Source organism: Stegostoma tigrinum, chromosome 3 (assembly GCF_030684315.1).
Source record: "Stegostoma tigrinum isolate sSteTig4 chromosome 3, sSteTig4.hap1, whole genome shotgun sequence".
Lineage (NCBI taxonomy): Eukaryota > Metazoa > Chordata > Chondrichthyes > Orectolobiformes > Stegostomatidae > Stegostoma > Stegostoma tigrinum.
Genome location: NC_081356.1, coordinates 102,747,222 through 103,011,403, shown reverse-complemented (window position 1 = coordinate 103,011,403; position 264,182 = coordinate 102,747,222). Strand labels below are relative to the sequence as shown.

At 41.0% G+C, this 264,182-nt stretch overlaps 2 protein-coding genes across 6 annotated transcripts; both read right to left on the bottom strand.

The window, feature by feature from the left end:
• Positions 1-29,658: 29,658 nt before the first annotated feature.
• Positions 29,659-52,990, bottom strand: LOC125451312 (transmembrane protein 171-like). 3 transcript variants are annotated; one of them, XM_048528300.2, is made up of 4 exons: positions 52,516-52,987; positions 45,335-46,004; positions 36,128-36,263; positions 29,659-32,909 (listed from the first exon to the last, which is right to left on the bottom strand). In XM_048528300.2, the coding sequence occupies exons 2-4, from the start codon at positions 45,951-45,953 to the stop codon at positions 32,729-32,731; spliced, it is 936 nt and encodes a 311-aa protein (XP_048384257.1). In that variant the 5' UTR covers positions 45,954-46,004; positions 52,516-52,987; the 3' UTR covers positions 29,659-32,728. The 3 variants fall into 3 exon arrangements, with proteins under 3 accessions (XP_048384257.1, XP_048384258.1, XP_048384259.1); XM_048528301.2 differs by lacking the exon at positions 52,516-52,987 and adding an exon at positions 46,666-46,872; XM_048528302.2 differs by lacking the exon at positions 29,659-32,909 and adding an exon at positions 32,916-35,116 and having other exon boundaries at positions 52,516-52,990.
• Positions 52,991-70,617: 17,627 nt separating this feature from the next.
• fcho2 (FCH and mu domain containing endocytic adaptor 2) lies at positions 70,618-249,590 on the bottom strand. 3 transcript variants are annotated; one of them, XM_059644794.1, is made up of 28 exons: positions 249,288-249,590; positions 201,317-201,408; positions 197,454-197,528; positions 197,136-197,277; positions 194,310-194,462; positions 186,816-186,920; positions 181,235-181,333; positions 178,803-178,899; positions 173,502-173,546; positions 172,416-172,488; positions 170,717-170,741; positions 157,184-157,241; positions 156,502-156,671; positions 154,316-154,327; positions 154,000-154,024; positions 152,216-152,258; positions 151,557-151,648; positions 146,420-146,476; positions 125,883-125,998; positions 122,687-122,704; positions 115,629-115,758; positions 100,078-100,189; positions 95,442-95,597; positions 90,779-90,911; positions 87,334-87,533; positions 86,517-86,581; positions 78,897-79,061; positions 70,618-72,696 (listed from the first exon to the last, which is right to left on the bottom strand). In XM_059644794.1, exons 1-28 carry the CDS (start codon positions 249,312-249,314, stop codon positions 72,674-72,676), a joined length of 2,508 nt encoding a protein of 835 aa, XP_059500777.1. In that variant the 5' UTR covers positions 249,315-249,590; the 3' UTR covers positions 70,618-72,673. The 3 variants fall into 3 exon arrangements, with proteins under 3 accessions (XP_059500777.1, XP_059500778.1, XP_059500779.1); XM_059644795.1 differs by lacking the exon at positions 122,687-122,704; XM_059644796.1 differs by lacking the exons at positions 122,687-122,704; positions 146,420-146,476 and having other exon boundaries at positions 249,288-249,589.
• Positions 249,591-264,182: the final 14,592 nt, after the last annotated feature.

Below are 264,182 nucleotides of genomic sequence, written 5' to 3'. Positions count from 1 at the left end.
GGTCAGGGATGTCAGGCTACAGGGCATCCAGAAAAGGGAGAGTGATAGGTTAGGAGTTGTGGTACATGTTGGTACCAACGATATGGGCAAAGTGAGGAATGAAGTCTTGCATCAAGAATTCAGGGAGCTAGGCAGTAGATTAAAAAGCAGCACATCAATGGTTGTAATTGCTGGATTACTCTTGGCACCATTGTGCTAGAGAGTCTAGAAATAAGAAGGTAGGACAGATGAATGAGGGATTACAAGGGTTGGTGTGTACTCAATTGGCCAAATGGCCTGCTTCGACACCGTAGGAATTCTCTAAATGTCTGGCTCAAGAGTTGGTGCAAGATATAGGCTTTTAGATTCCTGGATCACAGGGATGATTTTTTGGGGAAAGTGGAACATGTACAAATGGGATGGTCTGCACCTGTACCACATTGGGACCAACATGATTGCAGGTAGGTTTCCCAGTGCTGTGGGGGGAGTATAAATTAGTCTGGCAGGAGGAGGAAATACAGAATATCAATGAAACAGATCCATATCATGCTACAACAAAGGAAGCAATTTAGAGTGAATTCAGCAATGTAGAACTTCGAGACAGCAAGGTAATGCTGGAGAATCTTTATTTGAATCTAACAGGTAATACTGATGAATTAATAGCAAGGACTGACACAGAGAATTATGGCAGTGTTGCCATCACAGAAACATGGTTGACAGAAGGACTGGACTAGCAACTCAACATTCTGGGATTCGGGATCTTTAGGTGAGAGAGGGTGTAAAAAGAGTGGTGGTGTAGCACTAATAATTAATGAATCAATTACTACAATAACGAGAGATGATAGCTTAGAAGGGTCCTCAAATGATGCTCTGTGGGTAGAACTTAGGAATGTAAAGGGGGCAGCCACTTTACTTGGAGTGTATTATGGGCCAGGGGCAGGCAAGTGGGACTAGTTTAGGTTGGGATTATGTTTGGCATGGGCTGGTTGTACTGAAGGTTCTGTTTCCATGCTGTATGACTCTATGACTCTTACAGGCCCCTAAAGAGTCAGGAGGAAATAGAACAGCAAGTATGCATGCAGGTCACAGAGGTGTTTGAGACTAATAACTGGGTAACTATATCAGGGGATTTCAGTTTTCTCCATGTAAATTTGGGATAGTCCGTGTTAGAGGTTTACAGGGGCAGACTTCATGAAATGTGCCGGGAATTCTTTTGTAATCCATACGTAGAAGGCCCAAAAAAGGACAGCTCAGTGCTAGATCTGCTTCTGGGAAAGAAGCTGGACAAGTGTTCAATGTGACAGCGAGGGTACATTTTAGCAATAGTGACCACAACATGGTATGGTTCAAATTTGTTCTGGACAAGGGAATGATGGCCTGCAGAAGATAGCTTTGGATCGGGGGAAGGCAGGTTTTATTAAAATAAAGCAAGACCTGGCAGCAGAGCAGTGGGGGGCATTCAAAAAGGGAGCTGGGGAAAGTGTGGGTCTAACATGTACCCACAGAGGGAAATACAGGAACAATAAGTTCAGAAAAGCGTGGATGTGCAGGACAGTTCTGGGATGGTAAAGAAACAGAATAGGGTTGTTAGCAAGTCCAAAGGAAGTAATTCAGCTGTGGCCTTAGAGGAATATAAAAAGTGCAGGAGGGAACTTAAGAAAGCAATTAGAAGAGCAAAAAATGGGGCACGGAAAAGGACTTGTGAACAGATTAGGGACAATCCTAAATTATTCCAGAAATATATTAAAGAGTAGAGGTTAACCAGGGAAAGCCTAGGGCCCATTCCAGGGTACAATTTGTGTGTGAAACTGCAGGATATTGGAAGGGTGTTGAATGAATACTTCTCTTTGGCCTTCACTGTGGAAAAGGACAACATAGGTACAGAATTCAGGAAAAGGGACTGTGAGGAAATTGCACAGTTTGACATAGGGGAGGTAATGGAAGCTCTGCTGGGCTTAAGAAGAGATACATCCTCTTGCCCGAATGGATTGCATCTCTGGCTGCTTTGGGAGGCAAGGCAGGAAATTGCAGGGGCTCTGACAAAGTTTAATTCCAATCAAGCCAAGGGGAATGTGCCAGAGGACTGGAAGATGGCTATTGTGGTTTCACTTCTCAACAAGGGGGTTAGAGATTAACTAGGAAATTACAGACCCGGTGGGTCTCACGTCAGTGGTGGGAAAGTAAAATAACTGCACACAGGCTGATATCCCATCGCCAAGTCATCCTTTACTTACTTGTGCACAATACACTGGCTGTGACCAGGCAGCTCACAGTCAGTCCCCGGAACTGAGGAGACTCTAATCTCCTGTTTGCATTGGCCAGCCAAGGCTTTCCTGATTGGCCCAGGTTAACAACCGCCTTCAAGGATCTCATGGTCAACAAGATCCAGCTGGTTCCAATCACTACAGAAAAATATTGGAGAAAATTCTGAGGGACCGAATTAATACCCGCTTCGAGGTCTACAGAGTCATATAGAGGTCTACAGAGTCATAGAGGTCTACAGCATGGAAACAGGCCCTTCATCCCAAACTTGCCCAAGCAACTTGGAAAGGGATGGGTTAATTAGGAATAATCAGCATTGTTTTGTCAGAGGGAAGTCATGCTGAGCAAATTTGTTGGAATATTTTGAAAATGTGATCATGTGAATGAGGGAAGTTCAGTTCATGTAGTTTAAATGGATTTTAGCAGAGCATTTGAAAGGTCCCACATGGGAGATTGAATGAGAAGGTTAAAACACACGGAATTGAAGGAAACTTGGTGAGATGGATCAGAAACTGGCTTAGTAGTAGTGGTAGAAGACTGTTTGAGTGACTGGAGACTAGTATCCAACTGTGTGTCATAAGAATCAGTACTGGGACCCTTACTGTTTATTATAGAACATAGAACAGTACTGCGCAGGAATGGGCCCTTCAGCCCACAATATTGTGACGAATACGAGACCAAGTCAAATAAATCCCTTCTGCCTGTCCTTGGTCCATATTGCTCCATTCTTTGCATATTCATATGCTTTTCCAAAAGTTCCTTAAATGCCCCTAACATATCTGCCTCCAACACCCCACATTCCTACCAGTCTCTGTGTAAAAACCTGCCCCTCACATCTCCTTTGAACTTTCCTGCCCTATCCTTAAATGCATATCTCCTAGTTTTAGACTGTTCAACTCTGGGAAAAAGGTTCTGATCATCAATCCCATCTATGCATCTCATAATTTTACAGAATTCCATCAAGTCTCCCCTCAGCGTCCATTGCTCCAGAGAAAAAAACGTATGTTTTTCTAGCCTCTCCTCATAGCTCATACCATCTAATCCAGGCAGCATCCTGGTAAACCTCATCTGCACCTTTCCAGAAGTAACAATATTGTTGTTTGCTTCAGGCCAACAGTGCCTTACAAAGGAAACGTTTTAATTCCATTCTGGCATTGTTAACGCATTAGGCAAGAAAAGCAACTTAGTGTCCATCAGTGTGGTGGGCTTATTCTTTGTAATTATCTGGTACAACTGAAGAGTTTGCTGGAGCATTTCAGAAGTGCAAGTAGAATCAAGTACATTGGCACATAACTGCAATCCCTTTTAGTCAAACTTGATCAAGATGAAAGGTTTCTTTTGCTAAAATGAGTAACAACTCAAATTTATATAGTACTTTTTATAATGTAAACTATACCTAAGCATTTCACAAGATATCTTATAAATGATATAAACAAAAATGTGGGGGGAATATTAAGCAAATTTGCAGATAACGCCAAGATTGCTATCGTGGTTAACAGTGAAGAAGACGGCTGTAGGTTACAGGAAGATATAGATCGGTTGGTTAGATGGGCAGACCAGTTACAAATGGTATTTAATCCTAATAACTGTGAGGTGATGCACTTTGGAAGATGAAACAAGAAGAGGGAGTATTTGATGAATGGCAGGACGCTGGATAGCTTAGAGGAACAGAGAGTTCTTGCGGCAATGATTCAAATCCTTAATGTCAGCACAGCAAGTAAATAGGATAGCGAAGAAGGCATTTGGGATACTTGCTTTCAAAAGTCATCACATAGAGTTTAAGAACAAGGAGGCAATGTTGGAGTTTTACAGAGTGTTGGTCAGGCCATAACTGGAGAACTGCATGCATTCCTGGTCACCTCACGGCAGGAAGGATGTGCTAGCACTAGAATGGGTACAGAGGAGGTTCACCAAGATGTTGCCAGGGATGGAGAAATTGAGCTATAAGGTGAAAATAGATGGGCTTTGGATGTTTACTTTAGGGCAGAGAAGACTGAGGGGAGACATGATTGAGGTATATAAGATTATGAAGGGCATGGACATGGTGAATAGAGAGCAGCTGTTCCCTTGTTTGAGAGGTCAATCATGAGAGGGCATAGTTTTAAGATAAAGGGCAGGATATTCAGAGGGGATTTGGAAGTAAAAACTTTTTCACACAATCTGGAAAGCACTGTCTGGGAAGGTAGTGAAGGCCGGAAACCTTAAAAAAAATTGGAAGGGCATTTCAAATGTCATAGTGTTCAAGAATTTGGGACAACTGAAGGAAATTGAGATGAGCACACATCAATGGTTGTTATGTCGGCGCAGACCTGATGGGCTGAAGGGTCTTTTCTGTGCTGTATTAATGTATGAATGTATGTACCATTGTAGAGAAGAATATATATAACAAATGATGACCATCACGAGTGCTGATTTGTACCACAGTAGACCAGAAAGGCTGCTCAGCCTTAAACATTAATCAATGACGCTGCCTCCACTGCTCTCTGAGGAGCAGAATTGCATAGACTCCAAGAGAAAAATAAAATTCCTTTCTCAATATATTTATGAACTGTGGGATTTGCTGGCTGAGCCAGCATTTATTTACCATCCTTAATTACCCTTGAGAAGGTGGTGGTGAGCTGTCTTCTCGAACTGTGCTGTTGGAGCTGCACCCATCAAGGGATTTGGGGGGTATTCCATCACACTCCTGATATGTGCCATGTCGATGATTGACAGACTTTGGGGAGAGAGGAGGTGAGCTACTCAGACCTGTACTGTATTTATTTAGCTAGTCCAGTTCAGTTTCTGGCTAATGGTAACCCCCAAGACATTGATAGTGTTGATCATCCCCATCTCTGGCTTAAATAGGAGACCTCCTATTTTTAAATAGTGTTACCTATTTCTAGTATTTCTCAATAGGGGAAATATCTTTCCAGCATCCACTGTGTCCAGTGCTCTAGGCATATTATATGTTTCATCGTGTCATAGAGTCATACAGCACAGAAACAAACCCTCCGATCCAACTGGTCCATTCTGAACATAAGCCCAAACTAAACTAGACTCACTTGCCTGATCCTGGCCCATATCGCTCCAAACTTCTCCTATTCTTGTATCAATCCAAATGTCTCAATAAGATTGTCTCTTTATCTTTTAAATTCCACACCCCAACCCCCAGCATCACTCTCTCTCTCTCTCACACACACACACGCACACACACACACACACACACACACACACACACACACACACACACACACACACACACACACACACACACACACACACACACACACACACCTCCCATCACAAGAATCAGTCGAGTGACCTTCTCTGAACTGACTAACATATTTAATTGTTTTCTTTAATAAGGAGTCAAAAACTGTACTCCAGATGTGAGCTCATCAAAGCCATGTAAACATGTAACAAAATAGCCATACTTTTATATTCCATTCCCTTTGCAATAAACAACAATATTCCATTTGCCTTTCTAATCAGTTGCTTACTTCTGGGCTCTCAAGTAAATGTGTACAGGGAGGATTGGCTGAGAGCCCAGAAATACACTGGTCTGTTGAAATAGTTAGTTAACAATTTTGGCTCTCTGATCTCTTCTGCCAATTACACAATATTAGTTTACATGCAATCAAGAGGTGCATTATCCACAATTTGTCGATGATTGACACATTCTTTGTTAAGTGACTATTTATAAGAAAATGGCCCTTCGAGCCTGCTCCAGCGTTCAATATGATCATGGTTGATCATCCAACTCTTTTCCCTGTTCCCACCTTCTCCATATACCCTTTGACCTTTTTAGCCCTAAGAAAAATATCTATCTTCTTATGAAAATATTCAATGTTTTCGTCTCAAGCATTGTCTGTGCCAGAGAATTGCACAAGCTGACCATTCTCTGGATGAAGACATTTCTCCTCATCTTAGTCCTAAATGGGCTACCCTGTATCCATAGTCTGTGATCCTTGCTTCTCGACTTCCAGTCATCAGGAATGTCCTTCCTGTGTTTACCCTTTCTAGCCCTGTTAGAATTTTATAGGTTTCTATCCGATTCCATCCCAGCCCACTCCAGTGAATATACTTCTAACCAATTCAGTCTCTTTTCTACATCAGTCCTGCTATCTGGAGAATCAGACTGGTAAAACTGCACTGCACCCCCTCCATAGCCAGAACTTCCAATGTACTTTTCAATGAGACCATATCTTATTCTTCAAACTCTTCATTCCAGGAATAAGTCCAGTGAACCTCTAGTGCTCTGCCTCTATGGTGCTAATTTCCAATAAGTTTTGTATGTCCTAATGGGCTTTTCAGTAATCCCTTTTTAAAAACCCTACAAATCTCTTGACCATTTCAAATGAAGCACTGCCTACAATCTTTAAACATGAATCTTCAAATAATATGTAAATAATGAGTTCAAATTGCTGAGTTCAAATAATTCCAGATTTTGGTGGCGAGAGGGCCTACATCCTTCATTGACAATTAGAATGTTTTAGATATAAGTGATCATAAAGAACGGGTAACACCCATGGAAATTTCAAGCTGCCCATGATTTAAATTGAAAGCCCTTTAAATATTTTAAATGAAGCAGTTTGCCTGTGCTTATAAATGCTTGTAGTTTTGATAAATGTCTGTTGATATAACTCAAAGTTGTATTATTATAGAATTATCACTGCTTGACTACTTCCATAACCTCTTGTTATCACAGTTAATGGTTTTGTGGACAATTCCAAATGGTTATTGAAGAATTAGCTGCCTTTGATAGGTGGGTATGCATACAAGTGTTTGTTTTTATTTGGGATTTAATACTTGAGGGGATTTATATGTACTGAATATACTTTTTGTGAATGATCTTTTAAGCTGACACAGAGGCCATGAGAGACTTTAAGTGGAGAGAGGGTGTCATGAACTGGTACGACAGTGGCCTAGGGTCTGTAAGGGATAATGGAGTGCAGAGGGGCATATGTTGGCATAGAAGTTATGAAAAGCAACTGTGGGTGAGTTGGGACAGTCAAGTGTCGGCATAAAGAGTAAAAGCAGCAGTAAGGATGGATGTGGGGAATGTAATCAGAGATAATGGGAACTGCAGATGCTGGAGAATCCAAGACAACAAAGCGTGGAGCTCGATGAACACAGCAGGCCAAGCAGCATCTTAGGAGCACAAAAGCTGACGTTTCGGGCCTAGACCCTTCATCAAAGAAGGGGATGGGGAGAGGATTCTGAAATAAATAGGGAGAGAGGAAGAGGCGGGCCGAAGATGGATAGAGGAGAAGATAGGTGGAGAGGAGAGTATAGGTGGGGAGGTACGGAGGGGATAGGTCAGTCCGGGGAGGACGGGCAGGTCAAGGGGGTGGGATGAGGTTAATAGGTGGGAGATGGAGGTGCTGCTTGAGGTGGGAGGAGGGGATAGTTGAGGAGAAGAACAGGTTAGGGAGGCAGTGACGAGCTGGGCTGGTTTTGGGAAGCAGTGGGGAGAGGGGAGATTTGAAGCTTGTGAAATCCACATGATACCATTTGGCTGCAGGATTCCCAAGCAGAATATGAGTTGCTGTTCCTGCAACCTTTGGGTGGCAGCATTATGGTACTGCAGGAGGCCCAGGATGGACATGTCGTCTATGGATCTCATCCCGCCCCCTTGACCTGTCTGTCCTCTCTGGGCTGACCTATCCCCTCCGTACCTCCCCACCTATACCTTCCTCTCTACCTATCTTCTCCTCTATCCATCTTCGGTCTGTCTCCCCCTCTCTCCCTATTTATTGCAGAATCCTCTCTCTATCCTCCTTTTCTGATGAGGGGTCTAGGCCCGAAACGTCAGCTTTTGTTATCCTAAGATGCTGCTTGGCCTGCTTCGTTCAACCAGCTCCACACTTTGTTATCTCTATTATTGTGAGGAATGTAAATTGGCATCAGTTATTATGAATAAGGGTGGTAAGGGGCTAAGGACAGAGGGCTAGAGGACCTAATATTTGTCAACACAACTGAGTCAAAGTACCAGAGTACTAAACCTTTTATCAGTTCACATCGGCATACCACAGTGCCTGTGCCTTCCCTTAATCTGCATTTGGGGATGACAGGCTTTTATTTACGAAAAGAGTGGGAGAGAAAACCAGAAATGACAGATCTATTAGATTAAGATCAGTCATAAAGAATGCTCAAATTTATAATAAAGGACATGATCATTAAGAATATAATGATAAAATTTGGCATAGTCAACATGGGTTTAAAAGTACAAGGAACAAAGAACAAGAAAGGTAAATTGTGCTGAACAAACCTCTTGTATATTTTTGAGGATTTAACTAGAAAAATAGTTAAGAGGGACTGGTGGATGTGGTAAATTTAGATTTTCAAAAAGCTTTGGATACAGTCCCATACAAGGTAATTAGAGCACAGGAGATTGAAAGGAATATATTGCCATTGATTGAGAGCTAGTTAATGGGCAGAAAACAGGGAGCATAAATAAATGGCTTTTTACAATTTGATAGTCTGTATTTGGCAGGGCACGTTAAGAATCAGTGCTTGGAGCTTGGCTATTCACAATCTATATCAAGTTGCTTTGAATATGGGGATTAAATATAATGATGGATTGTTCGATTGATTGATTATCACGTCTTTCGAAATACAGTGAAAAGCTTGTTAACAAGCAATACGGGCAGATCATAGTAAGCAAGGATCTACAGATCAAAAAGACTTAGACAGAGACATACAGTTTACATTGCATAGGGAATGTGCTAGGCGAGATCAATGATAGCAAGACCAGTGTTATTTGAGGCTAGAGAGTCCATTCATCGGTCTAATAACAGCCAGGAAGAAGCTGTTTCTGAACCTGTTGTGCATGTGTTCAGGCTTCTGTATCTTCTGCCTGACAAAAGAGTGTCCATGTTAGCTGCTGACACAAAACTAGATGGAAATATGAGTTGAGAAGGTTGTGCAAAGTTGCTTTAAAGGATTTGGACAGGCTAAGTAAGTAGGCAAAAAACTGGCAGATGGAATACATCTACACATACATAAAGAATATAAGGGTAGCTAGGGAAACGTTGATCGACTCAAGAACAGAGGAGGGAATTTATGTGTGGAGTCGGAGGACGTGGGTCATGTCCTTAATGAATACTTTGTATCGTTATTCACAAAGGGGAAGGGCATGATGGATTGCGAGTCTTGGGAGGGGTTTGTTGATATTCTTTCAACATAAGAAAGAAGGAAGTGTTTGGTGTTTTTGTCTCCAGGATCTGATCGGATCCGAGGCGGGCAGTGTGGAAATTGCTGAGCTTCCTCTTTAGTCACATGAGAGGTTCCACAGACTGGAGAATATCCAACTTCGTTCTTTGTTTAAGAAGGACAACAAGGATAATTGGGGAAATTACAGGCCGGTGAACCTTGTTTCAGTGGTAGGGGATTATTGGAGAAGAATCTTAGGGAAAGGATTTACCCACATTTGAAAAAATACGGATTACATAGAACATAGAACAATACAGCGCAGAACAGGCCCTTCGGCCCTTGATATTGCGCTGACCTGAGAACTAATCTAAGCTCCTCCCCCTACACTATCCCATCATTATCCATATGCTTATCCAAGGACTGTTTAAATGCCCCTAATGTGGCTGCGTTAACTACATTGGCAGGCAGGGCGTTCCATGCCCTTACCGCTCTCTGAGTAAAGAACCTGCCTCTGACATCTGTCTTAAATCTATCATCCCTCAATTTGTAGCTATGCCCCCTCGTACAAGCTGATGCCATCATCCTCGGAAAAAGACTCTCACTGTCCACCCTGTCTAATCCTCTGATCATCTTGTACGTCTCTATTAAATCCCCTCTTAGCCTCCTTCTCTCCAATGAGAACAGACCCAAGTCCCTCAACCTTTCTTCATAGAGCTTGTGCTCCAGACCAGGCAACTTCCTGGTAAATCTCCTCTGCACCTTTTCCAATGCTTCCACATCCTTCCTGTAATTGGGCGACCAGAACTTCACGCAATATTCCAAGTGAGGCCTCATTAGCATTTTGTACAGTTGCAACATGACATCACTGCTCCGGAACTCAATCCCTCTACCAACAAAATCTCACACCGTACACCTTCTTAACAGCGCTATCAACCTGGGTGGCAACTTTCAGGGATCTATGTACATGGACGCCAAGATCCCTCTGCACATCCACACTACCAAGAATCTTTCCATTGACCCGGTATTCAGCCTTCCTATTATTCCTCCCAAAGTGAATCACCTCACATTTATCCGTATTAAACTCCATTTGCCACCTATCAACCCAATTCTGCAGTTTATCCAAGTATCCCTGCAACCTGCAACATTTTTCCACTCTGTTCACCACTCCTCCGACTTTAGTGTCATCTGCAAACTTACTAACCCATCCACCTATGCTTGCATCCAAGTCATTTATAAAAATGACAAATAGCAGTGGTCCCAAAACAGATCCTTGAGGCACACCACTAGTGACCTGACTCCAGGCTGAATATTTTCCATCAACCACCACTCGTTGCCTTCTTACAGAAAGCCAGTTTCTAATCCAAACTGCTAAATCTCCTTCAATCCCGTGCCTCTGTATTTTCTCCAATAGCCTACCATGTGGAACCTTATCAAAGGCTTTACTGAAGTCCATGTACACCATGTCAACTGCCCTTCCCTCATCCACATGTTTGGTCACCCTCTCAAAAACTCAGTGGGGTTTGCAAGACACGACCTGCCCTTGACGAATCCGTGCTGACTATCTCCAGTCAAATTGTTGCTTGCTAGATGATTATAAATCCTATCTCTTATAATCCTTTCCAAAACTTCCTACAACAGACGTAAGGCTCACAGGTCTATAATTACCTGGGCCATCCCTGCTGCCCTTCTTGAACAAGGACACAACATTTGCAATCCTCCAGTCCTCTGGTACTAAACCTGTAGACAATGAGGACTCAAAGATCAAGGCCAAAGGCTCTGCCACCACCTCCCCAGCTTCCCAGACAAGCCTCGGAAAAATCCCATCTGGCCCAGGGGATTTATCTACATTCACACCTTCTAGAATTGATAACACCTCCTCCTTACTAACGTTAATCCTTTCAAATCCAGTAGCCCGTAACTCAGTCATCTCCTCTACAATGTTCTCCTGTTCCTCAGTGAAAACAGATGAGAAATAATCATTTAGCACCTCTCCAATCTCCACAGGGTCCACACACAATTTTCCACTTCTGTCTTTGACTGGCCCTATTCCTACCCTAGTCATCCTCTTATCCCTCACATACCTATAGAAAGCTTTAGGATTCTTCTTTATTCTACCTGCTGATGCCTGCTCATGTCCCCTCCTTGCTCTTCTCAACTCTCTCTTTAAATCCTTCCAAGCTAATCTGTAACTCTCCATCGCCTCATCTGAACCATCTCGTCTCATCGTCACATACGCCTCCCTCTTCCGCTTAACAAGAGATACAATTTCTTTAGTAAACCACAGTCCCCTTACCTTATCGATTCCTCCCTGCCTGACAGGGACATACCTATCAAGGACACGCAATATCTGTTCCTTAAACTAGCTCCACATTTCAATTGTTCCCATCCCCTGCATTTTGCTAACCCATTCTATGCCTCCTAAGTCTTGCCTAATTGCATCATAATTGCCCATCTCCCATCTATAACTCGTGCCCTGTGGCATGTTCCTATCCCTTTCCATTGCTAAAGTAAACATAACCAAATTATGGTCACTCTCTCCAAAATGCTCACCTACCACTTAATCAAACACCTGGCCTGGCTCATTACCTCCTGCACACATTGGACAAAAACTGATCCATCCGACGTACGAGAGTTATCGCATTTCCAGTCAATGTTAGGGAAGTTAAAGTGTCCCATAATGACCACCCTGTTCCTTTCACTCCTGCCCAGAATAGTTTTGCTGATCCTCTCCTCCACATCCCTGGAACTTTGCGGAGGCTCATATAACTATGAGTTATATGCAGCATGATTTTGCTTGGGGAAGCTTGTGTCTCACAAACATGATTTAATTTTTTTGAGGAAGTGACCAAGATGATTGATGAGGACAGCACAGTGGGTATTGTCTGTACTGACTTTACTTAAGCCTTTGACAGGGCCCCACAAGGCAGGCTGATACAAAAGGTGAAGTCACAAGGGAACTATGTTGAGCTGGTAAGATGGAAACAGAACTGATTTGATCATAGAAGATAGAGTGTAGCGATGGAATGGTGCCTTTCTGAAGGGACATCTGTGACTTATGGTGTTCCTCAAGGATCAGTGCTAGGATTGCTGCTGTTTGATTTGGTGGAGAATGTAGCCTTGTTAGTAAGTTTAAGGATGACACAAAGGTTGGGGGATCTGCGGATACAGAGGGGGGTTGCCAGAAGATACAGCAGGACATAAACTGGCAGGTGGAGTTTAATCTGGACAAATGTGCAGTGATGCATTTTAGAAGATCTAATGCAGGAGGGAAGTATACAGTAAATGGCAGAACCCTTGGTAGCATCAACTTACAGAGGGATCTTGGCATGCAGCTCCGCAGTTCCCTGAAAGTAGCAACACAAGTGAGTAAGGTTGTTGAGAAGACATAGCATGCTTGCTTTCCTCACTCAGGGCATAGAGTATAAAAATTGACAAGTTGTGTTAGTTAGGATAAATTTGGAAATATGGTGTGCAGTTCTGGTCATCACACAAATAGAAAAATGTAGAGGCTTTGGGGATGGTACAGAAATGGTTTTCACACATGATGTCTGGCTCGAAGGGTATTAGCCATGAGGAGAGGTTGGAGAAACTTGGTTTGTTTTCACTTGAATGTCAAAGGATGAGGAGTGGCCTGATAGAAGTTAAAGTTATGAGAAGCATGGATAGAATGGATAGTCAGAGTCTTTTCCCCAGGGTAGAAATGTCAATTATTAAGAGATATAGATTTAATGTAAAAGGGGGTAAGTTTAAAGGAGATGTAAGAGGCAAAATGTTTTTTACACAGAGGGTGGTAAGTGCCTGGAATGCACTACCAGAGGAGGTGGTGGAGGCAGATACAATAGCAGCATTTAAGAGGCATCTTGACAGATATATGAATAGGCAGTGAATACAGGGACACACACCGTACAGAGGCAAAAAGCTTTTGGTTTAGAAAGGTGTCATATGTTGGTGCAGTCTTGATGAGCCAAAGGAATTGCTCCCTTGCTGTACTGTTCTTTGTTCTCTGAACACAATGGGGAGAAATGTGAGGTTCTCCACTTTGGTAGGAAAATCAGAAATTCTTAACAGAATTTTCCTATTTAAGTTGTTTCCTTGAGAGATATTCATGGTGTCCAAGAGACATGTCTCACACAATCTCTGCCTTTTATTTCATTAATTGTGTAACAGTGATCTTTGGTGCCCTTCTTGTAGACACATGACAGGAGAGGCAGAAGTGGTCTCCATTTGTGGGATCTTTCCGGGCTGGCACCATATTAAGAGCCTTGCTGCGTGTCCACTCCAAATGCTGCCAGTCAGGAACTGGCCCGCCCACAGTGGTACAGGATCACTGCGGCATAGAAAGGGAAGGTCACATCTCCCTTCACTCCCAGGAGATGCTGGTGGGTGGGTGGTGGTAAGGAGGGCAGTCCTATTTCTGGCTGGCCAACACACCACCAGACACTTCCAGCATGGACCCAGATAGCATTCCAGATCAGTGCTGTGTCCCAGGTGAAGTGAGATGTCCAGCTGTGCAAAAGAAAAGTCAAGAAAGGGTAAGTGTCATCATTTTCCATCTGCTACCTCCCCCTCACAGGGCCATGACACACAATTGCATACTCACCCCTTCTAAACTCATGAACCACAACTTTCACAGTTGCATCATGTCAACTCAACAGCTCTCACCTGCCACATTGTCCCAAATTACTGAGGCTTCCTGTGCTCTGCGTTTCCTAATTACTCACTGAGGACACCTCACCACATCTTTTACTTCTACATCATCACTAACTGCTCTACCATCCACTTCCATCAGTCTCAGCCCCTCCCTTTGTCTCACTGCAGGAAGTATTGGTTCATTACCAGGGCAGAGGGTAGCAGGCTAGTGAAGTACATCGGGCTCCTGTCTCTTTACCTGGACAGTTTCCAGAGTTAGCCAGAGAAATGCATTTCCTATCAATGGCTGACAATCCAGAAAGCTTCATGGTGCTGGGCTGCGCTGTTTTCCCATTACTATTAGCGCCATTTTATTCTCAATTACAAGTCCATATCCTTCTTAGACAACTAACTCGCTGTCTTCTTTTACATGATTATTAGAGGAACACAGCAAGACTCCATGAAGAAGCCAGCGCTGCAAGCCCTCAGTTCCACCTCCATCACATAGGAGGAAGCCAGTGGACTCTCAGAGGATATACTAGCAAGGATTTCACCTGCACCCTTCCCCAGCTCACAGGCATTTATCTAAATTCGTTTTGGGGTGTAATCTGGTGAGGACATCAGCAGCACAGCTGACGAAGAAACATTCCAGCTTTCTGATACTCAGAGGACTATCAAAGACCAGGCACCTGCTCAACTCCAGGCAGAAGACAACCCCATCGTCTCAGCCATTAATTAGTTTGTCAAAATGCGCAGGCACAGAAACAGAAGGCAGGTTTGGCAAAGGCGCTCAATAAGCCAAAGGGTCATACAGTATAAAAACAGATTCTTTGGTCCAACTCATCCATGCGGACCAAGCATCCCAAGCTGACCTAGTCCCATTTACCAGCATTTGGCCCATATCCCTCTAAACCCTTCCTATTCATATATCCATCCAGATGCCTTTCAAATGTAATTGTCTGCATTTCCAACATTTTCTTTGGCAGCACGTTCCAAACATGCACCACACTCTGCATGAAAAAGTTGCCCCTTGGGTCCTTTTTAAATCTTTCCCCTCTCACATTAAGCCTATGCCCTTTAGTTTTGGACTCAACCGTCCTAGGAAAAATAACTTAGCTATTCACCATATCCATGCCCCTAATGATTTTATAAACCTCTATAGGGTCACCCCTCATCCTCTGATGCTCCAGGGAAGGACAAAACACAGCCTATTCAATCTATCACTATAACTCAAAGCCTCCAACCTTGGCAACATCCTTGTAAATCTTTTCTGAACCTTTTCAAGTTTAACAACATATTTCCTAAAGTAGGGAGACCAGAATTGAACACAGCGTTCTAACAGTGGCCTAACCAATGTCCTGTACAGCCACAACATGACCTCCCAACTCCCATACTTAATGTTATGATTATTGAAGGCAAGTGCGCCACATGCCTTCTTCACAATCCTGTCTATACGCAACTCCGCTTTCAAGGAACTATGCACATGTACTAAAATGTGAGGCTGGATGAACACAGCAGGCCAAGCAGCATCTCAGGAGCACAAAAGCTGACATTTCGGGCCTAGACCCTTTATCAGAGAGGGGGATGGGGGGAGGGAACTGGAATAAATAGGGAGAGAGGGGGAGGCGGACCGAAGATGGAGAGTAAAGAAGATAGGTGGAGAGAGTGTAGGTGGGGAGGTAGGGAGGGGATAGGTCAGGGGTGGGAGGAAGGGATGGGTGAGAGGAAGAACCGGTTAGGGAGGCAGAGACAGGTTGGACTGGTTTTGGGATGCTGTGGGTGGGGGGGAAGAGCTGGGCTGGTTGTGTGGTGCAGTGGGGGGAGGGGATGAACTGGGCTGGTTTAGGGATGCAGTAGGGGAAGGGGAGATTTTGAAACTGGTGAAGTCCACATTGATACCATATGGCTGCAGGGTTCCCAGGCGGAATATGAGTTGCTGTTCCTGCAACCTTCGGGTGGCATCATTGTGGCAGTGCAGGAGGCCCATGATGGACATGTCATCAAGAGAATGGGAGGGGGAGTGGAAATGGTTTGCGACTGGGAGGTGCAGTTGTTTGTTGCGAACCGAGCGGAGGTGTTCTGCAAAGCGGTCCCCAAGCCTCCGCTTGGTTTCCCCAATGTAGAGGAAGCCGCACCGGGTACAGTGGATGCAGTGTACCACATTGGCAGATGTGCAGGTGAACCTCTGCTTAATGTGGAATGTCATCTTGGGGCCTGGGATGGGGGTGAGGGAGGAGGTGTGGGGACAAGTGTAGCATTTCCTGCGGTTGCAGGGGAAGGTGCCGGGTGTGGTGGGGTTGGAGGGCAGTGTGGAGCGAACAAGGGAGTCACGGAGAGAGTGGTCTCTCCGGAAAGCAGACAGGGGAGGGGATGGAAAAATGTCTTGGGTGGTGGGGTCGGATTGTAAATGGCGGAAGTGTCGGAGGATAATGCGTTGTATCCGGAGGTTGGCAGGGTGGTGTGTGAGAACGAGGGGGATCCTCTTGGGGCGGTTGTGGCGGGGGCGGGGTGTGAGGGATGTGTCGCGGGAAATGCGGGAGACGCGGTCAAGGGCGTTCTCGATCACCGTGGGGGGAAAGTTGCGGTCCTTAAAGAACTTGGACATCTGGGATGTGCGGGAGTGGAATGTCTTATCGTGGGAGCAGATGCGGCGGAGGTGGAGGAATTGGGAATAGGGGATGGAATTTTTGCAGGAGGGTGGGTGGGAGGAGGTGTATTCTAGGTAGCTGTGGGAGTCGGTGGGCTTGAAATGGACATCAGTTACAAGCTGGTTGCCTGAGATGGAGACTGAGAGGTCCAGGAAGGTGAGGGATGTGCTGGAGATGGCCCAGGTGAACTGAAGTTTGGGGTGGAAGGTGTTGGTGAAGTGGATGAACTGTTCGAGCTCCTCTGGGGAGCAAGAGGCGGCGCCGATGCAGTCATCAATGTACCGGAGGAAGAGGTGGGGTTTGGGGCCTGTGTAGGTGCGGAAGAGGGACTGTTCCACGTAACCTACAAAGAGGCAGGCATAGCTGGGGCCCATGCGGATGCCCATGGCCACCCCCTTAGTCTGTAGGAAGTGGGAGGAGTCAAAAGAGAAGTTGTTGAGTGTGAGGACGAGTTCAGCTAGGCGGATGAGAGTGTCGGTGGAGGGGGCCTGGTCGGGCCTGCGGGACAGGAAGAAGCGGAGGGCCTTGAGGCCATCTCCATGCGGAATGCAGGTGTACAGGGACTGGACGTCCATGGTGAATATGAGGTGTTGGGGGCCAGGGAATTGGAAGTCCTGGAGGAGGTGGAGGGCGTGGGTGGTGTCACGGACGTAGGTGGGGAGTTCCTGGACCACAGGGGAGAAAATGGAGTCCAGATAGGTGGAGATGAGTTCGGTGGGGCAGGAGCAGGCTGAGACGATGGGTCGACCAGGGCAGGCAGGTTTGTGGATTTTGGGAAGGAGATAGAAACGGGCCGTGCGGGGTTGGGGAACAATGAGGTTGGAGGCTGTGGGTGGGAGGTCCCCTGAGGTGATGAGGTCGTGAATGGTGTTGGAGATGATGGTTTGGTGCTCGGGTGTGGGGTCATGATCGAGGAGGCGGTAGGAGGTGGTGTCGGAGAGTTGGCGTCTGGCCTCGGCGATGTAGAGGTCAGTGCGCCATACTACCACTGCGCCACCCTTGTCTGCGGGTTTGATGGTGAGGTTGGGGTAGGTGAGGTTCCGCTCCCTCCGCTCTAACCCCAACCTCACCATCAAACCCGCAGACAAGGGTGGCGCAGTGGTAGTATGGCGCACTGACCTCTACATCGCCGAGGCCAGACGCCAACTCTCCGACACCACCTCCTACCGCCTCCTCGATCATGACCCCACACCCGAGCACCAAACCATCATCTCCAACACCATTCACGACCTCATCACCTCAGGGGACCTCCCACCCACAGCCTCCAACCTCATTGTTCCCCAACCCCGCACGGCCCGTTTCTATCTCCTTCCCAAAATCCACAAACCTGCCTGCCCTGGTCGACCCATCGTCTCAGCCTGCTCCTGCCCCACCGAACTCATCTCCACCTATCTGGACTCCATTTTCTCCCCTGTGGTCCAGGAACTCCCCACCTACGTCCGTGACACCACCCACACCCTCCACCTCCTCCAGGACTTCCAATTCCCTGGCCCCCAACACCTCATATTCACCATGGACGTCCAGTCCCTGTACACCTGCATTCCGCATGGAGATGGCCTCAAGGCCCTCCGCTTCTTCCTGTCCCGCAGGCCCGACCAGGCCCCCTCCACCGACACTCTCATCCACCTAGCTGAACTCGTCCTCACACTCAACAACTTCTCTTTTGACTCCTCCCACTTCCTACAGACTAAGGGGGTGGCCATGGGCACCCGCATGGGCCCCAGCTATGCCTGCCTCTTTGTAGGTTACGTGGAACAGTCCCTCTTCCGCACCTACACAGGCCCCAAACCCCACCTCTTCCTCCAGTACATTGATGACTGTATCGGCGCCGCCTCTTGCTCCCCAGAGGAGCTCGAACAGTTCATCCACTTCACCAACACCTTCCACCCCAACCTTCAGTTCACCTGGGCCATCTCCAGCACATCCCTCACCTTCCTGGACCTCTCAGTCTCCATCTCAGGCAACCAGCTTGTAACTGATGTCCATTTCAAGCCCACCGACTCCCACAGCTACCTAGAATACACCTCCTCCCACCCACCCTCCTGCAAAAATTCCATCCCCTATTCCCAATTCCTCCACCTCTGCCGCATCTGCTCCCACGATAAGACATTCCACTCCCGCACATCCCAGATGTCCAAGTTCTTTAAGGACCGCAACTTTCCCCCCACGGTGATCGAGAACGCCCTTGACCGCGTCTCCCGCATTTCCCGCGACACATCCCTCACACCCCGCCCCCGCCACAACCGCCCCAAGAGGATCCCTCTCGTTCTCACACACCACCCTACCAACCTCCGGATACAACGCATTATCCTCCGACACTTCCGCCATTTACAATCCGACCCCACCACCCAAGACATTTTTCCATCCCCTCCCCTGTCTGCTTTCCGGAGAGACCACTCTCTCCGTGACTCCCTTGTTCGCTCCACACTGCCCTCCAACCCCACCACACCCGGCACCTTCCCCTGCAACCGCAGGAAATGCTACACTTGTCCCCACACCTCCTCCCTCACCCCCATCCCAGGCCCCAAGATGACATTCCACATTAAGCAGAGGTTCACCTGCACATCTGCCAATGTGGTACACTGCATCCACTGTACCCGGTGCGGCTTCCTCTACATTGGGGAAACCAAGCGGAGGCTTGGGGACCGCTTTGCAGAACACCTCCGCTCAGTTCGCAACAAACAACTGCACCTCCCAGTCGCAAACCATTTCCACTCCTCCTCCCATTCTCTTGATGACATGTCCATCATGGGCCTCCTGCACTGCCACAATGATGCCACCCGAAGGTTGCAGGAACAGCAACTCATATTCCGCCTGGGAACCCTGCAGCCATATGGTATCAATGTGGACTTCACCAGTTTCAAAATCTCCCCTTCCCCTACTGCATCCCTAAACCAGCCCAGTTCATCCCCTCCCCCCACTGCACCACACAACCAGCCCAGCTCTTCCCCCCCACCCACTGCATCCCAAAACCAGTTCAACCTGTCTCTGCCTCCCTAACCGGTTCTTCCTCTCACCCATCCCTTCCTCCCACCCCAAGCCTCACCCCCAGCTACCTACTAACCTCATCCCACCTCCTTGACCTGTCCGTCTTCCCTGGACTGACCTATCCCCTCCCTACCTCCCCACCTACACTCTCTCCACCTATCTTCTTTACTCTCCATCTTCGGTCCGCCTCCCCCTCTCTCCCTATTTATTCCAGTTCCCTCCCCCCATCCCCCTCTCTGATGAAGGGTCTCGGCCCGAAACGTCAGCTTTTGTGCTCCTGAGATGCTGCTTGGCCTGCTGTGTTCATCCAGCCTCACATTTTATTATCTTGGAATCTCCAGCATCTGCAGTTCCCATTATCTCTTATGCACATGTACTACTAGGTCTCTTTGTTTGGCAACACTCCCCAAGGCTGTTCCATTAATTGTACAAGTCCTGCCCTGGTTTGCCTTTCCAAAATGTAATCACCTCATATTTATCAAGATTAAACTCCATCTGCCACTCCTCGGGCCGTTGATCCATCTGATCGAGGTCCCATTGTACTCTGAAGTAATCTTCTTTGGTATCCACTGCACCACCTATTTTGGTGTCATCTGCAAACATTTTAACGGTGCCTCCTACACTCACGTCCAAATCATTTACGTAAACCAGCACTGATCATTGCAGCACACCGCTGGTCACAGGCCCCAGTCTGAAAAACAACCTTCCATCACCATCCTCTGTCTGCCTGTTAACTATCCTGAATTAGTCTTTGCTTTTCCAAATGCTTGCAAATCCTGTCCCTCAGAATCCCCTCCAACAACTTACCTACAGAAGCCTCCCCAGTCTATAGTTCCCTGGCTTTTCCTGACAGCCTTTCTTACATAATGGCAGCACCCCAAACTAAAGGGTGCAGTGTCCACCTGTGTCATTAGTGCTGTGCTGACTCTGGAATGTTTCGGTCTAGACAGGCTATTGACTGCCAGGAAGACGTGGGTCCAGCGCACTCAGCGTCTTCAGGATAGCAGGTACTAGATTTATAAAGTCAGAGTTATTACAGCACAGGAAGAGGCCCTTCTATCCATGTCTGTGCCAGTTGTAAAGTATCTTTCTATTCTAATCACAATTTCCATCACTTTGCCTTTAGCCTTGTATGCAATGCCATTACAAGCAGTCATGTAAATACTTCTTAAATGACTTGATGGTTTTCACTTCTACCGCACTTTTAGGTGAAGTTCCAGATAGCCATAACCCTCTGATAAAAAGGACTTTCCTCAAATCAATAACAGATCATTGAGAGGAAGATAATGCACTCCTCCCGAAAAGTTCCATGAATATTTTATTGAGAAAATCTTGATGAACATATATACATTTGTGACTATCCCAACATGTAAAAATGCATTCTGTATAATTTAACATGTAAGCAAATTTGTGTCTTACAAACTTTGCTTCATGCTTAATTAAAATGTCTTTTCTGTTGTTTCACTTATGTGGGCATAGGGTGACAAAGTAGTGCAGATTACTTGCAGGAAGCTGAATTATGAAGGGGCTATGCATTAGCAGCCAATGTCACGCATCATGATCATTTTCACACTGATCTGATAATGTAGCAGTTTACCGCCTCATTCAAATAAACTCTTTACTTCAAAAAATAAAAATGCAAAGTCATCCCAGATTATGTTTCTCTTGGTTCAATCATGAGATCAACAAGACTGAAAATGGTAGGAACGACCATTTCAAAAAAATCGTGGCCTTGGATCCTGAGAATGTCCTGATGCATTGTTTATACTTACATAAACATACTTATTTAGAGTCATAGAGTTGTACAGCATGTAAATAGACCTTCTGGTCTAACTCATTCATGTTGACCAGATATCCTTAATAAATCTAGTCCCATTTGTCAGCATTTGGTCCCTATCCCTCTAAACACTTCCTATTTGTGTACTCACCCAGATACCTTTTAAATGCTGTAATTGTACCCACCTCCACCACACCTCTGGCAGCTCATTCTATATATGCACCATTCTCTACCTGAAAAAGTTGCTCCTTAGGCCCCTTTTAAATCTTTCCCCTTTCATCTTAAACCTATATCCTCTAGTTCTGCACTCGCCTCTTTGGGGAAAAAGACCTTGGCTATTTACCCTGTCCATGCCCCTCATGATTTTATAAACCTCCATTAGGTCACCCCTTAGCCTCCAAAGTTCCAGGGAAGATAGCCCCAGCCTATTCAGCCTCTCCCTATAGCTCAAAACCTCAACCTGCTTTACTCATAAGCAGTCCATGGACAAAGTTAAAGTGCAAGGGATAGGGACAATATATTGGCATGGAATTAGAATTAGTTAACAGACAGGAAACAGATCGAAAAATAAATGCTTTGTTTTTCCAAGTGGCAGTAAGTGACTAGTGGTGTACCCCAAGGATCAGTTCTTGGTCTCCAGCTACTCATGATATGTATAAATGACCTGGGCGGCACGGTGGCTCAGTGGTTAGCACTGCAGCCTCACAGCGCCAGGGACCCGGGTTCGATTCCAGCCTTGGGCGACTGTCTGTGTGGAGTTTGCACATTCTCCCCGTGTCTGCGTGGGTTTCTTCCGGGTGGTCTGGTTTCCTCCCACAGTCCAAAGATGTGCAGGCTAGGTGGATTGGCCATGCTAAATTGCCCGTAGTATTCAGGGGTGTGTGGGTTATAGGAGGTTGGGTCTGGGTTGTATATATCAAGAGGTGCTGTGGACTTGTTGGGCCGAAGGGCCTGTTTCCACACTGTAGGTAATTTAATCCAATCTAATAAATTATACAGGCCATGGTGTGACCACACCTGGAATATTGCATGCAGTTTTGGTCTCCCCACCTAAGAAAGATTATAATGGAAAAAGAGGGAGTACAGCAGAGGTTCACTAAGCTGAAACCAAGGATGGCAGGACAGTCCGATATGGGAAAATTGTGTCAACTGGGTATATATTTAGCAATGTCTAGAGGGATGAGAGGAGATCTGTTTGAAAGATTTAAAGTTCTAATAGGGCTGGACAGACTAGATGCAGAGAAGATGCTTTCCCTGGCTGCTGAACCTAGAACCAGGAAACAGACTAAAGTTGCAGAGTCGACAATTTGGAACTGATTACAGATGTGCATGGGAAATTATGTCTCACGAACTTGATGGAGTTTCCTGAAGAGGTTACAATGAAGATTGAAGAAGGCAGAGCGGTAGATATAGTCTGAACTTCAGCAAAGCGTTTTGACAAGGTTCCGCGTGGTAGACTGGTTAGTAAGGTCCGATCACATGGAATCCAGGGGAGCTAGCCAATTGAATACAAAATTAGCTTGAAAGTAGCGATTAAAGGGTTATGGTGGAGGGTTGGTTTTCAGATTGGAAGCCTGTGATCAGTGGTGTGTCACAAAGATTGCTGCTGGTCCCACTGTATTTCATTGTTTATATAAATGATTTGGATGTGAAAATAGAAGACATGCTCAGTAAATTTGCAGATGATGCCAAAATAGGTGGTGTGGTTTACAGAGAAGAAGATTATCTCAGGGTATAACAGGGCCTTGATCAGGCGGCTAATGGGCTGACGCATGGCAGATGGAGTTTAATTTCGATAAATACGAGGAGTTGTATTATGGTAAGGCAAACTAGGGCATGACTCAAACGGTAAATGGTAGGGTCCTGGGTAGTGTTGCCAAACAGAGACCTAGGGGTGCAGGTGCATAGTTCCTTGAAATTGGAGTTGCACGGAGACAGTGTGGTGAAGAAGTCTTTTGACTGTTTGCCTTCATTGAACATAACAGTATAGTATGGTAGTTGGGATGTCTTACTGTGGCTGGGCAGGACATTGGTGAGGACTTTTGGATACTGCATACAATTCTGGTCATCCCAATTCTAGTTGTTAAACTTGAAAGGGTTCAGAAAAGAGTTACCCAAGTATGTTGCTGGGGTTGTAAAGTTTGAGTCATAGGGAGAGGCTGAATAGGCTGGAGTTCATTTCCCTGCAGTGTAAGAGGCTGAGGGGGGTGACTTCATAGAGGTTTATAAAATGATGAGAAACGTGGATAGGGTGAATAGCCAATGTCTTTGTTCTAGGCTGGGTGAGTGCAAAACTAGAGAGCATAGGTTTAAGGTGAGAGGGGAAAGGTTTAAAAAAGGACATGGGGGGTAACCTTTCCTTGCAGAGGGTGGTGCATGTATGGAATGTGCTGAAAGTAAGTGATGGAGGTGGGTATGATTACAACATTTAAAAAGCATGTGGACGAGTACATGAATAGGGAGGATATGGGCTAAATGCTGGCAAGTGGGATTAGTTCAGAATGGGATGGCTGGCTGGCATGGATGAGCTGGACTGTGGGATCTGTTTCTGTGCTATATAATTCCATGACTCTATGACTGAGATGAGGAACCATTTCTTCACTCAAATGATAGTGAACGTGGAATTCTCTACTATATAGACAGTTGTGTCGGGAGGGTCACTGAATTTATTAATGAAAGAGATTAATACATTTTTACATTTTAAAGGCACCGGGAGTATGGGGAAAAAGTGGGAATATGGCATTGAGATTGAAGATTAGCAATGATTATATTTGAAATAATTCAACAGAGGCTGGTATCCCATCACCAGATCACTCTTTATTTACATGTGGAGAATCTCTGGCACTGATCCAGCTTCCTCAGAGCCAGCTCTCAGACTGAACAGAACCTCCGGCACTCCTGTTTATATCTGTCAGCCAGGGCTCCCTGATTGGACCAAATTAACAGCCCCAATCAGGGAACTCATATTCTCTGAGGTCCATCTAGCTGCCCTCATTACAATAACAGTATTGAATTGTGGAACTAACTTGAAGGACCCAATGTACCTAGTTTCCATGTTTAAATAGCAATACAACTGTTTTATTTACAAATTCGCCAGAGCAACATCTATGTCTCTGATTAATACCTGCCTTTTAAATGGTACAATGGTTCAGCAACATCTCTGGACTACTGTTATGAAAAAGCAACAATAAAAAAAATGAGGTAACTACAGAGCCAAAATACTTTCATATTTAAACAAATAACCAGATAATTTCACATTAAAATAGCCCATACTGCGAATGGAGATTCCTTCCAGCAAATTCAGCCTATTACTATGCATATATAATTAAACACATGCGACAACAAATTCTAGCAAGTACATACATTCTAAAAAACAACTATTCCAGCTCTACAAGCACCCATGAAAACATGCATTTGGTATTAGTTACTTAAGAGTACACATTACATGAGGCTTACAAGCTTTGTGATCAGTGATAATGGGAACTGCAAATGCTGGAGAATCCAAGATAACAAAGTGTGGGGCTGGATGAACACAGCAGGCCAAGCAGCATCTCAGGAGCACAAAAGCTGACGTTTCAGGCCTAGAAGGGCCTAGGCCCGAAACGTCAGCTTTTGAGCTCCTGAGGTGCTGCTTGGCCTGCTGTGTTCATCCAACCCCACACTTTGTTATCTTTACAAGCTTTGTGTTTAGATTTAAACATGGTGAATAAAAAACATAAAGAAAAAGCTCTTTTAAAAATTTTATAAATAGACTTCAATAAAAAAAAGGCGGAATTAGAAAGGAAACCAACAAGGTGGAGGCAACAGAGAGGGGAGAGAACTGGGGAAATTAGGGAGATAAAGAGATCGCAAGCAGAAATAAGTGATTGAGAAAACACCAAAAAGCAAGACAGGCAGCACATTAAATTGGGACAAATATTTGTCACACAACGAGTTGTTTTACAACTGGAACCTCATGAGGGTGTTAGCTGGGTATTGCTAATGAGCCGAGATGTGTATAAGTTATTGTGAGCACTCTAGCCATTTCAAAAACATCAGAACCAGCATTGTGCAGGATTTTCAAGCTGATAGTGAGGACAACTTTAAGAAAAATAATTTCAAAAATGACACCTACAGCTGCAATTTTTAAAAGGCATGTAATATAGAAACAAGTCCACCTATGAACAGTAGCTATATTAAAGAAGCTGTTGAGTTTTTAAAAATACTGCAGCAGAAGGTGATTGTCTGGGTGCTGATGGAGAAGGACGTCATTGCATCATACGTGTTACAAGGGCACAATAAACAAGATATTTGTGTCTATGATAAGAAGGTGTGGAGCTGGATGAACACAGCAGGCCAAGCAGCATCAGAGGAGCAGGCAAGCTGGTGTTTTGGGCCTAGACCCTTCTTCAGAAATGGGAAAGGGGAAGGGGGTTCTGAAATAAATAGGGAGAGAGGGGGAGGCAGATAGAAGATGGAGTGAGAAGAAGATAGGTGGGGAGGAGACAGACAGGTCAAAGATGCGGTGATGGAGCCAGTAAAGGTGAGTGTAGGTGGGGAGTTATGGAGGGGAGAGGTCAGTCCAAGGAGGATGGAAAGGTCAAGGGGGTGGGATAAGGTTAGTTGGTAGGAGATGGGGTGGGGCTTGAGGTGGTGGGGGGGATAGCTGGGAGGAAGGACAGATTAGGGAGGCGGGGACAATCTGGTCTGGTTTTGGGATGCGGTAGCGGGAGGAGAGTTTTTGAAATTTGTGAAGTCCACATCAATACCTTTGGGCTGCAGGGTTCCCAAGTGGCATATGAGTTGTTATTCCCGCAACCTTCGGGTGGCATCATTGTGGCACTGCAGGAGGCCCAGGATGGATATGTCATCTGCGGAATGGGAGGGGAGCTGAAATGGTTCACAACTGGGAGGTGCAGTTGTTTAGTGTGAACCAAGTGTAGGTGTGCTGCAAAGCAGTCCCCAGGCCTCCGCTTAGTTTCCCTGATGTGGAGGAGTCCACAACAGGAACAGCGGATGCAGTATACCACATTGGCAGATGTGCAGGGGAACATCTGCTTGATGTGGAAAGTCTGCTTGGGCCTGGGATGGCGGTGAGGGAGGAGGTGTGGGGGCAAGTGTAGCACTTCCTGCGGTTGCAGGGAAAAGTGCCGGGTGTAGTGGGGTTGGAGGGGAGTGTGGAACAGACAAGGGAGTCACGGAGAGAGTGGTCCCTCCGGAAAGCAGATAAGGGTGGGGAGGGAAAAATGCCTTTGGCGTTGGGATCGGATTGCAGATGGTGGATGTGTTCGAGGGTGATACATTGGATCCGGAAGTTGTTGGGTGGTACATGAGGACGAGGGATTCTGTTTTGTAATTGCAGGGACGGGGTGTGAGGGATGAGTTGCAGGAGAAGCAAGAACACAATCGAGGGCGTTCTTGGCCACTGAGCAGGGTATATTGCAGTCCTTGAAAAACGTGGACTTCTGGGATGTTCAGGAGTGGAATGCCTCATCCTGGGAGCAGATGTGGTGGAGGCCAAGGAATTGGGAATAGGGGATGGCATTTTTGCAGGGAGCTGAGTGGGAGAAGTGTATTCTAGGTAGCTGTGGGTGTCAGTGGGCTTGAAATGGATATCAGTTTCCAGGTGGTTGCCAGAGATGGAAGCAGAGAGGTCCAGGAAGGTGAGAGAGGTATCTGAGATGGTCCAGGTGAACTTAAGGCTGGGGAGGAAGGTGTTAGTGAAGTGGATGACCTGTTCGAGCTCCTGGTGGAGCAGGAGGCGGAGCCGATAGTCATCAATGGAACGGAGCAAGAGGTGGGGTTAAGGGCCAGTGTAGTTATGGAAGAGGGATTGTTCCATGTAACCTACAAAAAGGCAGGCATAGCTTGGACCCATGTCAGTACCCATGGCCACCCCCTTTGTCTGTAGGAAGTGGGAGGAAGTGAAAGAGAAGTTGTTGAGGGTGAGGACAAGTTCAGCTAAGCGGATGAGGGTGTCAGTGGAGGGGGACTGGTCGGGCCTGCGGGAGAGGAAGAAGCGGAGGGCCTTTAGGCCATCTGCATGAGGAATGCAGGTGTATAGGGGATGGATGTGCATGGTAAAAATGAGGTGTTGGGGACCAGGGAATTGGAAGTTTTGGAGGTGGAGAGCGTGGGTGGTCTCACGGACGTAGGAAGGGAGTTCCTGGACCAAGGGGATGAAAATGGAGTCCGGATAGGTGGAGATAAGTTTGTTGGGGCAGGAACAGGTGGAGATAACGGGGCAAACAGGGCAGGCAGGTTTGTGAATTTTGGGAAGGAGATAGGAGCGGGCGGTGTGGAGTTGGGGAACAATGAGGTTGGAGGCTGTGGGTGGGAGGTCACCTGAAGTGATGAGGTTGTAGATGGTTTGGGAGATGATGGTTTGGTGATCAGGGGTGAGGTCATGATCAAGGGGGCAGTAGTAGGAGGTGTTGGAGAGCTGGCGCCTGGCCTCAGCAATGTAGAGGTCAGTGCGCCATACTACAACCGCACCTCCCCTGTCTGCGGGTTTGATGGTGAGGTTGGGGTTGGAGTGGAGGGCTGCATGTTCTGCAGGGGAGAAGTTGGAGTGGGTGTGAGGGGTGGAGAGGTTGAGGCCATTGATGTCACGATGGCAGTTGGTGATGAAGAGCTCAAGGGAGGTAGGAGGCCTTCAGATGGTGTCCAGGAGGAGGGGGTGTGTTAGAGACGGGAGAAGGTGTCAGTAGGTGGCAGTTTAGGCTCATGTTGGGTTAGGATTTTGTCTATTCTTAAATCTAACATTTTCAATCAGATGTTATATCTGCATATAAAAAACATGAAATTTGTAATAATGTGAGGTATTGATTTTAAGATTGGAAAAATGCACAGAATATGAGCTTAAGTGTAGATAAGTGATCATCAGGTGAAAGCAGGAAAACAAAATGGTAAAAACTATTCCAAACGAGAGCTGTTTATCAACACAAGCAAAAGGGACTGATTAGAATCTTCCTTCCAAATTCCTAGGTGGAAACTTTTTTGATAACATAGATGAAAATTCAACTCAAACGAGAAAAGAAATTAAGTTTATTGCAACTTAACATGTAATTAGGGAGGAAAGAAATTTAGTTATAACAATTTTTATTGATACAGCACCCCTAATGCAATAAAACATCTCAAAAAACTTTTCAGCAGCATCATGTAAACATCATATCGCGATATATAAGGTAATGGTAAGTTAGATGACCAAGAGCTAGCCAAAGTCCAGGGTTTTGAGGAGTGTTTTAAGATAGGAAAGCAAGGTAGAGACATCAAGATATGTAAGGAGGGTGTTGCAGAGTTTGGTGTCTAGGCACTAAAGGCATAGCCATTAACAGAGGAGTGATTAAAATTAAGGATGTACAGGGGTGCTAAATTAGATGAGCACAGATATTACAGATGGTTATGGGACTGGAGAAAGATTATGGACAGAGGCAAAGCTGAGGCTATGAAGTGATTTGAAATCAAGGAAGAGAATTTTAAAATGAACACTGCTTGACCATGCTCCATTGTAGGTCAATGAGCACAGGAATAAAGAACATAAGAACATAGAAACAGCAGTAAACCATTCAATAAACTCATGGTTAATCTGAATGTGGGCTCAAATCCACTCTCCTGCCAGTCCCTGATTACCTTTGACCACCTTGTCTAAATCAGCTTTGAATATATTCAATGACGCAGATTCCACTGCTCATTGGGGAAGAGAATTCTAAAACATAACCCTTTGGGAGAAGAAATTCTCCTCAACTCCATTTATTATTAAATTCACTCATGGGATGTAGGTATCACTGGCTCAGCTGGAATTCCTTGCCCATCCCTAGTTACCCTCAAGAGGGTGATGGTGAGCTGCGTTCTTGAACTGCTGCAGTTCATTCGGTACACCCACCATACCATTAAGGAGAGAATTCCAGGACCTTAAATAGGAAACCCCTGCCTTTTAAACTGTGTCCTCTCATTCTAGATTAACACTTGAGGAAGCATTCACTTGGCATCTACCCTGTCTTGTGCCCTCAGAATCTTATATACTTCAATAAGATCACACCTCATTCTCCTAAACTCCAATGAGAATGGTCATAGATAATGGGAATTGCAGATGCTGGAGAATCCAAGATAACAAAGTGTGGAGCTGGATGAAGACAGCAGGCCAAGCAGCACCTCAGGAGCACAAAAGCTGACGTTTCGGGCCTAGACCCTCTGATGAAGGGTCTAGGCCCGAAACGGCAGCTTTTGTGCTCCTGAGATGCTGCTTGGCCTGCTGTCTTCATCCAGCTCCACACTTTATTATCTGAGAATGGTCATGCCTCCTTAACCTTTCCTGTAAGACTCATCTCATGAATCAGCCTAGAGAATCTTCTTTAAACTGCTTCCAGTGCAAGCTTGTCTCTGATTAAAACTGATCAAAGCTGTGCTCCATACTCCACATCTGGTCTCAGCAATAATATAATAGCAGTAAGATATCTCTATTTTTATATTTCATCCCTCTTTGAAATTAAGGCTGACTTTCTGTATGTCTTCCTAATAACCTGTTGTACTTGCATCTAACATTTTTGTGATTCATGCTTGTGGACATCCAGATCCCTCTGTATGGCAGCATTCCTTAATATCTCTTGTACAAATATTCTGCTTTTTTCTTCTTCCTACCAAAGTGGACAACTGCACAGTTCTTCCACACTATACTTCCATATGCCAAACTGTTGCCCAGGCATTTAACGTGCCCATATTCTTTTCCAATATCTCTGTTCTCCTCATAGCTTATTTTTGTACTTTTCTTTGCATTTGTGCACAATACGATCAGTCCCTTCCTCCAAGTCATTATAGATTGTACATAGTTGACCCCTGTGATACTGCACAAATTAGACTATGCCATCCTGAAAGTGACATATTTGTCCCAGCTCTCTAGTGGAGGTGTTCATGGAGCCATCAAGAGCAGGAAACATGAACGTTGAGAAATGTTGATTCCCACGTGATTGGTAGAGAAGCAGTGATAAAGTCAGCAGCAGGTTGAGCAATATCCAGGAGCAAGTTCATACTTGTAAGACAACTTTACCATGAATACTTAGCTTCATTAAATAGTTTTCAATAAGATCTGGCCATCAAGATAAAGTCAGTAGTATCCAGTTCACAATCATTTAAAGGTGGCATGCATCCATCAGCTTTATACAGTGAGTGTAAGATCAATGTTTTTCCTTGTTTACATCTACACTTCAAGAGGGGGAAGCAGGAGAATGGACTCTTACATTAAGGCCTGCAACAAGGCTGAGTCAGTGATAAGGCGTAAACTAGAGTGGGCTCAGTGACATGGCAAATTAGAGGAAAGATCTATGGGAGAACAGAAGGGAGTTCAGAGGGAAGCATGGAAGAGTGAAGTGGGAAGGGCCTGACATCCTGGGCGTGGTACGGAGGAAGGGTCGTGGGCAGTCAGTCTCTGCAAGAAAGCATGGCACCTAAAGGGCAATATCAGTACTGTCCAAACCTGTGCCACTCTCCTGGTGTTGGCTGGCACAGTGGTTTAGGTTCACCAGGAGCATTTCAATCACTCCCACTTAGAATCTCTGAGATTGTCCTTTTCAATGCAGAGGAAGGCAGCTGAGATTCCAAGGTTAGCTGTTCTGTAATGTGGTAAGCATCATACTGGACACTCATATGAACATTCAATAATCAGTGAACTTAAGAACACATCGTCATTTATTCCACAATAAAGGAAGTATCCCTAATCTCCCTTGCAACCATCAATGTATGCCAACTATGAGACACGTAGCTCTCTAGACCAATCCAAACAAATAATGATGATGAACATATGAAGAAAATGAAACTAAAGTGAAATATTTATAAGTGAATTCTAATATTGAAAAAAGCTCCTTGCCACCTTTGCATTCTGAAGTCTTCAGTTAAGCGCAATTAAGTTGCCTGGGTAAGTTGTGGCTGAGATGCACAGCTTCCTTGTTTGGCCATAGACCCTCCAGGCTGCCTCTCATTACAGTGTTGCCAGTTCACCAATGAAAACCTTCCCCAGTTGCTAAATTGAATGTGTTCTGCATGCACATCACTGACACCTAAACATTTAATTATAATCACGTGGGAAAAAGTTAACAGATAGAAAGAAGCGGTGCACAGTTCTGATTATGACATCAGAAATGGCTCATTGTTAACATTGCTTCCTGTCAGTTACTAAGCCTTTTCAGAGGACATGGTAGGGTTAGGGGATTTAAAACAAATTAAGACACAGGCAGCAGGCATTTGTGTGATCTCTAGTTTACAGTGGGCAGAATATTGGAGATCAACTAGGAGTGCACTGATTAATCAAGTCTAAAGATAACCAAGGCATGAATGAGGATTTCAGTAGATGAGCTGAGGCTGGGGCAAATTGAAGCAAAATTAAGAGATAGAAATAGACCATCTTAATGATGGTGTGAATATGAAGTCAAAGGTGAGCTAAAATTGTGGGTAATCTGGTTTGTTCTCAGATTGTTGCCATGGACAGGAATGAAATCAGTAACCAGTGAGTTTGGAGCAGGAACCAAAAACAACAGCTTCAGGCTTGCCAACATTTATTTGGGGGAAATCTCTGCTAATCTAGTAATACGTGTTAGGCAAGCAGTCTAGTAATTTAGTCACTGTGGAGGAGCTGAGAGATGCTAGTGAGGTAAAGCTGGATGTCATTAGCATACATGTGAAAACTAACAGTGTGCTTTTGCATGATGTTGTGAAGGGCAGCACAGAGATTAGGAGTGTAGAAATTTATAATGCTGAAAAAATTATATCAGCCACAAAACACCACAAGAAATTTCTCTTTATTATCCACCTTGTCTAATCTCACTTTACTGCTTGTTCCTCATGTCCTTTAATTTTTCAGCTATGCAGATGAATCTTGACAGTGTAGGGTTTTTACGAGTTTTGAGTAGTTAATGGAATGGCTTGACTGATGTCTTCCATGATTATGGTAAGTTATGGTGGGGTAAATAGTATCAATTGTTTCAATTGGTCAGTGAGATGGTAATACAAACACAAGACAATTAGCAAGATAATTAAAGAAACTTAATGGCAGAGTAATTAAAATGTGGATTTTATACTGTCACAAACAATTACTGAAGCTAAGTTAGCTTTGAATTTTATAGAAGAAAAGTCACATCTTCTTGAGAAAGACATCGTTAAAAGAGAATCGGGAAAGTAGAAGCAAAGTGGGTGACTTATTTGTCGAACACTCCTCACTCCCTAGCATCCCTTTGGTGAGTAAAATAGCCTTTCTTTGGTCATTAACGTGCTAAGAACAGCCACATATAATTTTACAAGAAGTACCAAACAAAAGAAAACAAAAATGGAATGTATTTATCTAAAAGACTGTTGGGTGAAATAGTTGGTTGTTCATCTGAAGTCTTGGTTTCTTAATCCATTGTTGATAACTTTGATCGAAAGCAGCAGATATGAGATATATCAGCCAATGTGCTGGAAACCTCGTAAGAATCAATCTAACATCCATCACGTTGGAATTAGAGCTCTCATCTGCCTGGGTCCTGCCAAGAGGTTAAAATCAAAATTCAATATTTGAAAGCAGAAACAATCTCACTTTAACAAAAATGATGCTTGGACATCTTAACCATAGACAAAATAATTCTTTGTTGTGATCACATATAAGAAAGGTATTATTTACACACAGTTAACTGCTAGAAATTGGACTATTCTTAAGATTGTACAAACACAAATAATAGAAGAGATTGCCACAAGTTACAAAGGCCGCTTGCATTAGGATGCTTTTACTATGTTTTTGTTTTAAAGCTGGGATAATTAATTAATTAGGAACTGAATGATGTTAGAAGATACAAAGACCATTTCAAATCAGCAACAAATATGACCATCAAGGACAAATTTTGTTTCACTGAACTTTATAAACAAAAGCATATTGGCCAAAATTTAAGCCTAATTCACTTATGTCAAAATTTCTATGACTTTTTAAACCCTGTCATAGTCCATGGCTGATTAATGCTCAAACATATATAATAACTTATCATATGTAGCATTAGAAAAAACAAACAAGGTTTGCAAAATTTGGGGGAGAGATAGAAAGGGAGAGAGTAAGAAATAGGCGGGATCAGAATAAAAGGTGATGCAATGGGTTTAATTGGGTTTACTGTGCACACACAAACAGTTATGGTACATACATCTGAACACTATTAACATGGCAAATAAGGTTGGTGAGTTGCAATAATTAATAGATATTTGGGAATATGCTGCTGTGACAATAACAGAGACCTGGTTCAAACAAAAGGCAGGATTAAGTACTTAATATTTCTGAATACTGGGCAAAGAACAAAATCTACTCAGTAAGAGTTCAGAAAAGATAACGGTATTAACACTTCAGGGGGTAGTCTATTCTTGTGAAAAAAATATAAATGAACAAATATGTGATGCTATTACACACTTGCAAATAAATAGAGTATTGCTGAAAACAGAGGTGTTCTACCTTTCGCTTGCCCTGAAGAATGCCAAATTTCAAATTATCTCAACAATTTGTACTACATGAGAGAAGGATTTGTTGGCTAGTGAACTCTAGTTGGCTGAGACATTGCCATGGAGAAAGCAATGGAGAACTACAGACTTGCCATGCTTCTGGAATATTCAAAAAAGCTGCAAGGTTTGGACGTATTCCAATTGTAAAATATGGTACCTGTGTGTGAACCTTCCAGCAAATTTAAACAAGCCATATTAGAGGTTGACGATTACTTTGAGTAGGGTGATAGTGAGCTATCCTTGCACTCAACATTTCAACAAGTGCTAGCCAATCACATCAATTAGCAGATGTTTTGCTTTGGGCATGGCAAGCAGGGGCTGGTTGAATACAGTCTATGGTTGGATGGAATTCCATCATTCTTAAAAACTATGCCCCAGCTTTGAGTGTTAAAGTCCTGCAGAAGGACTTAACTCCAGAACCGTAATGATTCAGAGGCGAGAGTGCTATCAATAACATCACAACTAAAACTTGGCAGCAGAAGTTTGAGAGGAGCTTTGATAGAACTGTTCAAAACTGTGAAGGGTCTCAAGAGAATAGGTAAAGGAAATTTCTCCCATTGATAGAAAGGTCAAGAACCAGAGGACACTGACTTAAGAAAAATAGAGGAAAGGTAACTTGAAGACAAACTTGTTAAACAGCGGGGAGTTAAAATCTGGAAGGCACTGCTCGAGAGTGTGCAGAAGGCAGACTCAGTTGTGGCTATCAAAAAGAAACTGGAAAGTTATCTCATAGGAAAAGAATCATAACTGCTGAGCAAGATCAGTGGAGTGAGACTGGCTGATTTGCTCTTGCAGCCAGCTGGCACATTTCTGAAGTGCTAAACAGCCTCCGACTGTGCTGTGAAATCAAACAGTGACACCCTTTATAGGATGCCTGTTGTGGAATCAACACCTTTAGGACAGGTGGAGTTAAATCAGCAAGAAATGAATACTGCTTTGGACTCTGGAGTTGATTGGTGGGTTAAATATTTAATCAATTTGAAGTGATAAGTGATTTACTCTGCTTCCTCCAACTAACAGAGTCCAGTCGTGACCTATTAATTTTTGAAAACAAATATCTTTCAAGCAATCTTGCTCCATGTCTCCCCGAGTGTTTTCTAAGTTTAGAATTAGAGTTTGAAAACTGTAATTTAGAAAGAAGCCTTGACAGGAAATGTGACCTTGAGGATCTGTCCTGCATTGTTTCTAATTTTCATCATACTATTCTTCACTCCTGAAAAAAAAAATTCCAATTAAAAGTTGTTTTGAAGTTAGAAAGAACAAACATAGGCCCAGATCCTCCGATCTCCAGATAGTTGCAAACCAGACATTCCCCAAAGATTCATGTCAGAACCCCTTGGAAGTCCTGATGGGCTGATTCCACGGGAATTGCCCGGGAAGTTTAAACTCTGAGTCAGAGTTGGAGACTTGATAGAGATCTGACTTACTTACCCAGCAAATATGAAGCAGATTAAAACCATGTCTACCTCCTGGATGGCTGACTGATTGCGCTTCCTTTCAGTCCACACACCCGACTCCTCCTTCTCTCATCCCAAACCCTCTGCTATTAGCTGATCCTCCAACCTTTCGACCATTTTTTGACCCTCCAAACCCTTGACTCCCACCTGACCCAACTTCATCATCGACCACTACCCTGGCACCCCACCAGCTTACCTTATTCATATTCGTTAACGCACTGAAATAGCTCAATGTGTTCATGAATGAAGACATGCCAGAGGTGGTAGGTAGCGCTGTAAAAGGAGCCTTGGCTTGACTTTCCCCAACAAACTTGTACTACGAAGCGGACTCCAATATCAGGTACCCTCTGCATTTCTGAAAAGGCCAACTTTGCAAGACCCACTTGTAGTGGGAGAGCAAAAGCAGCAATCCAATGGAGATTGTCAGTCCATAACTGTTTAAAATCTATAGCCTAAGAAGATTTGTCATGTGTGAAGGTGGCTATAGCAATAAATTAAATAAGTCTGATTTGTTCGGAAGGTTCACCCAATAAATTTAGACTTGATCAAAAATGGCTGCCTCACAGAAACAGAAGCACAAGATTGTAAGTGGTGACCAATAAATTGGGTGTACACAGCATAAAGTGTACATTGATCTTTTGAGTGATTCTATCATGAGAAGAGATTGCTGATTAGCTAAATAAGATGTGCAGACAACACTTCTAAAATGCCTGGTGGGACGCTATCTGCAAGTTTCAATTATAAAATTAAGAGGCTGATTACTTTACCTGCAGTAGATGACACTGTAATAAGAGGGAGGACTGTCACTGGGAACAGGCTGACAGATTCCATTGTAATCATTTACAATTGGTGGTGGTTCAGGGAAATAAGGTGGTGGTGGTGGAAGGACCAACACAGAATTGTCTGAATGAAAATAACACACTAGTTAACAAACAGTACGGAATCCGAATTCAAACAAAACATCATCTTTCATTTATATGTCATCTTTAACGTTCAAAAATAGATATAGATTCATAGAATATTAGATTTTTACACTACAGAAGGAGACCATTAGACCCAAAGTATCTGTACCAGCTGCCAAAAGAGCTACCTAGCTAGTCCCATTCTTCAGCTCTATCTCCATAGAGCTCTAAATTCATCACCTTCAACTATATATCCGGCTTTCTTTTGAAATTTCATGCGGAATTCAGATCAGCCACTTCTACAAGCATTTAACCCCTCTATCACTGATCCACATGGCAGCAGTGTGTACCATTTACAAAATGCAATGCAGTAACTCACCAAGACTGCTTGAACAGCACCTTCTAAACCTACAACCTCTATCCCTTAGAAGGACAAATGCAGCAAATACATGGGAACACCACAACCCGTAATTTTACCTCCAAACTACATACAATCTGACATAGAAATATGTTATCACTCCTTCACTGCCACTAAATCAAAATCATGGAAATTCCTCCCTAACAGCAATTTTGGGGGTACCCACATTGTGCGGACCACGGTAGGGTTCAAGAAATTTCAAGAAAGTGGATCACTACAACCTTCTCAACAATGGTTAGTGATGGGCAATCAATATTGGCCCAGCTAGTGATGCCCGCATCCTGTGAATGGATCTCAAAAAAGTGATGTGACCAACGATATAGTGAAAGGAAAGAGATCGTGATACTGTATATAAGACTAACATCTTAAGAATGAAGTGTGTCACGGGCAGGGTTACACATACCCAAGAATGCAAAAGAGAAACCAGTAGGCTAAAGGAGATTGCAGAGCGAATGCAGAAGCCATTAGTAGAGGTTTGTGGCCGGCTGGTGGCATTCAGATAGGTAGCAATGGAACAAGCAGTCCCATTGAGGGGAGGTGTGGAAGAGCATTTTTTGGTTAAATTCTGGTCAGAGCTTGAGAAGATTGAAATCACTCAAGATATTAGTCTCTACTTAAGTTTGGTCCATTTAATGCTGCATAATAATGGAAAGGAAATTTGACATTTACAAAAACATGGACTTAGGAAAGGAGGCAGGACAATGTTTGGCAAAGTCTGAAGATCTATTGAGGCTGAGAGCTATGATAACATTGGTTATGAAGGAGTCAAGAGTGGTGCCTGAGAAAGAAAAAGCTGCTGATAATATGAGTGAAAATGGTGGCCAAGAAGGGAGTTGTGTAAAGAGGAAACTCAAAGTTCACAGAATCCCTACAGTGTGGAAACAGGCCTTCCAGCCCAACGTGTCCACACCAACCCTCACAGCATCCCACCCAGACCGGTTCCCCTATAACTCATTTCTAAACACTATGGGTAATTTAGCATGGCCAATCCACCTAGCCTGTACATCTTTGGATTGCAGGAGGAAACCCAAGCAAACACAGGTAAAATGTGCAAACTCCATACAGTCACCTGACATGGAATTGAACCCAGGACCCTGGCACTGTGAGGCAACAGTGCTAACCACTGAGCCACCATGCTGCCCCATCCTGCATGCAACAGCACCAAATATTATAAATTGATGGAGCATCAGGCATGTCTCTGCAAGAAATGGTGCTTGGCAGTAAGACCGGTGAGAGGTGGAGATGATAAAGGCAATGTGAATGCATTGCTTCAGTCTTGGTGACACAGTGTCAGGCCACTCCTCATGATTTTGAAGAGTGGGGAATGATGTTACTAAACAACAGCTTGCTTGTGGGAAACTTCAAGTTTTCATAGCTCAACTTTTCACAAGGCAATGTTGAAGTTTCTTCCTATTTCCCCAGCATCAAATGAAACAGTGAGTCAGGACTGTTAAGAAAAGTTCATTGTTGTTATGTTAACGAGAAATCATCTGGGATTAATGATAAGGACATATAAGATAGTCACTGAATTCTGCGGATGTTTTAAAAAGTGAAATATATCTTCCCTATAATAAAGCCTTGTATCTAGTATCTACTTCTTTCAAACAGATACTGCCTACCTTATAAATAATGCATGTGGATGTCATAATGTTGTCATGTCCTTAAGCACTGTTTGAGAGATAGTAGGACATGCAGATGCTGAAGAATCTGAGATAACATGCCGTAGAGCGGGATGAACACAGCAGGCCAAGCAGCATCAGAGGAGCAGGAAGGCCGATGTTTCGGGCCTAGGCCTTTCATCGGGGTCTAGGCCCTAAACATCAGCTTTCCTGCTGCTCTGATGCTGCTTGGCCTGCTGTGTTCATCCAGTTCTACACCTTGTTATCTTAGCACTGTTTTTTTGGTTTGTGCATTGTTCTGTATTTTTCAAGCTCCCCAACACTCGGTGACACTGTTGCTGTTTCAAGTGGCGTCTAACTGTATTTTTCTACACTGCACTGTATATTAACTTCATCATGTAGTTAAATACAAAGAAGCTTGGAATGTTTAAGAGAAGCATAAATATTTTAGGCAGATGAAGATGCTATTGACATGTAGCACTTGCATGCATCAAAGTATTTCACAAACAATGAAGAACTTTTGAGTCACAGCTGTAATATGCCTAAATATTTATCAGGGGCCTCCCTTGCCCACAGAAGTGTGGTAGAAAGTAGCAGAGATGTTGTGTATCCTACCTGTAACTCCATATAATCCTCAATCCGTCACAAACTCATAACGTTAAAAATATCCATAAACTGTTAACCTGCCCATCAAGTTGTTATCATTGTACACACCTGATCTACACATCTTGAGGAAGACAAATAGATGATAGTGGGAAATACATTGAACTCCTCCAGCAAAAGGGGTCATTATCTGATGAGGTGAATGATTTTTATTCACTTGTGGGATGTGGGCATTGCTGGCTGGACCAGCATTTTAGTGCTCATCCATAGATGCCCTTGAGAAGGTGGTGGTGAGCTGCCTTCTTGAATGGCTGCAGTCTGCATGCTGTAGGCTCCTTTGAGCTTTAACCTTCCTTTTAGCTATATCCTGTGGGGCCTGCTTGTGCCTCCACTCAAAACGTCATAGTCAGGCTGAATATCCAGTCCATTATTCATCTTGGCATTAATATTGACATTCACTCCACTGGTCTATCTTGGGTTCAAATTGTGAAACTGCACCCTAGAGAAAGTGCTGTTATTTCCTAATATAGTTAGCAATTAAAACGCTTACCCCGAAAAAGCATAATGGAGAAGACATAAACTAAGTAGTTGAAAATCATGCAAAATCATTATATTTGTTTTTTTTCTTGTGCCATGCTTGATGTATATTGAAAACTAAATCAATGAATTGAAATTAGGAACCAGGTATGTTAGAACTTGTTCATTAAATTGTTGGTCCATGCCCAACTCATTTAATGCAAGTTATAAGAGGGAGAAAAGAATCCTACATAAAATATTAAAGATTCTTTTGCTAATATTAAAAGGGTCCAAATTTCATTTCACTTAATCTAGGTGGAGAAAGTAGTTCCTAGATTCTTATCAATGCATATATTTTGTAGACAGGATGTAGTTTTGGCATATTTATAGGCAATGAAGAGGTGACAGTTCATGTATTCCTGGAGAATAGGTTTCTGGAAATAGTAGGTTGAAGAGCCAACTAGCACTGAAAGCATTTAAGATATAGTTGTAGGTAATCTGAAAAGGCTAATTAATAGCCTTGCTGTAAAGAATCCATGAGGAAATAGTGACCATAACATCATGGAGTTTTACATTAAGTTTGAAGTAACATGGATCACTCAGAAATCTAATCTTATTAAACGAAATTACGTATATATGAGAGGCAAGTTAGCCATGGTGGATTGGGAAAATACATTAAAATAGTTCATAATTGGCATGCAATGGCTTCTATTTGAAAGGTTTTACAGGATCTATGACAAATATATATTTTTCTAAGATACAGAAACCAAACAGGAAAGGTGGGTCAACTGCAGTGAACAAAAAATAAGTTAAATATCTCATTAGGTCAAAAGATGTGGTTTGTAAAGGTAACAAAGTGTGAAGCTGGATGAACACAGCAGGCCAAGCAGCATCTCAGGAGCACAAAAGCTGACGTTTCGGGCCTAGACCCTTCTTCAGAGAGTTTGGGGACCACTTTGCAGAACACCACTGCTCAGTTCACAATAAACAACTGCACCTCCCAGTCGCGAACCATTTTAACTCCCCCTCCCATGTCCATCATGGGCCTCCTGCAGTGCCACAATGATGCCACCCGAAGGGTGCAGGAACAGCAACTCATATTCCGCTTGGGAACCCTGCAGCCCAACGGTATCAATGTGGACTTCACAAGCTTCAAAATCTCTCCCTCCTCCACTGCATCCCAAAACCAGCCCAGCTCATCCCCTCCCCCCACTGCATCCCAAAACCAGCCCAGTTCGTCCCCTCCCCTCAATGCATCACAAAACCAGCCCAGCTCGTCCCCGCCTCCCAACCTGTTCTTCCTCTCACCTGTCCCATCCTCCCACCTCAAGCCGCACCTCCATTTCCTACCTACTAACCTCATCCCACCCCCTTCACCTGTCCGTCCTCCCTGGACTGACCTATCCCCTCCCCACCCATACTCCTCTCCACCTATCTTCTCCTCTATCCCTCTTCGGTCCGCCTCCCCCTCTCTCCCTATTTATTCCAGTTCCCTCTCCCCCTCCCCCTTTTCTGATGAAGGGTCTAGGCCCGAAACGTCAGCTTTTGTGCTCCTGAGATGCTGCTTGGCCTGCTGTGTTCATCCAGCTCCACACTTTGTTATCTTGGATTCTCCAGTATCTACAGTTCCCATTATCTCTGGTTTGTAAAGGTATTGGAATTGGTAACAATTTAGAAAAGGAAGACTAAAAATAACTGATAAGAAAGGGTAAAAAGAATCTGAATTCAAGTTCACTCTAAGATTGGCTGTAAAAGCTTCTTCATGTATACAAGACAAAATGTGGGCCCATTTCAGGCAGAGACAGATGTACTTATAACGTAGGATAGATAAATGGTGAAGAAGATTAACAGTTACTTTGCACCTGAATTCCAAGAGAAAGGTATGAAAATCTTTTAGAAGTACTAGGGAACCAAGGGGCTTGTGAAAATGAGGAACTGAAAAACAAATTAATAAAGAGGTGTTACTAGAAAAACTAATTGGATTTAAGGTTGATAAACGGGGCCACATGAGCTACACCCCAGAGTAATGAAAGTAGGTGACTAAATTGATAGCGAACAATTGGTGGTTATTTTTCAAAATGATACAGATTCTAGACAGGTTGTTATAGCTTGGAAAAGTAGCAAATGTAACTCCACTTCCTAAGAGGTAGGGAGAAAGAAACAGAGTATTACAGGCCTTTTACTTTTAAAACTAAAAGACACATTTTGTTAAAGTTTTTCATTTTGTACTCATCAGGCTAATTCAAAGGAATATCAATGTGAAGGGAATAACGTTTTTGCTGTATGTTAGAAGAGGACTGATTGGTTGGCAAGTGGATTATAATTGATAGTTACTACGGAGAAGACAGTTTGCAGGTTGTCAGTATAACCCTTTGCACACTCAGGATACAGAGCAAGTGCCATCCCGCTGCACATTTTATTAATTATGCTGCTAACCTATTTCAGATGACCAGTTAGGCTTACAGTCAATGTTCCCTGCAGCTGCAGTGTCACTCTGATGGTATGCACATAGCAAACAGCGAGCTGATACCACTCACCTCATTGTTCTCTGATTCCAGAAGTCTTTACCACACACAGACTTCAGAGGCTGTGCAGACAAAAACATTCAGCCCAACTATTTGCCAACAGAAAGACACACTGCACCTGCCTGCACTCAGCAAAATAGGTAACAGCCATTCCCTGGTTCATTTCTCCAGGAAATACCCTGACCGACCTGCTGGTTTGAAATTTAAATAGTTAGCTAGTTACCTGCTGGTTATCATTCAACAGACAAGTTCCCTATGACAATACTAATACCAATCAGAGTCCACTTGACAACCAATCAACATTCTCCGTTCATACACATAATTATACTTTCCCCATTTACATGGGCATTTCTTGCGTTGTCTTATGGAATGCCAGATGGAAAGCTTTAACAAAATGTGCCTTTTTTCAGCAGTAGGAAAGATGTTAGAATCTATTGTGGAGCATGAGATAACTGGGTACTTAGAAAATAATGAGCAGAACCAACATGGACATTTGAAATGGACATCACGTTTGACAGAACTGTTACAGATTTTTAAAGGATACTGCTTATAGCATAGATAAAGGAGAACCAGTGGCTGTGATGCGTTTGGATTTTCAGAATGCTATTGATAACTTCTCATTCAGGAGGTTAGTAAATACAATAAGAGTTCATGGGATTGAAAGGAATGTACAGAAATAATCATTAATTGGTTAAGAGACAGGAAGCAGAGATGAAGAATAAACAGATCATTTTCTCAACTGTGAGCTGCTATTAGTGGGTCACCACAAAGATCAGTGCTAGCTCCAAGTGGGCAGCAATTATATATTTCAAAATTTATGACGACACCGAATTGGATTGGAATATAAACTGTAAGGAAGATCCAGGCTGACTTCAAGAAATTTGAACAGGCTAAGGGAGCGAGCAAGAATAAGTGGATAGAAGATAATGAGATCAAGTATTAGGCCACTCAGTTTGGGAGAAAAATAGAAACGCAGAGTATTTCTTAGGTAATGTGTGTTTGAGCAGCTTTGATGTCCAAAGGAACGTGGATGTCATTATTCATGAGTTACTAAAAGCTAGCATACAGATGCAGCAAGCACCTTGGAAGGTAAAAGATACATTAATCTTCATTGCAAGAAGATTTGAGTATAGGAGTGAAGATAGCTTGCTGCAATTGTATAGAATCTTGGTGAGAGCAGCCCTGGAGAATTGTGTCTAGTTTTGTTTTCCCAATCTGATGAAGGATGCAATTGCCTTAGAAGAAAATAGAGGATTACCAGATTTATCCCAGCAATGATGGGATTATCTTGTGAGGACAGTTTGAGGAAACTAGGTATATATTCTCCAGCATGTCAAAGAATGCAGGGTGACTTCATTAAAACTTAGAAACTTCTCACGGAACATGACAGGGAAGACAAGAATAGGGTGTTTCCTCTGCTAAGTGAGTCTAAAACCAGTGGACACTGCCCCAGATAAGGCATGGTCCATTTATGAATGGGATGAGGAGGTATTTCTTCACATAAAGGGTGATGAGTCTTTGGGATTCTCTGCCTCAGAGGGCTGGAGATAATCAATCATTGAGCATGTTCAAAACAGTAATTGCCACATTTCTGGAGGTTAATGGCTTGACGAGATATGAGGTCAGTGGGAGAAAATGGCATCAAAATAATTAGCCATGATCTGTTTGAATGGCAGAATAGGCTCAATAGCCTGAATGGCCTAAGGCTAAAAGGTGTAGCAGCAGAAGTAGGCCATTCAGCCCACTGAGTCTTCTCGATCATTCACTTTTCTGCCTTTTCCTTGATTGCCTTGTTGATTAAAAGTCTGTTTTCTCAGTCTTGAATATACCTAACGACCCAGCCTCAACAACCCTCTGCGGTAAAATAATTCTAAAGATTCATAACTTTCTGAGAGAAGAAATTCCTCCTCATCTCTGTCTTAAATATGTGACTCCTTATTCTGTGATGATGCCTCTGTTCCTAGGCTCTCCCTCAAGAGGAAACAGCGTTTTTGCACCTATCCTGTCAAATTCCCTCAGAGTCTTACCTGTTTCTGTAAGATCTGTATTCTAACAGGTACAGACCCAATCCACTCAAGCTGTCCTCATGACACAAACCCTCTATACATGGTATCAACTTTGTGAATCTTCTGCAGATTGCCTCCAATATCAGTATATCTGGCCTTAGGCAAAGGATGTAAAACTGTTCACAGCTGCGGTCTTACAAGTGCCTTGTATATTTTTAGCAAAGCCACCTTCCTTTTGTATTCCATTCCCTTTGAAATTAAAGCCAACATTCCATTTCCTGTCTGTATTACCCACTGAATGTGGCTACAGTCTTTTCATGATTCATAGACAGGACTCCCAAATCTCTCTGTCATACAGCTTTCTGTAGTCTTTTTCCATTTAAGTAATACTCAGCTCCACTTTTCTTCCTGCCAAATGCATAGCTTTACATTTCCCATCTTACATTTCTTCTGCTAAGTTTGTGCCTGCTCACATAACTTGTCCACACCTCTCTACAGACTCTCTCTGTCATCATACCACTCTTCCCACTTCTTTTTGTGTCATCACATACTTGGCTATTGTGCATTCACTTTCCTCATCCACGTCATGAATATATATTGTAAATAATTATGACTCCAATACTGCTCTCTGTGGCACACCACCAGTTACAAGTCACCAGTCTGAAAATGTCCCCTGTTATTCAAACTTTGGGTCTTTTATTAGTTAGCCAATGCTCTATCCATGCCAAAATACCACTTCTAAGATCATGGGGTCTTATTTTATTCAGTAGCCTACTGTCTGATACCTTATCAAACACCTGGTGTACTCCTGTTTCTACTTCCTATGAAGCATTTTAACTCAACAAACTTGTGTCCATTGTGGATGAGGAATTAGACAGAGCTAAAGATAGGATACACAGTTCTTGTCCCTACTCTGTTACTTGCAATGTTATCATTGTGGGAGAGAAGGCCTATTGCAAATATATAGAGATAACACAGTGTGGATCTGGAGGAGCGCAGCAGGTCATGCAGCATCAGAGGAGCAGGAAAGTTGATGTTTCGGGTCAGGACCCCTCTTCAGAAATTAAGAAGGATCCTGGCCTGAAACATCAACTTTCCTGCTCCTCTGATGCTGCCTGATCTGCTGTGTTCCTCCAGCTCCACACTGTGTTATCTCTGACTCCAGCATCCACAGTTCTTACTATCACTATTGCAAATATATCCCTGTATTAAAATGGTAACTATATTCTAAAGATAGTCATTGGCTGCAAAATGATTTGGAAAGTACATAATAATGTAGAAACACAAGTTATTTTCATTATTGACTGCATTTTAATTATTTACTTTTGGAAGGAGCAATGGTGTATAACTCACAGGTAAACATCAGTTTTAATTGTTTCACTTACCTATTGCAATTTGGCATGGTCCTGACCTATGTGGTTGTTGATTACTTCTGGATGGGCATTCCTCCTCTGGATTTAATGTTACCTTCTTTCTGACATGGGCAATTAGCAAGAAGCAAATACCAATAAATGTTACCACTGGGCCCATAATTTGCAAGAAGAGTAGTTTACATTTCTCATTTCCATTAGTTTTACTCGTTAAATTGAATCCTTCACCTTCTTTGGTGCCAGGGCAGGTGATTGCCCAAACTCCGATCATAGTTAACAGCACTCCACTAAAACAAAACAGGATGCCAAAGATAAGGAAACGGGCAAAAGTGTCCTGCTCACTGCATGAAAGAAAGCACCTTTGATCTGCTGAGTGGGCCAGCTGCCTCAAATTCACCAGAGACTTGGATCTCGAAAGCAGTAAGAATACCAATGCAATGCCACACAAACTTGGTCCGGTTGCCTTTAGAATAACATTGCAGCTGCCACCATTACGATCACATGACTGGAACCCAAAGGTAGCAATAATAACTCCAGCGGATAGAAAGGAAACTCCGAATACAAGTAGAAAGAATCCCGTTTTATAAGAGCTTCTGTCTCCCTCTATTCTCTCCAATGCTGGAACAGTACGCATTATCAAGTCCTCAAGATTTAAATGTTCTTCTTCAGCGTGAAATGACCAAATCTGTGAATTTAAATAAATATTGCAGCGTTTTATTTTAGCATGCATGAGGTCTAATCTTTATCATTTTGCCTCTAAAATATAGTGTGGACACCACAGAAAAGAATTATTGAATAACAAACATATAAAAAGCTGGAAATACTTAGTAGCCATGCAGAATGAAAGGAGAGAGAAACAGAGAGAAAAATGTTGGATACTGATTTATGATCATCTAATCAATTTTAATTTCAGATTCCAAGTGGCCACATTCATCCAGTTTTGTTTTAGGCTATCAATTTTAAAAATCAGTTACATTTTTTGTGAATGAACAGGTGTAGTGCAGTATTGCGGAGCATTGCAGAATTACAATTTTTAGAATCAGATTTTAAACCAAAACCAGATCTCAACATTTAAATGAATATAAACGGAAGGACAACCAGAAACAGGAACAGAAGTAAACAGAGATAGCAGGAACTGCAGATGCTGGAGATTCTGGGATAAAAGGTGTAGAGCTGGTTGAACACAGCAGGCCAAGCAGCATCATAGGATGTGAAGCTGCTTGGCATGCTGTGTTCATCCAGCTCTACACCTTGTTATCACAGAAGTAACGAGTTTGGTCCATTGAACCTGCTTCAAACATTCAATGCGATCAAGTCTGATCATGGTTTCAACTCCATTTTCCTACCTGCTCTCTAAATGCCTTGAGTCATGGAGAGACCAGAGTTCTGTCACAGCCTTAAGTATATTCTATTATGGTGCATCAATAGTGAAGAATTCGAAGAGATATAACCCTTTGAGTAACTGAATATCATATCATTTCAGTCCTAAAAGGTCAATCCCTTATTCTGAGACAGTGTCCTCATGTCCTAAATTCCCTAATCAAGAGATCCTGTAAAACTTTCTTGATGAAACAGGAGTTTCCTGATACTGGGGTCAATATTTATTCCTCAACCAACATCACCAGTACAATTAACTGGCCAATCTTCTGCTTGGAAAGTAATGTAATGAGGTATTTTGGTACGTCCTGAGGACGGAGTAAAGGTAATCTGTGAATGCATGACCTTTCATTCAATAGTTCTGAAAAAAATTAAAGATTTACATGCAAAACAAATCAAGATTAAAAACAGAATATCTTCCTAACTGTGAAGGAGGTACAACTCTACCAAACAGGAACACTTTGGTAATGATTAACCTCTTATTTTGGACATGACTGATTTCATTTACCTATTCCAATTACAAATGGAGGTTACTGTATCATCTTGTATATTTGAAACCATCAAAAGTTTACTAAACTTTGCTGACTTTCCTGAAAAAAAATCACTTGATATTATTGCATTCTTCATTAATGCAAGGAAAAATAAGTGGAGTCAAACATGCAGTCCATCCAAATCAAAGGAAATCAATTAAAACAATAACCTACTGGAAATGTACAACAGAATGCTCAGGATAAGGGAGTTTCAGAAAATTCTTGCAGCTACAGACAGTGTTGTTTTCTCATGAAAATTCCCTGAGTGGATGTTGGGGGTAACTGCCTATCCATAACAAGTCAAAAGAAGACTTTGTCTCTTTCTGTTGCCTGAAAAAGTATTCATACAAAGTGAGGACATAATAAATAAAAATACGTCTGCCAGAATTTATTGGTAATTAGTGCTCTGGTCCTCAAAGCCTGTGCAGTTCTATTATCTCTTAAAGTATGCAGGAAAATATAACGAAAATTGTAACAAGCTGTAAAGAAGAAGAACGTTTGCTATTAGTTTTGACATGATTTGAAGGTTATTCTTTATCTACCATTATTTCTGTTAAAGATCTATTTCTTTCGAGAGTGAACATTTTGAAAGCAGAGTTAACAACTATTTCTTACAATTGATGATAATAAAGTTTCCTACATTATTCCTTTTGCTACTTCAGCTATCTATTTGTTAACAGTTCTATGAAATGAAATATGACAGATGTGGAACTTGGCTGTGAAAAGTCTCAGTGATAGTAGGAACTGCAGATGCTGGAGAATGTATAGAGCTGGATGAACACAGCAGGCCAAGCAGCACTAGAGGAGCAGGAAGGCTGATGTTTCAGACCTAGACCCTTCTTCAGAAAATGAAAACTTTCATAAAATGCAATTTTCTGAAGAAGGGTCCAGGCCCGAAACGTCAGCTTTCCTGCTCCTCTGATGCTGCTTGGCCTGCTGTGTTCATCCAGATCTACATCTTCTTATTTGTGAAAAGTCTTGTTCAGTTTCAGAAAGTGGCCAGGAAAGGAATAAACTCATTGGTGAGATAACAGTTTACACTGAAACTGGTAAAGTAGTAAAACATTAAAATATATAAAATAGTGCAATGTCAGTGGACTGTTTGTAAGGGCAGAAACAGTGCTGATTCATGAGATAATATCACAAAAGAGTAATATAAAGATGAGAGAACCAAGGGTATTCTCAGTACAGCAGTGGGAAAGAATTTATATAATAGTTCTGACCTGAATTACATAAAATGATTTATCATTTTTATCACAACACAGCATAAATGTTGCAGTAGGATAGCATGATGACTTTTTGAAGTCAGTAGAAATATCGAGAAGAAATAAGACACCATGGTTATTCACTTTGTTAGAAATAATAATAAACTCTGAACAATGGATGGAATCCAGATCGCACAGATTCTAAGTGAAAAGTTTCAGGAGGAATGGAGTGGTTCTGGGAAATGACGACATGTTTAAGGACAGGGGTGGCAGATTGAATGTAGCGAACAGACAGCAAGTACAGAGAAATGAGAATCAGACAGTATGTTCATTCTTTGACAAGATTGATGAAGTTTTGAGGGGAGTTGGTTTAGTGCTCAAGGAGAGAGAATTCACAATATCAACTAAAGTAAGGGTTTAAAAGGGAAACTGATTGGCAAGGATATGTAGGAATAAGTTAAGTTTTATAGATGAAATAAGGAATGGAAGTAACAGCAACAATTTATATTTACATAGAACCTTTTACAGTAATAAACATGCATTTCACATGCTCGGTTAAGACAATATTTTATGCAAAAACATGTTGGATAAGAGGAGCAAAATCCTCCTAAGAAGTAGATTTTTTGGAGCAGCTTAATGGAGATGAGAGATGTAGAGAGGCAGTGAGGTTTACTGAAGGAATTTCAGAGCTAAGAGTCCTGGCAAACAGTGGCTTGAAGAAAATCAGGGAATCTCAAGAAGGCAGAATTGGAGAAGTGCTGACATTGCAGAGGTTGATGAGGCAGCAGGACATTACAGAAATGCGGAAGCAAATGTTGAGAATTTTAATATCACAGTATTGCTCAACTGAATGCTAAGATAAGTCAGCAAGCACAAGAGCGAAAGTGAATGGCCTGGACAAAGTGATGTTGGGAAGATGCTTCCATTGGTAGGAGAGTCTAGGAACTGAGGGCACAGCCTTCGAGTAAAGGGAAGACCTTTTACTACGGAGATAAGGAGAAACTTCTTCAGCCAGAGAGTGGTGAATCTATGGAATTCACTGACACAGAAGGTCATTGAGTACATTCAAGGCTGAGATAGATACGTTCTTGATTATCAAGGGGATCAAGGGTTACGGGGGAAAGCAGGAGAATGGGGTTGAGCAACTTATCAGCCATGATTGTACGGCTGAGCAGACTTGATGGGCTGAATGGCCTAATTTCTGCTCCTATGTTTTATGGACTTAAGTGAGTAGAACTTGGTGTAAGAAGGTATCTAACGAAAGAACATTGGATGAGCACTGGTTTACAGAGGGTGCAGAGTTATGACAGTGGCAGGGACTGCATTAGAATAGTTAATAAAGTGGGGTTCAAGATTGGAAAGGGAGAAGAACAAAGGTATGTTTATCTTAATGGGCCTGGGCAAGGTCTAGGGCTTGGGGATGTGGTTGGGGAGCGACAGAAGCAGCCAAATGGATGATTCTAATTAAACATAAAGGAACTCATGAGGGTGAAGGATTTTTTAAAAATTGCCCAAGCGTTTGTTATCAAGTTAACTTCATTCCCCTGCTCTTAGACTGAATAAAAATCAACAATCCTTAGATCAATGTTTATTTAGTCCTGATGAAAACATATTCATTATTGAATTTCAGAGCTACAGCATGCTGCACTGCAGCTAACACACACAGTATGTATTAATTAGCACCGTTAAACCCATGTCATTTCAGAGTTATACAAAGGAAACAGACAGTGTGAAAGCAACAATTCTCTTTAGTATTTGTCAATTGCAATGTGCATTTAGCAGAACCAAGTGGTAAGTAATGCAAGTCCTGGTCACAGCAAGCTCTATTAGTAAAGCAGGCATGCACATACAACTTCAAGAGATTGATTCCTGGCTAACCATTGGCATGAGGAGAGCACACATACGAATATTGATTTAAGAAGGAAAGATTGGCATTTATATAGTGCCTTCACAACCTTGGGATGTGCTGGAGTGCTTTACCGCTGGATGAATTATTTTTGAAGAGTAGTTTGTTTAAAGAAAGGAAACACAGCAGCCAATTTGCATATGGCAAGGTCCCACAAACAGCAATGAGATAATGACCATATAATCTGTTTGAGTGATGTTGGCTGAAGGATAAATATTAGCCAGGACTTAGGGGAAAATTTTCCTACTCTTTTGTGAAATAGCTCCATGGAATCTTTTGTGTCCTTCTGCAAGGTCACACTGGAAGGAGGGGATGGAGGGTGGGATGCTATTTTAACATTTCAGCCAACAGGAAACATTACTGAAAGTGCACATTCCTTCAATATTATACTGAAAGGTTAACCTGGATTATATGCTTGAATTTCTAAAATGGGACTTGAACCTACAAGCTTCATGATTCAGAGGCTAGAGTGCTGCCATTTAGACTTAGTTTAACAGTTCCCAGATGATCTATATTTAAAACTGTTGCTGTATTGTCTACAATTCTTCCAGCTTTATGGGGGCTCATATGCACAGTGGTTGGAGTCCCATATTCAAATCCCACCTGTTCCAGATGAGTGTCATTAATGAACGAATTGATCAAAATGGCTAAATTCTAGGCTGTGGTGAAATTGTGCCACAGTGTAAACTCAGACGAGTGCAATATATTTTTCTGATGACGGTAGCACAACATTTGGGTTTTGCTACTTTATTATTTAAAATCCTGCCGATCATGTTGTAATTGCAATTGCAAGATAATGGCACCCCTAACACTGCTTGTAGCTTGTAACTTTAATATGAAATGCTACAGTGACTTATTTCAGTGATTTGCTTTCTACCACAACTAATATCCTCTTGTCCAATCTAAAAATATCTAAGTAATTCTTCATGGGCAAATATACACAGAGGGCAAACTGTATATGTTACCATTTTAATGTTCATAAAATGTAGCTTTCCTGTAACTGCTGCTATTGTATATATATCTACGCCAGCAATAGCTCCTAGCAATACATCCTTGGGTCCTAATAACGGACAGAACTGAGTACTTACACAGAAGAGGAGCTTCTCTCCCCAGGTCTTACTTTTTAGCTGTTGGGGACGGAAGATCACTTGATTTTAAATATTATGCCTAGTTCGCTGTTTAAGGATGTGCCCTAACACTTCTGATTTACAAAGCGTAACTTTTTGAGACCATAGTTAGGAGCACCCGCTGTTTCAAAATGTTTTTCTTGATTATCTTTTAGTTTTATAATGCCCAGGACATGTGCCTACTGTGGGCTGTCATACGAAAAAAAAAGTCTCAGAAGTCCTTTCATGATCTCTGATGTTTCCAAGCGTTTTATAGCGAATTATATGCATCTGAAAGATTAAACGCTTGCAATATAAAGCTACCAATTGTCGGCAGAAAGATCCCACAGTCAAGGAGATAGTTATCGGGTGATTTTTTTTCTTGGTTACTGTTACTAAGGGGTAGTTCTTGGCCAGGACACGGTGAAGCACATCCTTGTTCTTTGTGGAAAATAGTGTCATGGGATCTTTTATACCATACACCAAGACGGTCCCAGTTTGAACACCTTGCCCATTTGATCATGTCCAGCACTCCCTCAGAACTGCACTGAACTATGGGTGTAGACTTTAGCCCTGTTAAACCAGTGAGATTCAATAACGAGGCTGGGAACTAAACCGAAATAATATGGATGAACACAGCAGGCCAAGCAGCATCAGAGGAGCCGGAAAGCTGACGTTTCGGGCCTAGACCCTTCATCAGAGAGGAACTGAAACCGGGTTGGTTTCACTAGACATGGAATCTTACTGAAGTACAGGGTAATTTCTCGATCTGTTTCACAGCGAATTAAGACGCGAAAGCAGAATGAATTGCAATTCACTGACGAAATATAGACAGATCTTAATGAAGTGCGAGGTTTTTTTTACAATTAGCCGATGTGACAGCGAGTGTGAAGAGACGGTGCTTTCGCTGCTGGGCAGAAACCTGGGAGCACAGTTTCCTACACATTTCCCTGGAAATGAGCACCGAGCGAGCCGGGGCGGAGAGTACTCAGTCCAGGAGCCTGACCGCCCCGCACTCCTCCTCCCACACCAGGCCATGCAGTGGTTAATATTGAGGCGAAGACAGACCGACCTTGCCGGGGCTGTGCGGAGCTCCTCTGTCCCATCCAACAGCGAGTTACCATCGGGAGAATCACCGCTTCTTGCTGGCCCCCTCCCTGTTGGGCAGGGATCGCCAGTGATGGAGCCCAGGCTCTTGTAAATCACATTATCACAGGCAGACCGATAGCAGTCATTTATATCTAACAGAATTGGGAAACATCCACGCCTCTGATGTCTGTGAGATAGTTACGTCTCCCCTGACTGCTTTGTCAAGCCCACTCTCAACTCGCACTGACTGGTCCCGTCTGGATCAACTCTCCTCTCTTGACCTGAATGAAGGAGGCGCATCGCCACTTTGAGATCGTTTCACCATCAGGTGCTGTATAAAATCCAAACTTCTTAATGATGGCACTTCTGTGCTCCAAACCTACCATTACTGAGCAAAGGTCTCAATGGGAAACACGGTAGCCTTTCACCAACTCTGTGTCCCCGTTCAGTTCCTTCTTAATGATATCTTAATTGCGTACACCGACGCCTCTTAAATCCCTTCTTGCTCTTTGCTAGCAAAAATCTGCCATCTCAGGCTCGAAATTATTCATTGAACTGGCGCCTATTGCGTTTTTCTTTTGCAGGAGACAGGCATTGATCCTTGGCGTTTCCCTGAATGGCCTGGCTTACAGTTTAAACATTCCCTTTGCACAGAATTCCTCAATCAAAATATTCATTCACACATATTCCCGGGAGTACCGGCCCTGTTTGTGTAATCCTGCCTAATTTCCTTAACCCCCATGCGATCCTGGTCAATCTTTACTCTCACCAAGGCCAAAATAAGACTTCTCTAGTATCCTGGACGCATGAACACATTAATTGAAATGTGGTCTGAATAGGATTTTTTCCAGGTCATTTGGAAGAAAAATGTTTTTTTTTGGAAAGCTAACATTCCATGAGCCTGAGATAGTAGGAACTGGATGTGAGTTTGCTCGGTGAGCTGGAAGGTTAGTTTTCAGACGTTTCGGGTGCAGAGCTGGATGAACACAGCAGGCCAAGCAGCATCAGAGGAGCAGGAAAGCTGACCTTTCCGGTCTGGACTCTTAATCAGAAATGGGGGAGGAAAGGGGAGTTCTGATATAAATAGGGAGAGAGAGGGAGGCGGATAAAAGATGGATACTGGAGAAGATAGGTGGAGAGGAGACAGACAGGTCAAAGAGGCAGGGATGGAGCCAGTAAAGGTGAGTGTAGGTGGGGAGGTAGGGAGGGGATAGGCCAGTCCAGGGAGGACGGACAGGTCAAGGGGGGCAGGATGAGGTAGGCAGGTAGGAGATGGGGGTGGGGCTTGAGGTGAGAGGAGGGGGTAGGTGGGAGCAGATGCAGCGGAGGTGAAAGAATTGGGAAAAGGGGGATGGAATTTTTGCAGGAGGGTGGGTGGGAGGAGGTATATTTTAGGTAGCTGTGGGAGTCGGTGGGCTTGAAATGGACATCAGTTACAAGCTGGTTGCCGGAGATGGAGACTGAGAGGTCCAGGAAGGTGAGGGATGTGCTGGAGATGGTCCAGGTGAACTTGTTTTGGGTGGAAGGTGTTGAAGTGGATGAACTGTTCGAGCTCCTCATGGGAGCACGAGGCGGCACCGATACAGTCATCAATGTAACGGAGGAAGAGGTGGGGTTTAGGGCCAGTGTAGGTACGGAAGAGGGACTGTTCCATGTAACCTACAAAGAAGCAGGCATAGCTTGGGCCCATGTGGGTACCCATGGCCACCCCCTCTGTCTGTAGAAAGTGGGAGGAATTGAAAGAGAAGTTGTTGAGTATGAGGATGAGTTCTTCCAAGCAGATGAGGGTGTCGGTGGAGGGGGACTGGTTGGGCCTGTGGGACAGGAAAAAGTGGAGGGCCTTTTAGCCATCTGCATGAGGAATGTAGGTGTATAGGGATTAGACATCCGTGGTAAAGATGAGGTGTTGGGCACTGGGGAATTGGAAGTTCTGGAGGAGGTGGAGGGCATGGGTGGTGTCATGGGCGTAGGCAGGGAGTTCCTGGACCGAGGGGGAGAAAATGGAGTCCAGATAGGTGGAGATGAGTTCAGTGGGGCAGGAGCAGGCAGAGACAATTGGTCGACCAGGGCAGTCAGGTTTGTGGATTTTGGGAAGGAAATAGAAACAGGCTGTGCGTGGCTGGGGAATGATGAGGTTGGACGCTGTGGGTGGGAGGTCACCCATTGACTCCACCTGCTCCTGCCCCACTGAACATATCTCCAGGCAACCAGGCAACAGACAACCACCTGGAAACGGAGATCCATTTCAAGTCCACCGACTCCCACAGCTACCTAGAATACACGTCGTCCCACCCACATACCTGCAAAAATGTCATCCCCTTTTCCCAATTCCTTCACCTCCACTGTATCTGCTCCTAGGATGAGGCATTCCACTCCCACACATCTCAGATGACCTCGTTTTTCAAGGACCACAACATCCCCCCGCAGTGGTCGAGAACGCCCTCCACTGTGTCTTCCACATTTCCCGCAACTCATCCCTTGCACCCCGTCCCCACAATAACAACCAAAACAGAATCCCACTCATCCTCATTTACCACCCCACAAACCTCCAGATCCAACACATCATCCTCCGACACTTCCGCCATCTACAATTCGACCCCACCGCCAAAGACGTTTTTCCCTCCCCACCCTTGTCTGCTTTCCGGACGGACCACTCTCTCCATGACGCCCTTGTCCGCTCCACACTCCCCTCCAGCCCCACCACACCCGGCACTTTTCCCTGCAACTGCAGGAAGTGCTACACCTGCCCCTACACCTCCCTCCTCACCCCCATCGCAGGCCCCAACAAGACTTTCCATATCAAGCAGATGTTCCCCTGCACATCTGCTAATGTGGTATACTGCATCCGCTGTACACGGTGTGGCTTCCTCTACATTGGGGAAACCAAGCGCAGGCTTGGGAACCGCTTTGCAGAACACCTACACTCGGTTCACACTAAACAACTGCACCTCCCAGTCGGGAGCCATTTCAACTCCCCTCCCATTCCTCAGACGACATGTCCAACCTGGGCCTCCTGCAGTGCCACATTGATGCTACCGGAAGGATGCAGGAACAGCAACTCATATTTCACTTGGGAACCCTGCAGCCCAATGGTATCAATGTGGATTTCACAAGCTTCAAAATCTCCCCTCCCCCTACTGCATCCAAAACCAGCCCAGCTCGTCCCCACCTCCCTAACTTGTCCTTCCTCCCACCTATCCCCTCCTCCCACCTCAAGCCCTAACCCCATTTCCTACCTACTAACTTCATCCCGCTCCCTTCCCTGTTCTCCCTGGACTGACCTATCTTCTCCCTACCTCTCCACCTACACTCACCTTTACTGGCTCCATCCCCGCCTCTTTGGCCAGTCTGTCTCCTCTCCACCTGGCTTCTCCTATATCCATCTCCTATCCACCTCCCCTTCTCTCCCTATTTATTATAGAACCCCCTTCCCCTCCTCCATTTCTGAAGAAGGGTCTAGGCCCGAAATGTCAGCCTTCCTGCTCCTCTGATGCTGCTTGGCCTGCTGTGTTCATCCAGCTCTACACCTTGTTATTCCATTAGCCTCTTTGATTTGTTTTGTAAACATTCCATTGCTCTGACTGTAAAGACTACTCTATCTTTTTAGGCAGTGGAAGTTCCCAATTTTTCATCATTTAAAAAAATACTCTGACTTCTCTTAGAGCCAAAGGGATGTCTTCACCTCTGCCTGTGTCAAAATCCATGCGCCATGCTTCTGTCTAGTCGCTTAATCAATGCATATCTTTATGCTCCTACCTACTGTATCATCTGTTATTGTGCCATCAGCAGACCCGGATCTATCATTATTATGTTCATTGTAATGGTGTTTCAGTCATAGGATGGTGATTGTTAAAGTATTAACACATCATTGGGCACTTAATTTGAATAATCTCAAATATATTACACTAAACAGTTACAATGTGGGTGATAGTGGTAATGTGGTGAGTGGAGTGATTTGTAATCAGAAACCTAGGCTAATGCTCTGTGGACATTTCCCCACCACAACACAATTGAATTTAATTTCAATTACTACATTTGGAATTTAAAAGTTACCCTAATCATCTAATGGTGAACTACAAAACAATTGCCAGAAAATATACATCAGATTCACTTTTTGGGGGAGGAAATCTGCCATTCCTATCAGAACCATAGAAATATAACTGAGTCTTAACTGCCTCCGAAACAGTCCAGCAAGCAGTAGCTGGATGTGCTACTAGGCCAAAAGGGACGAAATTCAACCGATGACTTGGTAGTGACCTAGGCACCTCACCTGTGCAGAGTCAACATAGCTGATGGCCAGAGATCCCTTCACATTTACCTTGTCTTTAGCTAATTTGATTCATTCCAGGTAACATAAAGAAACAGCTGAAGATATGGATATTGCAACGGCTATGGATCCTGACGATATTCTGGTGATAGCACTGAAAATATGCGCTAGAATGATTCCAGGACCACTACAATATTGGCATATACCCAGCAATGTTGAACATTGGGTGACGGTATGGAATTCAAACTGAGAATTGTTAAGTAAGGTTATTTCTTTCTAGGTGGCACTTGACAGCACTGTCAATGACCCCATCCATCACTTTACTGATAAACAAGAGTGGACTAATACACAGTAATTGACTAGGTGAAATTTATTCTGCTTTTGAGCACAGGACATACCTGAACAACCTTCCACCGTGTCAGGTAGATTATATTGTTGTACTGGAAAAGCTTGGCTAGGGGTGCAGCTAGTTCTGGACACAGATCTTTAGTACTACAGGGCCCAGAACTTTTATTGTCTCCAGAGCTTTCAGCTATTTCTTGACATTACGAGGACAAAGTGGAATTACTTGAAGGCTGGCTCTATGAAAATGAGGATCACTGGAAAAGCCTGGAATTGATAAATCACTTTGCAATTTCAGCTGAAAACTGTTGCAAATACTTCAGCTTAGTCTTCTGCACTGGTGTTCTAGGCTCACACGTTATTGAGGATAGGGATATTTGTGGAACATCCTTCTCCAGTTAATTTTTAATTGTCCTCAACTATTTATGTCTGGATGGGGCAGGACTGCAGAACTTAGATCTAATTCAGTGGTTATGATATCAATAAGCCTTATCTAGCACTTGCTGCTTCTGCTGTTTGGTACGTAAGTAATCCTATGCTATAGTTTCACTGAGTTGACACCTTATTTTTAAGTAAGTCTGGTGCTGCTATTGCACTATCGTTAAACTAGGTCTGTTGGCTTGATTCAATGGCAGTGTAAGGGTATTCTGTGCTCCACAATTACATATTGTGGTTGAACTCAATTCAATACTGCTGCTGTTGCTGGACCACAGCACCCAGCTTGAGCTGCTAGATCTGTTTGAAGTGTGACACATTGAACAAAGAGGTAGAACTACACAACAAATTGGAGGGTACCTTCAATATGAAGACTTCATTTACACAAGCACTGTGCAGTGCTCACTCCTACCTGTAGTATCATGGAGCAGAGCATCGGCAGATTGGGGAGTACAAACTCAAATATGTTGTCACTATTGTTCTCTTACCACTTGCCACAGATCCAGTTTGGTAATTATGTTCTTTAGGACTGGAACAGCTCAGTTAGTAGTGGTGCTACAAAGTCCCTCTTCATAATGGGCATTAAACTCTATAGTTACATTCGTGGTAGTTTGGTACAACTGAGGTATTTGCTAGCTATTTCAGAGGACAATTAAGAGTCAACCACATTGCTGGGTTTGAAGTCACATGTAGGTCACAGTTTTCCTTTCTAAAAGGATATTAGTTACAACAATTGACAACAGTTACATAGTTTCATTTAGTCTAATTCCAGATCACACTGAATTAGAAGTTGGGCTGAAGGGTCTGTTTTGGTGTTGCATGACTGTACGACCCTGTAACATTCTAGACACAAATATCTCTTCTTATGCACAATACCCACCCTGAACCTATGTAAGATATGCCAGGAAACTGGTAATGTGGACTCAGTATGAAGCAGTTGCCAGAAGGATCCCTCCCTTGTGTGACATCACCAATCCCCCAACTCCAACCTTATCATACCAGGCCTCCCATAACAGCATGTGTCTGTGAGAGACGATTTGGCAGCTGCAATGGCACGCGATGAAGGTTTGCAAGTTATTATTATTTAGGAACTTGGGATTTAAAGTCAAGGCGAATGGATTTTTAATTTACAATTCTCTGGTAGTTACTGTCTCTTTTCTAAAAAAAATGCCAGATCAATTTTTAATCACTAAGTCAAAACAGCATTTCAAAAATAAAATCACATGACTAGACCAAATGATTGCACAAGATACCTGATGAGATAATTGTGGAAGTGTTTCCTTAGTTAAGAGATACCATCCAGAGAGAGATGGAGGAGAGACCAGAGACCAGTAGCAGATTTGGTTCGATTTAAAAAAAAATCAATTTCCTGCCTCATGGGAGTCAAAGTAAGTAGAAACAGCTTTGTGTTTTTTTCTTAGATTTTAGCCAGACAGCCAGACTAGGTGGAAGCTATTGTGGATACTTTCACCAAGATACATTAAGATCAGTTAGAATGGATCATGTGGCCTGCCAAACGAAAATACATGGCCTGCACAAAAACTTTAATATCTATGCTGAGATGAAGGCTCAGCATCAATTTTTAAGGAGGTGGAGATTATAAGAGACCCATTTACAGTTGCTAAAACCTTTCCTGTAGGATGTGCAAACACTTTCTTCCTTTAACAGCAGGTGGAACTCCACAGGCAGCTTATCCATCCCCAGGTACTTGCTCTTTGAGACCTGGTAAATAGTACTAATTAACTCCACTAAACTCAGTGGAACGTCAAACCTTTCTGGCACACACTTCCCGTGTTCCCCACCTGACCTGCAGCAGGTGCTGCCACAAACTTGTGCGAGCATCCTCACTGGATGGAGTTAGAAAAAAAAACTGTATAATAGGTTCATGTTCGAGCTCCAATATTCTCTGGATTTAACACAAAGGATTCATTGTCAGTCAACATGCAAGGAGCTGTTTATGGACATTCTGTCTTTTCTTCCAGGGAGTAGAAGGGAGCGGCAGTGAACAGTCAAGTGCCATGAGGGTCTGTGCTGGGGCTGCAGTAATTTACAATTTAATTAATGACTTGAATGGGAAAAAGTAACTCATCGAAGTTTATGGATGGTACAAAGCCAGATGGTAAAGGAAGCTATTGGGAAAACATGGAGAAGCTGCCAGTAGATTTAGACAGGATAAGTGAATGATGGACAGCAGATGGAGTATACAGAAATGTTATTTACTTTTTTTGTTAAACAGAATACTTATTAAAAGGTTCACATCTTTTAAGTAGATTCGCCAACTTTAGATACATTTAAGTCGTCAGTGGACAAGCATATGGATGTACATGGAATAGTGTAGGTTAGATGGGCTTGAGATTGGTATGACAGGTCAGCACAACATCGAGGGCCGAAGGGCCTGTACTGTGCTGTAATGTTTTATGTTCTATGACAGTCAGAGATCTGGGAGGAATCATATAAAGGAACATATGATCAGCATGCAGGTAACACCATCAGTTAGGAAGACAAATGATAAGTTGGCTTTTTAAAATTATTCATTAATAGAATAAGGGATAATAAATAGGCAGCATTTATTGCCCATTCCTAAATGTCAGAGGGCAGTTCAGAGTCAACAACATTGCTATGGGTCTGGAGTTACATGTACGCCAGACCAGGTGAGGATTACAGTTACCTTCCCTAAAGGACATTAGTGAACCAAACCAGTTTTTCCCAACAATTGACAATGGATTCACGGTCATCATTAGATTCTTAATTCCACCATCTGCTGAGCTTGGATTTGAACTTGGGACCTCAGAACATTATCTGGATTAACAATCCAGTGATAATAGCGCTAGACCATCGTCTCGTCTCGTCTCCCCTCCCCTGCCCTGCCAAAGGATTGCAATACACACAAAGAAATCTTGATAAAATTGTATGGGTCTTGTTGGGAATCACACATTGAGTGTTTTGTGCAGTTGATTTCCATATTAATGAAAGGATATACTTGCACAGGAGATGGTGCAATGAAGAACCACTACATTTGTCCTTGAGATGAGGGCTTCGCTGAAGATGGGATGCTGAGTAAATTAGGTCTATATCTTTTGGAGTGTAGAAAATTGAGGTCAATCTCATTGAAACATTTAAAGATCCTGAAGGAGCTTGATAGGGTAGATACTAAGTGATTGTTCTCCATTGCATGGGGAATCTAAAATATGGAACCACAGTTTAAAATAAGGGACCAATTATTTAGAAATGAATTGAGCAGAAATTTTTCACTCGAAGGATTACATATCTATGGAATTCTCTACCAAAAAGTGTGGTGGATGCTCCATCATTGAATGCATTTAAGGCTGGGATAGACAAGGATTTTGTCTTAGGGAAGTAAGACATGTTAATTTTATAAGAAGATGAAGTTAAAGTCTAAGATCAATCATTAAGTGGTGGAGATGGCTTCACAGGACATAGATAATGTCAATTTCCAATTTCTTGTGTTCAGTTATTGTGATCAAATATTCCAATTCCTCAAATGTAAAACCTGCGCCAAGTACACAGTAGCTATAAAAATCTAATCACTTTGCAGTGAAGCAGACCTAACTTGCCAAATATAAACATTTGATGATTTTGATTGATTACGATGACACTTATGTAAGGTTTGAAACCATACAAATTGACTAATTGACCAAACTTGAAAACACAGGTAACATACTTCTTAACTTAGCTATTTGTTATGACTGGTTTGGTAAGTATTAGTTTTAAGTCTGATTTGATAAACTGAACAGTTTGTTTAGTTAGAATGTGCCAAAGATCAGACTTTTTAGATTGCACTTAAGCATTTCAGGTGTTCCAGATGATATTGTGACACAGCAAACCATCAGTGTAATTTGTTTCAATTACCATAGGGAAAATATTGAATCCAAATGGGGCTTTTAGATTGAAAATATTTGTGTGACAGCTGTTAAGTATCATCTCTAAATGGCTTTATCCATTTATGCGCAGAAGCACAGGTTAAGGATATTAACTAAGTTTGTAGGGTAAGCGAGGACCAGACCAAAGCATTTATTTTGAAACTGCTTCTTTATACTGATGATAACAGCAATAATGAAAGGATCTTTAATAGGTTTTGATCTATTTGGATCTGTTTCTAGCAATTGGAACATTGCAAACAGTTTTGGGCCCCCTATCTATGGAAGGACATGCTGGCATTGGTGGGGATCGAGAGATTCACAAGAATGATCCTATAACTGAAAGGCTTGTCATAACAGGAACAGAGAACTCTGGTTCTGTACTCGAAGGATTTGGAGGTACTGCACTGAAATTTACAGAATTCTAAGAGGCCTGAATAAAGTGAATGTGAAGACATTTCCACTAGTAGGAGAGATGAGACCCAAGGGCACAGCCTCAGATGAAGGAACAAAAATAACGATGTTGGAAAAGCACAGATGCTGCCAGACCTGCTGCGAAGGAAAAAAGCAGAGTTAGTTTTGGGTTGGTGACCCTTCCGCAAAACCCCGTTCAGAATCATTAATGTCAAGTCTGTTTTGATAACTTGTCAGTTCTGAAGGTTAAATAGATAGAACAATTTCAAAAAGGGTGTAAGAACAAAGAAACCTAGGGGTCCACATGCACAATCTTTCAGAATAACAGGATGAATTGCTAAGATTGTATATGAAGTACAAGAGCAATTCTCTTTAAAGCACCAGTCTGACCTCCACTGGAACATGGTCAGAATTGAATACAATCATATTTCAGCAAGGATGTGAAGACCTTGAAGAGGCTGCAGAAGGTATCTACTGATAGTTTCAGAGGTGAGCAGTTCATGTGCAAAGACTACAGAACCTGGGATTGATCACCTTTTGGAGAGAACATAATGATTAGGAGCAGGAGTAAGCAATTTGTGCCTATGCTGCCATTTAATATGATCATGGCTGATCTAATTTTGACCTCAACTGCACTTTCCCGCTCGTTCCCTATAACTCTTTAACATGTTACTAATTAAAAATCTATCTCCTCAAATTCATTGTGCCCTGGTGTCCACTGCACTCTGGGGTAATGAATTCCAGATTCACAAGCCTTTGAGGAAAGTAATTCCTCTTTATTTGTTTTAAATCTGCCACCCTAACCTAAAACCATAACCTCTCGTTTTAGATTCCGTCACAAAGAGAGACATCTGAAGGCTAAGGCAGCATATAATTGAGGTATTCAAAATTATGAAAACATTTTGATTGCAATAAATTAATCAGAGTACAGAGATTTCAATTAATTAGCCAAAAAAGAAAAAGTGTGATAATATTTTAATGTAGCAAGTTAAGCTCATCTGGTACACACTGCTGACTGAATGGCGTGCAAGCAGATTCAATAAAAACTTTCAAAAGGGAATTCAATAAATATTTGTAAAGTTTTTTGTTTTCAAAAATGCAGGGCTACAGAAAAAATATCTGCAAAGTTGAACAGCTGTTTCAAAAGCTGTTACAAGCATGATGGGCCAAATGGCTTCTCCCTGGACTGTATGATCGTGATTAGATTAGATTCTCTACAGTGTGGAAACAGGCCCTTCGGTCCAACAAATCCACACTGTCCCTTGGAGCATTCCACCCAGACACATCCCCCTATAACCCACACACCCCTGAACACTACAGGCAATTTAGCATGGCCAATCCACCTAGCCTGCACATCTTTGGACTGTGGGAGGAAACCGGAGCACCTGGAGGAAACCGACGCAAACAAGGGGAGAATGTGCAAACTCCACACAGACAGTTACCCAAGGTGAAGTGACTGTCCAATTATGAAAATTTAAACAGATTTAAGGTCACTGATAGTGCCAGACCTGCTAAATATTACTGGCACTGTTTTTAATTTTAGTATTCAGTATTTTAATTCAGTATCCAGATAGTTTGCTTTTGTGTTGTTGCAATCTTTTACTACTGGAATTAGTTGAATGTTTATAAATGAACCACAAGCTTGCATCTTAAAGTTCTACACTATGTGTAAACTATTTCATCCCTGAATATTTCTCCTTTGTTGACACTGCCACCAAAGTATTTAAACTAGTGATTTATTATAGATCAAGTGGTTCAGTCAGTAATTATTTTGTAACAGAGAGACTTTTTAAAAAAAAAATGCAATATTGCTAGATCTACAGTCCAGAAATGCTGATTCTTTCTAAAAATACAAAATTACATATCTCAATGTCATAACGAAAGGAAAATTTTAAAGAGAGACAAGGAAAGAACATAGGAACTGAATTCATTAATTGTTTCAGTGGCCAGACTCTTGTGTTCCTATTGGAGAGGAAACAACTTGTATGGACACATTTTATTGTGTGAAACGAAATGTCAGTTCCACGCTGGTGGGATGCAAGTTAAAAATTAAGTTAATGGCAAATTGAAGTCTGGAACCGATTTTTAATGCATTCAATTTGTCATGCAATCAAAGCTAGGTTGTCTTATAATTAAGGCAAATGAGAAACACACTTTCACATTAACAACTGGTTAAAAGGTGGCATGAGACTGGTGAGGTATTTTTCCTGATAGATTTGTACTGAGCTGAATTGGTACTCTTGTATGGGGAACTTTGTTCAACCAGGAGAGAGGTGGCATTGATACAGGGAGACTAGGTGGTAGCTGTGCAGCTGTGGGATAGAGACAGCAAGGGTGATGTCAGCCCTCTGAAGGCACATTGGGATCAAAGGAAGGAAGCTGAGCCATACAAGGAAGGTCAAAGTCAACCTATACAAACAGGTGATCAAGGATAACACAGGAATAGGCAAATGGTGAAGTTCTAAAAGCTAAGGGTAACAGAAAGTAGGTCAAAAGGTACCAGGGGTTTGTCAAAGATGATAGATGACAGATTGAGTGTAAATTGTGTCAGAGTGCAGTTTCAGTGGCGAGTGAGCAATGAATACAGGACGATGGGCTCTAGGATGAATGATAATTGGTTATGGGTGAAGGTAAGCTAGAGTTATAGAGTGAGGATTGGGTGTGACGGAGGAAAGGCCAAACATTAGAGAATAAATACATTGATGGTTTACAACTCCAGGTGTGTGGAGGATCATGGCTGTGAAACACAGATATTAGTAGAGTACAGGTAGAGTATGGGTTGGGTAAGTAGAGATGGAGTTATAGCTCATGCAGAGTATGGTCACCCCCTGGATTGATCAGCAGTGCTCGGGTCAAGAGAGTTCTGTTAAGACTCTGATGTCTAGATCTTTGATCATGGGAACTGCAGATGCTGGAGAATCCAAGATAACAAAGTGTGGAGCTGGATGAACACAGGAGGCCAAGCAGCATCTCAGGAGCACAAAAGCTGACGTTTCGGGCCGAGACCCTTCATCAGAGAGGGGGATGGGGAGAGGGAACTGGAATAAATAGGGAGAGAGGGGGAGGCGGACCGAAGATGGAGAGAAAACAAGATAGGTAGAGAGGAGAGTATAGGTGGGGAGGTAGGGAGGGGATAGGTCAGTTCAGGGAAGATGGACAGGTCAAGGAGGTGGGATGAGGTGGTAGGTAGGAAGGAAATGGAGGTGCGGCTTGAGGTGGGAGGAAGGGATGGCTGAGAAGAGAACAGGTTAGGGAAGCAGAGACATGCTGGGCTGGTTTTGTGATGCAGTGGGGGGAGGGGATGAGCTGGGCTGGTTTTGTGATGCAGTGGGGCAAGGGGAGACTTTGAAGCTTGTGACGTCCACATTGATACCATTGGGCTGCAGGGTTCCCAAGGGGAATATGAGTTGCTGTTCCTGCAACCTTCGGGTGGCATCATTGTGGCACTGCAGGAGGCCCATGATGGACATGTTGTCTGAGGAATGGGAGGGGGAGTTGAAATGGTTCGCGACTGGGAGGTGCAGGTGTTGTTGCAAACCAAGCAGAGGTGTTCTGCAAAGCGGTCCCCAAGCCTCTGCTTGGTTTCCCCAATGTAGAGGAAGCCACACTGGGTGCAATGGATACAATATACCCTATTGGCAGGATGTGCAGATGGCAGGCGTGAGGGAGGTGGTGCAGGGACAAATGTAGCACTTCCTGCGGTTGCAGGGGTAGGTGCCGGGTGTGGTGGGGTTGGAGCGGAGTGTGGAGCGGACAAGGGAGTCACGGAGAGAGAGTGGTCTCTCTGGAAGGCGGACAAGGGTGGGGATGGAAAAATAGCTTGGGTGGTAGGGTTGGATTGTAGATGGCGGAAGTGTCGGAGGATGATACATTGTATCCTGAGGCTGCTATGTGAGAACAAGGGGGATCCTCTGGGGGCGGTTGTGGCGGGGACGGGGTGTGAGGGATGTGTTGCGGGAAATGCAGGAGACGCGGTCAAGGGCGTTCTCGACCACTGCTGGGGTAAAGTTGCGGTCTTTGAAGAACATGGACATCTGGGATGTGCGGGAGTGGAATGCCTCTCTGATGAAGTGTCTAGGCCCGAAACGTCAGCATTTGTGCTCCTGAGATGCTGCTTGGCCTGCTGTGTTCATCCAGCTCCACACTTTGTTATCTTGGATCTTTGCCTTCTTTGTTTACCTAAGTCAAGGCAAGTGAGTCAAGTGTTGCAAACTCTGGTATAGTTGAGAGCATCTGGCAGACAGACAATGGTCCAAGGCCTAGTGCAATGGCTCAGAATAACAAAAAGGATACACCAGCACAGGGGAAGGCATCACAGACTGATCACAACCAGGAACCACTAAGAAGACTATCAACTTTACATAACTGCATGTACTGCACACAAAGCATACAAATTAGACAATGATTAACAGAAATAGCTGAAGATGGCACGTGCTCCATTGCCTATGCCAGTTCTCTCAAAAAGTCCTATGTCTTCATGGATTGGGTGGCAATCCAATGCCATCAGTTATAGAAGTCACTGTAACATTGTATTTTATGTCACAAACATTTGAGGACTCTAAAAGGACCATGTTCAGAAGGACTGATGTATTTGTGCAAGTCACCACAGTCAGAGCTGTGCTATTGCTGGATTTCTTCAGATGCAAGGCTAACTCAGTACAGCCAGTTACACCATACATACCATGAATGGTAAAAGAACAATTAACAAATTACAGGAGGGATGAAGCAAAGCCCAGCATGTGAGCATAAAACATAAGGCTGAAGCATTACAAAACTTGTTTAGTTGGAAGTAACAAGATGATGATCTTTTTGCGGACTACTGTTAAAAATGTTGCCGTCATAGACAGAAGTCTTTAGCCATTTGATTCATGTTGCACCAGGAAAAACTGAGTGCAGTAAAGACAATCTTGGTGATGCCGTTGCTATAGTTCTGAATGTCTGTCCTGTATGTTTACTAAGCTGTTCCAGAACAGCTTTAACACTGGCAGACAGGAAGAAAAAATGGCTGTTAAACTGTGTCCATGAAAAGTGGAACATGTTTAAACTAAGCAATCACAACTCCATCAGCTAGTCTAATTATTACCAAAGTGATGGATTCATCAATACTGCACTGTTATCAAGCGGCACTCTTCAGCAAGTCTTCCAGCAATCCTGAGTGCATGAGCCACCAGGACCACAGTATTCCCAATTTCATTGCAACCTTGGTCCAAACAAAAGCAAAAAACATAAATCTAGATTTCAGCAAATTATTCACAATTGACAGTCTAGGTGCAGCTGCATCGGCATTGAATTAAATCTGTGTAGAGCTCCTGGGACCTCATAATTTCTTATGACAGCCCTTCAAAGGAATCTCAATTAAAAGACAACATTCTCAGCCAGCTTTTTAAAAAAATGTTTGCTTATTGCCTGGAACAAACTCTACAAAGTGGTCCTTCAAGACTAACACATTGTATAAAGTAATAAATAAAGAATATGCCTTACAGATCTTTAATTTTTTTAAAATGAAACTCACACGGCATTTGAAAATCTATCAATCACAGCCTTGAACATACACCCAGCTGGAACAATGACAGCTCACTGGAATAGATAAGTCCAAAGATTCACGTTCTTTGAATCAGACTGGTCAGCAGCTCTGTAATCCCAACAACATCAGTATCAGGAGTGGCCAAGATTGAGGCTACTAACCATCCAGTGGTTCAAAGATTTGGAGACCAGGAAAAGCTAGGTATAGGTGGTGTCACAGTGGAGTGGAAAGAGGGGAACAGACCCTGGGGGTGGAGGAGGGTGCCCGATGTGGAAAGGACTTCATTGAGAGAGGCATTCCTGTTTTCCTGCCTAAAGTCTGAACAGTGTAATATGTCGATTGGATCCCTCTCCTTGAACTTCTCCCACCAATCTCAAAATTGAGGCTGTATGGGAAATATGCTTAAATGTTGATTAATTTTTACTAAATGCATTCTGTGTTAAAATACATGAATTTCAGCCAGCACACAGTACTTAAACTTGATTTATAGTATATTTATTTACTATACAGATTTAGCAGATATAACAAGATACACTGATAAAATTAGCACCATAAAAATTAAAAGAACCTAGATATGAGAAAGTTAAGTCAATGGATTTGCAAACCGATTTCAATGAGCTAAAAGGCTATCAAAACAAGGAAGCAAGAACCAATTTACTAAATACTCATACTTAATAGATTATACACCCACATTTTTTTGGAACTTCTGATATAGACTTTGAAAAGGTATAATTGATCTCATTCATAAATATTTGTTTCATACATGCAATTTAACCTATTATACCATTTTAGAAATGTTGGTTTGTTCAGCTATTATAATAAAACTCTGCAATATAATTAATTGTAGAATGGACAAACATCATTGAAGATCACATTCAGGTATGTTTCGTTGGTGATGTTTTATCTTTGTAAATTATACCACAAGTTGTTTCATTTGTTTATATAAGCAAATGTAAAATCAGAAACGACAATATGGACAATGTTAAATTGCTTGGTGATCTTGGAAGAAATAATTACCATTTACACTTTCTTCCTGAATGAATGATAGCACATTGATTAATTCTTTAAATAATTGACTGTACAATAGCAAATAACTACTTATTTCAAATTCACGCTTCCATATATACCATGGCATAGCAGTTCCTATTCCATAGCATTCTGATATCCCTACATTTTTAAAATAACACAATTTCACTTTTTTTATTTTAAAAAATTCTGGCATCATTTAGCAACATCAGTTACTTTAAGGAATAGGGCAAATATTGTTTTTAAGATAACTCAAAAGTATTCAGGCTTACTCAATTGCTGTTGTTAATGCTTACAACAACCTTGAGCTTCACATCTAGGCTCAATTTTTAAAATCTGTTTATCAGATCTGGGTGTCACTGGTTAGGCCAAAATTTATAGTCCATGCCTAATTGCCTTGGAGACACTGGTAGTGTGCTGCTTTCTTGAACTGCTGCAGCTTTTCAGGTGCAGAAGCTAATGCTGTTAGAGAGTTCTAGGCATTTGACCCAGAGACAGTAAAGGCATATAGTTCTAAGCCAAGATGGTGTGCTGCATGGAGAGGAACTTGCAAGTGGTGGTTTTAGTTCAGTAGAGTCAGACAACCCTTGAGCAACAAACCTTTCAGGCTTCAAAACTAGCATGTCCCATCTCCCATCATCTTTCCCTAAGCTCCTTCCTATACTAACAACACAGCATGGAATAAGGTGGATTTTCTTCAATTTTAACATGTCAGCCAAATCAAACTCAACTTCAGTAAAACATTGGTTTGATTTGACTCACACAGCAGTAACAAATCCTCAGTTTATCATCTAAGAGATTAAGCTTTTAGGAGTTGAGTCAGTGAGTATTAACAAACTATTCATTATTGGTAACAGAGCAAAGTACTATACTGTTGTCAACCAACACAAACATATATCACATAGCTCACAGGATTTTAATCAGATTCTGTTCCTCTATTTCAAAACCCTTCTCTTCCTAAAACAGGTATATCAAATTCAACTATAACATCCCAAGACTGCTTTATTTGAAATTAACTTAGGGACCGAACAGAAATCAAACCTTTTACAGCTATGGTAGTAAGCTTGCTTCTGGCTCAAAGTCTGGGTTCAAGTTCCGCTCCAGTCTGGAGTGGAACAAAGACTGACAATTTACTAGTCGAAGGTGCGGTATTTTAGACGAGACATTAATTCAATGTTCCATTACCTGCTTAGATGGGCATAAAATAATCCATGGTAATATTTCAAAGAAGAACAAAGGAATTGTCAGATGGTATAAATGTTTCCTGCATTACTAACAGTGACCATATTGCAAAAGTATTTATCAGCAGTAAAGTGCACTGGAACATTCTGAAGTTATGAGGGGCCAAGTGAACGCAAGTCTTTCCTTCCTTCTAACATTTGTCCTCTAACCTTCTGGACAGCTGGTAGTACTCATGCTAAGAATTGTGGCAGAAGTGTTGATACTTGCCACAGACCTTCAAAGAAGCTGCCTATGAAAATCTAACAATTACGGTGATGTTGATTTCTTCTTTCCTAATTTTGTTTTTAATATGGCATCAAGTCAATTGGATCTCCAGGTTTCTAAGCAACAGCGATTTCTTACAGCAAGGCAAAGTGCCAATCATGCTGAAAATTCCCACTGACAACATAACAAGTGAAATGTATTGTATTTCCTATGTTTAAGAGTTACCACACTTTAGGATTCTGAAGGTGAGTCACTGTTACTGTTAAATATTAACTGTTTCTCTCTCCACAGATGCCAACAGACCTGCTGAGCTTCTCCAGCACCTGTTTTTATGTCAGATTTCCAGCATCCCAGTGTTTTGCTTTGCTTCCTTGGACAAAGAACAAATGAACTGTTGAAACATTGGCCACCATCATTAATTCCAAGTCTGTGCTCACCAACAATCCACGTAGATACATTTCAGCAGGCATCACCAGACAGCTTCTCTGCGAAGTTGTCAGATGGTTTAATCCTTTACTAATCCATGGGAGCTAATGCCTATAATATACCTAACCCTAGAAAGTCATGAATAAAATTAAACTTTAAATATTTTGTTGTTTTCATACCTTGTTTAAAAAGGGTGGAGCAAGCATGGTCAACCAGGATTATTTTAACTCTCACCTGATCACCTGAAGTATTACGTGAACATGAAGTATTATAGCAAATCACACGTTAAACAGAAGTATCATTTATCAGGCTAAAAACACAAATATCTCATGTTTCCCAATACAATGGCTGCAGTTTATTGCAAATAGCCCATCAAAAGAAATAACATTTTTGAAATACACTATTTACCACAGACTCCAGTTGTATCACATTCATTTTCCCTTCCAAATCCAAATACAAAAGTATTTAAGGATTAGTAGCATTTTTATATACAAATTTTTGTAATATTCATACATAAGAATAATTAGCTTAATGGATTTTCATTGAAAACAACCTAGTGGCACAATAATTAAGATAAAGGCACTTTTTTCATAAACAAACTTCCATAAAATAAATCTCAATGCTGGCAAGTGAACCTTAGCTTCAGCACGTTTTATGATGGGGTGTTTAAAAGGGCTTTTATCTGTGTATGTGTGCATATACAATTCAGCAAAGTAAGAAACTAACCTGAAACTTTGCAAGATATAAAAACACTTCCAGTTTTGCTCAATAAGATGACCTGGCAAAACACCAGATGACATTTATTTAATTTCTGAAGTAACACAAGTACACTTAAAAAGGACAGATAAATCCAGGCACTCCCAGTTCAAAAAAAAATACTGGAATACCACCCCTACAATATATAAAAAAAATGCTGCTACATTCTGGACAACAAAAATATGTACTATTTGTAACTGCAGACCAGCACCTACATTCTCAGTCTTTACAAAATATTCTCAACTATAGACAGGTGTTTTAGTGCATGTATACTGACAACAGGAAGCCCACAGTAAGAGAATGCACTAAGTGGACAAAAAAGTAATGGCACTCGGTCCCAAATGATTGGTAGCCAATTTTATAGGGATTAGTGATAATTCAATTGTACAGAAATATGTTCATTAATTGCACAGTAAATAAAAACAATTCAGTATTCTTCACCTTGCAAATGAACTGGGTAGTTTGTTCTGAATTCATTTTTTTGTACTGCTTGTGACATTGTGGGCCTTTTCACAATTTTGAAATATTTTTTGCAACCAACATTGATATAATAACTTGTCTTTATTATATCTGCACATCTTTAGAAACTTAAAATATAATAACCAACAAATTGACAACCTGATGTGCATTAACAATCCATATATACTAATAACTTAATGGTCTGAAGCAACGTTCCAGAATTAATTTGAAGACTACGAAAACTATGTGCCACTTGAATAGTTGCAGATGATTTTTCATCCCACCAAGTTCCAACAATCGTTGCAAAGGGGTACAAGTTAAGAGGTGCTCACCACTTCTGTAACAAGCATTACAACTCACCATCATTCAAATAGTCTCCGGTTAGAATCATGACCAAACTTTGCATTTCAGTTTGAGTTATGTTATTTTATGTAGTATATGGTACCGCCCTCAGAAAAGCACCTCCTTGTATGGCACAAGAATAGAACATTAAATCAGAAAGGTTGTCAAACAATTCATATTCACCAATATAAATTTCTGCACGTTATAGATTTGTCATTGATTTTAAGCTTTTTTTGTTGCAACAGCAAATCTTACAATCAACTAAACTTGGTAATTTGTAAAATTATATATGTTTACACAATAATATAGAAGCACAGTGAAGGCAAATGGTTAATGCTGGTTCTTCTATCATATATATTTGTGTGTTTGATATACATTATACATTTTTACATTTTCAGCATAACTACTGATCACTTGTTGCTCTTCATTAAAGTCTAAATAAAATCATGTATTCAAAGACATTTACTTTATACTTCCTGAATATTGCAGGTTTCAAAAAATTAAACAGTGTTGGAAATCACATCAGTGCTAATTTAATGTAATAAAAATACAACTTATTCTCTCCCAAAATGACTTTTTTTTCTAAAAGAAAGTGCATATTTAAATTGTGTAACATGGATTTTCCTCATAATCCAATTACTGAAACAGGCAAAGGCAGAATTTAGGTTTTAAAATTTTCATATCCTTGAAAATACTCTTCTTGTCCATTGTGTACTCTTGAATGCAGTACTATTTGGAACTGGAAGGCAAGTACAAATGTACCATCAAAATAAACACCTGACAGCAAACTTGTCCTTCACTGAGACTCAAGGTGCTGATGGAACTGTCAGCAGTCTGCCATGTATCGGCCTGTTCAAGAGAGAAAACAATTAACACTTTCTTCAGATACACTCAACATATCCAACAGACATAAATAGCAGAAATCCAATTTAAAATGAAAACACCCAATAATGACATTCCACCGCTAAATTTGAGCACAGCTGTTAAAAAAGCATTGCTGTTGAGCAATTTATTAATTTGTAAATAGCATGAACCAAATGATAATACAGAAGCTACAGAATGCCCAACAGAGCAAGATTGTATTTTGGATAATAAAAAAAAGAGTTGAATGCAATTTTTTTGCTCAACTTGTGATGAAAGCTGCATAATTTAAAATATATTCATATCATTTTGGTGTTTGGATTTCAAAATAGCAGCATGAGTTTTGGTTAATTTTGTGAAAAGTTTTCATTGAAAAAAAATTCAGAGCAATGTTTTTGAACACTGATCAAATATTGCTCAGAAATGCAACAGCCTCCTGTGGCGTGCAAATGGAAAACTGTTTATACTGGGTTTTTACAGCAGATGGCTAAACATTGAAGCCTTTAGCTTTCTTTCAGTTCAAAATAATAGTGGATTTATTTTAGGTTAGAAAACCAGAAATTGAAAGGTTTACACGTATTTCAGGGGAGACTTGACTGGAGTCAGAAGCAAATGTAGTTTCTCTTATAGAAGTCTTTCAAAATCTCGGTTACCTCAGTAGAAAAGCTTAGTTCATGCAGTTTTCAGACTGCAAGAATTTTTTTTAGAAATCTGAAGTTTATTCGAAGCTGAGAAAGTCTAAAATCTGAGTTTGTAAGCACTCATATAATACACCACGACATCTCACAGGAAAGAAACTGAGGAGAATCAGCTAAATTGAAGTGAAAGATTTGCTATAGAACAGTAACTTCTCAGAACTTGAAGGTTCAAATTCATGGGAGTTGCAAATGTTGGGAAATAGGTAGAGAAAATGCTGAACATTTTAAGATTTTTGCAAACTGTCTTCCGTACCCAGATAGCTTAGCCTTTTCTTTTCTTAGGCTATTAGACATAGGATCAGAATTGGGCGATTCAACCCAGTGAGTTTAATGTGTCATTCAAACATGGCATTGGAGGTATTATACTGTTGTGGACAGAAAACTAACGAATGGACAGGAAACACAAAGGAGAATAAGGGGTTCTTTACCAGGCTGGCAACGTGTGACCAGTGTGGCTCCTCTGTACTGGGACCGAAACTAATTACGATATATATTAAGGATTTAGAGGAAAGATGTACATGTATTGTAGCCAAACTTGCAGACAACTCAAAAAATAGGTGGGAAGGCAAGTTGTGTAGTGAATACAGACAAGTTACAGAAAGATATTAAGAGGTTAAATAAGTGGGCAAGAAGTTGGCACGTGGAGTATAAAAATTGAAAAATGTAAAGCTGTTTGTTTTGGAAGGGAGAACAAAATAACAGTATTATTTAAATGGAGAAAAGCTGTAACACAAAGAGACTTGAGAGTACAAAGAAAGCTAGCAAAGCAGCAGCAGGTAATCAGGAAGGCTAATGGAATGTTGGACCTGATTTTAAGTGGATGGAAGTACAAGAGTAAAGAAGCCTGACTGAAACAGATGAAGGTGGCGGCTGGCAAGCTTGCCTTCATTAGTCACAGCATTAAGAAAAGGTGCAGGGATGTCAAGTTATGGCTGTACAGGACATTGGTAAGACCACATTTGGAGTTCCATGTACAATTCTGGTCGCCCTGCTATAGGAAGGATGTTATTAAACTGAAAAGAGTGCAAAATAAAAAAAGATTTACAAGAATATGACTAAGACCAGAAAGTTTGAGTTGTAAGGAGAGGTTGAGGGGCTAGGACACTTTTCCCTGAGCGGAGGAGGTTGAAGGGTGACCCTATAGAGGTTTATAAAATCATGAGGGGCATAGATAAGGTGACTAACAAAAGTCCTTTCCCCTGGAGAGGACAGTCCAAAACTAGAGGACATAGATTTAAGGTGATGGGGAATGATTTAAAAGGGACCTCAGACAGAAGTTTTTCCACACAAAACCACACAGTGGTGCACATATGGAATAAGTTGCCAGAGGAAATGGTGGAGGGAGGTAAAATTAGAACATTTAAAAGACATATGGACGAGTACATGGATTAAAAAAGATTTAGAGGGATATGGGCTAAATGCAAGAAAATGGGATTAATTCAGTTTAGGAAACCTCGTCGGCAGAGATGATTGGAGCCTAAGGGCTATATGACTCTAAGGTGCTGGTGTGGGCATATCTGGAGTTCTGTCAGCAGTTTTTATCCCCTTATTCAAGGAAAGATATTGTTTCAACGGAGGCAGTTTGAAGAAGGTACACTAGGATGACCCCAGAATAGAGGGACTGTCTTATGATCGAAGGCTAAACAAGTTGGAACTCTACTCACTAGAGTTCAGAAGAATGAAGTGATCGTGTTGTGATATACCGAATTCTTAAGGAGCTTGAGAGGGTAAATGCTGAGACGATGTATCCCTTCATAGGAGAATGTACAATCAGAGGGCATAGTCTCAAAATTAAGGGGTGCCCATTTGAGACTGAACTGAGGAGGACTTTCTTATCTCAGAGTCCCTGGAACTCCTTGATCACTCGGGAAATCAAGGGTTAATGGTAAAAGGCAGGAAAGTTGATTTAAGGAACTGAGATCAGTCATGATCCTACTGAATGGCACAAAAAGCTCGAGGTGCTGAATGGCCTACTCCTGCTCCCATTTGTTACGGTCAGATGGAGATCATGGCTGATCTGATAATCCTCAACTCCACTTCTTGCCTTTTCCCCATAACTCTTGGTTCCTTTACTAATTAAAAATCTGTCTATCTCAGTCTTGAATATACTTAATGACAGCACTTTGTGGTAAAGAATATCATAGATTCACAATGATCAGGCAAGAAATTCCTCCTCATTGAGATCATGCCTCTGGTCCTAGACTCTCCTATAAGAGTAAACAACCTTTATGCATCTATCCTGACATGATTCTTCGAAGACTTGCATGTTTCAATTAGGTTGCCTCTTGTTCTTCTGTATTCCATCACAAAATCATCACAGAATCCCTACAGTGTAGAAACAGGTCCTTCGGCCCAAGAAGTCCATACTGAACCTCTGAGCATCCCACCCAGTCCACCTCCCTGTAACCCACCTAATCAACACATCCCTGAACACTGTGGGCAATTTAGCATGGCCAATTCACCTAGCCTGCATATCTTTGGATTGTGGAAAGAAACTGGAGCACCCGGAGGAAACCCATGCAGTCACGGGGAGAACGTGCAAGCTCCACACAGACAGTTGCCTGAGGACTGAAGTTGGTGCTGTAAGGTACTAAGCCACTGTGCCGCCCATGAGTCCAACGGGTACAAGCCCAATCCACTCAACCTCTCCATGTAAGACATTCCCTCCATATCTGGTATTACTGAAACTTTCTCGGGACTGCCTTCAGTGCCAATATATATAGTACATTAGATAAGGGGCACAGAGTTGTTCACAGCTGTGGTTTGACAGGTGCCTTGTATAGTTTAGCAAAATCTCCCCACTTTTATACTCTACCCCCTTTGAAATAAAGGCCACATTTCATCTGCCTTCCCTATGAACTGATAAACTTGGATGCTAGCCTTTTGAGATTCTTTAACTTTTTGCATTTTTTCTCTGTTTAGATAATATTCAGTTCCTCTATTCTTCCTGTAAAAGTAGATCACCTCACATTTCCCTACTTTAGATTCCATCTGCCAAGTTTTTGACCACTCACTTAACCCATCTATAACCCTCTGCAGATATTTTGTATCATCCTCACCACTTGCGTTTTCACCTATTTTTGTGTCATCCACAATCTTGGCAATTGTACGTTCATTTCCCTCAACCGAGTCATTAATATATATTGCAAATAACTGTGGAACCAGCAATGTATATGGCACACCACTAGTTACAGGTTTCCATTTTGAAAATGTCCACTCTTGGGAATAGATTGGGCCTGTATTGTATTGATTAGCCAATCCTGTATCAATGTTAATGTATTACCACATCAGACTGTGGAATTTGAAATAAATAAAAATCTAACGATGACCATGAATCTATGTCAATTGTCAGAAAAACTCACCAGGTTCACTAAAGTCCTTTGGGAGAGGAAACTACCATCTTTACCTTGTCTGGCCTACAAGTAGCTCCAGACCCACATCAAGGTGGTTGACTGTGAACTGGCCTCTGCGCAATTAGGGATGGACAATAAACGCTGGCCAGTGATACCCTCATCCCGTGAATGGATTAAAAAGTGTGGACCTTATCAAATGACTTCTGAAAATCCAAATATAATACCTTCATTACTTTCTCATTCTCTCTTCTGCTGGTAGCCTCCTCAAATAATTCTAGTAAATTTGCCAGGTTTGATTTCCCTTTCATTAAGGCCTGCTGTGATTTGATCGTGTATCTTTTGTATAGTAAGCTATGCAATTTTGCTACAGAAAATCTGCAACCTTTCTAAATATGTCTCAGTGACTGACCATGAGGTTAAATAACCAAACAAATAAAAACGTCTCAAGTCAAGTTTCATTCTGGGGTCTGGCTTGTCCAGTAGTATCATCAGGTGGGATTATAAAAACTGTTAAAAGTCCTTTCCATCTGAAATTAAGACCAGATTGTTGTGATATACTAGTCAAGATTGACGGCAGATTAAGTTAAACTCTGGTGGATGAGAGACTAAATTCAATTCTGTGGAAACTGATGCTAAGAACAAGAAATAAAAATGTAAACCAAAAATATCAACATCTTGAAAAACACCATAGGATGCTGTTACTCAAGTACTTTCTCAAGTAGTTTTTAAAGAATATTCTTTGACATATCCACTGCAGATAGGTTTGAGGTCAGAAGATTGTAAGACCATAAGACATAGAGCTGAAGTTGGGCATTTGGCACATCAAGTCTGATGGGCTGTTCAATGAGGTCATGGCTGAGATCAAATCCACTCTACTTTTTCCCCATTTTCTCCATGACTCTCAATTTCCTTACTGATGAAAAATTTATCTATTTCAGCCTTGACTATACCTAACAACCCAGCTGCAAAAGTCATTTGTGATAAAAGAATTTCACAGATTCCTTAGCCTCCGAGAAAAGAAATTCCTTTTCAGCTTTGATTTAAATGTTGAGACCCCTTATTCTGAGATTGCCCCCTCTGGTCCTATACTCTCCTGCAAGGGGAAACAACCTTAACGTATCTACTGTGTCAAGTACCTTAGAATCTTGTTTCAATAAAGGTTGATTTTCATTCTTCTCAACTCCAGTGTACACAGGTCCAATCTACTCAACCTCTCCTTTTACTCATGAGAAACTATCTTCACGCCTGGGATCAAACTAGTGAATTTTCTCTGGACTGTTTCCAATGCTGTATATCTTTCCCTAGATAAGGTGGTCAAAATCACTCACTGTATTTTTGGTGTGGTCAGACTAATCCCTTGTATAATTTTATTAAGACTCCAAACCAACAGACTAATGATCTGACTGAAAACAGAAAGTACTGGAAATCACAGTGGGTCAGGCAGCATCCACAGAGAGAGAGAGCAAGCTAAAGTTGAGTCGAGATGACTCTTCAGAGTAAAAATTCCAACATCTGTAGTATTTTACTCCCAGATTGTTGATCTAATGATGCCTGAGCATTTTAAATTCAGTTGCCATTCCCACCCCACCTAAATACATTTGTTAACATGCGGTGTGCATATTTGTTAGTTATATAATGCAGAACAGAGGAATAGGAGCAGTAATAAGTCTACAGCAGCAACCAGTCAATGAGAACTTTGTAGATCATTCAATAAGATCATGACTGACACTTTCCCATTCTATCTCTAAATCCTTAATTACATTAGCACTCAGAAAAATATTGACTTTGGTGTTGAATACACTCAGGTACTGAGAATTTACAATCTTCTGAGGCATATTCCAAAAGACTTACAACTGAGATTGGAAATGTTTCCTCATTTCTACTCTAAATGACTGACCGTCATCCTGAGATGGTGACCTTTTTTATAGATTCTCTCACGTGGAGAAACAAGCTCACCATATCTAAAGACTGAACCGAAATTTGCAACTCTCATGGCGGGATTTGAATTAATTTCTAGATTATGAGGCAAGAAACATATACAACAAAAACCGTACTGTACTTGTCTGTTAAAATTTCAAGAAGCCATTCCATGATTGTTCAACTGTATCTAGAAATCCAGAAGATCTACAGCTCTTACCTGTAGCAAATCTCTTCTTTATTAAAGAAAGTCTGTAACCAGTGCCTACAAGCTCCACATCTGCTCCTGATAGTGTGGATCCTTCACTGAGAAATTGGACTGCAAGAGTTGATGGCTTGGTTGGACCTTCTGACACGTCAAATTTTGCTCTGAGGGATCCAGAACCTGAAAGTATAGGAGACGTTCAGTGCGCACTAATGGATGTAAACAAATTCATTACTGGCCCAAAATCCTGGAACTCCCTCCTTAACAGCTCTCAAATAAATACTTCCATCAGCACATCCTTTCATATGCTACCCTTCAAATATATTCTGGATTTAGTTCATTGCTGCGTTTGTCACCAAACTTGAAAATAGTTGGTCAATGCTCCATGCTCACATGAGCAATTTGAGAGTAAACTGGGGCTACGCTTGAACAAAACCAAGGCAGTCACCTTAGTACCAATATATAAACTAAGTCAATACCACGGGACCTTCAAGTTGATTTGCACTCCAATCTTCTCTCCTCCATTTTCCATGTGCTTTCTGTATGTCATTGGGTGGGGTGCCAAAATTATTACAGTTTCACACAAATGCTCCTAATTGTAAAGCTCTTAGCTGTGGAGGGTTGAACTGGCATCCCGTTTTATTCACTTGTGCCCTTGGTTGATTGCAATTGGGTTAATTTAAAACGGATCCCTTCCTTCTTAATAGAAGACATGTTAACTAGACTTTCCTGACTTAACAAAAGAACTTATTAGTTACTAATAGCAAATAAACAATAACACAACACACACAAATAAGGAATAAAAAGTGAGAAAAGGAAAATGAAAGTTAAAAGATGCCTGGATCAGTTTCTATGAGAGGTTTGTGAAAATCAGATGGTGCAACATTGACAGCTGAAGTTAACTTCAGAGCTCTTATAGTTACAGTTCGTTGAAATTCTTTTGTCCTGTCTCCTATTTGTGGTAGTTGGCTGGCAGCTCTCAGAGTGAGTCTTTCAGACTGATTTGCTGGTTAGTCAACTTCAAGTACTCAGTACAGAATCCTTTCACCTACAACCCAAAAGTGACCAGTGGGTGATTCTTTGACTGTGACCTTCACAGTGCACTGGTGTTCAAACTCCGGCTAAACAGCAATGGGATAACGAGTTGTAGAGCTGGATGATCACAGCAGGCCAAGCAACATCAGAGGAGCAGGAAGGCTGACGTTTCGGGCCTAGAATGTTTTTTGTGAAACTTTGTGAAATTTTTCTGAAGAAGGGTGTAGGCCCGAAACGTCAGCCTTCCTGCTCCCCTGATGCTGCTTGGCCTGCTGTGATCATCCAGCTCTACAGCTTTTTAACTCAAGATTCTCCAGCATCTGCAGTTCTTACTATCCCTACACAGCAATACGTCAGTTCACTAGCACACCTTCTTCTATTAGCCTACATAGATTGGGGTGGAGCCAGTTTGTAAGATTTTTCTTTATGTATTTTTGGAAGGGCAAAACATGAGAAATATCTACAAGGTGTGGCTTTTTTATGTGGTTGGGTTGGAGGTGAGGGGAGAATAAGTCAGCCGCTTGTTATCTCTTTCTGTTGTACCTCTATCTTACAAAGCTCCTGGACATTTACAGGAGTGACATTCCACAGGTTCCACACAGGTCTTTGCCAGACAGCAATGAATTTAACCTGCAGTCTCATTTTGTCGGCAGCAATCTTCTTTTGAGAAACACATTCTTAGAATTAAAAGTTTAAAAGTTGTTGATAACACTTTGGGTCCTGATCTGTCATCATATTACCATAGAACAAATGAAATGTGATCCATTTCATTTCATTACAAAGGATGAAAAATAATTAAATATATAAAATAACGAACATAATGTCACACATATTCAATCGTTCTCTTAGCCTTGATCAATATTGTCTTTTCAATTCTAACCAGGCTCGTTTAAGTTCTGCACAAGCCCTGGACCACCCACGTTGATGCAATGGTCAAGAACGCACAACAATACCTCTTTTTCCTCAGGAGGCTAAGGAAATTTGGCATGCCCATAAGGGGTCTAAGATGCACTGTAGAAAGCATTCTATCTGGAGCATCACGGCTTGGTACAGCAACTCTGCCCAGGACCATAACAAACTAGAGTTGTAAACACATCCCAGTCCATCACGCAATGTATACTTCCCGCTGCCTCAGAAAGCCAGCTAACAAAGATTCTTCCCAGAGATAATGGGAACTGCAGATGCTGGAGATTCCAAGATAATAAAATGTGAGGCTGGATGAACACAGCAGGCCAAGCAGCATCTCAGGAGCACAAAAGCTGACGTTTCGGGCCTAGACCCTTCATCAGAGAGGTCTAGGCCCGAAACGTCAGCTTTTGTGCTCCTGAGATGCTGCTTGGCCTGCTGTGTTCATCCAGCCTCACATTTTATTATCAAAGATTCTTCCCACCCTGGTTATACCGTCTTCCAAACTCTTCTGTCAGGCAGAAGATACAAAAGCTTAAACACATGTACCAACAGGTTCAAGAACAGCTTCTTCCTCACTTATTATATTTCTGAATGGACCCCTCAGATCTCAAATCTAATGTTAATCTTGCTTTTTGTGCACCTTCTTTGCAGCCATAGCTTTGTATTCCTTTTTCTGTTCTATCAGCCTATGATCTTTGTATAGTATGATCTGCCTGTACTGCACACAAAACAAAACTTTTCACTGTATCTCGGTACATCTGACAATAATAAAGCAAATGAAAGGTTTGTTCAGAAGGTTCAGAATGAGCCCTGAACTTACTGGATCTTGGTGGGAAGACCAGATTTGATGAAGAATTTGGTTAATTCCCTCACTGACGTTTTGACATATAGGGGAACAAGTGGCATGAGAGTCATAGGTGTGAGTTTATTGCAGGTACAGTTTTCCTGCAACATGGCAGGTACTACAAAACTCTGTGTAAAACCCTATTATGTTCTATGGAACTGTGGCCAGAAATGCTGGCTGATGTGGACTTGGGTTTTGCATATATTGTATACTAACAAGCTAAGCCACTGGAATTCCATGATCAAGCTAAAATATTACCCTATGATATTTTGGTGTCACTGTTCGTTCATTACTTGCAGATCTCCATTTCCATATCAGCACATCATTTTTAATATAATAATATTCAGGGACAGTTTCTGCTTCCGTTTCAGTGTGAGCAATCAGAACTATTGTTTTTAACCTTGGGTCAGCTCAGTGAGCTGCCACTGAAGAAATTCTAATTATTACCTCCTGGGATATTCTAGGCACCCAAGAAAAAGGTTTCAGATAACCGGATTTGAGGGTCTTCCGTCTGCAGAGCCACCTTAGCCTCTACCGGTTTAGTCTGTTAGGCAACAGATCATCTGACAATATTGTCAAGCAAATGCTTGGCATTTCACCTTTAGCTATTGAGACTCCTTGACCTCAGCTGACTTTTCACACAACAGTGGAGATGATATTACCTTTGATCCCACCAGGTCACTGCCAAGGAGCATGTTGATTCTATCCACAGGCAAACAAGGGATAACTCTCACTGGTTCTGGCACAGGTTGTTACGCATGTGCACCCAGGAAATTGGTGAGTGGCAGAAAGCAAGGAAGTTGGAATAACGAGTAACCACTCAACTTGGCAGGACCTGACCAGGGGTGTCCTGCAGGGATGTGTGTTGGGGTCTAATTACTCACAATATCATTAATGACTTGGATAATGGCATAAAAAGGTCAAATATTCAAATTTGCTGACAGCACAAAATTGGACAACATTGTAGACAATGTTGATGACAGCATAAAAATATATCAGGACATTGATAGATTAGGTGAATGAGCAAAACTGTGGCAGGTGGATCTTAAATATAAGCAAGCGTGAGCTTATCCATTTTAGACTGAAGGAAGATAAATCAGGGTATTTTTTGCAGATTGTACAAATACAGCAGATGTCCAAGGAGATTGGCAGGGTTGTGGGGGGGGGTGGGGGGTGGCTCAAATGCATAGCTATTTAAAACGCCAAGAACAAATACAGAAAATAGTCAAGGCTAGTGGAATACTGGCCTTCATATCTAAAAGGCTGCAGTTTAAGGATACAGACAGTATTCTGCAGTTATATAAAATAAAAAATAGTTAGATGCCACTTAAAGTACTGAGAGCAGATCTGGACACCACACATCAGGAAGGATGGAATGCGTTCAATGCAGGTTTACAAGGATGATACCTGTACTTTAGGAGTTAAGTCATGAGGAAAGACTAGATAAGTTAGGCCTTTACACTAGGATTTAGAGGGTTAAAGGGGTGCTGTATTTGAGGTCTTCAAGATACTAATAGGGAGAGACTGGGTAGATAAACTATTTTGACTGGTTGAAAATTCTACAGCCATAGGCCATAATTAGGGCCAGGCCAATCAGGAGAGATGTTAGAAAGCACATCTACCGGCAAACAGTGGAGGTTGGGAACACTCTACCTCAAATGGCAGTCGATGTTAATTCAATTGTTAAATTTAAATTTAAGATAGATAGATATTTATTAAGCAAGGGTACCAAATGTCCAAGCCAGGCACAAGGAGTCACACCATAGTTCAACCATGGTCTTCGTGAATGGCAGAGCAGGCTCAAAGAATTGAATGGCCGACTCCTGTTCTTATGTTCCTAACAAGAGATGGGCATCTGTCCATCTTCAATCCCACTTACCAGCACCGTGGCAATTACTGTACTCACTGATGGGGAGTCAAGACATTTCCCAGCAGTAGAATTTCGTTGGGTCCAGTATTTCTCAGTATTACTACTGGCTTTCCTGTCTTACCCTGGAGAAATTTGGCCACACTTTCTTTAGACGTAAAATCCTGGTAACTCTGACGGATTTGTTTAATTTCATCTACACTCTCGCAGTGCCTTTACAGCGATTTGCAGTTATAGTCATAGCCATAGCCTGATCTGCTATGTTTTCTGACAAATGGCCAGTCCCTACACAGTGCATTGTGCCCCAGCAAATCCTACTGACTTTTCGTAGCCTTCCAGCAGTTGTACTGGACATGGCCTACCTTTCAGCCATAAACATACATGTTTCTTGAGCTTAAATTTCATCTCAGTGCTACCTTTTGTATCCTGACAACAGCTCCCAGAATTTCCCTCTCTCCCATGGGTTTTCAGATTTCTACACTCTCTCTGCCTCTATTCTTTCTATTTGGAAGGTGGTGACTAGGGGAGGGTTTCTTTTGGATTAGGAGTTTGTGGATCAGCTCAACCATCCACCAACATGGCTGTCCACCTGATCCAGTTACACTCTGTTCCTCAACAACATCTTTATTGGGAATGGGGTGTAGTTTTTAAAGTTCTTCAAGAAGAATGGTTTCGAAACTCCAGATATGTCTGTTCAGGCTATTTCTTTAGGACACAGTTTTTGTGGGCACCCTCTCGCACTAACTGGTATACACTTAAGATAACCACTTTTACTACCTTGTAATTGCCTGACAATTTTCTCAGGCAAGAGGGAGTAAGCCTTGTGCCTCGCCCTAAAAGCCCAGTCTGCATTAGTACAGACCAATGTTCGACTGGCCCCATAAATTTCTGTGCTATCAGCTCAGAAGAGGCAAAGAAAGCCGTCAGCTCTGTCTCCTCAAGCTCTGTTGTGGGTAGTGGAGTTGGCCATATTAAGGGCATTTAAGCAGCTATTAGATGGGCATATGGATGATAGTATAAGGTAGGGGTGATGGTTAGATAGGTCTTAGATTTAGGGTAAGAGTTTGGCAAACATCGTGAGCTGAAGGCCCTGTACTGTGCTATGGTCTAAATGAGCAAACTAACTGGCTCCACCTTAAGTCTGAGCCCATCGCATCTTCATGGGACACAATATGTTTCCTGCTCTTGTCTCTACTCAAACCAATTTACCTGAAATAACAAGGTGTAGAGCTGGATGAACACAGCAGATCAAGCGGCATCAGAGGAGCAGGAAGGCTGGCGTTTTGGGCCTAGACCCTTCTTCAGAAATGGGGGAGGTGAAGAGGCAGATAGAATACGGATAGAGGAGAAGATAGGTGGATCGGAGACAGACTGGTCAAAGAGGCGGGGTTGGAGCCAGTTAAGGTGAGTGTAAGTGGGGTGTTAGGGAGGAGATAGGTCAGTCCAGGGACGACAGACAGGTCAAGGGGATAGGATGAAGTTAGTAGGTAGGAGATAGGGGTGGGGCTTGAGGTGGGAGGAGGGGTAGGTGGGAGGTGGGGAAAAGCTGGGCTGGTGTTGGGATGCGGAAAAGGGAGGGGAGATTTTGAAGCTTGTGAAGTCCACATTGATACCATTGGCTGCAGGGTTCCCAAGCGGAATATATGAGGCGCTGTTCCTGAGACCTTTGGGTGGCATCACTATGGCACTGCAGGAGGCCCAGGATGGACATGTCGTCTGAGGAATGGGAGGGGGAGTTGAAATGGTTTGTGACGGGGACGTGCAGTTGTTCAGTGCGAACCAAATGTAGGTGTTCTGCAAAGCGGTTATCCCCGCCTCTTTGACCTGTCGGTCTCCTCTCCACCTATCTTCTCCTCTATCCATCTTCTATCCACCTTCCCCCTCTCCCTATTTATTTCAGAATGCCCTTCTCCTCCCTCATTTCTGAAGGGGGGTCTAGGCCCAAAACGTCAACCTTCCTGCTCCTCTGATGCTGCTTGGCCTGCTGTGTTCATCCAGTTCTACACCATGTTCTCTTGGATTCTCCAGCACTTGCAGTTCCTACTATCTCTGAAACCATTTTTCCTGAATTTCCCTTCTTCCCTGCTTGCTGTTTTCTCCATTAACTATTTCTCTCTCTTTCTCTTGAAATTCTAATTTACTTTGCTTGAATTTTAACTTTTCTATTGGTAATTTTTCTGTTTCACTGTCTTCAATTTAGACTTGTAAACAGTGGCTACTCTTTTTAAAATTCAGTTTGAAGTCCTCGCCCTCTTGTTTTCAAGTCCTCGCATGGGGTCATCCTTCCAGCTCTGACATATCAACATAAGGTATCTGCACTCTCATTTTTGCTTAAGCATGCAAATCTTTCATCTGCCCAGAGGTAACCTAGATTTCAGCAGTCAAGGCTCTAAAGCTTGGGAACACCTTCCACAAATAACATGCCCCTTCTTTCGCTCATTAAGGCATATCTGAAAAATCTACCCCCTTAATCATGTGGTTATCTATTCCAATTTATCCTGATGTAACAGGGTGCTAAAGTTTGTTTCATAATTGTTCTCTGAAGCATCTTGGGAATGCTTTTACTACATTACATAAAGACTTAAAATAAAAGATATTAATGTTCTCTGTCAACAAGAAAAGAACTGGATTAATCAATTCTGGTATTGTTACAGCTTGTTTCTGTGACAGATGAGCAGTTATTAATGAAGGGACATATCGTTAGAGATGGAAATAGGTGACTTTGTGGAGATGGAATTGAGCACCTTCATCCAACTTAAAAAGGTGTCCATATCTCTGACAGTTTGGTCTTGAGAAAGTAACAAGGAAGGAAATTTGCATCACCATTAGTGTTTGTGACAAAGGTTGGACAATTATCACCGGCCTCAATGATGCATAAATAACAGCTTAATTTTCTTAATTTAGTTCTAAAAATGAAAACGCACTCATCGTTGGGAGCAAATTGAGAAATGAAAAGTTGTGATTCACATATTCTACCTACCTCCATTTTCAGATTTCTCTGAAATTTCAGACAGTTTCCATAAGGCCTTCTTCTGTTCTGCATTCCTGAATCAACGTCGGGTGAACAAATGAAATGTATGAATATGCTAGCACTTATACACATATGTTAGAACAGGAACCAACAATGCAAACTCCACAGAACATTAGTTTCTTATCTTGCTTGATGCCCTGCATAATCCTGATTCATGGGGGTTTCCTCACTTAAGATGCTTGAGTGTGAAATAAATGTTCACCTAACTCATCTCACCACCACTGGGATCTAACAATCAACAGATGAATAGCACCCTTAGCTCTGGATAAGGAGTCCTGGATTCAGGTTCCACCTGCTCCTATTACACTTTTGCCTAATAACATCTCAAAAGGTGAGCCTCACTGGAAACATTTCCTCCTCATATGCCCCAACAAAATCAGTTGTAAGCTTGAACACCTTTAGCAAAACTCTACTTTTCTTGCTTTGACTGAAGAACAGCCCCAGTTTTTTTTTTAAGTAACTCTGCACAACTAAAATCTTTCATCCCTAGTAACATTACAGAAAATCTGCTCTAACCTTCTTACGCTGCAGCTCCTACCAGTCAAGGAAGAAGGGAGACGTTTGATACGCAAGACGAAACAAAGACATTGCCATAGATTGTTAATAGTAAATGGAGCATGCATCTTAAAGGGGGGGGTCTTAATAGGTCAACTAAGCTTTAAATATTTCTCTAAATAAGCTACACGCATCAAAATGCTTTTTCTTTGTTTGTTTAGTAAAATTCTTATAAAATGAATAAAAGGTTTTTGTAAAATGAATTCAGTACCAAATAGCTGTGGGCAGTGACTGCATGCAGGTAACTCCACCATCTACGGGCATCAAAATCTGGACATTTGATAACACAGAAGGAGAAACCATAGCTTCTGGGTTGTATTTGTAGTCCACTCGAATGTCTGTAGTGGTAAGACTGCACTTCCAATAGGTAGCTAGGTTTAGTGGTGTTGACTGAATACCATTGGAAGATACCTGAGCAACAGAGAGAGACATACACAATCAGACATACAGAAAGATCAGGGCACTCAGAAGTTCTCTTCAGATTACACGGATTTGTTTGAAGAGGCCAAAGAGAACAATTGATGCAAATCATGCAAAACACTATCTATTTTACAATAAAGATTTTATTTTCCACAAACATAAATGAATGAACCTTAATTGTTGTTCCTTTCTATCATTCAACTGGCTGCAAATACAGATGATATTTTAAAATTTATCAATTTGTCTTGAAAACTAAGTGACCATTCTAAAAATATTTTTTTCCTGAATTAATGTTTTGTTTAAGCATCTCAAAAAGGCAGCAACAGCAGCAGCTTGTCCTGGGAAAAGTTAAAATATTATTTGCATTTTGTAAGCATTTCCAATAATATTAAGATTTCTAATTAGAAGTTCTACAAATGCAGAATAACAAGCTATTAAGGATTAATTTGCTACACATAGCATATGTTCTAAGATTTTATTTGAGGGCGTGGGAAGGACAGAAGCAAAGAACATTTTGCATACTCATCATTCAGGAACTGAGCTAACTTCTTTCTTCTGGAGCATTATTCATAAACTCTAATGCAAAACATATGCTTTTCATTAGTACAAAAATGCTGAACTTTACATGACATTCAAAATAGTTTGAATTTTTAGCTCAGGGTGTAGTGCTCCTTGACACAGATTTAGTAGTTTGCAAGAGGATTAATTTACTTTAATGTTCCACATGATTTTAATTAAAACAAAAATATAGAAGTCTGTTCTACTCTTTAAGAGTGTTAATACACAACTATAGCCAAGAGGTCAAGTTTGTTCAACTACTCACCTCATAGCTCAATGGCAAGAGTCAAAATGCACTTTGGTTTATATATAAACTAATCATACAACGTACATCTTAAAGGTATTATGCACTTATTGAATGAAGAACCATAGCGGCTTTAAGGAAACTTAAATTTTAATATAATCATTACTATTAAGAAAATGTTATGATCTCAGTTGATGGTAATACTAGACACGTCAGATCCTAGAATGTAAGATGGCTTGATAGAGTACATATTTAATTTTTATAGTTAATGTGGTTAGTTATGGAAAGTCACATGTGACTGCAGTTGTACTGTAACAACTTAACAAGTTTACATATATGCACACACACATATTACAAAGTTTCAACTTGTTCCTCAACACCATTCATAACAGGCACTCAATCTCAGAAATATAACACTCACTTCAGCTTTTGAATCTTTACTTAAGTGACACTTTCCAGTTTTGTTCCTTTAAGCTGTTTTTGCAGCTTTGTTTTTATTTCTTTCCAGATCTGCTGGCATTACCTCTCAAAATTTGGATAGCCTAAACATTTTCAGTTCAAACAATGTGAAGACTTCTGTCTAAACTCTTCTGCTTTGGAAACTCCAACCTAAAATATTTAAACTTGAGCAAATGCTTCCCCTGACCTTCTTGATTCTCCTGTTTCAAGCAACTGTTCTACCTTCTGAACTGAACTTTGGGTTATTTTGAACTAAAACTTTGAATTTTCTGAAACCAAAACTAAGCTAATCACCTTAATGTTTTTACTGTGCATTTCATCAACCCAACAGCATAAACATTTTATTCATGAACATTACATGCAATTCTCCTGGATACTCAACTGCAATCACATGCTTTTATAAAACTGATGTATTCAGGTCATCAAATGACTTTCTGACCTTTCAAAACTAAAGTTACAGAATTGACCCTCATCCATCTGCCTCTATTCTGAAATACAAACCCTAGAATGTCAAGTATAAAGTTGTATAATTCATCCAGCATCGCAATAGCCCTTCAAATGGCATAGAATTATGCAAACGTAGGAACAGAAGATATCGGAGTCAAAGTACACCATGTGGTCCATCAAAGCCTGTTCTACCATTTAGTATGATCATGACTGAATTCTGGCTTCAATTTCAATTTCTTGCCATCTCCCACATTTCTTCAGTTCTTTCAGAAACTAAATGCATTTGGTGTGTGATGATACAATGGCGTTACGAGGTGTAATTTATGCAGGTTTTTGTTTGAAAAGAGGTTTTAAGACAGAGATTCCAAGCTGGCTATTTGGATCCAATAAAGTAAACACATGAGGCCTTGAGTTATTTTTAAAAAGTAGAACTAACAAAAACAACCTGAATGGATAGAACAGGATCACACAGGAGCCAGGGTTTTTAGATTTTCAGTAACAGTTGTGGCTGGGGTCTTGAAGATGTGGAAGCTGTTTCTTTCCTTTCTCAGATACAGCTAAAAGCTGGGGGTTCTCTTCCTGCTGCTGTAATCCCATGTGAGATAACCTGTTTTTGTAAATTTGCTTTTGTCAAAGGTGTGTTTATGGAATGCTACTATATCGGAAGAGTTAATTAGTAGCATTAATAATCTACTATTCTGTTAAGTTTTCCAATAGAGTTAAGTGATACCAACTTTCTTTTCTTTTATTGCATTTTAACTACAATGTATGAATAAAGCGTGTGTTTTGCCTCAAATCTGGTAGTTTGACCAATCAAATTGCATTTGGAACACAACACCTTCCACTTATCTTTAATGTAGGAAAAGTTAGGGTCTAGATTCTGATGAATACATTTTGAAGGTGGTTGGTCTGGTCCATAACAAGCAATACAGCATACAAAATCATCTTCGATAAAATACATTCATAGATTTAGAACATCTTGAGTTAAGTAACCTTTCCTCATTTCAATCCTGAATGATAGGATGAGGAGCCAAGAACTATACTCATGTTTCAGATTCCTAATCAGCAGAAATAATCTCCTAACATCCATCCAATCAAGCCTTTTTAGAATCATGTATCCCTCAATAAGACTGCTTCTCATTCTTTAAACCTCAGAGAACTTAGGCCAATGTAATCCAACATTTCATTGCATCATGAAAGCTAAAAAAGCTAAAAACAGTGCTATTTATCTTCACTACTTCAATGCATCGGTAAGCTTTCTGTAACAGCAGTATTACAAAAAGTGCTCAATTTGGTTCTTTCAGAAACTAGATCTGGCAAATCTGAAGATACACTGAAAAAATACACATTGCAGAGTAATGGAGAGAGATAATGGGAACTGCAGATGCTGGAGAATCTAAGATAACAAAGTGTGGAGCTGGATGAACACAGCAGGCCAAGCAGCATCTCAGGAGCACAAAAGCTGACCTTTTGGGCCTAAGACCCTTCATCAGAGAGGAGTAATGATTTGTTTCATTGCTTGCTTTACCTGATATTTTAATATATCCACGTTATAATAGGAGGAAGATGGGTTCTGTTCAGCCAGCTTTTTGAGGTAGGCAGTGAGAGTTTGCATGTTCATCCAAAAGTCTTTTGAGTTTGAATCACTCTGTGATGGATCACTGAAAGATAAAAAAGACATTTCTGAATTGGCTGTATAGCAAATTCACAAATTCCACATCTATTAAAAATGATTGTTGATCCTATTCTCAATTCTTCTGTAGTTCTGAGCAGTTTCATCAACATTTTCATTTTTCAAATAAAAGAACATTAATTTGGGGTGGCACGGTGGCTCAGTGGTTAGCACTGCAGTCTCAGTGCCAGGGACCTGGGTTCAAATCCAGCCTTGGGTGACTGCCTGTGTGGAGTTTGCACATTCTCCTCGTATCTGCGTGGGTTTCCTCCCACAGTCCAAATACGTGCAGGTTAGATGGATTGGCCATGCTAAATTGCCCGTAATATTCGGGGTGTGTGGGTTATAGGGGGATGGGTCTGGGTGGGATATATCAAGGGGCGGTGTGGACTTGTTGGGCCAAGGGGCCTGTTTCCACACTGTAGGGAATCTAATCAGTGAATCTAATCAATAGTTTCCAATCTTGACTCAGCAGTGAAAAAGTATTTTAAAAATTGTTCAACTGATAATGGCTAGGAATTCTAAAACAAAAAGACTGGTTCCTTCTCCTGAGGTCCTTTAATTTGCAAAAGCTGATAAAAGTGCTTATTTGTAAAATGTGACAATTCAAAACATCTGGAGTATAAGGCATTGGCTAGGACAACTGATTTATGGCAAATAAGACACCTGCTCAGTCACTGATCCTATTTTTCTATGTAAACTAAAATTCAATGGACAATAAAATTTGATCTGACTATAATTTATGATGCAGGTTTACCACATATACCTTTTAGTTTACATACTTGACTAAAAATTAAAACTTTGAGACCAAATCTTTAAACCAAAAGTTAGGCTTTTATGCCAGTAATATTCTTGAGGGGTTGGCATGCATTCTTTGTTTGGGCTGTCGCAGAAACAAAAAACTTCATAGCAATAGAGTAAATAATTCACATTATTTAACATTCAGTTTATAATTTTACCAATTACTTATAATACATCCAATGCAAAGTATTTAATTAATCACAACACTTCACATAATTTTCAACAATCTTCTTCAATACTGTTGAACATAGTCAATCTTCCAGAATTCAGAATTGATATTTGACAATACTGGAAGCAAATTTTGTTAAGATACATGGGGCAAAGACAGCTGTATGGAGTTAGACCACGGATCAGTCATTATCTCTTTGAATAATACAATAGGCTCAAGGGGCCAAATGGCCCACTCCTGTTCCTATGTAAGTTCGTTCCATAGATTGCTGCCCTGAGTGAATGTATTTTGTCTTTCAACGTTCAATCATTCCACATATTTTGTTTACTTTCCTTGAGAGATTTATTCATGTAAAAATCAAAGGACTGACAACACTTGTAAGACCACTAGGTAAAACTGGCATGTTAGTACTGGTTGATTTCAAATTACTAACTACATCGAAAATTGATTAGCGGTAAGCAAGACGATTCCAAAAGTTTTAAAATCCATTGAAAGACAATAAAAAAAAGGATGATGATAAATACTCATAGCAAACTTGCAAGATATCAAGACAGAAAGTAAGAGCTTCTTTAAACATAGAAAAAGGAAGATGGAAGCTAAAGTGAACATTAGACCCCTTAGAAAATGAGCACAGGAAATAATAATGGGGAATCAGGAAATGACAGATGAATTGAATAAATACTTTGCAGTAGAAGGCATCAAAGGCATTTCAAAATTACTAAATAATCAAGAGGCAAAAAAGAAATGATAGATTTCTGATTGGTAAGGGAAGCAAAAATTATGGGGAAAAGGATGATCAGATCAGCCATACTCTCGTTAAATGGCAGAGCAGACTCGATTTGCACAGGCTCCTACGGCTTATGGACTCAGGACAGGAAGTAAATACAATAATTATCACCACAGAAAAAGTGCTAGGGAAACTAACTCGACTAAATGTTAAGAGGTCCCCTAGGCCTAATGGGATACATCGTAGGATACTAAAGGAAGTAGCTACTCAGGCAGTAGATCCATGGGTAGTAATCTTCCAAGAATCCTTAGATTCTGGAAAAGGCCTAGAGGATCGGAAAACTGCCAATGTAACATCTCTATTTTAAGAAAAAGATTTTAAAAAATTAATAAGCCAATAAAGTTAATGTCTGTTATTGAGAAAATATTAGACTATTATAAAGTACATTATTGTAGAACATTTAAAAATACATAAAATAAACCAGCAGAGTCAGTATAGCTTCATGAGGAAAAGTCATGCCTGCCAACTTAATAAGAATTCTTTGAGGATGTAGGAAGTAGGACAGAAAAAGGAAGCTGAGGATGAAATACATTGAGATTTTCAGCAGACGTTCAAGAAGGTACCAAACATTAGCTTACATGATAAGATAAAAACTAATGGTGTTGGAGATAGTATGTTTGCATGGATAGAAGATGGATAGCAAACAGAAGTCAGAGTTAGGTCAAGGGGGACATTTTAAGGATGGCAACCTGTACCCAGTGGAGAGCCTCAGGGATTGGAACTGAGGCCACACAATTATTTACAAAATACATTAATGACACAGATAAAGAAAGTGAATCCACTTATTCCTGTTTGCAGATGAGGAAAATGGGTGGGAAGGCTAGTGGTGGCAATGAAACAAAATGTTTGCAGAGGGGAAAAAGACAGGTTAAGTGAGTAAGCAAAAACTTGGCAGATGGAATATAATTGCTATGGGGTCAGCTTTCATGCAACATCAACTTTTACATGACTGTGTTGTAGATAAAAACTCAAGTACACAAAAGTACGTTTTTGCAGTGATAACCACAGATGTCTGAAAACAAACGTACAAAATTAAGGTGCAAGATTTATCTTGAGGTTGTCAATAGAATGTTACTCCAAAAATTTTGATTTTTAATTCTTTCCTATGCAATTGTCTACAATTTTGCATTTCATCTAAAAATAACATTCTGCAAAGTTTACAGACAATTTAAGTACTAATAGCAGTTGCAAATTCTGATCAGTTAGACAGGCAGAAGATACGTGCAGAAATCTGAAGTGACCTTGAGTGCAAGGGTTGTTCAAATTCCAGGCTGACAAGAAATACTACCAACTGCATGAAATGTTGATGATTAACGCACATGCTTATTATTGAAACAGGCATTCTGTAAATCATTTTTTCTTAACTAGTGGGTGGATTTAGTGCAGTTAGGCTAGAAGCTATAATTTGTAAGCTCAATATTTGCATGCAATACATGTTTTGTATATTAGTCACTTCACTATGAATTCACTCAAGTCTTCAACCTAATAATCCTTCGAAAGAATTGGGATCTGTGCCTACATGGTGCCTACGCTTTCTATCATGGGTGTTATTGAACAGGGCTACGGGGAGAGTGCAGGGAAGTGGAGTTGAAATGTCCATCAGCCATGATTTAAATGGTGGAGTGGACTTGATGGGCCAAATGGCCTTACTTCCATTCCCATGTCTTATGGTCTTATGTTCAACCCACTTTCCAGGGTAAAAAACAAGTTTCAAAGCTGGACAGAATTTTGGGTTTTCACATTGATAATACAGCAACCCCAAAGATAACACAAATCTTCCGTGGAAATTAAAGAGGCTGCAGTGTGCGGACATAGAGTATTTTTAGGCAACTTCAAAATGATTTGACGTGCAAAGTTCAAATTCTGTACTGATTTCTGCCAGAAAAAAAGTGAGCAACAGACGCCTACTAACACTGACTGATAGTGCGAAAAGCCCGAGGTTTGCATATACTGCTTTATAACTTTCAGTGAGATAGTTGACCACTGACATTGATCTATTATTAGAGTTAGCTGTGCTTTCATACCATCGCGTTGGCAATAACAGTATGCAGGGAATAATCATCTAAACAAATACTCAACTGAGTTCAAATCAGGAAAAAAAAACCATATTCAATTTAAACCAGTCAAAACAGGTCCAAGATTGGATGACACCTTAGAAGTTAAGATTTCATTTTAACCTAAGACAGGAAGGGACCTTTCAGTAGTTTTTCAGCATGATACCTGGACTATGATAACTCAACATGATCTACAAATGGTTTGCAGCATTCTTTGTGTTCAAGAGGTTGTTGAAGATAAGACTCTAAATTTGTAATATGTGCACTAAGGATTGTAAAATGAAAAGCTACACAAAAGAAATTGTAATTTCAAAATATGTAATATCTGTTGTCTTGAACTTAAGATTACGTGGGTGGGAGAGGACTTCGCAGCTCTACCTTGAATACTGTCAATAGCATTTTCTTACCTTAACCTGTTTGATAAAGCTTCAGTTTCAAATTCACTTGAAAGGCAATTGCTCCAAACAATGCACAGAATCACAATCTATCCTAAACTATGTACTCAGGCCCTGAACCAACAACTTCCTGATGTTAACAAGTCTTCAACCAACTGAATTCGGTTAGCACATAACATTATTTCTAATGCTTGTCACTAAAAGTCTGCACGAGTATACAATTACAGCAGACAGGACAATTAAAAAAAATAAACAAAATAGTTCTGGCGAATGTAAATTTCATTACTGAATAACCCAAATAGGACAAAGTTACCTATATACAAGCTGTGCATTTGGAAGGATTTGTTCAAATTTGCTGGTGTTCCGTATTCGAAAGCTAAGCACTGCTGGTGATGGATTGCTGGTAAAAACTTTAATTATTCCACTTGGAAACGACATGGTCATATCACCAGTGATTTTGACTATGCATCTGCAAAAACAGGACAAAATTAAAGCATCACCAGATAACTCAGCAATCAAGCAGAAACAGATGGCTCATTTTTTGCTTTAGAGATTTCTATGCTTTCATTGGCAAATTACTTATATCAGCACAAGGTATCGCTGCAGTTTAATAGGCAACTTTCCTTTAGGATTGATTGCAGATATTTTACACAAATTAGATTTTCACTAAGCTTTATTTTATTCTTCAATGAGAAATAGACATCACTAGTTATGTCATTATTTGCTGCCCATTCCTAATTGCCCCTGAGAAGGTTGTGGAGGTGGGCTGCTTTCTTGAACCGCTGCAGTTGATCTGTTATTAGTGTTATGTAGCTGTTTGGAACAAGTGAGTAGGTTGCTCAGCCGGAAACCAAAACTAAAGCACTTTTCTGTGCTCTGGACTCAGACCAGGTTTGCCTTCTCTGAAGGATGTTATGATATTTCATGATCACAATTACTGAAATTATCTTTTAATTCCAGATTTATTAATTCATGGTACTTAAATTCTATTAGCTGCCATAGTGGAATTTGGACCCATGACCTCAATGCATTAATGTGGGTTTCTAAATTACGCAATGAATGACATTACCACAAGGCCACAATCTCCCTCATATAATTCAGGGGTTTAGCAGAAGACAAAGAAATGTGCCATTGTTTTTGATTGTGCTAAAATTTTCAGCCTTTGGGAATTGATTCTTACTCTGCAGCAAGCGAAGAAACTGGTAAACTTGATTATCTGGTAACTGATTAAGATTTATTCCATTGCTAAAGTTCAAAGAAGTACAGCAGCTGATGGTAATGTTAATAAAATATATAAAAGCACAATTAAATACAAAGTTCATAATTAAATAGCTCCTTAGAAGATAGTAATGATAGTAGGATCGGTGATGTATCACAGTTTTGTAATATGTAAATATTCTTGCATACCAGTTTGGTCCAGACTAAATAAAAATCTAAAGAACTGCAGATGACATTAATCAGAAACAAAAGTAGGAGGTTGCTGGAAAAGCTCAGGAACTTTTGAAGGGTCACTTGGCCCAAAACGTTAACACTGATTTTTTTTCCCCCCATAGATGCAGTCAGACCTACTGAGCTTTTCCAGCAACCTCTATTTTTGTTTCTGGTCCAGAGAAAACATGTCTACAGCAAGTATTGAAGTCCACACTGTAGGGATTCTATGATCACCCAAGCCACATGCAAATTAGCACAGGGCAAAACAAATTAGAGAGATAAAAGAATGGCTCAATGACTGGTGTGGGTAAAGTGGCTTCCAGTTCATGGGTCATTGTTGTTAGCTTCTTTTTGGGTGGGGAGGATGGGAGCTGGTGGTCTTGCCAACCACAAAAATAGGGAATTAGAGAGGATTTAAGATTGAATAATGGTACATGGGATCAAATTTGGGAAGATGTGGTATATCAAAGAGTAAAGTCAAGGCTAAAGAGAAAGGCGTTAATACGGAAAATTTGACACAGACCATCCAGGTAGGAATAAAGAATATGAATTCAAGAGTGAACTAACAGATAAGTTTAGTATTTATCCTTTCACTATAGGCACTGCAAGAATAAATCTAAATGCTCTGTCTCTGTGTGCATGTTGCATTCAAATGAAAGCAGAAGAACGGATTACAAATAGAAATGAATAAGTACAAAGTTGAAAGAGACACGGCTACAGAATGACAGACGAACCTGAATTTTGAAGGAAACAAGACAATAGGAAAGTATGAGAAAGTGGAAGAAGGTTCTATTGGTTAATGATAGTATTAGCACAATACAGAAGGATGATTGCAGTTCAGGAAACCGAGATGTGGAAACAGGTTTTGCACAAATGAAGCAATAATTCACTGGTGGGAATGGTGTACAGCCTCCTGATCATGCCATACAGTAGGATGGTGCATAAGGTCAGAAGTAATAAGTGCTTGTCAGAAAGGCACAGTGAGTATCATTGGAGATTTCAATTTACATACTGATTGGGAAAGTTAGATGAACATAGAAAGCTGAGCTGAAGAGTCCATAGCACGTTTTAGAAGCATAGAAAATAGGAGGAGCGGGCCACTTGGTCCTCCAAGCCTGCTCTGCCATTCAATAGGATCATAACTGGTCATCCAACTCAGTATCCTGTTCTCCCCATACATTTTGGTTCCTTTTAGCTTGAAGAGCTACATTTAACTCCCTCTTGAAAGCATGCAATGTTTTGACTACAACTGCTTTCTGTGGCAGAGAACACCACTGGCTCGTCGCTCTAAGTGAAAATATTTCTCCTCATCTCAGTCATAAATGGCCTACCTCATATTCTTAGACTGATCCTTGATTCTGGACTCCCTGGTCATCAGGAACACTGTTCCTGCAATGACCTGTAAAGTCCTACGAAACTTTTATAGGCTTCTATGAGATCCCCAATCACTCTTCTAAAACACCAGTGAATACAATCATACATCATGAAATTGGTCCAGCTTATCGATGCCGACCAAGTTTCTGAAACTAAACTAGTGCCACTTGTCTGCATTCAGCCTGTATCCCTCTAAATCTTTCTTACTCAGGTACCTATACATGTCTTTTAAAAGTTGTAACTCTACCTGCATTACTACTTCCTCTGGCAGTTCATTCCACATCATGAAATACCCACTGTGTGAAAAAAGTTGCCCCTCACATCCTTTTTAAACCTTTCGCCTCTCACCTTAAAATATCCACCCCCAAGTTTTGAACTCCCCACTCCAGGGAAAAGACCTTTGCTAGTCATCTTATGTATGCTTCTCGTGATTTTATAAACCTCTAAAGGTTCTAACTCAATGTTCTATGCTCCAGTGTAAAAAGTCCCAGCCTATTCAGCCTCTCATTATTCAAACGCTTAAGAACCGACAACCTGGTAAATCTTTTCTGAATCCTATCCAATTTAGGAACATCCTTCCTACAGCAAGGCAACTAGAACTGTGCACAGTACTCCAAAAGTGGCCTCACCAACATCCTGTACAACTCCTATACTCAATTATCTGAGCAATGAAGGGAAGAATGCTAAATGCCTTCTTTACCAGCCTGTCTACCTGCGACGTAACTTTCAGTGAATATATACCTGGGCCCCTAGGTCTCTGTTCTATAACACTACACAGGACCATATAATTAACTATATAATCCCTACCCTTCTTCGTTTTACCAAAATGCATTTATCCAAATTAAACTCCATCTGCCATTCCTCAGCCCACTGGCCCAATTTATCAAGGTCTTTTTGTAATCTTAGATAGCCTACTGCACTGATGGCTATACCACTGATTTTGGTGTCATCCACAAAGTAACTAACCATGTCTCCTGAATTCTCATCCAAATTGATTATATAAACGACAAAAAACAGTGGACCCTGCACCAATCCCAGCATTTATTGTCCATCCCTAATTGCCCTTGAAAAAAAGTGTTGGTGAGCAGCTTTCTTGAGCCACTGAAGTCAATTTGGTATCGGTATGCCTAAATGCTGTTTGGGAGGGAGTTCCAGGATTTTGAACCAGCGACAGTGAAAGAATGGCATCATATTTTCAGGTCAAGATGGCAAACAACTCGGAGGGGAAATTGCAGGTGGTGGCACTCCCAAGATTCTGCTGCTGTTATCTTTCTAGATGGTAGTATGTTGGTTTGGAAGGTGCTGTCCAAGTAGCCTTAGAGAATTTATGCATGCATCTTGTAGATAGCAGTGCTCCCTAAAATGTGATCGTACGTCCCAAAGTATTTCACACAAGTGCAAATCAGACAAAAATTGACAAAAGAGGAGATGTTAGGAGGAGAAGTGATATCAAACTCGGTCAGAGAGACAGATGTTACTGAAAATCTTAAAGCAAAAGAAAAGCAAAGAGATCACGCTTAGGGAAGGAGTCCTTGGTTAAAGAAAAGAACGGGGGCCCACATGAGGCCAGAATACAAAGCTCTCAGACAGTTGTAGGACTAGAAGAGATTATACTAGTGAGGAGTGAGCCCATGGAGTAAGTGACCAGGAAGATGAAAATGTTAAATTTAAAGGGAGGGAATTGAGATCAAATGTAGGGCTTGACTCAGTCGAATAAGGCCTGCTAACTCAGCACAGGAGATGAGCTAGAGACCTTCCAGTTAGCATGCCCAGAGCACATAGAGGAATTCCTTTACTTATTAGTGATAGGAAAGTAAATTTTTAACAATATGTCTACAAATTGCATTAATTGCAAATCTAAAAGACTCCTTTAACTGGAAAATGTAATTATTTGCATTTCAATATACTCATTTAAGTTGCACAACAGACTAAATTATGCCAACAATTAATTTCATTTGCTTTCAATTATAACCTTAGTACTAATTACAGTAAGCTCTACAATTGAAGAGTGCAACTCAATACACCAAAATCCATCTGCAAAATTTCAAGTCTTGCAGCACTACAGTTTGGTGCCCTGAGACTGAACTTTCATGTTACGTTTGCAGAAGTACATAGACTGGGTACTGTAAATCAGATCCCCTTACTTTGATGGGTCTGCTCCCTTGAAATAAGCGTTAACTGACTCTGTGAAAGCAGTTGCAACCGGTAAGGAATCTTGTGTTCCAAGGCTTATTGGACTGGGTCCACGAGAAGTGCCTAGATAAATACAGGAAAATAAAAATGTACTTACGTTAATTTGATTCAACAGTAGCTTTTGTGCCAGTAGTCATATAACATTTTTAAATAGAGATCTTATTAAAGTTTTAAAATCAAACTTTTCATTTGTATACAGAACATTAGGATCCTAATTTTAAGTTTGAAATTATCAGGCATACAAATTTGATCATTTAAAACAAGTTAGGCAGGTTGAGAAATTCTGAAGAGTAAAATGCAAAACAATTTTCTTTTTCATAGTGCAAACTGTAGCAGTAAAGCAAATGTTTGGCGATGCACAACAGCAACAATTTCTCAGTATGTTAATAAATAGTGTGATTATGTAAACGCCCAACGCCCAAAAGAGGGAAACTTGCAATGATGATGCTGTGCACATTGAATCACAACTGTAATATACAGTGCCAAAATTTTGACTTAGTGTCTCAAAAATTCCCAGTACCCTTCATTTAGGCCAAATTAGATAACAAGAGGTTAACCACAGAATACCTACAGTGCAGAGAGGTGCCATTCGGCCTGACACGTCTACTCTGGCCCTCCAAAGGATATCCCACCCAGAACCAGCTCCCACCCCCATCTTCACAATGTAACCCCACATTTAACATGGCTATTCCACCTAGCCTATATATCTATAGGCACTACAGGACAATTTATGTGGCCAATCCACCTAACCTTTTGACTCTGGAAGGAAATGGCAACACCCAGCAGAAACCTATGCAGACATTAGGACAATGAGCAAACTCTACAGTCACCCAAGACTGGAATTGAACACGGGTTCCTGGCACTGAGCGGCAGCAGTGTTAAATAGCATACAACTATGTTTGTTCGTGGAAATATATTGGAACATAATTAGAAATAACACAAATATACCTTCAGTGCCCTCTTATTTCTTCTTAATATTGTTCCTTGGTGACACCATCCGAACACAAAGTGTTGGTTTTATAAGCTGACAATACCCAGCTCTACCTCGCCATTATTCATTTTTCTCAAGTGTTTACTGCTGCTAAATTATCAGATTACTTTACTTAACATTCACTACTGGATAAGCAATAACTATATATAATATTGAGAAGACTGAAGCCATGATGTTTCAATTCAAACTCTGTTTCCCAGTTGCCGGCTGCATTCTTCTTCTTGGAGATTAAATTGGTCTGTTCACTACATGGATGTCACACATGATCAAGACATGACCTCGAACCTCATAATAGTCAAAGTGACTGCCTATTTCCTTCACCAAGATTGCCTGTCTCAGCTAAGCTGCTAATCAAACCCTCATTTATAGCTTAATTACCTCAGGCCTCAGCTATTTCAATGCACTCCTGGATGGTCTCCCACATTCAACCTGTGTGTGCAAGATGGTGGCAGAGTAAGACACTTCAGCTGAAGCTTCTCTGCTCACCAGTTCCTTTTCCTTTTTTTTGCCTTCTTGCAGCAGTTTTTCTCCCCATCCCCCACAACTTTTAACTTCTTAAACTAATGGAGGCAAAACGAAGGGAGACGAGTCGCGGGCTGGAGCGTGAAGCAGGGAGCAGAGGGAGTACAGGTTGGGTCCTGGAGTGGGAAGCACAGTGAGTGTGTCAGAGTCCTGCAAGCGAGTTGCAGCCAGAGCCTGGAGCAGGAGCACAGCATGTGTGGGCTGGCTGGACGGCTAAGTCCTGTAGGTGAGTCTGCGAGAGAGGGAAGGCCTTGTGTTCTGAAGCCTTTGGTGTTCTGAAGCCCAGCGGGCACGGACTCCATAGAAAAGGATCATAACTTGAGGCACTTTTATTTTCATTCTGGGCTTTTAAACTCTGTATTCCTATGCTAGTCTACCTTTCTACTATTTCAACTCTTTAACAACAAAAAGTATCTGCATCTAGGTACTGTGTAAGATGGCACTGGAAGGTGGCATTACAAACTTTTCACTACACTCATTTGCTTGCACGTGATAATAAACACTATTCTATTCTTTTTTGCAAACTTCAGTCATTCAAAACTTTGTTGCTGAAATCTTAATGCGTGCTAAGTCCCATTTACCTATCGCTACTTGACTTACTGAGCCACAAACATTCTTGGTCAAACAACAACCTGATTTTAAAAGTCATAATGGGAACTGCAGATGCTGGAGAATTCAAGATAACAAAAAGTGTGGAGCTGGATGGACACAGCAAGCCATTGGGCTGCAGGGTTCCCAAGCGGAATATGAGTTGCTGTTCTTGCATCTTCGGGTGGCATCATTGTGGCACTGCAGGGAGGCCATGATGGACATGTCGTCTGGAGGAATGGGCGGGGAGTTGAAATGGTATCAATGTGGACTTCACAAGCTTCAAAATCTCCCCTTCCCCCACTGCATCACAAAAGCAGCCCAGCCTGTCTCTGCTTCCCTAACCTGTTCTTCCTCTCACCCATCCTTTCCTCCCACCTCAAGCCGCACCTCCATTTCCTACCTACCACCTCATCCCACCTCCTTGACCTGTCCATCTTCCCTGGACTGACCAATCCCCTCCCTACCTCCTCACCTATATTCTCCTCTCTACCTATCTTGTTTTCTCTCTATCTTCAGTCTGCCTCCCCCTCTCTCCCTATTTATTCCAGTTTCCTCTCCCCATCCCCCTCTCTGAAGAAGCGTCTCAGCCCGCAATGTCAGCTTTTGTGCTTCTGAGATGCTGCTTGGCCTGCTATGTTCATCCAGGTCCACACTTTGTCAACCTGATTTTAAAATCCTTGTTTTCAAATCCTTCCCCAACCTATGCTTCCTTCTTCTGTAATCCCCTCTAACCACAAAATTTTCGGGTATCTGTGCTTCCCTAATTCAGGTGTTTTAAGCACCCCCAGTTTTAATCAATCAACACTGGTGGCCATGTCTTTAGCAGCTTAGGCTCCATGTTCTGGAAGATCTCCCTATAAACTCTCTCCCCCTCTATACTACCTTTCTCCTTTATGAAACTCCATAAAACCTACTTCTGATGAAATATTTGGTCATCTGACCTAATATTTCTCAGGTGTCTTGGTGTTGCAATTATTTCATGATATTCCTCTGAAACAGCTTGGGATATTTTATGTTAAAACACCGTATGAATGTAAATAACAGTTATTATAACAACCAATATTATTCAAAAGATAAGCATTCGTTAAGTGGTGACTTCTTGTATTAATGCTTACAAGTTATAAAATTAACAGAAAATACACATGTACAACTTAGGTGAGTCTTGTACTGTACATTTTTCCTCTAGATGTAATTCTGTAACTGGAGTTATGAAAGATGATGCATTTACTTATGTCATTCTAAAGAATATGTTCATACAATATCTAACTACTGAACATTTTTATACAGATGTTAATTGAAAATCTAAATCCATTTGTGTAAAATTGCTGCAACTATGTTGTTCCTCTGATTTGTTAAGTTGAGTATTAAGTTGATTAAAGGTGAAAAGAAAAAGCAGTCAAAATACGTCAGTATCACCTATTTATTGACGAAAGAGAATGTCTGCTGACATCCTTGTTAAAGATCTAAATATACATGCGCAAAATGAACATGTGCAATATCTCTGTCAGCCTGCCAGTATTGTCACTCTAGCACACAAATTTACTGTTTTTCAATGGCAGACTGTTTTATAAAATGTGCATATATTTCTGCACGTGCAATGTGAACTTTTCAGCATGTCAGGAAACATCAATTTTGGTAAAAGTCATGAAATAATATTTTATGACTACATAGTAATTTGCCTAGTTAATTTTAGTTACATGCTTATAGTATTCCTACATAAATACTGGAATTTGTATCAGGATGTTAACCTTCTTGGACAGACAGGTGCAGATGAGGTTCAATGGAGGGAAACATGGTGCAATGCATTTTGGCAGGAAGAACATTAGAACTGTAGCCCTTATTTTAAATTGTCTTTCAAAGAGGGTGCGAGCGCACAGGGACCCGAGTGTACATGTAAATAATTCACTGAAGGTGGCAGGACAAGCGGAGAATGCAGTGTCTTCAGCTTTACTAACAGGGCCATAGAGTACAGCAGCAAGGAGTATTATGCACAATTGAGAGTGCCACATAATAGGAAAGATGTGAATGCATAGGAGAATAGTACAGAAGTGATTTACAAGAATGAAGTGTCTCATTCCTGGAACCAATTATGAGGATAGATTCAACAAGTTGGAACTGTTTTCCTTGGACAGAAGGAAGCTGACAGGAGATCTTTAGGTACATTTAAGTCGTCATTGGATAAGCATATGGACGTACATGGAATAGTGTAGGTTAGATGGGCTTGAGATTGGTATGACAGGTCGGCACAACATCGAGGGCCGAAGGGCCTGTACTGTGCTGTAATGTTCTATGTTCTAGATGTTTTCAAAATCACGAGCTGGCTGGGTACAAATCTGTTTCCGCTCATAAAAGGAAAAAGAGCAAGAAGGCATAGACTTAGAGTGATCTGCAAATGAAACAAGGGGATGCAAGAAAAATTTCTTTTAACTCAGCAAGCAGTTCGGGAATGGAACGCGCTGTCTGGAATTGTGGTGGAGGCAGGTTCAACTAAGGCACTCAAGAAGCACTGAATGATTATTTACATAGAAACAGAGTGCAAGAGTATGCAAAAAACAGGAGATTGGCACAGGTCAACAGTGATGATTTGAACAGCAAGCATGATGTGCAGAACGGCTTCCTTCAACGCTGTAATAATTCCATGATTATGTTCTATCTACCAAAATTGTTACTTTTCTTAATCTCTTGCTGCACAGAAAGTTAACTCAGAAAACAGATTATCCTAACTAGGCAATAAACCTTGCATCACATTATTTTTTCACCCGTTGGATGTGGGCATCTTTGGTTTGGCCAGTATTTATTGCAAGTTCTTTGTAGCCCTTAAGGTGGCAGGGAGCTGCCTTCTTCAACCACTGCTAATGTGCTGTCGATAAACCCATGAAGTCATTCGTGAGGGAATTCCAGGATTTTAACGGAGTGACAATGAAGGAATTATCAACTATCTTGTTGCCCTTGTGTCGCTCAAGTCCTCACCAGCCTTTAACAGGAATATATTCAGTTGTCAAAAACTCAGTGACAATCACAGAAATAACAATAAAACAAGCGATATCCAATTTAGGTGCTTTTTAGATAATATTGCAATACAAAAAAAACTTGGGTCCAAATATCCTAAATATGATCCTTCTCTCGAGATCACTCGCCCCTTCGTTCAAGAGGTACAATCATTGCCAGTGTGAACATGATCACCAGAATACTTTAACTTTGTTAGCTGGCAATTAACAAATGGCCAGTATCATCTTGAACTTGCATACTAGTAATGACATCAGGTCTGATCAAAGGAGGTATCTGCAGATTCTTGAGCCTTTACCAAAAGAAGGTATAACATACTGAAATAAAGGACGTGTAGCCTGTTGGTAAGGAAGCCTTAGCAAAAGCAATTAAAGAATAAGCATTATTGATTCTCAGGACATGTTTTTCCTTCAACTCACACTTCACAAATCTAAGCTCCCAATACTTGTAAGAACTGTTTGGATTCACAGGAACTTCATATGAATGAAACCTTTAAAATTCTGTATGACTAATTCACGTAAGCACATCAGACACTTCAATATATTAATCTGCACATAAAAATTATCAAGCAATAAAATAAAAAATGTTTACCTTCAAAAAAAAAAGGATACCTGCCATTTAGCCAGCATGTTTAACAGTTTGAGTTCCAAAGATGCAAAGGACAAATAAAAGTTACTGAAAAGAGGTGTGGAGAAAAGGACTGACAAAATACAGTAAATAAACCTGAGGATGAGGGGCAACAAAGATGGAGTACTTATTGAGGAAAAGTAAAGGTTAATTATTGCTAGTAGAGAACAGGTGATTTCCTGAAAGGCTATGCACTTTGTCAACGTCATCAGTTTTACCCATTATTTATTCAAACAGTTCACAACTAAAAGCTAGTGAATAAAAACTATCACACTAATAGGACTGATACCTCTATGAAATGGTTCAAAGCTTTCAATTACAAGTACCTGGAGGTGTCTCACTGTGCCTCTCAAATGAAGGAAGTTTTCCAGTGAACATATCACTGTCTAGTACAACAAAACACATAAACATAGGGACAGAGACCAAATATTAAAGCAAATATGTGCCATGCAGAGATATGCAAAATTTTCTAGTTTTTAACTTGTGCAAAATGTACACGTCAAGCTTTAGAACAATGAAACCAGATATTCGCTGACATACTGATAACTTCATCTGAGTGCTAAGGACATTCATAAAGATTTTAGTCAAAATATCTAACAACAAAATACAAAAAAACTTTTAGGAGTGTTTCCAGTTTTGCACAATTAAAAGTGCCATTTTAGCATGCTTTTAGACTGACATCACATATTTGAAAGGAACAGAACTCAGCAAAAAAAACACGCAGTCAGAAGTATACTATAATTTATATTAAGCGTATATGAACCTGCAGTTGTGATAATATCAACTTTTTAAAACATCAGTTTCATCATGACTTGTATGCATTTTTCTTTACTGCAAAAGCTGGCTGTATGGCCAAATCAGATTGTTCAGAACTTCAGGTCAAAAGATTAAAGCAGAATGCAAGTTAGATTACATGACTTTAATTGAAGATATCTTTAACAATAGTATTTTCCAATTGTTTCCAAAACAATTATTTTGAATGCAAATGAAACGGAGATTAGACAGCTAAACGTTATAAAAACTCAGTGAACAATTCAAAGTCAGTATAAAACATACTTTGAAGACTTATTAAATTTATTATGCTTTGGAAGCTGGTTTTCTAGATAAAATTAGGTACAGAAACTACATGGTATACTCAATAATATTCTAAAAACCCATCAGCATACAGTATTAAGACTGTGATTTAACAAAGCAGCACTTATGTTAGCAAAGCCCATCGTCAGCGCTGAAAAACACAAGCAACGCAAACCGAACAAATAAAATTTATTAGAATAGTATTTTAAAGTTGGTGGCATGTACAGAAAATAAGAAAAGTGGTTTTGTTCATTTTTCCAAACACTGGGCAACTTCAAAAGTTAGGATGGCCTAACGAATAAACCTTAGATAAACAGCACCAATAATTTACAGGTGAAGCTGAAACTTGGTTTCAATGCTCTTGATAAAAATTGTGCCTTAACAAGTTTCCCTTCCCTCCTGAATAATTAGAGAGGCAACGAGGAAGCATTCCACTAGCAGGGTGTGACATTTCTATATGTTTAATGTAATATAATTCTGAATTTGTATTAGTGTTTATTGATGGGATTTAACGATTAACTTGAAATATTTCTGGAGTCACAATGGTTTCTTTTAACTCACAGTGAGAGGAAGACTTCCCGGAGAACAACGGGCTTTTCCTTACATTGGGAGAATTATATGAATGAACAAACAAAACAGTTTTGTACTGGGCTTGAGTTACAAGTGTTTGGAATGTTGTTTTGTCTTTTAAGTAGGGAAAACACCCATTGCCTTGGGAAAAGACTCTTATTTTCCAGTTTGTTTGGGCAGATCTGGTGAGTTCTTAGTTGAAGCTGGGCTTGTAAAGCGGTTGATCCTGAGAAAGAATGTTTAGAATGGTTAAAAATAAAAAAGTTACCTCAGTGAAATACATTTAGGAAAAGTTCCTGACCAGAGGTATTTGGTTAAAACCCTGAAAAAGTTGTGTGAAACGGAGAAAGCTTAAGCTTACATACATGAAAACACCAGAGAAAAAGAAAAATCATCTAATTTTCAACACTGGGAGCTGAAATACCAGGAAAAATAATGCACGTAGGAGAGGTAGAGAAAGCAATTTTCTGCAGTATGGTTAAAGTTTTTTTGGGGATTAGTGTGATTATATTTTTACCACGTATTTTGAAATATTTACAGGTATATGATAGGTAAATAGTTCAGTTTCTGTATTAAATTTATTTCTTTTGCATAATAAACTGTTGTTTCACAGTTGAAACAAAATCTACAGCATTGTACACTAATATTTCAGAAAGACCACCTCAATAAAATCAAAGAATGAACAATCAAGCCAGATTTCAGTCTGGGATCGGACATATCTAGTAATAACAAGAGTTGGGATCCGACTCCCAGCCTGCCTCAATCCCACAGAGAATGCCATATCCCTTGCCCTGCCCTCATCCCTGAGACGTGAGGACATCAAAAGACATTTATGTCAGACACCTGCTTGTTGACTACAGCTCTGCCTTCAATCCATTATACCCTCCAGACTGATCTCAAAATTGCGTGACCTTGGTCTTGGCTGCAGACTCTACAAAGAGATCCTCAGCTTTCTGACCTACGGGCCACAATTAGCGAAGATATGTAACTGTACCTCCTCCACAATAACAGTCAACACTGGAGCACCCCCGCCAAGGATGCATTCTCAGCCTCTGCTGTACTTCCTTTATACTCACGAATGTGTTACCAGATTCTGAACGAACACCATCCACGCTGTTGCATATGTTCATCAGAGGCCACCGTCAACAAGACAGCGCCCGAAATGTCCACCTTCTTCTCAACCAAGGTTTTCCCAGCATCACTATCAACATCTCCCACACTTCTGCCCTCATCCCCTCTCTCTTCCCATACCGCAACAGCGATAGGGTTTCCCCTTATCCTTATCTACCATCCCATCAGCATCCACATCCAGATCATCATCAGATACCATTTCCGCCACCTCCAGTCACATATTTCCCTACCCTCCTTTGTCCACCTTCTGCAGGGACTGTTCTTTCCAGGACACACAGATCCACTCTTCTTTCACCCCCAACAGCCCTCCGGCACCTTCCCCTGCAACCAGCAAAGATGCAACACCTGCCCATTTAACTCCTCCCTCGCCGGTATCCAAGGGCACAAACATACCTTCCCGGTGAAGCAAACTTCACCTGCACTTCTCAGAATCTAGGCGACTGCATTCACTGCTCACAATGTGGTCTCCTCTACATTGGGGAAACAAAGCACAGACTGGGTGACCACTTCATCGCACATCTACATTCTGCTGCATGCAAGACCCTGAGCCACCTATTGCTGCCACTTTCATTCACCAACCTGTTCCCTGGCCGACATCTGTCTCTGACTTGCTGCAGTGTTCCAGTGAAGCTCAACATAAGCTGGAAGAGCAACACCTCATTTTCCACTCGGGATCGCTACAGTCCCCAGACCTAATATCGAGTTCAATAATTTTAGAGCCTAAACTCTCCCATGTCCAAGCCCCCTACCCCACACATCAGGCCTTGTTACCACATGGCCTGCCATTACACAGCCCTTGTTGTTAGTCACTAAACAGTCCCCATTCACAGTTATTCATCCTCCTAGCCAGATTGTTATCAACTCCTTTGTCCATCCAACTGCTCTTCTCTCTCTTTGCGCTGTATCTGTTGTCTTATTATTTACTCCCTACCCCATCTCCCTCCCTATTTTCTGCATTTTTCCAGGTACCATCAATTCCGAGGAAGGGTCGCCAGACCAAAAACATTAACTGATCTTTTTCTTCACAGATACTGCCAAACCTGTTGAGTTTTTCTAGCAACTTCTGTTTTTATTCCTGATTTAAAGCATCCACAGTACTTTCGGTTTTTATTTTGTATTTAACTCACTGTCACATCTCTTCTAGGCATGCCCATGTTGAAGTTCTGCTATCTCTCCAACAGGATTTCCATTCCAATCTTTATTCTTGTCCACTAACATTAATTTCACAGTCACTCCTGGTATCTGACCATGTATTTATTAAAACCCGCTTTCACAACCATATTACATTCCTCAGTGACCGCCTCCAGCTCAGACTCAGCCCACGTGCATTCCTCCTGAAGTTTCATTCCTCATGTTTTGAATCCTTGCAGGATTATAGATATCACGGATGTTCCACGTGTCACTGAGCAGGTTCAGGAACAGCTTCTTCCAGGCCATTATCAGATTGATGAATGAACTCCCTAGCCTTAAATAATGCTGATCTTGCTAACGTTGATCTCACCTAGCGGACGCCCTGTGCAATGTAACCTGTATGCCTCTGTCTAAGTCTTTTTGATCTGCACATCCTTTGCTTACTATGATCGGCCTGTACTACTTGTAAACAAAACTTGTCACGGTATTTAAGTACACATGCAATAAATAAATATATCCTAATGTTAGGGAAACATGACTATAATCAGATGAGAGGTTTGGAATTTTCCAGGTTTGAATCAAATTTTCTGCAACAAAGAATCTTGGTATCTAGTAACAGACTTAATGTCACCATATTATTTCTTTATCACAGATAAGTGAACTTCAGTCTCTAGAAAAGTAAAGTCAGGATGATGACTGGCTTGGATATAAACTTGAAAATGGTGATGATCCCATGCATTTGCTGCCCTTGTCCTTATAACTCATGAAGGTCAAGCGTTCGAATGTATTGTCTAAGGTACCTTGGTGAGTTGTTGCTGTGCATCTTATAGATTGGCACACACTGCTGCTGCCAGTGTGTCATTATTGCGCGGGCCAAGTGTTGAAAGCATTGGAAGGGGCACTTTGACAGTGGTTGGAGCTGACTCATTTGAACAATTGGAGATAATTCAATCAAACTCCTAACTTGTAGCATATAGATGGTGGGTAAGCTTTCAGGAATCAGGAGGAAAATTAGCAGTCACAGAATTTTAAGCTTCTGATTTGCTCTTGTCTTGCAAACAAGGTAGTTATATGGCTGATCCAGTTCAGTTGGCAAAAGAAACCATGAGGATGTTGAAAGAGAAAGAGTGTTGAGGGGCAATGGTTGGATTCTCTTGTTAGAGATGGTCGCTAATGTGCCACTTGTGTAAATGTACATGCCACAAATCAGTCTTTGCCATATTTGGATATGAATTGCTTTAGTAAAAATAAAGTCCCCATAGTTCTACGAAAGTGCAAGGCTGCTTTCTCATTAGAGAGGTGGTTTAACCTGATGGTCACCACAGTCAGGTGAGGTGAGAGGTTGAGGAGGAGTATCCTTCAAAATAATCTCAGTTGGTGTGGAAATTGAACTGATACTGTTCGCATTATTCAGTGGTACTGCTGCACAGTAGATAATTAGGTGGGGTTGAGAGAGTACGGGGGTCAAATATCAAAACTTTATCTCCACAAGGACTGTATGGTGGTCATACCAAGCAATACTGTTGTGGATGGATGCATCTACTACAGGCAATGGGGTGAGGTCGTGGTCAAGTGTGTTTTCGTTTTGTTGGTTCTCCTACCTCCTGTTGCAGACCCAGTCTGACAGCTTATGTCCTTTAAGACTCAGCTAGCTTTGTCAGTGATGGTACTATGAAGCCACTTTTGGTGATAGACATTGATGTTTACTACTCAGAGTACATTCAATGCTCTAGCCACCTTTATTGTGACCTCCAAGTGGTGCTCAACATGGAGAAGAACTGAGGGAGGGTGGTGTAGGTGGCAATCAGGAGGCTTTCTTCCTCATGTTGACCCAGTGTGATGAGACTTCAACTACAACTCTCTCCTGACCATATATTACTATGTTGCCACTACTTGTAGGTACTTCCTGGAATGCTGGTGGTGGTGTCTGGGACAGTCATACTCAGGGAATCATATTTTTGCAAACAATATCAGGCTCTGGCTCGACTAGCCTGTAGGACAACTCTCCCAATTTTGGCACATGGTCCAGATGTAAGCAAAAAGGTACACTGTTATTAGTGGCCTGGTTAATACTGAATCAATCTTGTTTAATTCTTTCTAGCTAACTAGGCCATTTCAGAAGGCATTTAAGAATCAAACAAATTGCTGCGGATCTAGTGCCACATGAAGGCTAGGTGTGACTGGCAGATTTTCCATCCCTAAAGGACATTACTGAGCCAGAGATAACAAGGCATGGAGCTGGATGAACACAGCAGGCCAAGCGGCATAGGAGCAGGAAGGACATTTCAGGCCTAGACTCTTCTTCAGAAAGTCACCAGATGTGAGCTAGATGTGTTTTTACAACAATGATGGTTTCATGGTCACCATTAAAGAAGGTTTTAATTCCTCATTTATTCATTCAATTCAAACTTCACCATCTATCACTGTGGGATTCATATTCATTTTTCACAGCAGGAGCCTTGATTTTTGGTTTACTAGTCCACTGCATTCCCCCAATCTTAAAGATCATATATTTTCTTGTCTGTACAAATATACTGGGTATAACATGGTTGTTGCAATTCCATGTTACACGAGTAACTGCAATTCAAACCTACCTAACTTGATAAAAATTTCAAGGAATCTCCTAGAGTAGGGAAAAGTTTTTTTTAATGCAAGCTTTCTTTCTTCTATCTAGAAGAAGAAATGCCAAAAGAGATAGGCTAATGAATTTCAGTTGTAAGACAAATTATTTGAACCACTGTCTTAGTTGTCACAGTGGGAAATTAATAATTTATGAAATTATATCATTTAAATATTCACTACATTACCACTTTAGAATTATTGGCATAATAATTGGGAATTATAAACAATAAGTACATGTTAAAATGTGAAATATTATTTGGAACAGTACTACAAACAGAAAATTCTGATTTTAAATAAATTTACCTGACACAGAATTGTCATCATGGAATGAAAAATTGAGTAAAATGCTTGGTCTGGTGATGCAAAGTTATACAGTGAAACTCAACTGGTAGAATGATTAATATATAAAACAATACCAGGTGTGGGTCTTTCAATTGCAAAATTCATATTTAAAACCTCAGCAACCAAGGGAAAATGAAAAAAAAGTTCATAGGTAGAATTTAAAACACTAAACTGGAAGAATTTCCAGTGACCTGTTATAATGGCATTGCTGTGAAGAATCAGAACAGTTCCAGCATTAATTAATACTCTGGGATGTTAGTTATTTCCCTCTTTCAAATCAGAAAATAAACATTACAAATGTGCTGCACATTTTGGTCTATCAATTTATGTTATAGAGTTTATGTTCGAGGAGATATCCAAATTCTAAGTATCAAGCAACTAAAACTGTAACACAGTGGCTTAATTTTAAAAGTAGCAATTGATTCAAAAGTTGCTTAGCAAATGCAAAGTATAAGCTTACAACCACAGAATACAGATGTATCAACTGAATCAACTTACAAAAATATCATGCACAATCTAGTCCATGAAACTCACAAATGGTTGCTAAACCATCCTCCCAATAATAAGGATTATGGTTTTTGAAGAAGAAATGAAACTGGGTGTGGTGCATGTTCCAATTTAGTACTAATGTAGGATACCTAAAATTAGCATTACCCTCACCACATGACATAGCAGGCATCATCCAAAGCAGTGTGCACACTAAGACATTTTGTTCAATCGGTGCCATTCTGGATTGACTTACAAACGCATCAAAGATTAACCTGTTTGGCTTTGCTAAGCTTTTAGACTTTCAATACTAACATGGCTGAGAAACCAATATAAAGATGTGATGTATAATCAATTCCAATTTTATGGAGGTTGATTTCATCTCTAAAATGCCTAACAGATCTCTGAAAACATCTGCAGAATGGTGTTTATCAATAGTTGCGTGTTGGTAGGGCACTTGAATATCACTTCCCTGAAATATGCTGCCAAAGCTTTTCATTTTTTACTTATCAGGACAAATGCAAAAATGCTAAATTCCAAACAATGACAATTTACACTGCAGAAGCCCCAAGAGTTGGCAAGTTAGCACTGATTGCCAGAGGCATTGCCATGGAGCAAACACAAAGTTTTAATTCCCCAGCAATTGCAGGGAGCTGTTCCCTGTATACGAAAGTATGTTGCTTCCAACAAGAAAAAAAATGAAACAAGCACGGAGCTCATCTGGTTGAATCTTCAACTGGTTGTGAAGGTAGTTATCGGTACCTGCTGGAATTGTTTATCAAATACTGTACATATGCACATCTCAACAAACATCAATGTTTTTTTTAAAATAGAAACATAGAACAATACAGCGCAAAACAGGCCCTTCGGCCCTCGATATTGCGCCAACCTGTGAACTATTCTAAGCCCCTCCCCTTACACTATCCCATCATTATCCATATGCTTATCCAAGGAGTGTTTAAATGCCCTTAATGCGGCTGAGTTAACTACATTGGCAGGCAGGGCGTTCATGCTCTTACCACTCTCTGAGTAAAGAACCTGCCTCTGACATCTGTCTTAAATCTATCACCCCACAATCTGTAGCTACGCCCCCTCGTACAAGCTGACATCTTCATCCTCGGAAAAAGACTCTCACCGTCCACCCTATCGAATCCTCTGATCATCTTGTAAAAACATGGGAGTAGGAGAAAGCCATTCAGTCCATCAAGCATATTTCATGCTTGAATATGATAATGAACTTATCATCCACGTAGATGCTTTTTCCCTACACTATCCTCAGATCCCTTTGAATCATCAGTATTTAGAAAATTGTTAACCTCGACTTTACACATACTCAATGACTGAGCTTCCATACCTCTCTGGGATAGAGAATTCTGAATATTCACAATCTTCGGAGTTTTAAAATAAAAGTAAATTCACCTCATCTTGGTCCTAAATTGCTCCTCCTTATTTTGCAAATGTGCTTCCAGTGCTACACTTATCAACCAGAGGAATCACTTTACCTGCCAGTCCCTTTAAGTATTCAGTAAGTTTTAATAAGATAACTACATTCTTCAAACAGAGTATACAGGCTGAGTTTTATCAAACTCTTCAGAAAACAGTCCTATCATCTCTACTGTTGGTTGCTTCATCAATTGTTGCAAGCAGGATAGCGACTATGTCCTTTCGAACTCGACTGGCTTGGTCACAAGTGAATTTCAGCATAGGAGGGATTACACATGACCACAGATTCAAAGATAACGAATATATCAATTACAAATCAGAAACATAAACAGTGTTCGAGGTTAAGGCTTATTCCATTGAAATGTGATTTTCATGGAAACCAACCAAAATGTTACGGAGAATTGATATACAGGGGATCCCACGGTACACTATCTATTTGGGCACACACAGTGTCAGTGCTTTTTTTTGAATTACTAGATGCCTATAGTTCCCCATTTGAAGTCACATAAAGAAAACAATCACAGCTCACTTGTAATCAGTTAGAACCCTTTATTCCTGTAGCATAAATTGGTTTGATTATTTGAAACTTCTTGTTCTTGCATTTGTTTTGATGATGAAATACAAAAGCTTTAGCAATATGCATCTTTATTTCAGCATCTTAAAAGCAATATGTACGACAGATTGTCTTGAATATAAACAAAATGCTAGTTTTACTAGGTGTGAATAGATGTACATTAATGAACAGGTATCATGTTCACTGTACAAAGCTATTCAAGAATGCATTTATCACATTCTTATTTAACTGTTATTTTAAAATGTTTTAGTCCTAACTCAAATTAATGTCAATTGCTACTGATGTTCACAGCAAGTAATGCAAGAATTCATTAAATCATTTTGTTTGTTGAATTATATTACATTGGTATCTAAAAGAATTTAAATGTACCAAGACTCTTAACATGTACCTACCAATGGTAGGTGTTGTTGCTGTACTCAATGAAGCAGACGACCCAATTGAGGATGTACTTTCTGCACGTGCCAGTGGGGCTACAGGAGGTGGACTCGTGGATGACATTGATGTAGGACTGAATGATCTAGACTGAAAAAAAAGCATTAACTCAGTTTGCTCATGTACAGATTTCTAACTGAATTGAATAATTGTGTGATATGTTGTTAAGGGGCCAAACTTAAGTTAGAGACCAGGTGGCAAATTGTAGTATATTTTAAAGTAAATGGCATTTTATTCTGTATAAAGAGAAAAACAGATCATTAAGTGATTCGACAGATTTAAAAAGTGAAGAAAGAAAATGCAAGTGTAAGTTTCTTATTTCATACAATTCAGTATGACACTCTGAATACAACATGGGTTACATTGTTGAACATTATTTGCATTTTTGCAGGTGCTTCAAAAACTATGCAAAAAAACCTGTGCCATCTGTTCCCTTCAGATTTAACTGATATAATTAATTATTTGATCTCTACAGACTTATTCCCTATTGCAAAGCTACAGACTCAAAAGCAGTCTAAAAACTGGAGATTTTGACTTCAACAGGCATTGTAGAGGTTTGGTTCTAAGATGGAAAATGAAATTAGATGATACAGAGCAGAAGGTGCAACCTTGATGTAACAGATGATTTAAAAAAATTATTGTTCTTTTTATCCTCTTTGCCCCCTCTCAAACTCTAAAGCAGTTTCTTACTATTTCTGATGCTGATTGTCAGAGAACCAAGTCAATGAGTATTACAGGTTATTTGTCCTGTGGGATATCGAATAATAATTCATTTATGACATTATGATATTACAGCATTATCCAAAAGTAGTTTAAAAATCATAATTTTAAAACACTTTTCTGTTTAATAACAAAGAATGAGAAATTTCCACAGAGGAAACTCCACTCCCAACTTATGGTAATAGCAGTTCTATTTCTCCACACCAATTTCACATAAGTGAACCACATTGCTGCAGCTGAACACGTTGTTTTGTGCACCCCATATCCATTGAACTGTATTTTGTCTGTTCTATGTTTCATAGAGAGGATATCGCTACAACAGTTAATCAATACTCAATTTTGAAACTCTCATTCTCACGTTCACATTTCTCCAGGACTTCCCTACCCATTACTTCTTCTAGCTCCACAAAAAACTGCTCTTCTTCAAATCTAGCCTGTTCTGCACTCCTCAAATCCTTTGGCCATCCAGGTCCCAAGCTGAATTCTGTCTCCATCCCTAAGCTCTCTGTCTCTACATCTTGCTCTGTCCTTCTTCAAGGCATCCCTCAAAAACTCTTGATCAAGTTACTGGTCACTTCTTCTAATATGCCTTTCTTAAGCACAATCACTCGTTGTCCGATTCTATTCCCATGTTCCATAAGGCCTGAAGTAGGCCATGAAACCTATTGAGCTGCCTGTCGTTCCAGATCATAGCTGGTCTTTTCTTCAAAGCCAATTTCCCACAGTATCTCTTAATGTCATTAGTTTCCAGTAAGCTACTATTTCTGTCTTGAACGTAAGCTTCTACAGACCTCTGTTGTAGAGCAATTCCAAACATTCATGTACTTTGAAGAAATTAAGCCTAATCTCAGGCCACCCCCACTCCTGAGATGATACGCCTTGGTTTTCTCGAGTCACTGGCTGGGAGAAGCATCCCAACTGTATCCATCCTGTCACGGCCAGTAAGAATTTTAACAAGTTTCAATTAAATTAAATGCTAAATAATGTAGAAGAAAATGCGAGGGGAATGAGGCACATGTTTGTGAATAACAGGAAGAATGGTCATTTGGCAACTTGCCAAAAGTTGCAAAGATGAATTTAGATTACAGGAGGATATAAATGGATTCGTCAGACAGATGCAATTTAACCCTGATAGCAGTGATACACTTTGAAGAAGTAACAAAACAAGGGAATACTCAACGAATGGCAAAACACTATGAAGCTTAGAGGAAGAGGGACCTTGGGGTCCTCGTCTACAAATCCTAGAAGGCAGGACAGGTTAATAGGGTTAAGATTCTGGACACTTGTCCTCATCTGTCACATAATTATCTATAAAAGCAGAGAGGTTATTATGGAGCCGCACAAAACTTTGGGTTAGGCTATAGTTGGAGATTAGCATGCAATTCCTGGTTACTGTACCAGAGGAAGGATGTGATTGCACTGGGAGGATATTAACCAGGATTTGCCTGGGATGGAGCAGTTTAGCTATGCAGAGAGGCTGTATAAACTCAGGTTGTTTCCTTTAGATCAGAGAAGGCTGAGAAGAGTCTGATTGAGGTGTACATGATTATGACGGCATAGACAGGGTGGACAGAAAGCAGCTGTTCCCTGTACTCAATAACAAGACTGAATAATTTTGAAAGCCAGGAAGTTGAATAGGGGATTTGAGGAAACACTTTTTTCACCCAGTGGTGGGAATCTGGAATGCACTGCCTGGGAGGGTAGTTGAGGCAGGAAACCGCGTAACCTTTAAATAAGTATTTGGATGAGCACTTGAAATGTCATAACATTCAATGCTAAGGACCATGTGCTGAAAAATGGGACTAGTGCAGATTAAGAGTGGTTTTTGTTGGTGCAGACTGGATGGGCCACAGGGACTCTTCTGCACTGTAGGAGTCCACTTTTTTTTCAAAGCTCTACAGAATTGGCCTAAACATACTGTTTGCCTTTCTAGTTGCTTGCTGTACCTGCATGATAATTTTGAGTGATTCATGGGCAAGGACGCCTAGGTCTCTGTTTCTGTGCAGCATAACTCTAGGACTCTAAAGCCAGCACTTTCCAACTTCTCACCATTTAAGAAATGTTCTGCCTTTTTTTCTACCAAAGTAAATAACTTTACATCTAGAAGTCTCCACCCTGAGAATGTCCCAGTTATTCCTACTCCTTTTTTTGTCCATTAATCAATCTCAATTCATACTAGTATATTCCCTCAACCCTATGTGATCTAATATTATTTGCTAAATTCCCCCACAGGACTTGATCAAATTCTTTATGAAAAGTGAAATACACCATCTAGTGGTTCTCCCACATCTGGATCCTCTGATCAAAGGCCTTCTCTTACTAACGTACAAAGTCATTCTTGGTCAGGACCAGTACCCCACTTCAATAAAATAAAACCAAGAACTGCAGATGCTGAAAATCTGAAACAAAAACAAAAATTGCTGGAGAAAGTGAGCAGGACTGCGGGCATCTGAGAGAGAGAAAGCAGAGTCGATGTTTTGGATTCAGTGATCCTACATTTTCTGTTTTTATATCAAATCTCATTTTCAGTTTAATATCCTTACATATTCAATTCCCAATCTCTACCACCCTGTAGCAACATCTATAAAAGCGTTCAAAATAAATATTAATTTACCTAATTTGTGCATCCAAATCATAAACTTTTGTGAATGTTTCATACCTTTACACATGTGCCTTTAGTATAGTCTTTTTAATATTATTCTCCATTTTGACATTATTTGATGCTTGCCACTGGTTTGCACGACTTCTATTTTTGCACACTGCACTCATCCGTTATACTTGTTCTGCTTCTCTTGAATCTGAGCTCCCTTTTAGTTTCTGATCACTCTGCGCATTGGTTCACTATATTAAAAGGTGTTATGTATTTTACATGTCATGACATTATGATTTAATTAAGATTCATCTTAGGAAAGATTTTGTTATGAATCATTGCCATATTGAATTCTCAGGCATACATGAATTTTCATTGTATGCATGATCTTTCAGTTCCTTTCTCTGTAGAGAAATTAAAGTTTCATGAAAAGTTTAGCTCAGAGTATACCTTACATTTGCCAATAAAATGAAGGCTAGTCATTTGATAGACAAATAGGAGGGCTGAAAGAACACAGCAGACCAGGCAGCATCTGAAGGAAAGAAGCAGTCAATGTTTCAGCTTTTATCCTTCTTCGGGACAGGATATGGGGGCAGGGGGAGCTGCAGATAAAGAGGGAGGAGGAACGGTGGTGACAGATAGACACCAGTGGGGCGGAAGAGAGAAGGTGGGGGTGGGGCGGAAGAGAGAAGGTGGAGCTGGAAAGGGGAGGCAAGGGATGGGTGGCAAGGCTATTTGAAATTGGAGAACTCAAATGTTAAGTCCTCCAGGCTATAGGGTGTCCAGGTGGAAAATAAGGTGTTGTTCTTCAAATTTGCATCCCTCGCTGTGACACTGGAGGATGCTGGGGATGGACATGTCAGGGGGAAATGGGACGGAGAGTTGAAATGGGCAGTGACTGGGAGGTTAGGCTGGCGGTTGTAAGCTAGGTGGAGATGCTCGGCGAAACGGTCACCTAGTCGACATTTGGTCTCACTGACTTAGCAAAAAAGACCACATCGGGAGGACTGGAGGCAATAGACTAGCTTGGAGGAAATGCAGGTGAAGCTCTGTCTCACTTAGAAGAGCTGTTTAAGGCTTTGGATGGAGGTGAGGTGGTGGTGTGCGAGCAGGTGTTGCATCTTTTAAGATTACAGGGGAAGGTACCTGGAAGGTACCTGGCAGGTTGAAGTGTTTGGTGGGGAGCGTAGCGCGAACTACAGAGTGGCAAAGAGAACTGTCCTTGCAGAAGGGGATTGGGGAGTGGAAGATGTTCCGGGTGGTGAGGTCTAATTGGAGTTGGCAGAAGTGTTTGAGGATGATACGTTGGATATGGATGCCGGTGGACTGGAAAGTGAGGGCAAGGAGTCCTTATCTTTATTATGTTGGGAAGGGATTGGTGGTTAAGAGCTGTGGACATAACTGACAAAACAGACAGACATAGTTTCGGCCCACGCAAGCGCTCATAGCAAACCCCCGGATCTGGACAAAGTGGGAAGAATTGAGGGAAACATTACTGAAGGAAAGGACTATTTGGCGAGGCTGAGGAGGATATTGGGCAGTGGAGAGACGGATGGGTTTGTTGGAAAGGAAAAAAAAATGAGGGCCTACAGGCCATCTTTATGGGGTATGGACATGGACAGGGATTGAACATTCATAGTAAATATGAAGTGCTGGGGGTCAGGGAACTTGATGTTACCAAAGAAGTGGAAGACACACTATGGAACTTAAAGCAGAAGACACGCAAGAAACTCTGCTTAGGTTGAAAGAGTGAGCTATTTTCTTTCTCACTGCTAAGTCAATGTCAACCTGGCATCATCACCAGCAGAAAGAAAGAAGTCTTTCATGGTGTTATACTTAGAACAATAATCATGTTTTTGCTAAACAAATTTACAGTTAATTTTGTAAGCAATATAATTCTAGAACTTCTTTTAACAGAAATTTACAATGATTGAATAGGAATATATCACCACCTTACCTTTTATACATAGTTTATTTTGCACATTTTTTTAAAACTTTGTGATTTTATGTATTAGTACTTTGTAAGTCTCTGTATTAGTTTTACATTTTGTAGTAACATGCAAACTTTCCACTATATTCTTTATAACAAAGCACTTCATTCCAAACCCACAATTACAGAAAGGAAAAATGAATGGAGTAGATGGTCTTTAAAATAGTAATTTATAAGTGTCTGATTTAATGGGGGATATGTATCAATCAGGCAAGATCTAAGGCGATGGGATATGGTATTATTCATGAGGGCATTACTGCATTCGTCTCCTATTCTAATCAATTGGGCAAAGAAGCTATTATAAAATATTTTATCTCAGTAGTAAGCTACAAAAATCAATGAAATAATAGGTAAAGCTAAAATAAGCCTCTTAAGTGAATTTAATCTCACAGATCAATCAGTGGAGAATGGAGAGTGATGTCTCTAGATGGCTTTACTTTTAAAGAAGCTAACCATAAATTGGGCACAAACTACCAAGATGGCCCACGAACTGCTCATGCACTCGGCATCACCTTGGCAATTTAGAATGGGAGCAATCTAGGCGCAGAGACATTTCCGATCATGCTTTTAGTTGTTTGGAAAGAATTAATAAGGCTTACTTGACAGTGTGTGCAGAAAGAACCAGAGACAGCAACTCAGCCAAACGAGGATTGGCATTCTGCTGTGGACTGGCTAAGTGTCATTGTGTTATATTTACTTTGATAACTTATTGAACTGGTGAAACTTGTCAAGACACACTTATACCAGGTATACCCTCACATTTAGTCGGACCCTGAGTCTTACATTTAAAGCTAAATGGATTCTAGAATCCTAAACTGTCCCAAGAGGAAGATATGCTACTCTGAAGGACTTCCTCTACAATGACAACTATTTTCTTGTACTTCACAAATGTAACTTTCTGGCATACAAAAATGACATTGCTTTATCACTATTTAATAAGCTCTGGCCATCTGAAGAGCTTGGTGCTAAATAACTCAACGACTTATCCCAAGGTTGATTTCTTTGTCAATACATACTTCGTTAGGAAATGCAAATAACATCAATCTGGGGGCGTTAAAGGGATGTGGCAATAATTTATTAAACAACTTTTATCTAGTAACATAACTCTGCAACTTAAAATGCTAACTCTGCGCCTACCGGCCACGAAGTCAAGCCAATCAGCTGTAATTCAGATATGTTGTCAGGATGACCACATCTGTGGGAAATGGCACTGGTATGATCAACTTGAGCACGGATTTTAGAGTTTCCATGCCAGCTGGAGGCACTGGAGTAAACTAACAGGTTGAGAGTTACAAAGATGGCATGTTTTTAAGACATGATCACCAGACGAAAGAAGGGAGGCAAGCCAAGAGTGGCTTAACCCCAGGATGCAGAGGATAGTGGTTGAAGGTTGTTTCTGTGACTGGAAGCCCATGTCCAGTCATTTACCACAAGGCTCAGTGCTGGGTCCCTTGCTGTCTGTAGTGTTCATTAACGATCTAGACATCAATGTCAGAGGTTTCATCACTATTGTTGCGGATGACACAAAAACTGATGGGGTGGTAAACAGTGAGGATGAAAGCTGCAGACAATACAGACAGGTCAGATGGGCTGAATACTGGCAAAAGGGAACTTAATCCAGGACATTGACAGGATACATTCTGGGAGGACTAATAAAGCAATAGAGTACGCAAACGAACAGTAAAACCCTAGCAGCATAGGGGATCAGAGGGACTTACTGTGCGTGTCCATAGATTCTGAAAGGCAACAGGACAGATAGATAAGGTAGTTAAGAAGGCATAAAGGATAATTGCTTTTATTAATCAAAATCAGTGAATTCAAGAACAGGACGATTATGATCAAGCTATAAAAGACATTAGAGATAATAAAATGTGAGGCTGGACGAACACAGCAGGCCCAGCAGCACTTCAGGAGCACAAAAGCTGACTTTTCGGGCCTAGACCCTTCATCAGAGAGGGGGATGGGGTGAGGGTTCTGGAATAAATAGGGAGAGAGGGGAAGGCAGACCGAAGACGGAGACAAGAGAGTTGCAATGGGAGAGAGATTCCCTGAGGTTAGTCCGGAGGGTAACTTCTTCAGCATCTGCAGTTCCCATTATCACTGATGTGAGGTTAAAATTGTATCAGTGATAATGGGAACTGCAGATGCTGAAGAAGTTACCCTCCGGACTAACCTCAGGGAATCTCTCTCCCATTGCAACTCTCTTGTCTCCGTCTTCGGTCTGCCTTCCCCTCTCTCCCTATTTATTCCAGAACCCTCACCCCATCCCCCTCTCTGATGAAGGGTCTAGGCCCGAAACGTCAGCTTTTGTGCTCCTGAGATGCTGCTGGGCTTGCTGTGTTCATCCAGCCTCACATTTTATTATAAAAGACATTAGTTAGGTTTTAGCTGGAGCACTGTGTGAAGCTCTGGTCAACTGTAGGTGATTACTCTAGATGAGGTTCATCACCATTTTGCCGGTCTGAAAAGGTGATAGAGGCAAGAAATACCACAACATTTAAAAAGTATTTAGATAAACACTGGAAACACCATAGCATACAAGGGTGTGTTGAAAAAAAAAATGGGACTACAGTAGATTGGTGCTTGATGACTCGTGAGGACATAGTGGGCCAAAAGGCCTCGTTCCATGTTGTAAAATTGTTATGACTCTCATGTGCTACTCCATCCGATAGAAATTTACCACGAGAAATGCAGTGCTTGATCATGGACATTTTGCTAGGTGCCCCTTTGGTTTTCAGAAGGATTGCAGCAGATATAACAAAACGGCACCAGTTACTAAAGAGGAAAGGGATATAAAGCGGAGATGAATTCTTTCCCCATTGCACGTACAGAACATACAACATCTTCTGGACCTCCACCAGCAAGAATTTCACTGCTGTATTCAGTTACATATTTGTCTTCTCCTTTAGTCCCCGTTACCCTGCAATAGCCAGACCACCTCAAATGAAAGGAGGTGCGTGGAGCTCTACAAAGATTGCTTCTAATCCAGATTGGCTCTTGTAACTGTTTTAGCATCTCCAAGCAAGTTCTAATTATGGTAACAGTTAAATGGATCAAAACTATAACCTAAAAGCAGCAGGATCAAAACCGCAGCTTAATACAAGATCTCCAAATATGTGCATACAAGTATGTTGTCACTTTTCTAGATTTCTTAAATAAACTAGTTCAGTGATGTTAAGGCAACATCTGGAGCAGAAGGGACTTGAATCTGAGCTTCCCAAGCTGTTATCATTCAATGTTTGTAAAGGCTTTGGTAATACATAGTGCCTAATCTCAACTTTTCAGAAAAATAAACTAAGATCATATCTTTGTGCTCCTCTTTACCAGTTTTGCAACTGTCCATTACTGGAGTTGACTAAGGAAGACTTACAAATATAGGGGTAGGATTTATGACCATCTGGAAGAGCATGGCTTGATCAAATACAGTCAACACGGCTTTGTGAGGGGTAGGTCATGCCTCACAAACCTTAGAGTTTTTTGAGGACGTGACCAGAAAAGTTGATGAGCGTCAAGCTGTGGATGTCGTGTATATGGATTTCAGTAAGGCATTTGATAAGGTTCCCCATGGTAGGCTCATTCAGAAGGTCAGGAGGAATGGGATACAGGGGAACTTAGCTGCCTGGATACAGAATTGGCTGGCTAACAGAAGACAGCAAGTGGTAGTAGAAGGAAAATATTCTGTCTGGAAGTCAGTGGTGAGTGGGGTTCCACAGGGCTCTGTCCTTGGGCCTCTACTGTTTGTAATTTTTATTAATGACTTGGATGAGGGGATTGAAGGATGGGTCAGCAAGTTTGCAGACGACACAAAGGTCGGAGGTGTCATTGACAGTATAGAGGGCTGTTGTAGGCTGCAGCGGGACATTGACAGGATGCAGAGATGGGCTGAGAGGTGGCAGATGGAGTTCAACCTGGATAAATGCGATATGATGCATTTTGGAAGGTCGAATTTGAAAGCTGAGTACAGGATTAAGGATAGGATTCTTGGCAGTGTGGAGGAACAGAGGGATCTTGGTGTGCAGATACATAGATCCCTTAAAATGGCCACCCAAGTGGGCAGGGTTGTTAAGAAAGCATATAGTGTTTTGGCTTTCATTAACAGGGGGATTGAGTTTAAGAGTCGTGAGATCTTGTTGCAGCTCTATAAAACTTTGGTTAGACCGCACTTGGAATACTGCGTCCAGTTCTGGTCGCTCTATTATAGGAAAGATGTGGATGCTTTGGAGAGGGTTCAGAGGAGGTTTACCAAGATGCTGCCTGGACTGGAGGGCTTATCTTATGAAGAGAGGTTGACTGAGCTTGGTCTCTTTTCATTGGAGAAAAGGAGGAGGAGAGGGGACCTAATTGAGGTATACAAGATAATGAGAGGCATAGATAGAGTTGATAGCCAGAGACTATTTCCCAGGGCAGAAATGGCTAGCACGAGGGGTCATAGTTTTAAGCTTGTTGGAGGAAAGTATAGAGGGGATGTCAGACGCGGGTTCTTTACACAGAGTTGTGAGAGCATGGAATGCGTTGCCAGCAGCAGTTGTGGAAACAAGGTCATTGGGGTCATTTAAGAGACTGCTGGACATGCATATGGTCACAGAAATTTGAGGGTGCATACATGAAGATCAATGGTCGGCACAACATTGCGGGCTGAAGGGCCTGTTTCTGTGCTGTACTGTTCTATGTTCTATATAGAACCACATTTCTGGAATTATTTGTCCTTTTAATAAATACCTTAAAAATGCAACAGAACAGACAACATTCTCTAGTTTCTGTGTTCTTACTCAAGAATTAACACAAAGTAAACTTTAACATCAACTTGTAAAGTTTTTCTTAATTAATCGAGATGTAATTATTCTTAAAATATTTTCTTTCAGTAATAGCAATTTTTGCAAAAATGAATTTTCAGCATTAAAGAAAGTATCTTACTATTTCATTAATTCCACCCAGTTTTCCTGCCGAAAGCTTTGGTCTGGAAGTAGGACGAGGTGGTGGCACAATCATACTTGTATTAAGTGGGGTGGTAGGTCTTGCTGGGGGCGAGACTGAAAGGGGAGATTGAAAGAAGCAAAACAATTTTGAAAGAAATACCAGTTGACAGAATGACGACAGATCACATTTTCTATTTGTAAATACAGCACTCATTTAAAAACATTCTTAAAATATCTTAAAAATCAAACTTGACTTCAAGAAAGTTCTTGTAATGAGAACTCTCATGCCACGTGTACTGCAAATCAAAAGCTAGTCTGCAAAATTCATAGTTAGTTGCTATTAACTAGAGTCTGTATGATACAAAACACTAACAAAGTGAAGTTTCGAAATATCCTAGTAACTCATACCTTAATTTGCAACACCCAACATATTTAAACAAAACAATTCCGCCAATCATCTACACTAATATTATTTAGTTTCTGTCAGCCAGGACGGTTTTAATTAGTCAGTTAAAGTTGCAGGTCCACTGATGATTTATTAAGTGCCTGTTGCACACACACAAACTGCAGCTCATGGTACATTTGTGCCTGCCAGCAGTTCACGATGGTGGCTTTGGGTTTGGTTAAAAACATGAAAAGCAGATACAAGGGAAACTCAACAACAATAACGGTTATAAGAGACTGTTTCCATGAGGAATGGGGAATTGATTTGATCACGATGATGATGGTATCAGTCTATATCCTCCACAGTCTTTAAGTCTACATCGAATGGGCAAGCTACCACACAAGAAGCAGTTACAACTTTTCCGAAAAACTTAAATCCTAAACAAAGACTTTGTCACGGATGCTAGAAGTTGAGAAGCCATTTTCTTTAATGCTAGATGCTGAGATTATAATAGGCAGATTTTAAGGAATTGAGTATCTATTTTTCTGAATAACATTGAGCCCACAGACGAGAATCTAATTTTTCAACTCCGGCATAAGCAGTTTCCAATTAGACTTGCATATTCTATCACTATAAAAATAAGTCAAAGTGAGATCTTGGCAGAATTTATATTTATATTCCTAGAACTGTTTTTACACACACACACATAGGTTTACTTGGCTGTTTCCAGAGTGACAGGTTTTCATTCTATTCAAGTCTTTCAAGAAAGTATAGCCAGAAACACTCAATTTAAAGTAATACTGTTTCAATAAAGATATTAATTTGACAGCAAATGTTTTGTTGGTGTCTGCTGGTATTTCAAAGAACTTAGCACACATGTTTTGAATTAACTTAGTATCATACAACTTCATTTATTAACATGTATGAGCAACAATAGTTGCAAATCATTGTCATGCTGTTCATATAAAAAGTAATTTCAAATCATTAAGGGAAGTAACTTTAAGCTGGCTCCGAGGTTTTTTGTAACTTCCCTCCCTATCATTATTTAATGTTTGTGTAAAAGGATCTGAATTCTGTAACTGCTCAGTCACTTAGCTTGCTTTGTTGGTATTTCCTAATCAAAAGAATCAAAATTTTGCTTCACATAATGGAAGTCAGCCAATGTCAGTTTAAAACAAAGTAAAGGTTTGTTGAGAAAAAAAATAGAAGAGTAAGTTTCAATTTAGTACATTGGTTTAGGCCCCACTTACTCTACCAAAGTTGTTAGAAGGGTAAGTGAGTTCAAATCCACCAGTGTTAGAACATAGAACATAGAACATTACAGCACAGTACAGGCCCTTCAGCCCTCGGTGTTGTGCCGACCGGTCATACCAATCTGAAGTCCATCTAACCTACACTATTATATACCCTCACTATATATACCCTCAATATTTTATTAACTTCTATAAAGGTCTCCGCTCAATCTCCTAGGCTCCAGTGTAAAAAGTCCCAGTCTAACCAGCCTTGTTTAAAAATTAACTCAAGCCTTCTACACCTCATTATATTTAATCCCCTCATCCAAATACTTAAATAGCTGGGGCCCAAGCACAGATCCCTGCTATATGCCACTTGTCAGTGCCTTTCACTCCAAAATTACCCATTTATTCCAGTCTCAGTTAACATTCTCGTAAAACTTCTTTACACCCTTTCCAGTTTAATAACGTCTTTTAATAACAGGGTGGCCAGAATTGTATGCAGTACTCTAAACGTGGCCTTACCAATGTCTTCTGCAACTGTAATATGCTGTCCCAACTCCTCTACTCAATGCTCTGACTGATGAATGCAAGCATACCAAACGCCTTCTTTAGCATCCTATCTACCCGTGATTCCACTTTCAAGGAATGATGACAACATTTCCCCAGGGGCCCCACCATTAATTGTGTAAGTCCTGCCACAGCTTGTCATACCAAAATGAAACACCTCACATTTATCTGAATTCAACTCCATCTGCCATTCCTCAGCCCACTGCACCAATTGATCAAGATCCCATTCTGCTCCTAGATAACCTTTTCCACTATCCACTATAACATGAATTTTGGAGTCATCTGCAAATTTACTGACAAGTCTCGTCCAAATCATTTATATAAATGATGGCATGGCAGCTCAGTGGTTAGTACTACTGCCTCACAGCACCAGGAACCTGGGTTTGTTCCCATCCAATGTCCAAACTGTCAGTGTGGAGTTTGCACATTCTCCCACTGTCTATGCGGTTTCGTCCGAGGGCTGGGGTTTCCTCCCACAGTCCAAAGATGTGCAAGTTAGGTGGATTGGCCATGCTAAATTGCACATAGTGTCCAGGGATGTGTTGATTGGGAGAGATTTAGAGGGTTGGGTCTAGGTGGGACGTTCTGAGGGTCAGTGTGGACTTATTGGGCCTAAAGGGCCTGTTTCTGCACTGTAGGGATTCTATGATCAATGAACAACAGTGGGCCCAGCAGCGACCCTTGCAGCACACTGCTGGTCACAGGTCTCTAGTCTGAAAAACAACCCTTTATCACTACCATGTGTCTCCTTCCTTTAAGCCAATTGTGTATCCAATTGGCTAGCAATTGTTGGATCCCATGTGATCTAACCTTGCTAACCAGTCTACCATGTGGAACCTTGTTCAAGTCCAATTCGACAACATTACTGCATAGCTCTCGTCTGTCTTTTTGGTCACGTTTTCAAAAATATCAGTCAGATTTAACAGACATGATTTCCCACACACAAAGCAATGCTGGCTATCCCTAATCAGTCCTTGGCTTTCCAAATGTGTGTAGATCCTGTCTCTCAAGAACTTCCTTCAACAACTCAACAGTTACATTATGCTCACAGGTCTGTGGGTCCCAGGCTTTTCCTCGCAGCCTTTCTTAAATACTGGTGCAACATTAGCGACCCCCTAGTCTTCCCTCTTCTCTGCACCCCAACCCTACCCCCACTCCCCCCACCAACCCCGCGCTCGCTCCCCACTCCCCCCACCAATCCCGCGCTCGCTCCCCCCTCTCTGCCCCAATCCCGTGCTCGCTCCCCCAATCCTGCGCTCACTCCCCCAATCCCGCATTCACTCCCCCCTTCACCCCAATCCCGTGCTCGTTCCCCCCCTCACCCCCAATCCCGCACTCACTCCCCCCAATCCCGCACTCACTCCCCCCAATCCCGCACTCACTCCCCCCAATCCCGCACTCACTCCCCCCAATCCCGCACTCACTCCCCCCAATCCCGCACTCACTCCCCCCAATCCCGCACTCACTCCCCCCTTCACCCCAATCCCGCACTCGTTCCCCCCCCACCCCACAATCCTGTGCTCGCTACCCCCAATCCCCCAATCCTGCGCTTGCTCCCACCTCTCCCCCCCCAATCTTAGCCTAACCACTCTGGCAGGATGGAAAAATAATGAAAAATAGACAATTCCTGTGCAATGTGTCGCTAAATTACTGGTTTCAAAGCAGTACAGACATACAAGTAAAACGTCTAAAATTTACTTTATAAAAATTAAAATAACATTCACCAGAAAATGCAACCCAAACTCTATAATGTTAGCGTTTGCTTTTCCTAAATGCACTGCAATTATGAACCAGTCATTAAACAGACTAGAATGTGTAATACTACCACCCCTCCTTTTGACAGGTAGCAATTTGATATAAACTTGGTCATTGGAACTTGAATATCTCTGAAAAAGAAATCTGCTGATAAGGCTTTCAGTCTTGCACTCATCAAGGCAGAATCACAAGAAAGTAACTTGCAAAGGAAATGGAAATTGATGCCACATAAAATGAGGATGTGGATTGGGAGATAGTGGGCTCTGGTAGAGACGTTGTTACAGAGGTATACAGCCTGGAAACAGGCCCTATAGTTCAACTCATCCAGACACCCTAATCTAACCTAGTCCCATGTGCCAGCATTTCACCCATATCCCTCTAAATCCTTCCTATTCATATACCTATCCAGACGTGGTTTAAGTGGCAGGTCATTTCACATACACAACACCCTCTGCACGAAAAAGTTGCTCCCCAGGTCTTATTAAATCTTTCCCCTCTCAAGTTAAACCTATGCACTTGAGTTTTGGACTCCCCCACGTTAGGAAAAAGACCTGGGCTATTCACCCTATTCATGCCCCTCACGATTTTTAAAAAGTTGTGTAAGGTCATGCCTCAAAGACATCATGGACAACAGACTAAAGATGCTCCTGATTGGCACAGGGTACACCAGAGGAAGCATACACTCCTTCCTGATTAGTTGGCAAATCAAACGGGCTTGATAATAAGACATTATCAAGGAGAAGGCAGCACTGAACACAATGGCTCCCTAATCTCCCTGGAATTAAAGAAAGTCAAGTCTTGAACAGACCTGTATTGCTTTGGTTTTCAAAGAACAGGTCCAGAATATGTTGCTTCTAGCAAGCAAAAACTGAGCTTGACTGATTGTTTTTTTTGGGTATGTTCAGCAAATGCTGCCAAGGAATCACATGTAACAGTTTTCAAATGTGTTACTTTGAGTTTTGCAAGTAATGGCTTACTGAGTACCGTCTGTACCCTGCCAATTACAAATAACTGAGGGAACATGCTGTTTGAATTGATCAGCCAACCGCTGGGACATATGGTCTATGTACACACCATCATATTGGGAACGAGCCTCATTATCCTTCAATGCACTACAGAACAGTTAAACGTCAAGATTTTGCATAAATTCAAACCTGCTTGGTCGAAACCATTTTTGAAGCTGCATTTGAAATGAACAAAATTCTTTCATTTTTCAATCTGATTCATTAGTCTCACTTTATTGCTTTCAAGGATGACCACAGCATAAATAATACCACTTGAAAGACACTTGCATTATAAACACACTTATGCAGAAGTAGCTGGGCAAAGCTACAGCAAAGTCTCTGATCACGCAATCTCAAAGTTTTGTTTTCCATTGTACTATGATGCGTGGGCATTGCTGGAAGGACAACATTTATTAATCCTATTAATTCCATAACACCAGCACTTCACCGGAGACTCACTGATATTACCTGGAATGGTGACGAAACGTCTGAAAACGAACCTTCCAGCTCAGCAAGCAAACTTACATCTAGATTAATCCTCTCTAGTTGCCATTGATAATGTGATTGCAAGGTAGCTATTTGAACTACTCCAGTCAGCATGATGTAGATAGACTAACAATGCTCTTAACAATGAAAGACTGGTGATATATCTCCAAATCAGGATGGTGAATGACTTCGAAACTTGCAGGTGGTTTCCTGCAAGTGGGAAATGTATCTGCGGTCCTTGTCCTCCTGGATGGAAATGGTTGAGAGTTTGGAAGGTGCTGCCTTAAGAATCTTTGGTGAATTTCTGCAGTGCATCTTGTAAATAGTACATACCATTACCACTGAATGTCAGTGGTGGAAGAAATGGACGCTTGGCGACGTGGCACCAATCAAGTAGGCTTTGTCCTGAATTGAATGGAGTAGAATAGAATAGAACAGATATTTATTGTTACATCTAAATTTTAGATGAAAAATACAGTGAGAAGTATTATAAGTCATCACACCAGAGCATCTATATTAATGACAGAAGTCATACATAAATAATTTTAAAAAAGTAAAATTAAGACAAAGTTCATCACAGCTCAGTTAATGGCTCCTGGGGCCAGAGCAAGCTGCTTAAGATATTACGGAATACTTCGAAGACACAGCCTGGGCGAGACTGCCATTCTAGCAGAAGAATGCCATGCCGAGCCACTGGAAACCACTTTGTCACTAGGCCAGGAGAATTCTCCTGTTCACCATCTGTTGCTACTCCTGCCGCCAATCCACCCGTCAGTGATGTTTCTGCCCTTTCAGACGTCCAAGCCTAGCTTTGGAACTAAAGCCTTGGCCCAGCTTGGCCCAGTCCAGGTCCCTCACGTCAGCCCAGGACCCGCTCCTTGCTCGATGGGAGATCCCAGGCTGGGGTGGAGCCATGTTTCGTTCATCTTGGGTGTTGCTGCCATCAGAGGCCTCCTCCTCCACCCACCATTCTCTAGGCTTCAAAGGAAACAAAAGAGAAAAGAAAACAAGGAAGAAAAAGAATGGAGGCAAAGAGAAGAAAAAAGAAAAAGAAAAAAAGTGACAGGAGCGGACGAGCCCCAGGCTCAGCTCCCTTACTCTGCCACCATCTGGGGTTGTGCTTGGTGGTGTTTGACTTCTTGTTTGTTGATCGAGCTGCACCCACCCACGTAAATGGGATGCATTCTATCATACACCCAATTTGTTCCTTGTAGAAGATGGGCAGGTTTTGGAGAGTCAGGAGGCGGGTTACTTGCTGCAGTATTCCAAGCTTCTGACTGTTCTTGTAGCCACTGTCGACAATGGGAGAGTCAGTGATGGTAACACCATTCCACGTCACGGGCCAGTGGTTAGACTGTCTCTCACTGGAAGTGGTCATTGCCTGACATTTGCATGGAATGACTGTTCCATGGAACGAGAGCATCACTGGCTAGGCTAGTATTTATTGTCCATCCCTAAGTGCCCAGGTAAGGGTGGCAGTTTACTTCCCTAAAGGATGTTAATGAACAAGATGAGTTCTTCCAAAACCCAGCAATGGATTCATGGTCATCATCAGATTCCTAAATCCAGATATTTCTGAATTCAAATTCCACCAGCTACCGTGGTGGGATTTGAACCCAGGTCCCCAGAACATCAGAGGTAATGGGAACTGCAGATGCTGGAGAATCCAAGATAACAAAAAGTGTGAAACTGGATGAACACAGCAGGCCAAGCATCATCTCCGGAGCACAAAAGCTGACGTTTCGGGCCTAGACCCTTCATCACACTTTGTTATCCCCAGAACATCACCCGGGTCTCTGGGTTAACAGTCCAGCAATAATACCACTAGGCCATTGCCTCCCCTGCTACTTGTTAGCTCAAGCCTAGATACTGTCCAGATCTTTTTGCATCTGCACATGGACTGCTTCAGCATCTGAGTAGACATGAACGGTGCTGAACATTGTGTAATGATGGCGAACAGTTCCATTTCTGGATGGGAGTTTGCATGCTGAGCTGGAAGGTTAGTTTTCAGACGTTTCGTCACCACTCTAGGTAACATCATCAGTGAGCCTCCGACGAAGTGCTGGTGTTATGTCCTGCTTTCTATTTATCTGGTTAGGTTTCCTTGGGTTGGTGATGTCATTTCCTACATTGGTGATGTCATTTCCTGTTCCTTTTCTCAGGGGATGGTAGATTGATTTGGAGCCAATGTGTTTGTTGATGGAGTTCCGGTTGAAATGCATGGTTCTCGGAATTCTCATGCGTGTCTCTGTTTGGCTTGTCCTAGGATGGATGTGTTGTCCCAATCAAAGTGGTGTCCTTCCTCATCTGTATGTAAGGATACGAGTGATAGCGGGTCATGTTGTTTTGTGGCTAGTTGATGTCCATGTATCCTGATGGCTAGCTTTCTGCCAGTTTGTCCAATGTAGTGTTTGTCACAGTTCTTGCAAGTTATTTTGTAGATGACGTTCGTTTTGTTCGTTGTCTGTATCGGGTCTTTGAAGTTCATTAGCTGCTGTTTTAGTGTGGTGGTGGGTTTGTGGGCTACCCTGATGCCAAGAGGTCCAAGTAGTCTGGCAGTCATTTTGGAACTGTCTTTGACGTAGGGGAGAGTGGTTATGGTTTCTGAGCCCGTTTTGTCTGTTTGTTTGGGTTTATTGCTGAGGAATCGGCGGACTGTGTTCATAGGGTACCCATTCTTTTTGAATACGCTGTATAGGTGATTTTCCTCTGCTCTGCGTAGTTCCTCTGTGCTGCAGTGTGTGGTGGCTCGTTGTAATAATGTTCTAATGCAGCTTCGTTTGTGGGTGTTGGGATGGTTGCTCCTGTAATTCAGTATTTGGTCCGTATGTGTTGTTTTCCTGTAGACGCTGGTTTGAAGTTCCCCATTGGCTGTTCGCTCTACATGCTCTTACTGGCATAACATTCACAAAAGAGGAGGAAAACAACAACAAACTGCCATTCCTAGATGTCACAGTAGATATGTCTGGTCTTGTTCCTCACATGCCCTCCTGCATTGTCCAGTCAACCAGTTTTGATCCCCAAGCTTGATGGTAATGGCTAAATGGGGGATATGCCAGGACATGCCATTGCCGATTGTGCTGGAGCACAATTCTGCTGCTGTTTATGGCCCACTGCACTTCATGAAGTTTCTACATCTGTTCAAAGTCTGTCCCATTTAACGCAGTGATAGTCTTCTTGATGAAAGAAACAGGACTTCATCTCCACAAGATTCAGTGGTCATTCTTACCAAAACTGTCATGGTTAGATGCGTCTGCAGCTAGCAGATTAGTAAGGATAAGGTCAAGTATGGTTCTCCCCCTTGGTTCCTTAACCATTGCTGCAGGCCCAGTCTAGCAGCTCTGTCCTTTAGGAGCCAGCTTCATCAGTAGTATTGCTACCAAGCAAATCTCTGGTGAGCACAGAAATATCCTACCCAGAGTACATCTGTGCTCTTGCCACCCTCCGTGCTTCCTCGAAGTGTTGTTCAATGTGGAGGAATACTGATTCATCAGCTGAGGGAGCATAGCACCTGGTAACAGCAGGTGGCTTCTTTGCCCAGGTTTGACCTGAAGCCAGGCACTTGATGGGGTCTGAAGTCCCAACCTGTATACCAGTGTTCCACCATATCTACAGGATCTGTTCTGCTGGTGAGACAGGACGTATCAGAGAAGGTGATGGCGGTATCCGGGAAATAGTCATATTTATGGAATCATACCTTACAGACAATGTCAGGCTGTTATTTGACTAGCCTGTAAAACAGCTCTCTCAATTTCGGCGCTAGCCTTGAGATGTCAGGAAGAACTTTGTAAAGTCATGGGGCTGTTTCTGCCACCATCTTTTCCAGTGCCTAGGTCAATGTCAGGTAATCCATCTAGTTTCACAAAGTTTGTTCTCACAGAGGCTTCAGTTCCGGTTGTCATTGTCCCACATCAAACAGAAAGGGACATTTGGCGAGTCTGAACGCATGTTCAATCATGATGACTTTTTTACCTAAACAAAAAACTAAAGACAACCTGGACAATGCTTTCAATCAGAGTTGGCTTCTTTGGTTTAAATTTAAACTAAAGCCTGGCAGTTGACTGTTTAAGGTGCTTTCTTCATGGCAATGTCACTGGCAATCAGCTCCCCCTTCTCATGAACTACAAGTTATTGTTTCCTTTGAAATTAGGCATTCTTGCAATGCTGTCTTGATGAGTGCAAGACAACAATCTTCTACAGAATGTCTCATTTGTTCCTGCAAGACTAAAATGAATACACTTTTGAATTTACATGTATGTCTGATTATGCTGAAACTTCTCAAAGCGATTTGTTGTGGGGACTACAGCCAGATGTGATAACGTTCCTAACTTCTAATCAGCACCTAATTAGATGATGTTTTCTTCATTTGAAACATGCAGAACAAATGCCTGTTCTCAGTATCTCCATGTTGAAGCATTTTTGCCTTTAAAAAATTCACAAAGAAAATACAGATACTAAATCAAGACTTTTATGTCAGGCACAAAACAATTTAGACAATCCAAACTTTCCACAACTTGAAATTCTGAGTCTTGAAAAAGTATGTTCTGCAGTAGTCGATTTGAAGATCTACTTTCAACACAGTCAACCTGGCCTGAGTTCTTACAGATAATGCCAATTGGATATCAGTGTATTACTTTGAAACCAAAGTTCATTTTGCTGATGATCCTGTCATCTATTTTTGATGAATCTGGATCCCATCTTTTTCTCAGAAAATAAAACATTTTCACCATAGAGACGAACACACACACACACTATCCCAAATAATGGCAAAAAGGACTGAAGGAGGTAGACATTTTGCAAATCACATCAACTTCGTTGTCACTTTTAAAATGCTGCCGTTAGTAGCTCAACTTGAAAACTTGGGGAATTTACAGATTTAACTGATGTAGATTAGCAAAGTCAGTGTATTCACGTTACACAGCTCGTACATAATTGTACAATTTAGTCATTTAGAGAAATGTCTTGCTTGTTAAACAGAAATGGATCTCAACTATAAGATAATAAAATGTGAGGCTGGATGAACACAGCAGGCCAAGCAGCATCTCAGGAGCACAAAAGCTGACGTTTCGGGCCTAGACCCTTCATCAGAGAGGGGGATGGGGGGAGGGAACTGGAATAAATAGGGAGAGAGGGGGAGGCGGACCGAAGATGGAGAGTAAAGAAGATAGGTGGAGAGGGTGTAGGTGGGGAGGTAGGGAGGGGATAGGTCAGTCCAGGGAAGACGGACAGGTCAAGGAGGTGGGATGAGGTTAGTAGGTAGCTGGGGGTGCGGCTTGGGGTGGGAGGAAGGGATGGGTGAGAGGAAGAGCCGGTTAGGGAGCCAGAGACAGGTTGGACTGGTTTTGGGATGCAGTGGGTGGGGGGGGGGGGGGGGGGGGGGGAAGAGCTGTGCTGGTTGTGTGGTGCAGTGGGGGGAGGGGATGAACTGGGCTGGTTTAGGGATGCAGTAGGGGGAAGGGGAGATTTTGAAACTGGTGAAGTCCACATTGATACCATATGGCTGCAGGGTTCCCAGGCGGAATATGAGTTGCTGTTCCTGCAACCTTCGGCTGGCATCATTGTGGCACTGCAGGAGGCCCATGATGGACATGTCATCAAGAGAATGGGAGGGGGAGTGGAAATGGTTTGCGACTGGGAGGTGCAGTTGTTTGTTGCGAACTGAGCGGAGGTGTTCTGCAAAGCGGTCCCCAAGCCTCCGCTTGGTTTCCCCAATGTAGAGGAAGCCGCACCGGGTACAGTGGATGCAGTATACCACATTGGCAGATGTGCAGGTGAACCTCTGCTTAATGTGGAATGTCATCTTGGGGCCTGGGATGGGGGTGAGGGAGGAGGTGTGGGGACAAGTGTAGCATTTCCTGCGGTTGCAGGGGAAGGTGCCGGGTGTGGTGGGGTTGGAGGGCAGTGTGGAGCGAACAAGGGAGTCACGGAGAGAGTGGTCTCTCCGGAAAGCAGACAGGGGAGGGGATGGAAAAATGTCTTGGGTGGTGTGGTCGGATTGTAAATGGCGGAAGTGTCGGAGGATAATGCGTTGTATCCGGAGGTTGGTGGGGTGGTGTGTGAGAACGAGGGGGATCCTCTTGGGGCGGTTGTGGCGGGGGCGGGGTGTGAGGGATGTGTCGCGGGAAATGCGGGAGACGCGGTCAAGGGCGTTCTCAATCACCGTGGGGGGAAAGTTGCGGTCCTTAAAGAACTTGGACATCTGGGATGTGCGGGAGTGGAATGTCTTATCGTGGGAGCAGATGCGGCGGAGGCGGAGGAATTGGGAATAGGGGATGGAATTTTTGCAGGAGGGTGGGTGGGAGGAGGTGTATTCTAGGTAGCTGTGGGAGTCGGTGGGCTTGAAATGGACATCAGTTACAAGCTGGTTGCCTGAGATGGAGACTGAGAGGTCCAGGAAGGTGAGGGATGTGCTGGAGATGGCCCAGGTGAACTGAAGGTTGGGGTGGAAGGTGTTGGTGAAGTGGATGAACTGTTCGAGCTTCTCTGGGGAGCAAGAGGCGGCGCCGATACAGTCATCAATGTACCGGAGGAAGAGGTGGGGTTTGGGGCCTGTGTAGGTGCGGAAGAGGGACTGTTCCACGTAACCTACAAAGAGGCAGGCATAGCTGGGGCCCATGCGGGTGCCCATGGCCACCCCCTTAGTCTGTAGGAAGTGGGAGGAGTCAAAAGAGAAGTTGTTGAGTGTGAGGACGAGTTCAGCTAGGCGGATGAGAGTGTCGGAGGGGGCCTGGTCGGGCCTGCGGGACAGGAAGAAGCGGAGGGGCTTGAGGCCATCTCCATGCGGAATGCAGGTGTACAGGGACTGGACGTCCATGGTGAATATGAGGTGTTGGGGGCCAGGGAATTGGAAGTCCTGGAGGAGGTGGAGGGCGTGGGTGGTGTCACGGATGTAAGTGGGGAGTTCCTGGACCAAAGGGGAGAAAATGGAGTCCAGATAGGTGGAGATGAGTTCGGTGGGGCAGGAGCAGGCTGAGACGATGGGTCGACCAGGGCAGGCAGGTTTGTGGATTTTGGGAAGGAGATAGAAACGGGCCGTGCGGGGTTGGGGAACAATGAGGTTGGAGGCTGTGGGTGGGAGGTCCCCTGAGGTGATGAGGTCATGAATGGTATTGGAGATGATGGTTTGGTGCTCGGGTGTGGGGTCATGATCGAGGAGGCGGTAGGAGGTGGTGTCGGAGAGTTGGCGTCTGGCCTCGGCGATGTAGAGGTCAGTGCGCCATACTACCACTGCGCCACCCTTGTCTGCGGGTTTGATGGTGAGGTTGGGGTTGGAGCGGAGGGAGCGGAGGGCTGCCCGTTCTGCGGGGGAGAGGTTGGAGTGGGTGAGAGGGGTGGAGAGGTTGAGGCGGTTAATGTCTCGACGGCAGTTGGAGATGAAGAGGTCGAGGGAGGGTAGGAGGCCTGGGGGTGGTGTCCAGGAGGAGGACTTGTGTTGGAAGCGGGTGAAGGGGTCAGTGGAAGGAGGGTTGGGTTCCCGGTTGAAGAAGTAGGCATGGAGGCGAAGACGGCGGAAAAACTGCTCTATGTCCGACCGTGACTGGTATTCGTTGATGTGTGGTTGTAGGGGGACTATAGTCCAGGAACCCCCCACCTATGTCCGTGACACCACCCACGCCCTCCACCTCCTCCAGGACTTCCAATTCCCTGGCCCCCAACACCTCATATTCACCATGGACGTCCAGTCCCTGTACACCTGCATTCCGCATGGAGATGGCCTCAAGGCCCTCCGCTTCTTCCTGTCCCACAGGCCCGACCAGGCCCCCTCCACCGACACTCTCATCCGCCTAGCTGAACTCGTCCTCACACTCAACAACTTCTCTTTTGACTCCTCCCACTTCCTACAGACTAAGGGGGTGGCCATGGGCACCCGCATGGGCCCCAGCTATGCCTGCCTCTTTGTAGGTTACGTGGAACAGTCCCTCTTCCGCACCTACACAGGCCCCAAACCCCACCTCTTCCTCCGGTACATTGATGACTGTATCGGCACCGCCTCTTGCTCCCCAGAGGAGCTCGAACAGTTCATCCACTTCACCAACACCTTCCACCCCAACCTTCAGTTCACCTGGGCCATCTCCAGCACATCCCTCACCTTCCTGGACCTCTCAGTCTCCATCTCAGGCAACCAGCTTGTAACTGATGTCCATTTCAAGCCCACCGACTCCCACAGCTACCTAGAATACACCTCCTCCCACCCACCCTCCTGCAAAAATTCCATCCCCTATTCCCAATTCCTTCGCCTCCGCCGCATCTGCTCCCACAATAAGACATTCCACTCCCGCACATCCCAGATGTCCAAGTTCTTTAAGGACCGCAACTTCCCCCCCACGGTGATTGAGAACGCCCTTGACCGCGTCTCCCGCATTTCCCGCGACACATCCCTCACACCCCGCCCCCGCCACAACCGCCCCAAGAGGATCCCCCTCGTTCTCACACACCGCCCCACCAACCTCCGGATACAACGCATTATCCTCCGACACTTCCGCCATTTACAATCCGACCCCACCACCCAAGACATTTTTCCATCCCCTCCCCTATCTGCTTTCCGGAGAGACCACTCTCTCCGTGACTCCCTTGTTCGCTCCACACTGCCCTCCAACCCCACCACACCCGGCACCTTCCCCTGCAACCGCAGGAAATGCTACACTTGTCCCCACACCTCCTCCCTCACCCCCATCCCAGGCCCCAAGATGACATTCCACATTAAGCAGAGGTTCACCTGCACATCTGCCAATGTGGTATACTGCATCCACTGTACCCGGTGCGGCTTCCTCTACATTGGGGAAACCAAGCGGAGGCTTGGGGACCGCTTTGCAGAACACCTCCGCTCAGTTCGCAACAAACAACTGCACCTCCCAGTCGCAAACCATTTCCACTCCCCCTCCCATTCTCTTGATGACATGTCCATCATGGGCCTCCTGCACTGCCACAATGATGCCACCCGAAGGTTGCAGGAACAGCAACTCATATTCCGCCTGGGAACCCTGCAGCCATATGGTATCAATGTGGACTTCACCAGTTTCAAAATCTCCCCTTCCCCTACTGCATCCCTAAACCAGCCCAGTTCATCCCCTCCCCCCACTGCACCACACAACCAGCACAGCTCTTCCCCCACACCCACTGCATCCCAAAACCAGTCCAACCTGTCTCTGGCTCCCTAACCGGCTCTTCCTCTCACCCATCCCTTCCTCCCACCCCAAGCCGCACCCCCAGCTACCTACTAACCTCATCCCACCTCCTTGACCTGTCCGTCTTCCCTGGACTGACCTATCCCCTCCCTACCTCCCCACCTACACCCTCTCCACCTATCTTCTTTACTCTCCATCTTCGGTCCGCCTCCCCCTCTCTCCCTATTTATTCCAGTTCCCTCCCCCCATCCCCCTCTCTGATGAAGGGTCTAGGCCCGAAACGTCAGCTTTTGTGCTCCTGAGATGCTGCTTGGCCTGCTGTGTTCATCCAGCCTCACATTTTATTATCTTGGAGTCTCCAGCATCTGCAGTTCCCATTATCTCTGGATCTCAACTATTATACTTAAACGTACAGGACATGTTGTTAATGAAAGATACATGCACAGTTAGAATATTAAGCAGTGTCACACAAATCGCGCTGTCATACCATTATTTAAGTCAGTAACCATAGGCGTTAAACTAACATCCATTGGCTGAGCTGCAGGAAAGGGAAAACCTTCTAATCCAGTTTTATTCTCTTCCATGGGTATTTTCTTGCTGCCTGCAAAATCATTCTGAAGGTCACTTTGGTCATCAAATGAGCTGCTGGAAGACGACAACTGAAAACAGGCCACAGGAGGATTGAAGTTTGGTGAAGTTTTAATTTGTGCTGCTTCCTTCAACTCTGATTTTAAAGGTTTTCTTGGGTTTTGTTCATCAGTAAATGAAATCCACTCGGTGCGTGAAGTAGTAATGTGAGAAGGACCATTTAAGGTTTCTAAAATTGCTGCTACACTAAAACTTGAGCCAGGACTAGAACTCTTAGACTCACAGCTTGGCTGATGCTTCACTGAGGACTCATATTCTATACCCCACGGTGAAACAGGGCTTGAGAAAGTCGAGCTCCCTTCATGCCATGTTAATTCAGCTAAAGGAAAAGGAAAAATTGAAAGCTTGGGAAATAAATGCACTAAAATGGTGTGCTATTTTAACTTAATCCTATGCACGATTATCATAAAGTGCTTCCACATCTTTGTGACAAAGAAATCTAAAGCTAGTTATGGGGAGTCTCAAACAAAGTTCAGGACTAAATAATTTATGGAAGTCTTGAGTAGTACTTTTAAAAATATACAACTACTTAAGTTTAATAAAATCAAAATTAGTCAGTCATCACACATCATTAAATTGACCACAAGCTTAGAGATCAATTTATTAATGTCAATTGCCCAATTTAAATAAATATTATGGTATTAATCTATTATTTCACACCTTTGTCAGTTAGGTAACTAAAAAAACCTCAGAAAAAAATACATCCCTGTAAAGGTTGAAAATACTAATCACAACAAATCATGGGATAAATGGAGTAACCTACTGCATTAATAGACAAAGTCATCACATTAAATAAAAATGAAAACCAGGGCTGTCCCCAGAAAGTCCCTATACATTTGATATTGGAATATTACACCAACATACCACTCTGAACTTAGTTTGTTCAGATCAATTAAAGTGTCAGATTAGTTGACTGGTATCAAATAAAGCACTACTATATCATTTTTGGCTTTCCAGTTACTCATTTAAATATATGATCAGGTATATTCTGTCTAAAATAGAAATAAATATTTCAGTGAATATGGAGATTAAATAAAAAGAGCATTCAAAAATATTGCGTTTTTGATGACTTTTCCAAATTGGTTTTGTAATAATTTCCTAACTGTATCAAATGAGTTTTTAGTTTTAGATTCTCTCCAAGATGTTGCACTGTGGATTTACTTTAAATTTCAAGTGCCTCACTTCAATGATGACAGGTCATCAAACTTCAAAGTCAACACCCCAAAACTGTAAATGAGCCTGTGAATAATTGCAAGTTGTTTTATCCTTGAGGCTAAAGGTTTGTTTCTGAATTAGCCTGAGAGAATTTAAACTATAGTCCATTTGCTTATATTAATGGCTGCAATAATTTGAAATAATTCCTGTTATAAACAAAAATTTAGCTTTAAAAGATAGAAACTAAAATCACCGTTAGCTATTGTGGCAGCAATTCAATTACTTTAAAAAGATAAACCAATACACAGATATACGTACAAACAGTGCAATAAGAATGAATTTAGGGGTACATCAAAAATAGCACAGCACACCTGTCACTATGCAGTGATCTGACCAGTTTATCAGAACTCACATGGAGAAGGAACACAATAGGCGAATAGGAAATAATCGAGCTGCAGAAGATTTAACAGAATGAAATTTTAAAAAAATGAATTTGCCACATAAACTGGGTTAATGTAATTATGTTGCTTTTTGCCTTCAAATGCATAAATAAAAGAGGCATTTCTACGGCTCCCCTCAACTTCCTGAAAAAGTTTTTAAATAGCAAGAGGCCATTCATATGGGTGACTTCTATGCATATGTTGCATCAGACAAAGATTGATGGTCAACCTGCCTAGGTCATGACAGGGTTTGCAAGATAAGTGGCAACCGATGCTTTCTTCAGCTTTGTAACATGACTGAACGCTGCATCACCAACATTTTATTTCAGGAGCTGACATCATTACAAAGAATCATAGTATCACCTAAGGTCAAGTCATTGGCTCCAACCACATCTCGTCATTTTGAGAAGGTACAAGTTATTTTATTTTCTCCATACCTGCACCTACCACAGCACAGACTGTAACACTGACCATCCTCGTGTCAGCAGCAGAGTGAGCGTATTCTACACACAGTGGCATACCTTGCACAAGTAATGATGTCAAATACTAGCACTTCACACTTTTGGTAGAATTATTACTACCCAATAAAGATTTATCAGGAAGCACCGATGCTAGTTTCAATAAGCTTAGTGACTTTCAAGCTATAATAATTTGCGAAGCAGAAGCATCATTTGGTAAATGAGGAATTCACAGTAAGAACTAGTTTGAGACCGATTTCAGGTGGGATCATAAAATGAGTGAAAAAAACAAAGCTTACACTATACACAGCATATACCTAAAAGCAAAAATACTTTATGACCTAAAGTAGTCTTTTGCACAGCTGACTTGACAAAAAAAAACTCCAAAAATTAGTACCAGATCAACTTGCACTAAGAAATCCAAACTGCTTGTGAGAATGGAAATTTATAAGCTACATTTGCAGAGATTAAGAGAGTATTTTGTTTCATCATTTTGCATGTGAAGTTGGCAGATGGCAAATTACTCCATCAGAAACAAACAGATGCCTCATTGACTGAACAACACAATGTGGCATACTCCTCTTAGACAGACATTTCCAAATTTACACTTGACACTTTCATGCAATTTCTCATCATTACTGAGTCACATGAAGCACACTCATCACTTGAACTGGACAGGAACAAAGACTGCTTAGCAAACAGAAAGGCAGCAGGAACGGAATACCATCCAAAGCATGGGAAGTCCTATCTATAACTGTACAATTAGAACATTCTTCTATGTCGGAGAGGCACAACACTAAAGTCGTCACATTATAAAAAAGCAAATAGTATGGAATACATCTATAGGGCATCTTTCTGTGGTATCACACTGAAAGCCTTTGTTAGGGTTGTAAAAAGAACCATCTACTTGCAGATTTACTATCTGGAAGCACTGTGTGGTTTCCATGCAGACAGGTCTATTGTGGACATGATCTTCTCCAAACATACCCACAGGAAAAGTGCAGAGAACAGGGCATACTTCCTTACTTCAGTATATCTCATCAAGGCATTCAACACATTAGCAGCACAGGGTCTTACAACATATTGAGAAGTCTGGCTGTCCACCAAAGCTTTTCAATCTCATGTGCTCCTTGCCTTCCCTAACAATGAGCAACAAGAAAACATTGTTCATGGAACCAAGCGTTGTATCTTCACTCTGAGCAAAATGTAAAACACCCTGCTGAAAATGGTCAAAAAATTCTGCTACCGGAGTCCATAGATATATACAATCTTGATACAGTAAAACATTCAAGCATAGAGAAATTAGGTCCGAGATAATGGGAACTGCAGATTCCAAGATAATAAAATGTGAGGCTGGATGAACACAGCAGGCCAAGCAGCATCTCAGGTGCTCCTGAGATGCTGCTTGGCCTGCTGTGTTCATCCAGCCTCACATTTTATTATATATAGAGAAATTAGGTACCATCTTTGGATGAAACCTTGAATAACACCATGCTGACCCAGAGGACCCTGTTGATGGTTAAAAGGCCAGTGTTGTTATAATGGCTTACAGCTACTGAGAAAAGAATTTCAATAATTTCCATCTTTGCTGTATACAGCACATTACGGGTATATTCTGGCAAGTTGAAGTCATAATTTCTCTTAAAAGCAATGTTCATTAACTTATTGGCACTGATCAAATGGTCTTCACTGGCAAGTGCACATTTGTAAGATGAAAGACCAAAAGGGTTTCTGGACGGTGAGGTAGTCAGTATCCAGACAGTCAGTAGGGCTAGCAAAGAATGATTATTATCCCCAAGGGTCACTAGCTGGCAACAAAGAAGAATATTGACACTTTTAAGCTGGCAGACACCAACATGAAGAAGTCACTGTTGTAGCTTTGCAACATACATTAATGATGAAAACAACATTTGGTAGCCTCATGCAAAACTTCGATGAGTGGCCACATCAGCCATCAGCAAAAGTATATCAAACAGAGACACTCCTTGAAACAGCCTCTTCCATCACTTTTCATAGTTGGAAGTATAAAAGGGCGTATACAATTAGCCAAGACATAGAAAATAATGTGTAGCAGTTATACTAGAACTGCCTAAAACACTAACTAAGCCACAGCTAGAATGCTAACGGTTACCTGGCTATTGTGATTACAGAGATTTAAAGAGAGATTTAATTGAGGTGTACAAAAATTGTGTGAGGCTTAATGAAAGTGGGTAAGAATTAGTACTTCTCTTAGCAAAAAGAACAATAACCAAGGGGAACAGATTTACAAAATCTGGCAATAGGATCAGAAAAGAATTTGGAGAAATCTTTCATCAGAGATAGGTGGTAGTCTGAAAGACAGAGCCTGAAAGGGGTAGAGTGAACAAAGACACACATAGTATTTGAGAAGTATAAGGGTATGCATCTGAGAATGTTTAACTTACAGGGCCACAGATGAAGAGCTGGAATGTGGAATTAGCCTGCTAGTTTTTTTTTGTTGGTACTGACACAAGGGGCTGAATAGCCCTCTACCTTGCAATGTTCTTAAGATTTTGTATGGTGTAAAGTCTATCGCAATTATTTGATTTATAACTAGTGTCCTACTGTAGATCTGTTCCTTTCAAAGCATCTGACAATCTAATATTAGCAAATGAATTATATTAACATTAATGTCAATAAATCTGACACTATATCAACTAGAAACAACTGTGCTCTTCAACTATCAAACTAGCTGCAAGAATGCAGAGCTGTGAAGTGTCAAATATTGTCAAAGATGTCAGACAAATATCATGCTTATTTCATTTAACTATAGTGTACAGCCCTGGAATTAATGAAGCATCATATTGCTGAATTGTATATATGAGAATCTAGACAGGCTTTAATCAACATGTCCCAAAAAAGCCCAAAGTAGGCCAATTTTTAAAAAATGGAACAATTAGCATACAGCACGCACATTATGCGTGCTAATCAGCAAGGTGGAATTACTTCATTGCTATTTACATTATTTTAAGAGCAAGTGTAGCAGCTTTTAAGTAGTGTCAATTCATGGTTAATTTGGAAAACTTAATTTGAGATTACGCAGGCACTTTTTAAAATGAAGACACCTCAACAAGCCATCCAAACATATTTGAAGCTAGAAAACTAGCGAGGCTTACTGTACTTTTGGTGGCTTATTTTAAAGAAAAGCACCTGGTTACTGCTTTCCAATTTCCTGTCATAAAAGCACTTCGCTGGATAATGCAACTGAAAAACACATATTCAACAGGCCATTTTCTGAAGACACTATCATTTTATTTACCTGAAGCAAGCACCGTGTACACCTCAGAAGTGTTACTGACTGGAAGGAAAGGAAAAGCTGGGACAAAGGTTAAGAAAAACAAGGAGAAAGATGAAAGCAAAAGTAATTAATGAAATATAACACCAGCATGGTTAATTTTATAATCTAGTATGAAGGCAAGTTTTAAGCTTTTACCATCTAAGTCAATGTGCATTATTTACATTTCCCATTTAGAACTGTACTTAACAAGGTGAAACAAAACTTTGATAGAGGTGTGCCACATTCAAACAATTATCTTTCATATATAGCACCATAAAGTTTAAAACACAGGAAGCAGAAGTTCAGTCCACTGTGTTCATTAGTTGTTGGAGTAATCCAAAGCTAATTCAATCACCCTTGTTCTTTTTGTTTTTCAAATATTTACCTAATTTCCCAACAAGAGATGCAAAGTTTCTGACTTAATCATGTCCTGTGATGACATTTCGTGTTTGAAAACAAAAGTACAAAATAATGCTTTTTAATAAAAGATGTTTATTTAAAATCAATAAGCCCTAGTCCTGCCTCTGCAAAGGTGAGTGTTTTCTTCTCTTGACAGGTATCAAAACTTCCTAAATAAAAGACTCACTTAAAATTTTCTTGTAGCTTCTGATATCATTAAAATAATACCAACAACTTAAGCTTCCACTTGTAATTATAGTTTATTCATCCGTGGTACATCTTGGTGTTAACCAGAGCCTCAACAGGACTCGCCATTTCAACACAGTGGTACCAAGAGCTGATCAGAGGCTAGGAATACTTCAACAGTACTCATCTACTGACTTCCAGAACCTGGCAACCACCTTCTAGGTACAAGTGACGAGGTGTGATCGAATACTCCTCAGTTGACTGGATGAGTACAGCTTCAGCAACACTCAAGAAGCTTGACACCATCCAGGACAAAGCAGCCTCCTTGGTTCGCACCACATCCACAAACATCAACTCCCTCCACTACTGACACTCAGTAGTAGTACCGTGTACCATCTGCAAGATACACTATAGAAAGTTGCTAAAGTTTGTTGGAGAGCACATTCCAAATCCATGACCATTTCCACGCAGAAGGACAAGGCAGGAGATACATACGAACACCAGCACCTCCAAGATTCCTTCCTAGTCACTCACCATCATCACTAGGAAATATACCACTGTGCCTTCACTGTCGATGGGGCAAAATCCTGGCATTCTCTCCCTAAGGGATTGTGGGCTCACCTGGAACACAGGGGCTGCAGCAGTTAAAGAAGGTGGCTTGCCAGTAACCTCTTGAGGGACATGAGGAACGGGCAATAAATGCTGTCTATCCAACCACGCCCAGGTTCCACGAGAGAATATTCAAAACAAAGACTGGTATATCCTTTCCTACTCACTAAACCTGTGAAAATCCTCCTGAAGCCACTTTACATCCTCTTAACAGCACACATAGCTTTGTATCATATGCAAATTTGGAAATATTAAATTTGGCCCCTACTGCCAAATCATTGATACATATTGTGAACATCTGATATCAACCTTGCAGTAGCGCACTATTCACTTGACACTGAACTTGTTATTCCTACTATCTGTCTTTTGCCTGTTAGCCAATCCTTAATCCATGCTGATATGTTATTTCCTACTTCTGGTGCTTTAATTTTACTAGTCAACCTCCTGAGTGGGACATCATCAAAACCAAATATACTATACCCATTGACTCTTCTCTATCAAATTTGTTAGTAACAGCCTTGAAAAACTACAAAACGCTTGTAAAATACAATTTTACCATTTCAAAAACATTCTGATGATGCTCAAGTAGATCCTTTATCTCAACTTTTATAACAGATGCTAGCATTTCCCATACTATTGAGCAGAGGTTATGAACATGCTTAGAGTGTTAACTCGCGAGGAGTTTAGAATGAGCATAAATGGGCATTTTCAAAGCACCAGCAAGCAGTGGATAATGGGGTACCACAAAGAGCTACTTATAATCTTTATCAATGACTTGGATGAAAAAATAGAAAGTAACGTATCTAAGTTTGCTGCTGATACAACGCTATGTGGAAAGGTAAGCTGTACAGTGGATGCAGAGGCTACAAAAGTGTAGACAGGTTAGGTGATTGGCTAACAATATAGGGAAGTGTGAAATTATTCACTCTGGTCATAAGAATAAAAAAAGCAGAATATTTTTTAAAAAAGATTCAAAACTTGTAGGTGTTGATTTTCAAAGAGACTAGATGTGCAAGGAATGTGGAAAGTTAGCACATAGGTGCAACACCAACTAGAAAAGTATATGAATAAAGTCTAAATTATACAGGATTTTAGTAAGACCATGATTTTGGTCTCTAAAGGTCAAGCGAGTTAGGTCTGTTTAAGTTTTAAGATACACGTTTTTGCTGGTCAAGGAATCCAACGTGTGGAGACACAGCCTCGGGCTAAAGGGCCAAACTTTAAGGACTAAGGTGAGGACTGACTTTCACTTAAACTGTGAATCTACTGGGATTATAATTCCGTGGAATTCTCTATCCAAGACAGCTACCCAAGATGGTTTCTTTGTGAGAAATATACAAGGCTGGGATAGACAGCTTTTTGGTCTCAGAGAATTAATGAATTTGTGGAGCATGAAGGAAGGGGAGTTGAAGCTCAATATCAACTGTGACTGTATTAAACAGTGGAAGTGACTCAATGGCACACATGATCTATTCCTGATCTTATTTCTTGCATTCTTATTTATAAGGAGCAACAATATAAAAAAAAACTTACGCTCACGTGGCAATGAGAATAATTTAAAATTAAAACATATGTTAATAATCCCTCAGACATACTATCCAATGCATAGTAGAGAAACATAAATGAGTGGTTAAAGGTGATTTCTAATTGTACAAAGTTACTTTCCAAAACAAATTAATAATCAAAAAATATTTTGGTCTCCAAAATGGATGACAGTATTGGAAAAAATAACAGAAAATTCGTAGTCAAAATACTGAGTAACATTTATACCACACAAATACGAGACAACGATCATTTCCAATTCGAGACATCCAAGTAACTGCCCCTTGACATTCAATGACATTGCCATCATTTAATCTGCCACTAGCAACATCCTGGAGGATTAAGAGGAATCAAAAACTGAACTGGACTCACCATATAAATACAGAAGCTTCAAGAGAGGCTAGGAATTTTGCAGTGAGTAACTCACCTCCTAACTCCACAAAATCTGTCCGCCATCTAAAGAGCACAAGTAAGGAGTGTGAAGGAATACTCTCCACGTGCCTGGATGGGTGCAGCACCAAGAAAACTCAGGAAGCTTGATATCATCTAGGACAAGGCAGCCCACTTGGTTGGCGCCACATCCACAAATATCTATCCCCTCTAAAACTGAGATTCAGTAGCAGCTAGTGTGTGCCATTTACAAGGTGTACTACAAAAAGTCACTAAAGATTCTTACAGAGCGCCTTCCAAACCCACAACCACTCCAGCCAGAAGTACAAGGAAGCATATATATGGGTACACCACGACCTTCAAGTTCCCCTCCAAGCCGATCACCAAAATGACCTGGAACCATATCGCTATTCCTTCAGTGTACATATGGGTCAAAAGCCTGGAATTCACTTCCTAAGGGGATTCTAGGTCTACCTACACGTGGGCTACAGTGGCTGAAGCAGCAGTTCACCACCATCTTCTCAGACGCAACTAGGGATGCGCAATACACACTAGCCAGCTAACAGTGCCTATGCCCCATCAGTGAATAAAAAGATAATTTATGCTTGTATATTTGTATACTTTTCTGAAGAAGGGTCCCAACCCGAAACATCAACTTTCCTGCTCCTCTGATGCTGCCAGGGCTACTACATTCCTCCAGCTCCACATTGCAAGTATACAAATGGGGTAACACACTTAGTTTGCACGTGCCATCATAGTTGGACATACATGGCATACTTGATGGAAAATAAGTTAATGAATTTCAGAAAAAGAAAACAGACAGGATTTATAATTCTTGTAACATCAAATCAGTACGAATCAAAACTGTCTTCAGGAAAACTCATTTTATTCCTCTCCAGAATTATATCAGGCCCCGACTCTAGATATATCTTCTTCATCAGTGTAAAGTGGAAATTGCTTTATTACTGAATTTATAGTGGTTTACATGCTAATTCATAAAACCCCACGCCCCACCCCAAAAAAAGGGACTATTGGTAATCTTTCAAAAAAAAAAGCCCCAAAATTACTGACAATACAAAAATAATCAATGCAGGCTAACGGGCCTTAACAACTGCTCATGACTACAAGCACTTTTCAAAATTCGCTGGCTAAGTTAAATCCTCTTCGTTATAGTGGATTTCATTTGTGATTTTCCTAAGTGCTTTGCAATCATACATCACACCAGTTGTTATTCTGAGAGAGAAAAATGACAAATATGGTGTTCAAAATTAAGTAAAATACATTTCCTGCAACTTTTGAAAGAGAATTGGGGCATGCTCTGTCCCATGAAATTCAGAGTTTTAAACTGTTCTACATTTCAGCATAAGACCATGAGATGTAGGAGCAGAAAGATAGATATTTGGTCCATCAAGTCCACTAACAATACATTGCTCTACCTGACAAGCCGATTTAATACAACTTCCATGAAAAAATACAAATCTGTGTAGAATTATCTTTTAACAATTTATTTTGTGCACCTTAAATACAGAAGACTTTAAAACTGAGTATCTTCTCTATTATATCTAAATGAAGTGACTGCTTGCTGTACAAAATTCGCTATTGGATTTTAGTACAAGTGAGGAGCGTTAACAATGAAATTGCTATCATTTTAATGAAATATAGAAGGGACAAAGTCTCTCACCTTTGCAGTCAAAATCAACCAAAAGGTAGTACTAATGAAGGAAAGAAGCTCTCGGGAAAACAGATTTTACTACTATCAACTGAATATTATCCCTTTTGTCAACGGTATCTTACTCATGCAAGGAAATGAAACATTTACCTCCGTTAATGCACTCATTGCACCAATTTGTTAACATTACAAAGTGACAGTAATAATACTGAGAAAATGACAACAGACAAAAATCATAATATCTTGAAAGTGGCATAAACAGTATTACTGTAATTAGAAATATTTACACTATTAAGGAATATCAGAAACTAAATAAATATTCACCTGAAGTTGTTGATGTGGATGAAGAAGAGGAATCAAGTGGAGGTCCAAACAATGGATCCAGCGAAAACAGGTCATTATTGATCCTTCTGGTGCTAGAAAAGTTAAATTAAAGCAAAAGCTTTAATTTAGTGTGCAATTCCAATGATTAGCTATTACCTTTCTGCGGTTAACTAATCTTGATACTCGTGTTTTAATGCCTACATTAAAGCTTCTATCCAGAACCCAATCACTGATACTTGCATAATTGACGTCATTTCTTGCAATTTAGTGCAGAATGGAGCATGGAGCTGGAATTTTGCTCCCCTGTTGGCACATTTTATAAAAGGTATGCATAAAATCCAGGAGGTGTATTATTCAACCTCCCGTCTGACATTTTATTGGATAGGCAAGGTGTTGGCCACAAATAAAAGTCAGGGAACAGGAATGGTATCGATTCCTAACACATGACTGCTCTTTAGTCAACAGATCTTGCATCCCTCTCCAAAACATGTAAAAAGCTAGAACACTTGTGGTGCACTGATAATGTCCCTACCTCTGCATCAGAAGGCTTAGGTTCAACTCCCAGCAGCTCCAAAGCATTCTCATAACATGTCTGAATAGGTTAATGAAAAATATCTAAGAAGTTATCAAACTTTCTGTTTAATACCGTACTGACTTACTCAGGTGATGGGACACATGATCTTGGTCGAACCAGCTCTTCACCTTGTATAAGGGGGACAAAGTGAGGAAAATGTTTAAAATAATTCCAGTAACTGAACATCAGAAGTTTTTAAATGTTTTCAAGATATTTTTCAAAACACTTCAAATTGAGTGCTACTCTTTTTCTAAAGTTCATAATTATTCCTTTTTGAATACATGATAACAGAAAAATTTACTCAGGAGTACTAATATTTCTCAAAATAATACAAAGCACCTTGCAGTGCAAAAACAGACTGTTCAGTTCAGCATAGCTGTGACAGCTCTTCAGAACTAACAAATAATCCCACATCATTGTTCTTTCTCCAAACTTGTTCTTTTCATGCACGATCTAATTTCATTTTTAAATATACTGTTATAACAACTTATTTGATGGCAGTGCATTCTAGACCACCATAACTCACATCATGAAATAAAATCTATTTTCCCCTGTAGACGATTTATAATTTTCACCTCAATATTATCATGATCACTTTAGTTGTTGAATGAACAGCTGTAACATATGCCTTCCAAGTAGTATGTCTTCATTTAAGTACCATTCTGTTTTACATTCTTCCTAACATAATCCAAGTGTAACTTACTTTAACCTTCTCTACAAAACTCTTTAAAGCTCCCTGATTTTTTCCATCCCTCTAAATATTAAGCTCAGTAATTTGTTACCTTCTTATGGCCTTACTTATCTAATTGTTGCTTATCAAAGTATAAAACAATAATATGTATTTACATAATGGCTTCAGCACTTGAATATTTTAAGGCATATTATCAAACAAAATTTGACAAGACACCTTGGGAAGTAATGAGGAAGACAACCAATAGCTTGTCCAATGAGGTTTGAAGAAACGTAAAGAGGCAGGAATGTTTAGGGAAATAATGATAAAGATTAGGATTCTAACAGTTGAAGGCAAGGCCTCCAATGGTGGTATGATTAAACTGGAATACTCAATAGGTCAGAAATGGAACAGTACAGAGATCTCAGACAGGGCAGGAGGAGTTTTCTGAGACAAGGGGATTGGATTTGAAAAAGGGTAAGAATTTCAAAATCAAGGAGCTACTTATTTGGAAGCCTGTCACTAAGTCACCTTTTATTTACTTTTGCACTGCAGAATTGCCGTGGCCAGCCAGCGCAGAGTCAGTCCCCTGAACTGAGCAGATTCTAAACCTCTTGGTTATTTTGGTCAGCCAGGGCTTTCCTGATTGGGGTTGTTAACCTGGGCCAATCAAGGGCCTCATGGTCAGCAAAGTCCACTTGATTCCAATCAGTACCCTAACATAACAATTAGGAACCACAGAAGTGTTACAGCACAGAAGTTGTTCACAATTGGCCTATCATGCTTGCACTGTGCTCCAAATCAGCAGCACACTAATTGCTATTCTCCTTTCTTAGCACCATAACCTGTATGTCATTTCTTTTCAAATAACAGTGCAATCTCTTTCGAATGCATCAACTGCACATGCCTCCCGCTCTTGGTCAGAGCCAACCACTCGTGAAGTAGTTTCTCCTAACATCACTTTTGCCTCATTTACTAATTACTTTAAACCCATGACCTCTTGGTCTTGTCCTTTCACAAGTGAGAATCCTTTATCCCTAATTACAAATATAGCTTATCAAATTTTCTCTGAATTCACACCTCAAAGGGAAAATAGTCCCAACTTTTCCAGCTTATAGTCTGTGAATGCAAACAAATAAATTATAATCCCAGTTGCAGGGAGCAAGCTATAAAGCAGAAACCCATCAACTAGTACTTACCAGATGAATTTCTTTTCATTGCATTCTGAAATGACAAATAAAATTTAATTAAAAATAGATTAACACTGCAATTTAAATTCTATTCATTCTAAATATATAATACAAATTAATAATGAAATACAAGCAAAAATAGTAATTCAATAATTATTGCAAGTAAATCGTAATAACCAAATTCAAAAAAATAATTCCCCATTAGTGCACAGACCAATGAAAATAAATAACAAAAAATGCATAACTCAAGCACGCACATACAGATGCATTTACAAATAAGCAAGTACTCACTAAAAGGCCCAACAAAGATGAAATACTTACTTACCGGGCTATGCCTCTGAAGTCAGCATGTAAAAGATGAAAATCAAAAGAATAATTAAATTATTCAGCTATGGAATTACACAGTAATATATTTACATCAAAAGGCAGATTTCCGACCTGATAGAGGTTGATAAAATCATGAGGGGCTTGGTTAGGGTGTATAGCCAAGGTCTTTTTCCTAGGATGGGGAGAGTCCAAAACTAGAGGATATAGATTTAAGGTGAGAGGGGAAATATTTTAAAAAAGGACCTGAGCAGTAGCTTCTTTACCCAAGGGTGGTGCATGTATGGAACGAGCTATCACAGGAAGTGGTGGAGGTGGATACACTTATAATATTTAAAAGGCCATCTGGATGAGTATATGAATAGGAAGCAGTGAGGGGGATATGGACCAAATGCTGGCAAATGGGACTACAGCAGATTGGAATGCCTTGTCAGCGCAGAGGAGTTGGATTGAAGGGTCTGATTCTGAGCTGTATGATTCTATTAAAAAAAATTTAGTTATATAAATACTCAACAATATTCCTAGCCTTCAATTAAGTGTACTGCAGCCAGTAGGTAAGGTAAACTAAAGTCGGTAAATAAGCCAAAGGCCAAGTAAAGCATCCAAAAAAGTGAAAGGTGTTCTTCATGGGGGAGAAAAAAAACTTCAGGATCTTGAGAACTTTTCCACTGGCCTTCAGGCTGTATGTATTGATTATACACAGCTCAATATTAAGCTTGATGGATTGATTTCACTATTGATATTAAAAAGTCATAGTTTTCATTATTAACACAAATAGTTATTATTTTATAGATTCCGTTTTCACTCTTCAGGCCCAATCCTCATGTCAACAGAACAAAGTCTCTTGAGCTAATTACTCAAAACTACACAAGTGCAATTTTATTAAAGATTGGAAAAGCATGCTCCGTCTCCTGGCAGAAACCGGGGGCCTTTTCAGTGTTAATTTATTTGCATGATTTTATTGCATTCAAATTAGGACTGTTTTGAGCTACATAGTTTAATGTTTTTATGTAAATAAACGTGAAGCTCATGACTGGCATAAAAAAATCTAGCCAAAATTTTAAGGATTTCTTGATGGGCTGTATCAGAATCATAATGGGTGAAAAGATGCATGGTAACCATGAAACACCTCATTTAAGATGAATTTCAGAGAGTCTAATTCAATCCAGACTTGAACAAATATTGAAAAACAGATTAGTCATTCACCAGATTGAACTATTTAATCCCTAAAGAGTCAATATAATATAGCGCAAGATATCCAATTTCGTCTTTAGCTTTAACATGTATTGAATTAATGCTATGGCCCTTCACACCAAGAAACAAAGAAGTGTCATAGCATTTATCAGATTGATTTAAAAAAATGCATTCAACTGGAAGACGTAACATGCTTATTGCATTTCTTAAAAACATATGATTTAGAAGCAGAAATAAACATCTTAAGCCATTCAATCTGCTCATACCTGATCTGATTACTCCAAATTCCCACCTACCCTAATAACTTTTAATCCCCTGGTTTGTTATGGATCTATCAATCTTGACCTTGAAAACATTTGAAGATCCTGCTTTCAACATCCCTGAGGAAGTTTCAAATGCTCTGAAACCTCGGGGGGGGGGAAAAAAGATCTCTTCTTCTCTGCCTTAACATGAAACATAGTATTTTTAAACAGTGATCCCTAGACCTACATCTTCCACAACAAGAAAGATCCTCTTCACGTACACTTCGTCAAGACTCTTCATGATCCTGTATGATTCAATCAAGTCGTTTCTCACTCTTCTAAATTTCTGCAGGTAAAAGCCCAGCTTGTCCAACCTTTCCTCATCAGACAACTCACCCATTCCAGGTGTTAGTCTAGTAATTCTTCCCTGAACTCCTTTCATGCAGTTAGAACTTTCTTTTAAATAAGGAGACTAATTTGGAGTAAGTCAGCCGATCATGGTGGTTTGGTCACCATCATCCACGGGAAACTCTGCCTTCTGACGAACAAAACAGGCTACCAAAGTTATGCAATACCATAACAACAATATACAAAAAAACAAGAAGTTATTATCATTTAACATTATAAACTGAACATTTTTATACAGATTTTGAATGATCTTCCAAAAACTAATTAAAATTTTAATATACTTTAGAAATACCCAGGCAAGCTTCACAATGTCATTCCCAAATGTGATCAAAATATTACTTACAGATGGGGAGGGAGAAAGTGTAATATTCCCAATGGATGCTTTTAATTCTTCCAATGAGTGGTTAGTACCATTATTTGGTTGCACAGGTTTGATTTGCACATGGAATTTCCTAGGTTCCTCATCCTCAGAGCCCGAATCACTTGATGAGTAGAAATTGTTCTCTTTGGCATGTTTTCATTAGTCAAGGGAAAACAAAACCATACTTTAATGATTGTAAATAGGCTCTCATATTAGCCTAGGTTTAACACTTCAATGAACAAAAGCATGTCCAATCCTTTTTGCCACAGTATGTAGGCATGAAATGAATATTAAACTTTGAATTCCAAAGGTGTTTAGAAGAGAGAAACATAAAGCATCTTTGCACACCTTGTGGCACCTCACTATAATCCAATCTTATTATGTAGGATGTTAGCATACTTTTACTTTCCAACATATTTTGTTCCAAACAATTAACGTTTCAAGATTGATTATTGTATTGAAATGCCAGTGAGAAATAAAGCTCTCTTTTTGTGTAACCTTCCTATAATATGTAGTCAGTCGAAAGAGCTGTATGCCTGAAATACCAAGATAGCAGCTAATTCCTGCAGTAATCTGTCTTATTTTCATTTTGTATCTCATTGATTACCCCCAAAGTATTAACAATATGAAGGTAACTTGAATCATCTGTTATACATAAGGATATTAATTTGGTTCACTTCTGGTTTGATACAGTAACCCTCTTCATCCACCTCAGGAATATTCTATGGAAAAAAACAGAAAGGCACAATTGTTAAACAACCATGAAAACCAACTCTGTATGACTAAAAACTCTTGCCAATTATCATAAGCAAACCTTTTGTATCAATAAAGGCACTTCCAGCTCTATACATACAAGTTCTGTATCACAAACTGTTGAAGATGCTGTGCTACACAGTAAATCTACTGTGCAAGATAATAAAATGTGAGGCTGGATGAACACAGCAGGCCCAGCAGCATCTCAGGAGCACAAAAGCTGACGTTTCAGGCCTAGACCCTTCATCAGGTGAAGGGTCTAGGCCTGAAACGTCAGCTTTTGTGCTCCTGAGATGCTGCTGGGCCTGCTGTGTTCATCCAGCCTCACGTTTTATTATCTTAGATTCTCCAGCATCTGCAGTTCCCATTATCACTCAAATCTACTGTGCACGTTATTTTCTTCCTTCTGCAATTTAAGATAAGATGTTTGAAAAATAATTTGTGAAACAAGGTGAGCAACAAATTTCTATGATACCGTGGTCAGCTGTATGGAGAACATAGGAAATAGGAGCAGGAGTAGGTTATTCAGCTGACCAAGTCTGCTATGCTGTTCAATTAGATTATGGCTAACCTTGAACCCCAACGCATTTTGCCACACTATCATTGTAATATCCAGAAATCTATCAATCTGTGTCTTGAATATGCTCAACTGCAGTACCTCTGCAACCCTGTTTGACTGACAATACTAATGATTCATCAGCCTCATTGAAGGAATTCATCCTCATCTTTTCTAAATGATCTGCTTCTTATTTCCTGACTGAGACACTTGGTTTCAAACACCCCACCAAGCCAGAGAAAAAATTCTTCCCGCATCTACCCTGTTGAGCCCTGTAAGAATTTTGTATGCTGAAATGAGATCACTTCTCATTTTTCTAAACTCTCGAGAAAATAGGCAATCTCCTTAAACATGTCCTCATAGGACAATACATCCATCCCTGGAATCAGTCTGGTGATCTTTCTTTGTACTCCTTCTATGGCAAGCATACATTTCCTCAGGTGAGGGAATCAAAACTGTTCATAATGCTCCAGGTATGGCCTCAACAAGACTTCCTCACTCCCATACTCAAATTCTGGTTCCCTTCCTTACCACTCAATATACTATTTCAGTTTGTTCCATTAAAATTAGATAGCTTTCCTGCCATTAAGCAGACCCTTCTGGCAGAGAACAGATTCACTGGAGATCAGAAGAGAACGAGTGTGGACATGTCAGAGACTGAGAGTTGACTTTCAAATCTCAAATCTGAATGAGTTGGATCATTTCAGGAGGTGTAAATACTAAAACTTGTAGGTTTTTGATTAGAATCAAGCAGAACAAGTAGCAAACAATTAACTGGTCTCTGGGAAACAGGTTGGTTATTCAAGTATTTCAGTCAACCTGCTTCCTTAATTTTAGCTGTTATTCAATTTTTAAACACAGATGACCAAGTTTCTCACAGCCTGGAAGTTCTGTAGTTTGGAGAGCTGAAAGAAAAGAGCTGAGACTAGGTGAAAGTACAGCATCATTTATGGTCAAGGAGGACTGTTTCCCCTCCAAGCCCAAAAAGCTTACGTGCACCATCTACCTACTCCCAACTCCAGTATCATCAGAAGCAACTGCTAATACCACACACCAAGTAGGACCTTACTACCTCACTGTGGCAGGTGGTATCTTGACAACATCACTGGGTTGGCAGTCCAGAGATCCAGGAAAATGATCTAGGGTACCTGGGCTCAAATCCACCACAACAGATGGTGAATTTGAATTCAATTAATGAATCTGAAATTTTTTTTACACAAAAGACTTGATGAAAATTATAAAGGTGTGATATAAAAACTACATGGATACAAAATATTAAATATTGGTTGAGTAATTGGAATCAGAATATAATGGTCAATGGATATCTTCGGGTTGGAGGAAAGTTTGTAGTGGAGTTTCCGGGCTCAATACTGGGACCTTTTGCTTTTTCTGATATACATTAATGATCAGGACCTTAGTATGAAGTGGACAATTTAAAAGTTTGCAGATAACACTAACTTGAAAGAACTGCAAACTGTGAGGAAGACCGTGTGGAACATCAAAAGGACAAACAAAAATTGGAGCAGTGGCGGATAGGTGGCAGATGTGGTTGAAAGTAAAAGAAGTGAGAGAAATATAAAGGTGATTCACTTTGGTTGGAAGAACTTGAAAGACAATATAACATAGGGGGTACAATTCTAAAGGGGGTGCATATGGCACAGATTGTTGAAGCGACAGGTGGAGAGAGCAGCAAATAAAGTATATAGTATTCTCAGCTGTATTAATAGAGGCAGTCAGTATAAGAGCAGTAAGATAATGTTGAACTTGTATAAGACACCTGAGAGGCCTTCGGTGTAGTACAATTCACAGTTGTGACCACCACATTAAAAGAAAATGTGAATGCACTGGAAAGAGTATAGCAGCAACTTTCGAGAATGGTTCCAGCTATGATAAATTCAGTTACGTTGGGCTTAAGAAATTGTTCTCCCTGGAGAAAAAATAAAAATAGTAGATCTGATTGAGGTTTTCAAAATCATGAGCAGGCTGCATACAGTAAGTAGGGAGAAGCTATTCCTGCCTGTAAAAGCTAAAAAAAAACAGAAAGTGGGCATAGGTTTTAAAGTGATGTGCAAACAAAGCAAGGGCAATGGACGAAAGTGAATAATTATTGCCCTGTCTATCAATATTATGGAGGCAGGTTCAATGGAGACATTCAAAAGCATTTTATGGGGAAAAAAAATGGTGTGGGGGACATGGGGAAAAAGGTAATAAATTAGCACTAAGTAATAGGAGGGTGCAGACACAATGGGCTAAAACGTCCTCCTTCCGTGTTGTAACAATTCTGAAATTCTGTGACTTCTCCCATCTCCTGTCCTTCACTAATCTAATTCCACTTCCACATCAGGACTGAATACGCCTTTTCTGCCAGTTGCCATGCAGTCTTACCTACCCCAGCCTCACTTTTTCCCCAACTTCTACAAGGCATCTGTCCCCAAATGAAATCCAGCCTACTAGGCTGCCTGTGACATGACAGGTGATATCAAGAAACAGTCAAGTTCAAGGGTTTCAGAGAAGGCTACAGAACCTGGCAACATTGTGGTTATAATACTACTCCAAAATGAGGCAGGCCTCTAGCTAAGCTATTCCAGATACAGCACTGGTATCTATCTAAAGATGTGAAAAATTGCCCAGTAGTATCATGTGCACAAAGAGCCAGAAAAATCCAATCAAGACCCATTAATCTGTTCTCAATCATCAAGAATGTGATGGAAGTTTGCATGGGACAGTTCTATCAAGCTGCATTACTCAACAATAACCCAATCAGTGATACTTATTTTGGGTTCTTCCTCAACTACGTAACTCAAGGCCTTTTTAAAGCCTTAGACCAATCATGGACAAATGCACTGAATTCCAGATGTGAGATGTACCCCTGTTATTAAAGCAACATTTGACCACAGAATCATTACAGGTCAGGAGACCCATTGTGCACCAACTCTCTGAATGAGTGCTACATCATTGTGTGATTCTCCAGTTCTTTCCACGTAATGCTGCACATTAGTTCTATGTAAGTAACCATCTAATGCCCTGTTGAACGCCTCGACTGAACCTGCCTTCTCTACATTTCTCAGACCCAGGTTACTGATACAGAGATTTCTAAAGGGACTATCCTAGATTCAACCATTTTAATTGATTGACAACGACATTTTTTCTACCATTTGGTCAGAAGTGGAGGTCTGCAGTGGTTACAGCGCTCAATTCATAGAAACATAATCTATTCTGCCATTCAACATGATCATGGCTGATTCTCTATCTGAACATCATACTCCAATGCACTCCCCTTATCGCTGACACCTTTAGCTTCTAGGAATCTACTTCTTCCTTAAATTTATTTTGTGATTTCATCTCTGCAATCTTCTGTGATCGAGAATTTCATAGGTATTTCAGCCAGTGACCTTGTTCTGGATCTGCATCCAGTCTACCCAGTCCCGTCAGAATGCTTTTACATTTCATTGAGATTTGCTCACATTCTTTGAAACTTTACTGAATAAGGCCCAGTCAACCCAAAAACTCTCCTCATTTGACAAATCTACTATTCCAAGAATCAGTCTGGTGAACCTTTGCAGCACTCCCTCTTTGGCAAGCACATCTTGGGGAAGGAAATGAGAACTCCACACAATACTCCAGGTGTGGATTCACTGAGGCCCTGCGCAGCTGCTGTAAGATTTCCCTGCTCCAGTACTCAAATCCTCTTGCAATGAAGGCCAACATACCATTTGCCTTCCTAACTATCTCCTATATCTGATGCTTACTTTCAATGATCAGTGTATTAGGTACCTTTGTGTATCAATCTTTCCTAATCTATCCTAACTTCTCCCAATTCCTCAGATAATGAAGCAGTACGTGTCAGCAAGGACTATTTTGATTTGATCAGGCAACAAACATTTCTACTAGGCAAAGACCATCTCCAACAAGATAGAACCCATGTGTACTTAAACATCATTACCAATATTGAATCCTACAAAATCAACATCCGAAGGGACACCAGAAATCTACTTGCACCAATCACGCAAGAACTGCAACAAGAACAGACCAGAGGTTGGGAATTTGCAGAAAATCTCCAACTACTTGACTTCCCAAAATTTATACACCACCTGTAAGTCACAAGTCAAGAATGTTCTGGAACACTTCTAACTTGCCTGAACAATCGTAGCTCCACAACACTCACGTTCAACACCATCCAGAACAAAGCAGCTGTTCACTTCATCGGCACCTCATCCACAGACTTAAACATCTACCACCACTGTTACAGGCTACCTTTCTTACAGAGGGTGCCAACCACAAGATGCATGCACGAACTATCAAGGCTCCTTTGACAGCATGTTTCAAATCTGTAACTCAAAGAATAACGCATCAAGCTCACAGAAACACCATCCCGTGCAAGTTTATTTTCAAGTCACACAGCATCAGGACTCTGAAATAATGTCGATGGGGCAAATTTCAGAATGATAGAATGCTTGTTGTTTTAATGGAAGCTATTTGGTCCCTTGTCTTTGCCAGGTCTCTGCAAGATAAGTTCTGTTAGTCCAAAATTTCTTCCCTAACCCCGAGTCCTGCAAACAGAAATGCAAAACAGATACAGCAGGTCATTCAGCCCTTCAATATGGTCATGTCTGGGCTTCCAAATCAGTACTCCATTCTTGCTTCCTCTTCATGCTTTAATGGTAGGAGACCAACTGTGGTGGAGGAGTTAACAGTGTGAAGCTGGATGAACACAGCTAACCAAGCAGAGGAACAGGAAAGCTTGACATTTCGGGTCGGGACCCTTCTTAAGGAATGGGGGAGGGGAAAGGGAATTCTGAAATAAATTGGGAAACAGGGAAGGCGGCTCGAAGATGGATAAAGGAGAAGATAGGGTGAGAGGAGAGAGGCAGGTCAAAGGGGCGGGGTTAGAGCCAGTGAAGGTGAATGTAGGTGGGGAGTTGGGGGGAGGAGGAGGAGAAATAGATCAGACCAGTGAGGACGGACAGATTGGGGGGGGGGGGGGGGGGGGGGGGTTGTGGGTAGGGGATGGGGGTGGTGCTGGTGCTGAGATGGGAGTAATGGTTAGGGAGGCAGGGAGTAGCTGGGCTGGTTTTGGCATGAAGTCGGGGGAGGGGAGATTTTGAAGCTTGAAGGCCACATTGATACTCTTGGGCTGCAGGGTTCCCAAGCAAAATATGAGATGCTGTTCCTGCATCTTTCGGGTGGCATCATCGTGGCAATGCAGGAGGCCCAGAATGGACATGTCATCCTAGGAGTTTGGCGGGGGGGATTGAAATGGTTTGCAACTGGAAGGTGTAGTTGTTTGTTGTGAACAGAGCGTAGGTGTTCCGCAAAGCGGTCCCCAAGCCTCTGTTTAGTTTCCCCGATGTGGAGGGGGCCACAATGGGAACAGCGGATACAGTATATCACATTGACAGATATGCAGGTGAACATCTGTTTGATGTGAGAAATCTTTCTAGGGCCTGGGATCGGGGTGAGGGGGCAGGTATAGCACTTGTTTCAGTTGCAGGGAAAAGTGCCGGGGTGGTGGGGCGCGAACAAGGGAGTCATGGAGAGAGTGGTAGATAAGGTTGGGGAGGGAAAAACTGTCTTTGGTGGTGGGGTCAGATTGCAGACGGTGGAAATGTCGGAGGATGATGCGTTCAATTTGGAGGTTGGCGGGGTGGTATGTGAGGATGAGGGGGATTCTGTTTTAGTTATTATTGTGGATAGGGGGTGTGAGGGATGAGTTGCGGGAAACGTGGGAGGCGCGGTCGAGGGCATTTTGGATCACTGTGGGGAGGAAGTTAGGGTTCTTGAAAAAAAGAGGACATCAGGGATGTTCGAGAGCGGAACACCTCATCGAGAGCAGACGTGGTGGAGGCAAAGGCATTGGGAAGAGGGGATGGCATTTTTATAGGAAGGTAGGTGAGAGGAGTAGTATTCTAGGTAGTCGTAGCAGTCGGTAAGCTTAAAATGGATATCAGTTTCCAGGTGGATGTCAGAGATGGAGAGAGAAAGGTAAGTGTCAGAGATGGCCCAGGTAAACTTAAGGTTGGGGTGGAAGGTGTTAGTGAAGTGGATGAACTATTCGAGCTCCTCATGGGAACACGAGGCAGCGCCGAAACAGTCATCAATGTAACGGAGGAAGAGATGAGATTAGGGCCAGTGTAGCTTTGGAAGAGGATTTGTTCCACGTACCCTACAAAGAGGCAGGCAAAGCTAGGGCCCATGCGGGTACCCAAGGCCACCCCCTTTGTCTGTAGAAAGTGGGAGGAATTAAAGGAGAAGTTGTTGAGGGTAAGGACGAGTTCGGATAAGCAGATGAGGGTGTCAGTGGAGGGGGACTGGTTGGGTCTGTGAGACAGGAAGAAGCGGAGGGCTTTTAGGCCATCGGCATGGGGAATGCAGCTGTATAGGGACTGGATGTCCAGAGTGAAAATGAGGTGTTGGGGACCAGGGAATTGGAAGTTCTGGAGCAGGTGGAGAGCGTGGTGGAAGAGGGCTGTTTTTGGACTGGAGGCCTGTGACCACCAGTGTTTCACAGGGATCTGTATGAGGGCCACTTTCATTTGTCATTTATATGAATGATTTGGACGAGAATATAGGAGGCATGGTTAGTGGTATAGTGACTATTGAAGAAGGTTATCTAAGATTACAAAGTGATCTTGATCAATTGGGTCAAATAACTGAGAAGCGGCAGATGGAGCTTAATTTGGATAATTGGGGGTATTTTGGTATAAAACAAACAAGGGCAGGACTTATACAAATAATAGTAGGATCCTGAGTAGTATTATATAATGGTTCAGATACATGATTCTTTGAAATTTGCATTACAGGTGGACAGAGTTATGAAGGCATTTAGCACGCTTGCCTTCATTGCTCAGGTCTTTCAGCCCAGGAGTTTGGACATCGTATCGAGGTTGTACAAGACATTGGTGAAGTCTCTTCTGGAATATTGTGTGCAATTCTAGTCTCCACGCTATAGGAAGGATATTAAATTGGAGAGGGCTCAGAAAAGATTTACCAAGCTGTTGATCAGGAATGGAGTGTTTGAGTCACAAAAATAGGTTGGAACCTTTTTCACTGGAGCGTAGGAGATTGAGTTTTGACCTTATAGAGGCTTATAAAATCATGAGGGGCATAGATAAGGTGAACAGCAAGAGTCTTTTTCCTAGGATGGGCGAGTTCAAAACTAGGAGACATTTTTAAGGTAAGATAAGAAAGTTTTAAAGAGGGCATGACAGGCAACCTTTTTTCTCTTACAGAATGGTTCATGTATGAAATGAACTGCCAGAAGATGTGGTGGATGCAGGTACAGTTACAACATTTAAAATGGAACTAGCAGCATGGAAATAGCTTCTAATTGGCTGTTGCCTAGTACTGTGATGCGTAATCATGTTTCATAGTATATTCCCTACATTTCTGTAGGCTGGATTGTCAGTGTCAGTTCTTGGTCTTCCCACGTAACCACTCCTTTTGATTTTAATTTAAATTTACTAGGTAGTAGTTGCTCTTTAAATAGTGGGGCAATAGATCAGAGACCAGTTAGAATAATTCTTGCATGAATTCTAGGTAATGATTAAATTTAACGAGTAAATTGTCTGAATTGAAAATTCAGGAAACACCTTAAAATTTACATGAGGCTGTGTAAGTATGGAAGTTTTCTTAATTAACACTCCTGAGAAAGGTAGTGGGGATGGAAGGCATTAGACCTTTTCCTTCAGACTTGCATGTATTCATGCATATGCTCAAGCCACAATCCAAAACACATTTGGATAAGTAAATGAATAGGAAAGGTTTGGAGGGATATGGGTAAATTGCAGGCAAGTGGGACTAGTTTAGTTTGGGAACATGGTTGGCGTGGTTTAGTTGGACCAAAGGGTCTGTTTCCATGCTGTATGACTCTGTGACTCTCTAACTCTTCCTTGTGTTGGCCTTAACTGCTTTCTTTGGCAAAGAATCTTAGAGGGTCAACACTCTCTGGGTAAAGAAATTTCTCCTCATCTCAATCCTAAATGGCCTATCATATACCCTTAAGTTGTGATCCCTGGTTGTGGGCTCCCTGGCTCATCGGCTCATCCTTCCTATATTTTTGCAAATGTGTGAATTAGGAGGAGTAAATAATTATCCTAATCACATACTACATTAGAAAGTTTTTCAAGCAAATAATAAAAAAAAAATCACAAAATAGTTACACAGAAGGAGGCCATTTAGATAGTCATGACTGTGCTGACCCTGGGAAGAAGCAGTTAAACTGACATCACGTCCAGCCTTTTCCTTCTGGCCTTGCATGTATTTCCTTTTCAATGATCCAATTCACTTTTCAAAGTGTCAACTTACTCTGCCTCATCACAATAATCAGGCAGTGTATTTCAGAATTTCAAAAGCTGCTGAGAAAATTGATTTGCCTCATGCCACTATTCCTTCATTTGCCAACATTTTAAATCCATCCCCTTTGGTTCTCAATATTACACTAAAAGGAAGTTTCTCTCCATCTACTCTATTCATGTCCCATATTTTTAGATAACTATCAAATTGCCCCTCGACCTTCTCTTCCCCAAGGAGAACTGGCTCAAATCAACTACTCCAATCGATCTAAGTGAAGTTCCTCACCTAACACCATTTGCATCAAGCTTTACAGCACGTCCCTCCAGAAATGTGATGTCCAGCACCAGACAAGACTTTAATTGAGGCCGAATACTTGTGTTGAGGCCAAACTAGTATTTTATAGATAAATGGTTGGACATAAACTTCTTTTGTTCTTATATTCTATATCCTTACTAATACATATTAGCATACTGTAAACTTCATTAGCTGCACTCTCAAGCTGCCACCTTCAATGAGGTATGTGTATAATACACCCAGGCTCCTCTGTCCCTGTGACTCCTTTAAAACTAAATCTTTTGTTTTGCATTGTCTCTGTGGTTTTCATACTGATACGAATCTCTTCACTCTTCATTGTATTAAATTTTACATGTCACTTCTCTGCCCATACCACCAACTTGTCTGCCCTTTCGAAGCGCTAAACTATCCTCCTCATTATTTACAACATTTCCAAGTTTTGGACTGTCTGCAAACTTGTGCCTTTTGTACCTGTGGTACTTTGACATTCAACTTAAATTGATGTATTTTGGTTTTCAACCTCTAGCCAAAGGAGCAGCTTTTTCCTAGTTATTCACCCAGATCATCTTGAACCTTAAATGCCACCGATCCTAATCCAAAAGATCCAGCATTTTGTCCACAGATCTGCAAAGTTACAGCACTCCCACATTTCTAAGTACTTTTTAAATGATTGAGGATTTCTAACTCCATTACACTTTCAGGCAAAGAGTTTCGGGCCCCTGCCATTCTCTGGGTGAAAACATTTTTCTTCATTTTCCATCTAACCTTTCAACCAATTACTTTAAATACAAAAGTAAGGAACCTTTATAAATCACTGGGTTCAACCTCACCTGTAGTACTATGTTCTAATTCTGGACATCACACTTTAAAACAGGATTACAGCAATTCAAAGAAGACCGCTTACACAACAACTTCTCACGTACAGGAAACCAGCAGCAACAGCTCCCTCAACTCAAAATACATGCCGAATCTCTAGACCGAAATCCAGACCTACATATTTGGTAGCCATCACTGTGAGGCTCTAGCAGAAGATGCAAAGTGCATAGACAATTTTTGTTTGAAAAAGAAAGACAAAATAAAGCAATAAAAGTTTCTGTAGAGTAGCAATAAAGGGTATTCTTCTTAAAAACATTTAGTCCATCATGATTATGCAATTTCTTTAAAACAGCTATGTACACAATCCCTTCTTTTTCAATTTTATCGTATGCAAAAATGTGCAGAGGAATAAATATTGTGGTTGTTAATTGCACATAATGCAGTCTAATTGTCTACCCTCCCCTAAATAAAAGTACTATCCATCATCTCACAGAAGTCTGCTAACTGCATCTATCACAATAGTAATGACAATATACTGTAAGGAGGTGTACAGCTGGATGAACAGAGGCCAAGCAGCATCGGAGGAGCAGGAAAGCTGACGTCTCGGGTGTGGTCCCTTCTTCAGAAGAAGGGTCCAGACCCGAAACATCAGCTTTCCTGCTTCTCTGATGCTGCTTGCCCTGCAGTGCTCATCCAGCTCTACACCTTATTATCTCATTCTCCAGTATCAGCAGTTCCTACGAATACTGTAAGGAGGAAAGTCTACGAGCTGAATCATTAAATAAAGCATTAGATTGGTCAAAATTTATAGTTATGCTGTTCTATTATTGAATAAATTATAACACTATTCTTTGAATATTCTTCTTCAAAGTGTGCCATTCATATAAATTTTAACATCATTGATTTTTTATGCTTGGGTTTTTGAATTTGAACTTGTTGTATATGGGTTTCCTGGGTGTGTGAAGGTGTTTAACGATTAACTAACTTGGAAGCATTTCTTTAGCCATGGTGACTTCTTTAAAGTGTATAAGTCAATGTCTGGGGAAGGAGATGGCCTAGTGGCATTATCTTTGGACTAGTAATCCAGAGACCCAGATAACATTCTGGTGACCTGGGTTCAAATCCCACCATGGCAGATATCTGGAATTAAGAATCTAACGATGGCCATAAATCCACTGCTGATTGTTGGAAAAGCCCATCTGGTTCACTAATGTCCTTTAGGGAAGGAACTATCATCCTTACCTGGTCTGGCCTACATGTGACTCCAAACCCACAGCAATGTGGTTAACTCTTAACTGCCCTCTGTGCAATTAGGGATGGGCAATAAACGTTGCCTGGCCAGGGATGCTCTCATCCCGTGAATGAAAAGAAAAAAAAAAGTGAATAATGGCAGGGTGGGGGGGTGGGTTTAAAATTGTATCAGAGATAAATGGGAGCTGCAGATGCTGGAGAATCCGGGATAACCAAGTGTGGAGCTGGATGAGCACAGCAGGCCAAGCAGCATTTCAGGAGCACAAAAGCTGACGTTTTGGGCCTAGACCCTTCTTCAGAAACGGGGGAGGGTTCTGAAATAAATGGGGAGAGAGGAGAAGGCGGATCAAAGATGGATAGAGGAGAAGATAGGTGGAGAGGAGACAGACAAGTTAAAAGGGGCGGGGATGGAGCAAGTACAGGTGAGTGTAGGTGGGGAGGTAGGGAGCGGATAGGTCAGACCGGGGAGGACGGACAGGTCAAGGGGACGGGATGAGGTTCGTAGGTAGGAAGTGGGGGTGCGGCTTGAGATGGAAGGGGGGGGGGGGGGAGGGTATAGGTGAGAGGAAGAACAGGTTAGGGAGGCGGGAACGAGCTGGGCCGGTTTTGGGATGCAGTGGTGGGAGGGGAGATTTTGAAGCTTGTGAAATCCACATTAATACCATTGGGCTGCAGGGCTCCCAAGCGGAATAGGAGTTGCTGTTCCTGCAACCTTCAGGTGGCCTCGCTGTGGCACTGCAGGAGGCCCAGGATGGACATGTTGTCTAAGGAATGGGAGGGGGGAGTTGATATGGTTCACGACAGAGGTGCAGGTGTTTACTGCAAACCAAGCGCAGGTGTTCTGCAAAGTGGTCCACAAGCCTCCGCTTGGTTTCCACGATGCAGACGAGGCCAAAACGGGTACAACGGATGCAGTATATTACATTGGCAGATGTAATGGGATTTTGTTTACACTGGGAGAATTTCATGTGTTAACAAAATAAGTAGTTTTGCATTACAGGCTTTCAGTTTAGGAGATCAGGTAATTTTTTTTACCTCTGATTTTTCCACACCTTGGGGGAAAAAAGCTTTCAGAAACATCACTTGGCTCTAAGTAGTTCCATGAAGATTGTCTTAAAAGGTCAAAAAGTAATTCTGGAATAGTGACCTACGTGCATCAGTTCTACGACAGTGCATGATTAGTGTCACGTGCTGGTGGATCACTGCAGTATTAACACAGAAGATGATGCTTTTGAGTTTACGACATGAATGTTGTGTTATAAATAAAGAGAACTAAGCAATTAGTTTTGTCGTAACTTCATTTCAGAAAGGTGTACAAGTTTAGTTCGAAAGGGAGAAGGATTTTCTCTTTGTTGGAGTCTTTTCATTTTGTTTAAATTTAGGTACATCAGTCACCTTCAGTAGTTGTGTTTTCTAATTTGGCAAGCATTCAAGCAAATAATTACGGATAGAAGTCTTCAAGTTGTTAAAACTGGCAGAAGTTTAGGCATCAATATTGTCTAAAGTTCAAGCCATCAGATCCAGATCAAAATCATAAAATTCTTTCCACAATTCAAAGGAAAAGAAACTGAAAGAAGTTAGTCAAGTAGAACGTTAAAAAGAGTTAAAATAGCAGTGATATTTCTTTGTGATTGAGTCATTGTAAGGGATTCTGGTGTGAAGTCGGTTGAAATTGTGTTTTGATATTTGTATCTGACCTTCCCTCCAAGCTGCACAGCTTCTCAGATGGTCCACACAAGGTGCATGGTTCCAGAAGTCTTGGCTACCAAATACTTCAGAGATCCACGCAGTAGTAGAAAAAGTTGGAGGGAGTGTAGTTTGTATTAAGGTCTTTCTAACTAGAAATATATTTTACAGAAATAACATACGTGGCTTACATTTCTTGTGTACCGTTGAAATGGACAATAACACTTTTGAAATACACCTATACAAAAAGTAGCTGCTTGAAAACTACATAGCATTTAAAACATCTAGCAAGTGGTCATCAATATGTAAATCAAGACGCTGTTTGTTCAGTTGGTCAATTTTGTGAGCTGTTACTGAATACATTATTGAATTACTGATTTATGAGTTGTTCTCATAAAGTGAACTCAAACATTACAAATGGATATTTCTGTTCCTACAGCATACATGCAACATTTTATCAAAGTGTTATAGTATCCAGAAGAATAAGACTTTTATAAAATGACCAAAAACTGTCTATAATTAGATTTGTGCTTTGCATGATTTACTTACAACTGAATCAGCATCTGGAGATTCCCTGTGGAAAGAACGAAAAAATGTAACCGCTGCAAATATTTGGATCAAAAGCAAAAGAAAAAGTATTTCAAACAATCTAGCAACATTTGCAATATTGTTAGAAAGTATATTCATACTTTGTGAATGTCACGTGTTACTTTTCTCTCAATTTGTAAAAAAAGTGTGCGTAGGGGACAACACAGTGGCTCAGTGGTGAGCACTCCTACCCACAGCACCATGGACCCAGGTTTGATTCCAGCCTCAGATGAATGTCTGTGGAGTTTGCATATTCTTCCCGTGTTTGTGTAGGTTTCCACCAGGGCTCCAGTTTCCTCCCACAATCTGCAGATGTGATGGTTAGGTGGATTGGCCATGACAAATTGCCCATAGTGTTCAGGGATGTGCAAACTACTTGGAACATCCATCAGAAATACAGGGTTACAGGGATAGGGTAGGGGAGTGGGTCTGGATGGGATACTGTTTGGAGGGTTGGTGTGGATTTAATGGGCTGAATGGCCTGCTTCCACACTTTATATAGAGTTTGTGATATTTTTTATCTGTACTATTTATAAAACACATTTCATACATAAAGAAATTACATTTCTAAACTCTTGAGAAAGGAAAAGAAAGGAACTGGATTTCAATCCACAGATATTACAGTAATTGGAGGATTGCATTGAAAAAGACAATAGAACAAACATTTAAACTGATCGTGCATGACTTTCATTGAGATGATGCAAAAGCTACAGTTTAATAAGAAATGTGATAATTATATAATGAATGAGTTGTTAGCCAAGTATTCCATTAAGCAGCTATGACTGCATAAAACTATAAATGAAAATCCACTGAAACCAAGATGGAATTATTGCTTTGGAGTGACTTCCAGATATCATCCCATTCTACAGTTTTGTTTTGTTTACAGGCATTGTAAGCCAGGTATATTATAGTAAAGCTGTTAAGTATGCGCAACATTTGAAAAGGCCTACAAATCAAACATCGCAAAAGATGAAAATTCTAAAGCAGATGATTGAATAAATTACAAGGAGAAAAAAATGATGTCATGTCAAGCCTGGGGTTAAAAATTTTAAGATTATCAAAAGGGAAGAAAGACTGAGGATATAAGAACTTGCAGAGCTTACTGGACAATTTCCTATCGCCTCTCTTCTACAACAGGCCTGGATCAGTTTTAAGAGTCCTTACAAGACAAAATTTGAATGCCAGCCGTAATTAGGATCTATTCTCATACACTCATTCGCTAGGAGTGCCTTATCCCCTTCTATTACATCCTACAAAGCCAATGGTGACAAAATAAATCTTTTACAGATTTACTGAGGCAAATAGGTCAGGATACCTAAGTTTAAAACAGTCTTCCTGAGTTAGCTTAGCAGAGTTATCTTTAAAGCTGTTATTTGCTGTGCCCTCATGCCAGGAATTGTGGAAATTCCAGGGAATAACAGTGACGTAAAAGGGACTCTAACTAACATCACAAATGACAAAATTCCAGAAACCTCTTTCTTTGTAAAAGCTTGAAGTGGGGAAAAACAATAATACCACAGCATGTCTGATTTTCAGTTAAAAAGAAACTTTTAAAAATATGGTATCATTAGAACATCCTTAAGAACACTGCATAGCCTCAAGAATATGAAGTATCTATACCTTCTGAACATTTGATTGTGCCATTAAAATAAAAACTCACATTGAATCTGTATCTTTTTCTTTTTTTATCCGTCCTGGTATTCCAAAAGGTTTTCTTTTGATCTTTTTCACCCCTGCATCACAAATAACACTTAACAATCAACAATTTTAATTAAAATGACACCTCATCTTGCAAAAAGAAACACACTTCTTTAATTATCTGGGAAAACATTTGGACCTCCAAAATCAAATTGCTCATTAGTTATTTAATAAATTATTTAATGTTTTCTCTGAATTACATAAGCATTTTAAAACTGTTCTATATCTCTATTATAGTATAATTTCTCACATATCTCAAATGAAGAGAGGTGGCTTTCCATGTTGCCACAGCCATGCTGGGTTGTCTGAGGAGTAAGGATGAATAAATGGAGGAGAAAAAAAAAGAATGAAGAAGGTGAGGACTAGCATAGGAGCACACACGTGAAACGAATGGGAAAGGCAGCAAGAGAGGGAAGAATTGTACTTTTTTCTTGCATGTGTGGGGGGGCAAGATGGTATAGGGGAGAAAACAGAAAAGGAGTAAACATAGGCAGGAAAGAATGTTTAAGTTCAGTGATAGGAAGAGGGGAGAAAGTGGTGATTGAGGAGGAAGGACAGAATGCAGTATGTTAGAGAGATCTGCAAGGTGGTAAAATGAGAAAGGAAGCAGAATGAGAAAGACTTTTTTTTTAAAACTTAAAACCACCCTTCCTCTGGATTCTTCCAATGAACAATTTTTTTTCTCCCCTACTATTTTATTTGTCTTGTTACTGTTTGGTTTCTGCTTTGATATGAAGGTTTAAAGACTTTATGGAGGACATGCACAAGTGTGAAACTCCGGTGTGCGGAAATTAGAACAAAGGTAATTAAATATGCTGGTGTGCAGCATGCTATGTAGAGATCAATATAGAATAGAGGCTGTAGAAATACGATCAAAAAGTGCTTAGTACTGGCAGTACGGGTTTAGAAGGAAGTCTGTAACTCGGAGGAATGAGATGAATTGTTGCTCTTAAGATATTGAAAGTCAACCTGGAAAACATCAAATGCTATTATGAATCATAAGCAAAATTACTGAACTGTATATATTTATTAGCAGCAGAAAACTTACCTTCTAGAGCATTTGTTACATTACATTCTTCAAATTCAACAGGTCCTAAAATCAAGAAAACAAATCATGAAACTTCAAAATGGAGTTACCTTCAAAATTCATCTCAGTTTTGCAAACAGAACATTTCAGTTTAGTAGTCAGAATACTTCTTAACTTTGTATATTGGGAATTAAAGGTTTGTATGCATAAAATGTATTTTCAAAGAGATCAGATGAAATTATACAGCTGAACAGCCTGTGCTTTGCTTCCACAATGTGTGCCCTCAGCAATTGGTCTCCATTCCTGTGTTGCCCCCTGGATTTCTCTCAGAGAAAGAAAACTTTCAAGTTCATTCTTCTCAGGTAGGAATAATGCAAAGACAACATTTGCTTCACTTTCCTGCTCCCATTATCAAGCAGTAACACAGCTGAACACCCAGAGGAGTAGACCTGACAATTTTACAACTAGCTTACCTTAAAACAGCAAATGGCTGTTAAGAGTCAGCCATGTTGCTGTGGATCTGGGGTCACATATAGGCCAGACCAGGTAAGGACAGCAGATTTCCTCCACTAAAGGACTTTAGCAATTGCAGGTGTTGGGTATTATATTTGGAGAAGGTTGAAAGAAGATTTGGTACAGGTATTTAAACTTATGAATGGTCTGAACAGTGTAGATTGGAAGAAATGGTTTCCACTCATTGAAGGATGGAGAATCAGAGCGCAGAAATTTAAAGTAATTAGCTAAAGAAGCAATCGTTCATAAGAAAAACCTTTCTCTTGCAGCAGGTGATTAGGATCTGGAATGCACTGCCTGAGTATGGCAGTGACAAATTTAACTGAGGCTTTCAAAGATAATTGGAACATTATCTGAAAAAGAACAAAATGCAGGGCAGGTGAGTGGTACTAGGAGAACAGTTTCTTTACAGAAACAGCAAAGACACTGCAATCGTTACTGTAGAGTGCAGTATATCTATCTAGAAAATAGTATTATAAAAGGAATAAAACTAACCAGTTGAATCTTCTGAAATATTGTAGCTGGGAAAAGGATTTAAAAACCTACTATTTTTGCTTGAATACAGTTTCCAAAATTATTGCCCAATGTTACCGACCTGTGCCGCTTTTTTTGTCTTAGCAACATCATCTTCTGGTATTGTTAAAAGAATAAATTTTGATGATCTTAGACTTGAATAAGGAATAAGTTAAAGAAGGACCATACCATCAATTGGAAATCTTATTTTTTCCATTAGGAGTGGGATTGAAAAGTAAGAATGCATCTCTTATGACTGTAAAATGAAGCTTTCAGTAAAAATACATCATAGCTATTTTAGCTAGAAATGTTTCTATTAGTTCCATCTTTATTTTAAATCATTTAGTGTTATTTATGCTGAAACTGCCTCAAATTCAAAATTTATTGCATTATGGGAACAACCAAAATTTTAAAGAAAGCAATACTAAGAATATGATTGTTCAAAAGCTATAAACACACAACAGGCCAAATATTATAATGACATGTGTTTTGTGTCAAGAAATCGTGCATGAAAGGATAGTTTTTAAATTGTGTATGCTTCAAACATTGCTGGAAGCAACAAAGCCTTTGCGTGCCTGGCTGAGAGCCAGTTGACAACTCAGCTGGATGTGAGTGAACATTCTGACCCCCACCCCGTGCAGTGCATCACTTCTGAATTGTTTCCCCAGCAGAAAGTTTATTCAACCTCTCTCTTTAAAAAAAAGAGCATTGAACCGACCATCATTCTGCTGTTTTATCAAGGCAAAACAGGTTATTTTTCTGACAGCACTGAAGCCAGAGTGCAATCCTAAAGAACAGCTTGATACAGAAGAATTTGAAATGTTTTAGCCTCAATTAATTCTGCTGTCAAAACAAATGGTAACCGTTGGTACTTAGACGTTGAGCTTGCTCACAAAAGGTCAAGTTTTGTATACAGAAAACACATCCAAGCAATTTCTAATTTGTGTTTGATGCCTTTCATCTCTAAAACAAAAACAGAAAGTTACAGTTTTTTTTAAAGAAATAATGCAATAGCTGTAAATCAATGAGCACATAGAGCCTTTTTACATTAGGACTCAAAAGCTAAGTTAAAAAAAAGAGAAACTCCAATATACAAATTGATACATGACTAGTGTGATGTGCCAGGTATCCTATCTGTAAGAAACGGAAACAATTCCAGACATCCTACTAAATAATAACTACCTTATGTTGTAAATCATACACTTATAGAATTCAATTTTTCACTTTTCACTTGATGTAATAAAACAAACTATTATCTCGAACATGACCAAACAGGTGTGACAAAATTAAGATTAAAATACTGATATACAGGATCATAAAACAAATGTGTGCTAGACATGCGCCCATGATACATTTATAAATAAAAAAACAAATTCCTAGAAACGTTTAGCAACTCTGACACCACCTGTGGAGGGAGCAAGGAAGTTAATGTTTGAAGTCCAATGACTCTTCTTCAGAACTATTTGTGGTGTAATTTAATAATCCCAACTCAAATGAAGGATGTTTGATCAACAAGATCACAAATGATACAAAAACTGATGGTACAGTAAATAGCAATAAGATTTAGACAGACTGGTTAGATGGGCAGAACAGTGGCAGATGGAGTTTAATCTTGGAAAGTGTGACGTGATACATTTTGCAAGACTAACCAAGCAAGGGAGTACCGTTGAATGATAAAATCCTGGGAAGTACACAGGATCAGAGGGACCTCGGTTTGCGTGTCCACAGGTCCTTGGTCGCAACCAGGGTGGTGGATAAGCAAGCATATGGGGATGATTGACTTCATTGGTTGAGGTATTGAACAAAAAAGCAGACAAGTTATGATAGAGCTGTATAAAGTATTAGGCAACAGCTCAAGTATTTTGCACCATTCTGGTCATCATATTATAGGGAGGAAGCAGTTGCACTGGAGAATGTGTAGAGGAGATTCATCATGATGCTGCGCAGGCTGGAGTATTTCATCTATGAAGAGAGACTAGGTAGGCTGGGGTTATTTTCCTTTGGGCATATACAGGGTGGGGGAGTTCAAAACTAGGGGACATAGTAAGATGATAGGGGAAAGATTTAAAAAAGGACATGAGGAGCAACTCTTTTTTGTTTTTACACAGAGTATTCACATGTGGAATGAACTGCCAGAGGAAGTGCTGGATTCAGGTGCTGTTAAAACATTAAAAGACATTTGGATAAGTTCACAAATAGGAAAGGTTTGGAGGGATAAGGGCCATGTGCAAGCAGGTGGGACTAGTTTAGTTCGGAAACATGGACCGGTTGGACTGAAGGTTCCAGAGAAGACTCACTGGGCTGATCCCAAATGTGCTTTAGGAGGAGCGGTTGAGAGAGTTGGACCATTACATATTGTAGTTCAGAAAACCGAAAGGTGACCTCTGTGAAACATGCAATATTTTGAGAGGATTTGGAAGGGTAGATGTATAAAAGATAGTTTCCCCTTTTGACAGAGTCTGGGACCATAGGGCATAATTCTCCTCTGAGGGTAGTCAATTTGTGGAATTTTTATTGCAGAGAGCTATATAGCTGGGTCATTCAGTATATTTAAGGCTGAAATAGATTTTTAATCAGGGAATCAAGGGTTATGGTGAAAAGGCAGGAAAATGGAGTTGAAGACAAATCAGGTAAACCAGATCCCATTGCACGATGGAACAGATGCATTGGCCTGAAAGGGTGACTTCTGCCCCTACATTTATGGTCAAAGAAACACACCATTCTGTCTTGAAACCATCTTTTCACACCTTCACTGTTGCCAGGACAATATCTTAGAACTCCCTGCCTACCCGCATTGTGGTGTGCCTACATCCTATGGGCTACAGCAGTTCAGAAAGATAGATAAACATCACCTTCTTCAGGATGGTTAGGAATGGCAACAAATTCTAGCCAAGCTAGTGATGTTCACTTCCAAAAAAATAATTTTTAAGAAGTCTCTAATTTGGGAATGGTCCACAGCTTCAGGATTAAGTCCCACTTGAGGACTTGAGCACAAAACCAAAAAAGGTAGCACGCCACTGCAGTAGTGAGGATGGGAATGCTCACAATAACATTTTCCAAATGCAACATTAAGTTGACCCCAAATTACCTTGTTAGGTAGATGTAAAATGTGCTTGAGCACTATTTTGAAGAGCAGCGGGCAGATGGTCTTTGGTGCACTAGTCCATACTTATTTACACCTCAGTCGACATCACAAAAAAAAATCATCCAGTCATTATCACACTGCTTTTTGTAAGAGTTTGCAGTGTGTAAGTTTGGCTAACATATTTGCAATATCACAATTTTTTTGCATCACAACAATGACTATACTTCAAAATCAATACAATGGCTGTGGACACATTGAGACAATCCAATGCTCACGAAAAGTTCTACAGTGAGTAGAAACCTTTCTTACTTTCACAATATACAGTTCAATTTTTAACTATGAAACTGCATCGACTTTGAAGGTATGCCTGTATGATTTTCTGCAGCTTACTTGAGGTCTTTTTGTTCTACAAGAAATGATTTCATCAGATTGCAATTTACTCTATTTTCACCATGTAAGTGCATCAAGTCTGCAGGTATGCTTACATGATATTCTACAGCATTTTTAAAGGTCTTTTTATTCTGTATAGTTCAATGGATCATAAATGCAAACATTTCCTCTGCTGAGCAAGAGATCAGCACTTATCTTTGGTGTGACCACATGTGGAGTAACGTGAACAGTGTACAGATTTGGTCTCCTTCATTTAGGAAGGATATAATAGCATTAGTAGTTCAGTGAAGGTTCACTCACTGTTTCCCAGGATGAAGGGGCTATCTAAAGAGGAAATGCTGTGCAGGAAAAACACAGCAGGTGAGACAGCTTCGAGGAGCAGGGAAATTAATGTTTCAGACCGAAACCCTTTGACAAAGGGTTTTGGCTTGAAACACTGACTTCCCTGCTCCTCGGATGCCGTGTGACTTGCTGTGCTTTTCCAGCTCCACATTTATAGACTCTAGCCGCTGGCATCTTCAGTCCTTACTGTCTCTGAAATGCCGCTCAGGGTGGGCATGTATCCATTAGAAGTCAAAAGAATGAGATGTGATCTTACTAAAAGATATGGTATCCGAAGGGAAATGGCCTGATAGTGAGAGGATGTTTCCCTTGTGGGAGACACTAAAGCCAGGTAGGTCAGTTTAACGCAAAAAGCTGAAGGTGAAATCAGCACTGCACATGAGTACACAGTAATACAAATAAAAATTGTTCCACTGTTTTAATCTCAGTCAGGAAAATAAAACAAACTCATTAACGCATACAACAATATTGTGTCTTACCAGGTCTGTCTTTGCCAGTGCCTTTTGTTTCAGCAAACTTCTGGATTAAGCTCTCAACTGTAGTGCTCTCCATGTTCTGTACTAACTCATCATGCACCTGAAAAATCGAGGATTTATTTTAATGAATAAATTTATTGAAATTCTGAAACTAGCCTTATTCATGTTTTTCTTTAATTGTACTTATTAATATGTTATCATTTTCAAGGGAATTATTTACTCCTCCTCCCTCAAACAGGTGGTGGTGAGTCTTCTACTGTGAAGTGTGCGTTGTGGGACTCCCACAATACTGTTGTGACTTGGAGAGGAACTTAGTTGTGTCTGCTGCCCTTGTCTTTCTAGGTTAGAGATTAGGGATTTTGGAAGGACTCACGAATAAATCTTGGCTAATTGCAACGGTATACCTTGTGAGCAGTAACAGAGCAGGTTAAACACAGGGTTGTGGTTCAGAGTTCCCTCTAATTTTATTTTCCTCCTGCACAGGCTTCTGAGGTTCGTGCATGGCACTTACTTCTAAAATTGGAAGACAATGCTGCAATCTATGTCAAAGTGCCAACTGCCGAGCACAAAATTTGTTCAGCTTAAGAGGGAACCTTTTCCTGGATGGTATGCTAAATCAGGTGGACTGTTGTGTTATGAACAGTATTAAACTTCCTGAGTGTTGGTAAAAGCCATGCCCATTCAGGCAAGCGCAGGCTATTCTAGCACATTTATAACTATGCCTTTTTGATAATAAGGATTTGAGCAACCAAGAGTAAATTACTTGCCACAGAATACTAAACCTCTGACCTGCTCTTGGAGCCATAACATTTGTGTACCTGGTCCAGTTGGGTTTCTGAACATTGTTAGCATCCTGAGGTGTCCCCAGTAGGAGATTTTGTAATGGTAATATCATCGCATGTCAAGTGGAAATGGTTAAAAAAATCACTCGTGTTGGACAGGATTATTGCCTCACGTTTGTGAGACCTACACTTATCAATGTTTTTAGAAAGTCTTGCTGCGATGTCCAGAGGTGAAGACAATTCACCTCAAATAACCTCAACTTTGTTTTGAAATTTGTGCTATGACTCCAGCCCGTGGAAGGCTTTTCTACTAAATTCCATCAACTTCAATTTTACTAGAACCTCTTTGCTGCCGCGTTCGGTGAAATATGTTATTTTGTAGTCAAGGCACATTGCCAGAAATGAAGTCATTCAGCTCTTTCATCCATATTTGGATCAATGCTGTAATGAGATGTAACATTGCAGTCCTCATAGAACTCCAACTGTACATCAGGCAGCACCTTATAGGTGAATAATTCCTCCTTTTAGACATTGATGCTTTCCAACGCTTTGCTTTCAGTTGGGAGTTGGTTGGCTGGTCTAACAATTACCCAGATGGAACTGGTCCCTCTAGTGGGCAGGACATTCCTTGGAATTTAATGTATTGTTAGGTAGATGCCGATATTGTATGTGTATAGGGACAGCTTAACCAGAGATACTAGTTCTGGAGCATGTCTTCAGCACTACAGCAGTGATATGGCTGCATGCCATGACTTTTGCAACATTCAGTTTGGTCAAACATTTCAACATATAGATTGAACTGAATTGAAAACTTGTATCTACGGTGCTAGGCACTCGGGGAGGTGGTAGTGGAGGTCATCCACTCAGCACTTTCAGCTGAACATAACTGATTGTTTCAGCATCATCATCTTTGCATTCACGCTAGGCTCAACAATGGAGACTTTCCCAAAGCCCACTTCTTGTCTTAGACATTTAATATTCCCCCCATTCATGATTGGATTTGGCAGGACTGTAGAACTTTGAACTGATCAACTGGTAATGAACTCACTTATCTCTGTAAAATATTGCATCTGTTGTTTAGCTGATTTTAAGTTTAGCTGTTTTTTAAAAAATGATCTTTGTTTACAGGATGTAGGGCCCGCTGGCTAGACCAGCATTTATTGCCCATTTATGCCAAATTACCCTGGAAAACATGGCAAGATGGCAATGAGATTCAGTTTGAACAACTGAGGTGGAAAAGATTATGCGTAACGCAGGCTTTCAGAAAGCACACATGACTACCAGATATCCTCAAAAACTAAGTGTAATGTTAGATAGTTACAATACTGACTAACCAGCTTTCATTGGCCTGGACCATGACTGTAACAGTAGCTTTGACAGCTTCCAATAACTAGAATATTAATTACCACATTTGCCATCACTATATTATCTTACGGGCCTGTCACTTTCCAAATTTGTTTACAACACCGAAAGGAGTCAGAAGCCAGGAGCAGTGCTGCATGTTGCATAGCTGCAATTGCTACAATTTCTCTGTTGAATGAAGCCTGATCAATGGATTTTTCAAAAAAAGTTATTCCATACTTCCTTGCAAATCATGTTTTGAATGATGCCAAATTTAAAATGCTTTGTAATTTAGCTTCACGGCTAACATACCTGACCAATCTGTATGTGAGTCTCTTCTATTGATTGTGCAAAAGAACTCAATATTTCTTTCATGTGCCTAAGATGAGCTTCTTCAATTTCCTGAAATTTCTAAAGAGCAAACAAAAACCACAACAACGTTGTTAAATATAAAATGAAATTCCACATTCTAAATCTAAATAAAAAGCAAAATCTTATATAAAAGACAGGAATACAAAATAAATGTGCATTTAATTGGTCATTGTGAGAGATGTTGCTATTAGAGACTGAAAGCAAACAGAAAATAGGTTACATGTAGAAATCCAAAGTGGAACAAGTTTAATAAGTTAGTAGGCCCAGTTTAAACAAAAAGTCAAAAGGCAAATAAAATCAGGGCTCTGAAAAATCTAGGTCATTTTGTGTTATTAAGCCTCCAGTTATATTACTTAGAGAATCCAAAAACTTAGAGAACGAAGTGTTAAATAGTGAACAGCTAGGGTCCAAACCCATTTGTCATAACTGCTCTTCAAACAAAAAAGACTTCATATTTCTTTACACTCCATATAAAGAACCTAAACGACTTGACAAGCAATTGCTTATGATCAGCAGAAAATGTACTGGTGGTGGTCTCATGAGCTTTGAAGATGTATTATCACTCAAAATTAGAACCATTTCCATAGCAAATACAAAGTAACAAGCAGTCGTTCTTTTTACAGCAAAATTCTAAATCATGATGCTGATTAAAAATTTCCATTCATAATGCAGATGTAATACTTTTTTAAAAAACATTTACACCATCACTCACCATCTATCCTATTTTTCTCAGTCTCTTACATACCTTCTAAAAGCCCGTATGTAAGCTTCAGAAACAAAAAAAAAGAAAAAAGATTTTATCCTGGTAACCATTCACACTGCCCTTTTAAGAGCAGTATTCCTTCCCTAATGGTAGGTTTGTTAATATGATCAATCCAACACCAATGACTTACATTTTAAATATAATTTTAAGGTGACATTGACACCACGGGTGTCGACAATTCCTTTCGCTTTCACGTGGTACTCAAATACTACAAACACCAATATGACAACAATCATTTTCCTATACTGGAAGACAGGTGCAAAAAATTTGTGCACAGTACAACTCATGCCGAGTCTAATGCATTAAACTAGCCTTGTTCAGTACAGAATTGTGAGTTTATACTGATGCTTAGTTCAGGAAATGGAAATATTTGCATTGCAGCCAGATGATTCATTTTTAATTGTGGCCTTAAAGAAGGTCATTACAAGATATAGATGTTCATACTTCTTCCATAATCCCAGTATTCCATGCTGTCTCCTGTCTTCCTGTTCCTCCTGAAAACAGCAAGTTATAAGGCCATGACCTCAAATGTGAGGTCAATTGATAGTTCTTGTCCAAGTATTTTCATATGTGAGCTTAGGTGCCGAGTTTCTGATTGTTCAAGCTTAAAGGCAAGTCAAACTCAATCTTCACGCAAGAAGTGATAGTGTAATTCATTCTGGCCCACATTGATTTAAGTTGATGTGTTTAACTCTGTAAATCTGATGAGGGACAAGTTAGGTAAGAGAACAAATAAAAGCCAGAGAAGGGTCTAACATATTCTTACTAGAACACAAGAACCAGGAACAGGAATGGGCAATTCAGCCCCTGCAGCCTGCTCTGCCATTTAATACTATCATGGCTGATCTCATTTTGGCCTCAAAACCACTTTCCTGTATGCTCGCCATAACCCTTTAATTTCTTACTAATCAAAAATCTGTCTACCTCCTCTTTAAATTTATTCAGTTTCCTAGTGGGCAATGCACTGCAAGGTAGTGAATTCCACAGATTCATGATCCTTTGACAGAAGTAATTCCTTCTCATCTGTTTGAAATCTGCCACTCATGAGCCATGACCTTTCATTCTAGATTGCCCCACAAGGAGAAACAAGGAGTCTACTTTGTCAATTCCCCTTACCATCCTGTATACCTCAAATTAGATCTTCTTACACTTTTTCTAAACTCTTGTGATATAGGCCGAAATTGCTCAATTTCTCCTGATAAGACAACCCCCTTATCTTTGGGATTAATCCAATGAACCTGCTCTGAACTACCTTCAATATAACTCCATTTTTACTCAAATGAGGAGACCAAAACAAGATTCTAGGTGCAATCTCACTAAAGTCTTGTACAGTTGCAGCAACACTTCCGTGCTTTTATACTTCTTTCTTTGAGCATTTAATGCCAAAATTCCATTTGCCATCCTTATTACCCACTATACTTGCTAACTAGTTTCTGGCATGAGGACATCAGATCCCTCTGCACCAAAGCATTCTGAAGTTTCTCTTTGCTTAATAAGTTGCCTTTTTATTCTTCTTCTAAAATGGAGAATGTCACACTGAGCCACATTGAGCTCCATCTACCAAATCTTAGCCAATTCACCAATCCTATCCATATGCAAGGGGGCAGCATGGTGGCAATGTGGTTAGCACTGCTGCCTCACAGCACCAGGGACCCAGGGACACCAACCTTGGGCAAGTGTGTGTGGAATTTACACATTCTCCTTGAGTATGTGTGTGTGTTTCCACATGGTGTTCTGGTTTCCTCCCACAGTCCAAAGATGTATACTTTAGGTGGATTGGCCATGCTGAATTGCCCCATAGCATCCAGGGATGTGCAGGTTAGGTGGGTGAGTTAACATTGAGTCTGGTGACCTTTCCTCAGTTCTGAGCAAGGGTCACCGGACCCGAAACATTAACTCTCTTTTCTCCACCGCAGATGCTGCCAGACATGCTGAGCTTTTCCAGTAACTCTGTTTTTGTTCCTGATTTATAGCATCCGTAGTTCTTTTGCTTTTAACGAGAAACGAGTAATTGGCAAACTGGCCATGTGAGGTTTTTTTGAGGAAGAGTCAGAGTCATACAGCATAGAAACAGGCCCCCTGTCCTACTAAATATATGCCAACCAAACAATCACTAATAAGAGATTTGCATGATCTACTATACGCTCTCATAACTTAGTATATCTCAATCAGATCCCTGCTAAGCTTCTGCTGCACCAGGAAAACAACACCGTCCTATCTAGGATAATAAAATGTGAGGCTGGATGAACACAGCAGGCCAAGCAGCATCTCAGGAGCACAAAAGCTGACGTTTCGGGCCTAGACCCTTCATCAGAGAGGGGGATGGGGAGAGGGAACTGGAATAAATAGGGAGAGAGGGGGAGGCGGACCGAAGATGGAGAGAAAAGAAGATAGGTGGAGAGGAGATTATAGGTGGGGAGTTAGGGAGGGGATAGGTCAGTCCAGGGAAGACAGACAGGTCAAGGAGGTGGGATGAGGTTAGTAGGTAGATGGGGGTACATTGGGGAAACCAAGCGGAGGCTTGGGGACCGCTTTGCAGAACACCTCCGCTCAGTTCGCAACAAACAACTGCACCTCCCAGTCGCAAACCATTTCCACTAACCCTCCCATTCTCTAGATGACATGTCCATCATGGGCCTCCTGCAGTGCCACAATGATGCCACCCGTAGGTTGCAGGAACAGCAACTCATATTCCGCCTGGGAACCCTGCAGCCTAATGGTATCAATGTGGACTTCACCAGTTTCAAAATCTCCCCTTCCCCCACCGCATCCCTAAACCAGCCCAGTTCGTCCCCTCCCCCCACAGCACCACACAACCAGCCCAGCTCTTCCCCTCCACCCACTGCATCCCAAAACCAGTCCAACCTGTCTCTGCTTCCCTAACTTGTTCTTCCTCTCACCCATCCCTTCCTCCCACCCCAAGCCGCACCCCCATCTAACTACTAACCTCATCCCACCTCCTTGACCTGTCTGTCTTCCCTGGACTGACCTATCCCCTCCCTACCTCCCCACCTATCTTCTTTTCTCTCCATCTTCGGCCCGCCTCCCCCTCTCTCCCTATTTATTCCAGAACCCTCGCCCCATCCCCCTCTCTGATGAAGGGTCTAGGCCCGAAACGTCAGCTTTTGTGCTCCTGAGATGCTGCTTGGCCTGCTGTGTTCATCCAGCCTCACACTTCATTATCTTGGATTCTCCAGCATCTGCAGTTCCCATTATCTCTGATACCATCCTATCTAGTCTCTCCTCAGAACTGAAATTTTTCATTCCAAGCAACATCCTGGTGAATCTCCAGTGAAATCACGCCCTTTCGATAGCGTGGTATCCATTAATAGCTAGAAGGCTCTTTGGAATATTCTGATGTTATGATGAGCACTATGTGAAAGCAAAGTCCTTATTTTAAAATTGCCATAATTCTACCTCCCCTTCAAAATACCGAAGCTTAATAATCATCCACTCTGACTTCCCCTCGGTCTCCAAATTTTCTTTCCTTTCCATTCACTCCCCAGCCCTGTGATCTGAGGCTGGTAAGCTGGTGTCATTCTGAGCCCACTGGCACGTCAGGTACTATCGGTATGTAAATTTTACTGCAACAAGGCTTCTGCTGTGACAACTTCACTGTGTATGATTTAAATTGACAACTTGTGCTGATGGAAACAAAGCAATTGCCTTCATAGAAATCTCTCCGAGTATGAGCTTTTTCCTACATTCCAAAAGCTCCATCCTTTCCAAAAATGTTCCTATGTAACCCATTCCTGGCCTAATTCCTTTGCCCCTTTCATGGGAAATCTTAAAGATGAAGATGACCTCATTTTTAAACATGAGTTATTTAAATTTCTTATTTGATGTAACTAAAAGCTCCACTAGTTTTCCTGAGTTCTTGATTAGAGCTGGAGAAAGTTACAGCAGAAAAACAACAAACTATTAAGTCTAATGCCACTTTAGATAAATAAGTGCACATTCAACTATTTTTCAAATGTGATGAGTGTTTCTGCCTCTACTACCAAATCAGCCAGTGAGATCCAACAATCACCACTTGAAAGGGGAGAAAAATCAACTTTCTTGAATCTGCTACAGCACTTAGTAACCATGTAGCTCATTATATAAATGGATTTACTGTTTCTCTCTTGCTCATGAGGACAGTGGGCATGAACAGTCTACAATGTTTCATCTATTAGTTTAAATTAATGGAGAATCATATGTTGCATATGATTGAACAATGTCTATATTATAGAGTCCATAGCCAGAGACTTTTCCCCAGGGCAGGATTGACCGCCACGAGGGGTCATAGCTTTAAGGTGTTAGGAGGAAGGTATAGAGGAGACGTCAGAGGGAGGTTCTTCACCCAGAGAGTTGTGCGCGCATGGAACAGTTTGCCAGTGGTAGTCGTGGAAGCAGAATCATTAGTGACATTTAAGCGACTGCTGGACATGCACATGGATAGCAGTGAATTGAGGGGAATGTAGGTTGGGTTATTTTATTTTTGGATTAGGATTATTCCACGGCACAACATCATGGGCCGAAGGGCCTGTACTGTGCTGTACTTTTCTATGTTCCACAGCAAAAGTTTGCAACTGGAAAATTTACTGTCATTTGAGCCTCCATTTTAACAGGTATAACACTTGTATTTCTAGTATGTAAACACACACTGATATGAACAATCATATTTTTAACTGAACTCCATGTGACATGAGCTTCTTTAAACATTAGATAACAAATCATCTAGTTCACACAAATTATTAGCCAGCATACAATACATACCCGAGCCGTTTCTGTCATTTTCTGCTCAAAATCAGTTCTGGCTGCAGCATATTTTTCTACATACAGTTTATAGGTTTCTGTAGCTTTTTTAGATTTCACAACTGCCTGAACACAACACAAAAAAAAATGTATGAACTACTGAAACATTTATCAATCAAAACAGGGTAAATGCATTCTTACAGAGCTAAACAATACATGAAATTTAAAGCAGAAGATAAAGTCGCCACAGTCATACAAGGCCATAGGGCTGCTCTCTCATTTCAGAGACAACTGGTGGGGGTTTAACCAGAGGGTCACCGTGCCTCAGTTGAGGGAAAAGGTTGAGAAGGAGAATCCTTCATGGTAACCTCAGCTGGTGTGGTAATTGACCCCACGCTGTTAACATCAGCCTGCACTGCAAACCAGCCATCCTGCAAGTAAAACAGTAGAACATACAATTATAAAGAACTTTACTTTCTGCCTCAGTTTTAAACTGACCATACTGTTACTAATCTGCTCGAAATCTTTTCCCTTTTGTCACATCTCACCATTACAAAACGCACATCAACATATTTATGTGGATTAACCCATCACCAATCAAGGATGACTGGTAAAATCTAGAGTCCATCTTGTATGCAACTTTAAAGTTCTTTGTCTCCTATAAGATTAGAATTTTCATTACTGCTAGTGGCTTTGTCTTTTGTTACGTGGCACACATTTCCTGTTACGTGGCTGCTTGTTCAGCACAATTAACAGTTTTCCAGTGCCTTTGATTAAAGGATGGAACAACCAGTTTGGACTCGATATTTCTGTTAAAACACACATTACAAATTGCTTTTTAAACATTTTAAGCACTATTAGGATTTTGTCTTGATTTAGAATTTATACCTATGTTTCAACTCCTCGTCTAAGTGACATTAATTTGTCACTTTTGAGTAGAGGCCTTCAACTATCTTGTTCTGGATTTACCTCCAGATCTCAGCATCAAGGAGAGCTTTTTGTGCCAGTATGTACATACTCCTAATACGAGGAAACGAAGCTTGGCAAGTGGTTGAAGTTTCAGTGTGTGAGCAATTTGGGGTCAGTGACCATAACACTAAGTTTCAAAGCCATTATAGAAAGAGACAAGGATAGTGCAGAAGCTAAATGCCTAAACTGGGGGAAGGGCAATTTACATATCATTAGACTGAAGAATTCAAAACCAGTCACATGTCCAGGGAACCCTGGATGCCAAGAGGTAAAAAAAAAGAGTTTGAGAAGAAAATCAGGAAACATATGCCAAGTACACTGCATTAAATCATGGGAGGCCTTCAAATGTTAGGGAATGTTGGAGCTCATTTAAAGAGGAAAGTGGAGGGCAAAGGGGGGCCACGAAATATCTATGGCAGATGGAACCAAGGAAAACCCAGAGACTTTTTCTAAGTTGGTAGCATGGGTAAGTTGAGCCTAAAGGCCCGTTCCATGCTGTAAACTTCTATGACTCCAAGCATATTACTAGTAAGAGGATCACCAGGGAAGAAGCAGATCCTATTAGGGGCAAGCTGTGCATGGAGCCAGACAACGTAAGTGAGGTCTTAAACAAATACTTCTCATTTGCATTCACAGAGGAGAAAGACATTGCAGCCAGGGATACTAGTAAGGATGGTGAGGTTCTTGAACACATCAAGATTAATAAAAAGAGAAAGTATTTGGAATTTTAGCGAGCATAAAAAAAAGGTACTGAAATCCCCAGAACCTTACATAGAACATAACAGCACAGTACAGGCCCTTCGGCCCTCGATGTTGTGCCGACCTGTCATACTGATCTCAAGCCCATCTAACCTACACTATTCCATGTACGTCCATATGCTTGTCCAATGACGACTTAAATGTACTTAAAGTTGACGAATCTACTACCGTTGCAGGCAAAGCGTTCCATTCCCTACTACTCTGAGTAAAGAAACTACCTCTGACATCTGTCCTATATCTTTCACCCCTCAATTTAAAGCTATGCCCCCTCGTGCTCGCCGTCACCATCCTAGGAAAAAGGCTCTCCCTATCCACCCTATCTAACCCTCTGATTATTTTATATGTCTCTTAGCTGTATCCCAGGCTGCTATGGGAGGCAAAGTAGGAGATCGCTGGTGCCCTGACAAATATATTTTATACTTTACTGGCCACTGGAGAAGGGCCAGATACTGGAGGGTAGCTAATGTGATTGCTTCATTCTAGAAGGGCAGCAGGAATAGGCAAGGTAATTACAGACCAGTTAGCCGGTTGTCAGTGGTCAGGAAATTACTGGAAATATTTCTGAATGATGGCATTAAATCAATTTCGAAAGGCAGTGTAAGTTCACGTTAGTCAGCATGGATTTAAGAGGGAGATCCTGTCTGATTATTAAGTGTTTTTTGGAAAGGGGAGTAAATATACTGGATGAGGAAAGTGCAGTTGATGTCGTTTATATGGATTTCAGTAAGACTTTTGACAAGGATCCCATGGCAGCCTTCCATGCGGGACCAGGGCAAGGTGGCAAACTGGATCGAAAACTGGCTTAGAAATAGGAGGAAAAAGTAATGGTGGAGGATTGATTTTGTAACTAGAAGCCTGTGACCTGCAGAGTACTACAGGAATTGGAGCTGGAACCCTTGCTGCTTGTTATGTACATTAATGATTTGGATGTGAATGTAGAAGGTTTAACTAGTTTATAGATGACACGAAAATTGGGGTATGGTTGATAGAAAAGTATTTCAAGCTACAACTGACATTGATCAGCTGGTAAATGGGCACAGCACTGGCCGATGGAATTTAATCATCCCGATAGCGCGAGGTAAGGCATTTTAGGAGGTCTAATAAAGGAAAGATATACACAATGACTGTTACGTCTCAAGGGAGTACTGAGGAGCAAAAGGGGCCTTGGTGCACAAGGTGTCAGCACAGGTAGACAGGATGGTTAAAAAGGCTTACAGGGATGCTTGCCTTTGTTGGCTGGGGTGTGGAGTATAGGAGCAAGGGAGTCTTGTTACAACTATATAAAACTATGGTTTGGCCACAGATAGAGTACTGTGTGCAGTTCTGGCCACTACGCTTTTGAACGTTTGTGACTGCAGTGGACAGGGTGCACAGGAGATTCACCAGATGTTGCCTGGGATGAAAAATCTCAGTTATGTGGAGAGAGTTGATGGGTTGGGTTTATTTTCTTTGGGGCAGAGGGGAGATCTGATTGAGGCAAACAAAGTTATGAGAGGGGTAGGCAAAGTACTGTGGGAATCTCTTCTCCATGGCAGAAGTGTCTAAGACCAGAAAGCATAAGCTTAAGGTGAGGAACAAGTGGTTTTCACTCAGAGTGTGGGAGATATATGGAACCTGCTGCCTGCGGGTGGTGGAGGCAGTTACTCTTGCAACATTTAAGAAGCATCTGAGTGAATACTCAAAATTCAGGACAGAGTCAGCAATGGAATTAGTGTATTTCAGAGTTTGTTGGTCAGCATAGACATGATGGACCAAAGGGCCTGTTTCTACGATACTCTATGACTCCATCTCCATTATCAATCATGGCTGTAGATACTTCAATATACAAATCTGTAAACAGAGCCTCAGCTATCTAAGTATCTGAAACATCCACTTTCTGGATAAACTAAGGATTACAGTTGTCCCTCAAAGCTGCAAGAATCTTGTTAAGTTCAGTCAAGAAATCCAGTCAGAAACATTGTAAAACTTTTCCGTGTAAGCTTCTGGATAAGTGCTGTCGCAAATGTACTATAATCTTCAGACTGCTCTTCCAAATGATCAATTAGTATTCCACGTTACCTTATGTAAATACTTTGCAATATAGCTGAGCAAATTTTGTTCATTCATTCTAACAATGCTGCAATATTCTCAAATAATGCAATATACATATTTCAATCCCTTCCTCATTAAATTTAGGCACTGGGTGAACATTCTATACTATATCAAGTACTGAAAGCAGATTCATAATGAGGGTTTCCTGTTACACCATTAGATAGCAAGAATTGCAGATGCTGGTGTCAGAGACAATACAGTATGGAGCTGGAGGAACACAGCAGGCCAGGCAGCAGAGCATCAGGAAAGTTGACATTTCAGTTGGGGACCTTTCTTCAGAAAAGACCCTTCTTACTGTTACACCTTGTTCATTAAGTGAAGGCATTCGATCTCCTGTTCAAATATCAAATGCCTCACTCCTCTGCAAGTCAAAGGTTTCTTTTTTGGTTTTTGAAAACTCTTCTTTAAAATTTTAATTTCGCATCTCACATTTCTGTTCTTTTTCCCTTTCTTCTGTGTTCAAGATTTTTCATTTCTGTTTCTAATTCAAGTTGCTCCAATTGCAACCGAACTCTGGCTAATTCAGTCCATGTGTTATTTGGATTACTCTTCTCAGATGTTGGGCAAATACCTCTTCAATTTCTGACTTTTTACTGAATGTTTTTAAATCTATTCCTAATTTTTAAGGCACCACCATCAAATTAACATTTATTACTACTGCAATCTTTTTCAGAAACCTAAAAGGACAGAGGATTTAAATAGCTTGACAGCTGAACAGTTTCCTTGACAGTTCCAAAGAGTGTATCCACTTTTTACACACATTCATATTTACTTTTAACAATTTTGAAGACAATTTTCCCTCTTCCAAGGAGGTGACAGGCCTATTGAAGGGTACTTGACCTCTCCAAGTGGTTTTGCACAAGTCAAATTTTCTACTCTACCCTTCCAAAAATCAGATCTGACTGAAGACAGTTTCAAATGCAGAGGAAGCTATGAAGAAGAATCTAAAGGGTATAAGCATGACAATTTTCTGGAGCAATGTGCCACATCCAACAAGGGATCAGGTGACTTTGGACCTGGAGACATGTAATGAGGCAGGTTTTATAAATGATGTTACAATTAAACTCCCCTTGTTGGAACTTGTGTTGGAAACAACAGTGTTGAGCCTAAATAAGGGTAATTACAAAGGAATGAGGGTAGGAGTGGATTGGGAAAGGGGTTGAGCAGCAATGATGGTTGAGGAACAATGGCAGCCATTTAAAAAAAAATACACCTCAGTGAGGAAGCATTGTAGGAAGGGGGTAAACCAACAATGGTTAACCAGGCAAGTTAGGAAAAAGAAAATGTAAAGATTAGTGGTAAGCAAGAGTAATAGTCATAGAGATATACAGCATGGAAACAGATCCTTCGGTCTAACTCATTCATGTTGACCGGATATCCCAAATTTATCTAGTCCCATACTTGGTCCATATCCCTGTAAATGATTCTTATTCATATATGCATCCAGGTGCCTTTTAAATGTTGCAGTTGTACCAGTTTCTACCATTTCCATTGGCTGCTCATTCCACACACGCACCGCCCATTGTGTGAAACAGTTGCCCCTTCGGTCCCTTTTAAATCTTTCCCCTCACACCTGAAACCTATGACCTCTAGTTTTGGACTCCCCTACCCACTCACCCTATCCATGTCCCTCACGATTTTATACATTTCTATAAGGTTACCGATGCTCCAGGGAGAATAGCCCCATTTGTTTCAGCCTCTCCCTACAGCTCAAACCCTCCACCCTGGAAAAACTTACTTGTAAATCTTTTCTGAACCTTTTCAAGTTTCATAACATCTTTCCTAAAGGATCTGGAAACATTTAAAAAAAAACAAAAAAATGACTAAAACTAAAAAAGGGAGAAACTAAACTTTGAGGATAAACTTGGAAGTGATATTATGACTGACAGCAAGAGCTCCTTTAAACATATATGAAGGAAGAGAGAAGCTGAAGTGAGCACAGGCCTATTATAGAATGAAGCTGAGAAAGCAATAAAGAGGAAACCAGGAAATAGAAGTTGAATAAATTTGACTCAGTCTTCACAATAGAAAAATCAAACAGCTTTACAAAAATGTTCTAAATTAATTACAAAAATTACTGAAAGTGCAAAAGGGAGGAGAAGAAATAAGTAGAATAACTATCACTACAGAGCGAAAAAAAAATAGTGCGAGGGAAGCTAAAGGAGCTAGAGACCAATAAGTCCTCCAGACCTGATAGGATGTGTCCGAGGATATTAAAGGAAGTAGTTACAGAGATAGCAGAAGTAATAAGAGCATTTAGAAACACATACTCAAGCAGAATCAGCATGGCTTCAGGAAGGAGAAATTGTAACTGATAAATTTGCTGAAATTTTCTGAGCAGGTAACAAGTAGGATAGATAAAGGAGAAACAGCGGGTTTAAAATATATTTGAGTTTTCATAAGGTGTTTGATAAGGTACCATACATTAGGCTACAGGAGTCAATGGTGTTGCAGGAAGTATATTAGTAAGGATAGGGAATTGGCTCACAAACAGAACAAAGAGTTGGGACAAATGGTAACTAGCGGTGTGCCACAGGGCTCGCCGTTGGGGCCACAATTATTTCCTATATATAAATTTGTGGTCACCATTTTTTCCAAGTTGGGACTTCGGTATTAAAGCCTCTGGCACAGTTTTGGCTAAATCTGAGACCCTTGCCAGTTTGGAGAAAACCTGGATCTATCAGTCTACCAACAGTTACACAATTACCCTTACTGTGTCTACAGCAATGATCCTCCCGTGTCTTCTTGTACTTCAAATTTTCACAGCCAAGCCATCCAGGCTTGTTGTCAGTGAGAATTCTGATCACATGGCTCCCTTCATTCCTATCTCCCACCCATTTTCATGTCCTTAATCCAAATGTGCAGTTAGAGCAAAGTAATGCCTAAAATTGCCTTATATTAAAACAGCCTTAATTAACTCTGGAACCAGACCAGTTGATTTACAAAGTTCCATAAAGCAGGAAAGTAACAGATTGTCGCTTCCCTCTAACAATATTTGTTCATTTGGACACCAAATAAAAACAAACTAAGTGCTTTACCCATACCATCCCTTTAAGCTATGGCCAGTTTTCCCTTATTCCATCTTTGGAATTTGTGCCTCATGTTCTCACAACTTTGAATTTTATTCCATCTACCAAACTTGTAGCTATATGGTCCAAAAGAATTGGGCCTGTCCACCCTATAGCTACATCTTTAAACAGCCTCTCCTGCCGAGATCTCCTCCTCTCACCAAGTACAAATTAGCTCTCATCTTGTTCCGCTTTCTCTCTGCGGATGCTGCCAGCCCTGAGTTTTTTTTCAGCAATTTTGGTTTTTATTTTGGATCATTACAGTTCTTGCACTGTTGTATAAAAGTCCAAATTTACTACTGGACTAGAAAATGCAATTCATATTTATTGCACTAATGCAGTAGTTTTGTTGATATGGAGCTCCCATTTCTGAACAGATGAATTGATGAATTTCCTGTCTCTTTTCTTGCAATTCATGGGGCGTTTCTTCCTCCAATCAAATTGTTGGATGACTTGCACATGAATACCAATACTATGTTAAGCTTATAATTATTTTCCTACTATTCTAAGTACAAGTGTTTGAACTCACCAGTCTTCTTTTGACCCTTTTAATTGGGAATTTAGTTGTAACCGAGAAAATCTGGGGCTATCAGTTCTATCTCTTAATCAGATTGTTTATACAGCTTACTTTTTCAATTTCTTTCTGTGTTGCTCCTTCCTTTTTTAATCTTTCATATTCTAAACACTTGACACTGTAGTTTTCTTTAGATTTCTGCAGAGACTGAGTGATGCTCTGGATGTTCTGTACAGCATCAAGGGTACCTGCCACTTCTTCTTTTGTCTATAATAGAAAACAAATGTCAAAAAAAAAATGATTTTCAATTTAGTAATTATCCATTCCAAAACTTAAAAGCTCAGTAACATCTTACAATTGGTCTGATTAATCAGAATTTATCCAAAGTGCAGTTTCAAAGAAAATGCATTTTATATCCTTCAAAGTACTTAAGGATTTTTAACAATTCAGGTAAGAATTTTCAACGAGTGATGCATTTATTCTATTTTGCACAAAATGTCAGCATAAAGCAAACACCATTATGGACTCATACAAACGATACAGAGAATGATCATTTGGTCCATTGTACCTATGCTACTGTTTCAAAAGAGCTACCCAATAACCACAGCTCAACGTTTTGGCACACAACCAAGCATTTTCTGTTTTTTCTCATGTATATATCTAATTATCCTTTTGGAAGTTATTGTCGAATCTGCTTTCTCCATTTCAGGGATCTGGGATTTTACAATCCCAGATTACAACTACACTGTTTTTCTTTCGTCAGTAGCTAAATGTCTCCTCACATAGCTCAGTAGCAAATTGTGTTTGGTAACACTTCTGTGAGGCATCTTGGGATATTTTACAATCTTAAAGACATTAATTAAATATAAATCCTTGTTCTTGGTGAATTCCCAGCGTGAAAAACCAAAGCCACAAGATTCATGCCCTGTTCAATTATTACACAAACTACAAAATGAATACTAGTAACTAGACTGTCTATTTAAGAGACAGTTATGTTAAAGATATTAAAATGCTTTTTCTTTAAACCAAAGCATCCTTCTGAATGCATTTGGCTTATAATCCCCAACAAATTCAAGTCACATCAGACTTAAACAATTAGCCATTTCGTCCGATTACATTTCAACGATTCATACAAGGGCTTAGAGCAAGGTTGCCCTTTCAAACCACTTCCAACCATCCAATCTTTGTAGATTCACAGCTCAACAAGAGTGTTGCTATCATCTGAAGCATAATCAACTTGGGTCAGAAGCCTTCTGATACTAATATTCTTTAACTATGAAGTCTTGCATCTTAAACTATGCCCTTCGTTTCATATTGCGAAACGAGAAGTCTAAGTCACTGTTGGGAGTTTTTCAGTTAATTGATGGTTTAAACTATTTTTGCTAGCACACAAAATTTCATCTGAATTCTACACGAAAATGATGTTTCCCACAGCAAGCTTTTAGTAAGCTAAAAATCTGCTTCAGACCAGGAGCCATGTGTATAATCAACTTTTTCTTGAAGCTTTTCTCTTGTTTGTCTAAGCGAGTTAGTCACATGATCAGCTGCTGGAAGAAAGGCCTAGTTCTTAAAAGGGACCACAACCCAACATACAAATTAATTAGCTTAGATGGCTGGTTTGCACTGCAATGCGAGCCAGTGTGGGTTCAATCCCCAGCTGTGGTTACCACGAATGACTCGTCTTCTCAACCTCTCTCCTCGCCTGACACACGTTGACCTTCCATCATCTCCAGTCCTCTGTCTCTCTAACAGCAGAGCAGTCCTATGGTCCAGCAAGACTATGACAACTTTTCCTTTCAGTCCTAGAATCTCCACAAGAGAAAACCTCTTCTGTAGATTTACCCCATCAAGTACTGTCAGGGTCTTATAAGCTTCAATCATTTGACAGAAGTACATGGGCCATCTCAACACTGAATATAAATAGCTTCAGAACAGAATGCTGCAACTTAAGGCATTCTGAAAACTGTCCTGAACCCTTAATTGATTTCCTTCATTTACGACTAACTTTAAACACATTTTGCTATGTTCCAACAATTCCATGTTTTTTAATTTTTTCTGTAATCGGTTTGGTACTTGTGAAAGACTTTCTTGGTGCACGTATGTCCACTACATCCACTGAATTTCCTCAAATTCTGTAATCTATAATGTTTATTAAGCACGGTTGTCTCTTTTGCTATCAAAGTTGACTACAGGTAGTACTGCTATAAACGCATGCTTCATTAACATGAATTGGCTGTGACGCAACTGATGAACAGTGGATGCTGTTTGGATAACGCAAACTTTTTGCTGTACAGGTTTAGCAATTTCCCTATAATGCAATTTTCTATGACGTGAAATTGCACCAGAACACAAAAATTGCATTGTAGGAGGACTACCTGTGTTTCTATTTTGTCTTCTTCTCATTATGATAATTTCATTCATGGCTAGAAATTCTAAAAAATTTTCCAACTTCAGATGTTAAATTACCTGCATTATAATTACTCATTTGTTGAATCAAACATTCCCCTGGCTGTTGAATAAATGTAAAAAAAATCTAATGGTACTGCTCAGAAGAAATGAGGGAGTATAGTAGTCTTCTGTCCAATAATTTTCACTAAACAAATGTCATCAAAAAACAGATGAACGATCCTTCATTTCACTTCTGTTTGAGAGACATTGTTAGTGCAAACTGACTACCTTTGTTCACAGGGCAAGCAGTGCAACTTCAAAGATTTTTCAATGCATGAAGCACAGACATTTTCAATTGTATAACAAATAATTATATATATAATTTCATTCAATTAAGGATGTGTTGTGATTTATCTGACTTACTACATAGAAAAACATATTATCCTTTCAGGAATTATATAATTTACAATTATAGGTGAAGTACAAATTCTAATTTTCTATCCAGAAGCCATTTGTTATATTGAATAATAATGATACCATTTGTTTTATTACCTTTTTGTGTGCCTTGGTCTGTTCATCTCCATACTTCTGTACTTCTTTAATTAATTCTTGCAGTTTTCGTACTAGATCTAAATGACTACTGGCTAGTTTCTCAGTTGACAATTTTAAAACATCCCATACTGGAGCAAATGTTCTGAAGAAATACATAATGTAGGAAGGTAAAGCATCATTGCAATAGCAGACAGAAAATGGTATCAAGTAATAAAGGGAAGACTTTCAAATTGAAATCTTAATATTTTATTTCATGAACAAATTCTCAATTCTTAAAATTTAGTTCTCTATATCAAGTTAGATTTGGATTATACTTACCCCAGCTGACTGTAATTACTCGTTGCTTTGGCTAATTTAGTCATAGACCTTGAATAAATATCTTCGATTGTTACACTGTTTGGGGAAAAAGTATCTTTTTAAAATCGGGTTGCAAAAAAAAAGTCACACTTCAGATAATTTCCAAACAACTTTTACTACAATTTTACACATTTTATGCTTCTCTTCAAAGATTGTGCAAATATACAAAAGAAAAATATTAAGGAACGTGGGCAGAAAAACCGTACTGACGGACTGCTGAACTCTCAAAAGATGCTGTCTGAGTCAGGCATTAAACCAAGTCCAACCACCCCTCTTAAATTGGTATAAAAGTTTCCTTGACAATATTTCAAAGAACAAGAGGGGTTATTCCCAGGATCCTGGCCAAAATTTATTTCTCAATGAACATTAATAAAAACAATGTTTTGGACAGTATAACACTGTTTCTTGTGGGAGCTTGCTATACATAAACAGACAACAGGACTGTAGTTTTCTTAATTACAACTGCAAAAATATTTCAAAAGTACTGGCTGTAAGCACTGAGGGGTCCGGCGGTCATGCAAGGCACTACATAAGTGAAAGTCTTTTCAATCCCTGACTGGTTTGTCTTGGGACCACTTTTGCTCAGCATTGCAATATATGATTTAGAGTTAAGCATTATATGCACAATAAGTTTTGCAATCTCTTGTTTCCTTGTATAATAAAAGTTTTTTTTATATTTTTGATTGTGGACTAAAATGGGGAAAGAACGGTTTTAAAAACCAAGGATTGTTGAAGGAAGTTGCAATTTTTCAAAGTAAGTAACTTGACACTCCATGCAAGTGTTGTTTACACAGCTGCTTGCTCAAGCAGAAGTCTGGAACAAAAATAGAGATTGCTGGAAAAACAAGCAGGAGAAGTCTGGAGTTAGGAAACTCTAAACAAATGAAGATTTAGTCGACAAGCAGCAGATCAGTCTATGGATTATAACCAGTTATTCTCAAAGTCTACACGCCTTTCTTCCACTGATCCGGCCGTCTCTAAATTCTTCCGTGAGGACTCTGAGCTAGAATTACTGTGGTACCTTTTATGAATAGATGCTGCTTTCTTGGAGAGCTTAGCAGTTTCTTGTGAGAGCTGGATGCTTATTTCTCAAATGGCAGTTCGTTCTCCCACATATTTTCGAAAAACTTCTCCTTATTTACCTTGGATGACGTATCAATTTTCTTATAATAGCATTGGTCGGAGGACATCAAAACCATCAGATTCAAATTAAATTGGCTTTCAATTGCTAAGTTTAAATTAACTGGCTGATTCCAGCTAGTTGGCAAAACATCAAAACAAGCCTAAGGTTTCCAATCACATAGCCAATTGATACGTTTCCATTTCAGAACTAGCTATACATCTACAACTATTTTCAGACACACTTTTTTTCTACATAAGTCTGCAAGCTTAGAAAAGCACTTTACCTCGTAAAGGAACCACACGCTCTTCTCCCTTATCATTCTTTTTAGATACAAATTCTAGCTTCGTGCCTTCCAATTCATGATTATTTTACATAACATCATAACAATAACAGAAGCAACCACAACAATGTTTTGATGTCAGTGAATTGAGCAAATGAGACATTGAAATATATTAAAATGTCAAATCAAACAGGACAGAATCCTGTCATTCAATAAATAATTGGCTCCACATACAAGATGCTATAGATAGCCAAATTACAAAAGGATATTGTATAAATTAAAATAAGAAGAGCTCAATTCTGAAGAAGATCTTGACCTAAAATGTTAAATTATTTTCTCTCCACAGATCTGCTTCCTGACCTGAATATTTCCAGCATTTTATTGTTTTAAATTTCAGATTCCCTGCATCCACAACATTTTGCTTTTGTTCTACGATAGCAAATTCAATCATTAGGAGCAATTTTAAAAATTAGGCAAGTTTTTACAGAGGATTGAGAAATGGATAAAGGTCTAGAATTTTGTGGATCAAGGGAGATATCACTGACCTTCAAAAATAGCAGCTGGGGCCCAATTCCTGGACCCATTTCCAGCTGCCTCAATTTCATCAAGCTGGAATATGGGAATCAGACAGCCTGTACCCTATGAGAAAACTCCACTGCAGAGATAATCATGTCCTAACATACTGGAACTTCCGTGGAATCAAGCCAACTTTTCAAAATATGGTGAGTTCACAGCCATTCAGAGGCGTCATGAACCAATGTCTGGATAAGGGAGCATTTTGAAGGGAAAGTTCAAAATGTATGTCTCTCCTACACCAAGCTACACCACTTTACACACACCCCATGTCTCACCTTGCCCTCAAAGTCAATATCCTTTTATCCAATTCAATCACCCCTCAATTTCCCAGCCAAACTAAGACAGTTCCCTGCCCATTCATCCTTTTAACATAAGAAATGAAATCACACTAGCAATAACACTTGGAAATTTTCTTTTTAAGAAGTAATACATTCATTAAAAAAAAATGTCCTTTTAGTACAGCCTTACAAAAGTGTCAGTCATCCAGACCTTCAAAGTCTCAGTTGCTGAAACTACTAGCTGTTGACACCTCTCTTTCTGTGTAAAGGTAAGACTGAAATCTGTTTTGTCAATTGCACAATAAATCAGCTGTCAATTTTTTTCATTGGATGCAGCTGTTTCAATAAATAAAATGTCTGGAGTGTTAGTCTTACTCCAGGAGGGGTGCCATAAAGCTCAGTGCCACAGCCTCAGCCATTTATAGTAAATATTAATTACTTGGTGGCAAGTATCAACTCTGTTGTAACCAAATCTTTTGATGATGCAAAGATAGACAGGGAAACATACTGGAAGATTTTAAAAAATCTGCAAAGAGGCATAGCCTATGTGAGTGGGCAGAAGGATTGGACATAATATAGCAAAGCGTGAGGTTGTCCACTTTGCTAATAATGGAAAACAGCTTGTTATTTAAACGAGACAGAATGCAAATGCTGTGGTATAGGACAATAGGGTTGTACTTGTAGATGAAGAAACAAAACAAAAGAAAACTTAGAATTTAGGCACAGAAAGGCAAAAGAAGTGTAAGCATTATTCCAAAGAGGTATGAACCATAAAAAGGTAACGAAACATTGCACCAGCAATTGCACAGTGCGTTGGCGAGATCTCACGTGCATACAATTTTGGTAACCATACTTTAGAAGAGATATATCTGCACTGGGGGCAGTTCAGAGATGTTCCACAAAATTGACCACTAGGATGAAGACGACTGTCTTATGAGAAAATGTTGAATATTAATTTCCTTTGATGTGTGTGGCTCCAACACCAGGCAGCTCAGTGCCATCCAGGATAAAGCAGCCCACTTAAGTGGAACAGCATCCATCACCAGGACACAGCGTCAACGGCATGCAGCATCTGCGAAATGCACTGCAGCAACTCACATTGGCTCTTTCGCCAGCACCTTCCAAACCCACAACTTATAATATCCAGAAAAACGTGGACAGACAGTGCACTGAGACACTACCAATTGTAGGTGTACCATCTTCACCTGGAGATATACAGCAGTTCCTTTGGTTGCTGGGTCAATAAAAAAGGAACTTCCTCCCTATTAACACTGACAGTTCATGGCTCGCCACCAATTAGGGATGAACAATAACACTGCCTGCCAGCGAACATCCATATCTCATGAACGAATATGAAATGTGTTTTAGAGATGCAAAATACCTTGCATTTATATCAGCTTCCTGTAGTGACAATCACTGTTTTGCACTTGTCCACTGACAATACAACACAATGATTACTTTACATATGTTTTCTTATGGAAATCAAAATAAACATATGAATGGTACTTACATTTGTAACTCTACCAACTCACGATATCGCATAAATATCCCAAAAGCAATGAAATACCTTTCTCTTATGAAGTCTGCCAAATCTTTTGTCGACGTTTGACCATGTTTCATATTATGATAAAGGACATCAAAGCCATTGTTCTTCTCACCCTGAAAGCAACAAATGGCCAGTTTTAATGCTCAAACTTTAAAAACACATCTAGGATTTTATCTGCTCCACAAATTGCAAGTTAAAGCAAAACAACACAGTAGGCCATTGTTGTGTGTTTGGGTACAGATTTCTAACAGTACAATCATTTAAAATTAAAACGTCCAGGAATAAAATACCATTTCAGAGTCCAAAGCTTTTCAAAATTGAATTCTAGTAGCCTTTGATTAATTCTAATCAGCAAGTCAAAAATGAAATCAAACTAACAAGTGTAAAACTAGGCTGCCTAGTGTGCTATGCTTCACTGTCGCACATCTGTAACACTAGTGACAAGAAAAAAAAACAGCAAATGAGTGCAAATCTGTCACAGTCAAAGGGATATCGGACAATGCTTTACATAAACAAAATGGCTGTTATTTAACTCACAAAAGGAGTGGTCAAAATAGCGCCTTTATTGAATCATTAATTCTGGTAATTATGGATTTCTGGTGATTCATTCATCAAATACTACTATAGAATCAAAACACCTCACCCAATGAAAAGGTATATGAAACTGTGTGAAAACAAGCCTGGAAATCCAAATACAAAATATGTGAAGCATACGTGTGCATAGCTTGTAATAGTAAAATAATACAACAGTTGAGAACTGTTTCCAGTTGAAAAAGATACATTACATCTCAATACTGAAGAAATAAATTTCCTTGAAATGTGTCCATTATAATTTGACTGCCTAATATCAAAAGAAAACATATTCAGAATTACCAATCTGCTCAATGGCAAAGTTCTTGTTTAGCATTCTGACTTCAAAGCAACAACATAGCTGCTCTTCTTCAAACTTCAGTTAATGTGGTGGAATGTCCAATGGAGTTAGCCTGTATAAGCTCTGCTGCTTATAAACAGTTGTCTTCACCTATGGAATCAAGGATGATGTACTGTTTTAACTTATCAAACAGCTAGAACTATAGAATCATACAGCGCAGAAGCAGCTCTTTGGCCCATTAAATCCTCACCAGCTACTCTACATCTAATTCGTCCATTTTCCCACACTTGGTCCGTTGTCTTGAATGCAATGCCATTTCCAGTGCCCAGTGAAGTACTTTCTGAAGGTCGTGAGATTTCCAACCTCAATTACTTTCCCAAGCATTGCATTCCAGATACCCACCACATTTTGGGTGAAAACATTTTTCCTCTAAATCCCTCTAAACCCCCGTGCTTCACTTTAAAATTATGCATCCTTGTTATTTACTATTCAACTAAGGGGAACAGCAGCTTTCTGTCCACGCTCCTCATATCCTTACGCACCTTAATGGGTTCCCACTCAGATTTCTCTGCGGTAAAGAAAACAACCCAAGCTTATCCAAGATAATAAAATGTGAGGCTGGATGAACACAGCAGGCCAAGCAGCATCTCAGGAGCACAAAAGCTGACGTTTCGGGCCTAGACCCTTCATCAGAAGGTCTAGGCCCGAAACGTCAGCTTTTGTGCTCCTGAGATGCTGCTTGGCCTGCTGTGTTCATCCAGCCTCACATTTTATTATCTTGGAATCTCCAGCATCTGCAGTTCCCATTATCTCTGATACTATTTTAACCCAAGCTTATCCAGCCTCTTTTCATAGCTAAGCTGGTCCATCCCAGCAACATTCTGTTGAATCTCCTCCGTTCCCACTCCAACGCAAACCACATCCTTCCGATAGTGCAGTGACCAAAACTACACACAGTACTCCAGCTGTGTCCTAGATTGTAAGATTGTGTTGGAGTTGTACAATCTCCCTGCTGTCAATGCCACAATGATAAAAGGCGTGTCCCTTAAGGTTTCTTAATTATTTTTCAACTTGTCCTGTGCCTTACCTCTACCATGCTTCTTAAAACGTAGTACCTCATTAGTTGCCCCCCAGTCCTCGGGCACCTCCACTGCAGCCAGAGATAAATTTAAAATTCTAACCTTCTTCCTTGTATTCCAGGTTGCTATGTGAGACAACACATCCAGGCATGGGTATTCGTTTGTGGGATCACTTTGAAGCCCCCAGAAAACTTCCAGTACCTCCTCACTCCGATGTCAATCCGTTCAAGAACCAAATTCTGGACACAATTATCCATCTTTTCCCCAAGTGAAAATACATATAAAGTACTAATTTAGCACCCTACCAATGTTCTCGAGCTCCACACACAGACAGCCCCTGTTCTTCTGAACGGGCCCTACTGTTTTTCTAGATTTCTTCTCCCTTCCGACACACCTAAACGAATATCTACACATTCTACCAATTCTCATCTGCCAGTGTTTTCTCATGCCTCTAGGCTCTTGCTTTCTGAAGAACCTTCCTGCACTTTCTAGATTCAACTAGGGCCTCCATTGATGTGCTCTCTTTGTACCTGTCAAAAGCCTCACTTTTCCTTCTTATCCAGTCCCGAATATTAATAGGCATCCAGGGTTCTCTGGGTTTCTTGCTCCTATATGTACCTAAAGGAAAAACGTTGGGCCTGTACTCTCCCCAAATTGTTTTTAAATGACTCTACTGTTTTGCCGCAAATTCACACAGAAGTTGCTGTTCCCAGTCCACTTTGGCAAAATTCTGCCTTATTTCAATAAAATCTGCCTTCCCCAATCCAAAATTGTTTCTGCAGACCATCATTTTCTTTTACCATAACAAACTTAAAGTGTACTGTTACGGTCGCTATCACTAAAATGTTCCCCTCCTGCAATCTCGAACACCAGTCCAGTTGTGTTTTCCAGAATTAGGTTCAGCAATGCACCATCCTTTCTTGGACATTCTACATGTTAATATAAAGCCTTCCTAAATACATTTCAAGAAATCTGTCCCTTCTAAACGTGATGCGCAAGTTGAAATCCCCTAAAATAATTAGCCTAGTTATTTTCACACAAATCACTGAATTGTTGACATATCTACTTCTCTATTGCCTGCTGATTGAGGGCCTATAATACGCATTAACTGCTTTCATTCTAAATCTCTAACCACAAAGTGTCATTTGAAAATCTTTCCAAGATATTGTTCTTCCTTACTGCAGTAGCTGACTGCTTAATTAACAATGTGATCTCCTCTTTTATGCCCTCCTCTGTCCTGCATAAAGATCTGATACTAGAGAATGCCGAGTTGCAAGTCCTGGACCTCCCTCAACTATGTCCGAGATGGCAACAGTATGCAATTCCACATGCAGTCATGCCCTTAAATCAACTGTCTTAACTATAATAAGAGATGACAGGGTGTAGAGCTGGGTCCTCTGATGCTGCTTGGTCTGCTGTGTGCATCCAGCACCACACCTTGTTATCTCAGATTCTCCAGCATCTGCAGTTCCTACTATCTCTGTCTGACCTATAAATACACCTAGCAGTAAAGTCAAGACCATCCCGCCTTGCCTTGATAAGTCAGTCAGAGGTACCAATGGTACCAACAGTGTAGGCAGAATGTGGCATGAGGTCTTGCATGAAGAATTCAGGGAGCTAGGCAGTGGATTAATAAACAGGACCTCAAAGGCTGTAATCTCTGGATTAATCCTTCTGCTATGTGCTTGTGACTACAGAAATAGGAGAATACAGGAAATGAATGCGCAAGTCAAGAGATAGTGCTGGAGCAAGGATTTTAGATTTTTGGGTCGCTTGGGCTATTTCTGGGAATGACAGAACCTGTGCCAGCCAAAATGGGACCAAGGCCCATATACATGGGTTTACTAATGCTTTTGGGAAGACTTTAAACTTGTCCAATGTGGGAGAGGACACAGAGCTTTAGCATAATAGGGGTACAGTGTACTTTTGTAAAGGAAGCAAGATGGAGGGAAAAAGAGGGAGGGAATTCAACCATATTGAGGGAGTAGAGTCACAGTCAGACACAATGTACATACGGGAACAGACCCTTCGGTCCACCTCATCTATGCCACACAGATATCCTAAATTTGTTTAATCCCATTAGATTAGGTCCATTCAGGACCTAATCCACCTTCCTACTGTTTTGTTGTACCAATGTAGACCGTGATGTGTGGCTGATGACCCTCTTCTGGAAGGCTGCCCTGCCACCACACAGTGACATTTCATACCTTGGCGTCAGAATCTATGAACTATTCTAGAGTTGCATTTATTGCCACAGAAATTCTAGTCTGATGTCCGGATGATGGAATTCATTATCACCATCGCACTTGCATTTTCTTTCTCTCCCCAAACAGCCGAGATGCCCTTCAGGCTATGGATATGTCACTGACTGTATACCTTGGAGAAACCATTGCCTTCACCAGTTTCCAAAATGGAATGCCACCTATCTGATAGGCATCCATTCCTGCTCTTAGTGTAGTGTGATTATTTCTCTCTATGGGCTGTCCACGTGGTCTTCTGTCTCGTCGATGCATAACAGCAACTGCTGCTCCGAGATTCCACGCCCACCTTCAATATATACTCTTGTACATAAACAGCCAAGCTATTCTCAGCTTTAATAGGATTTATTTTGCCTGCTCCATCCGAGTGAATATTCTTTTTAAACACAAAGTCCCTTTACTGAAAATTTCCGAAAGTAAAAATATATGGTCGTCAGTAGCTACTGGCAACTACTTGGTCTTTAACTCAATTCTTCAAACCAGAAGTCTGCCCTCACCAGAACTCTGCTTGGTGATTAACTCAAAAACAGTCCTTTCCGTTGTCTGGCATTGCAGAATTTGCAAGTCTCTTTCACCAGAAATCCATGTCTGACTGTTTCAGAGAACCTATAAATCAATATGCAGAGAGGCTAGACAACTCCTTTGAGTCCAAGTGTCAAAACTTGCACCTTACTTTCAATATGCTTTGTCTTGAGGTTCTGTCTCCATAAAAACGAGCAAGTCACTCGGGTTTGTCTCTCGAAAGACTCAATAGCGAACTGCATTCCTCCTCCAAACTAGTCAATTTTACTTCTTATTTAAGGAGATAGCATAAAACATAACTGTCCTAAAAAGGCCAGTGTTCGTAACATAAGTGAGTAAAGAAGCTAAAATGAGAAAATATAATAGAAAGAAATTAACTTTCACTTTGTTAGTGTGGCAGAAAGGTTACAGGAGACTCACGTTGAACATAATCATCAATTTTAAATGATCGGGTCAAAAGGCCTGTTTCTGTGCAACATCTTGTACATAATCCCATGTCTGTATGTACTTCCGATTTCAGGCCATTGGTTCGCAGCTGAGACATGATACTGTAGTCACATACCTTTTGCCACTGGGTGGCAATGCAAGATGCTGCCCAGGGCCACCCATTCCACATTTCTTCAAAAAGCTATTACTGAATGTTTACAATACAATTTGGTGTGGGGAGGGCATTTAAACACAAATTAACAGACTTCCCCAACATCCGATCTATCTGAATACCTGTCCATTTTGCACAGTGGCATATGTGCCCGAGTTCAAGGTCACCAATTTAGCGAACCTTTGTCCATGACTTGTCTTGCAGGGCCCATCCAGATATCCATGAATAACAGTGGTTGAGTCCTCCATCTCAATTTTAATCATAGAACACTTTTACAGGCTATTCAGACCGAGTCCACACCGACTCTCTGAACAGCATCCCACCAAGACCCAGCACCCCCCACCACATCTTGTAACCCCACATCTACCTACACATCGCTAAACACTACAGACAATTTCAGCATGGCCAATCCACCTAATGTGCATATTTTTGGACTGTGCGAGAAAACCTATATAGACATGGGGAGAACATGCAAACTCCACACAGACAGTTGACCAAGGTTGGAGTTGAACCCAGGTCCCTAGCCCTGTGAGGCAAAAGTGCTAACCACTGGGTCGCTATGCTGCCCATTAATTGTATACCAGGTTACATTTAGGAGATTGCTTTAAAATGTGGCTGTCATTAGGAAGACAAATTCCCAGAGTTGCCAAAAATTCTTTACAAGGTTTAAATTCACAGTGCAAAAATAGCCTTTATAAGCTTAAAATAAATTCAGAAGCTTTTAAGTTTAAGCATATGGCACACAATAATATTGAGGGAATTAAAAAAGAAATGCAGTGCGTAAGTTCTCATCACATTTTAAATGTGAAATGCCACAGAAGTGAAGGGCTCAGTACAGCAATGAAGTTCGTTAATTACAGCCTACTCAGCTTAACATTATAGCATGTAAGGTTTAAAAGTCCATTAATATAGTATAAGACAAATAACTATTCAAAACTGAGAGTTACCAAACTAACAACAGGTAATAGCAATCTGTACAAGACTACATATCTTCCAGAGTTCTGCCTTTCCCTTTAACTGTCCAATTTCTCTGCTACCACTATGAATGCTCCCTTACTGATGCTCTGCTCAACTCATTCCGTGGAAGTTCAGTCTACTATTCTCCTTCCCAATTCCCATAAATCTCTATTCCTCTTAAGTAGCTTTGGTGTTTCACATCTATACCATTCCCAAAGCTTCAGTTTTCTAACTGCAAGATTTCTTCTAACTTATTATTGCAAGGGGATAAGTTAAGAAATCAAAACACAAAAGTAGTAGACACAAGGTACAATGACGTAGCCAAGAAAGTCACTGCAAGTCGGTAAAATCAATAACAGGTTAATAAATTTAGAAAAATGCAGAACAGTGGGGTTGATTTCTGGAGACAGAACTGAAGGAACATTAGGTTACATGAAGCTTCCATAAGCCCTTGGATAGACCACATTTAGAGTGCTATGCACAGTTTTAGTCACTATTATAACAGGGACTTGGAGACTAAGCAGAAAATAAGTTACAGAAATGATTGATGACAACTGATTGTGAAGTTATATTTATTAAGACACTGACTGTGACTCTTCTCACACCTAGAAGACATACCAGCAACTTGTACAGCAAACACAGTGCATACTTATTCAGCCAAATGGGTGTGACAGATAATGTGTGGGGGCCAGTCCTCAGTCGTACTGGGAGGATGTCGCTATTGGTCAGCAGGTTCCAGTACGATCAGGCACAGCACATACCTTGAAATGAAAGGCCGGTAAGCCTAACCCTCGTGGCTGGGAAACTCCTGGGAAAAAAAATCTGAGGGTCAGAATTAATCTCCACTTTGCAGGAGCAAGGATTAAATCAAGAATAGTCAGCAAGGCTTTGTAATGGGGCAATCACGTCTAACAAATTTGAATGTATCTTCTAAGTTGGTAAATATCCATGTAGCTGACGATAAAAATCATAGAATCCCTACAGTGTGGAAGCAGGCCCTTCGGCCCAACAAGTCCACACCGATCCTCAAGAGCATCCCACCCATACTCATCCCACTATAACCCACGTAAACTACACATCCCTGAATGCTACAGGCAATTTAGCATGGCCAATCCACCTCACCTGCACATCTTTGGACTGTGGGGAGACAGCAAAGCATCCATCTCGCAAGATCACCTCTGACTCCATGCGGCTGTACCTTCTGAATCAGCCTGCCATGAGATCTTGTCAAAGGCTTTACTGAAGTCCATGTAGACAACATTCACTGCCTTACCCTCATCGATCATCTTCGTCATTTCCTCAAAATACTCAACCTAGTTAGTGAGACACGAACTCCCCTTCACAAAACTATGCTGCCTCTCCCTAATACGCCCATTGATTTCCAGGTGGGAGTAAATCCTGTCTCAAAGAATCCTCTCCAATAATTTCCCTATCACTGACGTAAGGTTCACTGGCCTACAATTAGCTGGATTATTCTTGCCACCTTTCTTAAGTAAAGGAACAACATTGGCTATTCTCCAATCCTCTGGGAACTCCCGTGTTACCAGTGAAGATGCAAAGATTTCCCTCAAGGCCCCAGAAATTTCCTCCCTTGCCTCTCTCAATATTCTGGGGTATGTCCCATCAGGTCCTGGGAACTTGTCTACCTTAATGTTTTTCAAGACCCTAACACTCCTCCCTGTTGATCTCAACATGGCCCAACCTATCTACACACTCTTCCCCAGACTCATCATCTGCCAAAAAGTCTTTCTCCATGGTGAATACTAACACGAAGTACTCAATTAATACCTCAACCATTTTCTCTGGCTCCACACAAATTCCCTTCCCTGTCTTTGACTGGGCCAAAGCCCTGCCTGGCTAACTCTAACTCTAACCCTCTAACTCTTTGTATAAGAAGCCTTGGGATTTTCCTTAATCCTGTTAGCCAATAACTTTTCATGACTCCTTTTAGCCCTCCATATGCCTTGCTTAAATTGCGCAGTTGATGTGGTCTACATAAGACTTCAGTGAGGGTTCTGACAAGGTCTCATATGGGGCACTGGTTAAAAAGTAAGAGCCTACAGGATTCAAGGCTATTTAGCAAATTGGATCCAAAATTCCAAAAGGTTGAGGTGCAAAAAATAATTCTGAGGGGTACAGATAGGGAGAAATTGTTTTCGTTAGTACTGGGCTCAATATCCAGGGACATAGTTTTAAGATAACGAGCAGGAGTTTTAGAAGTTATGTGAGGACATTTGTGGGAAGAAACTCAATGCCTAATTGGGTGATAGAGGCAGAAACTCTCATGACATTTACAATCATTTTAAATGAACACTTGAAAACACCACTGCATACAAGGCTATGGGCAAAGTGCTGAAAAATGGAATTACAACAGATGAATGTTTCACGACCAATGGGCCAAAGGGCTTCCTTCTGTGCTGTAAAACTTTATGGCTTGACTGAGCATTGTCAAGGGATCTGCTTGGCTACAGTCCAGGGAGTTGGCAACCGTCAGTTTTGTAGAAACTTCACAAGTAGCCAAGCAAATCATGCATCGTCAGTTGGACAGCTGCAAACATGGTGATCAGGGGTCTGGTCAGTTATATGTGCTAGATGTAGTTTGAAAGAAGGAACAAGATCAGGGAGGACTCAAATGAATGGCAGAACACCAGTAAGCTCAGGAGGCAGAGAGGGGGGTTTTGGGGTGCTTGTCCACAAATCCTGAAGGCAGCGGCAGGTTAATAGGATGGTTGGCAGGCATGCAGAAACTTGCCTTTTTCAGCTGTGGCACAGCTTATAAGAGCAGGGAGGTGTTGTGGGAGTCATACAAAATTTTGGTTAGGCCACAGCTGGAGTATTGTGTGCAGTTCTGGGGATAGGGTGTGATGCTCTTCAGAGGGTGTGTGCAGACTATGAACGGAGGTTGGATAAACTCGGGTTGTTTCCTTTTAGAGAAGGCTGACAGGGGACCTGATTGAGGTACATAAGATTATGAGGGGAGGGTGGGTGGGCAGGGTGGATAGAAAGTAGTTTTTCCCCTTAGTTGAAGGGTGAATAACAATGAGGCATAAAACTTAGAGGTTTAGGAGGAGATTTGAAGAAAAAAAAAGTGGATGGGAAGCTGGAATGCCCAGGAGGGTGGTTGAGGCAGGAAACCTAAAAACTTTAACAAGTACTTGGATAAGCACTTGTGTCCTGGAAAGTGAAACTAGTGCAGACTTAAAGTAAAGTAGTTGTCAGTGCAGACTTAAATGGGTCAACGGGCCTCTTCTGTGCTGTATGATTTGATGAAAAGGAGACAAAGGTGTTACTGTCATGGACTAGTAGTCCAAAGACCCAGATTGATGTGTCATGAGAGATGCGAGAATACAGCGCATAAGTTTAGTTAGAAGGACAGCGGGTGATGCTGCAGAATGAAGGGAAACAGAGACCAGAAGCAAGGCAGACCAATTACATTGCAATTTGACAAATTTTAACAGTTGAGAGTGTGGAATCATTTTACTGTGTTCATTTTCAGAAGTTAACTGCGAGTGTGTATGTATTGTGAAGGCACTGGGCATCAGATTTAAGGCTGGCCCTGGGTACAGACCTACAAAACTGCTATCATACTATCTAGATACTACACTTAGCCGCACTTGGTTTATACCAAAGCCAACTTTGCTACATTCTGAGATGATGGGAACTGCAGATGCTGGAGATTCCAAGATAATAAAATGTGAGGCTGGACGAACACAGCAGGCCAAGCAGCATCTCAGAAGCACATTCTTTGCTACATTCTTCTGTGTTGGTGCCCACATTATCCAGTCTACTATCCAATTTTATACTGGGTCAGGTCTGTGCTACTATCCTCGATATGAATGCATGATCAGTGAGTTTAACTAGCTCACTAGCATAAAAGTAGTAACAGTGAGACCAGGCATTTATTGTGCTGCTGAACATATCAAATGCAAAACAAAAATTAACATAGTTCTGAATAACACTGACACACATTGTGGAAAGGAGAGATCCAGGCCTTAAATGGATATTACAAATTTAGAATAGAAGCAGTGAGCCATTATTTCTTGTAAATAAATCTATTCATAAGGACACCATAGAAGTTTGTAAAAAAAAAGAAAGAGAGTTATCCCATAATCCGGTGAGGAGCTGCACTTGTAATACAGAAAGGCCTCATATTGAAATCTTAAAAATCTAAGTTATCTGATGTCAGTCATAGAGGCTTAGGGATAGAATGATGAGGTCGCAATCAGCTTGCTTCAAAAAGTGCCCACCTTGGGAAGGAAGAGAATAAAAATAGTAATTGCTGGAAACAGTCAATAGGTCTGGCAGTGACTCTTACGACAGAAATAGCTATTGTTTCAAGTAAAATATGATCCTCATATTTATATTTCAGAACTGAAGAATTCATATTCAAATTGTTATCTCTATTTCTGTCTCAGATGTTCATAGACCTGCTCAGTATTTCTGGCACACTTTTATTTCAGATTGGCAACATTTGCAAGTTGTTGCTTTTATTATGGGATAAACGGACCTCTGTTAAGATTTCGACTCCTAATTTCTGTCTAATGGCCTGCAGTGAACTGTAGACGTACCAAATGAAAACAGGATTGCACAGGTCTACAGTCCACTCAGCAAGATTCTGTTGCTTAAATAATTAAGCTCACCTATAAAAATTCATCATCTGGTCAAGACAAAATAAAAAGCTTCAATGTTTTTTCACTCAACTTATTTGGGCCTCCATGTTCTGGAAAGGAGGGTAAACAACTGTTGAGCAAATATGATCCAGGTTTCATAACTCAATACTTACTTTTATGGAAGCACCATAATTGCATTAGAAAAGGAACTCCAGAACTTTTAGTCAGCAACTACAAAGAAGTGACAATATGTCCGAAACAAGATAGTGCACAATTTGAAGTGGAACTTGATATTTTTACGTGACCCTGCTTCTTCTTTCTTTTTCATGACAGAGATAGCACAGCTTGGAGAAGTGTATAATAAACAGAAAACTAGTGAATTCCTCTTCTGCATAATACAAAGTAGAACAACACAGTGTAGTGGTGGGGAAAGAGTTGAACAGCATCCTGTTGCACCAACAAAACAGGCTGCTTTATCTTAATTGCACTGAACTCCTTGGGTGTTGCTACCACTGTACATCCAGACGGTGCAGGATATGTTTCAAGGGGTCAGGTGGTTAGCCACTGCCCACATAGCACATAACCTCTACCCTTGTAAACTTGGCATCTGCTTAGGCTCTAATAATAGTAACATCAAGATGTTAATGGTTCAAAGAAGATCAGGGGAGGTAAATGTGTTTTTTCTTCCTTGTTCAAAGATGGTCAATGGCCAAGGCCTAAGGGGCACAAATGTATCTGTTAAGTGTCAGCTCAAGGCTGGGTGTTGTGCAAGTCCTATATCAGCAATTCCATTGTGAAAAGGAGTTGCAAATGAACCAGGGTGTAATAGGAGCAAAGTCATTGCTAAAATCATCAAGAAATTGCTAATTCAAAACTATTGTTGAGGAATTCTTAAAAGAGACGTCCTTTAGCTTTAATGACAAAACTCTGAAGATCTTGTCCATTTGCTGAATGGTTCCCTCCTGGACTTCAAATGGTCTTGATTTAACCATGTTTTCTGTGTATCATATAATATCAAATGCTGCCTTGACCTTTACTCAAATAATCAAAACAGCAATATTCTGAAGGAATGTGGTTTCTGAAAATGCTTATTTTTATAACTTAAGTTAAAGAAAACTCAATCTTGCCTGTAGATAACGGCCAGATATTGTTAGCCATAATTTTTGTCTCTAATTCATGAGATCTTTCTTGCTAGTGAGAACAGCTGACACGGCAAACTGCTCTTATTTTTATAGTTAATTAGATGTTTTCATCATCCATTACTTGATAAAAACAGGAAGTGTTTGGAGGAAGCTTTCTATTGTTTCTCCCTTCCCTGGGAACATTAAAATTTTTACAGTACAAAATATTAAGACATCTTCAATTAACAAAAGTGACAAAGTGCAAAACAAGAAAAAGAGGAAAGCTAAAATCAGCCAAGAACAGCAAAGAAAAAAGTGAAAATGGAGGGCAGAAAGAAATACATACACTTAGCATTAGACGTAAAAACATTTTTGATGTAGAAAACAAGTTCAAATGTAATCCAATTGTTAGAACTTTCAAACAAAATCTAAATTACTCGATTGCATTGGCAAAAGTTGTGAAAGCATTGCAATTAGTTTAAGATTCACAATAGCCTTAACTGTTTAATTCTGTAATGCTTAAATAGATTCCTTTTGTCCTGCATAGTTCTCAATTTTAATTGAAGTTGGCAATTTGCATTAAGAACTGCAACTTGAGGGATGCAGCTGCTGACAGCGTTCACAATGTTATGACTAAGCTTTGTACCTAACTCATTGAGCTGAATTTTCTGAATACAGCAAGTACTGCTGATACAATACTTGAGCTCATCCTTTCATTGATCAAAGTTTGAGATATAAAAGGCAACAAATGTAGTGAGCTGGAACCAACATGTAGGTACAAGCATTAAAAATGTACATTACCAGTATGTTAGAAAAAAATCTTGATTCCCGTCAACAAAACCCCACAGTTTCATACTCACATATAAGACTACCTCCTCAACAAACTGGTCTAATTGTTTCATCAAAAATGGCAGTCTATACCACAACTCAACATGATCCAACAGCTAAGGTTGAAAATTCTTACTTACATGGCTCATTACAATCTTCAAGTATCAAATTATCTACCTGGAAAGATCACTAGAAGATCACTCAATGCTCACCCATAGTACTGGGGGAGTATGAATTCATCAGCCGAGAAAGGATGGTATTGGTAATCAGCAGGAGGTTTCTTTGTCTCGGTTTAACCTGAAGCCATGAGAATGGATGAGAATTTGCTCGCTGAGCTGGAAGGTTACTTTGCAGACGTTTCGTCACCATTCTAGGTAACATCGTCAGCGATCCTCCGACGAAGCGCTGGTGTTATGTCCCGCTTTCTATTTATCTGGTTAGGTTTCCTTGGGTTGGTGATGTCATTTCCTGTTCTTTTTCGCAGAGGATGGTAGATTGGCTCCAAATCAATGTGTTTGTTGATGGAGTTCCGGTTGGAATGCCATGCTTCTAGGAATTCTCGTGTGTGTCTCTGTTTGGCTTGTCCTAGGATGGATGTGTTGTCCCAATCAAAGTGGTGTCCTTCCTCATCTGTATGCAAGGATACGAGTGATAGTGGGTCAGATCGGTATGACAGGTCGGCACAACATCGAGGGCCGAAGGGCCTGTACTGTGCTGTAATTTTCTATGTTCTATGTCATTTTGTGGCTAGTTGATGTTCATGTATTCTGGTGGCTAGCTTTCTGCCAGTTTGTCCAATGTAGTGTTTGTCACAGTTCTTGCAAGGTATTTCGTAGATGACGTTCGTTTTGCTTGTTGTCTGTACAGGGTCTTTGAAGTTCACTAGCTGCTGTTTTAGTGCGTTGGTAGGTTTGTGGGCTACCCTGATGCCAAGAGGTCCGAGTAGTCTGGCAGTCATTTCGGAAAGGTCTTTGATGTAGGGGAGAGTGGTTATGGTTTCTGGGCCCGTTTTGTCTGTTTGTTTGGGTTTGTTGCTGAGAAATCGGCAGACTGTGTTCATTGGGTACCCATTCTTTTTGAATACGCTGTACAGGTGATCTTCTTCTGCTCTTCGTAGTTCCTCTGTGCTGCAGTGCACACCACACACTGCACAGTTCATGTTTCCCTCTGCAAGCAAAACCTTGGGGTGCAGGTTCACAGCTCCTAAAGTCACAGGTAGGCAGGGTGGTGAAGGTGGTGCTTGGCATACTTGCCTTTATTGCTTAGCACGTTACGTATGGGAATTGGGATGTCGAGGCTGTACAGGACATTGGTTAGGCCACTTTTGGAATACTGTGTTCGGTTCTGGTTTCCCTGCTATATAAACTAATGTTGTTAGACTTGAACAGGCTCAGAGAAGATTTACATAGATGCTGCCAGGGTTGGAGGGTTTGAGCTATAGGGAGAGGCTGAATTGGCAGGGGCTATTTTCCCCCTCGAGTGTCAGAGGCTGAAGGGTGACTTCTTAAGGAAGTTTATAAAATCATGAGAAGCATGGATAAGATGAATAGCTAAGGCCTTTTTCTGGAGGGTAGGGCAGTCCAAAACAAGAGAGCACAGGTTTAAGGTGAGGGGGGAGAAAGGATACAAAAAAGAAAAAGGGCACCCAAGGGGAAAAGTTTTAAACCCAGAGGATGGCTCATGACAGAATGAGCTGCCATACAGGAAGTGTGTTGGCTGGTAAAAATTACTACATATAAAAGGCACCTGGATGGGTACATGAATTTAGAGATTTAGAATGATACCGGCCAAACGCAACTGGATGAATTTAGATTATCTGGTCAGTAAGGACGACTTGGACTGAAGCGTCTGTTTCCATGCTGTACAACTCTATGACTCTACCTAAAGAAATACTTGCCTTAGAGAAGACACAACAGAAGTTTCACTAGATTAAAAGACACACTCTCATCGCAGGGATTAAAGTAGAGGCCGAGTTGAATGCGCCTATACTCTGGAGTTTGGAAGGATGAGGTGATCTTGTTGAAGCGTACAAGATTCTGAGAAGGCTTGATAAGGTGAATGCAGAGAATCTATTTCTCCCAACTGCAGATTTTATGGTCGTAGTCAGATAGGATGCAGGCAGTTAGGACTGAGACAGAAAAACAATTCTTTACTCAGAGTTTACAAATCCTAAAATGCTCAGTCATTGAATTCTTTCAAGACCCAGATCAATTGTTTTCCTTCCTGGCTGTCAAATAATTATAAATAAAAAGTGGAGCTGAGGTTCAAGATAATGTATGACCTGTGATTGGTGGTACAAGCTCAAAAAAGAGGGACAAAATGGCCTCCTCTGGCTCCTACTTCTTATCTTATGGTATACGTTTAGTTCTGTTTTCTGCCCTGGTTTGTTCCTCATTCTAGATCTATGATTCCTTTATTCGCTAGTCCTATTCTTTATTAACCAATGTTTTAAATATCCCCGAAAAGCTCAGCAGATCTGGGAGCATCCATGGAGAGAAATCATTCGGAGGAAGTATCACGGACCTGAAACTGATTTCTCTCCACAAATGCTGCCAGACCTGCTGAGTTTTTCCAGCAATTTCTGGTTTGTTTATGATTACCAGCATCTTCAGGTTTTCTCAATTTATAAAACATCCTTATTGAATTTCCTGCAAATTAATGCTTCCAGCTTCCTTATTCTGTTGTCAGCACCTACCCATTTATCTCCACAAGCAATTTAAGTCATTTTTATTAATTGTTCCATTTACAAATTCATTTCATACTTGTGTTTGATTGTTTTGTTTTCCCTTACCACGTATTCTTTAACAATGCTGATCCTATATTCACAGCTCCTACTTTTATTTTCAGAATTTTGTTATTTTTCACCAAATCATCTCATTCTCCCACTTTGAGTTTAACCCCTAACTTTTCTAGTAGGGCCCTTGTTATAATTCTAGTTTGGGTGGAGCCCATCCCAGTGGAACAGCCCCTTCCGGTTCTCATGCCAGTCGACCACAAAAGGGAACCACAAACTCCCAGGTCAATCTTTGTGCTGTACATTCACTTCCTCACATGCCTAATCCTACATCAATTATCACATGACTCAAGTAGTAATTTTATTACTATGGTGAGGTCCTGTCTTTCGAAACTTCATTTCTTGCTTCCCATATTCCGTTGTCATGATTTCCTCCCTTTGTTTCCTTTCTAAATTTCCTTCCAGCTGCTCAATTAAATAATTTTATCCTTGGACTCAGGAGGTAACAAACCCAACTGGAGGCTAAGTCACGCTCAGAGATGTTATCTCTTCTTGCGATTATCCCCCGTGATTCTTTCTTCTGCAATGCCTGCTGTTTATGATATCATGATTAGCATTCTGGCCATTTTCCCACTTTAGCAGAGAGTGGAATAGTGGTCATGTCACTGGACTAATCAGGAAACCTGGGTTAAAAGTTTGAGGGACATCTGGTGGAATTAAAATTCAATTCCTAAAAAAGACTGGAAGTGAAAGCTAGTCTCAGTCAATGGTATTGAAGATTCTTAAGTTTACTCCTAATTATATATAATGACAGTATGAAGGATGAATCTACCGCTGCACATCAGTTTTCTTGCTTTTGGAGTATATACACTGAAATAGCCCATCTTCATAGTAACATCTTCACACAGTATCCTAATTCTGCCATCCTCAGCTGAGATCAGGCCAATGTCAGATATTACAAGATTTTGGATTACCAAACAACTCCCTCACACAGTTTTCAGAGGGATGGAGAAAAATAGCAGATTTCTGATCCTCTGCCCTAAATGTAGCCAGGAATGTTACAATCAGAATGTTCTCACCCTTGGCACTGGCAACATTATTTACACTTATTACTTACCACTCTTTTTGCTTAAACCCTTTCAGGTTTTTTTCCCCTTCTAATACTGATTGCGAATTAGATACAATTTTCTGTTTTTATTGCAGCTTTAAAGTAAGGTTGAAGAACTATGGTGGTGATGATCCCAGAAGCTATGATGGTGATAAGAGAAAAATACATTTGAACTGTGCCTGCTCTGAATCATGTAGTTTTGAGTCCAAGAGCACCACCTCACTGGCTAGAACTCAGTAAAAACATTTCCAGCTCTGCTCACCACATCATCCAATCACAGCCAGCAGCATCAGGGCTACCAGCTACAAGAAAAAGAAAATTAGACCTCTCATTGGCTTGTAATCCCAAACATTTTCTTGGTAAACAGAGATTACAACCCCTCTTTTTCCCCAGCCCAAGTGAGATCTTAATATGCTGCAATGGACTCAGCTCATGTATAAGCACTAACTTGAAGTTCCAACATCTTAAGCCAAGAATAGCCTTTGCACTCCAGCACCAATTCTGTTCCAAGCACAGCATCTAAGAGAAAAATGTTTTCAGACAACTCTGGTTTATACATCTGACTTTAGGTGAGTGCACTTGCATTTGCAGCTGTAGGTACATTGGAAAATATATGGGCTACCCTCATAACTCCCAATTTTTCCAAAGGAAGTAAAAAATGTCACAATAACTCAAATGTATTAATAAAGCATTCAGTAAAAGAAATAACAGTATCTGTGAACAGGAAACAGCTAACATTTGAAGTCCAGTGTTCCTTCCTCAGAACAGTCTTAACCTTAAAATTACTTGTTTGCCAAATATCAAAATAAGAACAAACAGAATAATTATAGGAACTATCAGAGGTCTGTAAAACATTTGGGGTCCAGTGAGTCTCTTTATTGCAACAATACATTTTTTTCAAATTCAGAATTTCTAGTTACATTTTCAACAAAGACTTTGAGAAGCATAACTTCTCATTCTAAATGAAAGCTACATAAACCATCCATCTAGGAATGTAAATAAATATTGCTGTATGATTTGTTTATAGTCAGAGAATATGAAGTCGGTTTGAAAATTATTTTCTTCTTAAGTTTTAAAGGTAGCATGAAATCTGATAGCTTTATTTGAGGAATAAACACTTTCTTTTAAATCTGCCTGTCGTAATTTCAACATCTGCTATCAAGGAAAACAGGTTCCTTACTACCAATCTTATTCCATGACAAAGTCCACATTTAGGATTCTGGCTTCCGAGCAACATTGTATCCTTCCTTTTCCTGTTGTACAAATTTGAGGGCAGGCATGCCCACTGGATTTAGACTGCAAGAAAACACTGCACGATACAGATTATCTTCCTAATCTGTACAATCAATGCTAACATATTCTGTGCAGGATGCCGTTCCCTCCACATTAGGAGACTTAAACATACTTTGAAGATCATTTTGCATAACACCCCCATTCAGTTTTGTAAAGTGAGCCTGAGCTTCTAGCATTTGTCATTTTAAGTCACCATTCCATTCAGGCATCTCTATCCTTAGTCTACTTCACTGTTCAAATTAAGGTCAACATTAACCTGTAGAACAAATTGTGTCCTATTTTCAATTAGAAACTGCACACAATCTTCCACATTAAACATTTATCAATTTCAGAACATAACTTCTGCCCCTTTTTTTTGGCACTCCATTACTGTCTCCTCCCTTCTGCTGTTTAATCTCTCCTATCTTCCAACCTGTAACAGATTTTTCTTTTTGTTCTTTTCTCCCCTCTTTCCTCTCTATATCTCAATATAGAATTAAAATGTTACAGTTCTAGCAATTTTCCAGTTCTAGTTAAAAAAATCATTGATCTAAAATGTTAATTCTGTATCTCCATGGATGATGTTGCTACGCTTCTGCAATATTTTGCTGTTTTAATGGCTACATCTGAAGTCGATGGATATTAATATGCTGGTAAAATGTTAAAAAGGGAAGTTATCAAAGAAGACTTACACATTTATAGCATCTTTTTCATGTCCCAAAGCATTCTGCAGTGAGGGATGTACTGTGAAATACAGAATGGCTATTGCTGTAAGTGTTGGAAACCACACAGCAAGTAATAATGACCAAATAATTCAATTTTACTGATCCTGGGAGAATGTCAATTATTGCTCAGGACATGAAGCTCGACTCAGAAAAGTGCCACTGAATATGTCACTCAATAGGGCAAATGGAATCTCAGTTTAACATCTCATTCAAAGGAGAGACCTCTACAGTACAGCACTCTCTCAGAATTGAAATAGAATGTCAAGTTGCATTTTATGCTCAAATCTCTTTAGTGGTATTTGAATTCACAATCTTCGGACTCAAAGAGGTGATAAGTGGCATAGACTAAGTGGATAGCCAGAGACTTTTATTGAGGGTGGAAATGACTATTACAAGGAAGCATAATTTTAAGGTGATTGGAGGAAGGTATAGGGGAGATTTCAGATGTAGGTTCTTCACACAGAGTGGTGGGTGTGTGAAATGCACTGCCAATGGTGATAGTGAAGTCAGATACATTCGGGGCATGGATGATCGTAAAATGTAGGGCATGCAGGGTAGTTTAATCTTAAAAAGAGCAGGATAATAGGTTGGTACAATATCGTGGGCCAAAAAGCCTGTACTGTGCTGTACTGTTCTACGTTCTAAAAAGGAAGAATGCTAATCATGCAATCAGAACTGAAACCCAACTATGTACTTACTCTAAGAAATGAGAAAAAAATCTGGGAAAACAAATCAAAACAAAGGTCAACGAACAGTGAAGTTCTTCATTCATTCACCGGATATGGGCTCTGCTGGCAAGGCCAACATTTGTGGCCTAACCTTTAACAGCCCTAGAAAGAAGTGAGTTGCTAAGCCAATTCAAAGTATAGTTACAAGTTAACCAGACTGTCGTCAGTCTGGGATCTCATGTAGACCAGGCAGGTGAACACAGCAGATTTCCTTGCCCACAGAACATTAGTGAAGATGGTTTCTTACAAGAAATTACAAAAAAAAAGGAATTCTAGAAATAAAACTCAACGCACTGATTATAAATGTGAAAAAGAATGAACCACACGTAGGGACAAAAACAAAGTCGCTGGGGAAGGATCACCGGACCCGAAACGTTAACTGTGTTTTCTCCTCCACAGGTGCTGCCAGACCTGCTAAGCCTTTCCAGCAACTTTGTTTTTGTTCCCGATTTACAGCATCCGCAGTTCTTTTGGTTTTTAAACTACATGTAGGCAATTGACTAGTCAATAACAAACGGGAAATGCAAAGAAAAGGAAGGCTCAAATTCAAGTACAGTGAAATCACAATGACCCAAATCTGGACGACACAAAACTCTGGTTCCTACCAGAAGTGGCATACAACACTACTGATTAAAAACTTTAATCCGTTTATAAACTCCTCCTCATTCTCACAGGACAAACAAATACAGAAAATAGGTAATTACTGGAGGTAAAAAAAACTGTAAAAGGTAGTTTAGTGGTTATTGCTTCCTAATTTTGATGTTGAGATAATCTGCATTTGGATAGCCAGACAAATGATGCAGAGTTGCCTCTCTTTAGAATCTTCCACAGACAGACTGATTCAGTTGGAAAACGCCTCCGAATAATTAATACAAAAATCACAGCTCACAGCAACTGCTGCAGGAAAGATAACTGGCTTTCTTCAAGTTTAAACAGAATTTTGTTTAGTGCAGAGATAGACAGCATCTGCTCCTGTGTGTCTCTCTCTCGCTCTCTCATTACCAGTCCCAATTTACTCAGTTGACAGCCAGATTATCCTGACAACACCTTAACTCCTGATTGTCTGCACATTGCAAAAACCCTCAGCTACAGACTTCACAATAAGTATCAAATTCCTTGCTGTGAAGTCATGCGTCCTGTAAATCCGTTTGTAAACAGTTTTTTCTCCATGCAATCCAAAGATTTAAGTAAAAATGTAAAGACATGGTCTTTACAATATAAAGTTTGACGGTACTGTTAAAGCATTGTTGACTGGAGAGTTGGTGAAGCTGATACAGCATGTGGAAAATCCTGGCATGAAGCAAAACTCAAACAAAGAAGGGGAGGTTTCCACCTCTGAGCTAGTCATTGAATTAGACATCTGACTTAGCTCCACATAAAACATACTGTATAAAGTATGAGCTCATAATATTGAGGGTAACATACTAGCACAGATAGAGGATTGGCTGGCTAGCTGAGAACGGATCTTTTTCAGATTAGCAGAAGGTGGTAAGTAGATCTTTGCTGGTGCCCAACTTTTTACAATTTAGATCAATAACTCAGATGAGAATATCAAAAACATGATAACTAAATTTGCAGATGATATAATGATAGGAAAGAAAAAAAGTGTTAGGAAGACGGCATAGCCTACTATATCAGTCGACAATATAGTAAAATGACTGGGCAAAAATCTAGCAAATGACGTATATTGTAGGAAAAACAAAGTTGTTCATTTTAGTAGAGAGAATGAAAAAGGCAAAATATTATTTAAATGGAGAAAAACTGTAGAATTCTGAAGCATGGAGAGATCTAAGTTTTCTAGTGGTTAAGTTACAAGAGGTTAATATGCATGTACATCACATGATTAAGATAGAAACACAGTAACTTTCTTTTATTACACCATTATAAAAGAGGTGACAATAAAAGGAATGATGTTGTGTTTCAATTAAACAGGACATGGATGAAACATCTTGAACACTGCTGCTTTTGTCTCCGCATTTAAGGTTGTAAATGCGTTGGAGGTGGTACAATGGAGGTTGACTCAATTAATACCTGCAATTAGCATGATTTATTACGAAAAAAGATGGGGTATGCTGATTTTAAACACAACTGAAGCCAGTTTGATGTTTAAAGTAAAACGGCAATGGGAGCAATATTTGTCACTTGTTTCCACTGTACTGGCATTTAAACAGGTGCAAAACAACAAGGTGCAGCAGGGGGAGACCAATTGTGTGACTGTTTCTGCTCCCCTGGAGGTGATGGCATGGAAATTCCAGCAAAACAACAAATAAATTCCCACTGCTCACCCACCTGTTTCCTCAGCCAAAGTCAAAAAAAACTGTAGACATGATCTGGGAATTTGTATTACAGCATGAAAATACCAAAAACATTCTTGTCTTTTCTAGAGGTAAGTCCTGTCATTTTTCAGTGTCTCTTACAAGATCAGGCCATTGTAAAGTTGTAAAGGCTTTCTCCCCCCGCCCCCAACAAATTAACCAACTTGGTGTGTTTTCATTTATCATTTTTTGATCGAGTACGTCAACATGCAAATATTTAGCTACCTCAAAGCTCTGCTTAACCTAAATTGTGGGGAGATGCATGGGATTTAACTTATTGGGATTTTACCCTATGGCAATGAACGGAATGTCAAATATAAACAGCGAAACTAGAAGAAATTATTTTAAAGGCGGATCAAGCCTTACTGCGAGTAACAAATCAGGCTACAAACAAAACGGAATATAAAAATACTGCAAATATAACTAAGGTGAGCTGAAAAGATATTTTAAAAAATATTCATTTCTTTTTCCTCAAATGTGACTATTTGTGAATGGACAGGGTAGATATAGACGAGTAATAAATAAATAAATAACCAATATGGTTAAATCTCAAGGCCTTCAAAAAGACCAACTATATTAGTAGGTGTGAGAAGTAAGTGAAGAGAAAACTTGTATGAATAACAATACTATTGATACAGCAGATTTTAATTATTCTCAGGTTTTGGGACTATCGACATAAATACAGAAAAATAAACTAAACTTCAAAAATCCATACAGTATCGTGCAACATCTACAAAGGACAGGGATGTCATGGCTGCTCAGTAGTTAGCACTGTTGCCTCACAGCACCAGGGACCCAGGTTCAAGTCCACCCTCGGGTGACTGTTTGTGTGGAGTTTGCACATTCTCCCCATGTGTTTTCTCCGGGTGCTCCAGTTTCCTCCCACAAGACCAAAGATGTGCAAATAGGTGAACTGCTCATACTAAATTGCCCATAGGTGTTCAGGAGTGTATAGATTAGGTGGACGGGTCTGGGTAGGATGCTGAGGGTCGGTGTGGACTTGTTGGGCCAAAGGGCCTGTTTCCACACTGTAGGAATTCTACGATTTCTGTGATTCTATGAGAGGGGTCTGGCTTCATCTGCTTTTAAGCAATGAACTAGAATCAGGTTGGACAACTAAATGCCATGGATATGTTAGCTGAAAGCAACGTGAAAAGATAAAATTAACAAATACAATTGCACAGCTATAGCACTGTTTTTTTGTGAAAGAGATTGCAAAGGTTCAGAATAAACAATGATTAAAAAATGGTAAACACTTAAGAAAAATTGGTTCATGACTTGCAACAAAGACATATCCCCGACAGGAAGAAAGAATCTAGGAAGGAGATAAACCAACCAAGGAAGTTAAGGATTGTATCAAATTGAAAGAAAAAATATACAATGTGGCAAAGAATAGTGTAAGGCAAAGGATTAGGAAAGTTCCAAAAAAAAAACCCCAAAAGAAAAGCTTGAGAAAATAAACCGAGCGTAAATTAACACCAACAGCTTCTTTAAGAATATAAAAAGGAGATGACAAAGTGAACACAGGCCTCTAGAGAATGAGGCTAGGGATTTAATGACAGGGAACCAGGAAATTACAGGAGATGAATAAAAAAAACTTTGCAAGGTAGAAGATGCAAATGGTATTCCAAATATACTAAATAATCAAGGGCCAAAAGGGGAAGAGGAAATAAAAACAATAACTATCACTAGAGAAAGTTTCACAATTAAACTATCAGCTCTAAAGGTTGATAAGCCTCCATGATCTGATAGGATGCACTCTAAGGCACTGAAGGGAGTAGCTACAGAGATAGTGCATGCACCAGTAAAATTCCAAGAATTTTATATTCTGGAAAAAACATTCCAGAGGATCAGAATACCATGAACGTAACACCTATATTCAAAAGAGGAATGAGTAAAAAAAAACACATAGCTATAGGCCAGGAAGCTCACATCCATTACTGGAAAATGTTAGTGTCTTATTATAAAAGGATTTCGTAGCAGAATATTAGTATTAAGCATCAGTCTTTATGGTGGAAGCCTCAAATATCCCATTAATACCCTGTGGTATTATTGCTGGACTGTTAATCCAGAGACCCAAATAACGCTCTGGGGACCTGGATTCAAATCCCACCGTGGTAGATGGCGAAATTCGAATTCAATAAATATCTGGAATTACCAATCTAACGATGACCATGAATTCATAGTTGATTGTCGGAAAAACCCATCTGGTTCACTAATGTCCTTCAGGGAAGGAAGCTGCCATCCTTGCTTGGTCTGGTCTACATGTGACTCCAAACCCACAGCAATGTGGTTGACTAACTGCTCTTTGGGCAATAAATGATGCCTAGCCAGCAACGCCATTATCCAGTGAATGAATAAAGGATTAATACTAAAAGAATATGGGGGAGGAACTCAGTACTGTCATCATCACTAGGCAAGGAGAATTAGACAAATTAATGGGGCTAAAGGCAGATAGGTCCCTTGATCCTGATGACTTGATTCTTGGATCCTACAACAGCTAGCTATATACACAGTAGGTACATTAGTGGTAATTTTCCAAAAATTCCTGGATTCTGGAGAAGTGAAGTACTGAACAACTGTCAGTGTGACATCCCTATTGAGCATTTGTAAATCATAATCTCGTCAAGCAAAGTCATCACGGCTTCATGAAAGTGAAATCACATCAAACTAATTTATTAATACTTCTGTTTTGGATAAGTCTCAACTAGACAGGACAAAGAAGAACAAGCAGATGTGCTGCTTACAGACTTCCAGAAGGCATTCAACATGGTACCGCACAAAAGTTTAAAGTTAAAGCTATAGAAGCCCAAGATGATGGAGATAGAAAATTGGCTACCAAGCAGGGAAGAGTGAGTGGGGTTAGGGTTTCTTTTTCAGGTTGGCGACCTGTAGGGTTCTATAGGAATTGTGTTGGGACTGCAACTGTTAATAATATACTAGTGACTAGGAATGAGGAAGCAGGAAACTGTACTGGGGCCAACTTTGCAGAAGACACGAAAATAGGTGGAAAAGCAGATTGCAAGACAGATACAGTTTAGAGAGGTTAAGTTGGCAACTTTAGTACGATGTGCGAAAGTGAGAAATTGTTCATTGTGGAAGGGAGAACAAAAGAACACTATTATTTAAATGCAGGAAATCTGTAACACAAAAGGGTCTTGGGCATACTGGCGCAGAAAACAAAGCTATCACACACATGCAGTGGTAATCAGGGAAGCTAATGGAATGTTGATCCTCATTTCAAGGGGGTTGGAGAATAAGGGCTTCAGTAACCCTGACAAGGTTCCTTGCAGTAGGCTCATTAGCAAGGTTAGGTTACATGGAATACAGGGAGAAACAGCCATTTGGATATAGAGCTAGCTCGAAGATAGAAGGCAGAGGTTGGTGGTGGAGGGTTGCTTTTCACACTGCAGACCAATGGTACAACACAAGGATGGGTGCTGGGCCCACGGTATTTCGTCATTTATATAAATGATTTAGAGTCGAACATAAAAGCTATGGTTAACAAGTTTGCAGATGACACACCATTTGGAGGTGCAGTGGACAGTGAAGGTGGTTACCTATAGGTACAACAGGATCTTGATCAGATGGACCAATGCCATGGGGTGGCAGATGGAGTTTAATTTAGGTAAATGTGAGGTGCTGCATTTTGGAAAGGGAAATTAGGGCAGGACTTATTCACTTAATAGTAAGGTACTAGGGAGTCTTGCTGAACAAAGAGACCTTGGGGTGCAGATTCATAGTTCCTTGGAAGTGGAGTCCCAGGTAGACAGGATAATAAAGATGACGTTTGGTATGCTCGCATTTATTGGTTAGTGCTATGAGTATAGGAGTTGGGTGAACAGTGATTGGGTCACCTTTGGAATACTGCATACAAATTTTGCTCTCCCTACAACAGCAAGGAAAATATGAAATGTGAAAGGGTTCAAAAAAAATATACAAGGATGTTGTCAGGATTGGAGTGTTTCAGGATTGGAGTGTTTGAGCTATAAAGGGAGAAGCTGGAGAGTGGAGAGGCTAGAGCTATTTTTCTGGAGCATCGGAGACTGAGGGGACAACCTTATAGACATTTAGAAAATCATGAGGACATTTATATAGTGCACAGGCAGGGTCTTTTCCCCAGGGTGGGAGAGTCCAAAGCCACAGGGTATAGGTTTAAAGGTGAGAGAAGAAAGATTTAAAAGGAACCCAAGGGGCAACGTTTTCACGTAGAGGTTGGTGCTTGTATGGGATGAACCACCACAGGATGTAGTGGAGGGTAATACATTTACAATATTTAGAAGCTATCTGGACAGTTATATGAATAGAAAGGGTTTAGAGGTGCATGGGCTAAATGCTTGCAAATGGGACAACATTTATTTAGGATTTCTGGTCAGCATGGGTGAGTTGGACCAAAGGGTCTGTTTCCATGCTGTACATCTCTATGACTCTACAAAGAATGAAAAAGATTTACTGCAACTGTTCAAGATGCTAGTAAGACTACATCTGGAATATTATGAACAGTTTTCATTCCCTTGTTAAAGAGAAGATATTAGTTCATTAGAGACAGTTCAGAGAAGGTTTACTAGGACGATCCCCATTAGGGAGGGACTGTCTTATGCACAAAAAGGTGAAACAAGTTTGATTGAGTTTTTTGAAGGAGTGACAAAGACGACTGATGAAGGCAGAGCAGTAGACATCTTTATGGATTTCAGCAACGCATTCAACAAGGTTCCACATGGTAGACTGGTTAGCAAAGTTAGATCACATGGAATACAAGGTGAGCTCGCTATTTGCATATGGAATTGGCTCAAAGGAAGAATACAGAGGATGCTGTTAGAAGGTTGCTTTTTGGACTGGAGACCTATGACCAGTGGTGTACCGCAAGAATTGGTGCTGGGTTCACTGCTTTTTAAAAAAATCATTCATATAAATGATTTGGATGTGAATAGAGGAGGAACAATTAGTAATTTTGCAGATGACACCAAGATTGGTGGTGTAATGAACAGTGAAGAAGGTTATCTTATAGTACAAGGGCTCTTGATCAGATAGGCTGATAAGCGAGGACTGGCAGATGGAATTTAATGCAGATGAATCAGAGATGTTGCATTTTGGTAAGGCAAATCAGAACACGACTTATATAGCTAATGAAAGGGTCCTAGGCATATTGCTGAACAAAGGGATTGAGGGATACAGGTGCATAGTTCCTTGAAGATGGAGTGGCCTCACCAATATCATGAGCAACTGCATCATAACTTCCCAACATCTGTGCGCAATACCCTGCTGATGAAGGCTAGTGTGCTAAAAGCCTTCTTCACCACCCTGGTGACTCCACTTTCAGAAAATTGTGCACCTGAACTCCAAGGTCCCTCTCCTGCACTACACTCCTTAAAACCCTACCATTCAAGATGAAACTCCTACCTGGATTTGATTTACCAAAACGTAACACCTCACACTTACCTATATTAAACTCCATTTGCCATTTCCTCGGCCCACTTGCTCAGCCGATCCTGCTGCAATTTCCACATGTATGGTTCCACACATACAAGTCCACTTTGGTCCTGGAGTGGTCCTATTCTCTCTCTGGTTACTCTTTTCCCTTTATCATACTTAAAGAATTTCTTTGGATTCACCCTAATCTTCTCAGCCAAAGCTATCTCATGTAACTTTTTGCCGTCCTGATTCCACCTTCAGTAAACTCCTGTATCCCCTATATATCTCCCTAACACAGCCTACCCAGAACAGCAACTGGGTGCACTTCCCACAGGTGTAGTCATCCCTGATCTCCCACATCCTGCAGGAGCCCTAACTGCCATCTCAATAGCTCTAAAGATTAAGAGGTAAATTTAAAGGATTTACCAGAGCCACTGCTCACCGAAGCCTATTGTATCAATGCTTTACTACTCACTTTGCTACCAACAAATTAGCACGTCTCTCTCACTCCCTTTGATTCGTTAGAGGAGGAGGGACGGAAGGAAACACTACATTGATGTAATGTTTGGGGCTTAAGTAGTCCTTGATGCCAGGCCCACTATGATCCACTCTTCAGTGGTGACTGCTTCCAGGCTCTAATGCATGCACCAAAGTGATGCTTTCCCTCACTGTCACCTTTTGCGAGACTCTTCCTCCTGCTGATCACAGGAGCTGTTGCCAGATGATCCGCTCCTAAGTCGAGGAGACTGCCTCCAGGTTCTAATGTATGTACCGAAGTGATGCCTCTCCCTTGGTGAGGGGAGCCAATTTAAGACTGGAATGAGGAGGAATTTCTTCTAAGAGGAACAAACAGGGTAGATAAATGGGAACCATGTGTAACATGTTTGGATTTCCAACACGCATTCACATAAGAATTACCACATGTAAGACTACTTAAATAAGGTAAGGAACCATGATGTTGGGAGTTATAGATTAGCACAGATAGGGGATTGGCTAACTAACAGAATCACAGTTGGGACAAGGGATCATTGTCAGGATGACAATCTGTAACTAATGGAGTGCCACAGGGATTGCTGCAGGGGCCACAATTCCTTGCAATTTATAAATGACTTGGATGAGGGATGTGAATGTACTATTACCAAATTTTTAGGAGACAAAAACAGGTGGGAACACAAATGGTGAGAATGACAAAAAAAAATCTTCAGAAGGAATAATATAGACTGGTTAATTGAGTAGGCAAAAATTTGGCAGGTGTAGTCTAAATGTGGAAAAACGTGAAAACATACAACTATACTGTTTTTCCTCAGTAAAATGTATGTTTCTCATTTTAAAAATATACAACTAAGTGTAGAAAGCTGTCACACAGAAGGATTTGAGGGTTCTGCATGCATAAAATCACAAAAAGAAACTAGCATACAAAAAGTTCACTGGGTGATAGGAAAAGGTCTTTACTTCAAAAGGAGTAGAACAAGGCTCAGTGGTTAGCACTGCTGCCTCACAGCGTCAGAAACCTGGGTTTGATTCCACTCTCAGGTGACTATCTATGTGACGTCTGCACGTCGCCCCCCCCGTATCTGCGTGGGTTTCCTCCAGGTGCTCCTGTTTCCTCCCACGGTCCAAAGATATGCTGGCTAGGTGGATTGGCCATGCTAAAGTGCCCGTAGTGCTCAGGGATGTGCAGATTAGGTGGGCTATAGGGGATGCTCGGAGGGTCAATGTGGACTTGTTGGGCCTAAGGGCCTGTTTCCACACTGTAGGGATTCGATGATAAAAATGGGGAAGTCATGTTAAAACAATGAGGGCACTAATTAGTCCACATCTAAAATACTGTAATGGTTTTGATCCCCTTATCCAAAGAGAAGTAGTGTAGTATTGGAAGCAGACCAAAGAAAGCTCATGAGGTTGATCCCAAGTATCAAAGAATTTTCTTAATTGGAGAGGTTGTGTAGGCTGGGCCTGTACTCACTCAAGCTTGGAAGTGACAGGTGACTTCACCGATACATATTAAACTCTTAAAGGGCTTAACAGGATAGATCGCTTTCAATTGTGAAAGAATTCAGGATCAGAGAAATGTGTTTCAGAGTAGAGGGTCACCCATTTAAGAATTTGTTTTCTCCCAGAGAACAATGAATTTGGGAATTCTTTACTGCAGAGGGCTGATGAGGCTTAGTTAATTATTTACAGACAGATTTTTAGAAAAAAAATCATTAAGAGAATGGGGAAAAGGAAAGAATGTGGAATGAAGGATCATCAGATCAACCAAGATCTCACTGAATGGTGGAGCAGCCATGATGGGCCAAACTTATGGTCCTACGTCTTATGGTCTATACATATTTCATTAAACAAAAAAAAACCCAGTTAGAATAGAACAGCATAGTAAACAAGGAGGCGATTCAACCCAACCTGGAAGTAATGGCATTTATGAAGAGTTACAGCCACTTCTCCACTGTGTCCCCATATCCCTCAAGCATTTATGCAATTTCCTTATAAAACTGCTACCATTAAATCTGTATCCAAAGTCAGAAAATCATTCCAAATTCTAAAAAGTTACCGAAAAACAAATACTTCTGACTCTCCACGCATACCTTAAATCTACCTTTGGTTATCAATGCTTCAATAATTTCACTTCTTTTAAAGCTGTCAAAAATCTTTTATGATGTTAAGCATTTCTATCTTATCCCCGATAAAAAAGTGTGTGAAGCTGGATGAACACAGCAGGCCAAGCAGCATCTCAGGAGCACAAAAGCTAAGGTCAGTTCATCCAGCTTCACACTTTGTTATCTTGGACTCTCCAGCATCTGCAGTTCCTATTATCTCTATCTCATCTCCTCTGTTTTAAAAAGGAGAATAACCCCATCTTAGAATCACACGACGCCAGGTTATAGTCCAACAGCCTTATTTGAAAACACTAGCTTTTGGAGCTCTGCTGTTCCCTCAGGTGTAATGTGGAAGAGGTATACCGACAGAATTTATCAGCCAAAAAAAAAGTAACAACCCTAAACATGGCTCCCTGACCACCTCCTGTTCAACTATTAATCAGTTAGAAAAGGAGACAAAGGTTTCTACTGATTGAAAGAAATTCTGGATTTGCATTTTAAGTCAGGGCACTGAGATAATAAAGGGTTTTATCAATCTATACACAAGGTGACATCTCAAGTCAGACATTGCATTTTAGTATCGGGACTTGTTTAAAATTAGTTTGTGTTTTAACCTGGAGTCAAGCTGGGTTTTTTTTCCTGAACAAGATAGAACTGAATGAAATTCACCTCATAAGAACAAATGAATGCGAGTACAAGCACCAGACACAGGGAGATATGGGACGGGGGGTGGGGGTTTGGAAGTGAGTGCATGCATGCGTGCTCGTATACAGTGTAGCAGGGTCACTTGTAGCACAAGATCATGGTTCACTCCATCCTCATGTGTATGGAACTTGGCTATCAGAATCTGCTCAGAGATTTTGCGCTGAGAAACACAGCAAAGTCCACATTGGAAGATGCTCACTTGAAGTCCGGAGGCTGAATGCCCTTGACTGCTGAAGTGTTGCCTCACTGGGAGGGAACACCCCTGTCTGGTGATTGTTACGCAGCGTCCATTCATCCATTGTCGTAGCATCCACATGGTCTCACCAATACACCAACCGTCGGGCATCCTTACTTGCAGTGTACGAGATAGAAAATGTTGACCGAGTCACACAAATAGCTGCCGTGCACGTGGTGGATGGTGGTATCCATGTCAACATTCTGACATGTCCTGCAGAGACTGTCACGACGGGATTGTGTGACATCGTGGTCATTATTGCCCTGAAGGCTGGGTAGTTTGCTGCCAACAACAGTCCAAGATTTAGTGGCTGTTTGAAGGGAAGAAGTGGAGGCATAGGGAAGATCGTGGCAAGGTGCTCACTGTCATCAATAATATGTTGAAGGCTGCAAAGAACATGATGTAATTTCTCTGCTTGGTGAAGTACGGGATGACAAAAGGTTGTCTCCCATGTATGCCTCAATTACAGTTTTTCACTGCGGCACTTTGGAACTTGCAATAGATGAACTGAAAATCGTATCCCATTCTTAGGAGGGTGTCCTTCAAAGACCTTTGGTGTCTGTTACGTTCCCCTTCATCTGAGCAGATCCTGAGTATGCATAGGGTTCACCATTTTTTGGCGGGGGGGGTGCTTTTTCACCCTGTTTAGGGTGGAAACTAGAGAAATATAGCATCGTGAGGTTATCCGTAGGCTGGCTGAGGTGAAGTGCTGAGGTGTCTGTCCTCGACGAAGATGCAGGTATTCAAGAATAAGACTGATTCTAAAGCATAGTTCATGGTAACTCTGATGGTGGAATGAAACTTGCTCATATTACTGTGTAAGTTGTTGCAGTGATTGTTCACCACGAGTCCAAAGGAAGAAAATGTTGTCAATGAAACTCGTGTATAGAGTTGGTCGAAGTTCCTCTGCAAAGAAGTTATGTTCGAACTTGTGCATGAAAGAAAATGATGCATAATGGGTACAAATTGATCCTCACAGCTGTTCCATGTGTCTGAATGAAGAACTGGTTGTCAAAGGTGACGACGTTGTGGCCGAGGATGAAGTGAACGAGTTATAAGATGGCATCTGTGAAGTAACAGTTGGCGGTACCGAGTACTGATGCTGTTACAGCTATGTTATCATCATGGGGAATACTAGTGTAGAATGCTGAAATGTCTGCGACAAGGAGTGTTCCTGGTTCGACTGGTCCGTGGGTGCTGAGTTTTTGTCGGAAATCTGTACTGTCTACAATGCGTTTCCAAGATGCCGCTGACATAGCCAGAGGAGGTTCTCACACAGGGTCTCATTGCCTGATACAATAGGACGTCAGTTGTGTTGGCTTTGTGAATCTTCAGAAGGCAGTAGAAGTCCCCTACAAGAGAAGTGCCCAGGTAAGAGAGTATGCAAGGTACTCTGGAAGACTGAATCAATAGTCTTGATCAGTCTAATCGAGTTCATGGGTGTGTTCTCTGGTTGGATCAGCATGTAGTTATCTGTAGTGTACCTGGTTGTTCCCATGAACTCAACAGACTGATCAAGACTTTTGATTCAGTCCTTCAGAGCACCCTACTCACCATTATCCTGTCTAGTTCTCTGGTATGGGGGAGTTCTACTGCCTTCCGAAGATTCACAAAGCCACCACAGCTGGATGTCCTATTGTATCAGGCAATGGGACCCTGTGAGAGAACCTCTCTGGATACGTCAAGAGCATCTTGAAACCCATTGTACAAAGAACCCCCAGCTTCTGGGATATAACTGATATCATCCAGTACTTTCCCAGAGTGGAGAAGCTACACCATGTACTTTGCAGCCTTCAACACGTTATCAATGACAATGACAATGAGCACCTCACCACAACCTTCTCTACGCTTCCAAAACAACCACCAAACCTTAAACAGATCAGTGTTCATAGCAAATTACCCAGCCTTCAGGGCAGCATCGACCACAACACCACACAATCCTGCTATGGCAACCTCTGCAAGACATGTCAGATCATCAACATGGATACCACCACCACATGCAGGAACACTACCTACCACATGCGCAGCAGATACTCGTCTGACTCGGCCAATGCTGTCCACCTCATAAGCTGTGGGCAAGGATGTCCCAAGGCATGGTATGTTGGTGAGACCATGCAGATACAATGACAGCAGATGAATGGACACCATACAACAATCACCGGACAGGCATGTTCCCTCCCGGTGCAGGAGCGTTTCACAGGTCAAGGGCATTCGGCCTCCGGGGTGTGCCATAAGGTCCCCAACGTTGCGGGAAGACGTGTGCGTGCGCGAACATTTTGTCTGACTGGAGATGTCACCGAGAAAGCCTCTAATCATCTCGGGGAAATAGAACATAGAAAAGTAGAGCACAGTACAGGACCTTCAGTCCACGATGTTATGCCAAACTTTTACCTGAAACCCAAGGCCTATCTAACCTCCACCCCTACCTTATACTATCAACAATATGCCTATCTAATAGCCACTTAAAGGCCAAATCCACTGCCCTCTTCAGCCATGCAGTCCACACCCCTACCTCGGACATCTCCCCAATATCTATCTCCTTTCACTTTAAAACTATGTCCCCTCGTAAAAGTTACCTCCACCCTAAGAAAAAGTCTCTGGCTGTCTATTCTATCTGTACCTCTGATCATTCTGCACACCTCTATCAAGTCACTTCTCATCCTTTGCCATTCTAAAGAGAAAAGCCCAACCTCTCTCAACCTTTCCTCGCAAGACCTTCTCTCCATTCCAGGCAACATCCTGGTAAAATCTCCTCTGCACCCTTTCCAATGCTTCCACATCTTTCTTGTAATGACTGGAATGAAATTCGGATATTTGCATTTTAAAATCAACAGAAACCTGTGTCTCCTTTCTAACTGATTAAAGATTAAACAGGAGGCGCTCAGCAAGCCATTTTCAGGGTTGTTGCCTTTCTGCTTATAAATTCTGTATCAGTATATTTCCTCTTCCACGTTACACTTGAAGAAGCAGAGCTTTGAAAGGTAGTATTTTCAAATAAACTTGTCGGACTATAACCTGGTATCATGTGATTTTTGACCTTTTTGTTCACCCCTGTCCATCACTGGCACCCCTACACCATCTTAGAGTCAGTGTTGTACAATGCAGAAACAGACCCCTTTGTCCACCTAGTCCATGCTGGCCAAATATCCTAAATTAATCTAGTCACATTTGCCAACATTTAGCCCATATCCTTCTAAACTCTTCCTATTCATATACCCATCCAGATGCCTTCTGTAATTGCACCAGCCTCCGTTGCTTCCTCCGGATTGCTCCTTCTATACACACACCACCATGCTCAAAGAAAAAGTTGCCCTTTAGAACCATTTTAAATCTTTCCTCTCTCCCCTTAAACCTACATCCATTAGTTTTGGACTCCCCTGCCTGGGAAAAAGGCCCGAGCTATTCACCCTATCTATGCTCCTCATGATTTTATAAAGTCTATAATGTCACCCCTCAGCCTCCACTCTAGGGAAAATAGCCCCAACCCGTAACTCAAACCCAGAAATATCTTTGTCAATCTTTTCTGAAACATTTCAAGTTTAACAACATCTCTCCTATAGTAGGGAGAATAGAACTGAACACAGTATTTCAAGAGTGGCCTCACAAAATGCCTTGTACAGCCGCAACATGACCTCCCAACTCCTACATTCAATGCAATGGCCAATAAAGGCAAGTGTACTAAATGCCTTCTTTACTACCTTCTCTACCTGCAACTCACCCTCAAGGAACTTTGAACCATCTCTCCAAGGTCTCTGTTCAGCAACACTACCCCAGGACCCTACCATTTATTCTGCTCCGATGTGCCTTTCCATGATGCAATACCTTACATTTGTTTAAATTAAACTCTATTTGCCACTACTCAGTCCACTGGCACATCTGATCAAGATCTTGTTGTACTGAGGTAACATTCTTCACTATCCACTACAACACCAATTTTGGCGTCATGTGCAAACTTACTAACCATTCCTCCTACGTTCACACCTGAATCATTTATGTAAATGACAAAAAGCAGTGTACCCAAGACCGACCCTTGCAGCACACAACTGGTCACAGGCCTCCATTTCAAAAGGGAATCCTCCACCATCACCATCTCAAGCCAATTTTGTACCTAAATGGCAAGGTCTCCCTGAATTCCATGTGATAAAACCTTGCTAATCAGTCAACCATGTGGAACCACGTTAAACTCCTTGCTGAAGGCCATAAAGACAACATCCACTGCTCTGCTTTCATCAATTTTCGTCATCACTTCTTCAAAAAAAAAACTCAAGTTATGAGACACTTTCTCACGCACAAAATCATGTTGACTGTCTCTGAAGGTCCATGCTTTTCCAAATACATGTGTATTCTGTCCCTCAGAATGCCCTCCAACAACTTACCCATCACTGCTGTCAGGTTCCCTGGCTTTTCCTTAGCACCTTTCTTAAATAATGTCACATTAGCCACCTTCCAGTCTTCTGTTCTCCAGTATCTCCACATAATTCCAATACCTTATACATTGAATCATCCTTTGTACCCGTTCCAAAGTCTTCACATTCTTCCCCAAGTGCACTATTTGTAATTAGATACAATACTTGAGCTGGCTCAAATAGGTGTTTTAAGCTTATTTTAATTTTCTCTCTGCCTGTTTAGAAAGCCCAGCATGTCATGTTATTAGTCAGTTTCATTAAACGTAATAACAAAGCTAAAAGCAGGCTGAACACAGGATAAAAGGTCACATTCAAAGCAGATGCTCAGTCAGAATCACTCATCAATGAGCGTCTAAAAACATGCAACTATATCATTGAAAAAGAGAGAGTCGCTGCAAGTGAGTTGGGAAGCCCTGGAGAACTGTAAATTTGCAGAAGATTATCAAAATCCATCAAGACATGTTCTAATAAATGCTTTACATTGATAAGAAACTGAATACTACATTGGACTAAGACAATTAAGTTATATTATAAAAGTTATATGATAAAAGGGATATTTTTGAAAATTCAAGTTATAAGACAATGGGATCCAGATGACACACACCCTAGATAATATGAAGGAGTTCAAGACAGAAACTGTTAAGACCCTTAAAAATTACGTTCTAGGTTTTGAAGTCTTACATTAGTTAGGCATTCCATAATTGGATGGAAAGTTACGAAAACTCAAAGCTGACAATGATATTACTGGGGAAAAGAACAGAGTCTAAAACTTAAGTGAACCAGAAAAGCAACTGTGCAAAATTTTAAAGATTGTGGAATTAACAGCCAAGGGCTAAAAAGCGTAAACTTGTCTGGATGAATTCAATGTTAGATCAGATACAGAAATAAAAAGTGAGGGGAAAAAAATAGCACTAAGTATAGAGGAGTGTAACAGTAATAGTTAATTTTCGGTGCCAGAGAGATGTTTTGTTAAACGTATTTGGCATTCATCATATCATGAAATAACTGCAACTATGCTATCAGGAAAACTTTGTCCATTAAAACAGGCTCAGTGCCGTGGAACAGCAACAAGTTTGGAGAATAAATGTTCACAATAAATTAGAAACAGAACCATGGACTAATGGCTGTTTATAAAATCACTAATGTAAGTCCAGATTTCACCACAAGAAATCTAGAGTAAAGGGGGCAAAAGGTTAATGCAGCTAAACAAACCTTAAAAATCTCAGCAGCACTGCAGTATAGGGTTCCACACCGAGAGAGGGATATTCAGGTCTCAGAGAGCAGAAAGTGCAGATTCACCGTGATGCTGCATGGTATCAGGAAATATTCACAAAAACCTTTGATAAGGCCTGAATATTGGAGCTCTTTGATTAAAAGTTGTAAGGTGTTTAAAATTTTGAAAGGTGGAAGAACTACTAGATTGCTCTGATCCTTTGTAATTCACCTATTGGTACAAAAGGTCCTTGGCAGATGCCATCCCCCTGGCCTTATACTCATCCCCAAAGGATACCTATGTCAAACCCTTACTTATCAACTACAGCTCCAACTTCAAAATCATGATCGATTTCGAACAAACTCATCTCCGAACTTCCTCAACCAGGTCTCAGCTCCCCACTCTAACCAGATCCCAGACTTCCCAACCCACAGACTGCAAACACCTCTTCAAAGATAATCCTCAACATGCTCCACAAGGCTGTGTACTCATCCCCCTACTATACTCCTTATACACTTGTGACTTTGCAGATCAATTCCATACCAGCTCCATTCACAGATTTGCTGATGGTACCACGATTGTATGTCAGATCGCAAACAACGACAAGACATAGTATAGGAAAGCGGTTGAGTGTTTAGCTGCGGAGTGTAAAGACGAAAATCTGAAATCAGCATCAGCAAAATAAAACAGCTGATCATTGACTTCAGGAAATGGAGTGGAGGGCACATCCATTGGCATCAAACGGTGCTAAGTGGAGATGGTCCAGGGCTTCAAGTTCCTGGGAGTGATAATCAACAATGTGTCCTGGTCCATCCACATCAAATCAACACCCAAGAAAGCACAACAAAGCCTCTTTTAGGAAGCAGAGGCAATGAAAATTTGGCATGTCCACAAAGACTTATTAATATTTATAGATGCACAATAGAAAACATCCTGTCTAAATGCATCACTGTGTGGCATGGCAACTGCTCTTTCCAAGACCACAAGAAACTACTATAGCCTAATCCATCACACAGTCCAACCTTCCATCCAGAAACTCCATCTATACTTCTTGCAGCCTCAGGAAAGCAACCAACGTAAACAAAGTTCCCTACCACTCCAGTCAGACTCTCTTCCACCCGGCAGAAGATATAAAAGCTTGAACACATGAACAAACAGATTCAAGAACAGCTTCTTCCTCACTATTATCACAAGCTTTTGAACGGACCTCTCAAAAGTTAATGGTGATCTCTCTCTCTGTGTACCTTCTCTGCAGTTGTAACACTGTACCCTGCATCCATTCAGTTGCCTGATGCACTTTGTATGATACAATTTGCCTTTACAGCATGCAAAGCAACACATTTCACCCTATCTTGGTACATGTGACAACAAAAAAAAATGAACATAGACCAAAGCAGACATTTCAGTAGTTGCGAGACTGTAAATACAGGATTAAATGTTAAGAAAGTTATACCACAGCAAAAGAAACGTGTATTTCTCCGCAGGCTGAGGTAATCATCTTGTAGAAGTTGAGGAACAAGCTAATTGTCAAGGTCAAATTAGATAAGTAGATCATGAAGATAAAGAGGCAAAGGAACAAGACTGTCTGTGATGAGGACTATTTGAGTGAAATATTTGGCAGTAACAGGATTCACAGCCAAACCCTGTTCCATCAGCTTTGAGATGAAATGCTGCATATCAATCTGCAAACTATTGGCCAACACAGACCACCAATCATATTGCTATTCCACATGGTGAAACTATTCAGTCATTTTAACCAATTATTATAAATTTAAATTTAAATTTAACTGAACAGCACATGACAGCATGTGGCATCTGTTAATTCCACAGGCCTGTATAAGTACAACGTAATAATTCTTACAGAAGAAAGTAGCTTTTGATGTAACAGTAACATTATTAAACGTGTTATTCAGCCAAAGGTTTGGGGTATCTGAAAAAAAAATTTCAAATGAGTAACGTTACATACCAAATAAGCTTAATTCATCCAATTAAGGTGATTTTTGTTTAAATTTGAATGTATTAAAGACCAATTTTTGGTACTAAAAATAATTTGGGACACTCAACATAAGATGCAACCCACCTGCAAACAGGAACGCAGGGGTGAAATTAAAAAGCAAATCAGAAAAGAGGAAGCATGATAAAAAAAAAATCAGTAAGCTAAAAAAAAAAGGTCTCCAAACATGTTTTATACACATATAAAGAGAAATTATATAAATAAGGGGAGTCTGATTACAAATGACTGGTGGTGATTTAACCTGAGGGTCACCACACTTCAGGCAAGGAGAGTGACTGCGAAGGAGCAAGCTTCAAGGTAATCTTAGGTGGTGCCGGAAATTTAATGGGGGTTTGAATTTGGAAGGAGATTACATTGTTTCTAAGACAATGCCAACATCTTAATTTGGAGGAATGTGAAATTGTGGGATAGGATAACCAGTTTAAAAAAAAGAGAGAACATCAAAAGGTTTGAAACAACCTTTGAAAGTAATGATTCCTTGAGCCCTTACAAAATGCATCCCAGGCTAATAAAGGAAGACTGGAAGAAACAATAAAAGTTCAAACCATTTTATTCCAATCTTCTCTGGCAACAGGCATGATGTCAGAATACTGGAGTTCTGCTGATATTATACAATATTACAAAATAATGAGAAAGGGATAGAATAAATACCTGCAGACTATATCAACATAACCCTTACTTATTCATTGGATAGATTAGCATTTATTGCCCATTTTCAATGGCCCCGATGTAGTTAAGAGTCAACCACAACTGACAGTGGTTATATGGTCACCATTAGGTTCGTATTTTATTTCAGATATTTTGAAAAACGTTCAAGTTTCACCATCTGCTACAGTGAGATTCAAACCCCCATTATTACAATCTTATTACGCATACATATATCCGAGATCTCCTTACATACTTGTTTCTCAATTTCTCTCTTACTATGGGGGGGGGGGGGGTCTATAATACGATCTCATCAAAATGATCTTTCCTTTCTTATTTATAATTTCTACACTTATCTTTTCACTGGAAGATTTTTCAGAAATATCTTCCCTAGTTACAGCAGTAATGTATTCCTAAATCAAAAACATCAAACTTCTCCTTTCTTGCCTCCTTTTCTATCCTTCCTATAGCATCTAAAACCTGGAACATTGAGCTTCCAGTCTTGTCCATCTCTCAGCCAAGTTTCTAGAATAACTATGATGTCCCAATCCCATGTTCTGAAACATGCCGAGTTCATCAATCTTACTTGTAAGACCCTTTGCATTGAGATAAATGCAATTTAGTTCTTCAGAGTTACTACATACTCTGATTCTCTCATCTTTCTTTTGTAATTGACATGCTCTCCTCACACTCAGAGCGTTCCCCAATCATTCTGTTTACACCACTATTTAGAATTCCTCTATAGACTCCTGATCAGTGACCAGAGCTCCACCTTCAACACCATTATCCCCTCTAGACTGATCTCAAAACTGCTTGACCTTGGTCTCAACGCCCCCCTCAGCGATTGGATGCTCAGGTTTCTGACCCATTAGGCAGCAGCGAGGATCAGTAACAGCACCTCCTCCACAAAAACACAACACTGGAACACCCCCCCACCTCCACCACCCCATGCTAAAAGATGTGTCATACTCCCTGTAAACCTGTGACTGTGTTCCCAAATTCCAAATTAACACCATCTACAAGTTTGATAACAACACTACCATTGTGGGTCTGATATCTAACAACGACAAGTCAAAGTACAGAAGGGAGACAGAAGGCATGGTGACAAAGTGCAATGAAAACAATGTCTCTCAATGTGGGCAAAGCTAAGGAACTGATCGTTGACTTCAGAAAGAAGGGAGAAGAACATGCCCCCATCTACATCAACAAAACCGAGGTTGAGAGGGTGAACAGCATCAAGTTTCTTGGAGGGACAGTAACCTATGACCTTTCCTAGATTTCCCACGCAGATGCAACAGTCAACAAGGCACAACAACGCCACTTCCTCCTCAGGTGGCTCAGGAAATTTGGAAAATCCATAAGGTTCCTCACCAACTTCTATAGATGCATCATTGAAAGCGTACAGTCCAGGTTCATAACGGCCTGGTATGGCAACTGCTCTGCCCAGGATTGCTAGAAACTATAGAAGGTTGTGTGCACAGCCAAGCCATCACGGAAGCCAATCTTCCAACCATGGACTCTATTTGCACGGCTCACTGCCACAGAAAGGCAGCCAATATCATCAAAGACCCAGTGCACCCTGGTAACGACCTGCTACAACCTCTTTAGTTAGGCAGAAGATACAGAAGCCCGAGCATGTGCACAAGTAGGTTCAGGGACAGCTTCTTTCTGGCCATTATCAGACTGAACAGATTCTAGCTTCAAATAATGTAACCTGCAAATAGAACTTAGAACATTACAGCACAGTACAGGCCCTTTGGCCCTCAATGTTGTGCCGACCTGTCATACCGATCTCGAGCCCATCTAACCTACACTATTCCATGTACGTCCATATGCTTGTCCGATGACGACTTAAATGTACCTAAAGTTGGCAAATCTACTACCGTTGCAGGCAAAGCGTTCCATTCCCTTACTACTCTCTGAGTAAAGAAACTACCTCTGACATCTGTCCTATATCTTTCACCCCTCAATTTAAAGCTATGCCCCCTCATGCTTGCCATCACCATCCTAGGAAAAAGGCTGTCCCTATCCACCCAATCTAACCCTCTGATTATTTTATATGTTTCAATTAAGTCACCTCTCAACTTTCTTCTCTCCAATGAAAACAGCCTCAAGTCCCTCAGCATTTCCTCGTAAGACCTTCCCTCCATACCAGGCAACATCCTAGTAAATTTCTTCTGCACCCTTTCCAAAGCTTCCACATCCTTCTTATAATGCGGTGACCAGAACTGTACACAATACTCCAAGTGCGGCCACACCAGAGTTTGTACAGCTGCAGCATAACCTCTTGGTTCCGGAACTCGATCCCTCTATTAATAAAAGCTAAAACACTGTATGCCTTCTTAACAGCCGTCAAGCTGGGTGGCAACTTTCAAGGATCTGTGTACATGGACACAGAGATCTCTCTGCTCATCTACACTGCTAAGAATCTTACCATTAGCCCTGTACTTTGCCTTCCGGTTAACCCGAATGCCTCTAAGTCTTTTGTTAATGTACATCCTTTGCTTGCAGTGATCTGCTTGTACTGCTCGTAAACAATGTTTTTCACTGTATTTCAGTACATGTGACAATGAACACCTAACCAAATCTCTCAATCAGTATCAAGTCTCCCTTAATGGAATGAGCAAATCTCCTTGCTAAGATATTGATACCCTTCCAGTTTAGATTAGACGCATCGTTTTCAAACAGGTCTTTTCTATTGCAAAAGACACACCAATTCTCCAAAAATCTTGAATCCCTGAACAATACACCTGCTCTTCAGCCACTGATTTATCTCCTTTAACCTTTTGTTCCAGCCCTTGTTTGAATTTGAAATTGGGAGTAAACCAGAAATTACTACTGTATTTTTTTCCATCTTCTACCTAACCTCTCAAATTCACTCTATACTACATTAACCTTTTCCCTAAAAACGTCATTCTTAGCTACGTGTACAATAATTTCTAGCTTCTCAAATCTCCCTTTTAACAATATGCTTGAAATATTTGCAGAGGTCCTTAATCCTAATAGCAGGAAAGCAACAAACCATCCTAAACTTACGCTCACTGCCACAGCATCTCCAGTCTATGCCCCTTACAGGTGAGTCCCCTGTAACAATAGCTCCACTAAATCTCGTCAACCGCTGCCCAACGCAAGAATCATGCCACATGTCCAATAACTGGCTGCCCCTTCCATTTTCCTCAGAGAGACTATCCCCTTCTACATTTCCAAAGACTGAATATCTATTTGGATAAACGAATAACCATTGGAGACTTTTGAGCCACCTTCTTACCCTTCCCGACAGTCACCTATTTGATTCTGCAGAGTAATAACTTTTCTAAATCTACCAGCCATCTCACTCTGTACCTGACATGCCTTTGATAGCACTAAGCCTAAAGAAAGCATGTTTCAATAACACCTTGTATGTAAAATAAACTACCTACAGAAAATAATCTTAACATGGAAAAAAATTAAAAATGTTAAACGTACAACACTTGAATTAAAACCAACTATTTAACTGAATTTTAAAAAAAGACTCCTCTTCAATAAATTCCTCGAAGAAAAAGAAATCTTCTCCAGAGCTGACCACGTGAAAAACTCTCCCAGATGAAAACACAACCCCTTATTTTAAAAGGAAACTATTCGGCTTTTCAAAAAAAAACTTTGCAATGTGAAAGAAACCGTCTAAAACACATACACTTGAACTTCTGAATTTAGAATAAAAAAACTCAGCAGTTCATTGTAGACCCTAAAAAGCTTGTTTAAAAGTCAGTTAAAAAAGTGTTTTTTTTCAAAAATGTTAATGAAACAAAATGAATAAAAATCTTATTAGTAAAATATAATGACTGTAATAACTTCAAAAAAACTATAATAAATCTTTAACTAAGCCTGCAATCCCAGAAGCAAGATCCACACTGACTCATTTCTTCAAGTAAATTCAAGTTCTGTGACATTGCTTTTACACCAACTCTCATACTGCAGGGGTCATTGTTTTTCTGGTCTTCAACGAGTAATTTAAACCATAAATGTTGGGCACGATTAAGAAGTCTTCTAACAGTACAAAAACTGGTTCTGTGGCTCAGTGAGGGAAAGTCGACTGCAGGACGATATTTATGGACTGCTCAGAATGGCAGAAAAATGGTAATTGGAATTCAGTTCAGTGCAGTGCAAGGTAATGCATTCAAGGAGGGAAAACCATTAAGATATGGAGACAGGTAGAGGAACAGAGGTTCTTTGGACTGCATGTCCTCAAGATCCCTGAAGTTAGCAAAGCAAGGCAAGTGGTTAAGAATACTTTATTAGTCCTGGAAAACATAACAGCAGGCCATTTCAGAGACAAAGGCTTCATTCAAATGCACGTAAACAAATTTTTATAATATGCGACATAACACAGGATTTCAAAAATAAAACAAAAACTATGTTTCTCATTCTTAACATAATATAGAAATACAAATTAAGTAAACAGCCATACATGATTCTGTTCACTTTAGAACCCACATTTCCAAGTAAAAACAATACCTCATGCATTGTGTCAGTGAACTCATAGCTGCAGTCCCTTGTCTAATATCGATGACAATATTCAGTTTAATCTGAACTCTGCAGTGGTAGTGGTGCTGAAACATCAGACATCATCTTCATGTTTGCTTCAGCTTCAGGACAGCATAAAGTAATAAAGAGACATCACCTTAAAACATTATCATCCTGAAATGTTAATTGTTCCTCTCTGCAGACACTACCAGAACTGAAGTATTCCCAGCAATGCGTGTTTCTATAAGAGTTGAATTCGTCACAATATAATTTTTTCAGAGATATAACCTAAAATGTTGAAGGGGCAATACAGGTGTGGTGACTTAATTTAATCTTAGTTAACACACTGGTTACGCCATTTCCAACTATAGAAACTGTGACAAAATAATCACCTCAAGGATTTATGGCTACACAGTAACAGGAATAGACCTGTTTATTTAGAGGCAGGAAAAATACTGTTTTGGGGATTCTGTAAGAACTGGACAGTTAAGACTGTGACTGCTGGTTCACCTTATCCAGAATTGTCCAGCCAAAGAGCATGGTCTAGACTTTGGGGATAAATTCAGAAATATTCTGAAGAAGCAAGTGATAAATTCAAGGACAGGGTTAAAAACAGATCAAGTTTATGTAAATATACATTAATATAAATTTGATAAAGTTGAGCAAAGCTAAGCAATTTAGGATGTGGTACAAACAATTTGAGACATGTATTAAAATAACATTTGGAGGACCAAGAGACATTGGAACCATTGTTCTCAAAGCCGTCTACAAGAGTACTTCCTCACCTCCACTAATTCTGTTGTAGACTAATAAAGATTGATTGCTAGAATTAAATCAAAAAATTTGTTGTATCGTGCCACTAAAGAGATGGCAGAGTGTTAGTTGCTACTTTATTTGTTCTTGCACAAACATAAATTTAAAGATTTTGCCTGTAAATACTTAAAACGTGATTAAACACAATTTGATGCAACTTTTAAAGACAGTGTCAATGTCATTTTCACATTTCATAAACATGCAGACATTATCAGCTGTGAGTAGCCATCACATGGCTGTCACATGACAAGACATTCTAGAATGATTTGAAATGTTCAGCCATTATTTATAATGCCAGTCAAAATGCTGAAAACACCAAAATGTTTCCAACATAAAACAAAGAGGCTAAACCATTGGTTATTTAATAATACTGTATGCCTTTAATCAGGCATTACCTGCTTTAATTGACTTACGACAGAAACAATTTGTACAGTACAAACAAGGCATGCAGCAAACTAACAGATTCTAATGAAATATATGTAGGCTTTCAAATTTCAAAACATCAATCTGGTAAGCATTCAAATGCAAGACTTTAGATACTTTGGTACATTAAAGGGCAAAGGTTCAATTAATATTTAATCAAAACCTTGCTTCCCACTTTAGAAAAGATAAATGCTGACCCAATTTCTTTGATTATCAAAGTCCAATAACCTTAATTCTTTTGTCCCCTACATTACACACTAAACATCGAGCAACAAAATATTATTGATTACATAGCATGATTTCTCAGTCAGCCAGATTTAGCATTAGCAGTGTTTTCAGATGGATTTCAAATTTAATGCTGTTCAAGAATACACCATAGCAAACATGAAGATGATTCCTGATGTTTCAGCACCACTACCACTACAGAATTCAGATCAAACTAAATATTGTCATCGATATTAGACAAGGGACTGCAGCTAAGAGTTCAATGACACAAAGCAACCGTGGTAGGACAAAGCAGATATGGCCTTTCATATCAGAGTTAAACCGAAATCCATCTCAGGATAATAGCTGACAAGAGTGTTATGCAAATAAGTTTGAGTAGTCAGAATCCAATTCTTGTGATAATGGGAACTGTAGATGCTGGAGAATCCAAGATAACAAAGTGTGGAGCTGGATGAACACAGCAGGCCAAGCAGCATCTCAGGAGCACAAAAGCTGACGTTTCAGGCCTCGACCCTTCATCAGAGAGGAAGAATCCAATTCTTACTGGACATGAGTCTACTGTCAAAAGCAGGCCTAATATGACATTAATCTTCAATCTCACTCCAAACCACAATGGCTGGTGTAAGAAACAAAATAAAATTTACTCATTTGCTGTGTTAGATACATTGCTGAAGTATTGCTAAAGTCTGGGAACAGGGGTAACCCATTCAGGCCTTCTAGTCTGCTCTTCCATCTAATTAGATCATGACTTACCTGTAGCTTAATTCCATTTACCTGTTTTAGCTGTTGATACTGCTCTAGAATAAAAGGAAATCAATTGCATGTTGAAAGATCAAACTGTTCCAAGTCTGGCAGGCCCAACAGGCAGAGAGAATGTATGAAGAAAACATTTCTTGACTGCCTTTTGATATGGCCTAACTCTAATTTTAAGATTATGTTCCCTCATTCTCAATTCCCCTGAATTCTGCCATTTGGACATCATGTCTTTTAAACATTTTAAGTAATTCAACTTAACTCCTCAGTGCTCTCACAGAGCACTAGCGAATTAAAGCAACAAAAAACACAGTTGCAGGAGGCGTGAAATTAAGTAGTAGTGCTGGAGAAACTCAGCAGGTCTGGCAGCTCGAAGTTCTGAAGAAGTCACATCAGACTGAAAACATTAAATGTGTTCATCTCTCCACAGATGCTGCAAGACCCGCTCAGTTTCTCCAGGACCTGCTGTTTTTAAATTCAGAATATAAGGCACATTTGGTTTACCAAATCCTTGTAAAGTTAACAAATCTAGACTCAAGAAATTCTGATGAATCTGCATTGTAAAGCATTTTAAAGGGAAAAATTTCCTTCCTGAAGTTCACACAGTGTTGAATTGGATGCTATATTCAAAAACAGGATCTGACAAAGGCTCGAGATAAACACAGCTGAGGCACCCCATTAGGATTGTATAGCTAAGGGACCATTGTCAGAGGAGTACGCCTCTGTCTCTAACTAAAATATGATTTATTAATTTTTACACCATGATACAGGATAGCATGTTTAGTTTTAAGATGGGAACCAGGACACAGAAACACATATCACAGTTCAATGAATAAAACGGTAAATTATTATATTAATATATTTTACTAACTGCAATTCTGAAGCATCTAACAACTCTCAGGTCGGCCAGTACAGTCGTCAGTAGCCGGAGGGGGGGGGGGGGGACGCAGAGTTTTCAGGTCAGGAACAGGGGGTTTAAACAATATTGGACAAAAAAACCTCACTTAGATGGTTATGGTTATCTGGAACTCTCTGTCTTAAAAGGGAAGGTAAAGACAAAATATTTAAGATTTATTTGCAATGACTACTTGAAACGTCACAGCACACAAAAAGCTTCAGGCCAAGCGCTGGAAAACGCGATTAGAATACAAGGTTGTTTACTGACCAACGGAAAACACAACCGCTGTCCGTGCTTTAAAAACCTCTACGACCACCACTTTCTCCAGGACAATTAGGAACGAGCAAGAAATGCTGTCCCAAAACCAGCTACGCAAATATCCCGCGAATGATAACAAGGTGTAGAGCTGGATGAACACGGCAGGCCAAGCAGCATCAGATGACCAGGAAAGCTATGTTTCCCGTCTGGACCCTTCTTCAGAAATGGGTGAGGGCAAGGGGGCTCTGAAATAAATAGGGGGAGATGGGGAGGCGGATAGAGGAGACAGACAGGTCAAAGAGGCGGGGATGGAGCCAGTAAAGGCGAGTTATCCCGGGAATGATCTTGTTTTTAAGAAACAAGTTTGGTACCTTATTGACTCAATTTAACTAACACAGGAGAACTGTACACAAGTGCCACCAATACTATCTCAAATTTTAACTGTATAATTGAACTAAGGGCGCGGCTACCTAAAGAAAGGTGTTTAAAAATAAACAAACACTGACAAAGCCTACTCCAGCAGACCATACAATTTGATCCCCAAAGTGGATAAAAGAAGTTCGATGCGATCGCATTCTGAGGAGAATGAACCGAAAACTGCAGCTGTTTCCAAGCTCCAGATGGACGTCCCTGGGACTCCATTTGCAGCAATGTGAGTCGTCTCTAGCAATAAAATAAAATTCAAAACAAGAAAGCACTCGTTTAATTTTTGTTCGTAATGTTGATTTCCTCACGGATGAGAGGTTGAATTTTTTTGGTGGGGGGAGGAGAAAGGAGGGAAGAGGCTCCCGCCCCTCCCACTAACGTATTTACGGAAGAACGAAACTCTTGACGGACGGCCGTTCCAACCAATCGAGGGAGCTGAAACTCAATAACCGGCGGAGCTGGAACAATCAGGGGGAGAGTAGGCGCAAACCCGCCCCAACCAGCAGGTTTGGTTAACCGAAGCTCCCGGCGCTGGGAAGGCCTGATCCTGGAGACTCGCGTCAAGCCCCCTCCCCCCTCCACCGGCTACACTAAACTGGCGGATAGCCAGGCTCGTCCGCACTCTGACCCACCCTTACCCGAGAGAAAAAAACAAGACTGAGGGGAAAACCGGCAGGCGCAAATGATTAATTCGCTGCGAATAATAACAACGAAAATAAATTGAGAATCAACCGACGTACCCAGAAATGATCGACGAACTGCGACATCTTGGAGCCGTCGTCGCCCGCTCCTCCTCCTCCTCCTCCGAGATGTTGGCCTGCTCTCGGTTTCACAGAGACAGGGAGGAAAGGAACGATTTCTTCTGTTAGCTGTCGTTTTGTTTTCTTTGTTTATAGGAAACGAAATATTGTTTTTCTTCCCACCTCTCCCAAAAACAGGGGCTCCTCCGGACGCAGGGTGGAAAATTTCAGCGGCACTGCCACTGTCCAGCCGGCCCCAGAGCAGCCTATCCGCGCGGCGCGCGTGCACGCCCAACACGCGTCCCCGCCTGCGGGAGGAGCGCGGAGCTCGCCAAGAAGCGGCGTCGGTCTGATTATAAAGGGAATCATGAGACGGCGTGGGGAAAAAGAGCGCGTTGTGTGTATGTGACCTCTTTCTCCATCACCCCCCCGCCCTTCTCCAATTCACTAGCTCCGGAAAATAAAAACGTGTAAAACTAAAATATAACACCAGCCCAGCGGCTGTCACACACGAGTCAAAAATCATCTGATCACACCTAACAGGTCCCCGACTGAAGAGTATCTAATTACTCAAGATTTGACAGAGCGTCCTGCGTTAGAGAAAGAAAGGATGGTGAAGAATGAATGGCAGTAGAAATTCGCAGTGTTCCTTCGTCCACTTCATTTGATTTGTTCCTGTACGCGCTCTAATTATATATCGTTCAGCTGGTTTTAGTTTATTAATACAGTGCTGCTGCCCATAGTTTCACTATGGTGAGATGCCTGTTGCTCAATGCATCTATCAGGTTATTACTGCCTACATTAGCGTGTTGCAATGTTAATGCGTGTGCTCGTTCTTCTTGAAAGTGAGTCATGTGGTTTGTGTGTGGTTTCTGTGGATTTCGTTTTTGTGTCAAGTCAACAAAAAATTCTTTAAAAAGCTCTAATTTCCTTAAAGTTTATTAGGTTTTTCTAGCATTGCTATTCAGCATGCCGTGAGGTTCGTTAGAAACGTTGAGTAAAAACTTAACATCGTACCGCTGTTGCCATCTATGAGCGATAGGTAAGTAGCAACAGAGCTTGAATATGTATGGCACTTTTTATTATGATGCCTTTCTGGGCCTTTACAGCAAAAATTGTCACCAAAACACAGAATGCTGGGTATAGTTAGCAACATAATAACAATTTGCTCATGATTGAGCCTAAACCACCTTTCAATAAGATAATGGCTGATATTGATTGCTAGATCATAAGACATACAAGCAAAAGTAGGCCAATTATAGAATAGTACAGTGCGGGAACAGGCCTTTTTCAACCCTATCTCTACACCGACCACCATGCCATATTAAACTAATTTCAACTGCCTGCACGGGGTCTATATCCCTCTACTCCCTCCTTGTTCATGTCTAAATGTCTCTTAACCATTGCTACTGTATCTGTTTCTACCACATATGGCAGCATATTTCAGGAATCAAGCACACAAAACATCCTGATAATTTTTTTTGTCCTCACCAAAGCCTCCATATCTTTTTTACAGAGTGGCAACCAGAACTGGCACTCAATACTCCAAATGTGGCCTAAGTTTTGTACAGCTGCAACATGACTTGCAAACCTTTAAATGCAATGTTGTGACCAATGAAGGCAGGCATGCTGTATGCCTTCTTTATCACCTTATGTGCTCGTGTTGCCACTTTCAGGGAACCATGGACTTGCACCTCAACATCTCTCTATACATATCAATGCTAGTCCTACACTCTCCCACAAGGGAACACAATATTTCCACTTCAACTTCGTAAAATCCCAAGCAAAATATGAGGTGCGGTGCCTTGCAGGAGGCCCAGGATGAACATGTCAGCGAACGGCTGGGAGGTGCAGTTGTTTAGTGCGAACCCGGCGTAGGTGTTCTGCAAAGCGGTCCCCAAGCCTCCACTTGGTTTTCCCGATTTGTAGCGGCCGGCACAGCGGATGTAGTATACTGCCTTGCGGAACACCTACGCTCGGTTCGCACTAAACTGCACCTCCCAGTCACTAACCATTTCAACTCCCCCTCCCATTCCTCATACGACATGTCCATCCTGGGCCTTCTGCAGCACCACAACGATGCCACCCGAAGGTTGCAGGAACAGCACGTCATTCCGCTTGGGAACCCAGCAGCCCAATGGTATCAATGTGGATTTCACAACCTTCTAAACTCTCTCCTCCCCCTACTGCATCCCAGAACCAGCTCAGCTCGTCCCCGCCTCCGACCTCAAGCCCCACCCCCATCTCCTCCCTACCGGCCTCAAACCGCACCCTTGGTCTGTCCGTCCTCCCTGAACTGACCTATCTCCTCCCTCACTCCCCACTAACACACCTTTACCGGCTCCACCTCTTTGACCTGTCTGTCTCCTCTATTCATCTTCCCCCCACCCTCCCTATTTATTTCAGAACCTCCTTCCCCTCTCCCGTTTCTGGAGGGTCTAGACCCGAAACGTCAGCTTTCCTGCTCCTCTGATGCTGCTTGGCCTGCTGTGTTCGTCCTACTCTACACCTCATTATCACAGCACAGCCACTGTTTGCTTTCACCTGTTTTTTTTTAAACTTCCTCAAATAAATTAATCACAAAATTTCCATTTCACAAAACCTGATTATATTGTTTCTAAGTGCCTTGCTATAATCTTCTAACTATATTTTGCTATGGACAATCTATCTTAGTATCCTTTTTTGAACAAAGGTATTATATTTGTTATTGTCCAAACTGACAGAAATTTTTAGAATCTAGGGGATTTTGTTTCAAAGTAATGAATTTACTGTTGTAGTAGCCACTTCTTTTAAGATGTTGGGCTGTAGATCATCAGGAACTTGTCAGCTCCAAGTTTTCTTAGTATCCTTTCTTTGCTGATTGTCATTGTTTTAAGTTCCTCCATCTCTTTTATTTCTTGACTTACAGGTATTGCTAGAATATTGTCTTCTACAGTTAAGACAGTCAAAATATCTGTTTTAACACTTGCCATTTAATTATTTCCCACAATAAATTCCTCAGATGCTCATGAGGATCAACCTTCAATTTACTAATTATTTTTCTCATAAAATACCTGAATAAAAAGTGTGTTTCTACATTTCAAGCAAACTTTCTTGCAAATACACGTAAGTTCTTCCTTTCTTCACATACATCTTATTACTAAGCAGAACATCAGTTTTGCTTCATGACTGTCCTGTTAGTGGTAATTACAGAATTGTGGAAGGATGAAACAGCTTAACTTCACCCGTTGCTCAATCCTTGAAGATACTTTCTGGGGTAAACTGAGATAGACTGAAAACTTTCCAGGACAAAATGACTTCCTTAAGGCCTTTTAATTAATTTGTACTATATACAGGAGGAAATTATCTGATCAAGGTGACTTTGATATGCTCCCCATTCTAACATGGGTTGAATGGTGAACAAATGGATTAAGTCCTACCGACATACAGCTGATTGCATCAGAGATAACAATATGTACTGCATGAAAAAGAGTACGAATAGGTTTGTAAGCGTACTTTGGTCAAGGTGTGGCTACAGAGTCCTTTAAAAATAACTAAAGAAGGAAGGCACAAAAGCAGAATGTTGGCAGCAGCAGTAGAGAAAAATCAGTTAATGTTTTGGGTCCAGCTACCCATCTTCAGAACTTAAAGGAAGGGAGGAAGCTGTTTGCACCACCACGTGAGATTATTGTCTCTGATGGAGTCATTTACCCTGCACCATCTTCCCAAAAAGGAGTAGAATATAATCTACATTGTAATACAAATGGGCAGCTATTTCATTAATTTCAGTCAGTGTCATTAAAAGTAGTCTGTCTCCAGCTGATGAGTTAAAATTGAGATGTCTGAAACAATTTTCTTCCACATTTGTAGAGGAGGATGGGAGGCAATTTCTCAGATTTTACACCAATACAGCATCCCACTGCCTCTAAAATCATTCCAATGATTTTGCTCCATTATGCCAGGTATTAACCATTCATCTTCCTGCCATGACTACCAAACCCACCTTTTACTAGATTGTACTTGTATCCATTTGTCAAAGTGATGGTTTAATCATCAAATTCAGTTAATATATGTCAGCTCTGCTCACAGCAATCCAATCAATTCCATTGCTTCACACTGTCTTCATTGCCCTGTAAATCTGTTTCTCTTAGCCATCCAATTTCCTTGAGAAAGCATTCTTTATCTTCAACTGCATGACCTTTGCCTGTATCACTTTCCAGGTTATTACCATCCAGCATTAAAAAATCATTTTTCCTCACATCACCTCAGTATTTTGCCTAAAAATCGTAAATTTCTGTCCACTGGCCCTAGTACAACCAGAAAACTTTCTTCGTGTTTACCTTATCTAAAAACTTGTCGTCATCTTTTACAAATTATTAAATCTCTGCTCAAACCCCATTGCTTAAATTAGGTCAGCTTTTCCAATGTCCCTCATCTGTAGAACCATTTACGTAAACAATTTGGATGAGAATTTGAGGTATGGTAAGTTTGCAGATGACAACCAAACCTGATGGTATTGCCGACAGTGAAGGTTATCAAAGATTACAAAGAAATCTTGATCAATTTGGTCAACGAACTAAGAAGTGGCAGATGGAATTTAATTTGGACAAATGTGAGGTATTACCTTTTGGTAGCACAAGGGCAGGGCTTGAAGAAATAATGATTGGGCCCTGGGTAATGTTGTAGAACAGAGACACCTAGGGGTTCAGGTACACAATTCTTTGAAATTTGTGTCACAGGTAGTAGACGGGTTGATTAAGAAGGCATTTAGCTCTCTATACTTCATCGTACAGACCTTTCAGTAAAAGAGTTGCGACGTGATGTTGAACTTGTACAGAACGTTGATAAGGTCTCTTCAGGAGTACTGTGCACACTTCTGGAATTATATTATTAAATTGTAGAGTTCAGAATAGACTTACCAGGATGTTGTCAGGAATTGGGGGGGGTTTGGAGTTTTGAACTAGGCTGGATAGGCTGAGACGTTTTCATTGCAGCATAGGACGTTGAGGGGTGACCTTACAGAAGTTTATAAAACCACAAGGGTCATCGATTAGATGAATAGCAAGGGTCTTTTCCCTCGGGCAAAGGAGCTCAAAACTAGGGGGCTTGTTTTTAAGGCGATAGGTAAAATTTTAAAAAGGACATGAGGGACAACATGTTTTTTTCCACGCAGAGGGTGGTTTGTGTGTGGAATGAACTGCCAGAGAAAGTGGTAGATACAATAGTTACAATATTTACAAGACGTTTGGCCAGGTACATAGGAAATTTAGAGGGATATGGGCCAAACGCAGGCAAGTGGGACTAATTTAGCTTGGAAACATGGTTGGCATGGCCTAATTGGACCAAAAGGTCTGTTTGTATGCTCTATGATCATGACTTAGCTGTAGCAGACCCCATTTCCTGTGAGCAAACATAGTATAAATATCAACTTATTCCCATTTTTACCAGTTTGAAAGGTGATTACCACACCTGAAACGTTAAATATTTCATGCCACAAATGCTGCCAGTTCGGAGTTCTTTTTTCCAGCAACTGTTTTTGCTTTTGACTTGCAGCATTCGTAATTTTTTTTGGCTTTCCATTTTTAAGATGTTAAGAAGTGAAGATGCTGATTCACCTGGCTTTTGAACACAGGTTTGAGGACAGGAAACAAACCAAATTTTGAGCAGTTTAATAGTTCTTCTCTGCACAGAGCCTTCTTCCATTTCTATTTGTCTTATTCCCCAACCAAACTTGTTTGAATAACTTATTGAAAAGCTTGTAACAAACCCATTCCTATTGCTAGGCAGAATCAAAGGCAATAATCAGCTGTAGAATGCACACAGAGAAACTGTTAGAACTGTATGTTCCCTCAATGTTACAATCCAACTGAATACAATTTGCTCCGACAGCACAAATGCATACAAAATAAAATCACCTGGAAAGCATCTTCCAAAATATTTTCACTTGACACTGTTTGTACATCCTCCATATTAGTCTCAACTTCACACCTGCATAACAGCAGCAGGTAAACAAAAGTTTGTGTCACCACCGGATGTGGCTCCATGCAAAAAGAAAAAAGTTAAAGAAGTCTATATATAGCCTCGTGTATGTATGCCCGCCTACTATCCTTGATTAAACCAAAACAGAACTGATTCACATTTCTAGCATGAATATAAAACCATTGTTCATTTTGAAAGGCTAGACCAGACAGGGCCAGCTGCACTGCACAATGAAAAACTAAAATTCTGACAGTTTACAACACTGGCCCCACTTTCGAAATCAAAGTGACAATTGCAGAGTTGCACATCAGCTACAAGTAAAACATGTCAATTTTGGACTGGCGTCAGGTCGAGTTAAGGTGAGGTACAGGGATAAGGAGAAAAAGGATGCTCATTTCAGATACCAAGAGTAGAAAGCCTAGAAATGTACGGAAAATGCAAACGTTAAAATATAAGGAAAAGAAAGAATGCAAAAAGAGCATGAAAAGGTAAGTAAAAGTAAACCGCAAGTAAAAATCAAGGAAAATGGTGAATGGCAAAATAGATCAAAAATTGTATGAATGAAAAGAGGACCTGGCAAACAGGTGTTTTTGCTCCTCAGAGACTGCTATAGGTAGGGTCCTAAGGACCTCTTGTGATACAGTGGTAGTATCCCCACCTCTTGAGACACCTGGGTTCAAGTCCCACTTGCTCCAGAGGTGTGTAATAACATCTTTAAACAGGTTGATTAGGAAAAATAAGTTAATTTAAAAACAAAAAGACTTGAGTGTAATAACACTCCTGGGTGAAACAGATAAAGCAAACTTTTTTCATAATCCCCTTCATCTTTGGTTATGGTTTGCAATGCCCATAATGGGATTTGCATGTATATATTGAAAAATTATGAAGAAAAATAATAAAGAAAATCAGTGGGTTCTTAAAGGTCCTCTTGTGGTGCACCAGTAGTGTCCCTATCCCTGGACTGGGAGGCCCTAGGTTCAAGTCCCACAGCTCCAGCTGAGTGTAATAACCTCTCTGAACAGCTTGATTTAACAAAAATAAAGTCTTCTAAAGTCAGTGGGATGTTCCAGAGCTCAGTACATAGGCTCCTTACTTTTAGCAGCTCATGTAAATGATTTAACACTCAAATTCAGGAGATTTGACAAAGACCTCGGCTAAGATACAAAACTGGCTGTCCTGTTAAGTGAGGCAGAAAGCTTTAAACTGAAGGAAGCTATAAATGGTCTGCTTCTTGATTAGAAAAGCAGGGAAAGGAATTCAGTACTGCCAAAGTCTATTACTGCCAAAGTCTATTGTAAGTGGACAGAATAATAGGTCGGTACAAGGGCCTGAACTGTGCTGTACTGTTCTATGTTCTGCAGATGCAAGGTGCAAGACAAGGGAACATAGTACTAGTTACTTCAAAGCATTTTATGCCATTTTAATTCATCTTAAAACATGAAAAGAATGATTATGTACTAAACATTGAAAATATCAGTCAATTATTGATAAGCAATTCTTCAGAACTAGCAATCTTGCTTAAACAACTGATTGGTGATAATGGGAAGTCCAGATGCTGGAGAATCCAAGATAATGAAATGTGAGGCTGGATGAACACAGCAGGCCCAGCAGCATCTCAGGAGCACAAAAGCTGACGTTTCGGGCCTAGACCCTTCAGCAAAGAGGGGGATGGGGTGAGGGTTCTGGAATAAATAGGGAGAGAGGGGGCGGCGGACCGAAGATGGAGAAAAGAAGATAGGTGGAGAGGAGAGTATAGGTGGGGAGGTAGGGAGGGGATAGGTCAGTCCAGGGAAGACGGACAGGTCAAGGAGGTGGGATGAGGTTGGTAGGTAGGAGATGGAGGTGCGGCTTCGGGTGGGAGGAAGGGATGGGTGAGAGGAAGAACAGGTTAGGGAGGCAGACACAGGTTGGACTGGTTTTGGGATGCAGTGGGTGGAGGGGAAGAGCTGGGCTGGTTGTGTTGTGCAGTGGGGGGAGGGGACGAACTGGGTTGGTTTTGGGATGCGGTGGGGGAAAGGGGAGATTTTGAAGCTGGTGAAGTCCACATTGATACCATTGGGCTGCAGGGTTCCCAAGCGGAATATGAGTTGCTGTTCCTGTAACCTTCGGGTGACATCATTGTGGCACTGCAGGAGGCCCATGATGGACATGTCATCTAAAGAATGGGAGGGTGAGCGGAAATGGTTTGCGACTGGGAGGTGCAGTTGTTTATTGCGAACCAAGCGGAGGTGTTCTGCAAAGCGGTCCCCAAGCCTCCGCTTGGTTTCCCCAATGTCGAGGAAGCCACACCGGGTACAGTGGATGCAGTATACCACATTGGCAGATGTGCAGGTGAACCTCTGCTTAATGTGGAAAGTCATCTTGGGGCCTGGGATAGGGGTGAGAGAGGTGGTGTGGGGGCAAGTGTAGCATTTCCTGCGGTTGCAGGGGAAGGTGCCGGGTGTGGTGGGGTTGGAGAACAGTGTGGAGCGAACAAGGGAGTCACAGAGAGACATCCCTCACACCCCGCCCCCGCCACAACCGCCCAAAGAGGATCCCCCTCGTTCTCACACACCACCCCACCAACCTCCGGATACAACGCATCATTCTCCGACACTTCCGCCATCTACAATCCGACCACACCAACCAAGACATTTTTCCATCCCTACCCGTCTGCTTTCTGGAGAGACCACTCTCTCCATGACTCCTTGTTCGCTCCACACTGCCCTCCAACCCCACCATACCCTGCAACCGCAGGAAATGCTACACTTGCCCCCACACCTCCTCCCTCACCCCTATCCCAGGCCCCAAGATGACTTTCCACATTAAGCAGAGGTTCACCTGCACATCTGCCAATGTGGTATACTGCATCCACTGTACCCGGTGTGGCTTCCTCTACATTGGGGAAACCAAGCAGAGGCTTGGGGACCCCTTTGCAGAACACCTCCCAGTCGCAAACCATTTCCATTCCCCCTCCCATTCTTTAGATGACATGTCCATCATGGGCCTCCTGCAGTGCCACAATGATGCCACCCGAAGGTTGCAGGAACAGCAACACACATTCCGCTTGGGGACCCTGCAGCCCAATGGTGTCAATGTGGACTTCACCAGCTTCAAAATCTCCCCTTCCCCCACCGCATCCCAAAACCAACCCAGTTCGTCCCCTCCCCCCACTGCACCACACAACCAGCCCAGCTCTTCCCCTCCACCCACTGCATCCCAAAACCAGTCCAACCTGTCTCTGCCTCCGCCTCCCTCACCTGTTCTTCCTCTCACACATCACTTCCTCCCACCCCAAGCCGCACCTCCATCTCCTACCTACTAACCTCATCCCACCTCCTTGACCTGTCCGTCTTTCCTGGACTGACCTATCCCCTCCCTACCTATACTCTCCTCTCCACCTATCTTCTTTTCTCTCCATCTTCGGTCCGCCTTCCCCCTCTCCCTATTTATTCCAGAACCCTCACCCCATCCCCCTCTCTGATGAAGGGTCTAGGCCCAAAACGTCAGCTTTTGTGCTCCTGAGATGCTGCTGGGCCTGCTGTGTTCATCCAGCCTCACATTTCATTATCTTAAACAACTGATTGGGCTACTTACGATTAAGCAACTAACACAGGCTTGCGTTGAATAAGGTTCACTAATTGTAAGCAGCTTTCAGTGTAGGAATCAATGCATTGGCAGTGTGTGGAACATCAGAGTGACTGCCTGGCCACACAGTTTAGAGGGAATATTGCTTATGATACTCCAAAACAGCAAGATTCCAATGTATAAAACATAAAATCTACCTAATTAAAAATGCAATTCCTGTTGGACAAATCATACACATATCTTTAAACTCTCACAAAACATTGCAGCCCTTTAGAAATTCCAGTCCTGAAGAGTTGATATAAGCAGAATCCCGAATTGCCTTCTAACCAGTATCAGCAAATACAAATTAAACGAACATGCATTTCAGTCATATTCCAAATACAGGCTCTAATTTCATTTTTAATTCCCCGGTCAAATCTGTGCTCACTTCTCCATTCTGCCATAACCTCTCGAAACCTAGTCAATTGCATGTCAACTATGTTAGCATTCAGACAAGTTGGTAGCCCGGGTTTGAGAGATCAGGCCCCCGCCCAGAACATGAGGACAAAAATCAATGCTGACACTCAAATGCAATATTAAGGCAATGCTACACCATCTTCAGGATGAGGTTTAGAAACAAAGACTCTGTCTAAATGTAAAGATTCCATGGCACTTAATTGGAGTTTGGAGTTCTGGCCAATATTTATCCCTCAGTTAACATTACAAAAAAATTTATTTCGCTATATGCGGAGGTTTCTGATACATATTTGCGACTATACTTCCTATGAGCGACTCCAATTCAGATGTATTCTGGTGGCTGTCAAACAATTTCAAAAGCCTTGTGGTTGTTAAAGGAGGTAGACAAATTTCAGACTTTTGATTTTGAGTTCATCCAACTTGTAGCTTTGTGCACTTCCTATTTACTTCTACTACCGTACCTTCATCTGTGGAATACCTTCCCTAAGTCACTACCTCACCTCTTCCTTGGATACTAAAGCATTAGGTTCTTTCTTAGGAAGTAGATACCATATATATCAACTTTCATTTAGATGATTCATCCTTTTGTATTAGAGGTCACTGCTCAGGAAAGATTTCCTCTAATTATGATTAGAAAATTGGTATTCTTAGATGAAACTGCAGAATTACTACATATTGGTCATTTTACACAACTGCCCAAAGACATCAGACATTGGAACTAGGTATAGTTGCTGGACAACATGCAGTACAATTTTAATCGTTATATTGGCTTACTAAGTTGATTACTTGAAGCACCAAGCAATTTGCATGCAGTCTGCATGAGATCTGTACTTCATCCAAGATGAGAACTGACTCATAAGAAGTGCTAATAGACAGCACTGTTGTTAAGGATTAGTATATCTCAACATATATTTGGAAAGTTGCAGAAAAGTAGAACCAAATGGTAAACTTTAAAAAACAATGCTACAAGTTTTCTTTTATTTACTAATTGGACCAGGGTATCCCTAGCTGGGCCAGCATTTATTGCTTAACCCTAGCTGCCCTTGAGAAAGTGGATAAGAACTGCCTTCTTGAACTGCAGCAGTCTGTGTGTTGTTGGTAGACTTAATGCCATTAGGGAGGGATTTTCAGAATTTTGATTCAATAACACTGAATGAACGGCAATATTTTTAAAAGTCAAGGTGGAGTGGTTTGGAGGGCAACTTGCAGGTTGTGGGGTTCCCATGGATCTGCCACCCCTATCCTTCAGAATGGAAGTGGCCGTAGGATTGGAAAGTGCTCTCATTTTCATTTACCAACACTCCTTAGGAGGAATGAAAAACAGGAGATTTTCTACAAATTCACTAATATGGTAAATAATAGGTAACTACAAGCGGCAATCAATCAGGGAGGAGAGCTGCATGCAGATCGACAGAAAACACGCAACAGAGCTGATGGCGTAGCCATTACAGGATAAAAACGGAGGAAGTATGTGGTATGCGTGATATCAAGCATAAAGATCTGGTTATAATATGAAGAAATACATAATATCAAGCTGTAGGATTTTAGAAAGAGAAACAGGACAGCAAATGGGGGTTGCATCAAAAAAGGCACCAAAATGGCAGAAGAAATATGTAAACTAAAACAGAATTACAACTCTTAGGATTAAAAACTTTTCCTGAATATAGAAACTTTGCTGTAAACACATTACAAATCAAATTACCTTTGACATACAGCCACCTACTTAGGAAAGGCAGTTGGATACAATCAAGGCTCCACAGGTTGCAGATGAATGGCCAGCAAACCAAATGGTGCTGATTAACTGAGGTGAAGATATTAGGCTGGTTACCAGGAGAGTTTGTTGCTCTGATTCAAACTGTGCCATAAGATCGTCAGCAATGGCTCATGAACCAGACAGACTGAGCTATTACATAGGAATCACAAGGAAATATCAATATAGTTCACCTTCAACAATCCTTGTAATTACATTAATCAATTAGTTTATACATTATGGTAATTAAAACTAATTGAGAGATTTGGATATAGGGTAAAGAAAATCCATGTGATTGAAACTTTGGAAAGTTTGGGCCTAAAACATCGCTATTACTTCACAGCATGACATTAGATTGTGGAACCCTGTCACTGTCATTTAATCCTGAGATAAATTGTTGGAGGATAGTCTGATTGAAGTCTAAAATCTAGTACTATTCCTCTAGGATTGGAAACTAGAAAGTAACAATTTTATAATTTAAGCTAAGCCACGGAAAAGCAATTCACAACATGTTGGACGAAAAGGGAACATACTGTTTCAGTAGGCCACAAACAAAGATAATTGAAGCATCTGAAACAGAACATATAAAGAAGTTAGGTATTAAAGGACGTATGGAGAGAAGGCAGAGAGAACTGTCAAAAAAAAAAGTTTTAATATCAAACCCAGTAAACTAGCAAGGAGCCAGAATACCTATTATCACAACAAGGCAACACATAATCTTAAGGAAAGCCCATTCTCCCCGTGTCTACATGGGTTCCCTCCCACAGTCCAAAGATGCGCAGGTTAGGTGGATTGGCTAAACTAAATTGCCCGTAGTGTTCAGGGGTCTGTAGATTAAGTGGGTGGTAGGGGGATGGGTCTGGGTGGGATGCTCCAAGGGTCGGTGTGGACTTGTGGAGCCAAAGGGCCTGTTTCCATACTGTAGGGATTCTATGAAAACTGAATGCAAGGCAAGTCCAAGATATACTAAAGAAGGACTGTGCACATGTGAGAATGTATGAATGTTAAGTATTGTACAGAAATTATTTGAGTTAAAGATTTTTCGTAGAAATTAATAGGAAGACACTGACTTATAAATTAATGCATGATTAAAGAATATCATTAGAAATCCAAAAACATTTTAATTGCAAATTATGAACTTCAAATCACATTTCAAAATACAGCATTTCCAATATTAATCTCAACACTTATTTACTTCTGTACCCAAGCTGTCACAGTCTGTGCACTGTTGTGATTTAAACTACAATAAACTGGAAAGAGAAGAAACATTTTATAACCACCCGCATGGGCCCCAGCTATGCCTGCCTCTTTGTAGGTTACGTGGAACAGTCCCTCTTCCGCACCTACACAGGCCCCAAACCCCACCTCTTCCTCCGGTACATTGATGACTGTATCAGCGCCGCCTCTTGCTCCCCAGAGGAGCTCGAACAGTTCATCCACTTCACCAACACCTTCCACCCCAACCTTCAGTTCACCTGGGCCATCTCCAGCACATCCCTCACCTTCCTGGACCTCTCAGTCTCCATCTCAGGCAACCAGCTTGTAACTGATGTCCATTTCAAGCCCACCGACTCCCACAGCTACCTAGAATACAACTCCTCCCACCCACCCTCCTGCAAAAATTCCATCCCCTATTCCCAATTCCTCCGCCTCCGCCCCCACAATAAGACATTCCACTCCCGCACATCCCAGATGTCCAAGTTCTTTAAGGACCGCAACTTTCCCCCCACAGTGATCGAGAATGCCCTTGACCGCGTCTCCCGTATTTCCCGCAACACATCCCTCGCACCCCGCCCCCGCCACAACCGCCCCAAGAGGATCCCCCTCGTTCTCACACACCACCCTACCAACCTCCGGATACAACGCATCATCCTCCAACACTTCCGCCATTTACAATCCGATCCCACCACCCAAGACATTTTTCCATCCCCACCCCTGTCTGCTTTCCGGAGAGACCACGCTCTCCGTGACTCCCTTGTTCGCTCCACACTGCCCTCCAACCCCACCACACCTGGCATCTTCCCCTGCAACCGCAGGAAATGCTACACTTGTCCCCACACCTCCTCCCTCACCCCTATCCCAGGCCCCAAGATGACATTCCACATTAAGCAGAGGTTCACCTGCACATCTGCCAATGTGGTATACTGCATCCACTGTACCCGGTGCGGCTTCCTCTATATTGGGGAAACCAAGCAGAGGCTTGGGGACCGCTTTGCAGAACACCTCCGCTCAGTTCGCAACAAACAACTGCACCTCCCAGTCGCAAACCATTTCCACTCCCCCTCCCATTCTCTAGATGACATGTCCATCATGGGCCTCCTGCACTGTCACAATGATGCCACCCGAAGGTTGCAGGAACAGCAACTCATATTCCGCCTGGGAACCCTGCAGCCATATGGTATCAATGTGGACTTCACCAGTTTCAAAATCTCCCCTTCCCCTACTGCATCCCTAAACCAGCCCAGTTCATCCCCTCCCCCGACTGCACCACACAACCAGCCCAGCTCTTCCCCCCCACCCACTGCATCCCAAAACCAGTCCAACCTGTCTCTGCCTCCCTAACCGGTTCTTCCTCTCACCCATCCCTTCCTCCCACCCCAAGCCGCACCCCCATCTACCTACTAACCTCATCCCACCTCCTTGACCTGTCCGTCTTCCCTGGACTGACCTATCCCCTCCCTACCTCCCCACCTACACTCTCTCCACCTATCTTCTTTACTCTCCATCTTCGGTCCGCCTCCCCCTCTCTCCCTATTTATTCCAGTTCCCTCTCCCCATCCCCCTCTCTGATGAAGGGTCTAGGCCCGAAACGTCAGCTTTTGTGCTCCTGAGATGCTGCTGGCCTGCTGTGTTCATCCAGCCTCACATTTTATTATCTTGGAATTCTCCAGCATCTGCAGTTCCCATTATCTCTTATAACCACCCAAACATTTTTGATTAAGAAGATCACAATTCAGAGGAGATATTCTTGCTTTACATGGTAGTCTGGTTGCCCAGTGAACATCTGCTGAGTTAGGAATAACAGTTATGTATTTTTCAGCCCACTGAGCCTATTTTCCCACTTCCATCAAGCTGTCAAAAGGACTACACCGATTTTATGTCCTTTTCCTTTTAGATACCAATTTCAAGGCTGCAAGTTAATTTACATAAGTGAGGAGCTGATC

What these genes read in the sequence shown, in the direction of transcription:
- LOC125451312 (XM_048528300.2), bottom strand. Translation starts at nt 45,953, where the DNA reads ATGCGTACTGTTCCAGCATTGGAGAGAATAGAGGGAGACAGAAGCTCT. An exon ending in ACCATGCCAAATTGCAATAG is followed by an intron (nt 36,264 to 45,334) that starts GTAAGTGAAACA and finishes ATTTTCATTCAG; the next exon opens with ACAATTCTGTGTTGGTCCTT. An exon ending in TACAGTGTCATCTACTGCAG is followed by an intron (nt 32,910 to 36,127) that starts GTAAAGTAATCA and finishes ACCTCTTGGCAG; the next exon opens with GACCCAGGCAGATGAGAGCT.
- fcho2 (XM_059644794.1), bottom strand. Translation starts at nt 249,314, where the DNA reads ATGTCGCAGTTCGTCGATCATTTCTGG. An exon ending in AGTAATTACAGTCAGCTGGG is followed by an intron (nt 197,278 to 197,453) that starts GTAAGTATAATC and finishes GTATTTCTTCAG; the next exon opens with AACATTTGCTCCAGTATGGG. An exon ending in AGCAACAACACCTACCATTG is followed by an intron (nt 100,190 to 115,628) that starts GTAGGTACATGT and finishes GTATTTATCTAG; the next exon opens with GCACTTCTCGTGGACCCAGT.